Here is a 288,358-nt window from a genome sequence, read left to right as displayed (position 1 = left end):
TCGAGATTTTTTTTTTCCTTATGACAGATGATAGTAGGTTTGCAAAAGCTTCGAAATAGAAATTAAGTTATCTGTGACCTTTCCTGGGTCTATTTATGGCAATTATATCTCAACTTCCACAAGGAAAGTGATATAAAACAGAGTTCCCAATCTCTCCTAATGTGCCTTAAAGCAATAAGATGTGACTTATATTCGTGCTTGGGAAGCTTAAATGTAAATTGTATATCATTATCCCTGAGATTATCTTTTGAATCTGACAGATATTACATTTATAAAATCTTACATGGCTTACATAAGTTTTAATAAAAATAGTAAATTTTCTCGTGTAGAAGCTAATATGTAATTAGGTTAATCCATTTGAAATTGCCAGCATTTGACAGTTTTTGACCTATAAAAATGGCAATTTCATATGATGCAGCCTGATAACTTTCTATATATTCTGTTATTGCATTTTCCTTTATACACATGATGAAAACGTACGAGAAGAAATTGGTCATTTTCTCCTTCAAACTCTGCTCCTATTTCTATATTCCTCATCTTGATGAATGCACCATTGACTATCCAGTTGTCCAAGTAAACCTGGAAGTTATAATTAAATCTTCCATCTTCCTCTCCTTTTACATCCAAATGATAATGAACTCTATTTTTCCTTAAAACATCCTAAAATTTCTATTCAGGCTCCATTGCCACTGCTACTGCCTTGCCTCAATTTGTAATCTGTTACAGATAGGGCTCCCCAGGAAGCTGTCTGAGATAGACATGACATGCAAAAGATGGACTGGAGAGTGGTCTTGAGATTGCAAAATGTCTAAGGGAAAAGAAGAAAGCAAGACGAAGCAGAGGGGAAAGTTGGGTCATGATGCCTTCTCTGGAAAAGCTCCAGCAGACCCACAAGGAGTTGAAAGCTGAGATGGCCATTTAGAGTTACCTTAAATTGGGAGAAGAGCATATGTCTGTGCAAGTCATTGATTGTGGCCTTGGCCCAGAGTGTAGCCTTGGGAGAGGCCACTCTTCAGCTTGCCTAATTTCTAAGATGTCTGCTGTCTAAGGCCTGTCTGCTGGCAGCCTGCTCAGATGGGAGAATAAAACTTTCAGTTCTAAAGGGAGATTTGGGTGGTATGTCACAGCACCCACTGAAGTCCATCCTTTGCAGTGCTGTGATCTGCTTCTTCCCACAAGTTCTAGAAGCATTTCTTCCAGGATCCCACGGGGGCTATTTTCCTGAAGGAACATGTAAGAGGAAGGTTAGTGGCACAAAACATAACTTTCACCTCTGCAGCTGGTCTCCAGGCCACCACTAACACTCCAGGCCTCTCTTCCCCATTAGGCGTACCTTCAGCTGCACTTGGGCTAGCCTCCTTGTTCTTCCTGCTGGCGTGACCCAGACCCTCCTTCTCAGAGGTATGAGACTATGGCAACCTCACTTTTCTCAGGCCCCAAGTGTTGTTGCACTTGCTCTTTCATCAGCAAAACAGGGGAAGGGGTAACCAAGAGAGGCTCAAGCAGATAACGAGGTGCCAAATCTACTCTTCCCTGTCTTGTAAGGGAACAACAGCCCTGCATTCTCATTATTAGGGCCCGTTACCGCTGCCAAGAGAGTGACTCCTTTTTGTGCCTGCTAGTTCCTTGGTACAAGGAGCCCAAAGTGCCCAAAGACAGCAGCTGTAGCTTTTGGTCCAATAGGACTCTTGCATATCCTCACAATAAAGTTCTCCCTGAGTACCAGGACCTCCAAACTCATAAAGCTGAGAGCTGTGGAAAGAGAAGACCCTCCACAAGTAGGTAACTGGTAGTGATGGCTAGTAGGTCACTTCTGCTCCTAACCAGTGGGTCCCAAAGCAGTCTGTTTCAACTATGAGTAAGTAGCACCCTATAAAGATCATCAATTAAAACAAGATTGCTTTACTTTAGTACTGTTGGCATTTGGGCTGGATAATTCTTTATTGTGGGGGCTCTCTTATCTAATGTAAGATGTTTAGCAGTATCTCAGTCCTCCACTAACAAATGCTAACAACAATCCCCTAGTTGTGACAACCAAAGGTATCTCTAGACTTTACCAAACATCGAGAGCGGCAAAATCGCCCCCTGTTGTGAAGCACTGATTAAAGTATATCCTGGGAGTATTTACTGGAGGATGATATTCCATCATTGCAACGTATTGCCTCTGCACTGGCATCCTAGCTGTGTTAGCTTTCTGGGTGGCACGGAATACGATGTGCTCAGTGGTCCATTGGTCATGTACCTATTTCCATATTTTCTTTGTTATCAAATGGGTCCCTTAGTCTTACACAATGTATACAGGATGTCACATAAATGGAGCAAACACTGTGGAAACCCTTAGATAGTGGCCCTGACTACTTATTAGGTGCTCACTATACATAAAGATAAATCCATTTCATTTTGTATTCATTATCAAAAGAAAATCCCAAAAAGATAAATATCAAGATATTAATACTGATTATCTCTGGATAGAGTGGTTATGTGGTTTTAAATTTGGCTTAAAATGCATTTTCAGGGGTGCCTGAGTGGCTCAGTCTCGTAAGTGTCTGCCTTCAGCTCAGGTCACGATCTCCGGGTCCTTGGCTAGAGCCCTGTGTCAGGCTCCCTGCTCAGTGAAAAGTCCTCTTCTCCCACCCCCTGCTCATGCTCTCTCTCTCTCTCTCTCTCTCTTTTCCTCCCTCAGATAAATAAAATCATTTTTTGAAACTTGCATTTTCAAATTTATAAGTAATAACCAGGAAACATTACCATGAAAATCAAGAAAAGTCGTAGCATCAACCCACCTCCCTGTCCAGAAGTATTTTAGATAACTGAAAATGTATCTTTAAAAGAGTATTTCCATCATATGCTGGAAAACAAGGGTGCCAACTGGGGAACAGGAAGTCTCCAGTAGTAGAAAACAGATGGGATCATCTGGACAGAGAATAAGATTGAAAGAAAATATGCACATGAGGAAGTGACTAGAAGCATAAGAGAAAGTCCAGAGATGTTGCAAGCTCAAAGTGAACAAATGCAAAGAGCCTGCAAGGTCTTGAAATATCATCAGGATATGAATCGATTGTTTGGAATAGTAGTGGAAAGGGTGGGTGTGGATCTCCAGGTAACACTTTGGTAACTGCTTTCTAAACCCAATGCACTGTCTGCCCAGAAGTTCTCTTGATGTGACCACTGGGGTGGGAGAGAGAAGTGGAACAAGCTCTGGGGTTCTCTGGAGACCTCCATAAGAACAGTAGGACTATAGAGAAGGCAACAGAATCTGACTCCTCCCTCGACAGAACTGAATCATGAATATTATTCTCTAAAGTATTTCTGAAGAAATGCACCTATAGAAGCCACACAGAGAGGGTGGTAGAGCTGGAGAAGGAGGCTAATTAGTGCCTGGTAATTTAGGGTCTCTAGGAGGAAGGAAGGCCCAACCCATCCCCATGTACCCTGCCTGACTTCATGCCCTGTCCCCTCCAACCATCACCAGGGGTAAACTGCTGGAAGCACAACCTAGAGTTACCAAGACAGAAGGAAAGAAGTTTCAACTATTAACAGAAACAAAAAGAAAATCACCACTCACTTATGGACAAGCTGGAAAACAGAGACACCAAACTCAACAGAAAATTCACCTCAAAGGAATCAGTGAATGGAAAAACGAGACTCAGTGAATATGTGAGGAATGAGTAGAAATTACAGAAAGAAGAAGTATGAGCCCCGTCATCCAGGGGATGGCAGGCTGGGAGCAAATGAAGGCTGACTTCTTGAGGGGGGGGCGGGGGGGCCCTGAGCTAAGGAGGTTCTCTGAGAATATAGCTCCAAAGAAGAGGCAGAAAGTGTGACAGAAAAGTTAATACCGGAGAATACATTCACGTGTTCCCACAACATCCCAGAAAGAGAGAAAAGTAAGGAGGGGGAGGGAGGGAGTCCAGGAGATCATGTACCAGAGCTGGAAGGCCCACCGCTGCCTGAGGTGTGATGTAGAAAGACCCACAAACAGACACGGCCTACAAACAGTTCAGAGCCCCAAGAATAAAGAGCAAATGTCTAAAGACTTTCAGAAAGGGGGAAAAACAAACAAACAAACAAACAAGCATGTAACTAGGAAGGGATGAAAATCAAATTAGTGTTGGACTCGGGGTTTCCAAGCCTTTCTATCCCCTGGGGACCAGCTCACGCCGTGCTCCTGAGGGGCCAATCGTCTGAGACCGAAAAGTAGATGGAATTTCTAGCCGTGGTGCCCTGGCCAGACTTGTCACTGCTAATGATCAAGCTAGAAAATGGTGGGGCAACCATTTCAAAGACCTGAGAGAAAATGAGCAAATTCAAAAATTCTATCTCAAAAAAAAAAAAAAAAAAAAATTCTATCTCCAGTCAATTTAGCATGAGAGCAAAACAAAGAGAGCTTTTTCAGACATGCAAGAGGCTCACGATGGCTACTGTCTATAATTCCTTTTCGAAAGAATTTCTAGAGATAAACTTCAATAAGAGGAAAAAATCCAATTAACAGAAGTAAGCAAAGGCATCTGATCTGTTGATTTACAATATTTAACGGAAGTCTGACCAGAGGGAATGTCGAGAAAGGACTTTAGGGGTGTAACTACAAACTGTTGTTGTCTTGTTTGAGGGGAGGGCTGCATAGTAAAGAAGTGAATTCGGTTCGGGGCACCTGGGTGGCTCAGTTGGTTCAGTGTCTGCCTTCGGCCCGGGTCCTGATTTCAGGGTCTTGGGGTCAAGCCCTCTCTCCCTGCCCTCTATGGGCTCTCTGCTCCACGGGGAGCCTGCTTCTCCCTCTCCCCGTGCTCCCCCCTCCTCACTCCTGTGCATGCTCTCTCTGTCTCTCTCAAATAAATAAAATCTTTTTAAAAATGGATTTGGCTTTAGGTAATAAAGAAATCCAACTCACAGATGAATTTTTCTCAGAACAAAGCTGTAGAAAAGAACTCTATGATGCTCTCAGCCTTTGTCTCAAGCTCAGCATCTCATGGTTGCCAAGAGGATTACGCGTAGCTCCTCATGATACAGCCACACTGATGGTTGCAAACCAGGGTGGATGACAAGTCCTTTCTGTCCCTCTGATTGAGAAAGTCAGAGCTGATTCCCAGTATATTTCATTGGTCGCGAATCGTGTCCTGTGACCACTCCCAGTTAGAAGGAAACCTGGGAAGAGTGTTTAGCTCTCAGCACCCCAATGAGGAAGAAGGCAGGGAGAAGTGGTTTAGGAATGACAATGGATTATCCGACCAGCGTGTCAACTACGGAGGCTAGAGATGCCGATTCACTAGAGATGTTGGTAGCGAAGGGGATCCAGATAGGCCACCCCAAAATTGGCAGTCTTAGCACAAGGATTGTTTCGAGCTGAAGGCAATTAAGGATCAATACAGGAAGAGTTTTCGGCCCTCTCCTTATCTGCCTGAAAGCAGGACATAAATTTCCTCCCTCCCCCACCTGGACAAGGAGAGGAGAGAGACACTCATCCCCAGAGATGGGGAGAGCCGGCACCGAGATAAGTCTGCACAAACAAAGCTTCCCCAAATACCTCTTATCTTCCAATCGTTTCCCCATGTATTTCTTGCTCACTTCCCCACAATTTATCATCCTGGAAACCAAATCCACCTCCTTTTATTCATTTTTTTAAAAAGATTTTTATTTTTAAGTAATCTCTACATCCAACGTTGAATTTACAACCCTGAGATCAAGAGTCGCATGCTCTACCGCATGAGCTAGCCAGGTGCACTTTTTGTTCTGTTTTGTTTCCAAACCTTCTTTACTTGGTAAGAAGAGTATATAAGCTCCCCCGAGTCTGACTACTGCTTTGCGTTTCACTTCTTTTCTGTGACACACCCACACATGCAAAAATACTAATAGGGTTTTTTTTTCTTCTCTCCTATTAACCTTTGGTTAGTAAAATTCACAGACCCCCAGTACTGAACCTAAGTGTATAGAGGAAAAGTTTTTCCTTCCTGACGATAGAAGAGTATAAATTTAAACACATGTTTACAAATCAAGGATAACTATAAATGTAAACATCTGGAAAAAAAAAACCTTTTTAGCAATAGGATGCCAATACCTACCTTCTAACACCCAGAGAGGGGCCTAAGTAGTTTGCTCTGCCGTTTAGAGCTGAGTATGAGTCACCAAAAGTGCAAGAATGAGACGTCTCTCTACTATTGCCTCATGTGGGTAGACTAAGGTAGCTACAAGACTTTTTTGCTGAATGTCATACACAGAGCTGATTTGTTCAGAATTTTGAGAACCAGAACAAGGAAGGAAAAAAGGGAAAATTAGAAAAACTGTAGACTTTTAAAAAAATAAATAAAAAAAAAAAAAGGGGGGGGATCCCTGGGTGGTGCAGCGGTTTAGCGCCTGCCTTTGGCCCAGGGCGCAATCCTGGAGACCCGGGATCAAATCCCACATCGGGCTCCCGGTGCATGGAGCCTGCTTCTCCCTCTGCCTGTGTCTCTGCCTCTCTCTCTCTCTCTGTGACTATCATAAATAAATAAAAATTAAAAAAAATTAAAAAAAAAAAAAAGAAAAACTGTAGACTTTTAAGTATTTTCACCATTTACCCCAGAAATGTCTTCTGGTGCTCTAAACAGGTGAACTCCAATAACATGTGGGTAACATGACCCTATCTGTAAAAGTATATGAGCATGCACCCTTCATGTATGTGTGTGTGTGGTTTTTAAAAAATATTTCATTTATTTATTTTAGAGAAAGAGAATGAGAGTGTGCAAGCAGGGAGAGGAGCCGCAGGAGAGGGAGAGAGAGAATCTCAAGCAGACTCCAGGTTGAGCACTGAGCCCAAAGCGGGGCTCGACCTCATGACCTTGAGATTATGGCCTGGGTTGAAACCAAGAATCAGTCATTCAACCGACTGAGCCACCTAGGTGCCTCTCATGTACGCATGTTATTAGTCTGTAAGTATGTACATGAGCTATTAATACTGGGTACTGTGTAGGGACACCAATGTCAAATGGTGTTTTATTACTAATAAAGCTTAATTTCTTTTTTTAATTTTTAGGATGCAAGATAAATAGAAACATCCATATGCATATATATCCATACACACACACATATATATCTATACATAAATATTTTATTCACCTCACTCTAAAGATCGGTGCTTTTGTTTGTTTGTTTTTGACCAGTGATTTGGCAACGACTTTATATTCCGCTTGGAAAAACAGACCTGCCTGATAGAAAAGCCCAGGGAGAGCACATTTTGGCCAGTCTGCTCCGAGGCGGAGTTCTGATCCCCCCATACGAGGCATTAAGATGAGAAGGCCGCCTGAAAATAAGAGATTGTTTGGGGATTTCTTTGTACCGTGATTGTTCACCCTCGCGATTGTGAACGGAATTCAAATCGTTTTGAGCAAGCAGAGGACTTGCTGAATCACCTTGAATGCTGCCTTGCAAACCTGCAGCAGCGCACAGGGGGCCAAACGGTTAAAAACACTGACAAAATTTCTAATGAGAAAAATTTTAAGTTGAATTTAAAATCTTGCATCGTGATGAATTTTAGGTGAAAAAAATTACTTGCTGTTCTTTTGACTTATAATAATCCTCAGGCGAAAATTATTAAGATCTCTTTAGAGTACTAATATTTTTCATGAAACAGCCCCATCTTTTTTTATGCATAAGATAAAGGCCCTTTTAATCTTGCTTATACGGTGTTATCATTTGAGTTTATCATTCCTCTTGCATGAAACAAACATAACCCTTACTTGAAGCATATTTAAAGGACGTCAAATCTAATAAAATTAATGGCCCAATTCTTTGCGATTGTTCCAATATATTTTCTTTCTTAAAACCGAAATTATGAGTAAAAATACCATTTCTTTTTAAATGATTTCACATAATAAAAATATGAAGTCTAGATTAAATTGATCTTTTTACCACCGTTCATTTCTGCTATATTCCCTTTATGAAATTGATGTTTCATGTTCAATTGTTTAATTTCAACTGAAATTGGAAGACCAAAGCATCTTATGCTACATAATAATAAAATTACCTTACCCCGGTACAGTTTCATATTTTTCAAAGCACTTTCCCATTATTGAATTTTGTCTCACAGCAAATCTAGTTATTATTATTTCCCTTTTAATATATAAGGAAAATGAAGCACCAAAAAGTTAAGTGACTTGTTTTTAGTTACCTCATTTAATTAGTGATAAAGCCAAGCCTGGCACTGAGTGGTCTGTGTCTGTCATAGTGTTCTTTGCTTTTCTATTTCATGTGTCTTGATATTTTCGAGGAACTGAGCTACACGCATTCCCCCTCCAGCTGAACTCGGAGTTCTTCAATGCAGAGCTCAAGGAGATTGTCAGTTCTTGGAACACCCTTCCAAAATCCACAAGAGAATGTGGAAACTATAATAAGATGGACAATCCAGTCGTGGAGGGTGAATGATGAGGGTTTATGTTTATTCCTGTTTCACAGGGAATCAGATAAAGGTAGCATCTGGTGATCAGGTCAAGCTTAAATCCAAGAGACAAACTCATGAAGCAGCAGGCTAGAAATTGATAGTTAACCTAGTGTCCATGGATGTTTTCTAGAAAGTGGGGGTGTACCTGAAGGAAGACAAGAGGTCTAAGGTAGAGAACAACAGGCTAAATCAGAACATTTTCTATCCTTCAGCAGCTTTAGTAGAGTCTTATCAAGAGAAAGCTACGTATTGCTAGAAAATATAAGAATTTTTTTTTTAATTTTTAAGTAATCTTTGTACTCAATGTGGGGCTCAAACTTATGACCCCTAGATAAGAGTCGACTGAGCCAACCAGGTGCCCTCAAAAAGTAGAAACATTATTAAGGCACCCAGTGCTAAGGACCAGAGGGAAAGATTTTGGGATGAAAATATAAATTTCGGGAGATCCCTGGATGGCTCAGCGGTTTAACACCTGCCTTCAGCCCAGGGCGTGATCCTGGAGACCCAGGATAGAGTCCCACATCGGGCTCCCTGCAAGGAGCCTGCTTCTTCCTCTGCCTGTGTCTCTGCCTCTCTCTCTCTCTGTCTCTTATGAATAAATAAATAAAATATTTTTTAAAAAAAGAAAATATAAATTTCAAGGTCTGGCATTCAAAATTATTCAAGGCCTCAAATTTCTCCTGCAACCTGAAACAAATACCTGGGACTATAGATATCCAGAAAGACAAGGATTTGTCAGGGGTAGCACATCCACTCTGACCATGCAGGTGCAGGGGATGCAAGGTCTCAGCTCAGGTCCAGTCCGGGAACTGGAGAGATGGATTCAAGCCAAATGCCGTGGGGGCGAAGTCAGAAAGATAATCCTGATTGCGGTGGGCGGGTACAGGATTAATTTACAGGAAGATTTTTCTTTTTCTTTCTTTCTTTTTTTTTTTTAGTTTTTTCTTTTATTTATTGGAGTTCAATTTGCTAACATATAGCATATCACCCAGTGCTACAGGAAGATTTTCTGATGAAGCTTAGACAGCTAAGAGATGGAAGCAAGATGGATAAGAAATTTGCCAAAATTTTACTATGGGTAAAGATAATTGAAAGTTGAGAAAGAAAGGGAGACATTTGGCTGCTTTCAGGTTACAAGGAAACCCAAAGGGAGTTTGCATAGGGAAGTTCCGCTTCAACCTCGGGGAACTATACAGTTCTTCTCATTCAACAACTCCCAATTCCAGGCCAGTTCCCCATGGGAAGAATTCCCAAAGACAGGAAAACCAAACAGGCCCCACAGTCCACCCCACCCCCGCCTCCCAGAAGGATGAAGAGAAAAAGCTTCAGGCCTTGGTTAGATGGATGGTGGCAGGCCAGGCCGCCTGTTCCTGGATGGGACAGAAAAGGAGTGCCAGGACTCCACAGAGAGAAAAAATCAGCTTTCCCCACTCTTTTTCCTTTTCTTTCTACTGTGGGCAGGATCTCAAAATAGAGTCTATCAATGAGGCAAGCTCCACCCCGGTCTTCCAGAAACTGAGACCAAGATGAAGGCGGGAAGCTACTCTGGTAGATATTGGTGGGCATTCCAGCTGGTTGGGCTAACCTGCCTCCCCAGCCCCCTTTCCCAACTGGAGGCAGGGGGCCTCACAGAGGGACTGCTGGAGGCCTGGCATAGCCCTCATGGACTGGGGGGTGGGGGTCAGGGGAACAAGCACACAGCCAGGTGTCCAGGCTTTGAGGTCATTGAGAATCCTGACTGGCCTTTGCACCTCCTCTCCCAAGGCACCTTTACGTCTCTGGGCTCCTAGAATGAACCAGGGAAAAATGTACTGATGATCCACTTGTGCAACAGCTACAGACTCCCCAGACTGTGGGGTGGGCTCGGGTGGGGAAGATGCCCTCAGGGAGGAGGTGGAAACCTTTTCAGTACCGCCACCCTCGCCCACCCTCACACCCTCACCCACCCTCACCATCCTAGCAGCAGGGGCTGAGGCCTGAGGGGCGCATGTGAATCTTGTATTTTTCTTCCATTCATTCAACCTAAAGGGACAGAGTTTATATAAATGTCAGGATAGAAATATTTTCTTAGGAGAATATATGGTACCTGGGGAAAAAAAAAGCGGGGGGGGGGGGGACACGACTCTTTTCTTTGCAGCTTGCAGGAGGATTCTTTTGTAGAAAAAGACGGATTTGTTAAAGAGATGCCAGTAGCAAGGTCCTAAAAAGCTTCCTGCTGGGCTCCAAACTTCCTGATGTGGGAAGTAACGTATATGAGATGGAGGGAACAGAGGGGCAGGCCAAGGTGCGGGAGGGCACGTTTCCAGAAGGAAGACAACACATTTAGTGGCCCAGCCTAACATATTTGGGGGAAATATCACCAACATGGCTAAGTAATGTACAAAGTAAAATTTCCTCCACCCCTCCTGTGGAATTCCTTGTAAATCTGGCAACTCTTGCTAATGACTCCACAGGGGGTTGGTTGGGGTTTTTGTGGGAGGAGTTCAGAGGAGCAACTTTGTGCCAGGCACCTGAGTTACCCCAGGAAAAATAAAATGCTTCAGGAATACAGCCGCCGAGCTCTGTGATGAAGTGCTTGTAAAATACCTTGTAACTTAAAAATATTCTCATAAAATCATTATTTTTGGTAAATAGGGCAATATCATACTTCCCATTTTGCAGATGAGGAATTTGGCCAAGTGAAAAGTAACTGGAGCTGTGATTCTTTTCTTCTTATTTAAGGCCTCTGCTGAACTTTTTGAATGACTGGTTTTTTTTAGAGTTGTTCTAGGTTCATAGCAAGATTGAGTGGAAGGGACAGAACTTTCTATATACCCCTTGTCCCTACATATGCACATCCTCTCTCATTATCCCATTATCACTCTTACCCGAGTGATAACATTTGTCACAATGTAGCCTGGGTGCAGGGGTGCAAGAGCTTTTGGCTCGTGGGGTGGGGGGGCTCAGAGCCCAAGGTGACCAGGTTCAGCCCTTCACTGCTGACAAAATCCAAAGGCAGAGAAACCAGTGGTGGCGAAGCCAAGAAAAGAATGTATTTCAGTTAAGGCCGATATCTAAAAAAGTCTCCCCAAAATGCCAAAAATATTTTCAGGTTTGTACAAGGAAAATGTGGGGCAAAGGTGGGCAGGTAAAAGCAGGTCAACAGTGAAGGTAAAATCAATCATCAGCCAGGAGTCAATCAAGGGGGGTGGGTGCATCTTGCTGGCTCAGGGCAGCCCTTGTTGCTTGAGGGGGTAGTTTCAGTTCCCACCAAGGGATGCTTTGCCCAACCCCACCTCCCACGGTCTTTTGCCTGAGTTAGGAGATAAGCTGGAAAGAAGATTTTTTTTTTTTTTAAGATTTTATTTATTTATTCACGAGAGATACACAGAGAGAGGCAGAGACACGGGCAGAGGGAGAAGCAGGCTCCCTGCAGGGACCCCGATGTGGGACTCTTTCCCAGGTCTCCGGGATCACATCCTGAGCCAAAGGGAGATGCTCAACCGCTGAGCCACCCAGGCGTCCCTGGAAAGAAGAATTTAATCAATCAGTAAAGAGTCTATTAGACTGAGGTCCAAAAGAAGGTACTTGAAGTCCTCTTTGAATGATCGATGAACCTGCATTGACAATCATGATCACCTAAAATCCAAAGCTCACAGTCGGGTTCACTCTTGCTGTTGCACATTCTATGAGTTTGGACAAATGTGTCATGAAATGTAACGAGCATTATAATATCCTACAGAGTATTTTCACTTCCCTAGAGATGCTCTGTGCCCTCCTGTTCTTATCTACCCCCACCGCACCCAACAACCACTGGTATTTTGACTGTCTCCATAGTTTTGCCTTTTCCAGAAAGTTATATAATTAGGATCATACAGTATGTAGCCTTTTCAGATGGCTTCTTTTATGTAGTAATAAATATTTAAGATTCATCCATGTCTTTTCATGGCTTTGGACTTTGGTTCTTGTCAATTAATTTTTGGTTACAAGGAGTCAAAACCTACTCATACTAGTTAAACAAAAGGCGTCAGTAGTGTGCTGGGAAATGTTAACAATCAGGCCTTAAGAAAGAAAAAAAAGACCAGGATTTGTTTCTCTGTTGTAAATACTTTCCCCCAGTGGCTGATTGCAAGCTACCAGTGGTGACGTCACTGAGTGCAGAGTTGGGAAAAGACGTACACGGTCAGCAAGAGCAGGGAAGCATTGGCTCTCACATCCCACCGGGCGTTTTATAGTTAGGACACAATAGGTTTGTCTCAGGGACATCCAAGGACAAGAAACAAATTATAGCTAAGACTTCTTTTAAAGTGTTTGATGAGGAATCTTGCACCCTTTTTTTGCTTTGCTTTGGGCAGACTCACTGATCTTAATCATGCCTCTGGCAAGTTTATCTTGCTAAAGTATGACTTTCAGCATCCAAAACAAAAAAAGAGAAGTTGTGTGCAGAGTCATTTGCTGTGGTGTCTTTCTCTTTATAGAGACTGAGTAGGGGCAAGTTTGCTGCTGTTCGTGGAGTACAGAGGTGGAAAATATCAATGCTCTCCTGCACAACCCAGTGGTATGCCATGAAGGACAGCCACCTAGTAAAATACAGGTCAGGATCATGCAGCAAGGGGAACTAAAGTTCACAGCTGACTATTTCTGTTTTCTAAGTTCTACAACTTTTATCACAGCCACGGTGACAATTCTCTAGTAAGAGCCTTTTGGAACCTCCTGAGCCATGGTGGTTGGACATACCAAGGACAGGCGTCTGAAAGTACCCCTGCATTCAGCTGACAGTCAGGAACCGTGGGAAGGAGCCCCTGTGCACCCGGGGGACTCCCTCCTGGCTCTTTTTTTTTTTTTTTTAAGATTTTATTTATTTATTCATGAGAGATACAGAGAGAGAGAGAGAGAGGCAGAGACACAGGCAGAGGGAGAAGCAGGCTCCATGCAGGGAGCCTGATGTGGGACTCGATCCCAGGACTCCAGGATTACACTGTGGGCCGCTGTGAGCCCAAGGCAGGTGCTAAACCGTTGAGCCACCCAGGGATCCCCGAGTAAAGACCAGGGAGCAAGTCCAGCCTGGTTCAAACTAGTCTGAGACAGGAAGTGCCCCCAAGATGAACCTTTCACCGCCTTTCCCCCTCATTATAATGCTAAAACAAATCACACCCAGAGGTGGAGACTTAATATACAAATGAAACATAGGATGTAAGAAGAACACACCCAGTTCCCTGTATTTCCCCACGGCTACCTGCTTAGCCCGCACTCCTTTCCCACCTGGAGTTCTTTAAAACTTCTCCTGCCTACTGTTCTGGGAACTGATCTGTCACCTTTGCCATGACTGTGTCTCCCTTCAGCTGCAGCGGTTGCCCTAATGAAGCCTTGCCTACAGCTTCACATTGGGATCACCCTTGTTTCGATCATTGCTCAGTCCTAGGACCTGCACGACCCCAAAGAGCAAGTCGAAAGCAATCTATACCTCTGTTGGCATGGCAGAAATTTGTGTCATCCTCAAAGTCTTAAAAGATGAACCCCGATATGGGGGTCCTTTATTCACTGGTGTGGACCCTGGAAAAAAAAAAAAAAAGCAGGTTGATCACAGCAAATGCTAGTGGATCACCATAAAACTGACCAAGTGGTGGCTTTATTCACAGCTGCTGAGTTGTATGTGGTGTTTCTACTAGAACAAATGAGCTAGTATTGATCTGCTATTGCTAAGACAGCTGCTATTGACCTGGAAAATGATTTTTGTTTTAAATCATTATCAGAAAAGAGGGTCAAGGGATCCCTGGGTGGCGCAGCGGTTTGGCGCCTGCCTTTGGCCCAGGGCGCGATCCTGGAGACCCGGGATCGAATCCCACGTCAGGCTCCCGGTGCATGGAGCCTGCTTCTCCCTCTGCCTGTGTCTCTGCCTCTCTCTCTCTCTGTGACTATCATAAATAAATAAAAAAAAATAAAATAAAATAAAAAATAAAAAAAAAAAAAAGAAAAGAGGGTCAAAAACACTTTGCATTCACCTGGATGGAGAGCGTGCACATTCCAAGCCTTGCCCTAGGTCGTCGTTAATCTTCCAGCTCTCTGTTACAGTAGATTCTAAAGGGACACTCCACGGAACGTCGTGCTGGTCCACTGGCGAATGACATCATATTAATCAAACTAGTGAGCATGAAGTAGCAAATGCTCTGGATGCTCTGGTAAGTCATATGTGAATTGGAAATTAGATAAACCTTAGAAACATTCATGAGTACGTCAGTGGTATTTTTATGGTCCAATGTTTTGAAGACTGTCAGGACGTTCCTTCAATGCTAAAGGACAAGAAAGCATTGTTCTATAACAAAGAAAAAGGTACAACACTTAGCCTTCCTTGGATTTAGGACATATCCTCTCAGTTGGGTTAACTAGCTCAGATTCCTTGCTCCCTGGTGGCAAAATTCAGACACTTTCTGCTGAGTTTCTCAGAGGATCCCAAGCAGGATTGAGCCCCAGTGGTCCACAAGAGTAAACTTTTATTAGCTTTTCTCCTTACCCTTCTCCCTCTACCATGCCCTACAATGCTTCCCAGCATCACCTCCTACATAAATTACATCCCATAGTAGGATCTACTGTGGAAAGGACCTAAACCAACACAAGGGTAGAAACAAGGAAAGTAGTTACGAACTAATTGTAGTAATCCAAGCAGAAGAGCACTGCAAGTAATTGGATAGACCAGGAGTGGTTGCCTTCTGGATGTATTTTGAAGTTGGACGTGTGAAGCTGGATGTGTATGATACAAGGTAAAGGAAGGAGTCCAGGGTGTCTCCAAAGATTTTGCCTGGATTAACTAGAATGATTGAATTTCTTTCAAATGAGACAGAAAAGACTTCAGGAAGAGCTGATTTTCTGGGGAACATACAGAACTCAATTTTGGTCACCTTAACATGGAGATAGCTAGTAAATATTCAAGAGATGCTTTCAAATAGGCAATTGGATACAGGAGTCTAGAATTCAGGAGGAAGGCCCACAGAAGAGAGATGATGAGAGTCATTGGTGTAGGAGATAGTATTTCAAGGAGTGAGATCACCAGAAGAGAGAAGGAGTAGAGGAACAAGGCATGGGCACTGGATCCCCCAGTGCTACAGAGAAAAGAAAAGGAATAGGCAAAAGAGGTTGAAAAGAAGCTGTCTGTGACATAGAAAGAAAACTCAGGAAATGAGATGTCTAGGTGGCCTGTGGATAAAAAGAAAAATTAGTCTATCAAGGGGGAGGGAGTGGCCAGCTGTATTAAATGCTGCTGATAAGTCAAGTCAAACAAGTATTTAGGAGTGTGTTTAGCAGTAGGAAGATCAGTTTGAGCATGATGACAAATTTTTTTTTTTTGATGACAAATTTTTGATGGCTAAAACTCTTCAAGAATTAAATGAGTTTCAGTGGCTATCTGAGCTTTCCTGGGACTGAATACAATCCAGCTTTCCTCAAGAAAATGGGGAGGATACATATGAAAAGAAGGAGGGACGTTTAAAATGAATATTGGCCACTTTGCAATTTTGCCTAGGTCAGCCATGTCCTTGACAATAAAACTTTGGGAATAATATGAATAGCAAATGAACAAAATCCCCTGAGTGCCCTGGGGGATGGGGGCGGGGAAAAATACAATAACACTAGAATCTCCTGGCAGGCAAGTTAGATTAATTTACCGCATGCTTTTGTGATAGATTTTGCTGTAAAATAAATTGGATAGTAGATTCTCCTGAACAATGGTACCTACAATTTCCAATTGCAGAGTGTTTTCGGCTTATTATAATCAATGGGAGGCCCCTAGATACCCTGGAAATGATGGCTTGATTCAGGAGAGTACAGCTCCTTGATAATAATACTGGAAGTCGTCTGATGGTAAACCTCAATTGTTCAATGAGAATCCAGGAGGGATAATGCTAAAAGGCCTTATGCTAAAACGCCTTACACAGAAAAAGCAACTGACTCCCAGAAAATAGGGGACAAAATAAGTCTACGTAATCATTTCCTCCATTCTCTGCATGGCAAAAAGGTGTTCTGTGTCTCGTTTTACTCTGGTACAAATGATGGATTTTTCTTTCACTTATTATAGCATTTGAATTTGGTCCAGGAATTGCCTTTAGCTTACTTTACCGGGGGGCAGTGTGGTCTCTCCTGATGGAACATGCTGCTGGCTTGGTGTTGGCATTTCTTCATCCGCTGTCCTTCTCTTGGTAGTAGTTGGACTTGAGATAAAAATAGCATCTACCTATAGAGTTGGGGAGGATCATGCGATTTATCTAGCTAAATCACGTAGAACAGTACTTGGGGAGGACCTTGTGCTGCAAGTATGAGTGCTACCTCTTATATTTGCCTTTATACAGCAAAGCTTCCATCTCTGCGTTGCCTACCTTTACATGGATTTCTGGGACGTGTGACCATGACTGATCATAAAATATGGAACTCATCAACTCATTGTGAGAAAGAATACTTCTAATTCTAAAACAGATGGATGTGCAGGAAAGGATGATCCTGCAACTTTCAGAAACCCTACAAATTCTGAAGACAAAGATGAGTAGGAGCCACTCTTGTTCCAAAGGCCTGAATCAGACCTTGGAATCTTAACATCTCTGAGCCTAAGAGAAGCAATTGACAGATGCTACATGAGCAATTGCGTGCCTCTAAGAAAAGTAAGATGTGGATCTTTCTGCCAATGCCACCAGCCTGTCAGATTCAGCAGGCTTTGGCTCACGTGGATCACTGCTTATTGTCTAAGACCGAATTGTCTTTGTAAGGAGGCTTTGTTGGTAACATGCACACTGAGATCCTTGCAGGGTCTGGGAGCTTTGGATGATGGCTCCAGCCGTTCTTCTTCAAGCTCCTTTTTTTTTTTTTTTAATTGTATTTATTTATTCATGAGAGACAGAGACAGACAGACAGACAGACACAGGCAGAGGGAGAAGGCTTCATTCCTTCCTTCAGCAGGAAGCCTGATGTGGGACTCGATCCTGGGTCTCCAGGATCACGCCCTGGGCCGAAGGCAGCACTAAACCGCTGAGCCACCCGGGCTGCCCTCTTCTTCAAGTTCCTTAATGCTGCCCTGGGATGCAGGGAGGAGGTGGAATGCAGATGGTGCCTTTGAGAACCCTGACCACCAACCCTCCTAAGAGCATCTTTTTTGGTTTTGTCACCTCTCGTTCCTGATTGCAGTCTCAGAGCCCATCCCCTTTCTTTCACTCTCTTGCAAAACATTCTTAACTCTGCAAGACAAGCCCCAGGTCCCCATTCAACCAAAAACCTAGCTGTGATGAGAGAGGTTGAAGAAGGAGGAAAAATAGCTCTTCTGCTTATGGTCCTTCTATAGCTGTACAAACAAAACTCAAATGTTTATCTCAGTGAATTATTCGCAGCCCATCATAAAATGGGCCATAGCATCTCTTGCTTCTGGCCTTCACACGTGTTGCTTTCTCTGCCTGGAATATGCTTGCTTTCCCTTCCTCCCTACCTGGCTAACTCCTATTCACTCTTCGCGTCTTCGTTGAAGCAACACTTAACAAATTTAAACTATGCCTTGCTTCTTTAATTTTAAAACTCAATACCTTGAACATTTCAAGAACATAAATATACTTTCATACATGGTGTTCACTAGCATAGCTTGAAATAAGGACAGAGTGTCCTCACATGACCTGTGACTAAGGCCAAGTTTCTCTTCAAGGGCTCCAGCTTCCTTCTTGCAACCTCATCCACGGAAGGATGACCAGCTCATCAAGGAGCTTTCCATCATCCTTTCCCAAGGATCTGGAAATCTCTACTTTACATCTAAGTGGAAATGTAAAACAGTGTGTTAAATCTCCCAGGGCATTGGCAGATTAAAAGGTAGGTACCCTTGTGCCATGAGAGGCTTTGTTCCCAAGGAAAGTGATGTTAAGCAGTGGAGAGGATTTTCCTTATTTCAGTACAGAACTAGTGACTTTGGGACTGCCCTAACTTCTCTCTATCAGTAAAATAGCACTAAATGTATTCCAATCTCCCCCAGGGTTATTTTGAAAACCACCAAATGAGATAATGTATTTCAAAATATCCGTATACTATGAAGTATTACACAAATGTTAGTGCTATTATTAGTAAGTTTTACAAATTAAGTGTTCATTGGCATTCAAGGCAAATCTAGAGCTTCCTTATTCATAAGTTCCAGATCTCTCCAAGTTGCTAAATTCTGTTCTGTATTCAGTAGAGCTTGGAGTTCCAGGTAGATTTAGGGACAGGTTCTGAATATTTTCATGAAGCAATGAAGCATTTTTCTTTAAGAATAAAATGATACATGTGTTTTGTGATGATCTTTAAAACATTTTTTTATTATTTTTTATTTTTATTTTATTTATTTTATTTATTTTTAATTTTTTTAAAAATTTTCTCTTTTGCCTCATTGGAAAACTTCTAAGCCTTCCTTACTTTTGTCCTAGAAGAACATTTTATTTTCCCATGTCACTTCAAATATTTTTTTTTCTGCCTGACCCAAAAGCTGAATTTTGATATTTATTAAAATATCTCATTTCTTCATTTTCAGTAAAAATTGATTAGATCCTCCCTGTCTCCTAATTACTTTTTAAAGATTTATTTACTATGTTTTATAAGTGAATTACACAGGTCTATAGGGGCTATTTATTTATTTATGAAGATGTATTTACTTATTTAAGAGAGAGAAAGAGACAGCAAATGAGGGAGGGGCAGAGAGAAAGAGGGAGAGACAGGATCTTCAACAGACTACCAGCTGAGCATGAAGCCAGAGGCAGGGCTTGATCCCATGACCCTGAGATCATAACCTGAGCAGAAATCAAGAGTAAGACACCTTAACCAACTGAGCCACTCAAGTACCCTGAGGCTTATCTTATCTTTTAAAAACTACTTTGTTCTGTCAAATCGAATGTATGCAGTTTGAATATTTGCATATACTTCATATTTACTGCATATCACTAAGGCTGTATTTTTCTTTTTATCAAATATTGTGAATTTGCATGATTAAAAATGATTTTTTTTTTTTTTTTTTTTTTTTTTTAATTTATTTATGATAGTCACACACACAGAGAGAGAGAGAGGCAGAGACATAGGCAGAGGGAGAAGCAGGCTCCATGCACCTGGAGCCTGACGTGGGATTTGATCCAGGGTCTCCAGGATCGCGCCCTGGGCCAAAGGCAGGCGCTAAACCACTGCGCCACCCAGGGATCCCTAAAAATGATTTTTATCTACCGATATCAAAATTGTTTTTAAGATTGGTCTTTGTTTAAAATGGTCTTTGTGAATCTGTTTCTCTCTGAAGCCAGAAAACAATTTCAGAAAGCAGGAAGTGGATTACACTGGTTTGAAAAAAAGAAACAAAATAATCTGGGGTACCTGGGTGGCTCAGTGGTTGAGCATCTGCCTTCAGCTCAGGTTGTGATCCTGGGTTCCTGGGATCAAACCCCACATCAGGCTCCCTGCAGGGAGCCTGCTTCTCCTTCTGCCTGTGTCTCTGCCTCTCACTGTGTGTCTCTCATGAATAAATAAATAAACTCTTTTAAAAAAATAATCGGTTTATTTTCTGTTAAAGTGATATATACTAGGGAAGAGTTTGGCTGTTTGTGTGCCTAGGTAAGTGGCAAAGCCATCTCAACCAAAATCAAATGAGCTACTGAGCTTTGCTCACCCCAAATCACTCAAACACAGTAACCAACCAAACAAATCCATCCATCCATCTGTCCATCCTCAAACTCAACTACCTACGTCATGGGACAACTTATGTAGTAGATTATTCTGAGCATCAGAAAAGTGGACCAGAGTGTCCCCCATCAGCACTATTAGACTCTGAGAGTGTTGGCCATTTTCCCTTTATTTTCATTCATTTATTCACTCATTCATCCAGTAAATATTTTTGGCCACCTATGTGCCAGGTACCCATTTAGGTGAACAAGTACCTAATCCAGGTATTCAGATAAATAAGAGAGATAGGATCCCCTGCTTTCATGGAGATCATGATCAAGTGGATATTAAACAAGTATATAAAATGAGATCACGGGATCCCTGGGTGGCGCAGCGGTTTGGCGCCTGCCTTTGGCCCAGGGCGCGATCCTGGGGACCCGGGATCGAATCCCATGTCGGGCTCCCAGTGCATGGAGCCTGCTTCTCCCTCTGCCTATGTCTCTGCCTCTCTCTCTCACTGTGTGCCTATCATAAAAAAAAAAAAAAAAAAAATGAGATCACGAAGTAAGTTTATGAGTGAGACTGATTGGCATAGGAGGAGAGGGCAACTCATTTAGACTGGCTGGCCAGGAAGCCCTCTCTGAGGACATGAACTCTGAAGAATAAGAGGGAACCAATTATGCAAAGAACCTGGGGAAGAATGTTCCTGAACCAGGGAACAGAAGTGCAAAGTCCTTAAAGAAGGAACAGGTTTGGCCTTCTCAGTATTTCTGTAAGAAGCCAGCGTGACTACAGTTTAGTGAGCAGAGGCGGGAATATGGTATGACATGAACTTAGAGGTGGGAGTTGGGGCTACAGCATGAACCTCATGATAACCAAAGGAAGGGGTTTGAGTTTTATTCCAAGTAGAAGAAGAAGCCATATGAAGTTTTAAGCAGTGAAGCGACAGGGTCTGTGTTACATTTAAGGCACTGCCCTGGCTGCTGTGCAGCAACTGGCTTATAAAATTGCAAGAATAGAAGTGGGAAAACTAATAAGGAGGTTATTGCACTGGCGTAGGTGAGAGATGGTGAAGGATCGGGGTAAGAGCAGAGGAGACAGAGATAAGTTAATGGATTTGTGGTACATTTGAAGGTGTACATTGTGGTACAGTTAGCAAAGTGTTGATTAGATTAGATACTGAGGAGGGGATGAAAGAAAGAGAGAAATCAAGAATATCTCTTAAAGATGTGAAATGATGCATTGTATTGATGGCAATGCCATTTATGATGTTGGAAGGCTAAGGGAGGGATGCATTAGTCAAGAGTTCTATGAAGAGTATGAAATCCAGGTAGGAGAAAGTAGCATATCAGAATAATGTATTTACCAGGTTACATCAATCAATATTACCAAACTGCAATTAAGGAGGAAAGAAACATGTTCTTCTCGAGTTATCTTTTTTATACGTGGAAGAAGACTAAAAACTAAAAAATAGGCACAATTTTTTTTTTAAATAGGCACAATTTAATGCACTGTAACTTGGGGAGGGCAGTGAGTATGTTTATGTGCACAGCACATGGATTTACAGCACTTTTTTATAGAACCTTATAAAATACTAATATATTTAATTTCATCATATAAGTCAGGAAATACTTTACCAGCAGCCATATTTATTTACATATACTAGAACTTAAAAGTACTTGGTATACTACTATACTACTACTACAGTATAATAATATACTATGCTATAATAATATGCTGTTATATGCTGAAGAAATATTTGTTAAATGAAGGCAAACATAACAATATAAAAGAATTATAAGTACATGTGCTTATGAAAATAGCCACTAGCTAAGCATCATAAACTATTTATGGATGTGTTTGTTTGACACTTGCTTGTTAGACCAATGGTAGCAAAAAGCAAGGTGAACACATAACAGCAGGGTTCCAGCAGGCATACAGTTTGAGAACCCCTGACATAGTAGGCTCCATTTTGAATTGCTGCTAAAACTAGATCCAGTTATCAGCTTCTCCACACGTTATTTAATTTGGGACTCTCAAACACAAATTTCTATAGTAGCTATGCAGCAAAGAGGTGAACAAAGGGATCTACAACTATCAGTAGTGATGGCCAAAGGATAAACTGGAGGATACTTTCTTGGTTGCCAGGGGCAGCTCTGATAGCTACTATTGTGCTGGAATGAGAGTCTCATCTTGCCAGATTTTTCAGTTTTTCAACACTTCTAAATGCTGGCAAATTTATTTTTTTTATCTTTTTAGAAAAATGCTGTGAGAGCCAAACAACATATCAATAGGCCAAATTTGGCTCTTGGGATCTTAATTTTGACCTTGGACTTAATCTTTGTGGGTAATATAATTATATGATAGTGACATGTAAGCTTAATATCATTTTCTCAGTGGTCCTTCACATTTTAAGTCACAAACTCCTTTAAGAACCTGATGAAATTATGGATACTTTACTCAGAAAAATCTCCATATGAATGATATTTTGCAGAAAATGTCAGTAGGTTCATGGAATCCCTGAACTTTGTTCATAAACTATTAAGGATTCCATGGACGCAATATAAGAATCCCTGGCTTAACATTCAATGCAATCCCTATCAAAATACTATCAACATTTTTTTCACAGAGCTGGAACAAACAATCCTAAAATTTGTATGGAACCAGAAAAGACTGCAAATAGTCAAAATATTGTTGAAAAAGAAAACAAAAGCTGGAAGCATCACCGAATTAGACTTCATTTTTTTTTACTGATCTGGACTTCAAGCTGTACTACAGCTTTACATTACAAAGCTCTAGTCATCAAGAGCGTATAGTTATACTGGTACAAAAACAGACACGTGGATAGAACTGGTAGAAAAACAGACATGTAGATCAGTGGAACAGAACCCAGAAATGGACCCTCAATTTTATAGTCAACTAATCTTTGATAAAGCAGGAAAGAATATCCAATGGAAAAAAGACAGTCTTTTAACAAATGGTGCTGGGAAAATTGAACAGGCTCATGCATAAGAATGAAACTAGACCACTCTCTTTCACCATACACAAAGATAAACTCAAAATGGATGAAAGATCTAAATGTGAAACAGGGATCCATCAAAATCCTAGAGGAGAACACGGGTAGCAACCTCTTTGACCTCAATGGCAGCAACTTCTTGCTGGACATGTTTCCTAAGGCAGGGAAACAAAAGCAAAAGTGAACTGCTGGGGCTTCATCAAGATAAAAAGCCTTTGCACAGCAAAGGAAACAGTCAACAAAAGTAAAAGGCAAAAAAAAAAAAAAAAAAAAAAGTAAAAGGCAACCTACAGAATGAGAGAAGATATTTGCAAACGTCATGTCAGATAAAGGGCAAGTATTCAAAATATATAAAAAACTTATCAAACTCAACACCCACAATACAAAAAAAAAAATCCAGTCAAGAAATGGGCAGAAGGGGCAGCCTGGGTGGCTCAGTGGTTTAGCACCATCTTTGGCCCAGGGTGTGATCCTGGAGACCCAGGCTCAGCGGTTGAGTGACTGCCTTTGGCCTGGGGTGTGATCCTGGGGTCCCGGGATGGAGTCTCACATCGGGCTCCCTGCATGGAGCCTGCTTCTCCCTCTGCCTGTGTCTCTGCCTCTCTCTCTCTGTGTGTCTTTCATGAATAAATAAATAAAATCTTAAAAAAAAAAAAAAGAAATGGGCAGGAGACATGAACAGATATTTCTCCAAATAAGACATACAAATGGCCAACAGCATCACTCAGCATCAGAGAAATGCAAATAAAAACTACAATGAGATATCACCTCACACCTGTCAGAATGTCTGAAACTAACAACTCAGGAAATAACAGATGTTGGCGAGGATGCATTGAAAGGGGAGCCCTCTTATACTGTTGGTGGGAATGCAGGCTGGTGCAGCCACTCTGGAGAACAGTGTGGAGATTCCTTAAACAGTTAAAAATAGAGCTACCCTATGACCCAGCCATTGCACTACTAGATATTTACCCAAAGGATGCAGACATACTGATTCAAAGGGGCACCTGCTCCCCAATGTTCATAGCAGCAATGTCCACAGTAGCCAAACTGTGGAAGGAGCCCAGATGTCCACAGACAGATGAATGGATAAAGAAGATATGGTATCTATATACAACGGAATACTACACAGCCATCAGAAAGGTTGAAATCTTGTCATTTGCAATGACATGGATGGAACTAGAGGGTATTATGCTGAACGAAATAAGTTAGAGAAAGAGAAAGACCATGTGATTTTACTCAAATGTGGAATTTAAGAAACAAAACAGATGAACATAGGGGAAGGGAAGGAAAAATAGGATGGATGAAATAGGATGAAAACAGAGGGAGGCAAATCATAAGAGACCCTTAACTCTAGGAAACTGAGGTTGCTGGTGGGGGGATAGGATAACTGGGTGATTAAGGAGAACACTTGAAGTAATGAGCACTGGGTGTTGTATGCAACTGGTGAATCACTGAATTCTGCTAAAACTAATAATACAGTATATGTTAATTAAATTGAATTAAATAATAAAAAAAAAGAATCCCTGGCTTAAACAAATGCAAAAGTTAGTATGCTGTAATAACGTCTCTTCTTCAACTGTCAGCTCAGACCCAGATCTAACTGTAAGATTTTATAATGTCTACTTTTCAGTTTAATTTTTCTCTTTGGTCTTGATCTTCCAAAATTTCTTCTATTTCCCCTTCTCCTCTCATTTTCCCCTTGTTGTTTATTCCTCCCCCTCTCCTCGTGATTGTGCTCATGCTACCGTGGTTGCTCAGAGATCTCTACAGCTGCCCGTACCCAGATCTCTACAGCTGCCCTTATCCACTGTAGGGCTCTGTCTTGAATCTGCCTTGGGCCAACTCCCTTAGACATCTCTGCAGATGTCTTTCAGCAGAACTTCAAAAGCACTTACTGACTGCACATCTCATTTTGACACTTAATCACACTCTTGCTTTTTAATGTTCTTAAATATTTTGTACAACTGTGCCATAGGGTTGCATAAAGTCTGATGTTTTCTGCCTCTTTTCTGTACCCCACAGCATTTAACAGAGAACTGAACATAGATAAAGCCTTAGTAGACACAGATTAAGTTCCACTGTACTGCTTGTGATTTCAAAGCTCCCTATTTTTCCATTTTTTTTTTTCAAACGGGGCAAATTGCTTAAAGCGCATGTCATTTTTAAAATAAGCTTTCACCTGGTGATGCAATGAAAACTAGATCCACAAGGGAACATGAGGATTTGGGCAGATGAAGGATGTTCCTGTCTGGAAGCTGTAAGAACTAATGTGATAATTGATTTGACTGGATTCTAAGGCTGATTAAGTGGTCATAGATCTTTAGGACATAGAGAAGATTAACCAGAGAATGTGTTCTTTGCTATAGAGTAATAAGCTCTGAGTTTATGGTTTTTGATGATTTCTCAATCCATTTTACATTTTTATTAAATCTGTGTTATTGGAGTACATTACCAGACTTTGGATGTAGCCTGTTATTCATTGCAAAACATAGCCTTTAACTAAATGCTAAGATGGCTTCTAAAGGTTAATGTTGCCAATGTCAGATTTTTCTAGGCGACAGCTTAAAAGGCTTGACATTTGCTGAGTAGCCCCTGAGAAAGTGTTCCTCCTCCCAGAACATAGCCCATGTAGAAACTAGATGCCCTGAACAAACATTAATTGTGTGTCTACTATATACCAGGTATGCTGGTATGAAGGCAAAGGAGTTCCTGCCTTTGAGACAGTAGATACAGTAATTAATAAAACAAACACCTTCCCCTGCCTTCTCCTCGCTGTTGAGTGGGTAACAGCACAGCAAGGATAGGAAAGTATGAAGGAACAGCACCATGCATACTAGTGGACCCTGGGGACCCCTTAAGCCTTCCTGGAGGAAATGACCAGCAGTTTTCAGAGATACTGAGTTAGACTTAAGGGGTTTTCCTTTGGGACCTCAATCACCATCCATTCACTGTCTGTTGTTTTTTACTTATTGAATTTATATTGTGTAAACTGTCATCTAAGGATTAATACTGTCCTTTTTTTTAAAAGATTTATTTATTTTAGAGAGAGAGAAAGAGAGCTCAAGGTGGGAGAGGGGCAGAGGGAGAAGGAGAGGGGGAATCTCAAGCAGACTCCATGCTGAGCATGGAGCCCGACGTGGGGCTCTATGCCACCACCCCAAGATCATGACTTAAACCAAAATCAGGAGTGGGAAGTCCAATCAACTGAGCCACCCTGGTGCTCTGAGGATTAATATCATCATAATTGAAACTCTGTGTATTCAAACTACAAGAGTTCTTTGGGTTTTTTTTTTAGAGTTTTATTTATTTATTTATTTATTTATTTATTTATTTATTTATTTTGAAAGATTTTATTTATTTATTCATGACAGGCACACACACACACACACACACAGAGGCAGAGACATAGGCAGAGGGAGAAGCAGGCTCCATGCAGGGAGCCCGTGTGGGACTTGATCCTGGGTCTCTAGGATCAAGCCCTGGGCCAAAGGCAGACGCTAAACCGCTGGGCCACCAGGGCTGCCCCTAGAGTTATTTATTTTAGAAAGAAAGAGGGAGAGAGAGTGCATGAGTTGGGGGACAAGAAGAGGTAGAGGGAGAGAGAATCTCCAACAGACTCCCCACCAAGTAGGGAACCCAACTCCAGGCTCAGTCTCATAACCCTGAGATCATGACTGAGCTGACACCAAGAGTCCAATGCTAAACCAACTGAGGCACCCAGGTGCTTCCAAACTACAAGACTTCTAACCAGAGTGGGTATTGGTTATTTTGAAAACTCTATGCCTCACTCACCCAACTGGAGAATTTGTTATAAAGACTGCATCTGTCAAATTACATCCCAGAGCAAAGTCATCTGGGAATACCTTTAATGATAAGGTATAGATAAGTAGGGACATTATGATATTTCTTAGGATTCAAGAGACATATTCTACTATTGGAATTTTATTGGGAAAATATTTTTAAATTAATTAAACAGGGAGGCATTAGGCTGAGGGGGCTCTAATGCTAGGATCACCTATGTAAGCAAATCAAAATCTAAGCCTATAAATGCCTCGGGTTATGAAATCAAAATACTAAAGACAACCAGTCACAAGCAGTCAACGAGGCTTTTGAGTTTTAGCCAATCAAATAGTTCCCTTTCTTTGCTTCCACATCTTCTTTATATATAAGTCTTTTTCCTGGTTCCTGGAGGTAGGGGGCTCCTAACCACTTCCAGTTTACCACTGCCTGATGGGAAGGAAATAAAAACCAAATAGACTCTAGAAAATTTTAATATGCCTTAGTTTACCTATTACTGGTGTGGTGGAATAGAAAGCTATTGCTTACTAAACCTCACAAAGATTTTGAATAATGTTTCTCAATCTAGTAGCTTTTAAGATAGTAGCTTAAAAAAATGTTTCAGACTCTGATGTTGACTTAAACATATACAAAGCCTACCCTCCTGGGGTTAACAGCTTCTATAAACTTAAATAAAATAGAAAATAAACAAATTTTCAAATTAAGTTTAAGTCATATTATAAAACTAATCGCAATTTAAATTAAAACATTAACATAATATGTGCTACTACTTTGGTAAAGCTAAATAATAAAAAGGTTTCAAAGATATGGTGTTAGATTTTATATTTTCATATACATTTTATACTCAATAATATTAGTAATACAGATTAGTAATACAGATTAGTAATACAGATACATAACACTAATGTAATGCCAATTCACATTAGTGTTAATAATTTCAACAATTTATCTAGTAGATGAAGATAATCAGATGTCATTCTTAATCAAAATTTGGCTAGGAACGATGCTTGTCAATTTATTGAATTTTATGTTAAATAGGTACATAAATCTAGTTATCGATGAGAAGAAAAACATCTTCAATATGTAGCTCCTATTTTATTTACTACATTCAGATATAGAATATACACATACACCTCGATATTAGTTTCCTACTGCCAAACTTACACACTCGGTGGCATAAAGCAACTCATACTTATTCTCTTTTAAGAGAATCCTGAAATCAAGACCTGAGGTCAAGAATTGGATGTTCAACTGACTGAGCCACCCAGGTGCCCTAGCAATGTTAGAATTTCAAATCTCTTTGCTTCATCATCAGGTACCGCCTTCTTTCTATCTCCCTCTCAGGGCACTTGCAATTACATTTAGGTAATCCAGATAATCTCCCAATCTTAAAAGTCCTTACCTTAATGACATCTGCAAAGTCTCTTTTGCTGCATAGAACAACTTTCACAGGTTCTGGGGATGAGGACCTGCCTATCTTTGGGGGCCGGTGCCTACCACAATCTCCTTGCAAGCCAAGTATATTGGTACTGACTGCTGGGCAAAAGCTTTTCTTGACTTTAGTCTGTTGTGTTATCACTCAATATTCCCAAAACTGTTCTCAAGTTCCATCAATGAGAAACTGGTATTGACTTTCATTGGCCTTTACTTGGTACATGATATGTGAATGCATTATAGACACGAGCATGAAATTGTGTGATGGCATTCAGCTATTAGGTGGCCATCCCAGTGAATCATGCATGTATCAGTTTGTTGTCCTCAGACCGTCACATTTTTTCAGCACACAGTATCTCTCTGGTCTACTTGTCCCATCATCATGGTAATTTAGCTCCTTCCAGTCTGAGTTTTGACTTCCCTCATAGAAGGGATCCAATTGGTCAATCCTGAAGCATTCTTAGAGGTCATTTCCTTTGGACAGAGCTTTCATGGCAGGCTCCCCAGCCCTTGTCATTCAGTTATGAGATAAGCATCAGCAGGTCCACTTACACATAAGGGACTTCCTACAGAAGCTCCTTTCAAAAAGAGGATCTTGGCATGGTAGGCAGTTCCTCAAAGGTGGGCAGTCTAATTTTATGTTTAATTGCATCATTTCTTTAGTAAAAGAACAGATTCCATGATTCTATGATCTATAGAATATTGACGATCACCAAATAGCTATAATTGAAGTGATAGGATACATTCAAGGGAGACTATTCAAATTCATTAAATCTTTTTCATTATCAGTTACAGCTATATATACAGCTATATATAAAGCTAAAAGGATTGCTAAACATTTGGGTTAAAGAGGAATGTGGGTTAATTTGAGAAAATTGCCCGTGAGTTCTTACATATTTTTTAATTTCTTGCATGAGAAAAGGTTCTTCTCTTTGAAAGAAGAAGAAAAACATTAGGAAGTAGAAGTAAATGCAGAAGCAAGTCAAATCACATATGCAGGACCAAGCAGCAATTTGTCTCCCTTAAGCAGACAAATTAAGTTTGAGTGAAGCAGATGAGGGGATTCAATCAAAACTTAAATTTATGAGTATTGTGACTTCTCTAGTGATCTGGAGCCCAGTCTAAAACTCTGGCATCCAGACTCACAATTCAGGGTTTTTCTATCATAATTTGATGTCTGTCATTTCTATTGTCATGAGTTTGAAAGTTTCAGAGAGGTAAAATGACAGATAATGTTTGCAATTTTCATAGAGAGATTGTTTAGAGGAAAGACACAGCAGTTACCGCGGCCCAGCGTTTTTATAATCTTTTTTTCCCATACACTTTTTATAGAAATATACAATTTAAAAAATCCCCTTGGGAAATTTTAAACTATTTGGTAATTTTTACATACTACTAAGTTTTTAGGAACTTACTAAATTTTTATTTGCATGAGCTAAAATAACTAAGTAATTGGATTTATTGAAAATTTTAATTCAAAACAAGACTAACAATAGTTGAGGATCATCTTAAGACAACATTGTTGTTTATATTATTTTCCTGATGTATCCTTATACAATCTCACTTCTTGTTACTCATTAATTAGAAAGTGAGAGGAGTAGTGTGTGTGAGACATAGAGTTTCTTTTGTCCCTGCTGCAGACCAAGATCTAAAACAATCTTGTGGCCACTGTCCTAGGGAAATCGATTGGTCACTTCTTAAAATTGCGAAAGCACGTTTATGGCCAACAATAAAGGGAAAGTAAAGTCAAAACTTCTGTTTTCGGAAGTGGCCTGTACTGTTCAAAGCAATAGGAAGGTCCACAGAATTCTAAATAAGGAAATGATTAAAATAGATGTTTCAAAAAGCACACAATATGGACCAAATAACTGGAATAGAAAAGCATTAAAGATGGCACAAAGGTGGTGCATCTCTATCTACAACTTTTCATTTACTGATTGCCCCTTGGCCAACACTGACTTGGCTTCTAATGCAATCAAATGCAAAGCAATTTAGGCAGTGAAGATCATTCTTCCAAAAGCAAATCTTTTTTTGGAAGCCAAACAAATGAATTTTACAATGCATTATAACAGTTTTATCCCTATACTAGTAGTAAAAATAGAATGTGGAGATTTAAAAATGTAAATGAGATTTTGCTAAATTATCCATTCTTATTTATTTTTGAAAAGCATTGAACAGACTTAAGTTTGATTTACATTCTTTATCATCTTAATTCGTTATGTAAACCTGATTTGAAAATTCAAATTAATCTGGAGAAACTTTCATTTCAAAAAGAATCAATACATGCCTTTAATAGAAAATTGCCAGAAGTGCAAATTGGGAGAGATAACTTCATTTCCTAGCAACAAGTCTCATACTAATGTTATATTTTTTTGACTATGTGTATGCATTGTATCATAAGATTATAATTGCATATCAAATTGTCATAACATATACTTATTTTTTCCCACATATTCAAACAACTTAACAAAATTAAAGTCAAACCTAACAAACTAATAATTTTTACCAATTTAAAATGCCATAGAGAAAAGCAATTAAAATAGAAAATCTTTTCTTTGTTTGTTAACAGCTCACCAGTCATACTTAGACAATGGGTAAGCAATTTTTTTCTGATTTATTTTTTTAAAGTTAAAGGTTTGTTTTTTTTTTGTTTTTTTTTTTTTTAAGTTATCTCTACACCCAACATGGAACTCAAACTCCGGCTCCTGAGATCAGGAGTTACAAGCTGTACTATTTGAGCCAGGCAGACACCCGGATTTTTCTTTTTTTAAGTTAAATTTTTAGATGAACAATTGACTTGCTAAAGACTAGTCATATAGTCCTAAAATATATTGTTATGGATTAAGGATAGCATAACAAGATTTCTGAAGGTGAAATAAAATCATAATTCTCAATGGTTACATTTTCTTTATATAAAAAATTAGTCATTTATAGATGTTTGCAAAGACAGGCCATTCTTAATTATTCAGAGATTAGAGAGGTCTTTCTTCTGAGTTTTCATCATCAAATTCCTGGATTTATATCAGATCATATAGGAAAGTGACATATAAAATACTTACAAATATATAATACAAAACTGGCCATTTATAAAATTAGTCCCCACTCAAAGAATATAGAATTCTTTGTGCATAACATTAGCCTTTCTAGCCGCCATGGCTTCAAGCATTAGTGTCTGGACGTTTTGACATAAAATATAATGCAAACTACAAGTATTCCACAAGATTCAAACTTTCATAAATTCACTGAGAGTGATAATGAAGAGCTGCTATAATGACAGACAAATACAAATTAAACCATTCAACCACTGGAGAAGGCAAAACAGGAGTGACGACAAAGTAGAAGCTTCAAAAGAGAATTTTCTAAACATTAAAGGATGAAGGATTAAACTATAAATGTGGATTGAATTGAATTGAAGACGTCATGTCTTACTATCAAGACATTTGTTTGCAATGTTAGACCCCAAAGCAATGAATTTTTGGCTCATTCCCTGTTCATTCTAAAAATCAATACACGATTACAAGTTGTAACCTAAATGTTGTTAAATATGATTATTTTCACAATTTCTATTTCATATTTGGAGCTACAGATCCATGAAATTTCTTTCACTCCCTTTTTTTCTTTCTCTTCCTCCTCTTCCTTCTCCCTTTTTCCTTCTCCTCCTTCAGTATTTATTATGAAATTTTGACCCTAGGGTTAAGAGGATCCACCTTCAGTGGATTTTTTCCTCCTACTAAACAGCATCAGATCATGAGAATCTTTGGTGCAGAAACAGAGAAAGGATGAGCTGGGCCATTTCAAATCTCAATAATCTGAAAAAGATAGGAATAGAGGTAATGATACTTGTTTTGGAGTGCCATCATCTTTGGAGGGCAGATATTCTAATTCTGTGAACGTTCCCAGTTCTCAGCCCTGAACCTCTCAGCGCTGGAGGAAAGTCATTCAAAAAGCAGAATGTGAAAAAAATACAAAGAAACAAAAGCAGAATGTGATCAGTTATAATATGTGGTCTCTTCCTCCTCAGTACCCACCTTATTCACTTAGAGTCCCAAACTCTTCTTCAAAATAAGGTTTTTCCTGCTTAAATTATATTCCCCTTATTGCTTAATTTTTTTAAAAAATTTTTTTCTTTTAATCATTTTGCTTGTCCTGGCTCCTAAATGTAGGCTTTCCAAGGTGCGTATTCCTCTTTTTGTCAATGCTTTCCCTTGCATGTCCTGGAAATTAGGGATTGTGTTTTAAATTGCTTCATTGATCACCTGGTAAACAGGTTTATTTTAGGAATCTTTCCCAATACTTTTCTGACAATCAATCAATCAATAATTTTTTTTTCTTTTTTTTTTAATTTTTTTTTTCTACTTGAAAGTCAGGTTGTAACAAATGGAACAGGTACAATATGGAACCTCCCTATTCTGCAGTGTGTGGAAACAAATCTCTTACTTTCTTCCCTTTCAGCCTGGATTTGAAACTGAATCTCTTCCTATTTAATATATTATTTTTGTTAATTCTGAGTATCAGAGAATACCATGATCAGAATACAATTTCAGTTTCTTCCTTGCTTCAGTAATTGAAAAAGGAAATATGACTGGACTGCCGTGACCATTATGACCCAGCCGAGATCATCTATACTAGTGAGGAATAAGAAATATTGGTACCCTCCCTATTGGTACATTGTTAGGAACCATAAGTAGTTAATACTGGATCTTTTGGTCACCTCTAGTTCCAGTATGGATGTATAATAGAAGTGTTAGGCATACATTATAGGTTGAGTTCTACTCTTAAGAGACTATCCATATTTACAAATTATTTTCTTCAGCTATATATAGTTGATCTTAATGACTGATTTTACAATTGATCTTAATAGATTGTTTAAATCTTACAATTGATCTTACTTTTGATCTTAACAGATTAAAGAAAATCTCTTTAGTGATAAGCTACAACATAAAAGGTGAAATGATGATTTTTGACAAGAACATGCTTTATACAGGCCTTTATTATATTTCACTTAAATTGATATTAGGCGAAATGCGGTTCATTGATTGTGATTATAAACTTTATAAATCGTTTTGTGATATTCTTCATTTCACTTATACAGAGTATGAGTAATATATTGTAGCAAGGAGCTGTTACCCACCTCTAAAGTCATGTTGGAAAGCAATACAAAAGGTTTATTATTTGAAAAACAAGTTCACGATTTTAAAATTGTTCTTCCTGGACTTCTATGTCAGGGAGTTAAAATACTGATTTTTCACAAACATGAACATTCTTAACTTTCACTATATTAAAAAAAAAAAAAAACCCATCATACCATGCAAAATAATGAGTACTATATTTTGATTCAAAATTTCATTTCAGGGGGATCCCTGGGTGGCCCAGTGGTTTGGCGCCTGCCTTAGGCCCAGGGCGCGATCCTGGAGACCCGGGATCGAGTCTGGAGTCAGGGTCCCGGCATGGAGCCTGCTTCTCCCTCTGCCTGTGCCTCTGCTTCTCTCTCTCTCTCTATCATGAATAAATAAATAAATAAATCTTAAAAAAAAAAAAAAAACGAAATTTCATCTCAGCATTTTGATAAATAAACCATTTGTATAAGTAGTCCACGAAGAGGGCATTATTATGTTAAGATGCTTTAAAATATAAAGGCTGCAGTACGTTCTACTTGGAATATGATGGAACTTCTCTTCCAAAAAGCTTGGTGCCATTTTTCACCTTAAGTTTTCCCTTTAAGCAGCACATTGTTTGGAATTCATATTACTCTCTTAGCAAGGCAAGGTTCTTTGTTGTCTTGACAGGATATGGAGGTCTTGATTCATGTTTGCACAGAACTAAACTATCACAGTATATCATATCACTACTGAAACTATTTTACTGGCTTTCTGTCACATTACAAATTGATTTTAAAATACATTTGCCTTATAAAGGCAAAGACTGCTTTGCCTGTGCTTAAACACCGCATAAACCAAATTTAGTGATCTGTTTATTCTTCACGCTTGCATGGACCAAGTTGTTTGCACTTTGCAATGTCCAATTGTCTGCAATAATTTACTGCAGAAAAAACTCCTGCCTCTGTTTCTAGAGTCTGTAACTCTTTTACCTTATGCATTTAAGAACCAGCCAGTTTAATCTTATAACTTACTACAATAATGTATTTGTCTGTATATGCTATTATATTCATATACATTTGCTCTTAGTTATAATGTATAGTGGTTTGTTCTGTGCTTACTTGGTTGTAAATTTAAGTACAGCACAACAGAGAAATGCTTACACACGCTGATTTATTGACAAAGACTGCAAGCATATTTCAATTTATGGAAGAGAAGATGATGTATTTTCCTATTTTTTTGTCTTACGAGGTCTATATTGGTATCCTTTGTTTTCCAAAGTTAATGGTGACTTTGTGTGGAATATAAATGGCTCAAATAGTGTAAAGTTGGACCACAACTTTAAAACTGGTTTGTTTCTCAACAAATAATATTTGAAATACAAGAAACATTTATTTCAAGTAATACTTAATGATTTTTGAATGATTATAAAACACTTAGCAAAGCTGAGCTTGTCAAGCTTGTTTGATCTGTGAACATGTTAGTGCTATAATTTTATTTAAAGAGAGAATTTAAATGAGAATAAGAGGGGATATGGAACTGTTGTGTTTGATTTGATGTTGCATTTATTCTCTGAGTGAACAGATTAGTTAATTCAGTATTTTAAAATTATCTTTAGGTATGTTTTTTACTGTGTTATACTGATATTGTATAATAAGAAATAACTGGTAGTCTGAGAATATCTCTATTCAAATTGCAGGGTTGGTTTTTTGTTTTTTTGTCTGTGATTTAGATTCAGGGACAGAATGAGTTAGATTTTTGTGATTCTCACCCAATGTTTCAACCATTTATTCTGGCACCCTATAATTCAAGAAAGGAAATTTAACTCCTACTTGGAAATGAAGCATAGAGGAAAAACTTAAAAGCAAACTGCATTGTCTGTTGATTATAATAGGAGTTGGACAAAACCTTTAGAAGCTATTTAAAAGAAGGTATTTTCTTCTACAGAGGCAATTGTGCACTGACAATTGAAGTTAATGGTTTTGTTTTAATTTTAACAAATGTGGGGTTGGCTGAGTACCTCTTAATTTGAGTTTGGACAAAAAGAAGTATAATAATAAGCTCTTTCATGGATGGTTTACAAACTGCTTTTACATAAGCTATTCTGATTTGATCCTCACAGCAACACAAAGAGAAGGCAATTATTATTTTCCTCATTTTAGAAATGATTAAAGGGAAGCACAGATTGTAAACTCTATGAGGACAGGGACAGTTGGTCTCATTCATCCCCATATTTCCAGCTCCTAAAATAGGGACTGGCATATGATAAGCTTTCAAGAACCACTTGATGTATGAGAAATACTTAGGAGGATGAATTAAATGTCTTCACTAAAAAAAATTAGTAAATGGGAGGCCAGGGTATGAACAGATACCTTACAGTTCTAAGAACACTGCCCTATTTTTTTGTTTTTGTTTTTGTTTGGCCATTCATGAATAGTTATCCTATCTCTTCTGTTTCCTCCTTTCTCCCTGCACAAATAGATGCTCATGAATTCTTTCAAAAATCTGTATGCATTAAAAATTTATTTCTTCTTAGGGCACCTGGGTAGCTCAGTTGTTTAAGAACCTGACTCTTGATTTCAGCTGAGGTCATAATCTTGGGATTGTGAGATTGAGCCCCGCATTGGGCTCTGTGCTCAGTGAGGAGTCTGTTTGAGATTTTCTCTTTCCTTCTGCCCCTCCCTACCTCACAGGCTCTTTCTCTCAAATAATAAATAAATAAATGAATAACTAAGTAAATCTTTAAAATATACATATATACATACATATTTCTTTAGTTTTAAATACTCTTAGCCAATAAAATAGCTGGAAAACAAAGGATATTTTTTCCTTTTTCTGTTCTTTCTCAGTTTGGGTAATTACTGCTATCACAGCATCCACGTTCCCCTAAAGCAATAATCCTGAAAGATGAGAAAATCTTTGACATCAAGTCACTGAGTGTGAAAATAGAACTCTATTGAGAAGATAATATGATCAAAAAAAATTTCAGGTAATATATTTTACCCATAAAAACTGTCATTCCTTACTCTGGAAGGAAAAGCCTGCATTTTGTGGACTGTTTGGACAGCTTTGAGAGTGAGACAATAGAAGTCTGAAACACCTTCTTGCTCTACAGCCATTGCCCACCCTGCTCTGGTAGCGAAATATTTCCCCTTGGGGAGCAGGAAATATCTTATATGTAAAAAACAAAGCAAAGAAAAACAAAAAAACCCAGAAGCCTTTCTTACCTAGCCCTTCTGAATGAAGTAAAACAAAAGACTGGATTTCAAATCAGACTCTCACAAATCTTCAAGATCAGTTTGCTACCCCCCACCCCCACCTCCCATACACATCATTTCTGTGTTTTGGCCACATAATGATGTGCTCTGGCTCTGATCTGTAAGCAGGTACTTCACTTGCATGAAAGAGACATGTTAAGACATGAAATATCTGCACCTTTACACTCAATCACATAGCTTATATGGCATTTTTGAGAGAGCCAGTCCCCACAAATCCATGGATTTCAGGTTTATTTCCATAGCAATCATATCCAGCTAGAAGCATTCCAGAGTTAAACACTTATTCTTCCAAGTTGTCAGCCACCTGACTCCTGGGACTTTTCACTGGCTGTTTTTTTTTTAAAGATTTTACTTATTTATTTGAGAGAGAGAGAGCATGAGTGAGGGCAGGGAGGGGGAGATGGGTAGAGGGAGAGAGAGAAGCAGACTCCTGGCTGAGCAGGGAGCCCGACAATGTGGGGCTTGTCCCAGGACCCCAAGATCATGACCTGAGCCAATAGCAGATGCTTAATAGAATGAGCCACCCAAGTGCCCTTGGCTGCCTTTTTTGTTGTAAGTTTATCTCATGGCAATGTTGTTGGCTCCTCTCCTTGCCCCTTTTCCTTTTTTTCTCTCTTCCTCCCACCCAGGCCTCAAACCTAAATTCACTGTCCTTGTTCCTTGGAAAGTAGCTTAAACTTTGTCCATTGCTGCTTTAGCTTTTGCTAATACCCCTCTCAGCCAAGCATCTCATCATTTTTTTTTTCCCCAAATCATGCCACAGATGAAATATGGTTGGAAAATGCATTTTTTTCTGTTCTGATTTTATACACTCACAGTTTTTGGTTTTCTTCAGGCAGTTCTATTATAACATTCCAGTCAATTACCAGTACTGGTGGTTGGTGGAAAGAGGGTGAGGGGAATCTAGGTAGCACCCCACCCACCACAGAGAAGAATTCGATCATAGACAAATTGTGAGGCACAACTGATTTAGAGATCTCTGGGAAAACAACTTATCTTAAGCACTGAGAGAGTAGAGCAAGTTTGGTCCAGAAATAATGCCCCTCACATCAAAGGGCCAAGCTGATTCTGACCATAGCACAAGTCAATCGTTTTGTCCCTATTCATTCATTCATTCATTCATTCCTGTGAGTACCTATTATGGTCCTGGAACTGTTCTTGGGTGCTGGGGATAGAGCAACAATTAGACAAAAATCCCTTGGAACGTGCATTCCATAAAAAAATACAAATAATAAATCAGATAAATCAGTTAAATATATAATGTGTTGATACCTGCTAGAAAAACATAAAGAAGGTAAAGTAGGGTAGCAAGTGTTCCTCCAAATGAGCCCCTCACGGACTTGTGATGTAAATGTAAAAAGCACAACAAAACAAAAAAGAGCCAATTTCATACAATGATTCTGCGAGCTACTGAGGGCATAAAGCAACACTGATTAGTTCAGAGTTAAGTACAAAAAAAGGGGGTGGTGTGTGGAATAGGAATTCTGTTTGAGTAGAATAGTGTTGACATGGAATAAACTTCCAAAGGCAGCAGCTAACGACAGTTTGGGACTTGGAAGGGTTGTGGGGCCCAAAGGCATGAAGATCTTAAGACTTCAGAGCACGCCAAGCTTCTGAGCCGAGGTAGCAGAAATCACTGTGGGGCTCAGCTTCAGAGCCTGGATGCCATATCAGAGCCAATGGCATTGGGCTTGTGAGTAAATGTGAATCACAGCCTGCAGACCTCCACAGGGAAGCAGGCAGGAGAGACACCAGATCTGACACAAGGAGTAAATGCACTGATCTGCTGGTGTATGTTGAACAGGCTGGCTTTCTGAGTGTAGTTCTGACACTAGTATTGGCTGATAGTCACGTTAAATCCATGAGTTAGACAGAAGAGATTTGTTTGTCAATGATGCTAGTGAGTTGTTTACTGAATAACTTTTGAGTATTGCGTGAAGTTTTTGCGCCTATTCACAGTACAAGAGCTATGGACATGACATACTAATCTGCAGTATTAACACCTTCTTCATCTAAGTATAGAATCCAGCAAAAGGGTATATCAAACCCTAATTTGTGGCATTGGCCAATATCCATGGTGTAAATACTTGTAAAAAGTCTCACTGTGGTTGACCTCAAGCCACCAAGGAACACAAAGTTGGCAAGAAATGTGCAAGAATGCATCATTATCTCTACAATAGCATTTCTGCCATAGAGACAAAAAAAGAAAAAAAAAGGAAATCATGTCAAGAGGATAATAAGAAAGGCAGTAAAACATTTAGGAAGTGATGAGTTTTTATTTTTTATTTTTTTTTTATTTTTTTAGTGATGAGTTTTTAATATTTACTGCCTTTGCTTTAAGAAACAGTATATTTAATTCTAAGTTTACACAATATGGTTTTTAATAGTGGCTATGTTTAACAAACAGCAGTAAAATTTTTGCAAATTCGATATTGGCTCTTGTGAGCCAGTACAAACCAGTTATCACACACTGCTAGTAGATGCCAAAACTATGAGTTTAGGTCATTATTAATAATGTTACTTGATTTTTATTCTTGGGGTCAAATTGCTCCAAAAAGGCAAGTTTAAAAATAAAATGCCTTAGCCCTTTAATTTTACTTTGTTTGCTTTGATTGGATTGTTTGCTTTGATTTCTTTGAATATCTAAGCAACAGATTTCCAAGTCTCTTAGGGTACATCAATGAGCAGACAATAATCTCAGCCATTAGTTGCTGATTCCCACTAGCTTTCCACTCAAAAGGTGACTTTTCACTGATGACTCCCTAAATTCTAGGAGTTCTTTATTGCATTTAGCTAGGTACTATCTATAATCACTACTATCTAATATGTATTAGGTTGAGCCAGATGGAATCGCTGTTCTCCAACCATTTTTGACCTAGAAAAAACAGGAATTTCATATGCTTCAATCAAATATCTTTCCTTTAGTCAAATTGATGCCAATGTTTCCCTGTCACCTGCCTCTGTGGTCATGCCATTTTTCACATCTGAAATAATCTTTCTCCTCCCTCTTGCTACTTCAAACCTCTCATCTTCCAGGACTTAGCTCCTACTTTCACCTCTTCCACAAACAGCCATGATCGCTTGAATCTTCATTAACCAATTTTAAGCATTGTCTCCACTGACCTTTCTAGATACTTATATGTACACCACATAATTGGACATGTATAATTTGTATTGTTTCTCACATTAGGCTAGTCTGAAAATAGACAGTCAATCCTCTGAAAGGAGAAACTAGAAGTTAAACTTATTCTGTAGCCTTTCGATGCACAATTGTGCTGAAAATCAGTATGTCCTCTGCTATTTCAACTGGTTTTGACTTAACATCCTTCAAAGTTAAACTTAATTAAAACTAGGTTTATACAGGAGTTTAAAACTTGCACTTTGGAGTTATTTCCTTGCTCTTCCAATTATAAGCTGTATATCCTTGGGATAGTTACTCAACAACATGAAGCCTGTTTCCCTCCTCTGTCAAATAAATGGAGAGATAATGATGTCAACATCATCAGGTGATGTTAGGGTTATACGATAGATCTGGATTACATAGACTCTTTTCTGGAAGTTTAAAATGAATATAATCTACTTTTCTTAATGCTTTGAGTAATTCAGGGAAAGGTAAGATTATCATTATGTATGTCTGGCTTAAGAATGAAAAGTATTGTTATAGTTATTTTTTTAGGTAATACTTTTTGGTTTGATTCAACTTTCCAATCTCTCAAACTGAGAGATCAAACTGATACCTAAAATACCTAAAAATGGCACAGATAGATGGGTAGATAGATAGATTGATGTTGGGGGAATGGAGATCACAGATACTTTTAGAAGTTGAAACACACTGGATTCCTGTGTAGTTGAATATATGTAAAGATACTGTGGTTCTAATTACTTAAGAATAAAATTCTTATCATTTTTAATACTCACAAACCTAGAGTTTTTTGTACAGTAATAATTTGCTAGCATTTGTTAAGAACTCACTATGTTCTAACAACTTTGCTAAGTGTATTAGCTTATTGTATCCATACAACAGCAGTGAAGTATTTTCTATTCCTATTTCACATATGAAAAAAAAAATATACTCTATTTTTTTGAGATAGTGAGAAAAGTCACTAAATGAAGGCATTTGCAAAAATATGAGGAGAGATTTAATGAACAATCTCTGACAGAGAGTGACTTTACAACAGTAACTACATTTTAATTCAGCTTTCTAAAATTCTAGAATGTACTGCTGAAGGGCTATGAAGGGTTATTACCAATACTGGTAAAGTGAATCCGATATGAACAATACATAATTTCCAAAGCAGTATATAAAGATGGAAGAAAAAAATAAAGCTTTGTAATGACCACTGCTTCCAGGGATAAGGTTATATAGTCATTCACTCATTTCTTCTTTTTATTGAACACATACTGTATACGAGGCATACTTAAATATACTAGTTACCTCTTGTCCATTGGAAGAAATTTAGATTATTGTATGAATTTTGATTAAGCTGATTACTAAATTTTGAAACACAATGGAACCCAAACGAGGGCCAATGCTCATTTCCTAAATGAACATTTTATGTGCAAACAAACAGCTGCTGGAATTCAACAGAATTTAAAACAAGCTGTTTGTAAATTTTACTGACAGCTGTTTTTGGTGATTTTTGTCAACAGAATTTTCCTGCTTTGCATCACAGCGGTTTTTTTTTATTTTTTTTTTTATTATAGTGTCCCCTCAAAGAATAACTTGCTTGCTTTAATCACGTTTACAGAGATTTATGACTTGATGCTTATTCAGTGGTAGAGCTTCTCAACACAAAATGTCAGTGAGCCTGTTATAAATTGCTCCTGGCATTCCTACTCTATCTTTTATTTGGCTGGGAGTATTTCCACCTGAAAGTGATAAATTCCTGCTATAACCGCTTTATGTGCTTCAGTAATTACACTGTACAGAAAAAGGGGGTTTCTACTGAGGTGTCTTCTTAAAAATAGCAAGCAATAAAAGGCAGTGGAATGGGCTGAACTCTGAAGTCTATTGAACAAAAAACAATGACCAGTGAAATATCTGTGTCAGGCTGAATTTGATAAATGATCAGGAAATACAGAAGATACCCAAATCTTTAAAACCGCTGCTGTAGGGGCATTTAATGTAACTATGTCCTTAGACTAGTTACTTTTGATCCTTTGACAGGAATTTGGCAGATGCTCACAAGAATGGAGCTAACATTCTTTCAAACACTGTCTCAAAATATCTAGATGCTTCTAGAGACTTGGGTAATTTTTCAGTAAATGCCAAGGTCTACGTGATACTGAGACTGTGTCCTCATGTGCAAGTCAGAGACAGCAGCATATCACCACAGTTCATTTTAGTCCACTGCAGCCAATAACTTGATCACTAGATATATGCACAACTGTACCAATCAAGAAAAGATCCACGTTGGTATTTATGGCATCTATGACTGGTAGGTACTGATTAGTTTGGGCGATCCTTTTTTGTTTAGTTCATATAAGCTGTCTATAGTACACAGAACAAAATTACTCTTTTTATTACTGAGGATTTTTTTGGCTTATAAAGGATGAACAAAATGTTGTAAATAAAAGCTCTCCAAGTTAGTTGAACAAAAACCATAAAGATTTTTTTATTATCTGGTCCTAACTTCATGCCATGAATGGTGTTAGGAGTCCAGTGGATACTTCATTGAGATAATACTAAAGAGATTATGGTCATTAAACAAAATTCAAGCTGCTTTTCAGAGTTATTGTGTCACATTTGCAAAGGAATTGCTACAGCAAGTATCTCTGCTCCAATAGTCATGAAATTTGTGACTCCTTCTTACTCAGAATATGTACTCTTTCTTAGGAGAATTCTTAAAGCAAGTATAACTGGCTTAGTGCAACTCAAAAAATGCTAGAACTAGTCCTAAAATTGGGAATATGTACTGAGTGCTTATTGTGAATTAAGCTTTAATATATGTATTAAAGCATAGTTCAGGCCATTGTGAAGGGATTTCCATTGGTTGTGCTGCACTATTGATTTGGAACATTTCCCACAATTTGTAATTCCTTTTTCACAACCATGTACGTGTGAGGTTGGTATATGTTAATTCTAAATTTACAAAAGATGAAACTAAGTTCCAAAATAGGTTAAAACAAGGGCCCAGGGTATAATCCTAAGAAATGGCAGGGCTTGGTTTATAACCCAGTTCTGCTTCACTACAGAGCTCTATGCACTTAATCATTATGCCACATTGGATTCCAGGAAAAATAGCACCGAGCTTATGACTTTTACTTAGGTTAAGAGCACTTTCACGTTAGGAAGGCTAACTCAGTCAAATGTAGAGAGCACAGACCACACTCCTGGGTGCTGTGGAGGTTTGTTCCATTCCATCAATTACTGCATTCAATTGTTCTTTATTAATTGCTCTCAAACTGCAGTTTTTGGGAGGAGTCTAGGTTTCATAGAGGTCCTTGCAACCAAAATTTATATCTGACAAAGAGAATGCACTCAAGAGTCAAATGTACCCGGAGTCAAAGCGAGTGATTCTGCTCCCTCACCCCATAATTAAAAGCCAGAGAAGAATTAGTGTACATGCTGAATTTAGGAGATAGCTTCACATGTCATGGGAGGAGAGCCTTGGTATTATGTTTGTCCCATTTTGCTTGTTAAATATGTTTATCCAAGTGAATATGAGGAAGATTTACTACTTTGTGAAATCCTTCGCAACACAACAGAAGAAAAAAAATTAGCATTTAGACTGTTTTCAACAAACTGTTACATTGAGCCTGCAGATCAGGAAAGAGACCAAACCCAGATGCCTTTGGAGCATAGGAGCGCTACAGATGGTAATCAGTGCAGTGAGGAAGGGCATGAAGAGAGAAGGATAGGTAAACAGGCTAAAGCAAGCCAATTTATCTGCCTCAGAATGCCTGTAGGACCCGAGTGTTATACTAGGTAGGCTGAATAATTTTGGAGGAGTCTAAGATACTGGGGAATACTACTTAGTTGGAGAGAGGAGACTGGGAGCAAAATGGAGCAATAAACCTATATACCCTGATGTATTCACGAGGTCCTTGCGGGGACACAGAAAAGGAATTAAGACATTTAGCCCCTTTTAAAGTGAAGACAAGATACTGCAAGTGCCTAAGCTAAGGCTTTACCAAGACCCTATAGATGGACTGGATTTTCCTGGGAAGTTTTTTCCTGGAAGCAGTTTCAGGATTTTGTGCATTTTTTAAAAAAGATTTATTTATTTATTCATGAAAGACACACACAGAGGCAGAGACACAGGCAGAAGGAGAAGCAGGCTCCTTGCAGAGAGTCCGATGTGGGACTCGATCCCAAGACCCTAGGATCACGCTCTGAGCCAAAGGCCACGCTCAACCACTGAGCTACCCAGGCATCCCAGATTTTATGCATTCTTGTACCTCATCTTGGATTGGTTGCCCATCTTTTATGGACACACATACATGCACACAAGAGAAAGAATTGGCTCTTGAAACTCAGGATCCAGGGTGTAGAGGAAGGATTGATTCAAAAGCACATATCCCATACCACTTCACCTCAGTTGGAATGGCTAAAATAAAAAACACAAGAAACAACAAGTGTTGGCCAGAACGTGGAGAAAAGGAGCTCTCGGGCACTCTACATTTGACTGTTGGTGGGAATGCAAACTGGTGCAATCGATGGGAGAAACAAAGGCAAAGGAAATATAGCTTCAATTAAAATCTCTTTACAGCTTACAGCCCACTGAAAGATTCCTGAAACATGAAGAGCATGATCTTCCTCAAAGAGCTCGCGGCTGCCTCAGTGCCTTCATGTTTAAACGTAACCTTATCCAGAGCACCTGGGTGGCTCAGTGGTTGAACGTCTGCCTTTGGCTCGGGTCGTGATTCTTCTCCCTCTGCCTATGTCTCTGCTTCTCTCTGTCTCTCAGGAATAAATAAATAAGCTCTTTAAGAAAATAAATAAAAGTAACCTTATTCTGGTAGCACCTGGCCCCTCAAGGTCCTGAAACCTTGCTTCCAGATTCCTTGGAGTCTTGCGCTATCCCTAACCCCCACTAATTAAAAAGTATATGGTCACTCCTCACAATCCCAACATAGCTCTTTCTGCTCCCAGGTCCTGTTCTGTGAATAGGTAAGGGTATAGGCAACAGAGATAGGGGCCTCTGGTTCCCCTGACCAGGCTCTGAAACGATTCCTGGCAGGTGGAGACACCGAGGCAGAGCAGAACAAGAGATAAAGGGGCAAACCAAGACGGCTCAAGAATTTCAAGGCCACAAGCTTCCCAATCAGTTCTCAATAAAAGACTGCAACTAAAAGCCCTCAGTGGCAACCCATTCAGGTCTCCTCTTACTCTAGAGAGCTTTTTTCTTTCCTTTCTGCTCTCACCTTTTTTTTTTTTTTTTTTAAAGATTTTATTTATTCATGAGAGAGACACAGAGAGAAAGAGTGAGGCAGAGACACAGGCAGAGGGAGAAGCGGGCTCCATGCAGGGAGTCTGATGTGGGACTCAATCCCGAGTCCCCAGGATCATGCCCTGGGCTGAAGGCAGTGCTAAACTGCTGAGCCCCCCGGGCTGCCCTCACCTTTAGTTAATAAACTTTTACTTCACCCTTTTGTGTTCATGAGATTCATTCTTTGACTCTGTTGTGAGACAAAACCCCTTCATTCCTGCAACACAGCCACCATGGAAAACAGTATGAAGGTTCTTCTAAATGTTAAAAATAGAATTATCATATGCTCCAGTAATTCCACTACCGGATATTTAACCCAAAGAATACAGAAACACTAATTAGAAAAGATATATGCAACCTGATGTTTGTTGCTGCATTATTTGCAATAGCTAAAAAATATGGAAGCAACTCAAGTGTCCATCCATAGATGAAAGTATAAAGAAGATGTGTACACACACACTAGAGTATTACTCAGCCATAAACAATGAAATCTTGCAATCTGCAACAGCATGGATGATCTAGAGGCTATAATGCTAAGTGTAATAAGTATGTCAGAGAAAGACCAATACTATACGGTTTTACTCATATGTGCAATTTCAGAAACAAAGCAAATGAACACAGAAAAAAAAGAGACAAACCATGAGACAGACTCTTACATATATAGAGAACTGATGGTTACCAAAGGGGTGTGGGTAGATGGATGGGTGAAATAAATGAAGGAGATTAAGAGTATATTCATTGTGATGAGCACTGAGCCATGTATAGAATCGTTGAATCACTATATTATACACCTGGAACTAATGTAACACTGTGCTAAGTGTACTGGAATTTAAAAAGAAAAAGCAAAGCATCAGCCACTTGCTCTGTAACAGAGCAGGCTGGGAGGAAAAAGTGGAAAACCTTGCTTATTCTCTTGATGAGTTTATTATGGCCACCATCAAACGGCTGCTGGGAATTTCATGAGATTTGGCGAGAGGTAATGGGGCAATGGCAGAGGGAAGAAAAGGAAACTAATGGGAGGAATGCCTCATCGTTCCTGCATCGCAATTCACTTAGCAGCACTGTACCAATAGGCCAGTGACAGTGTCCTTACAGCATTTTACCAAAATAGGGAATCTGCCATTTACTCTCATCAGTTCCATTATGTCCTAATTAAAAAAGCATCCGATAAACATATTCAGTGCTATTTTTGGTAAATAAAGCATTAACAGAACTGGATATAATCATCTTTATGTTAGGTACCATTGATTGAGTCCTTATGATGAAGGTGATTTTACATTGATCTCATTTAATAATCCTCTAGATGTACAGAATAAATATTATTCCCACTTTACGGGACACTAATGTCCAGAAGACTTCAATTTCTTGACTACCTGCGAGTTTAAGAAAAAAGTTTGGTATGTTTACTCTGCTATTATAGGTCAGTTAAAACACCTGCTGAAGGAACCGAAGGTTAGCGGAGGTCGAAGCACAAACCGACCCCCCACAAATGACGCCCCCCCTCCTCGGGTGGGAGGTCTGTGACCTTCCTCAGGCACTCCTGGCTGCTCTAGGGTCAGGGAAAGGAAAAACAAGTATGTTAATTAGTGGAGATTATAGTCCTATAGACTGAGTCTCCCTCAGTTTACAAAATGTCTTAGTGATTTGCAAGAGAAAAGCCATCTTATCAAGACCTAACTTCTGGAAGGAAACTCCCAACTATTTTAATGTTAATGATTTCCTTGAGGGAAAAACCTCAACTTGACAATGGCAAGGCTTCCAGTATCTTGTGGGTCCTCTTTACTATACAAAAATTCTTTTGAGGGACGCCTGGGTGGCTCAGAGGTTGAGCGCCCGTCTTGGGCCCAGGGTGTGACCCCGGGGTCCCGGGATCGAATCCCACATTGGGCTCCCGGTGCATGGAGCCTGCTTCTCCCTCCGCCTGTGTCTCTGCCTCTCCCTGTGTGTCTCTCATGAATAAATAAATAAAATCTTAAAAAGAAAAACTCTTTTGAAAACCTTTTCCTTACCTCCCCCGACTCCCAAGTATATACTGAGCCTCCTCTCAGGAGCCCAGGGCAGCAGCTCTTCCTGCCCGTCGGTCCTGCCCGGGGTAAGGTTTAATAAAAATCACCATTTTGCATCAAAGATGCCTCAAGAATTCTTCCCGGGTCGTGGCCTCCGGATGTCACCCCACCAAACCTCACCTATATTCTCAAAACTACATCACACCCTGTAAGATCTTACTTAGGCTTTATCCATTCTGCTTCTACTAACCAAGTGTTTATTTGGAAAGGTTTTCGAAGGCTACAGTGTGGGCGGAGGGTTGGAGGGCGTGGAGTGGACACTGGGATCACAGCCTGGAGCCTGCGGGACACTCTGAGCCTGGGGGGGACGAGTGACCCGGGTGGGGGCGGGGGCTGCAGAGGTTTGGCCGCGGACTGGGTGGGGAGGTGGGAGGTGCGCAGTAGGTGTTGCCCCTGTCATGAGGTCATCAACAAGGATTCTTAGGTGGCCGGTAGGCGCATCTTTAGCAAACAAAACAAAAAGCCTGGAAAAGGTGGTGGTGGGGGAGAAAGTTACTTTTTTAGGAGTAGAGAAGATGCATGTTCGGGGTCACGATCAAAGCTCTTCCAAACTTTACGGCACTCTAAACAGCGCTCCTTAGGGATTACTCTCCGCGCAAAGTTCTTCGGTTTGTGACTTTCCGTCCGCGGAGTCCCACCCAGAACCCGCCGGGCCGCGCAGCCCAGGGCTGGGCTCGTCGTCCCCTCCGCGTCCCTCCGGGCGGCCCGGCCCCGCCCCTTCCCCGCCCACCGCAGGCCCCGCCCACCGCAGGCCCCGCCCCCGACTGGCGCGCCCGGGCTTTGGCGCGCTTCGGCGGCCCCGCCCCCTTCCCCCCCCCCCCCCGGCCTGTGCGCCCAGGCTTTGGCGCGCTCCGGCGGCCCCGCCCCCTTTCCCACCCCGCAGGCCCCGCCCCCCCGGCCCGCGAGCCTGGGCTTTGGCGCGCTCCGGCGGCCCCGCCCCCTTTCCCACCCCGCAGGCCCCGCCCCCCGGCCCGCGAGCCTGGGCTTTGGCGCGCTCCGGCGGCCCCGCCCCCTTTCCCACCCCGCAGGCCCCGCCCCCCGGCCCGCGAGCCTGGGCTTTGGCGCGCTTCGGCGGCCCCGCCCCCCACAGGCCACGCCCCCAGCGTCCCGCCGGCCCCGACGCGGGACCACTCGGGCGGGGGTCGGGCGCCAGGCCTGCGGCGTCTCGGTCGTTGCCCGGGCCCGCCCGCCCGCCCGCCCGCCCGCCGCGGCTCCCGCTCGGGGAGGACCCCTGGCCAGGCGGGGCGATGCCGGGGGGCCGGCGGCCGAGGGTCCGCTCCGGGAACCAGCCTCGTCCCGCGCCCGCCATGGAGCCGTCCGGGCGCGGGGCCTGGGCCCACAGCCGCGCCGCGCTCGACCGGCTGGAGGAGCTGCTGCGCTGCTCGCGTTGGTAAAGACGGACCCGGGCGGGGGCGGGCGGGGGCGCGGGCATCACCTTGGCGGGCCCCCGCGCGTCTTCCCGGCCGGCTCGCAGCCCCTCCGCGCGCGCTCCCGCCGCCCCCGCCGCTCCTCCCTGCCCTAACCAGCCGCGACGGCAGTTCCGGAAGCTCCGCGGCGGCCCGGCGGGCGGGGGCGTGGCCTCGGCCTGGCCGCGGCTCCCAGGCCCCGCCCCCGCGGGAGGTGCGCGCTGAGGCGGCGGCGCGGGCGGGACCCCGGCGACCGGCCCCGGCCCCGGCCCCGACCCCGACCCCGACCCCGACCCTCACCCCCGCCCGCCCGGGGCTGCGCCCGCCCCTTTTGGGTTCCTCTGGCTGGAGGCGCGGCACGGACACCGCGGTGCGGCTTCAGGGGCTCGTCGCCTTGGTTCCGTCCGAAGGCGGTGCGGCTCCGGCCCCGGCCCCGGCCCCGGCCCCGGCCCCAGCTCTGACGGATGCTGTTTATCACTTTTTTTGCTTCCTGTTTTCCTTCACGCCGTGGCACCGCGGGAGTCTGCTCACTTCCAGGCTTTCGTTGTCCCTGAAGACCCCACTGTCCTGGCCGGTGCCCCGTGCTGCTGTTCCCGGAGCTCTTCCCGGTCTGGGAGGCAGGCAGGTCTCTAACACGCAGGAAGGGCTTTGCCGCCCTTTTTCGTTTCGTCCAAAAGCAATGATTGAGCACCTGCTGTGTGCACAGCTCCGTATTTCTGCATCGGTGTCTCTCGGGCGGGTTTTCTCTCTGCTTGTAGCCCAGTATTTATCTTTCTTGGACTTTGTTTTGATTTGTCCCCCCACGCCCCCCCCCCCCCCCGATTTCCAACCTGCAGAACTTAGATGTACATAAAGTACAAGTAACACAGCAGCTTTTTCTTTAAAAATGAAATGGACTTCACTGTGGGGCGCCTGGGTGGGGTAAGTGTGGAACTCTCGGTGCTGGCCGGCATCCTGAGGGCCTGAGCTCCAGCCCTGGGTGGAGGGTCTGCTTCAGGTCCTCCCTCTTCCTCTGCACTTCTCCCTGCTTCCCACCCCGCCCCCCCCCATCTCTTCTCTCTCACTCTCAAATGAATCTTAAAAAAAAAAAAAAAAAAAAAAAAAGAAATGGACTTAACTGTCAGAGACTTCTGCACTTTAGTTTTGTAAAACCTTTACAAAGTCATTGCACTCCTTAGAAAAGTGGCACTTTTGCTAGAATTCATGGAGACATTCTGAGTTGTGTGTGTTTTTCATAACACAGGGGCCATCCATCTGAGAACAAGAAATTTATTTTTATTTTATTTTAATTTTTTTGAGAATAGGAAATTTAAAACTGGCTCTGCTAGTTGCTATAATAGAAGCAATTATAATTACACCTTCCTAGTTCAACAAAAGTTAAGACATTCAGTTGGCACATTTCTGTATGGAAGGCACTAGGGCAGCAGCATAGTGCTTCACTTAGACTGTGGTGGAGTCAGGTTCCAGCTTTGACACTGTGGCCCAGGTCATTCAAATTCTCTGCCTCAGTTTCCCCGTCTGAGTGATAATATCACTCCGCTCATCCACCCTACGAGGATTCATTAGTAATAAAGATATTATTGAGCACCTGCAAAGTGCTATTTTGGCATTGGGGATTCATTTCGGTAGTGAACAAAGCAGACAAAACCATCAATCCTCATGAAACTAACATTCTGTAGGAAGAAACTAAATGAAATTGTACATGCAGAGTGTTGAGTATGGGTGGTTGTCATAGAATAAGTGATAAATAATAGCTGTCTTATAAAAATACAAAGAAGTATAGCCTGCTTGCTGAATGGTTTCGAGGAAGACAAAATAGGTGATTTGTAAGACTAATCTATAGGTTGTCCTGAAATCCATTGCAGCCAATTTCACTTTTTATCCTCTGCCAACGATTTTTCCAGTTTTTAACTGAAGTGAGCAGAAAATTAGAGCCAAAGGACTGAAAGTGGACATCAGTAGCTAGGTCCAGACTTCTAATACAAGTTGTTCTTTTGACTAGACAGTAATGGTGAGCTCCAGTGATTTTTCTTAAAAAGATAATATATGAACCACTGACAGAATAGCTAAATTTCACCTGTTTCTTTGCTTATTTTAATATAGGGGTCTGCAAACTTTCTATAAAAAGTCATATAGTAGGTACTGTAGACTTTGCTGGCCACAGTATCTGTTCTTTATTATTTATGTTTTTTACAATCCTTAAAAGCAAAAAGTGTTCATAGCTCAAGGCCGTACAAAGACAGTCTACTGACTTGATTTGGTGCACAGGCTGTAGTTTGCTAAACTGTTTTAACAGGTACAATCTTAAGTTTAAAAATACTTCTCTCTAAAATTTTATATCACAATATTTAGAAATGATTTTGTGTTCTTCTCGATGTCTCTGTGTTTTGGTACTGTCCGAGTGAATAGCGTGGCTAGTTGCTCCTTACCCATGGGGGACAAAAAAACATTCTTTCCACCTCTGCCTTTTCCTGCCTGACATCATTGCTTGAAAGGAGCAACTCCAATGGTTTGCTTCTTGCTTTTGCGACCCACCATTCAGAGCAGTGTCATATTATTTGAAATTGTGTCAGTATGCCCTTTTACAGAGTTTCAAAGTTCTACCCAGTGGGCTAGTGATTACCCCGATTACCCTCACATTCAGCTTGCAGCTGTCATCTATATTGTGTTCCCAGGTGTCACCTGTCTCGTGTAGCACATTGAATCTATTTTGCAGGAAGCATTACTTGCGCGTGCAGGTGGATTGGCTACATTACAGGGCATCCTTTCTTGACCTTTAACATAAGTGTGGCTCCAAGGTGAAGCTGATGAAATTTTTCAAGAGGCCAGATGTGACATTTGTGTTAGGTCCAAGCCTCACAACGAGATAGAAGCTATTTAAAGATTTGGACAAATGAGACAGGAAGACCGTATCGTTTGAGAGGCTGGCAGAAAGCATAGTAATAATGTGATCCTAAAGGAAGTAGGAAAAAATATTAGGAGCTGTAATGTAAAAACCCAAGTGTCATATGACACTGTTTTGTGAACTAAAATAATTAGGTACCTCTTGACGGTTAGAACAAGGGGCTTTGATCTCTACTTACAATGTAATTTGGAGTTGTAGCATGTTTTATTTTTTATTTTTTTTTTAATCTTTTTTTTTTTTTTTTTTTTTAATTTATGATAGTCACAGAGAGAGAGAGAGAGAGGCAGAGACACAGGCAGAGGGAGAAGCAGGCTCCATGCACCGAGAGCCCAATGTGGGATTCGATCCCGGGTCTCCAGGATCGCGCCCTGGGCCAAAGGCAGGCGCTAAACCGCTGCGCCACCCAGGGATCCCTGTAGCATGTTTTAAATCAACTTTTAGTAAAAAGTAAAAAGGTAATCTTGTGATTTTTGGGGTAGGTGAATTTTTTCTAAATTGTCTTGTCATCGTAAAGGCGATCAAGATTTTTTTCTCTTAAGCACAGCTTAGCTGTTACGAGCATTGCTTTTGAACATTGGCTTCAAATCGTGGCTTAGTGGTTTTGGATAAATTATTTTATCTTTGTATGCTTTTCTCATTTGCAAAATGAGTTAGTAGTCGTTTCTATCTTATAAGTTGGCTATGGGAATTAAATGAGTTAATATTTATAAGATACTTAGAGCAGTGCCCATTATGTTTTAAGTGCTATATGAATGTTTGTAAAATACAGGATGGATTTCCTGACCCCAGCATTAAGCTTTTGCCTTCATTAGTTTTGAATGTTCAGAAGCATTTTAATAGGCCAATGATCCTTAAATGGAATGATTACTCCTTTGGCTTGCTCTGGTGCTGATTAGGACCACAAGCCATCTCTGAGGCAGTACATTAGTGGTGCTATGTGGTGAGACATTTTCAACCTGTAAGGAGCATGCTTAACTATAAGGGATAAAATGTACACAGAGTTTGGGGTAAATTATGATGAAGGCCAAAGAGATGCAAAGGAGAATACTTTGGATGGTGCCAGTAGAGGAAAGTTTTATGGCTTTTGAATTGGGCTTTGGAAAGATTTTCACAGATGGAGACAGGTGGAATGTGCTAATTACAATATGTTAAAAGGTACAGTAGAATAAATAGGAAGTGTGAGTAGGTGGGTCAGATCAGAAAGCAATTAGTGGCCCAACAACAGACTATTCATTTGGTTCGCATAGTTCCTAAGGAGAAGCAATTTATGTACCTTTCCTGGGACTCTGGTGTCCCCATCTATAAAATGAGGAAGGTGGACCAAGTGCTTTTTAAGGCTCCTTCCAGTTTGTAGGTTCTATAATATTAGTTTCCATTGGATGCACATTGTTGTTTAAAACTTTTTTTTTTTAAAGATCTTACCCATTTATTTATTTGAGAGTGAGAGAGCACAAGCAGGGGGAGCTGTAGAGGGAGAGGGAGAAGCAGGCTCCCCGCTGCCCAGCAGGGAGTCTGACCCAGGGGCTCAATCCCAGGACTCTGGGATCACAACCTGAGCCAGAGGCAGAGGGGCTTAACCAACTGAGCCACCCAGGTGCCTCTGTTGTGTAAAACTTGCTATTGAAGTTTAACCTACATCTAGAAAAGGGCACAAACCATTGGTGTTCAGTATGTATCAGATATCCCTCCTAACTTTTGGTGTTTTGATTTTTTGGTACCTGTAGCCTTCAGTAATACTACACATTTCATAAAGACAGGTTCGCATTTGTAGCCACAGTGCTGGACACAACATTTCTTCGTGTTTGTTAAATTAATGGATAAAAGAATTTAGATTAGGTTAGGATCACATTTGAGAAGCTTTTGCAGGTGGAAATAACCAGAAGGACCTGGTAAACTTGCCTCACCAAGAATCCTTCATAGGTTCCTGGGGTTTATTACCAGTAGTAAGTAATGACTGTGGTCTTAGAGTAGATGTAGAAGGCAAAGGTCTTTACCTCTGGGGGTTAGAGCTAGAACTATAACTTGCACAGACCCACTACAGGCCTACACACACCTAGTGCTATACAGGCTTGGGACTGCCAGAGAAACTTAGACATTGAGCATCTGTTTCCTAGAGTATAGGGGAAGGTCTTACAAGTGGACTTATTATTAGTTGGGTCTGGGACTTACAGGAGAGGCTGGGAGTGCACTTTTGACAGTCATCTATCTGCATGTAGATCATAATTGAAGGCATACTTCTGGAAGTGAGCAGGGAAGGGAATACAAAGATGAATGAGCCTTGAAACTCAACATTTGAATATAAGGTGGAAGAGGTGGAGCTTTAAGAACAGTTACCTAGGTACTGTTTTGCTTTGGAAGAAAGAGAATACAGGACAGAGTAAACCAGTGCTATTTGAGTCAGATATACGTGATATTCTCTGTGACTTACCTGTCTCATAACAGCAGATCCTATTTTAATTAGTTGTTAATAGATAGGAGTCTATTGCCCATTTGGCTTTTGGTGTATTGGCTCATTGATTTTATTCAGTGTTTAACACTAAACAATTAGACATGATTTTTAAAAAAATTTTACCATGTGACTTACTTGAATCTGGCATACAAAATACACAGAAAAAGATGCTTTTGTGTCATTATTCATGTCCCTTGTTAACAATTTTGTTTATTTTGAAGATAAATACAAGAAATTGATTGGCTTGGAGAGCCTGTTAACCAATTGTGTTGGTGCACACTTAAAATAACTGGGCAGTTTTCTAAAATGTAAGAGCACTGTGGTAGCTAGCTATGTTGCCTAATGTTAAATAACAGTTTATCTTATAGAAGCTTAGGGAGCCATTCTGTTAAGAAATGGGTCTGCCTCAGTATTATAATCTCAGCTGAATTTACTTTCCTTTTCTTCTTTGCAAAGACATTTTTATATCAATAGGACCTTTTTTTTTTTAAAAAAAATTGTTTGTTCTCACTACTTAGTCCTTCCCTAAGTTATAATCCTCTGACTTTGCCAATCTTTCCAAATCAACTCCATGTAAAGTAACAGAAATATGACTGCAGATGGGAAAAAGTAGAGTAGCCGAATTTTCAAGGTACGGAAATCCTGTTACCATGCAAATGTCTTTTCTTATTCTTCTGGATTTTTTTTCTTTCTAATATATATGTATATCAAACAAAGAATAGGGTAAGGATAAAATAGAATTGTTAATATAAATTCATTTTTGCATGTAGTTTTCCATTTGCTTCATTCACTAAGGATTTATCAGAGTCCTGCCGCTCACATAGCACCACGCTAGGGAGGAAATAGTGTGTTGGAGAGCTCAGAAAAAATAAAAGTCAAGACCTCTTGTTTGTAGGGCTACAGTCTATTTGGAGATGAGGGAATCAAGCGAATACAATACAAAATATTTTGCTTTCAGCATTGATTTCCAAAGCCCCAACTAGATGCCATCTCTCTGGGACTTTAGAGCATTTTGTACTTCTCTTAAGTCATATAGTAACTTTGCTTACGAAATTACCTATTTATATTATTTTATTTTATTTTATTTTTTTAAATGTAGGCACAAGCTTTTTTTTTAAAATTTTTATTTATTTATGATAGTCACACACAGAGAGAGAGAGAGAGAGAGGCAGAGACACAGGCAGAGGGAGAAGCAGGCTCCATGAACCAGGAGCCCGACGTGGGATTCGATCCCGGGTCTCCAGGATCGCGCCCTGGGCCAAAGGCAGGCGCTAAACCGCTGCGCCACCCAGGGATCCCCTGAAATTACCTATTTAGATTATAATTCTAAGCCCCTTAGGGTATATATTATATTGCAGGTGACCTTCTATTGTTTCTGGTCTTATGCTGTAATAAGCTGTGCGGGAGGGAATATCTTTGTCCCCTGGCCTTTACATTTAAAAATTTTTTATTAAAATTATACATGAACATAGTCAACAAAGTAAGGCAAAGACATATGAAAACATTGTTTTGCTTCATCTATACTCCACATACAACCTCTTTATTTTAGTTCTTGAAGATTTACACCTATATTTCCAAATGATCAGTTTCTATTGCTACTTCTTGAATTTTTCCATTTTAGACCTTGTTCACTTTCTAACTTCCTACTCTAAAAGATGAGTTTTCTTTTTTTTTTTCTTTTTTTTTTTATTTACTTATGATAGTCACACACACAGAGAGAGAGAGAGAGAGAGAGAGAGGCAAAGACACAGGCAGAGGGAGAAGCAGGCTCCATGCACCGGGAGCCTGACGTGGGATTCGATCCCCGGTCTCCAGGATCGCGCCCTGGGCCAAAGGCAGGCGCCAAACCGCTGCGCCACCCAGGGATCCCATGAGTTTTCTTATTATCTATTAACTTTCTAATAAGGAAGAGGAAGTACAAAATAATTTTCAATCATTATTTTGAAGGCCAGGCATCCCTTGTTACCCTTGAGATGTCTTAGGCAATTTTGAATATATATATATGACGTTTTAGTTTTATTATTTCTTAATCTCTGGACTCTCTTGGTGAGATATCTCCTGTCTAGGTAGATATTTTTTGTGTTTTGAAGTTTCAGTTTTATAAGGACATATCTCTAAAAGATAAAATTCCTGGCAGGGGAATAGTTGAATTAAAAGTGGGTACATTTAAAATTTTGATACTGTCTGATTATAGTAGAAATTGTTTTATTCCTGAGTGTCTTCTCAGCTAAGCTCCTGGCATTGTCAGAAAGCCTGGCTTTGACTTGGATCTGTGCCATCTTCTGTCTGTATTTGCTCTTTGAACTCTTCATTAACCTTCTTTTGAACTTGACCTCATTCCCCCTAGCCTTGGTTGTAACATCCCTCTCCCTGCTCCTTCCCTTATGCACGCACACCCATACTTCTCAGTCATTCCTCCAATGTCTTTTTAAAATTTTAAAAGATATTTTATTTATTCATTAGAGACACACAGAGAGAGAGACAGAGACATAGGCAGAGAGAGAAGCAGGCTCCTCACGGGGAGTTGGGTGCAGGGCTCCATCCCTAGACCCGTCATCATGCCATGAGTGGAAGGCAGATGCTCAACCACTGAGCCACCCAGGCGTCCCCAGTGTCTTTCCTCATCTGTTAACAACAACAAAATATATTCTAGCTCAGTAATTAGAATAATTAGTACAATTGATCAATTGTTCATAGATCTTAGATTCATTGCTAATCACACTATAGCTTCTCATTACTGGGGTGAAGGGTCAGAACCATAGATAAAGTGTTCAGAGTCATCTTAGGACATTTAAGTTTAGAAACAGAATCAAGGCATTGAGTTGAATGCTGCCATAGAAAACCATTGAATGCTGTGGACTGCATCCTGGGTTGAGAGACAGGAAAGAGGCATTAACAAAATGCTGAAACAGGCAGGTAAATGTGCTCTAAGGAAATTCAAAACTCAACAGAAGGAAAACTTTCAAGAAAGAAGTTGAGGTCAGTGTTACTTCACAGAAATGTCAGGGGGAATGAGGCCTAAAAGTGTTTTTTGGGGGCAATTTCAACAGAGTGCTGGGAGTTAAAGCTAGGGAGATAAGGAGACAGTGACTGCTCTAGAGCTCTAAGTTAGGACCTTACATCTGTAGGGAAGAGCTGGGGTTGAAAGTAGAGTGAGAAGCAGGATCTAAAGAAAGTGCCCCCCCCCTTTTTTGAGTGGAGGAGAGAGTACCTACCTGTGCGTTTTTAGGCAGAGAGAGGAAGAAAGGTGACTATAATGATGAGAATAGATTATATTAGGGGACAGAGAAGATAAGGGACATAGGGAGAGATAGAGCAGTGCGTTGTAAGAAAAAAAGAATGACTGCAGGAGATCTCCTCTGAGCCTGGAGGGAGGGATAGAATTACGGGTGAAAAGGTTAGGAAAGGGTCCAGGTGGTAAGAAGCTCACACAGTTCATCTTCAGTCAGGTTAATGGTATTTCAGAGCATAGAGATTGTTAGGAATAGCCACCTATTCATTTATTTACTCATTGAAAATATAATGTGCCACTTTGGTAGAGATACATAGGTGAAGAAACTATCAAGTAGATTTATAAAGACATATTTACGTATCTTCTTTTTTTTTTTTTTTTTTTTTTCTGAGAGAGAGTGAGTGAGCCTGGGGAGGGGCGGACAGAGAAGGAGAATCTTAGGCAGACTCCACACTCTGCAGGGGGCCCTGACATGGGGCTTGCTCTCAGGACCCTGAGATCAAGAGTCCAGTGCTTAACTGACTGAGCCATCTAGACACTCCTATCTCTCTTTTTATGATAGTTAGTCATAGCCTGAGAGTAGGTGAGGAAGGAGTGGACTGTCAGGCCTGTCTGGCATTACAGATTGGCATCCGTGAGTGTCTAAGAGGTCAGTGGAAATAGGGTGATGGTGAAGGTGGCTGTGAAGTAGTTAACTGTGGCCTAGGGAATCCAAGGAGCTAATGAACTGAATGGTATTCTCTCAAGGTAGGGAGCAACCTGAAGGTGGAGGCTTGGTCAGTGATAGAATAAAAGAGACATAGGGAGTATATTGTGATAGAGGATGTGAACTACCACCACTTCAGAGATCTTAGAGCAGAGCTTGTAATGAAGTAGAATTTAATACATTGATTAGGAGATAAGAGATTAGGTTTGGTAGATGAAATCATAAACAAAAATTACAGGAGGAGCATGATTGTTGTAGCAGATATTATCTTAATTGCTAGAATCCCAAAAGTGGCTGGCATGTCACAAGTCATATATTTATCACTGTGATCTGTGTAGTGTGATAGAAAAATCAGATATTGTGAGTTTTTGAAAAGTAATGGGTTTTATAATGTCAATGAGCACCGTATGTGGTATTTTGAGGATAACATTGTAGGTGTGTACTCTGTTTTTAGCATTCTTTTTGAAAGCTCAATTTCACTTTAATGTTCATATCTATTAAAATGTGCAGTGTGATACTTTTGATCTTTTAAGAAATGTGGAAAACTGTTTTTATTGATATGTGGTATGTATACAGAGGTAATTGGATAATAATGGTGTAAATACCTAAAGGTCCTAAGGTTATTGTGATAAACCAAGCACAAAAAATGTTCATCCTTTGAAAGCTTTATTTCTCCTGTCTGCTCTCACTACATTACACCCTCTGAAAATAATGATTTGATGTGTTTATTAAGAAGTAAGTACTGTTATTTTCTGAGGATTATCAAATGTAGCAGGTATTTCCATGGACAATAATTGTGTTTCTGTCTTTCCTCTCCCAATGCCATGAATCTCATTCCGTCTGCAGAATGTCAACCTGATGATTCCTATTTGCAGTTGCTTAAAGTACAAAATAGTCAACTAATTGTTAACTGAAAGAATGGCTGGATTTTTGACAGGGCATTGATGAAATGTAAATAGCCACTTAACAATGGTCAGAAAACAGGGTATTTATTTCTATGGGAAACCATGAATTCTTAGGATCAAAGTGATTAGATATCCTGATTTTCCTAGGTCAGCCTTGGTTTACACCTGCTGTCCCAGTGTCCTATTCAGTTACCACGTCCCTTCATTCTCAGAAATGTTTTTTTTTTTTTTTAAAGATTTTATTTATTTATTAATGAGAGACACAGGCAGAGGGAGAAGCAGGCTCCATGCAGGGAGCCCGATGTGGGACCCGTTCCCGGGACTCCAGGATCACACCCTGAGCCAAAGGCAGATGTTTAACTGCTGAGCCACCCCGGCATCCCTCTCAGAAATGTTCTTATATGGAAAATATATGGTCATTTTATTTTTAAGTCTTATTTTGAAATTTATGGTCTATACTTTTGAGTCATTAGGTGACGATGTGTTTTAGTAGTTGAAAGAAGCAGCCAGTGGTTGGTTTTGCCTGTAAGGGATATAGAGATACCAGCACAGAGTTGCTTCTCTCTGTGATTTCCCAGTATGTGCATTATAAAAATTGTTACAGTTTGTACTGAGTTTGATAGTAGCTATTTGAATCCGGCAGATGTGTGATGATACAATATTTAAGGAGGTAGTAACAGCCTTTCAAATAAATACATCCTTAGTATCTTCTGCTTTAAGAAAGAGAAATATGGTAGTGTTAGGCCTTGGATTTATGAAATGTTGGGTGTAAAATATTGATCTAACAATGACCTAAGTCTTGATTGTTTTCCTTTTCTTCAAACAGCTCTAATATTCTGAGGGAGCCTGTGTGTTTAGGAGGGTGTGAGCACATCTTCTGTAGGTAAGTAATTACGGCTTGATACTTAGCGTAATGGTATTTTTTACTAGGTCATCATCATGTAATCAATGACATTACCTTATGTTTGTGTAGCTCTCATACACTGCAGGTAATTTACTGTATATTCTCTCATTTTGATTTTTAGAACTGTCTTAATTTACAAATAATAGCATCAAAGCTCAAAGGGGATGGCTTGTCCAAAGTTGCAAAGCTTTAGTAAGTAGTTTTGCTGCTAAGGTTGGGGAGAAAATCTCTTGTGTTGTTGAAGTATGTCTCTTTTTCCTTCCAGTTAGTTTTGAGTCTAGACTTTCCAAATTATAAAAAATCTAGTTCTTATAGTTGTTAGATTAGTTTTCTAGGGCTGCTGTGCGAAATTGCCCAAGACTGAGTCCTTTAGAATAACAGAAATTTTTTGTCCCACAGTTCTGGAAGCTAGAAGTCTGAGAGCAAGGTGTCAAGCAGGGCTGTGAGGAAGACTATTCCATGATTCTCTTCTGTCTTCTGGTGGAGCAGCTTTGTCTTCTGGCAGTTTTTGGCATTCCTTGGCTTGTAGATATATCACTCTGATTTTGACCTTTATGTTCACATGACATTCTCTCTTGTGTGCATATTTGTCTCTGTCCAAACTTCCCCTTTTTGTAAGGATACTAGTTATATTGGATTAAGCCTTACCTCGATGGTCTCATATTAATTTGATCATCTAGAAGTCCCTATTTCCAAGTAAGATCCCATTCTTAGGTACTGGGGTAAAGACTTCAACATTTTTTGGGGGGCACAATTCAAATAATAATAGTTATGTGAAATTATATCCATGTTATAGTATGAGAGCTCTGGCTTATAGATTAGAATACCAGATTTTCATGTCATTCTATTTCTTATTTTGGAGAAGTAAATTCAAGGACCGAATGTCTTAGTTTAATTGTCTGAGACAGGGTTAACGTAGCCTCCTTTGAGTAGTTTTTTAATGATTTCAGTTATGACTATGACTATCTGGTATGAACACCTGCAAGACGAGGTTTAAGCACATATGAAAATAATTTACTATGTGACTGCCGGGCTGGGATGTGTGGGAAGCAATTATGCTTGGGGTCCCGATTTTCTTTCTGGAAATATGGATCTGATATATGGGACCCACCAGCTGGATAGGAAGTAGTACCTGTTGCCTACCTGATAACTCCATATGGATGATAATGGGATTTCAGACTTGACGTGTGCAGAACATGCCTGTCGGCCACTCTTCCTTTTGCTGTGCCTGTCTCGGTGATCTTCACGGCAATAAAGGGTACTACCCATAGCAGTGTTGCTTAAGGCGAAAACCACAAGTAATACCCAATTGCTCTTTTTCTTCCTTATCACATCATGAAGTTCTGTTAGTTCCACCTCAAAATGTGCCTTGAATCTTGAATTTTCCCACTTTCTCTGTATTTATTACCATTGCCACTTTGGTCCAAGCCATCATCCTATTACCGTATCTCCTCCTAATAAGTTCAAAACTGAACCCCTTCCCATTTTATTCATTCTTATCAGCGATCTTTAAAAAAAGGTACATCACATCCCTATCATTAAATTCCTTAAATTCCTCTAGTGGCTTCTTTTACAGTTAGAATGAAATCTAGACTCTTCACTCTAAGGCCCAGAAGACCCTCCTGTACAGGACCCAATTCCTACCTGCCTCTACAGCCACGCTTCCTGCTTAGCTCACACTGTTCTACTCACCTTCTCCTTTTAGTTCATTAAACACACCAAACTCAACCAGTGCCCCAGGACTTTTGCACTTGCTATTTCTTCCATCTAGAATTTACTGCCACATTTTTGTAAGGCTGACTTTTCATTAGTTACATTTCAGCTCAGATGTCACCTCCTTCAAAAGGCCTCTTATGATCCCTTCACAAAATGATGCTACTTCCTGTCCTTACTTGATAGGAAGCAGATTTGTTTCAGCTGATGTACTCACTGTATATAATATGAGTGACAAATCTGCTGGAGCATAACAAACTCCCTGAAATTCTATGTAAAGCAAGTGTGTGTGTGTGTTTGTGTGTGTGTGTGTGTGTGTGTGTGTGTGTTTAGTGTGAGAGAGACCTATACTTTTAATTGGGTTCTAAAGCGGTCTGTGGGGATCCCTGGGTGGCGCAGCGGTTTAGCGCCTGCCTTTGGCCCAGGGCGCGATCCTGGAGACCCGGGATCGAATCCCACGTCGGGCTCCCGGTGCATGGAGCCTGCTTCTCCCTCTGCCTGTGTCTCTGCCTCTCTCTCTCTCTCTCTCTCTCTCTCTCTCTGTGACTATCATAAATCAATAAAAATTAAACAAAATTAAAAAAAAAATAAAGCGGTCTGTGGCTTAAAATGGTCAGTGAAAAATTAAGATAGGCATGGGAACTTCTTAAAAGAGAAAGTGGTCATCTGTAAATGACACGAACACAGGAAAGAATAGATTCAGTGCAGTTTTGGTTCATTTTGATTATGTGATGCCAAGAATTAGGGTTTTGCAGATTCGAAGCTGTGTAAAACTGTTGAGCAATGCTGTAAATATCATGCAGTTTTAAAAGATGGTTTGATATATGCCAATTTAGCTGCAGCTTAGAAGTGGGGTGGGGAGGGGGATGGTTGGAAGGGCACAGATTTTTATGTTATTGACAGTGTTGTGGTGGTTTCAAGGTAATTTCATGCCAATCCCTTATAAAAAGTAGGCCATGTATTCTCCTTAAGACAAAAGATCATTTAAAACATATGGCAGACATATGCAAACTTTTTGACTTTGGATCATTTTATACCCTTAAAAATTGAGGACCCCAAAGCAGTTTTGTGTGTGTGTGTGTGTGTGTGTGTATTTACCATGTAAAACAGTGTGTGTGTGTGTGTGTGTATTTACCATGTAAAACCGAGACATTTAAAACATACTATTCACTTAAAAATAACAATAATAAACTTATTACATGGTAACATAAAGAACACTTTTTTTAAGAAAAAAATAACCATTTTCTAAACCAAAGAAAAACTAGTGAGAAGAGTGAGACTGTTCTATTTATGCAAATCTCTTTTATGTTTTGCTGAATAGAAGACAGTAGGTTCTCATACCTGCTTACGTAATCAATCTGTTGTGATACATTGCTTTGATTGCAATATGTGAGGGAAGTCTTGTATTACACATGTGCATAGTTGGCAAAAGGAAGGATTTTTAAGTAGCCTGTTTAGATAATTATGGATATTCTTTTTTTGATACTACACTATTACTTGGCAAGTGCTAGTTTCTTTAGATTTGTTACAGTGTGGAATCTAGAAGGATAACAATGAACTTTTTGTATTCTGTTACATTAAATATCATTGGTTTATCCTGTGCTTTGAATGGGTCTTTTACCCAGCATGATTTTCTGACATGATGCTTAGGTCATTTGGAAAATATTGACTTACTATGTTACACAGATCTATTGAGAAATAACCTCTTTCCCCAGAATTCTATATTTATGTTTGTAAACTAATTTGAGAACAGTTATAAGATGAACATTATAGAATGTATAAAATAGACTGATCTGGGTATCTTATTAACCTAAGTGTCTTACCTAACTGGATTTCATTTTCTTCATCTGAAAATAAGGTAAGGATTCTTGATGAGTGGATTGTGACTCGTGTCACTGGTGTTCCTCAAATACTTTATTACACAGTAATTGATAATTTAAATCCCCTGTGGAATCAGTTTCCTCTTTTTATATATTGGGGTTTTAAGTTAAGAGCTCTAACTACAAGCAAAGAAACTCTCAAGAAGTTCCTTTCTTTGCTACAGAAATTTAACACTTCATGATCTTGGGGTTGTGAGATTGAGCCCCATGTTGGGCTCTGTGCTGAGTGTGGGATCTGCTTAAGATTGTTTCTCTCAAGAAAAAAAAAAAAAAAGATTCTTTCTCTCCTCCTCCCTCTGCCCACTAGCCCCAAACCCCCAACTCACATGCACGCTCTCAAAAAAAAAAAAAAAAATTAACATTTGTTGAGTGCAGTGCGGTGATCTGGAAGGTCTTTCCTAGCTCTAGTGTGGTTTGCAGATTTGTTTTATAACATTTATTGAGTTACTTTGCATCAGAATCTAAGATGCAAAGAATAGAAATGCCACAGGCTTTTTTCTGGAAGGAGCTCTCATTGTAAGAATCCTCTGTGCCTATAGAGGAGTGGGTCACATGGAAAGGAATGTATTTGGGGGAGATTGATGTGGCTTTCATCACTGTTAGCATTACTGTTAGCTTAGTCTTGCTGGAGCTCCTCTGGTGAGGCTAAGGAAGGAGTGGATTTTTTAGGTTTCTTAACCCACAGATAAGCTTTGGAAGAGGAGTTGTGAGCCCTGCCCCCCCCCCCTTTTTTTTTTACAAGAGCTTCTATATATCTTCATCAGATTTGCTAAGGATTTGTAACCGCTAAAGTCAAGGAACCCACTGCCCCCAACTATGAGACTTTCACTCCCAGACAGATAACCTGAGGTAATTTGAATCTGCAGGTTATAAAAGTATCTGAAAGAACCAAGTATCTTTTCTCAGAAACTATATTAAAGCCTTTAGACAATTGTCAGCAACAAAACAAAAAAATACCTTTCCTAGTCTCTGCAATAATTTTCTATGAAGCACAGTGCATACAAAAAATGTTGAGATGCATGGCTGTTAAGCATTTACTACCAAATATATTTATTTATGTCCCTCTCTGTACTCTTACTGAAGCTATAGATTTATTTGCATGAAAAATTATGCAGACTCATGTCTGGCTAAAGTAAAGTCTCTTCATATCAAATTACCTAAGCAACTTTAGATTTAGATTTTGTGTGTGTATTATACTCTTTCAGAAGCATTATTTTAACAGATATTTTATGTTTACTCATTGCTTGTTAAAACAACCTTTACTTCATTTATTCTGTTCAAACTCTGTATCTTAGAATTAAGGTTCTGCTGAATGCATTGATATATATATATATATTTTTTTCTTTTAATCCTTTTTAAAGTAATTGTGTAAGTGACTGTATTGGAACTGGCTGTCCAGTGTGTTACACCCCAGCGTGGATACAAGATGTGAAGATAAATAGACAATTGGACAGCATGATCCAGCTTTGTAGTAAGCTTCGGAATTTGCTACATGATGATAAGCTTTCAGGTGAGAAAAAATATTACTGCCTCTCTTCATTAAATAACTGATGAATTCATATTGGTCACATAAAGTATGTAAACATCTCTCAGGAATTCTGATAACATATTTCAGATTTTTAAGAGTTATAGTGTTTGCAGTTACTTTGAGAAGTGACAGATAATGTAGAGATAACTTAGAGAAACCAAGGTCCAGAGAGGTTAAATGATCTTGCCTAGAGTCACATGTGTAGTTAGTACCAGAAACAGGAGAAATAAAGCCCATTTCTTCTGAATGTCAGTCCAGACACTTTTCACCACATACACTGCTTGCTTTTTACAGTTAATATAATTTCTGTATAATATATATGGAAAAAGTGATTTTGTCCTTAAATTCATTTAAATACACTTTTACAAGATAGAATACAACCTTCTGTGCATCACTTTTCCAGACTGAATTAATTAGATGAGCACATTTTGAAAGAGCAAAAATCTAATATTCATTTTCTTTTCTATTTAAACGGGGGTTAATGTTTTTCAGATTGTTCTTAGGCTCTGTATTAACTATATATCTTCCCATTGTGCTTTCTGCTGAGAACTAATTAGCTGGGGAAAGAAAGTAAAGGGTTTTTAATCTTCGTAATTAGATATTGGAATTATCTTTTTATTGACCAGATCATATCATTTTAGCTTATGTTTATAGGATAACCTTCTCTTGACTGGCAGGGTGCTGTGAATGATTGATAATATTCATATAAAATGGTTGAATTTCTTTTTTAAAGCTTTTGACCTTAGATTTCTGACACAATGTGTTATTGTCAGCTACCAAAGGTGAAGTTGATTAGACAAGATAAACAAGGCAGGGGATCCCGGGTGGCTCAGCGGTTTAGTGCCTGCCTTCGGCCCAGGGCCTGATCCTGGAGTCCTGGGATCGAGTCCCACGTCAGGTTCCCTGCTTCTCCCTCTGCCTGTGTCTGTCTGTCTCTCTGTCTCTCTCTGTCTCTCATGAATAAATAAATAAAATCTTAACAAAAAGAAAGAAACAAGACAAATACTTTGAGTCTTATTGACCAGGTCTATATTTTTTAAGAAGAATTTAAATCATAGTCTACTTATGAAAAGTTTAGATAAATAAAATGATCAGACTCTATTGATCATTTTATCAAACTCTATTCTTTTTTAGGATAAAATGTGCTGTAGTAATTAAGTTTTACTTATTTGCAGATGTAATTATACACAGATACAGATTTCAAAAAGTACTTCCCTTTTTGAAAAAATAATTCTGTGTTGTAAATGTTTTTAAGAGTGAGGAAAAGTTTCATGATTAGTCCATCTGTCTTTTTTTTTTTTTTTTTCTTAGAGGTAGGGCTGATAGTGTTTATTTTCTAATTAAAAAGATTAGTGTATGAGCTGCCTCCTCGCCCCCCCCGCCCCCACAGCTACTGCTGATTAAAGAGAGTCCATGTATCTTTGGCCATGTTCGGGGTGGAGGGGGAGGATTAAATTTTTAATATTTTTTATTTTTAAGTAATTTCTGCACCCAATGTGGGGCACAAACTTAAAATCCCAAGATCACGAGTCACATGTTCCACCAACTGAGCCAGCCAGGTGCCCCTAAACTCTTAAGTGTACAATATGAAAAATGTTCACGTCTGAATCAAAGTGGCTTTCATCAGATTCTTAAAGACATGTGGTCTGTTAGGATTATTGGCTGTGCCATTTGGGTGCTACTCTGAGAATTCCGTCAGGAGGTTGTGATTTGATTCTCCAGTCCCTCACAAATTCATATATCCAAGTCCAGTCTCCAGCTGTATGGTGATACATTAGCATACTCAGGCTGTGGTAATAAGCTGGATGGCTTAAGAAATACAAGTGTATTTTCTTCCAGTTTGGGAGTTTAGGAGTTTTAAATTGAGGAGTTGGTATGGTTGGTGCTTTCAAGGACTGTGAGGGAAAGATGTCTGTGAAGGAAGGGCCTCTCTGCTTGGTTTGTCTTTGTGTTCACGTGGTGTTCTCCCTGTCTGAGTGCTTATGTCAGATCCCCGCCCCCCCCCCCTTTTTAAAAGATTTTATTTATTCATGAGAGACCAAGAGTGGCAAAGACAGGCAGAGGGAGAAGCAGGCTCCCCGCAGGGAGCCTGATGTGGGACTCATTCATCCCGGGTCTTCATCAGGATCTCGCCCTTGAGCCAAAGGCAGACCAGACACTCAACCACTGAGCCACCCACGTGTCCCAGATTTCCCCTTTTTATAAGGATGTAAGATGTATTGCATTACAGAGACCCACTCTACTCATTTTTACTAATTATATTTATTTATTTATTTATTTTTAAATTTTTATTTCTATTTATGATAATCACACACACAGAGAGAGAGAGAGTCAGAGACATAGGCAGAGGGAGAAGCAGGCTCCATGCAGGGAGCCCAATGTGGGATTCCATCCCGGGTCTCCAGGATCGCGCCCTGGGCCAAAGGCAGGCGCCAAACCTCTGCGCCACCCAGGGATCCCTACTAATTATATTTATAATGACTTTTTACAAAAGTAAGGTCATCTCCTGAGGTACTGGGAGTAGGACTTGGATATATGAATTTGTGAGGGAAACAATTAAACCTGGGACGGGGGATCCCTGGGTGGCGCAGCGGTTTGGCGCCTGCCTTTGGCCCAGGGCGTGATCCTGGAGACCCGGGATCGAATCCCACATCGGGCTCCCGGTGCATGGAGCCTGCTTCTCCCTCTGCCTGTGTCTCTGCGCCTCTCTCTCTGTGTGACTATCATAAATAAATAAAAATTAAAAAAACAAAACAAAAAGAAAACCTGGGACAGGAACGTGACTATTTTTTTTTAATGTGACGTTTTTAATGTTGATAAAAAGGGAATAGGGTAACTCTTGATGGGTAGTGAACTATGGCATAATGGTGGTATTGGTATGGTTCTTTAGGGTGCTGAGAAGAATAAGCTAGCGTACTTCTGAAATTTTACTGTGGTTGATGGTGTTTGAGTCTTTAGTATGGTTTTCATATTTGTGGACTCTATGAAGTGCCTCCACATTTTATTATTACTAAAGATATTTAGGAAAATCATTGAGTTTAGAACAGTTTTTGTGTGGGGTCTGAGGCCTTTCAGAATCTCATCAAAAAGTAGATGTGGAGTTTGGGGAGAGAATTCTGGTGATTAATTTTTTGAAAGCCATTTTGTGTTCATTTTCCTTATTATAGTAAGTAATAACTACTTTTGTCCTGACCAGACTGAGCAGTGCTGGCTTCAACATTACTTATTTTAAGAGGAGTTGAAATTTCAGTTTGGATAACATACAATCAGAATATTAGGAGCAGGAAGGTCATCTTGAATTCCTTATTCTGTGGGTGAGGAAATTGAGGCCTTAGGTTATGCAAGGAGGTCATGCTGTAAGTTTTCTTGTTTACTGTTTTATCATTTAGCTCAGTGCTGTCAGGAGTATAGGTGTTCATTATATTTGTTGAATTGAATTGGAGACAAATTGCGAGTGCTATTATTAATTCATATCCCAAAGACTTAAACAGTGTTAAAACAGATTCTTCGGTTTTGGTTTCAGCAATTCATTTTATAACGGATTATCATCCTCCTTTGCTTCCTTTATAGAAAATGATAAATCTCGAGTATAAGCGTATTGAAATAAAAATCTCTGTCCAGATCTATAAATTACATGGTGCTGAGCCTTTTCTACTTAGCAGTTGCATTGTCATCACCTTTTCCTCCTGAGGTTTCCAAAATAAACTAGTCTCAGAGGGTATTTGAGTTTGAGGATATTTCTCTTTCTTTATAGTGCATTAAATGTCTTATGTAGCATTTGTAGAAGTACTTCCAAAACTCATGCTGTATAAGATGTACTAGATGAACAGGTAGAGGGAGCAAACAGTTGGGGACAAATAATGGTTTATCTTCTTTATAATGAAGAAATTGGAAATGGATCTCATAAAATAAGGGTATTAAATTAAGTGATCCATAAGGTCTAGCTTGAAAATTATATGGTTCTGTTAAATGAGTGTTGAGGATGATGAATTAAGCAGGATGGTTGGATATCTCCTACATCTGTATTTTTTTTTAAACCCTGTAGTTCACGATTTATCTTTCAAATGGAACCTTGTTACTTTCATTTACTATAAAATATATAATTACCATAATTAAGGTGGGTAATTAGGAAGAACTTGTCAAATCATGGACATGGTATATGATATGCTGGAGATAAAGAAGCCTGATTTATAGTAATACTTTTTAAAATGAGCTTCTAAATACTCGAACAGATTTTCCTCGGTTCAGTGTACTTTAAAGAGAAAAGATGGTGTGTCACAAATTTTTCTGACAACCATTTATGGATTAATTTTACCTTATTCTTTATAACATAATCTGCTTTCTACTAATAGAGTTAAATTTAAGAGTTTGTTTTTTATATTGCTTCCCATCATATTAAATCAGACCTTGCAGGTGCTGGTCAGGCTCTGTGAAGCATTTGTTGGTGTTGGTGATGCCACACACACACACACACAAAAAGGCACTTTGATTATGCTTTCAGTGGATCACAATTTCCTTTTCTCTCCAGAAATGGCTTCCGGAGAGATAGATGCTTGTCTTTCTGGAGTGAATTACATAGTGTTTCATATATGTTATGACTTTTTTATAATAGATGAAGATGAACATTTGAATAGCTGTGTTGCTGTTGTTTTTTTTAAATGGAACTGAATACTTCTTAACTTCCAAAATAATCATTCTTTAGTGAAGGCGTTAATGTTGCACAGATGGTAGCAAAGTACTTTCCTTTGATTTTTAATAAGGGACTAGTTTGTCAAAGAGATTTCTCAACTTCTGTTGTGAAACCTCTAATAGAGAATAATTTGAAAGGCACACAATGTACATCATTATAATCCTTTGATGTAGATTAATGATAGCTAAATCACGTTTTCTAATTGCCTCCTTTTTCTATAGTTTATTATTAAATTTTAAGAAAAAACTTGCCTAAGCTGCTCCTTACCAACGTGTGCATCTCTGTTCCTCGATATTTTGTGGTTTTCTCAGAAATATTTATATTCAGAGAATAGAATTTTTAAAAACATCATCATTAAGAAATGTACTATGTAGAGGAAGGGACCAGTATTTTTCTTCATGAAATGAATATGACAATTTATCGTGCTTAGAAGCATTCACTCATAAAAATTGTTGTTGCTGTTAGTAATATGATTTACGTTCCAGCAGGGTGGATTTGGTGGTTTTGCTTTTTACAGTCTTAACTTAGATATGCTGTATAAAATCCAGGATTTACAATCACGTTTGCTATTGTGGTCCTTGCTTAGTTAGGACAAGATGTATAATTTCAAAAGCAAGTCATTTGTGATAAAATTTCAAGTCTGGAGGAAAGATCAACATGAAATCTTCCTGAGTGTATGTATTGTTACTGGATGATTATTAAATTATTGTGTACATATAAATTACATGCACATAGACTCTTTTCATTTACTTCTTTATAAATTAAGGGATAGGTACACCTGAGTATGAAATTGTTGTCTTAAATCTTAGATGTAGATTTTTTTTTTGTCAGTTGAGTGTGTTGCTACTACTTACCAGCCTTAATTTTCCCTTAAGTGCCTAATTCCACATTTTGTAAATTTTGTAAGTATTAAGGACTTTAGCATTTGACTTATTTTTAATTGAAAGTGTCATCCCCTATCTTTAAAATAAATTTTAGCACATCAAATACAAGTTTTTACAGACTACCAGAGGATTAACCTTTCAGTCTTTGTAATCCTGAGTCTTAAAAAAGCAATCCTTGATAACATTTCATGTTGACCTTTCCTCTAGACTTGAGATTATATCACAAATGACTTGTTTTTTTGAAATCTGCCTATTACTGCAGAAAAGACCTTGTTAGAAATTAGACGTACAGTCTCTGTGTTGAGTGGATACCTCATTCTGATTGTTTTTATTTCCAAGATCCTGACCAAAATAACACTTTGTGGATCAACTGATATTCAGCTGGGATGTAAGAAGGGTGCCAGAGAGTCTGATGTTATTCAGATACACCCTCCTGCTTCCAGCTGGGTTTGTTGTCTTACTGTCTCCATAGTTGGGATGCTTCCATTTGCATGAGGAGGAAGGGATGGCTTCTTTGGAGTAGAATGGAGTTGGACTGAATTTCTTTGCTAGGCAGAGAGAGGGTCTGTGAAATTTCTACATGGTTAAATATGAATTATTTGTTTTTTATAATCCACTGTTTTTCATTTTTTCTTACCTGTTTAAAGTGCTATCTTGGCAGATCTATTTATAAAGGAGTTTTATACTCCAGAAATATGAGGTGAAAGGAATAGAAGAATCAATTTTGAACTTAAGAGATTTGAGAGATTTTTAGTTTACTAATCCTCTGGTGTATCAATAATTTTAAATGGATAAAATAATAGTGTTCTGTGTGAATAAAAATACCTAAAAGGAATTCAAAAATATTATTTAATAATTTCCTTTTCCCTTGCTTGTATTTTAAGACAGGAGAATGTTGAGAAGAAATGTATTCTCAGAAACAAATAAGAAAAATGAAACTAAAATTATGTTTTCTCTCTTAAGTATTAAAGCTTTTCAGGAATAGGCGCACTTGGCAATTTTGTATAACACCTTAGTAGCATCAGACATTTATTTCCTACACAGCAGATGTTACCGGTTCTTAGAAGTAAGATGCCATTGGTTTTCTTCTTAAAGTAACTTAGTTTTAGAACTAAGTTTGTTAAAACTTTGCTTTAGATTCTGTAATGTAAGAGAAGGCTTATGAAGAGTTCTCATCTTGAATGAAGAGTGACTTCTTTTTTTTTTTTTTTTTATATTTTATTTTATTTTTTTAATTTATTTATGATAGTCACATAGAGAGAGAGAGAGAGAGAGAGAGAGAGGCAGAGACATAGGCAGAGGGAGAAACAGGCTCCATGCACCGGGAGCCCGACGTGGGATTCGATCCCGGGTCTCCAGGATCGCGCCCTGGGCCAAAGGCAGGCGCCAAACTGCTGCGCCACCCAGGGATCCCTGAAGAGTGACTTCTGAGGAGAAACACGTAATCAGAGAGCTTTCCTTTCTTCTTTTTAAAAATAGGACAAATCAAAAAAAAAAATAAAAATAGGACAAATCAAACATAGTCCAAGTACTCTGGTTGGTCTTAGGAGATTACGTCTCTGTTAATTTGGAGAATGAGTATCAGGCAGTACGAACTGATTTGTGAGGCACTGAAACCTGTCAGGTGGTGGTGATGATTTTCCATTTTCCCTGCCTTTCCTGGGTTCTTTTACCGGAAGCAGCCTCTCGGTAATCCTGTTCTCAGTGGAGAAGAGTGCTGCACTGGGCGACCTCCCTCCTTTGCCTTTCTTTTTAACTTTAATTCCTCGTCTTTACATGAGAGAATTGGATGTGTGGCTCTCAAGTTATCTTCTAGCCCTTAGATTCTAACCTCTTGTATAAATACTTGTGAAGATTTAAGGGCAGGTATCAAATAATTTATTTATCCGTATGTTTTTGAGCACCATTGAGGGTGCTCACCCCTGTGCCGGACTGACCTCGGTTGCCTTTACCTGTCTGCGTAGGATGAAAGGAAAGATTTTTGAGGGAATGCTTTTTAAGGAAAAACGAGTGGGCTTAAAGGCAAAAAACAAAATAAGACAACTTGAAGAGGGATCATGACAGAGTCGGAAAGTAGATCACTATATGTCTTACCCACTGAATAGTTCTTAAGCATCTGTTAATGAGCAAGATTGATAGGTCTAAAAAAATACATTATACATAGATAATATATAGTATATATATACTGTAGTACAGTGTATATATATATACTGTAATACTATAATATATATAATACCATAATACTATTTTCAATACTAGAATTATCTATCTATCTATATATATATATAGTATGAAAAAAAACTCATTTGCCTGTGTGTTTTTCTCTATTTCACTCTGATACCAGATGTGTAGGTTTTCCACACATTAAGCCATTCTGTGACACTGGGTGGGCATCCTACAGTTTCTTTCACTCAATTCTTTCTGACACTGTCTGCCTGCAGATAACATCAGAGCCACAGGCTAAGAGCTTAGTCCTACAAGTCTGCCCCAACCAACTGGCCTTCAGAGCCTGACTGGCTATGAACATTAGAGGTTCCCATGGCCTCCTTGGATTCTGTTAATTTGCTAAAGTGACTCACAGAACTCAGGAAAATGTTTTACTTACTAGATGACTGTTCATTATAAATGGATATAACTCACGAATAGCCAGAGAGAAGAGATTCACATAGGCCAAGGAGCGTGGGAAGAGGTGTGAAGCTTGTATGCCCTCTCTGGGTGTGCCACTCCCCCAAGACCTCCATGTGTTTACCAGTTTGGAAGCTCTCCAAACCCTTCCTTTTAGGTTATTCTTTTAAAGGCTTCATTACATCGACACAACTAAGTCTTTGGCCATTGGGGATTGATGCAATGTGTAGCTCCTCTCCCCTCTTGAAGTTTAGGGGTGAGACTGTGAGTTCTAACTCTAATCTTGATTGGTTCCCCTGGCAACCGGCCCCCATTCTTAGAGGGACTCCAAAGTCACCGCATTAACATGTTCAGGTGTGGTTGAGAGAAGTGATGAATAACAGGAGATGTCCATTTCCTCTTTATAACTCTGGAACTGTTTTTGGAACTGGAAACATGACTAAATATTTATAACAAAAGATGCCCCTATGCCTTTTTTTTTTTTTTTTAGTTTTCTCATTTAGATCAATTTTTTAAAAATCTAAATCACAAGGGTTTTTGAACTTATGTACTAGGAACAACAGATGAAGACCATATATGTTTTCTTAAATTACAGTATTGCATAAAGTGTGTACTTGGTGAAAAGTTGTCGTTTTATTTAGTAAAGTCAGGTATGAGTTCAAATGCCAGGTCTTTCAGCAACTAGGCTTATAACCTTAAATTTGGTTCTCTGTTTGTTTAATTTGTATAAGAAATATAAGAAAGCATTCTTTTCTACAACCAATTAAGCTATATAAAATTGTATAAAGCGTGAAAGTCCTCCTCTATCCTTTCTCTCAGCTGAAAAGTAGAAAATCCCTTTCTTTTACAGAGGCACTGTTTTCTACTTTATCTTTTGTGAATTTTTGAAAATATTTGGATGTAAATGCAATAGAACTTTTAGGACATAAATGGGATTGTGCTACACTTACAAGTGACTTGAAGATCTTTGCATGTCCATTGATGTATGTAGTGACCACATAATATTTTGTAGTCCAAATCTTTCAAAGTTGGCTGATCGCTGAACACTGATTTTCTTTTTTCCTTAATTTATGCTATTGCAAATACTGCTGCAGTTAACATTCTTATACATTAATGTTTGCAGGTACCTGCATGGATTTTTCTATATTTGGTAAGAAAGATGACTAGAGGTGAAATTGCTTTGTGAGAGGGTGTATACATTTAAAATTTGCAAATATTTTACCATATTGCCTTTGAAATTCTGGATTTGATAGGCTTATGTTGTATTTAGCAGTTTTGCATCTTTGAGCATAACTGGCAAAGGCCTCATCATGGATTCCCCCCCACACAGTGGGTTGCAATATAGGAAATGAACCCTAAGCTTGGGGAATAGACTTTTCATAGTAAGCAGAAATAGGCCTGCTTTTTTTTTTCCCCACAAGGAGACCCTACCACATCCCTCAGAGATGATTGCCGTGAACCCAGCCCTCAGAAATGGTCTGGGTAGAGAGCAGCCAGGGCCTTGCCTTCCTGCAGGATACGGAGGATCCCTGGCAGCTTGTGTCCTCCCACATCCGTGTTTCTAGGTGCCTTCAGTGGTGTAAGCCACAAACATGTGAATCATCCTTGTTGCTGCCTTCTTGTATTCAGTTCACCAAATTCTGTAAATTTTATCTCCTAAATACTTTTCAAAGAGTTCTCTTTTTATTTTTTCCCCTTTCACCACCTCCCCAGTCTGTTACCTTCTACTTGTACTTCTACTTTGACCTCATAAGCATTGCCTTCTTCGAATCTGTTTTCTCTCCAGTTAGGACTGATTTTATAAAACACAGATGTAGGCCTGCCTTCTGACTTTTATAAAACATTTTATTGGTTTGAGGAACAACACCAAGGAGACCCAGTGGCTGGAAGAGAGTAAGGAGAGAACAGGAGAGGAGATGAGGAAGGTAATGGAAGATCAGGCTGTTCCTCACCTGTTAGATGGCTTATGAAGATTCAGAGTCAGAATGGAAGTCTGAAGGGTGTTAGTGATATAGTTTGACCAATTATAAAAGGATCACTGACTGCTGTGTTGAGAATACATACATACACTCATGGGGGAGGAAGCAAGTACATAATCAGGGAGATGATTTAGGAGGTTATTATTATAATCTAGTGCAAAATGGTGTTTTATACCATACTGGCAGGAATGGAGGCAGTAGGAAGTGGTCAGATTTTATATGTATTTTGCAGGAATTATAGAACTTGTATTTTGCATATAGGATACGAAAGAGATAGAGGCAGGTTTGATTCTAAAGTGTTTGTTCTGAGCTACTGGATTGATGATGTTTCATTTACTGAGATGGGGGCAACTGTAGGAGGAACAGGTTTGGGAGGATTTGGATCAGGAGTTCAGTTTTAGTCATGTTCAATGTGAGATACTTATTATAAGTAGACTTGCTTCTAAGAGCTGTTTAGTAGGCAGTCAAACATTAGTCTGGAGTTCATGGAAGAGGTCTGGGCTGTACATACACGTTTGAGGTTGCTAGTGGATGGAAAGATAGGTAGGTAGGTAGATAGATATAAGGTTACCAAGGGACTGATTGCAGATGAAGAAGCCCCAAGCCCTCCCACTTCAGAGATTGATGGAATGAGGAATACCAGCAGTTAAACTTGAAGCTGAGCTCAAGAGTGCTCTGCTCCATAGAATACTTCTGCGTCCCTGTCTGCTTAATTTTCTGCTCCTTCTCCAAGCTCCAGCCATCGTGGCTTTCAATCCATTGAATGTGCTAAACTCATTTCCAGTGTAGGAACTTGGCACCTGCTCTTCCTTCTTGGGCTCCACTTTCCTACATACTTACGTGGCTGCTTCCATTTTGTCATTTGTCACGAGGTCTCAAATCAAAAGTGAACTTCCCAGGGAGACCTTCCTTAATGACCTTAGCTAACGAAGCAAGATGTTTGTACCAGAGTACTCACCCACAGACTGTGGCACCTGATCTACTTAGTGACAGTGATTCTTTTCTTTTTTAAACTCTACTGAATCTTCGTCTTTAAAATCTGACTATTAATAAAAAGTTAAGAAAATTCTTATAGTATACACATTATAATTATATAGCTTGATGACTTTTCACAAATGAACTCACCCAGAAGAATAGAAGTATTCTATTCTAGAAGCTCCACTTGTTGCCCCTTTTCAGTCACTAACTCTGTTCTCCAGAATTACTGGATAATCACTATTTTGACTTAACACATCAGATTAGTTTTGGCTGTTACTATGTATTCTTTTGTGTCTGACTTCTGTAGTTCATTCACTTGCATTAGTTTCTGTTGTACGTAGCTTGAGGTTATATTACGTGGCACCTAAAGAGTTCTGACTATGATCTTTAATCCCTACATTCATTTTGTCTGAAGTAAATTGAAGTCAGGTAGTATGAGTCCTCCAATTTTGTTCTTCAGTGTTGATTTGGCCATTCTAGGCCTTTTGCCTTTCTATATTAGTTCCTTTGCTTTCTCATGTAAATTTTAGGATCCACTTGTCTATCTTTACAAAAAAGCCTGGAATTTTCATTGGATTATATTATAGTCTGTAGACCTACTGGGAAGAATTGACATCTTAACAGTTTTTGAGTCTTCCTAGTCATGAACGTGGTATGTTTTTCCATTTGTACGGATTTCTTTCATAAGTATTTTATAATTTTCAGGTCTTGTACATACTTCGCTAGATTTACCTTAAGTATTTTTTATACTATTAGAATTTACCAAATTTTAAAAAACTTCTTTGTACATTTGTTCATTGTTATTACATAGAAATATAGTTGGAGGGATCCCTGGGTGGCGCAGCGGTTTGGCGTCTGCCTTTGGCCCAGGGCGCGATCCTGGAGACCCGGGATCGAATCCCACGTCGGGCTCCCGGTGCATGGAGCCTGCTTCTCCCTCTGCCTGTGTCTCTGCCTCCCTCTCTCTCTCTCTGTGTGTGACTATCATAAATAAATTTAAAAAAAAAAATTAAAAAAAAAAAAAGAAATATAGTTGGAGTTGACTTGGTATGTTGACCTCGTTTTCTACGGTCTTGGTAAGTTAAAGTTGTTAGTTTCATCAATTTAAAAAAAAAAAAAACATTCTTTGGCATATTCTATATAGTGATTTAAGTCAATTGTAAATAGATACAGTTTTATATCTTCTTGTATAATCTGTGTGCCTTTTATATCTTACCTTGCTGTGCTATCTAAACCTTTCAGTATGATGCTGAATCAGAGTGGTGAGAACAGACATTTTTGCCTTGTCCCTAATAGGAGGAATAAAATGGCAGTTGGAGTCTTTCACCATTAAGGAGGATATTAGCTGTGTGTATTTTTGTAGATGACTTCATCAGGTTGAAGAAGTTACTTTCTATCCCTAATTTGCTGATTCCTTTTTAAAATCATAAATGGAGGGGATCCCTGGGTGGCTCAGTGGTTTGGTGCCTGCCTTGGGCTCAGGGCCTGATGCTGGAGACCCGGGATCGAGTCCCACATCGGGCCCCCTGCGTGGAGCCTGCTTCTCCCTCTGCCTGGGTCTCTGCCTCTCTCTCGCTCTCTCTCTCTCTCTTCCCCCCCCCCCACTCTGTGTGTCTCTCATGAATAAATAAATAAAATCTTAAAAAAATTAAAAATCATAAATGGATATTGGATTTTGTCATTTTGCTTCCTGTGTCTGTTGACAAAATCATATGGTTTTCCTTCAATTTGGCCATGCAGTGAATTGTTGAGGTGAATTTTTTTTTTAAAGATTTATTTATTCATGAGAGAGAGAAAGAGAGAGAGGGGCAGAGACCCAGGCAGAGGGAGAAGCAGGCTCCATGCAGGGAGCCCGATGTGGGACTCGCTCGATCCTGGGACTCCAGGATCACGCCCTGGGCCAAAGGCAGGTGCTAAACCGCTGAGCTACCTAGGGATCCCCTAATTTTTTTTTTTTTTTAAGATTTTATTTATCCATTCATAAGAGACACAGACAGAAAGAGAGGTAAAGACACTGGCAGAGGGAGAAGCAGGCTCCATGCAGGGAGCCCAACGTGGGACTCGATCCCGGGTTTCCAGGATCACACCCTGGGCTGAAGGCGGCGCTAAACCGCTGAGCCACCCAGGTTGCCCCAGGGATCCCCTAATTATTGATTATTGTAGTGTATTGATTGTTTTTCAGAAATCTTTTTTAAAAATTAGGCATTGTGTAACAAGTCTTACTTTTTTGACTACTGCTTATTAAATCCCATATTGCCTGCCTGTCTATCCATTGATTGGTCGATCTAATATATCTTTCTCCATGGCTCTTATTATTGTCAGGATGCTCTGTGTTCTACTTATTTATTTGAATATTCTGTCCATCTCCAGTGGAAATTAAGTTCCATTTTTTGTTCTCTGTTGGATCTCCAGTCTGTAGAATGTTGTCTGGAATTAAAGTAGGATTCTATAAGTATTTGTTCAGTAAGTAAATATCTGCTCTCAAGGAGATCATAGTCCAGAAGAGGAAAAAGAGGTACAGAAATGAAATGTGATACAACTTAGGAGAACTACAAGCACAATTCTTTGAGAGCTCAAGATGGGGGAGATTAAGTTCATGTAACAGATTTCTTTTCCTTTTTTCTGTCAGATTTGAAAGAAGACACATCTAGGGAAAATTTATTTAATGATGCAGAAAATAAGAAGAATTCAATAAAAATGTGGTTCAGTCCTCGAAGTAAGAAGGTCAGATATGTTGTGAGTAAAGTTTCAGTGCAAACCCACCCTCAAGTCATAAGTGATGAGAACGCTCGGCAGGCTTCAATGTACGAATTTGTTTCTACAAGTCCTCCAACAAGTGTTTCAGAGAGGGCTAAAAAGGCTCGTACAAGATCTAGAAAAAAACAAAAAAAGAAAACTTTAACCGAAATCAACCAAAAATGGAATTTAGAAGCAGAAAAAGAAGATGATGAACTTGACTCCAAAGAGGAATTTAAGGAGAAGCTGGTGTCTTTCTGTAGCCAGCCGTCTGTTAACCCTAGTCCTCAGGCAAATGGTGAAATAGACTTACTTGCAAGTGGCTCTGTAACAGAATCACAGTGTTTTAGCAGCTTAGCTGAAGTCTCTTTACCATTAGCTGAGCAAATAGAGTCTCCAGAATTGGAGAGCAGGAATGAAGAATTGACTCCCCAGAAGAATCTCTGTGAGAATCCTCTTCCACCTAAGCAGTCCTTGCCATCAGGTCACAGTGGGCGGCGTGGGCGGCGCAGCAGCCGGTCCAGTCCCATTTCTAAGAGATGCAGAAGCAGCATTCCTGGCACCAGTAGCCAGCACATAGTGCTTTCAGAAAGCAAGCCATTGCCTGGCTGCTCTTCACCACCTTCAAGCAAACTTAAAATTGGTGACACATTAAGGAGGAAAAACAGTAATCTATCAGTTGAGTCCATGACCCTTTCACCAGGTACACCGCCTTCTGCCCTGAATAGCCCACGTTACAGACGGATGATGTCTAGCCCCTCAGCAACAAAGCTGTCACCCAATAGCCTTACGGCTGTGAAGAGAAATCATAGAGGAGAGACTCTGCTCCATATTGCTTCAATTAAGGTAGGATGCTTACTCTGAAACACAATTTTGGAATGAGACCAACTATATATAAAACAGTTTCTGTGGGGCTTATGAACAATGACATAAGATGGCTGGGATAATTAGCATACCCCATGTCATAGTTCCTGTGAACTAGAGAAGAAAATTCATAGGGACTGCCTCCCCACCTCAGTTAGAGCCGTGGCCTCTGGGCCCGAGGAGCATGATCTTGCAGGAGAAAACCAATATTTCAACATTCCAGCTTCTACTTTGCCAGGGGCTTTAGTTTGTTCCATGAGAGTTTTGTTCAGTTTTTACCACTTTCTCATGCTTTATGGATACAGACAATTGCCAGGTTACTGCAGGCAGTATGTCTTTACCTGCCCAAAGAGCTAGGGACAGTGTGGGAGGGGACAGGCTTCTGTATATTGGTCACTTGTAGTGGGCACTGCCAGAATTTGCAGGGTTGAAAGATGTGGTCTGTACATCTTTCCAATGATGTGGAAATGTGATTATCAGAAATGGCTCCCATGACAGACCATGAAGGAGCTTGTCTGTATCCTAAGGCCAGCCATTTCTTTTACTAGCTGTGATTAAAGTTACCTCTTTGTTTACTGCTCAACACTGGGGGTGTGGCAGTGTAAGTTTTTTGGAACCTAGCCTATTTGTCAAGCATGAGTTGTACTTGCAAGGGTTAATCTTTGCAATTGACTCAAGAACTGCACATATAGGGAGCACTTAGCGTCACAGCTTTAAAGACTCTGATTTCATGTGAGTGTTATCAAAATAAAATCTAGGCATGCTTAGGATGAAATTAGGATAGCTCTTATGGTCTTTTACGTGAATGGAGAACTTTGGGAGATCTGGGAGCCATTGGAGGCCCTCAGATGGAGGCCCTCAGACACAGGGCTTGGTGAGCAACATGAAATACTTGGGAAGAACAGGGAGTAGACATTGAGTCCAGGCATTCCTGTATTTTTGTATGGAGAAAGGGAAAAGCACAAAAATGAGTTTCCCCAACTGTTAGGGTTTTATTTTTATTTTGTTGTTTTGTCTTCCACTAAATGATGAATGTAGAATACTCTATATCTGATTTCAGGGAGGAGGGAAACTGCAACATGATGACATGCTAGTTTCTACATACACATCCTTTGAACAACTTGAATGTTCAGAGTTTGTCCTGGTTATATTTTAGTTTATTTTTTGCAAAGCATTGGTTTAAAAAAAGCAGACTATATTTTTTTGTCCTATTTGTTTTTTTTATTTTTTGTCCTATTTGTTATATTTTTAATATACATGCACATAATCTAACTTTATAATGTTATAAATGTTTCATTAAACTTAAGTAGCTAGCATAATAATAATTTTTTTGTTTGTTTTTCTGACTAATACATGGGAACGAGGACCACTGTAGTTTCTACACTTTCCTTTCTGGTAATTACTTTCAGACCACCAGGCAAGCCTTTGTTTACATTGGTAGAGAATTTTTCTTTTAACCATAATAATAATTTATCTTTACTAATAAAGATTCTAAGAGCTAGGCCATGGTTTGACAAACTTTTATTTTTTTTTTTTGACAAACTTTTAAAGGAGCAAATATTTTCAGCTTCGCAGGCCATATTGTCTCTACAACTATTCATGTCTGCTTGTAGCTCAAAAGCAGCCATTGACAGTTATGTAAATCAATAAAATTTGACATATCACATCATGCACCTGGCCTGTGGGCCATCGTTTGCCAACCCTTGACCTCGTCAGTGGGGGAAAAAAGACACAATCTTAAGACCAGGAAAACAGTATACTCCCCTGTGAATTTTCTCCATTGAAAATTGCTTCATACAAGTTTTGTCAGATTGTTAGTTTACCTAGGAAGAGTCTTGTCAGTATTAAAGCCCATTTGACTCTCTTCAACTTACTCAATACTGTTATTGACTCTCTTCAACTTACTCAATACTGTTATTGTCATTAGTTGGCAGATTCTGATACATAGTACATTTAAGAAAAGCTAATTGATTTCTGTAGTTCTTTTAAATCACTATTTAACAAAAATGCACTCTTTTAAAAATTTGTTATGAGTTGAATGTAAACCCTTCACCCAGGTTGATTTTAGTAGAACTAATACTTGAGAAAACAAAAACAGTAGATTTATCAGGAGATCTATCTTTTTATGAATAGTATTCGTTTTGTTTTCTGCCCTAATATTCTCATTTGCGGTCAACAGTGAATAATCTGTGTGTACTAGAAAACCAAATATTGTGATTCTGCTATCTTAATTTATGTTTTGTGCCCACCCAGTTTAGAAAAAGATTTGAGGTGGCTCTGAAGTTAAAATACTAAAAATGGAACAGGGAGCAGGGAAAGAGAGAGAAAGAGTTGCTGTGGCTGAATGGAATGTAGATCTGATGACCAGTCAGGCAGCCCCACCAAATAAGGGGAAGTACCAGGTTTTCTGTCATCAAAGGTAGATTTTTGTTGTGCTTGTTTTTCCCCGAAGTGACTTGGTAGACTTGCCATTTCCATTGTCCAATCGGCTTTTGAGAGTGCATGGTTGCACCATACATGCTTGGTGTGTGGGCTCTGAGGGTAGAGATTCCACCCCCACCCAGCAGTTACATTGGGCTACTTCTCTTCAGCTTCTCTTACTGCAGTTACAGCTTTACAGAATGATCTCCGATCTTGGTAATGGTATTAACAAAATTCTTTAATATATTGCTGCACACCTAGCCCATGGTGTCTTTCTTGGCCATAACCTTTCCATAGCTACTATCCAGGTGGAAGTTCCTTACCTTTTCTTGCCCTGACCCTATGTGTTTCCTTTTGCTGGCACCATAAATGTAGTGACTTAAGACAAATTATTATTACTATTATTTTTTACAGTTCTATAGGTTAGAAGGCCAGTATGGGTCTCACTGAACTAAAATCAGTTTGTCAGCTGTGTTACAGCTCTTAGGCTCTAAGAGATAACCCGTTTCCTTGCTTATCTGGGATGTTGCACAGAACTGGATAGTTCCTTGTGGTTGGAGGACTGAGATCCTGTTTTCTGGCTGACCTTCCACTGAGGGCCATTTTCATATTTGTTTTTTTAAATATTTTATTTTTAAGTAATCTCTACACCCAGCATGGGCCCAGACTCACAACCCTGAGATCAAGAGTTGGATGCTCCACTGACTGTGCCACCCAGCCAGGCGCTCCCATTCTCATGTTCTTTAGTTGATGGCCCCTTTCCTCTGTCTTTAAACTTGCAGCAGCAGATGCTTTTAAAGACTCCCATGATTAGACTGGGGCCACCTGGTCAATGCAGGATAATCTCCCCATCGAAGCTCAGTACCCTAAAGTGTAGTAGAAACCATAGCACATTACAAAATCCCTTTTGTCATATAAGGCATAACATAGTCACAAGTTCTGGGGATTAGGGCACAGACATTTTGGGGGACAGGGTGAGTATTCTAACAACCACTGAGGTAGCTTCCTAAGTTCTCACCCTGCTTTTCTACACACTTCCTGCAATCAGTTCTCTACATGGCAGCCAGAATAATCTGACCTAAGTTAGAATTTGTCATTCTCTGCTCCCCTACCAGTAACTTCCTGGCCCACTTAAAGTAAAAGCCATAGTGCTTCTCATGGTCTACACAGCCTGATGTGATCCTTTCCCTTGAGGCTTCTGCTCAGATGCCACTTCTTCAGAGGGACTTACTAGCTTACCTGAACTAGCAGCCCTGCTTGTTTTGTTTTTCTTCCTTTTATTTCCTGACATTATGAGTGTAGATCTCTTGGTTTCTTGCCTCTCTTTAGAATGAGAGCAAGAATTCTGTTTGTTCACTGTCATGTCTTCAGGATGTAGAACATTGCCTGGAACATAACAGATGAATTTGATGAATAAATGAGCAAATTTTCTACTCGGTCATGAGCTGAACCCCATTCTCCTGTCACACTGAGATTTAATATTATGACTTATTCAGGTACGTTCATTAATGCTGCCAGTACTTTTCATGTGTTCTTTTTTTCTGACTCTGAAATTCCTTCCTCTCCATGCTTCTGTCTTCCTTCCTGGCTCTTTGTACCTAACCTTCAGAATCCAGTTTACATCCTACCTTCTTAGTAAATCTTTCTCAGAATTCCCAGAGATAGTTTCTTCTCTATGATGACATTATTTTGTTTGCATTTATATTCATTTAGATTTTTATTACATGTCTCAGTTAGATATTGTGGTTATCCAGATTTTTCATTTAAAATTTAATTTTGAAATTTGAGTAATAACTGCATGTTTCAAAAATAAGAATAATAGTATTTATCGTAGAAAACCTCACTCCCATTTCTGCCCCTTGCTACCCTATTACTGACAAGCCCTTTTTGCTAACCACCTTCCTTACTTGTGTGTCCCTTGTGAATTTCTTTATGTATTTATAAGCAAATGCTTTTATATTGGCACACAGCTTTCTGTATATTTTCATAGTAGTATTGCTTTTCATGAATTTTCATGATTTAACTAGTCCCTTACTGGTGGATGCCTTTTTGTTTCTATTCTTTTGCTTTTATAAACAGTCCTGTAGTAAGCAATCTTTGTTTCATATCTGAGCAGATGTATCTTGAGGATAAATTCCTAGAAGTGGACTTCTGGGTTAATGTAAAGCATCTGTTACCTTATTTATCTTGATAACCTCCATACTTGACAATAGAAGGGTCGTATTAAATATCCACACTACCTAAATTCAGGCTGCCTGAATGTAAACAGCTACTGTATCACTGGCAGATATTGTTTGTATTCTCAGTTCTCAAATCCTTTTTTCCCTCAGGATCATGGATTTACAGATGAGCCATCTAGGTTTTGAACATTAAGCACTTTTTGAATGCAAACCCTACACAGGATTATTCTTGAATTCCTTACTTACACTTTCGTTTTATTACACTGTGGAATTTCAAGCAGAATATTCATTAATATGATGTCTTGGATGTTGTGCATATTCTCATTTAACCAGAACAAAAGTTGAGATCCAGTTGGTTCTCTTTATTGCCCATGTTTCTATTTGTATTTGGATGTGAAGGTCACCTATGGTTAAAATGCTAGTGAGAATGTTATGTTATAAATGTGAAATTTTATGAGAAAGTGTTATACCTAATTAAAAACTAAGATAAATACTCACTATTCTTCTGATGTAATTTTTAAAAATTTAGTTTAGTTTGATACTTATTTAGACAGAAAATTTTGATTTGTTACTTATTATGTTACCTTTGCTTGAAGATTCGTAGTTGCTGGAATAAACGTCCTCAAATTTGTAGCACAGATTCTTAAAATGGTAATGATTACTCGTAATTCATGCCACAGCATTGAACATATCATGAAATAGAAGAAAGACCTCAGCTTGGCATGTCATGAGACGCATTTGATGCAGACATAATGAATCGTATTTTGAAGACAACTTACAAAGCATGATGTACTTAACGTAACAAAGGTGATGGGAATCTCCTGGGTGGAGAGAACATCCCTTGTGAGGAGTCTCCTTTAGGGTTTGACTTTGTAATTCATTATATTTTAAGGTGGTCATGTGTGTAAAGTTATTGTTACTACATGTCCTTCATAGTAGCTTCCTGAGAAAGTAGTGGAGGATTCAGAAGCAAACTAGCATCTATGATATCTTCAAGATTTTAATTTCTAGAACATCTCTTGGACTCAGTATCCATTTTTCCCTCTGTCACCCACCACTTTTATAATACTGAACCTCCTTAATACCAGAATCATCTGTGAAACTATTTTATTCAGTCAAGTCTGAGAAGCCAGGGAAGTGTTTCATCTATTTTAGAGCTTCATTCTGGATAACTAAAAAAAAAAAAAAATTTAACAATATTTAGTTGCCAAAAGAGGTTTTAGGTAGCTGATTAGTTCATTTATGTGGAAAAACTTAACCATTTGGGGTAAGTCATTATTATAATGTTTGTGCCATATTTATCAAATAATATTCTTATATTTTAGGAAAGCTAATATTTATAATAAGGGAAAAAGTGTGTGTGTGTTTGGGAAGTTAATTTATACTGCTGAAACGTGTGGATGTGTGAAGAATCTTTTTGAATGAAAGGTTAGCAATAAGAAAATTGATTGTGTGGTACACATGCTCTCTTTATTTTCAGCCTTTTAGGTATTACTTGAAAATATCAACTCCATTTAAGATTTCATACAAGCGTTGGTAAAAACTTTGCTTAGACTGTTTTTATTTTCTTGCTGTGGTTTAAGAAAATCTCAATCTTTTAAGTTGTGGGGAGTCTAAAAGTGAGTGCTTATTACTCAGAAAATATTGTTAGTAAAGAATGTAATTTAAAGAAATGAGAAGCAGAAATTAATTTATTTCCCAGAAACTCCATATTGGTTCAAGCTTACTCAGTTACTGTGGACTCTATCTAATTTTCATAATTTTATTTATGTGCATGACATTAAATTTACATAAAGTACAACAATGAAATTATGACAAACTTTTAAGGACTAGGGAGGGAGGAGAAAGCAGATTAGATTGGGTATAAAAAAACAAGCACTTTGCAAATTGGGTATGTATTTTGGGGAAGTCTAGGGATGGTTTGTTACCAGAAGACACTTTGATAGTCTAACGAGGTGACATGAAAGAAAAATACCACCGTCTAGCAACCTTACAAGAGAGTCTGCTTTTCGTCTTTAGATTGTCACTGTTTCTTTGTGACTGTTCCTGTGTGACTCTTCATTTCAGTTATGTTTATATTATTTTATGGGCTGCTTTAGGTGAATATGTCTGTGTGATTACTATGTAGAATTAGAATGAGGGAGTCTTTCTGAAGGCTTTTTGTAGTGGTGGTTTGGTTTGTTTATTTTAGATACTTTCATGTTGAAGGTTGGAAATGTATGTGGTTCTGGCAGTTCATCTGCCCTCAGTATTCATGGAATTGTTTTAAAAAATTCAAATTTGTATCTCGACAGATGTTCCTGGTTTTATTTGGAACTGACTTGAATATAGAGCAAATGTTGCTAAATAAATGTTACCTTGTACTAGAGGTATAGAGTTTGCACCCTTAAGTAACTATGGGAATTTTTTTTTTTTTAAATTGGAACGGGGACAATTGATTTGATTGGGTCATTTTGTTATTTTAGGAGCATAAAGATGTGTGTGTGTTGCATTATTTTTTTTTAAAGAAAGCTAAGTAAGGTACCATCTTAAGATTTGCTGTGTTTGAGAGGTGCCTCAAAACAAGCAAATAAACGCAGGTATTGGGAAACTTAGTGACTCCTACATAATCAAACCAATAGGGGAAAAACTCCTTTCAGAATATTGGGGCTGGGAGTGGGAGAGGAGAGGTTTCCTTCTCCCTAAAGATGCTCTTCACAAAACCAGTTGAACACAACTTTTTCATAGGTAACTTTTGCCATATGTAACTTTTATTTATTCAGCCTTTTTTCAGAGTGAGCTCTGTCAGTAATTATTTGGAGAAAATAAGCATTGCTTTTGCCTAAAAAAAAAAAAAAATCTTAGAGCAAATAACGTAAATATAGACTAAATTAATGTATTAAGGGATAAGTGGGTAACTGTCAAAAAGAAAGCAATTTTTGGTAATTTTTTTTTTAATTTTTATTTATTTGAAAGAGAGAAAGAGGCAGAGCATGAACTGGGGGAGAGACAGAGAGGGAGAGGCCAAGTCTCCACTGAGCAGAGAGCCCAGAGGACCCTGGGATCATGACTCTAGCCCAAGGCAGACACTCAACAGTCTGGGTCACCCAGGCACCCCAATTTTTTGGCAGCTTTAACTTAGCAGCCTTCTTAGCATTAATTTTGCCTTTAACGGTACTTGGAATTCATTTTAATGCATGCTTGAAAAGGATGTTTTTCACAAATGAAGGGATGACTTTAAATACTTCATTATCACCAGTTGATTTTTGGCTAGTGCCCTTTATTTGGTATTTTGAAATGACTTTTGATAAGGGTTGCTAATCTCAGGCATTTTGTGCTTGATAGTCAGGGATGGACAATATAACTTCATGACTTGGTACCTCACCACAGTTCATCTATACATTACTTATTATTCATGAGCAGTAGGCTTTAAATAAAAGACGTAATTTTGATTCTATCTTTGAGGAGACAGAATTAAAAAAAAAAAAAGATAGAAAACCAAAACCTAATTATCTTCTTTTCTTTTCTTGATGATTTTTAATTTCTTTTATTTTTTCATTGTTCTACTAGGGTGACGTACCCTCCGTTGAGTACCTCTTACAAAATGGAAGCGACCCAAATGTTAAAGACCATGCTGGATGGACACCATTGGTAGTTTTCTATTTGTTTTTTATTCTCATTTTGTTTATGTTTTATAGTTACTATACTTTTATGTTATATAGTCATCTATATATTATTCTCTGCAATATACACTCTCCTTTTAACCTGAAGAACTTATATTTTCACCAAATAAGGGAAGATGATGATTTTTTCATCTGACTTTCCATTTGTGACAGGCAAGAAATTGGCTACCTTTACACTGACTACCTTTAGATTTAGGAATCTAGTTATTGCTATCTACTATGTTGCTGAATGTAGCCACTGTGTGCAGGTACCTACTACAATGTACATCAGGCTCCCTTTTGCCACATTGCATGTCATTAGAACCAGATTTCTTGGAACATGCAGAGGTCAGAGAACAGGGTATAGGATTCTATCACAAGGCAGTGATTCTTACTGAGGGTCTATTATAGCCTCATTTAAACCCTACCTAATTGCAAATGTGTAGAAGTAGTAGAAGATCTTGGCAGACATTACACAATTAAAAAAAAAATCTTTATTATTATTACTAAAAATGCAATGTGAAGTATAGCCTGCAAAAGGAATGGCACAAATACATGGTAATAAGCGCTGTATGGACTGCCTGATAGCCGTAGAGGTATCAACAGAGAAAGTGGAAGCCCTTATCCTGTGAGCTGGAAAGTTATCACAGAAATTAGGAGATTCTCATTAGGCCAGGTATAAAAAAGGTTTAAAGTGATATATAATTCTCACCAAGTTTTTAAGCTGGGAGGGGTTAGTCTGGATCAGAGTCACTTTGTTGTTTTGACTCCGTAGGCTAGCTAACCTTTTCAAAGAAAGGTCGAAAAGGTCAAAAAAAATTTTTTTTAAAGCCAGTAAGGCAAATTGTAGTAAAGTTTGGTGAGCGATTTATTAGAGGACCTGATGTCTAATTTGGCTTCCTTTCTCCTAGAAATAGACCCACAGACATTTAGTGTGATATTGCTTATAAATTGAATAGATGTACTCAAAAAACAGTGTATGCCACAGAGATTTATTGGAGTTAAACATAGTGGCATTGTTAACAGTTCATTCCACATAAGGAAAGATTTGCATCTTTGAACATTGCATTGTTAAATCATTCATTCTTTTTGAGCACTTACCTCTATATTTGTTACCATCGACACCAGCTGTACAGCAATTTGTAACTTCACCAAAAAAAGAGGTTTGTCTTTTAAATACTCTCTCGGGGATATTCATTTTGTGGGGTGATTGTGTATATGTGGGTGCACCACTTAAATATATGTGTACTAAGAACCTGATTTAGTGAATTCTGTTCAGCCGTGGGGAATTTCACTTTTTATGCACGATCTAGTTGTTAAATACTCTGAATTTTTGTTGTTTGTGATTTTTTTACGGTGGAACAGTTGAGCTGGAGTTGGTTTATACCATATGTAGAGTTGTTCAACTACATTTTTCTTAAAAAAAAGAGTAGTTGATCAAAGGCTCAGGTAAATAACCTCTTTTTCCATGAATTGCATAGATCTTGATCATCATGCTAATAATCGTGAATTATTAACTGGGCTTTACTCTGGGTCAGCACTTATGGTCTATGTGAGTAGGTTAAGAACCAATTTACTGACTAAAGTTCACATTTTTCCTAAAGTGCAGTTTCACTACAATATTATGCACTGTGTTGTTATGCATCATCACTTTTCTCCCTTCTTCTCTTATCACTTAGCACGAAGCCTGCAATCACGGGCACCTGAAGGTAGTGGAGTTGTTGCTGCAGCACCAGGCGTTGGTGAACACTCCTGGCTATCAGAACGACTCCCCACTTCACGATGCTGCCAGAAACGGGCACTTGGAGATAGTCAAGCTCTTACTCGCCTCTGGAGCCTCCAGGGATGCCGTGTGAGTAGTTCAAAACTGTTGTTTTACTTGTATTCCTGAGTCCAGACTGATGGAGCACACACTATGAGACCCCAGCTGACAGCTCCCTTTCTTATCTTTCACAACCGAGGTTAGACGTGACCATTATATTCTGTATTTAATATCAACATTCGTGCCCTCTTCCTTTTGTGACGCTTACATATTTGAGGGAGGTTTGCTCCTTTAATTCAGAAGTGATTGCCAAATTAATTTCAGAAGCTTTGACTTTCCTGGTTAAGTTCACATAGTTACCTTCTGTAGATTGGGTCATACTTATTAATTAGAAAGGAATTAGAAACGTAGAAATAGCAATTTTGGATGCTTCCCGGTCCTTCAGGATTTGTTTTGAAAATTCTATTATGTTACACTTTTTCTGCATATTTAGTTAAAATAGATAAGAATTTAGATGTTGGGCAAGTGCTGTTGAGTTATTTCTTAGACTTTTCACATCATTCAAATGAAGCTCTCGGTAAATTGTTTTGCAGTGTCAGGGCACAGAGATGCATTAGTGAATGCTGGCGGCTGCATTTTCAAATTGCTATTGTCAAGAGTGTCACAAGCAATTGCCATATGTGGATTTTATATCTTTAATCTATAACTTGGTTCGTGTCCCCCTATATATTATTTTACTCTTTTCAGTTAATGAGGGAGTTGAAATGGAAATAGAAGAACTGCCTCTTCCTATCCCCATTGCCTGTATAGGTTTAGAAAGAGCACACAAAAGTCACGCTTACTTTGGCTACCGAGGCAAACAAGAATTACAAAATGCAGAGCTTCTAAGTTGTCATTTTTTATAGCATAATTAAAAAACAAATTAATAATGCAAGAGTGTACCATACCTTGAGGTTTTAGTTTCAGTAAGTGTGTCTGATATCCTTTATTTTCTGTCACATGTGATGAAATAGTTAAGGCAAGCTCAAGGGATACCTATTTTTATGTACTTTTATTTTTCTGGTTTGCATGTGCACATGCGCGTGCACGCACACACAAAAATACATGGTCCTAACAGATATGACCCTCCTGTGGGTATAGCCAGCCATTTGATAAAGCAAATGGTTGCTTGGGTCAGGTGAAACTGAATAGTTTCCATCCTTGGGTTCTTAAATCAGCCATGACTACTTTAATGAATGGAGCACTGGTCAGGGCGTTAGGGAATTCAGTTTTTATTTGCGACTCCATTATTGACTTTATAGCCTCAGGCAGGTTAATTTCTGTGCCTAGGTGTCCTCACCTATAAAACATGGGTGATGCCTGCTGCTTTTCTATTTCTTCAGAGCATAGTGAGGATTAATGAGCCAAAACACAGGGCCTGTCTGGTGGTTTGTACACCATGATTCTTCACTACACGGTGAAGCTTATTAATATACAAGGTGTGGGCATGAGACAGTGAGCTGAGTCTGCCTTCACAGGTGCCTCTCAGATAAATGTGTTGTTTTTAAATAGGCTTACCTAGTGAAGTGGCAGATGTAGGTATATCTGTAGCCCAGCACTATCCGATAGATCTTTCTGCAATGATGGAAGTGCTCTATGTCTGTGCTGGGCACGCAGTAGCCAGTAGCCATCTGCTGCTGTTGAAGACTTGAAATGTGGCTGTCACCACCGAGAAACTAAAATTTTTTTTAAAGATTTATTTATTTATTTATGATAGAGAGAGAGAGAGAGAGAGAGAGAGAGAGAGGCAGAGACACAGGAGGAGGGAGAAGCAGGCTCCATGCCGGGAACCTGACATGGGACTCGGTCCCGGGACTCCAGGATTGCGCCCTGGGCCAAAGGCAGGCGCCAAACCGCTGAGCCACCCAGGGATCCCCTCCCCCCCCTTTTTTTTTTTTTTTTTTTTTTTTTTTTTTTAAAATTTTTATTTATTTATGATAGTCACAGAGAGAGAGAGAGGCAGAGACACAGGCAGAGGGAGAAGCAGGCTCCATGCACCGGGAGCCCGACGTGGGATTCGATCCCGGGTCTCCAGGATCGCGCCCCGGGCCAAAGGCAGGCGCCAAACCGCTGCGCCACCCAGGGATCCCCCTCCCCCCCCTTTTTAAAGATTTATTTTGAGAAACTAAATTTGAAAATGTATTTTAATTAATTTAAATAGCCACGTGGGCCAAGTAGCTACTGGATTGGACAATCGGTTGATACAATTAGGATAGAGGCAAGATTTATTTGGTGAGAGAGGTGAGGATAACGTTGAGTAGAGGACGGTAAGTCAGCTATGGTGCAAATACAGTGGTAGATTCGTCTAGGGTATAAGTGTGTGGTAGCTATTTCTAAATATTGTTATTTCTTCTTTTCCAGACTGGTGATCATCATACTTTAGTATTTGCTATGTTTTTTGCTTTTCTATTTTATTTTTAGTTTTTAAATTTTTTATATTTTATTTAAATTCAATTTGCCAACGTATAGAATAACAGCCAGTGCTCATCTCAGGATGTTTTCATAGTAGTACTTGTTCACCTGATTGGCTTTATCAGTTTCCTAACTGGTCTCCTCCTTTTCAGATTACTTTTCCTCGTTCATTCCTCACACTGTAGCCCGAGAACTTTTAAATAAAAGTAGAAGTCTGGCCAAATCACTTTACTTGCTTAAAACCCTTCACTGATACCTCTTAATGTTTTTAAAATAAATTTCAAGATATGGTTCATAAGGCCCTGGATTGTGTGGCACCACTTAACCTCTCCAGCCTCCTCTTGCTAATAATCTTCCTCCTGTTCCCTTTGCCTTCAGCTTTTTTTTTTTTTTTTTTTTTTTTTTTTTCTTTTCTGCATTTTTTATACCAGCCTTTCTAAATGATGCCTGTTCTCCTGGTCCTGCCAAGTGCCTAACATAGTCTATACCCACATTTATTTGTAGTAGAAATCAGTAAGTATTTGAATGCATGAGAAGATGATATATTTTTTCCTCTCTTTTGAAAAAGAGATCTGATGACAATAGCAATTGCCTCTCTGCTCCCAGATTGACTTTAAGTGTGGTGTGAAAAGTCTAAACCTAGTTTCTATAAGCTGCCCCTTTTCTGGGGTGGTGGAACTGGTTCCTGGTAGATGTTAGTGGACATGATGTGTGCTCCCTGGGGGAATCCTTAGTCTCTTCTCCAATGGTGGGCATCCATAGTATGTTACCTTTTGTAGGTTCGTGGCTTCCCAATAGGAATCTATTGCCTTGACATTTTTAAGATCTGTTTTTTTCTGCCAGTGTTATGTATATTGTCTTTTTTTTTGGTTTCTAAGCACTTTTATTTTTAAGAAAATTTGAATCTATCTCACACACACACACACACACCCAGGGACATTAAATACTACTTTACCAGGATAGCTGAGCATACAATTATTAACCTATTCTATGTGGAATACAAAATACCCTTATCTGAATTAACATGCATCAAAAAACCAAATTTAATATATTTGAGAATAAAGGAATCATAAATCAGAAGGAAAGCAGCAACTATGGTAGACACGGTAACAATCAGCTCAGCAGATCCTGTCTACATTTGTATCTTTATAAAGCTAGAACCTCCGTAGTAGGATAGGTGAATTGTCAAATATAATTTTGCCCTGATGCCATCAGTCACAATACCAGGAGATAATTGATCGTAATTTAGTTTCAATTTCCCATTTGCAAGGAGAAACTGACATTCATGATGTTCAGTTTTCTACTTGTTTTGTATATTGTCTTTTTGAGTTATGTACTGACAAGTGACCATAGATGAGAATTCATTCCTTGACTTTCTCCATTTACGAGTAGAGCATGGAGAGGGGGACCATGGGGACTAGATGGAGTTTTTACTACGTTTTTTTTTTTTTTTTTCTTTTTTAGCCTAAAACTCTTGTTCCTTAAACCATTAATATCTCTGACTCTAGAATATGAGTTGGCAGGCATATTACTTTTATTTACTCTTATATTTTTATTTCTATTTATGTCTCTTTTACTCTTAATGGAACTCTTCTCTCAATAACTGGGACTAGACTTTTCTATCCCTGGAAGAAGGAAGAGGGTTGGAACTAGAAAGGGTGAAGGCTGTCCTTCTGTCCTTCCCTTTTTATGGCTTGGTACTTTGACTAAGTGAAGCCGTAGGTGGGTAGGGTCTATCTGCTTTTTCTGAGTTTCTGAATGGCAATCTTCAGCTCTATAACAGACATTTTGGCAGTCTTCTTCATTCTTTTGAGATTAAAGTTTTCTTACTCGAATGCCTTTATTTCTTCAGTAACATCCTGTTAGGTTTTCTCATATTTCTTTAGTAACATCCTGTTAGGTTTTCTCATATTCTTGCCACTGCTACTTTACCTCCTCATCCTCCAATCATTTTATCTGCTTGCTGTGTTTTAGTGGAGTGAATAGGAGTGAATAGACAGGCCAGTGATTACAGAGCTGTGTGACACATGCCTTCATGGGTCACTTCGCAAGATTCTGTGAAAATCTAGATTAGGGGCTGTAATTTTATGACTAGAGGAAGTCATAAAAGCTTTTCTAGAGGAAGGAGCACTTCCATTGACTTTTAAAGAAGAGGAGAAGGAGGATGGGCTTTTTAGAAGGGGCTGATGGGTACTAAGGGACATTGCCGTCAAGACGTCTTATCGATTCAGTTCTAGGAGCTTTGGTTAGTGATGTCAGCTAGTATGAAGGGGGGAGGAGGATGACCGCATAAGAGGCTGGAGAAGTTGACAGAGGCAGAACGAGACCTTGTGTGCCAGAGGGTTCAAATTTTACATTGAAAACTTCTTTCTGCACACGGCTGGGAGCTCAGTGGAGAACTCTGTCCAATAACCCAGGGAGGTGAGTCTGAGCTAAAGTAGTGACCGGGACAGTGGTGGCAGGGGCAGGGGAAGGATGGATGGATTTCTCTCTCTTTATCAGCTTCTTAGGTCACTCAAAGTCTAATACACTGTGTTAAGAAGTAATCTTACTAGAGTTGACGTTGAAATTGACTAAGGGTATGGATTATAGTGGATTTAATAAGCTTGATTTTTCATTCAGGAACATAGCATGTTTCTCCATTTATTTAAGCCTTCTGCTACATATCTTAGTAAAGTTTTTCATCTGTTATACATATGTGATCTTACATATGTATATTTATGTGTGCACTTGATATTTATTGAGGTTTCCTAGATATTTGATTCTTTTTTTACTCTGGTGAACTGGATGTTCTGTAAATAAATATAACTTTTTACTTTGATATATAGGAAACTGTTCATTTTAGTACATTTCTCTTATATCTAACCAACACCTAATTCTAAGGATCTGATTATCATTTATTAACTTTAACTTCTTACCGCATTTATCTGAGTTTCTAGGACAGTATTGTAAAATAATGTGATAGTTGGCATCCTTATTTTATTGTCATTTAAAAAAAATACTGTAGGTTTAGAGCCAGTGTTAAAGTCAATATGAAAAATAAACATCTTGTTATTTTACTATTTTTCAACAAGACTGTACTTTATTAAATGAATCTGAGTTTGTACTGAGATGATCTTAAACCTTTTGCCTGTTGTGTCATTAATACATTTAAAAATACTAAGCCATATTATATTCTTGTGATAAACTTGATTTAATGTACTGTGCTATTTTTTAAACAAATGCTTTACATCAGTTTGCTAGGATTTTATTTTGTATTTTTGCATTTCCCAGATGATTGATGGTGATCATCTTCTCATGTGTCTGTTGGGTATCTGTATATCTTCGTTGGAGAAATGTCTGTTCGTGTCTTCTGCTCATATTTAATGGGATTATTTGGATTTTTTGGTGTTGAATTGTATAAGTTCTTTATATATTTTGGATACTAACCCTGCATCAGATATGTTATTTGCAAATTATCTTCTCCCATTCAGTAGAATGTCTTTTAGTTTTGTTGATTGTTTCCTTTGCTATGTAGAAGATTTTTATTTTGGTGTAGTCCCAATAGTTTATTTTTGCTTTTGTTTCCCTTGCCTCAGGAGACATATTTAGAAAAACGTTGCTATGGCCAATGTCAGAGACATTGTTGCCTGTGGCTTCTTTTTTTTATTTATTTATTTATTTATTTATTTATTTATGATAGGCACACAGTGAGAGAGAGAGAGAGAGGCAGAGACACAGGCAGAGGGAGAATAAGCAGGCTCCATGCACCGGGAGCCCGATGTGGGATTCGACCCCGGGTCTACCAGGATCGCGCCCTGGGCCAAAGGCAGGCACCAAACCGCTGCGCCACCCAGGGATCCCTGCCTGTGGCTTCTTAAGGAATTTTTATGGTTTCAGGTCTCACATTTACATCGTTAAATCCATTTTGAGTTCAGTTTTGTATATGGTGAAAAAAAGTGGTCCAGTTTCATCTGCATGTGGCTGTCCTCTTTTCCCAACACCATTTGTTGAAGAGACTTTTTCTCATTGCATATTCTTTCCTGCTTTGTTTATTCTGTTTAAGATTGACCATATAGGGATCCCTGGGTGGCGCAGCGGTTTAGCGCCTGCCTTTGGCCCAGGGCGCGATCCTGGAGACCTGGGATCGAATCCCACGTTGGGCTCCCGGTGCATGGAGCCTGCTTCTCCCTCTGCCTGTGTCTCTGCCTCTCTCTCTCTCTCTGTGTGACTATCATAAAAAAAAAAAAAAAAAAAAAAAAAAGATTGACTATATAATTGTGGATTTGTTTATTTTACATATTTTCTTCCATTGATCTATGTGTCTGTTTTTGTGCCAGTACCATACTCTTGAAGTCTGGAATTGTGATGCCTCCAGCTTAGTTTTTTCTTTTGTGTGCCAGTACCTATAACTTGAAGTCTGGAATTGTGATGCCTCCAGCTTAGTTTTTTCTTTTCAAGGTTGCTTTGGCTATTTGGGTCTTTTATGGTTCCATACAGATTTTAGGATTGTTTGTTTTAGTTCTGTGAAAAATACTGTTGGTATTTTGATAGGGATTGCATTAAATCTACAGATTACTTTGGGTAGCTAGTATAGACATTTTAATTTAAGAATATTCTTTCAATCTGTGAGCATGGAATGTCTTTCTATGCATTTGTGTCATCAATTTTTTTTTATCAACATTTAGAGTTTTCAGAGTACATGTCTTTCACCTCTTAGATTTGTTCCTAGGTATCTTACTATTTTGGGTGCAATTATAAATGGGATTGTTTTCTTAATTTCCCTTTCTGCTGCTTCATTATTAGTGTATAGAAATGTAGCAGATTTCTGCACATTGCTTTTGTATCCTTTGACCTTACTTAATTCATTTATCAGTTTTATCAGTTCTGGTAGTTTTTCCGGTAGATTCTTTTGGGTTTTCTGTATGTAGTATCATGTTGTATGCAAATAGTGAAAGTTTCACTTCTTCTTTACCAATGTGGATGCCTTTTATTTCTTTCTGTTGTCTGCTGAGGCTCGGACTTCTAGTACTATGTTGAATACAAGTGGGGAGAGTAGGCATGCTTAGCTTATTCCTGATTTTAGGGGAAAAGCTCTGTTTCTCTCCCATTGAATATGATGTTCGCTGTGGGTTTTTCATATAAGGCGTTTATTATGTTGAGGTATGTTTCCTCTAACCATACTTTGTTGACGGTTTTTATCATAAATGGATGTTGTATTTTTTCACGTGATTTTTGTGAGTCTATTGAAACGATCATATGATTTTTATCCTTTCTTTTTTGATGCGATATACGTGATGTATCACATTGATTGATTCGTGATTATTGAACCACCCTTGCATCCCAATAATAATCCTACATGATTGTGGTGAATGATTTGTTTATTGTTGGATTCAGTTAGCTAATATTTTGTTGAGGATTTTCGCATCTGTGTTCATGAGAGATAGCAGCATGTAGTTCTCTTTATTTTTTGTGGTGTTTCGTTTTGTTTCATTTCATTTCATTTCATTTCATTTCTTTCTTTTATAAAAAATATTTATTTATTTATTTGACAGAGAAAGAGCACACAGGAAGGAGGAGCAGGAGAGGGAGAAGCAGGCTCTCTGCTGAGCATGGAGCCCGACATGGGGCTTGATCCCAGAACCCTGGGATCATGACTTGAGTTGAAGGCAGATCATGACTTGAGTTGAAGGCAGATGCTTAGCCACTCAGGCACCCCTTTTTGTGATACTTTTATCTGGCTTTGGTATTAGGGTAATGCTGTCCTCATAGAATGAAAATGGAAGTTTTTCTCTTATTTTTTGGAAAAATTTGAAAATAATAGATATTAACTCTTATTTAAATATTTGGTAGAAAAAAAAATATTTGGTAGAGTTCATCTGTGAAGCTTACTGATCCTAGACTTTTGTTTGGAGCTTATGGATTACTTATTCAATGTTGTTGCTGGTAAATTGGTCTGTTTAGATTATATATACATATATGTATATAGGTATATGTGTATATACACATAAAATCTTTAAAATATATATGTGTGTATATACACGTACACATATGTGTATGTATATACACACATATATATATTTTAAATATTTTATTTATTTGAGAGAAAGAGCACGCGCGCACGCGCATGAGTGGGGTTAGGGAAGGGGCAGAGGGAGAGGGAGAAGACTTCCTGTTGAGCAGGGAGCCCAATACCAGGCTTGATCTCATGACCCTGGGATCATGGCCTGAGCTGAAGGTAGAGATGCTTAAGTGACTGAGTCACCCGGGTTCCCCAAGTTCAGATTTTATATTTCCTCCTGCTTTTGTACATTATATGTTTCTAGGGATTTATTCATTTCTTCTAGGTTTGCATATGATTTTCCACAATATTCTCTTATAATCCTTAGTATCTCTGTGGTATCCTTTGTTATTTCTCCTCTTCCATTATTGATTTTGTTTTTTGGAGTCCTGTCTTTTTTTTTTTTTTTCTTGATGAGTCTGCCTAGAAGTTTATTAGCTTTGTTGATCTTTTCGAAGAACCATTTTGGTTTCATTGACCTCATCTTTTTTTTCTATTTTTCTTTCTCTCTTTTTCGTTTGTTTCTGTGTCATTTATTTCTGCTTAATTTTTATATGATTTCTTTCCTTCTGCTGGTTTGTATTTTATTTATCCTTCTTTTTCTAGCTCCTTTAGGTGTAAGGTGTTAGGTTCTTTATTTGAGATTTTTCTTACTTCTGGAGGTAGTCATGTGTTGCTTAGACATTCTATCCTAGAACTTCTTTTGCTGCATCAGAAAGATTTTGGACTATTGTGTTTTCATTGTCATTTGTCTCCATTTGCATTTTGATTCCTTGTTTGATTTCTTGGTTGATATAGTCATTGTTTAGTAGCATGTTATTTAATTCCTTGTATTTACGCTTGATTTTTTTTCTTATGGTTGATTTCTAGTTTCATTGTGTTACAGTCAGAAAAGATGCATGGTATAACTTTGATTCTTTTGAATTTGTTGAGGCTTGTGACCTATGTGATCTATTCTGGGAATGTTCCTTGTGCACTTGATAGGAATGTGTATTCTGCTTTAGGATGAAATATCTTAAGTCCATCTGGTTCAGTGTGTCACTCATTGTTTCTTTGTTGATTTTCTGTTTTGATTATGTGTCCATTTATGTAAGTGAGGTGTTAAAGTCCCCTAGTATTATAACACTATTGATTAGTTCCTTTAGAGTTATTAACTGTTTTATATATTTGGGTACTCCCATGTTGGGTGCATAAATACTTAAAATAGTTGTATCTTCTTGTTGGATTGTCCCCTTAATGACTATACAGGGTTGTCTTTTGTTACAGTCTTTGTTTCAAAGTCTATTTTGATACAAGTATTGCTGCCCCAGCTTTCTTTTGATATCCATTTACATGATAAATGTTTCTCTCCCCTCACTTTCAATCTGCATGTGTCTTTAGGTTTGAAGTGACTCTCTTGTCAGCAGCATATAGATGGGTCTTGTTTTTTTAACTATTCTGTTATCATCCTATGTCTTTTGATTGGAGAGTTTATTTTCCATTTATATTCTAATTATTGATAGGTACATATATATTATTGCCATTGTATTATTTGTTTGTGGTTGTTTTTGTAGTTCTTTTCTGATCCTTTTTTCTCTTGCTTTCTTCTCTCATGGTTTTCCTTCGTACACTGGGATTCCCTTCTTTATTTTGCATGTCTATTACTGGTTTTTCATTTGTAGTTACCATTAGGTTTGTAAATAACATCTTCTGTAAATAACAATCTGTATGAAGTTGATGGTCATTTAAATTTGTTTTTTTTTTTTTTTTTTTTTTTTTTTTTTTGGTCATTTAAATTTGAATCTGTTCTTTACTTCTCTCCCCACCAACATTTGGGTATATGGGGTCATACTTTATATCCTCTTATTTCCTAATTCCCTTGACTGATTTATTTTTACTGCTTTTGTGCTTCCTACTTTTCTTACCCTTACTTATAGTCTTTCCTTTCCACTCAAAAGATTCCCTTTAACATTTTTTATAGGGCTGGTTTATTGGTTAGGAACTCCTTTACCTTTCATTTGTCTAGGAATCTCTTCTTTTCTCTCCTATTCTGAATAATAGCCTTGCTGGATAGAGTCTTCTTGGCTTCAAAGTTTTTTTCTTTCAGCACTTTGAATTTATCATGCCATTCTTTTCTGGCCTGCAAGGTTTCTGCCAAAAAAAAAAAAAATCTGCTGATGCCATATGGGGTTTTCTCTTGTATGTAACTATCTTCTTTTCTCTTGCTGCTTTTCAAATTTTCTCTACTTTTTGCCATTTTATTTTTTTTTTATTTTAAAGATTGTATTTATTTATTTAGCACAAGCAAGGGGAGGGGGCAGAAGGAGAGGGAGAGAATCTCAGACTCCTCACTGAGTCTCAAGCTAGACTGGAGGCTCAATCTCACATCCCTAAGATGACGACTTAAGGTGAAATTAAGAGTAGGATTCAGCTGCTTCACTGACTAAGCCACTCAGGCACCCCACTTTCAGCCATTTTAATTACTATGTATCTTGGTGTGTTGGAGAAATCTCTGTGCCTCTTGGATCTTAATATCTGTTTCCTTTGCCACAATAGGAAGGTTTTCATCAATTATTTCTTGAAATACATTTTCTGCCTCCTTTTTTCTCTTTTTCTTTTAAAGTGTTTATAATACAAATGTTATCACACTTGATGTGTTGGAGTTGCTGAGTTTCCCTTAGATTATTCTCATTTTATATAATTTTTTTTCTCTCACCTGCTTGGCTTGATTACTTTCCATCACCCTGTCCTTCCAGTTGCTAATACATTCTTCTGCTTTCTCTAGCTTGCTATTTATTCCACCTAGTGTATTTTTCATTTCATTTATTATATTCTTCACCTCTGATTGGTTCTTTTTTTATCTTTTTGTTAAGGGTTTCACTGATGTCCTCCACTCTTTTCTCAGTGCCAGTGAGTAACTTTATGATTGTTACTTTAAATTCTCTATCAGGTATATTACTTATATCTGTTTTGCTTATGTCTCTTGCTCTGGTTTTGTCCTGTTTTTTTATTTGGGATGTATTTCTGTGTGTTCTCATTTTGTCTAACTCTCTGTGTGTCTGTTTGTGCTAGGAAGGTCAGCTATATGTCTCTTGCTCTTAGAAGTAATGGCCTTAGAAAGAAGAAGTAATGGCCTCCTGTGGTGTCCTGCAATGCAGTGTTTCCTGTTTACCAGAGCCTGGCACTTCAGAATTGTCTCTTACATTGCATGAGCCCTGCTGTTGTGTCCTGGCTGCCTTTTCCCTTAACCTAGTTGTCTGCAGTGATTTCCTTTGCCAATTGTGGGCAGTGTTGGGTCCCGCCTAGGGTGGGTGCATAGTTTTAACAGTGTGCAGGGTATTCTGTGTGGGGGCCTCTGCCACTGCTGAGACCAAGGCCCTGCAATATGTGCAGGTAGGGAGACTTGGTGTTGGCATGGCTTGCACAGGTCTTCTAGGGAGCTGGGATTGAGGTAAGATGGGCTGGAGGAGGTGGAGCTTAGTATAAGCAAGTTAGTGAATGTTGGCACTGTGTTGTTTCCCCAAGGGCCATGCCACGTGGGGCCATTCATTTGTGCCTGGCAGCATGGGGGGAAATGGTGCCAGCTGGCTCCTTTGTTCCTGGTGGAATCTCCCGGAGAAACCTCCCTGTCACTCTGAGAGGAGTAAATAACTCTTTGGTATCTCCCAGATGTTTTCAAACTGCTGCTTCTATACCATATCTGGCTCTTGTCGAACTTTCTTTAAGGGTGGGAACTCTACCTCCTGATGCCCTCTGGGCTCTCCCAGAACCAAGCTGGCTAATTTTTTTAAGTTTTAGGCTTTAACTCCTTCTGGTTGTAAGAATTTATGAAATTCAGCTCCTCTCACTTTCAAACCCAAATATTCTGGGGAATTGTCTTCCCCATGCAAGCTCTCTGGTAATGTTCTGTTTTTTCCTCCCTTCTCTGTGCCCCCAGCTCTCTCCCTCTCAGGGATGCCATTGTCCGATTAGCTTCCCACATGTCTCTGCCCTTCCTACCCTCTTCAGTGTGGCCTCTTTTCTGTCTTCTGTGGGATTTGTTCTGCCAGTCTACTCACTGACAGGAGTATTTTCTAGCCCTATCCATGGGACAGGGTGATTGATCTTAGGGTCCTCCTACTCCACCATCTTCCAACTTCTGCTCATCTTCTTGAAGATAATCAAGGATGCTTTCTACCTTCTCTGGTCACTGGAACATGAATGGAGTATGTTATAGAAATAAACTCTCCATTTGGCACATCATTGTCAATTTTATAATTTGCATAGAATGTAATATGTGAAGATTTCTCCAATTGTGTTACTAGTAGTTAATTGCTCTCAAATAGTAATATATTCATAGTAGAATACAGATACTAAAATAAACCTTGTCTGCTACTGTAAGAATTTAACTTAAATTATTTCAGTTGTCTGTAAAGCAAACTTGTAGAGAGAAGTAAAGATTTTTGTAACTTAGCCCTGATAGGGAGAAGAAAAACTGAGACAAAATCTAGCCTTTAAAAAAAAAAAAAAAAATCCAACCTTAGTTATTTTTGGATGTCTTTAGAAGGGAGCAAAGCTCATATATGAGAGCCAAGGGATCCAAGTTAAAAGTTCTATATTCTAGGGATGCCTGGGTGGCTCAGTGGTTGAGTGTCTGTCTTTGACTCAGGTTGTGATCCTTGAGTCCCAGGATCAAGTCCCACATCAGGCTACCTGCATGGAGCCTGCTTCTCCCTCTGCCTATGTCTCTGCGTCTCTCTCTCTCTCTCTGTGTCTCATGAATAAATAAATAAAATATAAAAAAAAGTTCTATATTCTAATAGGTTCTGGTATTAAATTGTCGTAAATGGTGTTAAGACCATGTGACTTTAAGTTTTGGGGAGAAGGCTCAAGAACTAACTTTTTTAGTAATACTTTAAAAATGTGACAATAACAGAATCTTGTTATAGTCCAGGAGGTAGAGAGAGTCAACAACTGAGAAATATAATTAGGCATTGAGCATCTATGGAAGACCAGATACAGGTAAAGAAAGAATGGAACATCATTTATCACAAAGCTAAATTTAAAACCATCTTACTGAATACTGGTGGAGGAAAATCTTGAAATGTCAGTCAAGGTAAGGTAATTAGGAAATAACTATATGCAGTACTATCATAGATGCTCTTCATCTATCATCTTCATTGTTTAATTTAAAAAATACAGAAACTTTTATAAGTTCAGTGAAATTTCCCAGTCCATTTCCATTTCCTCGTGAAGGCTGTAATCCTCAACTATGAATTTTATGCTGCAAGGTTTTGGGGCCATAAGTCTTTATTATTATGGAGGGAATATGTATACAGTAGAAGGTTATAATATATATATATATATATATATCTACTTCAGACTTAATCTTTTGTTTAGATTTAATCTAACACTTTTAAATCACATTTTACTTAGAATACTTATGTGATTTGGACTTTTGCTATGCGAACTTTGCCACTTTTAAAAATACATTTTTGCATTTAAATACAGTATTGATTGATATAACTCTGATTTTACTTACGTTTTGCATGAGAAATTTATATCTTAGGCACTAAAATAAGAGTCCATTACCCAAGAGGGAAAATTAACTTCTCTTTCAACCTCAGATAAAAAGGTCCATATCTTCTATGCTTCATTGTTGCTTGAGAATATTTATATTGATGACTAGTCAAAACCTCAGTGGCTATCCTTCTTTCCCACTACCTTCAGTGCATCCGGTGTGAACCTAAAATAAAAGCTCTTCATTGTATCAGAACCATTTTGAGTGTATGGAGAATAGCATATGCCTTTTTTTTTTTTTTTTTTTAAAGAGATATATAAAGTTGTAGGATTTGGTACTTGGTCTGCCATTAACACAGTTTCCCCTGCAGGGGTGTAGAATTCATAATTAGAAAATAGTACATGGACCATTGGACCTATTAATTGTCCTCTGCCCTGGTTAATTTTTAAAAAATTAATCTTCTATAAAAATAATCTTCTATAACAGATAATTTATGTTTTATAATTTAAAAAAGGAATGTTGCTGTTTTGAATTTCTGTGCCTTTTCCTGCTCCACAGCCAGCCAGTGACTTGAAAATTAAAATGTATGTGTTTGCAATTTTATAGGATTCATAAAGGATTTCATTCATGGACACTGTCTTGGTAGCCTGTCACGCATGATAGGTTTAGTATTAGTTAAAATGCCTTTTGGCATGAGTGTTAGGGACTGAAAGACCTGTATGTGTAAGTTCAAGTTTGAATTTGCCCATCTCTCCTTCTCCCTTTTTTTGAGTGGTGCACATTCTCTTGGGCCTAGTTGTGGACAGGTTCTAGTATATTCTTGAGTGGAAAGGACACTAAAGGGCTATACTCTATTCTGAACTCTTGCTTGTGGGGTAAGGCTGCACTGTTAAACACAGCAGTTCAACTCTTTAGTAACTTCCTTGTCATCAGTCTTAGTGATCAAAAGGAATCCTAGTGAGGAAAGTTATTCTCATTGTCTTCAATTAATAATCGGTCACATTGGTAGTCTTTTGTGATTTTTCTCCCAAGTATTACTTTTTTTTTTTCAAAAAAGAAGATATATCTAACTGTACATTTTATTTATGTATTTATTTAAAGATTTATGTATTTATTTTAGAGAGAGGGAGAGAGAAAGTGGGTGTAGATGAGAAGAGGGAGAGAATCTCAAGCAGACTCTCCACTGAGTTTAGAGACAGACATGGGGCTTGATCTCACGACCCATGAGATCATGATAGGAGCTGAAATCACAAGGTAGACACTTAACTGACTGAACTACTCAGACACCCCTAATTTTGTACATTTGAAACTGATTTTTTACACTAAGTCTAAAGAAAATAATTCGTGCATTCAAATATATCATTATGGGGGGAAAAGTTGTATGACTTTTTTGTGTCCATGTGATAAAGGAGAAATCTTACCTATGCCCGGTCTTGCTGTGGGTTTTTGAAGGTGCCACATTATTAAAACTTGATTCTAATTTCAAATGTCAGTGATCCACGACAAAGCAGAAACATGACAGGATTTAATAGGCTCCATCTCCCATGATGCAGGACTGAGGTTTAACTGATTATCTTTCAATCTGTAGCATTTGTATGTACCATTTGCCAGTTCATTAGCAATACAAGAGAGCTAAGGGTTTATTGAACTGTGTATAAGCAGAAGCATCCATAATCCAAGTGCATGTTTAAAGACCATATGAGATAGTGAGCTTTGTGTAGTAAGGACTGTAAATGTAAATTAGAATCATGCCAGTCATTTTATGAAGGAGAACTTTAGACAGTATAAGCATCTTACTTGTTCAGACAATTGTTTTACTGGTTACTTTTTGTTTGCAGACCACTGGCTGATGGTAGTACTTTTGGGAAATATTTCCATTAACATTGTTTTCTATTATCAGAGTGGACTTAAATTCATATTTGTATAAAACAAACTATACTATAGTTATTATTTATTAAAGTTTATTTCTTAGGCTTTCACATTTTATTTCTTTGAAGTTGTCTTTTTAAAATTTACAGTTGTCTTAAAAAGATCCTCTGGCGGTGTACAGTTTTTTTTTGTTTTTTGTTTTTGATGGCATAGGGTGTGACACATTTTTTTGTTGTTTATTCACTTTTGTACTTGGTGGTTTAAGACCTAGAATATTGATTCATTATCTCATATTCCTAGTTTTTGATTGTCATACTTACAGAATATATGTGTGAGGAGATTGTTTATTTGGTATGTGAGTACAGTAATTTAAAAGAATGAAATGAAGAAATATCAAGTATAGTGGATGAAATCCACTGCCTTTTGCAGTAAACTGAGACCATCTGCTATAAATGTATGTGGATTCAGAAAGACCCAAAATCCAGTGCAGTGGCTTGTCACTTGGTTGTAAATCAGAAAGCAGAAACACAGTATGATTCTTGGCCGGAGAAAGACTGTTGCTAGAGAAAGATTGCAAACTATTGAACCTAGGTCTAAACGGAAATCTGAGAGTACAAATTTATCAATGTTTATGGGTACATTACAAGAGGAGCGAATGAACCTGAGTCATGAGTGGCAGTCATTAGAGAAATGGTTACTGGGGTTCATTTCTTAATGCATTAGCTATCTTTTCCTGCTTTGCTATCAAAACCACTTTCTCCAGGGTCATTCATAATGACCTTGTCTCCAAACCAGATTGGTGCTTCTGTCTCTCATCTGTGTGCCTGCCCTTCATGCGGCATCAGAGTTGACACCTTCCTCTTCCTTCCATTCTGTTTCTAGATCTTCTAGATCTTTTCTGTACATTCAGGACAGTTTTAAAAACTGGTATTGTATCATGTGTATCGTTTTGTGTCCTGTTGAAATCATTGCATTTTCATGTGCACTTCAGTGGCCATTACTTGGATATACCATAATCTTAAAAACCCTGAAAGCATATAAAAAGAATGCTCATTTTAGGAAACTTTTTTTTTTTTTAAGATTTTATTTATTTATTCATGAGAATACACAGAGAGGAGAGAGAGAGAGGCAGAGACACAGGCAGAGGCAGAAGCAGGCTTCACACGGGGAGCCTGACGTGGGACTCGATCCAGGGTCTCCAGGATCACACCCCGGGCTGCAGGCGGCGCTAAACCGCTGAGCCACCGGGGCTGCCCTTAGGAAACTTTTTTTGTCATAATACAATATATTAAAATTATTTGGAAACCACACGTAGGAAGTGGAAGAGTAGACTAAGTGTATATTTTTTAACAATTTACTTATAATTAAAAAACTAATGATGGGCAATATTGCCTGTTATTGGAATAAACGAGGAAAACACAACCTTCATCGTCATTGGAACCTTGTTCTCTTTGTTTTATCTATGAAATAACAGATTTCTACTATTTTTGAATTCTCTTCCAGTGTAATAGAATCTCCGACTTGTGAATTAGTACATTCTGAGAAGTCTGTGTTAACTTGTTTCCTAAACCACCAGTTGATTCTCTTAGATGGCTGTGATTACTATATAATGTACATGCATATTAAAGTTAATTTTAAAAGTGCCCCGTTCATTGCTTTATTCATTTGTTTGTCATGTGGCATGGTTTTCTTTCTAGCAGATCTGAATGCCTGTCCTATGTATTTATCTAATTTCTGTGTTTGTTTATGTAGAATATAGAGCCTATGATAGCTATGGTAAATTATTTTTATTTGCATTTGAAAGCATCTTGCCCTTGGTGATTAATGATTATGAAGCTATATTAAAAATATGAATATGAATACAGAAGAATACAGAGTTGTGAAAAAATTCATGTGTAAGTAACAACATATTCAATTAAAAATACTCCCTAGAAATGGTTGATGTCAAATTGAAATTTCGCATCCTTTTTTTCATTGAATTCAGCAGCTTGTGATACTTGATCCTTAGGCTTTATGTGAATTATGAGTCATTTATCTTACTAAAGTTGTATATTATTAAGGAAGTTGGAAAAAATCTTCCCCTGGTGCATTTAGTTAAAAATCAAGGCACACATTTTATTTACTTAAACCCATCTGCACTTATTTCACCAGTAACATATTTGGTTTGCGGCCTGTGGATTATGCAGACAATGAAAATATGAAATCACTATTGCTGCTACCAGAGAAGAATGAATCATCATCAACTCGCCATTACTCAGTAGTAAGTATGGATTAGGCTTTGGGGAATTTCTGTCTTTTATTGAAAGGAATATAATAGGAAAATATCCAGTTAGCAAATTGCTTTCAATCACCACACAATTATTGAACACTTCCTTTGCATTAGGTATTGTTAATTCAAAGACTGTTAGAATAAGTCTAACAACAAGTGGGGTTTTTTTTTTATCTCCCCCATATATTTTAGGGAGCATTCATACTGCAACCAATGTGACAGGTGGAACTCATATTCTCAAGGAGCTAACATTCTAATGAGAGATAGGAAAGAGAGAAATTATAAATATGTCAACTAATATAAATGAAATAATTTCAGGAACTTATAAATACGTGGTTTATAGATTTTGTAGTGTGTGATTGAGTGGCAGTTGAGGGCTCCAGAAAAGGCACTACTTTAGCAGTGTCATTGAGGAGGGCCTCCAGAAAGCTGATGTTTGTTTGAAACTTGAATGAGGAGGACGAGTAGGCATCCATTATCTGGAGGACAAGTGTTCTAAGCAGAGGAAATAGCAAATGTTGTGTGGGTCTTTCAGTGGATGAGCTTGGCATGCTTGAAGGGTAGAGAGAAGAAGGTCATACTTGCTGGCGATGTCAATGTCTAATCTAAGAATAGTGGTAACCACTGAAAGGATTTAAATTAAGGGAATAACATGATTTATGTTCTAGAAAGTTCACTCCGGCTGCTTTGTAATAGAGAGGGGTGGGACAAAATCAGAAGCAGGGAGATTACTGAGGAGGTTTCATCCAGGTATGATCACCTGGATTAAAGTAATAGCAGTGGAGATTATAAGAAATAATGATTAGTGATATTTTTGAGTTAATGGCAACAAACTTTCTGATGGATTATATATGAAGTGTGGACACATACTAGAATTAGTGTGACTTTAGCAATGCAGTGGTAAATGGTGGTACCATTTCCTGATATGGAGAAGGAAATAATTAATTCTCTGCCAATTTTGTATCTGTAAGGCAGGAAACCTGTTGAACCTGTAGCTTAGGAAAGAGCTATAAGCTAGAGAAAGTGGAAAGAATGCTTATTCTTTAGGAATTCATGGTTTAGTGAGAAATATAGATGTTAAAAAGTTAATTACATACTATAATAAATTTATAATACAAGCCATAAAAATGTACAGTAGATTCATAGGGAAGGAAGAAGCCAACTTCAGGACTGATCAGCAGAGCTTCACAGAGAGGGTGGCAAAGAAGTCATGTAAACTTATAAGGTAAAAGTTTTAGCAAGATACGTAATAGAATGCTGTTGGCTGCAACTAACAAAACATTAAGCTGAATGCCTAAAGGCAGTATATTATTTTTATATAAAGATCATCTCAGTATAGATGGATTTTTTTGGTGAGTTCAGCAATTAAATGGCTGCACCAGAAACCCAAATTCTTTGTTTTTGTACAATTCCATCCTTGACTTGTTGGCTCTGTCCTCCCTCATCTCCCCTGCCTGGTTGTAGGATGATTGCTACAATGTCGATGTGACAGTGTCCAGTGTTAAAAGAGGGGCTAAAACCTTTCCCAGAAGCTTTCCAGTGAACTTCGCCCTATGTCTTATTGGTGTTGACATACCTTGTGGTTGAAGACACAATCAGTCCTCAAAGAGTGGGTATCTGTAAAAATTGGGATCTCTTTGTGTGGAGGAAGTAAGGCATGGATTCAGTGAGCATTGTCCCCCGCCCCCCCATAAGGTATACAGAGTGGGAACGGAAGCCCAAATCTAGGGAACAATAGCTCAAAGGCGAGGAGGTGCAAAGAACTTTCGAAATCTCAAAAACTAAGTTTAATGTGGGTGGAGTGCAGAGTATATTATTATTAGAAAGAAACCAGAGGTCAGGAGTGAGATTGGGGTCAGATTGTAAGGGCTTTGAATCCCCTGAGAAGTGTAGACATTACTGCCCTACTCAAGGGGGCATCGTCAGTGCTGTTGGTACAGAGGACAGCTCGGAGTGGGCTGAGACCAGAGACTGGTTGAGAGACCATGTGGTAGACCGAGCTCTGATGTGAAATGGTGGGGTGTGTGGGCAGGGAAAGAAGAGGAGTGTGGTGGACACATTGCAACTGCCCAGGTGGAGGAGGAGGAGAGAAAGAGATGAGTTGAGGTCTACGACCAGAGGTCCTGCCCTTCTTGTCTAGTGAGGGCAGCGGCATGGTGATTGATCTCTTGCTGAAGATGAGGAGGTGACCTAAGGCACTTGAAGGGGGTCATAGGTGCTGTCATGGGTTTGTTACTCTTGGGCTCTGAGAACTCTGTCTCCTGCCTTCTGGACGTCAGCCCGGCAAGTGTGCCCCAAGCTGTAATTTTGGTAATGAAGGGAAAAGTAGAAATCAGCAGTTTAATTTTCTTGGTTCACAAATGAGAAAGCTGAAACGTAGTATGATTTGCTTATGGTTAAGGAGCAATTATCAAAAAAGGGGCAGGGAAGTCAGGTTTTTGTTTTTGTTTTTTTTTTTTTTTTTTTTTTTTTAAAGAGATCAATTAGAACTTGAATTTCTTAGATCTTAGGTCAGTACTCCTTCAGTCCCACCATATTTAAGAACTATGAATTGCCATTTATCTTATTCGTTTGGACTTGAACCCTCCCAGCAGAACACAGAACTAAGAACCAAGTGGTCATTTGCCAGTGTTCCTCCAAGCTGGAGACAGGGTATTTTAAATGTGTCAAAAATAAGGCTGCGTTTACGGTATTCTTGGAGTGTGAAAGTGGTGCTGTCCATCAGAGAAGAGGGCATTGGTTATTCTCCTTTCCATTCTGCTGTCCGTTTCCCGTTTATTTTTATTAAATGTGAGAAACTTAACACTTTCTGCATGTCACATGGACATGGCCTGAGAATGTCATTATTTACTTATCTTAGTGGTAGATTTTTGGCTAAGGAAAAGATCCTTAGATCTAAGTTCAGGGTTGAAATGGTTGTCTCTTTCTGGAATCTGGCTTCTCAGCTGCTGCCAGACTCCCTTTTTACTCCTTCTTCTTTAGCCACATTGGGCTGCCTACTGTTCCTTGAATCCACCAAGTGTGCTCCCATTTCAGATCCTCTGCACTGGCAATTTTCTCTGCCAGGAGCAGTTATAGGGAGCTGCGTCACCCCCTTCAAGTCCTGCTCTGGAGTAGTCCTATCCGAGAGGGCTCCGTACTACGGGATCTGAACATAGCAACCTTCCAGTGCTTCCTAGCCCCCAAACCCAGCTTTATTTTCCCGTACCACTAATCATTTGCCAAAATATATTTTTATTTTATTGGGTTTTTACCCCTCTCCCAACTAGAATGTAAACTGTGAGGTCAGGGACTTGCCTCTTTTGTTACTGTAGTAATCCCAGTTTTTGAACAGTGTGTGCAAATAGTGCGTGCTAAATATGCGTTTCCAAGCTGTCCCAGGAGCTGCTTCAGGAAGAGCATCATGTTGGGGGAAAGAGGTGAGAAGTGGGTGGGGTTTGAGTGTCTCTACTTCCCATTTAGAACTTTTGTTTCCTGGTGGTTGGAAAACAGTTTTAAAATTGAAAAGCTGTCTCTAATGACTTGAAAAGCTGCTTGCCTTCTTTATTTTGTTACTTCTCTGCCCATGATCCCTTCAAGCAGCGTATTTACCCTTTTTGTAGTTTTTAAACCCTATTTTTTATAAACTCATTAATTAAGAATAATTTGTTTAAGACAAATTTTCATGTCTGATTAACTCTTTAAGAGTTTAATGCTGTTGTACATATAATGACTCATACCTATAAAATCAGGATATTGAACCCTTGGGATGTTTTCTGAACATTTTTTGAACTTCGTGATTTTAAGACCTCTGCTTATTCAAACCAAATGCCTCCCGTACCCCTCACCTCCTGTTCCAAATCAAATGTATAGCTTTGGTGGCTGTTTGCTTTATCTTTTTTCTTTTTAAATAGTATTCCTTAACTATGAGAAATTAGTGCCAGTTTCTATTCTTTATTCAAATTTTAAAACTATGATAGGAAAATGCTTGACCCACTTTGGTGCTTTTCTTGGATTGATGGAAATAGTATCATATGCTATATTTAGAATTGATATCTTTTCACTCTTGTATTTTGTGCAGAGAACTCATTTAGCTGAAGTAGAGTTATATAAATTGGAAAGTAATGTGTTCATTTAGAGCTATTTTTGTGGCACTTATTTGTATAACACAGTAATTTTTGAATGACTGTTTTTTGCTATTATTTAGTAATTGATCATAAAGTATCCTGCATTATTTTCATTTTACAGAATATTTACAATGTTTAGGTTAGACATGGTTACATCACCTTATAACTTAGTGAATAAGAAAGACACATATATAGAAATGTGATATAAATGTGTATGTGATGTGTGTAGCTTGTCCAGGAAAACCTTTGCAGTTTGAACCTTAGATGAATAATTTAGGAAACTGATTTTAACTGCTGTATATTGTGTAAAAAACTTTTTATAGAAATCTTTTTTTAAAAAATCTTATATATATACTTGTTTAATACAGAGTAGAATCCATTCAGTAGATTTGAATGAATGAGCTCTGTTTATAGATGTAGCTAACAATTTAGATGTTACATTGTCAGGTATCAGACTGTTTGAATTATCACTACTCTGATATATGAAGTGAATATTTAAATACTCACTTTCTCGAATCTAGTTGCTGAACTGTGTTGGTGATCATACTTTCAGTGTTTCACTTGTGTTCTTTGGGGCTTTTGAGAACCCAGAAATCCTCTGCATATAAAGTCACGTGTCAGAGGGCCCTGTGTCTTGTATTTGGAAATTACCATACTGTGTTTGGTAATTTTTGTCCTCTAATTTTGTCGTCTAATACAGTGTCCTCTATACAGTTATGCCGATTTGCTTTTTTTCCTTTTTTTTTTTTTTGCTGGGTCATTGCTTATCTTTTATCAGGTAGCTTGTAGCTAACTCATTCCAATTCTATTTGTGAAGTTCTGTTGGCTGCTGTTGGAGGCATTATTTTATTGTTTCTTTGAATCTTTCATTTCTAATCTCGAATGCTATCCATTCGTGTCTTCTCTTTATTTTGTTTTGATCTTCTGTAAGTTCTATGTCTTACTGTTCAAGTGAAATACTGGTCTTTGTTAAAGCAATTCTTTCCTTTTCATGAGCTACATTGAGTTATTACTGTTAGTGGATCTAAGTTTTGTATTCTCTTGTCTTTTTTAATTTTCTTGGTTTTGATAGGTAGCTGTTTTGATGTTGAGTTTGTTTTCTATTTTTGAGCTGAGTGCTGTTAGAAGCTTTAGTGTTCATTTTTCACATAACCTCAGTTTAAAATAAGGCCAAACTGGATTGAACTTTTGTGAAGTAAGTTAGTAGAGGGGACATAGGGAATTGATAATTTTAAATGGATGTTTTGGGTTACTTAAAAAAAAAAAGCAGCTTACTGGTGACAGAATTAAGTTGTAAAATCCTAGAGAGATCCAATTTAGAATCAAGGAAACAAGAGCTCTGGGTTTAGATTGCTATTCCAAATAGCGTTTTATTGGGGGAAAAATAAAGGACTAATAAAATAACTCTTGAAATGCATTGAGCATTAAGGCTTTGAGTGACGATTCAATGGAGATGGTGGGGAATTACTAGGTAGAGAGGAAGCTAAATACTGAGACTTAAGCTTCTATCAAGTGAAAGCCAGTTTATATCTTTTTCTAGTCTTTAAGTGATTTTAACACTGTTGTATCTCCCCTTTTTTAATAGCCAAACACTGGTCAGCGTAGGGATGGACCTCTTGTGCTTATAGGCAGTGGGCTTTCTTCAGAACAACAGAAAATGCTCAGTGAGCTTGCAGCAATTCTTAAGGCTAAAAAATGTGCTGAATTTGACAATACAGGTGAGGATTTTTATATATTTATTTTTGGTTCAAAAAATTTTTTAAATAGATAATTCCTTTGTAGACCTCCCTTGATAATTTATGCTTTAACCATTGGGGATTAGCAGTATACTTTGAATTTTGTAATACATTGAAAATGTGTTTATAAACTACTTGCAGGCCTAATTTAGTCAGAAAATGTTAAGTTTAAAGCTTTGCACATATTTTAGGACCGAATAGTTGTCAGAAGGGCAAACTTAAGAGTTCACTAATGACAAATAAATTGTGTGCAATGTAGTGCTTTAATTCTTTAGTTATAGTTTGAAAATAAAAATAATGTTTGCTAATGTGGCTTTCAGATACAGGGTTTATGGTCTGATTTTTCATGTTGTTGACCAGGATGGAGAATGATACTAACTTTAAAAAAGTCTAATATTTAAGTGTAAAAAGTGTTGCTTTTTGTCTTTTAAAAATGTTATTTATTTGAGAGAGAGCGAGAGAGAGATTACAAGCAGGGTTGAAGGGCAAAGGGAGAGGGACAAGCGGATGCCCCCCTGGGCAGGGAGCCTGATCCTGGTACCCTGGGATCACAGCCCGAGACGAAGGCAGACTTTTAACCGACTGAGCCACCCAGGTGTCCCAAAATTGTTGCTTTTGAAGAAGATTCAGGTTATGAAGCACAGACTAGCTGGTATAATAGTTAAAGAATTATTTTGGTTTAAATCTCTGTTTCTCTTCTTTTTTTTTTATATTCTAGTAACTCATGTCATTGTTCCTGGGGATACAGTTCAAAGTACCCTGAAATGTATGCTTGGGATTCTCAATGGATGTTGGATCTTAAAATTTGAATGTAAGTACTGGATGTGGGAGAACTACAAAATGAATTAAGTTGACGAATTTCATTTTTTATGGTGCTCTACTGCCAATAATTATTTAAGGAACTTAATGCTTTTTTTTTAAACAAAGCTTCTTATATTAATGATATCATTTAGATGTTCTTGATGAACGTCCACAGAAGTGTTTTTTAGTCTTTTTTTAATTTCTTTTTTTCTACACTATGAAATATTTTAATGAAGAGTGAACGAATGTATAGTAGAATTTTAAGCTTAAGTTATCCATATCACTCTCATGGTATATTTAACTTTATAATAAACACCTGTTTTAAATATACTACCATGACATTAAATAATTTATTGCTTTTGTTTTACGATTTTTTTTAGGGGTTGGGGAGGGACAGGGGGAGATGGGGAGAGAATTTTAAGCAGGCTCCATACCCAGTGTGGAGCTAGACATGGGGCTCGACCTCACAACCCTGAGATCATAACCTGAGCTGAAAGCAAGAATCAGATGCTTAATTGACTGAGCCACCAGGCGCCCCTCATATTAAGATGTCTGAAAACTATGCATGCTTTCTTAGCTGATCCAGTATATTTTTGGGAGCTATGAGAACTTTAGACTGCCTTGTACTACCTGATTTGAGGCAATTAATACCAGCTATTATCCAAACCTCTGATGAAGAAGTATCATCCTTATCTGCTTCTTGTTGGTGGTTAAGCACACCGCCTTCAGAATTGCCTTTCACCTTCCCTGCTCGCACTTGTTTGTTTTCTTACTCTTGGATTCCCTTAGGACTCATGGGGCTCCACTGTACATTTCTGTGAATCCTCCAATGAATCTAATTATTTCAGATTAAAAAATTTAAAAAAGATAGTATTTTTAATGAAACTTTCTTTTTATGAAGCAAATGATGGATTAGAATTAGTTTTAAAAAACTTTGTTATAGCTTTGTGCTTTGAAGATTTTATAGTAGGAATGCTTGATTTATCAAGATCTGGATTATTATTAATTTAATCTGTAGTTTGAAATTAATTTGGTTTGTAGAACAGTTTCTCTCTAGCAATTGGTATTCATGTCCTTTTTAAATGCAGCTCCCATTGTCCTTGTGATCATAGTCTCCACTGATAGGTCAGATCCGGCTAAGGCTATGACCAGCACTGTGACTCATCTATTCTCATCCATTTCTGTTATTATCTGTCCTGGTTAAGACCAGTTTAAGAAGTATGATAAGCAGTTGGACTGATTGATTATGTACATAGAAAAAAAAATTTCTCTTTCTGCCTCACTTTTATTTTTGAACTTCTTTTCCCTTTTAAATCTGTGGCAAGTCTTAATGGACCATAGTGTTTAAAACATTTCGTTTCATGATTGTAGATGCTGTTTTACTGAACCTGCTCCAGAAGCTTTGCCAGTGGTTATAGGAAGGAACAGATTTTTGTAATAACAAGGTCTTGATAATAAAGTAACCATGTGAAATTTTGAAAAGACATTGCTGGTTTAAGTCTTTTTCTTGTGAATATTCTCAACTTGCTTCTGGTTAAATATACAGGCTACATGATTTATTTCCATAAAATCTGCCTTCTTTAAGAAATGGAAGTTGTATCATTTTAATGACTTGGCTATGTCATTTTTATAAAGGAATCACGATGGACTCAAGCTGACTCAATAGTGTGTTATTTGGTGAGTCTTATAGTGGTGAATAACACACTTGAATGTCAATGGTTCTGTAGGATAAAGGATGCATGGAATCAGTTATTTACGATTATATTTATTTATTTGAGAGAGAGTACAAGTAGGGGAGGGAGGAGGGGCGTTCAGAGAGGGAGAAGCAGACTCGCTGCTGAGCAGGGAGCCTGATGCAGGGCTTTATCGCAGGACCCTGAGATAACAACCTGAACCGAAGGCAGATGTTTAATGCAATGAGCCACTCAGGGACCCTGATTGCATGGAACCTCTTAACTGAAGTTTATATCCTTGTACTTTCTAACAAAGAGTCAAAGAGAAATAAGGTCAGGGTTTGGGACAATTATTGTAAACAGTCACTGAGTTTATCAAGAGAAGGCAAGAAACTGCAAATACCTTCTGTACTAATAATATATATATTTCTCATTACATTGTTTTTTGTGTCAGACATATCTCTCAATTTGATTTTTTAAAATGTTCAAATCTATTGAAAACTCTCTGAAACAAACATGTATATTGGAGAAAGAGGAGATGGACCAAAGCTTTCAAAATTAATTGTAAAGATTTATGACTTATGAAAAGTAGGTCTTGTGGTTGAAGATATCCATGAACTTGCTGGTAAACAAAATCTTCTTTAATGTATGGAAACTTCAATATTATCTTTATGGGATTTTCCATAAACCGACTAGATTCAAGAGAAAATTCTATCTGAACTTTTCTCTAGATAATTACCAAAATAATGTAACAGATTAAACGAATTTAAACAAATTAACAAAAAAAAATTCTAACTCTCCAAATTTAGCTATTGAAAATGTTTCTATTTAACCATATTTTGTCTTAATTGATTATGATCTTATTTTCCCACTTTATGTATGCAGAGTATATTACAGTGCCACAGTTAATGACCATACTGACAGAGATTCTGAGACTAGGCCATAGTTATACTATTGTATCAGCCATTTGTCTCATCATATTTGTTTTGTAGATATTTTGCAGAAATGGGAGGAAAATTCCTTTAAGATTATATTTATAGCTAAACTCCTGCTCAAGTCTTGGTTCTGGCAAATTCTTTATAGGCAACTCAGAGCCATTATCGTACGAGGGTGGATTTTGGTAATTAAAGACATGACTAGAATAAAAAAATATAAAATGCATGAATAAGTGATTTTTATTCACCTTATAGGCTGTAAGATGGAGCTACATCCTAAAGATGTAAACTAGTCTTCAAAAAAGAGGAAATATCTTTTATTGACTTGTCTTTTGAGTACACTTCTTTCAAAATTTCCTCTAGACCGACCTTTTTTCAAAAAAATTAATTCTGCCTTTTCGTGTCTCCTCTCAATGTGAAGAAGAGAGCAGATGGCTGTCATCTTTTCTTTAATAATCTCTCCCTCTCCCTGTCCTCTAAGTTTAGCTGCAGGAGAAGTTTTGAAAGTCCTTAGCACCTGAGGGCATTGCCATGAGAATGTACCAAACCTTTTACCCTAGACTGGTGTCTGTCAGGTGAGGAGGCACCGAAAAGGGTGTTTTAGTTGAGGAGGATGGAACCTAAAAGATGATCATTATACCATCATATTATAAATGACCTCACAATCAGTTTAATAAACTTTTCTATTTAAAATTTGTCTCTTCAAATTTTATTCTATTCAATAAAATAGAATAGAATCTATTTAGTTCCATTTAAACTTTGCTAATTTCCAAAAATAAACAAACCAAAGCATTTCTATCAACTAAAATTGGTAGGCAGCTTCATGCTTAACAGAAATCCTCCACTTACAGAGATTCTGTAAGAATTATTAAAAAAAAAATCTTCCTGAAATCCTGAAATCTTCCTGAAATTTTAAGCAGCTTCATGCTTAACAGAAATCCTCCACTTACAGAGATTCTGTAAGAATTATTAAAAAAAAAATCTTTTGATCTGATAGTCCCACTTCTGAGAATTTGTCCTTAGCAAGAAATACAGAAGAAAGAAAAACTTACTTTCATTGTTATTTCCAGTAACAAGGCATAAGGGGAATAGCATTAAATATGAAATAATTAAGAAAAGGTTAAATAAATTCTCTGAAAAAGTTCGTATTATGTGATAATTATTAAGACAAAGTATTATAAAGAACAGGATTGTTGAAGTGTTAAAAAAAAGCATAAAACAATTACATCTTCACTTTTAACAATATATAAATGTGTAAATACATACAGGCAAAGAAACAATCAAAAGGAAACATTGGTGAACCCGTAGGTGGAGGCCTGTTGGTAACAGTTCTAAAAACAATATGTGTCTGGGTGGCTTTGTCAGTTAAACATCTGACTTTTGATTTTGGCTTGAGTGTGGAGCCTACTTGGGATTCTTTCTCCCTCCAACTCCCTCCCTGCCCCGTGAGTACATGCTCATTCTCTCTCTCTGAAAAACAAAAAAACAAATCCAATATGTGTCTTTTAGATGAAATCCAAGTGCTGTCAGAAGAAATTCAGTTTCTTAAGTTCTCATGACAATTAGAAAGTTTATCTTCTTTTTCAGCTTTCCAAAGATTAATTGGCCAGGAAAGGGCGGGCTTCAGTCTTAATCAGGGAAATTAGAACTTGTGTGTGTATATTGCTGCAGTCAGATATACCAGATCTCTTATATCAGTTCTGTAGACCTGCCAGTCAAAATGGAAATTCTTATGTACATATTTAAACTATATGACTAAAAAAGAATACCAGGTATGAATTATTTAGAAAAAATTTTAGATGTTTGAAAAAAGAAAAAAGCTTGGTTTTTAACCACAGCCCTAAAAAGGGGATTATTTTGATATTAATAATACAAGGTTTTAGAAATGTTACGCAAATTTTGCCTAATAAAGTATTGTGATATAGCATGTAGCATGATTTTATATATATATATATATATGTATGTATATATATATAAATATAAAGATACAAAGATATATTTATTTTAGAGAGTGTGAGCCAGGGGAAAGGAGAGGGAGAGAGAATCTCAAGCAGACTCCTGCTGAGCACAGAGCCCAAGGCAGGGCTTGATCTCCTGACCCTGAGATCATGACCTGAGCTGAAACCAAGAATCAGGCTCAACCAGCTGAGCCACCCAGGCACCCCAGTACAGCATGTGATATATTTTTGTGATAGAATTTGACCTGCTTTTCAATACACATGTGAAACAAATAAATTCAGCATACTGTCCTATGAAGAAAAATGTTTTCATGTGTAAATATATTTTTATAATTGGAATACTAGCTTAAAAAGTGCTAGAAATAAGTTGTTAAATGGTATTTATGTAGAATTATAAAATCTAATGATCTGTGGTACCATTTTCTGTGATATCCCAAGTCTAGATGTTTATGATGGCATGAGTGGAACATTTAGCTTTTATTTTATATTTTCAGCCTTCATTTCATTGTCCTTCCACCCTATACTGTGACATTTCATAATACCGAGCTTATTTCTTCTTGTACCAGCCATGCAGGTTTTCAGAAATTGCAGGGAGAATGGATGTTGTTCTTCCTTTTTTTTTTTTTTTTTGTCACTGTTGTGAAAGGTTTCCAGTGATGATTTCCTTTTTTCTAAAGTTTAGCGATATCATAGCCTCTTTGCCTAAAAAGCCTAGTAGAAAAGCTGTACAAATAAAATAATTTGTTTATTCCATCTTAGTTGTATTCTATAATCACTTGTATATAGCTGTGGATTCAGGAACACCCCCTTCCCCTTTTTTCTTACTCCTTCCCACTTCCATGATTTAAAGCTACATTTTTCATTTCTAAAACTAGGGAAATGAGTAAGTTTAGTATAGATTTGCAAACATCATCAGCAGTTCATAAAAATGTACATTCATTATGTGCTGTTATGAGGTATAGGAGATAAGAGTGGTTACTAGAGATTTAAGATAAAGGAATACCTTTCGTATATAGTACAGACTTCTTTTAAAAAACTTATTATAGCACAGTATTCATAAGCTGCATTAGTCTGCAAAGATTCCAGGCTTTGCTAAGGTAGCCAGAGCTACCTTAATGATTTTGAGTTAATGACTTTGAATTAAGTAGTACTTTGGGAATTGGGCTGCTTACCTATATGTAAAAAAGTAGTAAATCAGGGCCAAAGGAAAGCTTACCTGAAATGGTAAACAGGATCAGGAATATATGTGGGCTAAAAAAATCTGAGTTATAATAAAATAAGTAATTCATTCCTATATTTATGCAAAATGATAGCTTTAGTCACATCTTGAAACATAATGGAACATGTGAAAAGAAGGAAAGGATATAAACTTTTTTGAGGATATTGGGCCCACACATTTTAAGATACATATATCATTTTGGCATATGTAGAAATCTGTGTTTACATAAATAAAACAGTTTGTTCATGTAAAATCATTTCAGTTTGGAAATTGTTAGCTGAGAAAGCTAATAAGTGGTCTTACATATACGTCTTATTTCTTAAAAAAAAAAAAGTCTAAGTGAGATGCCTGGAAGACTTAGTGGTTGAGCATCTACCTTCGGCTCAGGTTGTGGTCCCAGGGTCCTGGGATCGAGTTCCGCATCGGGCTCTCAGCAGGGAGTCTGCTTCTCCCTCTACCTATGTCTCTGCCTCTCTCTCTGTGTCTCCCATGAGTAAATAAATAAAATCTTAAAAAAAAAAAAATTAAGAGGCTAAGTATCCATCTTTCTGCTAAACTCTTTTAGTGTCAGATGATGGAATAATACCAGCTTTACTAAGTGCATGTTACGAAAATAAAACCTCTTTTGGTTAAGTTTTTAGAAATATCTTTTAATGAATGGAAAATGGCCTATTTTAAAATCTTGATGTATATATAGATAATAAGGATTACAGTATATATTGTACGTAGGATGACTTTATGCCAGTGAATGTTAAGAAACGTCTGATATTTTGTTTAACATGGAAGATAGGTTTAGGAATTCTTGCTGCAGTTTGCTTAACTTTCATTGAGTAAATAAAATCTTAAAATAGGGATCCCTGGGTGGCGCAGCGGTTTAGCGCCTGCCTTTGGCTCAGGGCGCGATCCTGGAGACCCGGGATCGAGTCCCACGTCGGGCTCCCGGTGCATGGAGCCTGCTTCTCTGCCTCTCTCTCTCTCTCTCTCTGTGACTATCATAAATAAATTAAAAAAAAATTAAAAAAATAAAAAAAATATTAAAATATTATCCAATGTCTCTACTTGTTAATTAGGTAGTATTTAGGCTGGTAGAGTCTTCCATTTTATTGATGATGTTAGTATGTCACTATTTAAATTGCTGAAAGTTTATTTTAAAGTACCTTATTTATTTATTTATTTTTTGCTTGTTAGTAAATCAGGTTAGTTGGTTTATCTCAAAAGAGGTTTACTAGAAAATTGATACAAATTGGTATGTAATTATCTTAAATGTTGGTGGTAAGTAAATGTTGAGAAAGAGTAGCAGCTTTGGCATCAGTCAGAGTAAATAACTCATTGATTCACTAAAGACAAAGCCAAATGCATGGTCTCCCTACACCCCCACTCCCAGGGTAGTAGCAGTTTTTGCCATTTGGTTTACCTTTTTGCTAATCTCTTAAAAATGAAGATCGTCCTATTTAGACATCTATTAAGAGGTTTTATGACTTACTTTAAGAGAAGTATGTTAAATCTGCGTAGAGAATGCCTGGCATTTCCTTAGATACTTTATTTTTTAATTAAATGGTAAAGATTAAACAACTGATCTAGGAGTTGGAAGATCTCTGAGTTCTCATTCTTGGTTATGTGTCTCTGAGAAACTGCTTAAATCTCTTAAGACTTAAGCATCAGGGTGCCTGGGTGTCTCAGTCCGTTTTTGGTTCAGGTCATGATCTCAGGATCCTGGGATAGAGCGGAATTGGGCTCCCTGCTCAGTGGGGAGTATGCTTCTCCCTCTTCCTCTGCCACTTGCTCGGCTCGTGCACTCACCTACTCTCTCATAAAGAAATAAAACCTTAAAAAAAAAAAAGACTTAAATTTGTCTATCTGAAATGAAAAGATTGATTAGACAAAGCATCATGCATTTCAAATTGTCAATCTAAGGGCCAAAGTAGACTGAGTTAACAACTCAGTCCAGCATAACCATTTAAGTTTTGCATCTTGATGTATGATATCCATTTTCCTATTGGTTACAGTCTCCACAACTTCCTGCCCCTTAATACCGTTACATTATTCCTTAAAACTTTACGTAGTCCGATTGGCCCTTGTAGGTGGTCAAGTTGCAACCCTTAGGCTAGATGTCATTCTTAATTTTCAAAAAATTCTTGATGTTTTCTATGCTATGACCGCAACTAACAGAATACTTAGTCACCATGCAAGCATATTATTAAAGACCTGTATACTGTTCATTAATTTTCGGGGGGGAGGGGAGTGCTTTATTTTCTTTCTTCTTGATAATTAAGTGATACAGAGAATTGGCAGATTGTTGCTTAGAATAAGAGAATGTCAGAAGAATGTACTCTTGATTCAACTCACTAATTAGAGCGTTGGATTTCTCTTACTCTGTAGAAATTTATTGAGCAACTGCTCTAAAGCTGTAAATTTTCTGGCTTAAGGCGTTTTCATACTCTAGAAGCCCTGGCGTCTTCCTACTGAACTGCTGTGCTGCCCTATTTGTGACCGCTAGATGCTACACTTCCCTCATTCTCATATCTGGTGATTGAAACTAATACCAGCATGTTGCCAGGATCAATAGATAACCATTTTAATATGCTTTTTTGACCATTTAAATAATCAACTAAATGAATTTGTAAAATGGATAAATAGCAAGTATAGGCACAGTCCATTTATTTATTTCTGTATTTAAGACATTTACTTTTCACTTGTACCAGTAGTTATTATAGGAGTATTCAGTTGTTGGCTTTATATGCTCTCATGTTCATTCATCTAAAGATCCTGGTCTGACTGCTCTGCAAGTGTCATTAGGAAAGGAGATTTAAGAGGAGGAATACATGCTTAAGTGATAAAAAGAAAATAACTTACATGTAGAATAATGAGTTTAAGGTAAGTCCATGATTTAGCTAGATTGCTCACGTTATTTAGGTTACTTTTTAATATAGAAACAGTATGTGATATAATTTAAGCACACTGGCGTTATTTCTATGATACTTTGACCTAGTCAAAAATATTGAGACTCGTTTCCTTTTTTTTTTCCTTCAGAGATTTTATTTATTTGGGCTGGAGAGAGAGAGAGTGAGTGAGAGAGAGCACAAGAGTACAGGGTTGGAGAGGAGCAGGCTCCACACTGAGCAGGAAGGCTCAACATGGGGCTCATCCCAGGATGCTGGGATTATGACTTGGGCCGAAGGCAGGCACTTAACCGACCGAGCCAGCCAGGGGACCCAGCATAAGCAAAATTAACAAATTAAGAAGCACATGATAGGGAATTAAAGATATTCCAAGGTTGAGTGTTGAATATCAATATTCACTGACAGTCCCAAGTTAAAAAAATCCAGTCTCTTAACAAAGCTCTGCTTTTGGAGAATTGGAGAATCCAGTTGTTAAAATCCTCTGACTTTTATATATTAAGTAGTATCTTAGGACATCGCTATTGAAGCAGCTCTAAAGCATTTGAAATATTCACCAAGTTATCTTTAGACTGGAGACTTCAGTTGTGTACCTGTCAAATTCCCAACATTTGCCAAGCTCTGCTTACCTTGTAACAAGTGCTGTCGTGCTTCTGCTGGGTGGCCATATGATCTAGGTGCTGTGGACAAAAGCACTTTCCTTAATACCAGATCATCTAAGAGTCTAACAGGAGGTTAAACATAGGACTGTAGAAATGAGCAGTGCAGGTGAAAAGCCCTCAAGTTCAAATCATGATCAGGGACTTTTTATCCACCTTCATTTTGGTAATTGCTATGAATAAAAATTCAGGTTTTTATAATTGCATGTGAAATAGCATATTGATTTAGGTTTTTCAGAAAAGAAACTAAAATTAGTGTTCAGTACACTTCATTGCTCAGTTCTCTGAAGGAAAGATTTCTTCTATTTTCTTTATATGGAAAACCATTTTTATTACATTTTGTTTTACCTAAGTAAGGTTTCTATTTCTGTTTCAGAACAATACTTAAAACAACGGGGAAGAAGAAAAAGCACATGAATAAACTACTTGTTTCAGTGAGAAACAAATACTCGATACTTATTTTGCTGTTATCCTTGTTTTTTGTTAGGGGTGAAAGCATGTCTACAGAGAAAAGCATGTGAACAAGAGGAAAAATATGAGATACCTGAGGGACCCCATCGAAGCAGGCTCAACAAGGAACAGCTGGTATTTGTCTTTTGATACCACTTTCATTGTTCTTATTATAACTTAATATTATCACCATCAGGAAAAACTTCTCTTGCCCTTTCAACAAGTACAGGTGACTGATTAAAATTTTAATTGCGCTTGTTTCAAGCACTGGATTCTGAGAGATGATCACAATGAGCAGTAAAACCCAGAAGGTGATAATTTCATACTGTTAATGGATTGTTGGCATCTTGAACATTCCCATAAACCTTTCAGAATCTGAGGTTAGTCTCAGAGACAGAGTAACTTGAAAGAAGACTTATGGCCGCTGCTCGGATTTAGTTCCCATATGTCTTTATTGCCACGTATTGCAGTTTTAATGGATAATATTCCATTATCCTGTGTATGTATATATTAGAAGTGACAAAGAAAAATTTTCATAGAGGGCAATTGTGAAATTTTTTTTTCATAATGCACAAGGAGAGGTGTGTTTCAGAGCTAAATGGATGCCTAGCCATAGCTTCATAATGTATTGTGCCCCAAGGAATATGTATCTGGAACCCTGGAGGCCACACTCCCACCGAGGCTGTTCTAGAGACCCAAGGTTGGTAACATAGGGAACTGAATCAAGATCCACAGAAATGATGTTACTTGTATAATTTTTTTTTTTTAAAGCATAACCTGGTATCCCTGAAGCACATTTCAGATACCGTTGGAGTTCTTGGGACTTTAAGTCCCACCAAATGTAAATAACATTCTGATAAAAGAAGTTTGATGAGCAGTTTTTGTTTGCCTTTTTTTTCCTTTTTTTTTTTTTAAAGATTTTATTTATTTATTCATGAGAAACACAGAGAGAGAGAGAGGGAGAGGGAGGCAGGGACACGGCAGAGGGAAAAGCAGGCCCCATGCAGGAAGCTCGATGTGGGACTCGATCCTGGGATTCCCAGATCATGCCCTGGGCCAAAAGCAGGCGCTAAACCGCTGAGCCACCCAGGGATCTCTGTTTGCTTTTTTAAAACATGTATGTGTGTGTACAGAGACACATGCATACACACAAAGCACACCTAATCTGAGGAGAATGAGGTTCCTTAGATGGTGACTGAGTTTTAGGAAAAAATTGTAAATAGGAAACCTATAAATACATGAGTATATTTCTTGACCCAAATAGCTTACTTGAAATACAGCTTATCCTAGCACTTCATTTAAGCAGCTTCTTAACTGCTCATGACTATTTATCTTTATTTTCCTCATTCATATGCAGTGTTTTAAAATATTTTGATCTGCTTTTAACAAGCTTTTTCTTGTTATTTCAGCTGCCAAAGCTGTTTGACGGATGCTACTTCTATTTTGGGGGAACCTTCAAACACCATCCCAAGGACAACCTTATTAAGCTTGTCACTGCTGCTGGGGGCCAGGTCCTCAGTCGAAAGCCCAAGCCAGACAGTGATGTGACTCAGACCATCAATACGGTTGCGTACCATGCGAGACCAGATTCCGATCAGCGCTTCTGCACACAGTATATCATCTACGAAGATTTGTCTAATCATCACCCAAAGAGGGTTCGGCAGGGCAAAGTCTGGATGGCTCCTTCCAGCTGGTTTATAGATTGTGTGATGTCCTTTGAGTTGCTCCCTCTTGACAGCTGAATATTACACCAGATGAACATTTCAGATTGAACTTACAGATTGAACTTACACGGTGTGAGAACCCAGCCATTGCACTGTTGTGATCATTCACATTTTTAAAAATAGGTAGACTCATTCTACGTATTTTTTCCTTAAATTAAAACAAAAACAAAAACAAAAAAAACAAAAACAAAAACAAAACAAAACACCTTATGCCAGATTAGGAACTCATTTGGTGTTTACCATTTAGATGCTGAGATTGTTTTGATGGATTTTTCTTTTTAAATCTGGTGTATGCTTTGATTCATCATGTCTTTTTATTCAAATTATCAGCTATCAAAGATTAATGAGAGAGTATCAGAACTATTGGTTAAATATACAAGCAGTATGGTTATTATCTCAGCCTTTTAATGTTCTTTGATGAAAAAAATCCACACTTTACCACCAGCAAAAATGCTTCCCATGCTTAGTAAACAAAAAATATAGTCAAATAATTGATTCTGGCTTTATTGTAATACAGTACCTGGTCTGAATGTACCACCATAGGTGTTAAATTCTTCTGTTTACAATTGTCTTCATCTTACGTTTCATTTCTTATAATTCATGGGGATTGTCAGTTCCTCTGTTTTTATCCTTTCTTTTATCTTATGTATTCATCAAGAAATCATGATTTAAACCATAGCAGCATTCTTTGGTGGTGAAAATCAACATTGGGCACCTGGTACGTATTTTTATTATATATACTTGCTTATCGCTAACTATCAATTTGCGACTGTGCCTACAGTGTATGTGTATATACGTAGAGCATTTTCTCTCACACATTTAGTCTCACCAGATGAGTGAATTGTCAATCAAATGTTAATAAATTAAATTAGGAACCAGTTCTTCTTCTGGTAGACCTCACTACATATTGCTAAAATAATTGTTTTGAAGGTCTTAATTTCTTTTGTAAGATTTTTTATTTACCCCTTTTAGATTGCTGTGGAGGCAGAAGTTGGGGATTATTTGTAAGAAGCAGAATTCTTTAGTAAGTCTTCCTAGAAACTGAACATACTTCTAATATGAAAGACAGGGGAAGGGAGACACTGTGGGACCTGCCAGGTTTGGTCTCTGATGCGCTGGAGATGGTCAAGCTGTGGATGACAATACTGAGAGTCTGAAGTGAACGAACATACTAAGATGCATTTATTTGTGTGTTTGAGATTCTGCTGATTATTTCAAAATAAATCTTATTGTAATTCCCTCTTTGACACGGCACTTTTCCATATAAAGAAACACATTATGTAAACGCGGTGATACACTGTGGACCCTGACCTTCACGGATGAATTAGCTCCGCAGCGCTGTCCGACCAGCCATGTGCTTATCCCACATTTTATTGTTATGGAGAATGATGAAGAGCACAGCACCACACAAATCTGAGGGGTTAGATAATGTCTGGATTAAATAATTTGGGACACTCTGGGATTTCACTTGTCATTTTTGATTTATGACGGACTTGTGGTCACTTTCTATTGCCTCATCGGTCACATTCCTAGACAGCTTTGTGTCTCCCTCGGATTTGAATCCCTTTTTGTAAAACCACTTTGGGGGTTGCCCACTCTGCTTCATTCATTTTCTTGGTTTGTCCCCACCCACCCTCCCCCTTTGTCATATTTTGTCCCCCACTATTAAGCGGTTTTATTTTTTGTTCTTTTAAGTATTTATTTTGATAGAAGTTGGTTGATGTTAAGCTTCTAAGCCTTGTAATTTCTGCGTAGATAATACTTGTAACATTTCATTTTTCAATCATAGATTCAAGCTTCCTTTTTATTGAGTATAAATCATTAAAGTTATTTGTGTATCTGTATCTCTATATCTTCTAGAAGTAGCTTACTTACTCTTGAAGCGTGAGACTCCACAAGACCTGGGAGGAAACCTTTCAGCGAACAAAGCCTGTCTTTCGGAACACTAACACATATAATTAACTTTGGATAGAAATCTCTCTAAAGTATATTAGATGCTTTATTACCTTAAATAAATACGTCTGAACAGAGTGTAACCTTGATAGTTTGAAATTGTCATTAGGAGGGTCATTAATCGATGACACAGTGACTCCTTCATGGTTCCATTAAAGCCAGAGGGTCAGCAGCTTGTCTGTATTATCACCCAGGGCTGCTTTCTACTTCTGCCTTCATTTTTGTAGTTTCTTCCCTTGGCAGCCACTACTTTGCAGCTAGTTATCTATTTCCTTTAAAAAAAAAATTTTTTTTTAATGTTATTTATTTGAGAGAGAAAGTATTGAGAGAGAGAGAGCATGGGCAAGGGGGAGGGGGCAGAGGGAGAAGCAGACCCCCCACTGAGCAGGGAGCCCCATTCAGGACTCCTTCTCAGGACCCTGAGATCATGACCTGAGCCCAAGGCAGCTACTTAACCGACTGAGCCACCCAGGTGCCCCCTACTTATCTATTTCTATTAATATTTTACCCTATCTAATTACTTTTTTTCTTTTGACTTGCTAAGGAATAAAAACCAGGCATGAACCATTTTTGAATTATGAGGATAAATAAGCAACATGTGAGGGTTTTGGTGATTCACCTAAGAGTTAGATACTTAACGGTTTTGTAGAAAATATTTACCATTTATTTTACCTGTCTTGATTTCTTCTGAGCCTGCTCTGTGAGTTTGGTGATTGACCCCTGCATAGGTGAAGAGTATGTTTTGTGAGATTTAATGTTTCTGTGGGAATAAGAAAATGCAGAGAAGTGCATGCAGGGCAGTCACATCACACATTAGCTGTAATTACCTCCTTGGGTTGGGGCAGAAAAGTCAGTTGTGATCTGAAGGTTCGTGGACCTCATCACAACCATGAATGTGTATTCTGTTCTCCAACCTAAACACATAAAAATGGCGGGAAATTGTGCTTATTTTAATAAGTACAAGCCACTATTTCGTTTGAACTACAAATTGTGAACTTAATGTGTATATATATACATATATATGTATGTATGTGTATATATATATATATTTTTAAAGATTTTATTTATTTGAGAGAGGGAGAGAGCCTGAGCAGGGTGGGGAGAGCCTGATGGGGGCCTCCCCGATCCCGGGATCCTGGGATCATGACCTGAGCCTAAGGTAGACATTTAACTGACTGAGCCACCCAGGCATCCCTCATGTATGTTTTTATAATCAAATCACCTAATAAATGAAAACTAAGCATTTCCAATGTTTTTTCAGTCAACTAATACATACTGTGGTTGCTTAGTTGAATACTACCTTATGAATTAAGGATTGTTGATTGTGTAGCTTTCTAAGGCACATACACTATACCTTTGGATAACTGGATGTTGTTATTAGAATAGCAATGTAGGAGAAGTTGGGGAAGGCACTAGACCCTTTTTTCCCGTGAACTGGCTTCAAAGGTGGTTGACTAATTCCCTATGTGCCTGTGTAGGCCAGGTCCAGAAGGTCAGTAAGCCAGTCAGACTTGGAGATTGGATTAAATACATGGGGGGGGGGGCGGGGGGAGTGGCAGGATGTGCAGGTTTTGGGTTCAGTTGTACCTGGGTTTGTTTTATCATCTCTTTACTCATTTTGCTAACCTATGTCTACAGTTATAAAGTGGGAAAAACACTGTCCATCGATTAAAGCATCGAGCACCTTGTTTTTGGTATTCACAGGATCACCTTCCAAAACCTTGGTGAGCAATATGGATGAGACCTCTCTGAAAGCAGCTTATTCAAAGGTGACTTTTGGTAGCACAGCTCATCTCAGTCCTGAAGAGTCCTGGCTGTTGTCCCCAACCCCTGCTCAACTTCAGGGTGTCCTGTCTTCACTTTGCTGGGCTTGGTCTTAACAACAGCTAGGACCCAGCCTGTCTAATTTCTCACCTCTGACTTCTCTCCCCACCTCTGACTTCTCTCCCCACAGTGCAGTGTCCCCATTCAGCTAACATTTTATTTTGGATATCAGGCCTGTTTAGGCCTACACACTTGAAATACACACCCCTTTATTCATTTGCTTGGGCTTGGAACATTACAGAGTTCATCTACAACCCAGAAAAACAGCTATTGACATGCTTGTCTTTTTTTTTTTTTTTTCTCTTCAAGTGCACACACATGGAGGTTTTGTAACTAAGTAATTAAACCCCTAATATATTTTTACTTTGCTTGTTTTCCCATGTAATTAAATATTCTTGAATGTGATTTCCCTGTTCATATGGTAGCCTATCAACAAGATGTATGATAATTTAACTAAATCCCCGCTATTTTGTATTTGGATTATTTCAGTCATAGATAAATCTGTATAAATATTGTTATGATAAACTTTGGTCCTGGGGAAAGGAGGTGTTTTTTTTTTTTTAAATGTCAAACTAAGTCATTGTCTGTCGTTACCATCTCTACAAAATGCAGTGCATACCCCACATATTTAAATTAAGACCTCTAGTTATTCTTAAAATACAAAAATTAGAAAATGAGCCTTAAGTCATTGCTATGACTTTCATGATCGATGAGACTTTGCTTGTAAGGTTCAAAACTCTTCTGCTTTCTGGGTTAGAAACTAACCAGGAAAAGGAAGGGAAAGAAAGGATTCTGGCCTTTCAGTAGAGACCTTGGAAATCACCTTGCCTGTGTTAAGATGAGGAAACAGGCCCAGAGAACTCTAGATCATGCAGCTTGTTATTGGCAAGGCCCAGACAAAGCACATGAGTTCCTTTCCTCCCGCCATACCACCTCCCAAGCTACATAGCTTCTTTAAGTGAATTGGAAGCATCTGCTATTAAAAGGAGCCTGTGACCTGACTTTTACTTATGAAAGAACATATTGGGCTGGCCTATGACATCTAGAAGGGAAGGTGGCATCCATCCCCAAACTGCTGTAGCCTCCACTTCATCTCGGCAGACATTACTAATTACTGCATCTGTTTCTGAGACCAAAGAGGGTCTTAAAGTCTTTTTCAGCTTTTGTTTCAGGCAGCCACAACCAATTGGTGAATTTGGTTTATTAGCTAGGATGTATTTACTGTCCTCAAAGTGAACCACGTTAAAAACTTAAGTGATCATTGTATGTTTGTTGCTTTCCCCACAACGTGCCTAGTCAATAATAGTGGCTCAGTACAGAGATGATTTTCAACTGGCAGGCCATGTCCTCCTAGTTGGGAGTTAAAGGGGCTAAAAAATAAATAGCCCCAAAAACAATAGGAAAAAAAAACCCTCCAAGATAAGGAGAGTGTAAGGAAGGAGAAAAATATTTGAAAAAGCTTTCTGGGTGATTGTTATGCCTGCACTTAACCGCACTTGCAAGGTACTGCTTGGCACCATTTATTGTTGGAAATTTCCTTGTGAAATTGTATTTCTGATTCAGGCACCTAGTGCAATGCAGTGTGTGTGTGTATGTGTGTGTGTGTCTAAATGCGACCATATATTTTGTATATAATGTGTCTGATTTCCCAAGACCTACATTTCTGAGGCTGAGGCATGTGGAGTTTGAGGTAGAATGTGGCGACACATGTGCCTTAACATCAACAATCCCATTGTAATAATCATTTCCTTGCTGTGAGCGCTGAAGTTCTGATACCTGGTAGTAAGTTCGGATTATTTTTCTGGGCAGGAGAAGTAACAATTAGCAAGTGTGATGTTTATTTTAAAAGGGAATTATTACATTCTGAAAAGTAAATGAAGCCTAAAGATTTTTTCCTATTGATCTTCCTTTTGCAGAGTGACAAAAACACAAGCGTAGGCAATTGACTTTCAGTAAGTATCCCCATATTTAAAGAGCTCCACAAAGATGCCCTAGCAGTTAAACCTATGAATTTTGTCTTTTTTTTTTTTTTTAAAGAACTATATAGATCTGGTTTCACATTTTCAAAGGAGTCCGATCCTAACTTACTCACAAATGTGTACATTGACTCATTGGGTATGTATTGGGAAACTACTAGATAGAAGCTGTATTGGTCACTTGGAATAACTAAGGTGAAATAAAAGCCCATGGCTACAGCCCTCAAGGAACTCCTGCTCTAGCAGGGCAAGCAAGTAAAGGAGAAAGTAAAGATTGCACAGGCATTGTTCTCAGACCCTGACCTGTGCAAGAGGGATGTGTTGATGGAGACCTGAATGCTGATGGCCTTTACTGTGTCAGGACATACTTCTAGAAGTCTACCTTGCCCCCTTGACAGAAGAAGCAAACCCATGTTTGTTCTGGACATAATATTTGGAAGGATACTTGGGACTCATTCTTAGGATCAGATGACTTAATATTTACCATGATAGTCACTAAGCATTTTTTGATTCCCCTTGAGTGATACTTCTTGTCTTTTGCAAGAGAAGAGAATGACATTTTATCAATATTTTATTAGGGGATTTTATTTATTTTTATTTATTTTTTTAATTAGGAAGACGCGTCAGAAATAGGAAATGCGGCTTGCTGAAGCCATGAATAGGAAATGAGGTTTTTTTTTTTGCTCTCAGTGTTTTATTTGCTAAGTTAGCAAGTTTAATCTCAAGATAATTTAAATAGTAGTTAAAGCTATCCAGATTTATTTCATTTACCTTTTCAAAAAAATGCATGATTTTAATATTCATGCTGGTTTTCTATGAATTCAGATGTCGGAAGACCTTTTTTTTATGTTTTTTAAGTGAATTGTTAGTATTTTGCAATTTTCCATTGTATAGCAAAGTCATTTGTGTACGTAGTTTAAAAAGTGAAATAGTGCTAAAATATTTAGACCAAAATGCATGTCTCCTATATCTCTTTCTGTCTGCTTAGAAACAATCACTTTATACTGTTTTAGTACTTTACCTTGGTATTTGCCTTCTACATAAGTAAGTATGGGTGTGCTGCATTCTTTTGAATAATCTATTTTAGATATCTGTGATTTACTATTATGGTAGCTGATTTTTTTTTTTTTTCATTCTGAGATTCCTTTTTCCTTTTCAAATCTTTCCTAGCCCATAAATTTCTTCTCAAGGCTTTCACAATGATGACTATGGACATAGTCCCTGCTCTTCCAAGTTTTTTATAGTGATTGCATGTCCTTTGTATAAACCTTTTTGTTTTTCTTAAATTTTAGTTTAGTTTTTTTTTTGTTTTGTTTTTACAAATTTTAGTTTTTAAATATCTAAAGGTTTGAACCTTTGTCTACGACTTCAACTACTTTCTGATGTCTTTGAAAAAAAGTCGCACAATGTAATTTTTCCCCAAGACCAAACGAGGTAACAGACTGCTTGTTTTTCCTGGAAACACCTCCTAAAGGTTTCTGTCTTCTCTCTCCAGTGTGGACTGCTTGATGGTGAAATCTACTGCAAAGCTTTTATCCTGCCACTTTCCTGCTTTCCCAGATCTCAGGAAACCCCTTTGCTTCTCTTTCATAATGGGGGAGGGGAGAGTCCCTGTTTACTGCTTTATACCTTAATCATAATTAAGCATATCCTCCAGCAACTTGAGAGAGAGTACAGTTTGTACATATATTGGCTGAAAAATGTTTTAATTCTGCTATCACCTGTGACTTTGCTTTGACAAATAATTCTTAGATGCCAACTGTTTTCCCTCAGAGTGGGGTTTGAAGAGTGATCAGCATCTCCCTTCTCGTCTATGACCATCTGCAGGCACTTGGTTTTGACCTTACTCCCACATAGAAGTCATTTTCACCTACCATATGTTGTGTTGAGGGTTACGTCAAATTATTCAGTGGTTTTCAGCCAGAGAAGGGTGTAGGCAATGGACCAACATAAAGCAAATTTTAACGTCTGTACTCATTCTTTCAAATACCTTTTATCTATACTTATAGGTAACTATGCCTTTTACATATAGTTAATAAAAGGATGCTTTGGATTACTTCTGCCATTTGTAAATAATTGGGAATGCTCTTGTTTAAAATGGTGCAATCTGGCCCTTTGAGAGCAATGTTTCACAAAAAAAGACAGGTTAGTCATGCAGGACTTAGGCAACTTACTAACAATGTATAAACAGTTTCTTTTCTAAATTAGATTTGAGCCCTTGAATGATAATTTTGAATGATTAAATCATTTCCTGCACAGATAAGCCCACTGATTCTATTTGTAGTATTTTATATGCAAAATATCAGTACATCGTGAATAGTCTTTTTAGCCACAAGCCTTTCATTCTAACGTTTCTTAGGTACCTTTTTTTCTTTAGGTAGAACTATTGAGATTTATAAATCTTGTAACCTAAAAGTAAAGGCAGTATTGATGATAGGTCTTCTAAAAGGCAGATGGAAAAAAAATAAATAAAAGGCAGATAGAAGTCATCTAGATGTAGGGGTGATAATGGAGCTTTTTTTAAAAAACCTAAGAAAGAGCTACAATGATAACACACAAAAAGATAAAGCCATTTAATGATGACCAACTGGGCATGTTGGAGGGTGGAATATCAAGTGAAAAACCTATTAATCTTCTATAACCATGGTTGAGGAAAGAGGAAGAAAGGACAAATTAAAATATTGAGAATATTTGCTAAATTATTCTAAAGTATTTAGAATAATTGCTTTGTATCTTATGTTACACAATGATAATTTCTTAAGAATTGGCAGGTATCCAGAATGTGGAAGGGGTGGTCCAAGATGGCAGCCTGGCAAGATCCTGAACTCAGCTCCTCCTGGGAATGCACTGAATCTACAGCTACACATGAGACAGTTCCCTCTGAAAAAGAGCTGAAAACTAGCTGAGCAGCTCCTTCATGAAAACTAAATTGCTATTGACTATTGTATACATAGGCTCTTATATGTGAGCCTCGTGATTACCACAAAGCAGAAACCTATAGCAGATACAAAAAAGATAATGAGAAAGGAACCCAAGCATAGCCCTAAAGAAATCAAATCAGAAGGGAAGAAAACAAGAGAAGAAGAAAGGAAAAGAGAGGAACTATAAAACAATAAACAAAATGGCAATAAGTACATACCTATCAATGATTATTTTTAATGTAAATGGACTATATTCTCTGATCCAAAGACACAGAGTAGCTGAATGGGTAAAAAGACAAAAAACAAGACTCCTGTTTATGTTGCCTGTAAAAGACTCACTTCAGATGTAAGGAAATAGGCAAAGTGAAGGGATAGAAAAAAATATTCCATGCAAATGAAGACAAAAAGCTGAGGTAGCTATACTTACATAAGACAAAGTTGGACTTTATTTAATTTTATTTTTTTAAAAGATTTTACTTATTTGAGACAGAACAAGAGAGAGAACATGAGCAGGGGCAGAGGGAAAGGGAGAAGCAGACTCCCCTATTGAGCAAAGAGCCTGATGGGGGAGACTCTATCCCAGGACTTTGGCAGAGTTACCTGAGCCAAAGACAGATGCTTAACCGACTGAGCTACCCACGCACTCCCTGACAAAGTGGACCTTAAAACAGACTATAATAAAAGACAAAGGCATTACTTAATAATAAAGGGGTCAAACAAGAGGATATGATATTTGTAAATATTTACATATTCAAACAGCATCAAATAAAGCAAATTTTAGCAGACTTACAGGGAGAAATTGACAGTAATACAATAACAGTAGAGATCTTGAATACCCCACTTAAATCAATGAATAGGTCATGCAGACTGAAAATCAATAATGAAATATTTGCCTTAAATGACAGATGGACTTAATGCATACATACAAAACATTCCATCCAGAAGCAACAGAATATGCATACCTCTCAAATGCACTTGGAACATTCTCTAGGATAGATCGTATGATAGGCCATGCAACAAGACTCAAGAAATTTAAGATTGAGATCATGTTAAGCGTTTTTTTCTGACGACAGTGGTATGGAGCTAGAAATCAATGGTAAGAGAACTGGAAAAATCACAAATATGTAGAGATTAAACAACGTGCTACTGAACAACCAATGGGTCAATGAAGATATCAAAATAGAAATCAGAAAAATTCCTTGAGACAAATTAAAATGGAAATACAACATACCAAAATCTATGAGATGCGGATACCCAAAGGTTTTTTTGCTTGAAATCTCTATAACAGCAGTTCAAAGAGGAAAGTTCACAGGATGCAAATCTATCTCAAACAAAAACAAAAAAACAAAACTATGAAACAATCTAACTTTGTACCTAAAGGAACTATAAAAAGAACAAATGAATCCCAAAGTTAGTAGAAGGAAGGAAATAACAAAGATCAAAGTGGAAATAAGTGAAATAGAGACTTAAAAGGCAGTAGAGTAGATCAATGGAATTAAGAGCTGGTTCTTTGAAAAGATAAAATTAATAAACCTTTCACCAAACTCCCCAAGAAGAGCGTTCAAATAAATAAATAAAAGAGGAAAAGTTACAACTGATAACCACAGAAATACAAAAGATGATAAAAGATTACTTTCAAAAAAAAAATCCGACAACCTAGAAATAAATTCCTAGAAACATATAATTGTCCAAGACTGAATCATAAATACAAAATGTAAATAGACCAATTACCTGTAAGAAGATTGAATCAGTAATCAAAACCCTCTCAACAAACAAATGACCAGGACCAGACCAGCTTTGCTGTTAAATTCTACCAAACATTCAAAGATTTAATCCCTATCCTCAAATTTTTCCAAAAAATGGAAGAGAGGGGAATTCTCCCAAACTCACTTTACAAGGCCAACATTACCCATATACCAAAACATTGCAACAAAAGGAAAATTTCAGGCAATTATTTTTGATGAACATAGACACAAGAAGTCTTAACAGAATGTTAGCACACTGAGCTCAACAATACATTAAAAGAATCATACATCATGATCAAGTGACTTTATTCCAGATCTGCAAGGACGATTCAACACGCACAAATCAATCAAGGTGATGCACCACATTAACAAAATAAAGCATAAAAGTTATATAGATGCAAAGAAGATTGATGAAATTCCTTACTTATGTATGTGTGTGTGTGTGTGTGTGTGCACGCGCACACACACGGGTACGTGTGCATGCCGGTAGGAGTGGAGAGGAGGGACAGAAGGAGAAGAAGGTGAGGGAGAGAGAGAATCTCAAATATCCTCCATGCCCAGCATGGAGCCTGACCTGGGGCTCAGTCTCACAACACTGAGATCATGACCTGAGTTGAAGTCAAGAGCAGTTGCTTGACTGACTGAGCCACCAGGTGCCCTTCCCCCATTTTTAAAAGAGAAATACTGATTTTAATTCAACATAAGGTAAGCTCTAAGCATCTGTCATCTTCAGTCTAAAATTTAGCAAAAACTGTTGAAACAAGGCACAATTCCCCCCATACTTGTTACGTGGCTCCAGTTACAAAAAAAAAAAATTATGAAAATGTTAAAAACATAAAAATAGAAGTCTGTGATTTAAAAAAAAAAAAGTGTATAAAAATTTCCTGCAAAACCTGTCAACGTTGTTCCTTATCCTACAAAATAGCACCAGTAAGATGAATAAAAGGTGTTAAAAACCATTACGACAGCATTTCTGAAATGCAGTTTCCCGACCTCCTGTTCCCCCTAAAAACAACTTCTCATGAAATACAAAAGGACTTTAAAATCTCTGGAGGGAAAGTCAGCTTTTACTGCAGTTTCCCCCTGCAATCTCTCTTAGATAAGGAGAAAGTGAGGGGAATGTGCTTGTGCCCTGGCTGTCACTGCTGCTTCTCAGTTTGGAAAAAAGGTGGAGGATTTGAGATGTCATATTTCTCATGTGAGGACTGTGCCAGGGTAGTCTGGAAGGTACATTCTGGAGGCATGGGGGATGTCTTGCCTAAGTCTCCTCCTTTGCCCCCTTCACAGGAGGAAGAGGGAGACCGTGAGAAGCCATACACCTGCCTGCATAATATACAGCAGCTTGTAGCCCATCCCATCCCCTTCCTTAGCTCTCCAGAAGGTTCTATGGCAGTCCCTGGGATGGATTTAACTAAGGGTGGACCTCCCCTTGGGTTTGGAGGGGAAAGTAGCTCTGAATGTGATGATGAGGTCATCCCTGTTGAAATCATCAAAGTTATGAAAAATGCATAAGCCCTGACAGTGGGTCCCAGCCCTTTTTACTGAGACCAGGGGAAATATGTTGAGTAAAATTCCAGAAAGACATAGGCATCATTTCCTCTTCTGCTAGTCCTAGAGAAAAAAGACACCCAGGGTACTTAAAATGTCCCTTAGGTACATCAACATTATGATAAAAATTCAACAATGTGGCTATAAAGAGAATGTACCTCAGCATAATAAAGGCCGTATATGACAAGCCCACACCCAACTCATAGTGGTGAAAAGCTGAAAAGTTTTCCTCTAAGATCAGCAACAAGACAAGCATGTCCATTCTCACCACTTTTATTTAGCATACTATTGGAAATCCCAGTCAGAGCACTTAGACAAGAAAAAGACAAGACATCCAAATTGGAGAGGAAGTAAAGCTGTCAATGTTTGCAGATGACATGATTTTTGTATAGAGAAAATCTTAAGGACTTCCTCCCAAAACTGTGAGCACTAATAAATTTAGTAAATTTTCCAAGTACAAAATCACTGCAAGAATCTGTTGTGTCTCTATATCCTAACAATTAGCTATTAGAGAAATTAAGAAAGCAATCTCATTTATAATTATATCAAAGAGAATAAAATGCCTAGGAATAAATTTAATCAAGGAAGTGAAAGACCTGTACATGTAAATTATAAGACATCAACAGAAGAAATTGAAGAAGATGCAAGAAATTGAAGAAAAGGAAAGATTTTGTACTCATGGATTGGAAATATTAATATTGTTAAGATGTCCATATTGATCAAAGCAATCTATAGATGTAATGCTGCCCATATTGGAATTCCAAAAGCATTTTTCACAGAAATAGAACAAATAATCCTAAAATTTGTATAGAGCCATGAATCACCTCAAATAGCCAAAGCAATCTTGAGAAAGAAAGCTAAAGGCATCTGTGTTCTCTCATTTTAAATTGTACTAGAAAGCCTTAGTAATCAAAAACAGTATGGCATTGGCATAAAAACAGACACATAGGTCAATGGAACAAAAAAGAGAGTCCAGAAATGAGCCCACACATGTATGGTCAACAAGTTTATGACAGAGAAACTAAGAATATACAATGGGGAAATGACAGTCACTTTAATAAATGGTGTTGGAAAAACTGGGCAGCCATATGCAACGGAATAAAATTAGACTACTATGTCATACACGAAAACTACCTCCAAATGGATTAAAAACTTGAATGCAAGATCTGTAAACATAAAACTCTTCAAAAAAAAAAAAAAAAACGAAAATGAAAAACAAGCGGTGAGTTCCTTGACATTGGCTTTGGCAATGATTTTTTGGATCTAACTCTAAAAGCAAAGACAACAAAAGCAAAAATAAACAAGCAGGACTACATCAAACAAAAGCGTCTGCACAGCAAAGGAAACCATCAACAAAGTGAAAAGACAACCTACTAAATGGGTGAAAATATCCACAAATCATATATCTGATAAGGAGTTAACATCCAAAATATGCAAAGAACGCCTACAACTCAACAGCAAAAAGACAAAAAAAAAAAAAAAAAAAAAAAAAAAAAAGGTAGAGGATCTGAGCAGACATTCTGCCAAAGAAGACCTACAGATGGCCACCAGGCACATGAAAAGATATTCAACATCACTAATGATCAGGAAAATGCAAATCAAAACCACAATGAGATATCCCATCACATCTGTTAGAATGGCTATTCTCAAAAAGACATGAAATAACAAGTGTTGTAGAGAAAAAGAAACCCTCGTGCATCGTTGGTAGGAATGCAAATTAGAGCAGCCACCATGGAAAACAATATGGAGATTCCTCAAAGAATTAAAAATAGAACTATATGATACAGCAATTCTACTTTTGGCTATTTATCTAAAGAAAGTGAAAACATATCTTTGGAAAGATACATGCACCCCTAAGTTCATTGCAGCATTATTTACAATAGCCAAGATTTGGAAACAACCTAAGGGTCCATCAATGGCTATATATATAAACTTAAGTCATGAAAAAGAATAGCATCTTACAATTTGTGATAACATGGTTGGACCTTGAAGGTATTATGCTAAGTGAACTAAGTCAGAAAGACAAATACTGCATGAATTCACTTATATATGGAGTTGGAAAACAAAACTCATGGATACAGAAAGCAAAATGGTGGTTGCCAGAGGGGAGTGTGTTTGGGGGCTGATGACACGGGTGAAGAGGTTACAACTTCCAGTTACGAAATAAATGTCATGGGGTTGTAATGTGCAGCATAGTGACTATAGTTAACAATATTGTAGTAAATATTTATAAGTTGCCCAGAAAGTAAATTTAAAAAATTCTCATGACAAGAAAAAACGATATAACCATATGAAGAAGGATGGTAACTAGATTTACTGTGGTGATCATTTCTCAGTGTGTATATGTGTGTGTGTGTGTGTGTGTGTGTGTGTGTTTTGAATCATGTTGTACACCTAAAACTAATGTAATGTATGTCAATCATACCTCTTAAAAAAGAAAGAATTGGGGATCCCTGGGTGGCGCAGCGGTTTGGCGCCTGCCTTTGGCCCAGGGCGCGATCCTGGACACCCGGGATCGAATCCCACGTCAGGCTCCCGGTGCTTGGAGCCTGCTTCTCCCTCTGCCTATGTCTCTGCCTCTCTCTCTCTCTCTCTGTGACTATCATAAATAAATAAAAAAAATTTAAAAAAAAAAGAAAGAATTGGCAGGTAAGACAAGCCTGTTCACTGAAAGGTATGCTTGTCATCTTGTGGCTTTTCATCTATAAGAAAATACAGTCATTCAATTTCAATGTATGTTGAATATATTGGGGAAGTTAGAGGCAATAAGCCACTGAACCTACGTTGGGTAATAATCTGAATTATTTCTATATATAGAAATATCCGATTCAGATGGTTACCTCTGTGGAATGCCTTAAATATCATATAATAATTTTTGAAGGAAAGGAATCCATAGAACAGAAACGAGGAATTTAAATGTTAAACGTGTCTTTAATGCAACCATCTCTACCAAAACCATCAGCATGTGCTGAGTGTCGGGAAATCGTGAATTAGAATCTTGATCCTGAGCCATTTCCTTCTTTTGTTTTGAACCTTTACCAAAATTTTGTTCCTTTATAAATCATTTCCATTTGTAGGTGATCTTCAGGATCTCCAAAAATAGCATACTGCTTCAGTTGTCTTGTTTAAACTGTTGCATCACACGTAAGCAAAAAGGTTACAGAACCGAAGCTCAGAGTTTTTCCCTCCCAATTATTAGATATTCCTTCTTCCCCATTTTATATTTGGGCATTTTCTTCTTGCCAATTTTGTCACCATGTATTTTTAATAGTTTTTTTTCTTACTGTAAGCTATCTATCTGCCTCCATCTCTTCCCCCACACCTTTTTTTTTTTTCTTCTGCCAGACTTTCATTTACCTTGATACTACCATTCTTCTACTTTGCTCTGTATTTATACCCCTTGTTGTCTATTCAATGGTGTTCGGTTTCAAATATCTGATCTTCACTACAGTGATTTTCTAGCTTTGTCATCCAAGAGGAAAATATGTTTCACAGGACTCTTGGAATTGTCTACTTTTGTAAAGCCATCAGAAGTTCCCCTACTTCAGTAAATGGAATACTACTTTAAAAAAAAAAAATCTATCTTCTTTACCGCCCGCCCCCCCAGAATTTTGCTTTTACTTCAACATTTATTCAATGTAGCTATCAATCAATTACCAAAATTTTTGTTTTTTTACTGGTGAAAGTCAACAGTCCTTTGGCTCTTATCACGGAAACTGTGATCTAATTTATATAACCTCCTTAAAGCTAGGGCTATGTAGTGATCACAGCAGCGAATGCTTTCTTGCTGCATACCCTACCATGACCAGACATCACTTTGGTTGCTTCATATGTGCAAAATAATTCTCACAACAGCTTTCATTTCCTCAGTACTATTTTTGTCCCATTTTAAAAATGGGGCAGGCTCCGAGAGGTTAAGTGATAAAAGAATCTTCAAGAGTTCCAATGCAAGATGGATGAAACAGATAGAAATATAGCCCATGTAGAATAATGTCCAGGTTCACAGCTAATGGCAAATTTCTTATACTGCTAGGAAATGGTCTGGCTGAAAAAGATAAGTATGATTTTCCCCCTATCTGCTTTAAAATATGAAAGTAATGTGATTTTAATATGCCCACTTTTGAGAGGAGACAGTGGCCTGTATACATTTCTTTTGCCTTTGATCTGATAAAATTCATTTTTTAATATAGGTCATTTCAGAGAAGATTCTTGCTTATTAGGTAAAATATACTAGTAACAAAAGAGGCAAAATTTGTCCCATCTAGTGAAAAAAGAACATTAAAAAATTTGGAGAAATATTTAAGCACTGGGCTGTCGGGGATTTTACCAAAAACCCAAAACTGAGTCTTTAATGTTATAGGCTTGAGTTGTCATCGCCCTTGGAGGAAAATAGGCATATTTGTTTTTTTCTGCAGTTATGAGTACAGCCAGTTTCACTGTGGCATTGATGGAGTTAGCTGGCTTCAGCTGCTGGGTTTTTGCTATTTTCAAGATAAGAGCTGATGCAATCATACAGAAGCTCCTGATATTTATGTAGATGTACTCTATGGCTTGAAGAATTCTTCTCTACCTAATTTCAAATCACTGCTAGGCATGGTTGGGCCAGTACAATGTTTCTCAATTTCTTGGAGCTTTGCTACATATTTCTACCATATAAAAGTCAAGGATGTATTAAATTAAATCACCCATCTCCTGATAATAAGATTGGTGATTGCCGCTCTTACATCAGAGCACACTCTTATATCCACAACTGAAGATGTCAAGCATTTCTGTCTCTATCAGAGCAAATTTAAGTATGTCTGAATCAGGTTCAAATAGAATACTTTGCCAAATATTTATGCTTATTTTATATATTAAGAACATAGCCTTGAAAACATTTTTTAACAAAGAGGAGTTCCTTTCGACTTGTGTATCACTGCAACTGTGGTGACTCTGAAATCAGAATTTTGTAATATTTTTGATTCATGAGAAAGAATAGCATGTGTTTTGCTCTTCTGTAGCAATATTGGTTCTGCAGAGGAGGAGGTAGTAAAAAATTTATTTTTTCTGAGTACACTAAGCAGACGTGAATCAGAAGACACATGGGAAGGAAATATATGTTCTTCTGAGCACTATTTTTGCAAAGGCTCTTTTTGGCAGTAACCACATTTATGTCCCTGTCCTTTACAATATTCTGTAATTTCTAATACCACATAAAATAAATTTACACTTTCCTCTTCAAGTCAGCAGTTGTAGGTTCTGCTATCAATCCCTCAAGTTAAAGTATATTGTGTGGTTTGAAGCAGCATGATATAGTAGCAAGAGCATGAGACCAGGAGTCGGAAGTTCTGGATTGAGTTCCCACTGGACCATTTACTATCAACCAGGACAAGGCTTTTCAGAGTCTCATTTTTTTGACCCATGTCAAAAAATAATAATCTTTTACTATCCCACAGTGGCTTTGTATATCAAGTAATAATGCATGTTTAAATTGTTAGGTCCTCCATAGATAATTTTGGAGGCTTCTGACAACATACTAGCTTTTCTAAATCCAGGGCTTATTTTATCCGGGGTCGGGGAGGGAGGGTGAGGGAATAGCTGATAGATGTACTTGACCAAGGCAGACAAAGTTATTGGCTGTCAAGAGAAATTGGAAGTGTTTTATACATCAAAAAAAGTCTTATATTTTAGAGGTGAATAGCATCTCCAGAAGCTCTCCAGTTGTGAGATATAGAATTGCACCAATTGTAGTATTATTTACAACTTATCTAAATTTGAAATATTTTATATATGCCATGTAATCAAAGGTAAATAAAATGAATGATATTTTTAATAGATGCCTTCTACTCTATTAAAATTATGGGATGCTTTTGTACACCAAGAATATAACTATAATGTAGTTTTGATAATAGCATAAATTATTTATTCTTCCTTCATATGATTTTTAGTGAGTTATTTCTTGAAAAAGATTATTTAAATTTTAAAGTAAGGAGGTATTTAATGCAAATGTTTTATTTCTAAGCCTCATAATTTTTAAAGAAAGAACATAAAGGATATCTTCTTGAGCTATTCATAATTACATAATCTTAGTGGTATAGGAGAATCATAAATTGCAATCAAGATTAATCTGGTAATTGGATTTTCAATCATGCATAGATTCAGTAGTATCTCCTTCAAGAATTAGAAAGAGGACTTTAAGTGGTATAGACTATTAAGTTCACAAAGTAATCACATGATAGTTATCTATAAAATATCTGTAGTCTGATGTTTTGTTCTTTACAGCATAATAAAATTACGTGAAATCAGAACTTAGCTCTGAATTTGTAAACTTGCAAAACTATATAACATTTCAGGAAATATGTTCTAAAAAGTAGTCAGAAATCAAATGTCAATTCAGGATGACTAACAAAGAGATGATGATTACCAAGAATGTTTTTCTTTTTTTCCTTCCTAGTTCATTCGTTCTCTCTCTCTCTCTCTTCCTTTGTCATTCTCTATTGGAGGAAATCATCCTATCTATAAACATCATTATCCTCAAAATGCTCAAAATAATTTTCAAAAAAATACTTATTCTTTTGTCTCTCATTGAAATTTTTACACTGCTTATCAAAAAGTCTTTACTTTTTACACCCTACTTTTTATACTATAAACGTGTATATGTCAAAAAACATTGCTTCTTAAGTAAACATTTACTGAAGACCAAGTCTATTACTAGTCATATATAGGCTCTATGCAATTCAAGGTGAGAAGACATAGTTTTTGATTCATGAGGCTAAATTTTCCTGATTTAAACAAATTTAAGAATTATTTTATTTTATTTTTTATTTTATTTTTTAATTTAAAAAATTTATTTATTTATTTATGATAGTCACAGAGAGAGAAAGAGAGGCAGAGACACAGGCAGAGGGAGAAGCAGGCTCCATGCACCGGGAGCCTGATGTGGGATTTGATCCCGGGTCTCTGGGATCGCGCCCGGGGCCAAAGGCAGGCGCCAAACCGCTGTGCCACCCAGGGATCCCTAAGAATTATTTTAAAAGGCAAAATAAATTTTAACATCTGAGACAAAGCCAAATTATATTTTATCACTTATCTAACACAGGAGGGTGTATGTCTGTCAGTTACATATCACCATAACAAAACTTATTGGCTTAAAAATGAGTCATATTTCATGAAGCTATGGCTTGATTGGATTCATCTGATTCATGAGGCTGTGCTTGATTGTATTCAGCTGAGATTGCAGACATCTGTAGATTTGACTGGGTTGAGTCATTTAATTCATGTTGGTCATGTGACTGGCAGTTGGCATTGGCTACACAACCACCTTGTGTCTTGGTTCTTCTCCATGGGGCCTCTCAATTTAGACTTGGGTTAGACTTCTGAGAACCTTCCAACGGACTTCCAAAAAAAGAGTCGTATTTCAAGCAGCAAAGGATGAAAATGCTTTTGAGGCAAAATCTCTTGAAGCCTGGTCTCAGTAGTTACACATTATCACTTGTGATGAATTCTATTGATTGAAGCATATCATTAGGGTCAACCAGGTCCAGGGGAGTGGAAATAAAGCACACATCTCAATGGAAGGATGGATTGGAGAATGTGGTCATCTTTAATCCACGGCAGGGAGATAGTTCTCCATGTTTGGTAAGAAATTGTCACGACACCCTAAACATAGTTTCAGATTCTACCATTACTTAGATGATTACTTGCTTTTTCTAAGCATCCTTCTTCATTGCTTATTGATTCAAGACAGAGTTTATTATATACATAGAACATTGTGACTTTTTTTGGGGGGGGGGGGTGCCTGAGTGGTTCAGTCAGTTAAGCATCTGACTCTTGATTTCCACTCACGTCATGATTTCAGGGTCACGAGATCAAGCCCTGCTGCCAGGCTCCATACTCAGCACAGTTTGCTTGAGATTCTCCCTCTCCCTCTGCTCCTCCGCTCACTTGCACTCTCCAAATAAACATTTTGATCTGGCACGTAGCTTTGGAAAAATATGTGTAAAATAGCCGCAGAACATTTACAGTCAGCACATAAAAATAGAAGAAAAAACATATTGTTTATGCTCATTGTTGGGTTAAATTTGATGGGCCAACATAAATTTTGATCATTGTTTTGTTTTTTAAAGATTTTATTTATTTATTCGAGAGAGAGACAGAGAGAGAGAGAGAGAGAGAGAGGCAGAGACACAGGCAGAGGGAGAAGCAGGCTCCACGCAGGGAGCCCGATGTGGGACTTGATCCCAGGTCTCCAGGATCATGCCCTAGGCTGAAGGTGGCACTAAACCACTGGGCCACCGGGGCTGCCCTTATCATTGTTATATCCACTCATCATAGTATAGATTTTTTGCCTATTATTAGTCTTTCTCTCCTCATTCCTTAGTATAGATTTATAATCTGTATTTATAATCTAACTAAAAGACTACATTTCCAGTTGTCCAGTGCAGTTAACTATGTGATTAAATGCTAATGGTCAGTCACAAGATGTGTTCAGTGAAGAAGAACCTTCACGTCAACTTTCATTTTACTGTTCAAACTGGATAGATTTGCTAGACAAGGATCATACCCAGATATCATGAAGTGGGAAGCCAAAACAACTCTGGCTCCCTGATGACATTGTGGAGAGCCTACACCAGTTCAGGACTGCCAACTGCAGAATTTCTTTTATGCGAGATAAACTTGTATTTTTTTGTATAAGCTACTTCTGTTTTAGATTTTTTGTTTTTGTTGTTATGAGGAGCCAAGCTTAATCCCACTTGATTTATCTGCTAAGCAAATCCTCTATCTCAGATTTAAACTCAATGAAAATTGAGTCAATGTTGATAAATATCTTTTCTATGGGTGATGTGGAACATGACTCTTGTGCTTTTGTGTGTTTCTTTTGGGCCCAGGCACTAGTTTGGTGGCTGCAATGAAAGAAACATTGTGTGTATACACGCTCATTTATATGCGAGAAAAATTAAGAAAACTTTACAGCTGACCTCAGATAATATTCTGATTGTTGTTTGTCAAGTCATAATTTGCCAAAGACTATAGCAAAGAAAGTTGATTGTTTTATATTTTTTGTTTTGAATATTAGAGCACTACTGAGAGTCCCAAGCAGAAAATGAGTACATCTAACTAAAATTAAAGAGAAAGTAAAATACAACTAACATATAATGTTTGATACAAAGAAAATTATGCAATATTTTTATGTAAATAGAATTTTTTTTCAAAGGCAGTGTTTAAATTTTATTTTTCTTTCAGTAAGGGGGTACTTTCCTCAATGAGTGATGCAATTTTATGCATAATTTTACAGTGAAAGGACTTACATCTTTCTCTGCTTGTGCACTGGATTTGTTTTACAGTAGGTAAACCAGTGCCCAACCTGGTAACCGTCCCTACAGCACTCCTTGATGACACCCTTGGTCTTGAACTCCAGAGTAAACTGCAGGCTGAGTAGAAGGCTGCTGGGGAGAAGCAAGGGCACAGTGGCCACCATCATGTTGGGTTTTGCACCAGTGGGACCTCTAGCACGAAGTGGTCCCGCGCAGGAGGGGTTTTATGGGCACTGACTTTGGTGGAGCAGAAAGTTCAGGGAAGACACCAGCATTTCCCTTACAAACCCAGTTGCCATATTGTGGTTAAATCTGGGAAGAAGGTGCCCTGGAAGTCCAGCAACAGTGTGTATGCACCTTCTCAATAGAAATATTTAAATACAATCCTGAAAGTTTATTTTTTTCATTTGAATTATAGTTTTATGCTTATAGTGTCTACTTTAAAAAAATAACAGACTTTTTGAGACAAATTTAATTCATATGCCACAAAATTCACTATTTTAAACGTACAATTCACTGGGTTTTAGTATGTCCACAGAGTTGTGGGACCATCACCACTATCTAATTTCCAAACACTTTCATAACCCTACAAACATTACATAACCCTTTCATTTCCTATTTAGCCCTACCTCCTGCCCCTAGGGAACATTAATCTACTCTTTGTTTCTATAGATTTGCCTATTCTAATCACTTCATATATGTGGAATATATAATGTGGCCTTTTGTGACTGGCTTCTTTCACTTAGCATAATGCTTTCAACATTTATCCATACTGTAGCATTTATGGGTACTTCATTCTTTTTTATGGGTGAATAATTTCCATTATTCAGATCTACCATGTTTTGTTTATCATCAGCACATGGATATTTGAGTTGTTTCCACATTTGGGCTACTATGAATAATGATGCTATAAATATCTGTATATGAGTTTTTGAGTAGATATATGTTTTCATTTCTCTTGGGTATATACCTAGGAGTGAAATTGCTGGTTATGGTAGCTCAATGTTTAATCATTTTCAGAACTTGTAGACTGTTTCCCACATAGGTTGTACCATTTTACATTGCTAGCAGCAGTACATGAGGGTTCTGAGTTTCCACATTCTCCATAACACTTGTTATTACCTGACTTTTTGATTCTAGATATCCTAGGGCCTGTACAATGGCAACTCATTTGGGTTTTGATTGGCATTTCCCTGATTACTAATGATACTGAACATCTTTTCATGTCCTTATTGGCTATTTGCACATTGCCCTTGGAGAAATATTTATTGATTACTTCTGTCTATTTTTTTTATTCAGTTGTCTTTTTATTATTGAGTTGTAAGAGTTTTTTTTTTTTTTTACTTCTAGATACAAGTCCCTTATCAAATATATAATTTGCAAATATTTTCTTCCATTCTGTGACTGTCTTTTTACTTCATTGTTGGTGTCTTTTGAAAAAAAAAAAAAACCCAAAAACAAAAACAACCGATTGTATTTGATTAATCTATTTTTTTTCTTTTGCCACTTGTGTTTATATTGTCGAATCTAAGAAACCATTACCTAATCCAAAGTTATGAAGATTTATTTCTATGTTACCTTTTAAGAGTTTTACACTTTTTACTTTTACACTTAGGTCTTTGATCCATTGAGTTGATTTTTAGGTATGGTGTTAGATAAGTATTCTGCTTCATTCTTATGTGTGTGGATATCCAGTTCCAGCACCATTTGTTGGAAAGATTATTCTTTTTTTTTAAAATATTTTATTTATTTATTCATGAGAGATACAGAAAGAGGGAGAGAGAGAGAGAGACAGCAAGAGAGAGAGAGAAAAGCAGAGACACAGGCAGAGGGAGAAGAAGGCTCCATGCTGGGAGCCCGATGTGGGACCCCAGGATCATGCCCTGGGTCAAAGGCAGGCACCAAACCACTGAGCTGCCCAGGTGTCCCAAGATTATTCTTTTCCCATTGATTTCTTGGCACACTTATCAAAAATCAACTGATCATAAATGTAAAGATTTATTCTTGGACTCTTAATTCTATTCCTTAATCTAAAAGGCTAGCCTGTGCCAGCCACACTATCTTAATTACTGTGGAGTTCTAGTAAATTTTGAAATTGAGAAGTGTGAGGTCTCCAACTTTGCTTTTCTTTTTCAAGACTGCTTTGGCTATTCTGTGTCTTATATATTTCTATGTGAATTTTAGGATCAGCTTGTCTACTTATGCAAAAACAGATAGCTGGAATTTTGGTGAGAATCGTCTAAAACCTTCAGATAAATTTGGGGAGTGTTCTCATCTTAATAATATTACATCTTCCATCTCATGAACATGGGATGTGTCTTTCATTTATTTAGTTCTTCTCTAACTTACTTCAATGATGTTTTATAGTTTTTTTGGGGGAAGTACAAGCGTTACACATCTTTTTCTAAATTTATTTTTAAGTAGTTTTTTTTTTTTCCTTTTAGTGTTATGGAAATGTAATTCTTTTCTTAACTTCCTTTTTTGATTTTTTATTGTTAATGTATATAAATACAACTGACTTCTGTATAGTGCTCTTGTATTTTGCAACCTTGTTGAACCCATTTATTAGATTTAATAGTTTTTCTGTGGATTTGTTATAATTATCTGTACACAAGATAATGCCTGTATGAATAGAGATAGTTTTTACTTATTCCTTTCCATCTGGATGTTTATCATTTTTATATTGATTGATTGATTGATTACCTAATTATCCTGGCTAGTAACTCTATTACAGTGTTGAATTGAAGTGGCTAGAGTGGACACCCTTATCTTGATCATAGAGGGAAACCAGTCTTTCAACAATAAGTGTGATGTTAGTTGCAGATATTTAATAAATGTTCCTTATCAAGTTGAAGAAATTCACATTTATTCCTAGTTTTCCTTGCGTTTTTGTAATGAAAGGATTTTGATTTTGTCAAAATTTTTTTTCCATCTATAGAATTGACCATGTGGTGTTTATTCTTATTCTAGTAACATTATTTATTACAAGACCCTTTCATTCCTGGAATAAATTCTACTTGGTCGTGGCAAATAATCCTTTTTATATATTTCTGGATTCCTTCTGTTATATTGTGTTGATAAATTTTATGACTATATTCACAGAGGATATTAGCCTACAATTTTCTTTTTTTGTGATGTCTTTGTCTGGTTTTGGTATTATAGAGAAGTTGGAAAAATTTACTCCTATTTTTTCGGGGAGTGTTGATGAAAGATTGGTATTAATTGTTCTCTAAATGTTGGGTAGGATTCACCAGTGAAGCAATCTGTGCCTGGGCTTTTTCTTTGTGGGAAATTTTTGGTTACTAATTCAATCTCTTTTTCTCATTATGGATCTGTTTATATTTTTAGAAATTTTCTTCATGAATTAGTTTCAGTTTTTATCTTTATAGGAATTTGCCCATTTCACTTAGGTTTTTTTTTTTGGCATAGAATTATTCCTAGTTAAAAAAAATAAATAAATAAAAATAAAAAATAAAAAATAATAAAAAAATAAAATTAAAAAAAAAAAAGAATTATTCCTAGTATTCTCTTTAAATCATTTTTATTTCTGTAAACTCAGTAGTAATGTCCCCTCTTTCATTTCTGATTTCAATAATTTCAGTCTTCTCTCTTTTTTTATTGGTCAGTCTAAGGAAAGTTTTGCCACTTTTGTGGATCTTTTCAAAGAGCCAACTTTTGGGTTTCTTGATTTACTCACTTTTCTATTGTCTCAAAATACCTATTCTGATATTTATTATTTCTTTCCTTTTGCTTGCTTTGGTTTAGTTTGCTTTCTTTTTTCTAGTTTCTTAATGTGTAAGGGAAGTTATTGATTCAAAATCTTTTTAATATAAAAATTTAGAGCTATGAATTTCCTTCTAAGCACTGCATTGTTGTATCATATAAATTTTGGTACATTATGTTTTCATTTTTATTAATATAAAAGTATTTTATAATTTCCCTTGTTATTTCTTTTATCAATCCATTGGCTATTTAGGAAAATATATATTCTTGATGCCAGATTACAAGACAAAGAAGGGAAAAATAAATGCCAAATACAAATTTTAATAATTTATAGTATGAAGCAGATCCTACCTTAAAAACATTACTTGCAATTAATAGAACATGCCATTGCTCGTATTCATCTTGCATCTGTGTTCCAAGATGGTACATATTCAAGATGTATTACATATTCCAAGATGGTATGGCTATTTCTTTTCAAGGTTTTATCATGTTTTCAGTCTTTATTTCTTCTGATTTGATCCCAGTTTTCCTGACTGTTCAGCAATCAGTGAAATATAGCAGTTTTTTTCTTCTCCATCTTGAGGGAGTAATGAAGACAGCAAAGAAAGTCAAATGTTTATTAAATCTTCTACTTTCAGCATAACAGGAATTTCAGTAGAAAAGATCTGAAATTTAATAGACTTGTTATGTTTTGTGTTATTTTAAATTATTCCAAAGCCATGTGGTAGGGAAATTGTTTCTATTTTACATATGAGACTCAGAAAAATTGAGTAATTTTAAATAAAGTTTCAATAATTATATATCTGGGATTTGAACCCACTTTTGTGACATGTTTGGTCTCATATCCTTTCCACTGTATCTTCCTCACAAGAGACAAAGGGAATGACCTATCCTGATTACATTTGGGGGTTTTTTAATAAGCATTAGGACTATATCAGCCATAGCCAGGCTGTACAACCTGTTCTCTACTTTCTCAAAACTCTCACTTGTTTTTCTTTCCTTTAATTCTTACCAAAATGTTCTCCATCAAATGATCTTCCTCTCAAATGTGTTGATTTTTAAAGTGTTTGATATCTTCTTCACATATAGCTCTTTTCTCTATTTGATCGTATTGTTACATTATCAACATTTTAGCCACAGTTTCCATGTCATTTATCTTGGAGATACCTAAGATAATATGCATAATTTGCTATACAATTGTGTCTCCATTTTCCCCATGTTTTGTTCCAGTATATTTGAGGTTAAAATGATTGTTCTTATCACTTAATCCTTTTCATTCTTCTATTTTTTCTTTTTGCTATAGCTATTGACTTCTCCATCATCTCATTGTCATATTGTTATGGTATTATCTCCATTGCCATTGTCAGCTTAAAACTTATAAGTGGTTAAGAGGGTGGATTTTGAAGCTAAACTGTTAGCTTCAAATTCTTGCTCTGTGTCTGACCCCAACTGTAAAAACAGGAGGAAGTCACTTCACCTCTTAAAACCCAACTCATTAGGTTACTGAGAGCTTGGTTACATAGACACGTATAGAGTGCTTGGACAGTGCCTAGCATAAAGTGTTCAGAAGCATTAACTATTATTTTTGTTATTGCTATTATCTGCTACAATTCATGGAAATATATAATTTTTTCCAATAAAGCTATGAGCTGGAACCTAGCCTTCTAATATTTAAAAAATTTCTTTTAAAAAGATCTTATTTATTTATTCACAAGAGACACAGACATATAGGCAGAGGGAAAAGTAGGTTCCTCATGGGGAGCCTGATGTGGGACTTGATCCCAGGACCCCAGGATCACACCTGAGCCAAAGGCAGCTGCTCAACCACTGAGCCACCCAGGTGCCCCACCTTCTAATATTTTTAAAAGAATTTCTACATGGTACCAGTAACTTCCTACAATTTCTTCATTTTTTTCACTATTGCATTTGTAGCTTTTCTTGAAGAAACTCTCTCTCTCTCTCTCTGTATATATATATATATATATATTTCTTCCAAGTGGATAGTATACCATAATGGAAGAAGCTAGAATTTTTTTGTCTTGAAAAGAGTTTTGTAAACTTCATAGAGCCTGATTCCTCTTTGTTTGTCAAGCACAGGGCAGTCAATGGTCCTGCAGAAGATTTGGGTTACCTTTAATGGAAGGGATGCATCCTTGTATAGTTCTAGCAAGGCTCACTTCCTCTGGTCTTTTCCCTAGCCAATATCTTCACAGTATTTTGATTTTCTCACTATTGGAATTCTGCATCTTCTCTAATTTCTCAAGTCTTATTCTTCTGCAAAGAGGCCTTTGTCAGAAAATCAAAACATAAAGTCGCATTGGACCTTCTGTTCAGCCTTGAGGTAAAATATAAGCATTTATGTTTCCCCACAGATACAACTGTATATCCTTTAAGAATGGGAGATGGGGGAAATGCTTTTGGTAAGAATCCTCATTAGCTCTTCTGGTTATCAGTTTCCTTTTCTTCTCTACATTTACTTCTACCCAACCTTCCAAATGAAGATAATTCCAAACAGCAATAGCTTTCCTCAGCAATGGCACTAAAATAAAAAAAAAAAAAAATCTGAGGCACTTGTAAAATTATAGTTGCCAGGGTAAGATCTTTGATACCCTGAATCAGAATTTTTGAGTATAAGGTTGCATAGGTAAGTATTTTTAAAATAGCAGCCAGAATATATACATTTTCTATATATTTTTTCCTCCCTCTTCTTGATATGCCTATCAGTCCAAATGATTTCTTTGAACATCTGGGTCGGTCCTTCCTTCCTTCCTTCCTTCCTTCCTTCCTTCCTTTCCTTCTGAAAAATTTCATACCTTTGTCTATGAGTCTGCCTTCTGGAGATTTCCCTGCCTTATTTCCAATTTATCTATTGAAAAGTTTATTTCAAAAACATTAATTTTTGAGTGCTCTTGTTTTCTAAATATTACCATTTTATGCTCTCCCCCCCCCTTTTTGTCTTCTCAAGTGGTACATTAGATTTGTTTAGAATTAGCATGGCTATGGGTTATCTAGACCTAGAAATATTTCCTGGAAGCTGTAGGATATTTAAAACAATGATGAGGAAAAAATACATATAAATTTGGAACCCTAGAGAATATTCCTGACTTTAAAATTGTAGTGAAGAAAATGTCTTTGCCGTTCTATTACTAAAATGCTAAGATTCTTAAAAATCATCATTCCAATTTTGTTCTTATTCTCTGCATGCGATATCCCCTTGAATATCTTTGAAGATACAAAAATAACTTCCCTTTTATCTGGGATCATTTATCTTGGTTTTTATCTTTAATATTACAGATTTTTCTCAGCTTCTGGATGTTGACCTTGGATATTCAGTCAAAGTCTAGAAAGAAGGACTGATGGGTGAAAGCTCTACGTGTGCAGTCAAGGTTGGTAACACCAGGCTTTTAATTTTTTTTTTCCAGAGTGAAAAAATATATATATATAGTGAAAATACTAGATTGAAGGAGCAATCACAATGTCAGAATCAGGAGAGTTACACTCAAGGACATGAATACACTCACCAGCTATCCTTAGTTATTCTAAGATCACCAATGCAAGTATGGGGATATGACAGTAGGGTGAGAAAAGACTCAGCTTTTCTGTATATACGCAGACTTATACAGTCAGTTGCCCTATTTTCTGCCCCACCTCCCTTTCCCTTCTGTCCTTTGTTTTACTTGTTCTTTGTCTTAAGTCTAGAGATTTGATTAGTTCTCTGTGGCATTGAATCCATTTTGTTTAAACTCTAGGCTACAGCTTCCACAATTTTGTCTCATTTGTCAACATTCCTCCATCTGTTTTTCTCTTCTACAAATATGTTGAAATAGCTCATCTGCTGAAGACCTGCATTTTATGTTAGAGGTCTTTTATCCTTCACTGTCTTTGGAGTGGGGTTCAGTGAAGTGAGGAGACAAAACAGATTCTCTGTCAAACTCCAGTCTTGGACATCTAATCTATCGTTGCTCTCTAGTGATTCCAAATGATGTTTTCTATCTCTTCTCAGACTGAGCCATGAATTCAGGTTTGACTATGTGATATTTTGATAATTAGTTTGATAATGTGATGCTCCAAGAGCCTTTCTATTCCTGAGATGCCCTCTCACCAGTAGAGTTGTGGATAGCATCTTGGTATCTTCCTTTGCTCTGACCAATGTGTTCTATCTCTGCCCCAGATTTTCTAGTTTCTGACATTGCCACACAATTTTTTCCCCAATTGATTATTTGAATAGAAATCTGGTGGAGTGGAGTTAAATGTTATTTAACCTGGAAATCCTTTCCAGGTCTTTGATTTAAAAATAAGGACATTAGGGTGCATTACAAGGTACAGTAAGGTACAGTATGTTAAGACAGTAACATAGGTAATAAATGACAAAAGCAGACTTACATGTAGATTTTCTGACTCTTTTCCCCTAATGCTCTTTCTTTCATACTACATCACTATTACCAACTGGTTCTGTGCTACTGACTGGTTCTTGAAGCATGAATTATTTCAGGGTAACTGATATCATGGACCACAAATATTGATAGTTCATTTTATATTTATGTCTTAAATTCTGACTGTTGAATCATTCGTATTTATGTTGAGCTAAAATCTATAGCCCAGTAACTAATACTGGTTGGTGTTGACTTTTTCTTAAAGTAATAAAAATAAGTTTATATATTTTTCAAATAGTGACCCTTAATTAACAGATTTGCCCTCTTTGTTTTTTATTTTATTTATTTATTTTTTTTCCCTCTTTGTTTTTTAATCTTTTGACTCATAAGTCTTTCTTTTTTCGTTCTCTCAGCAGATTTCTTTTTGAATTTTTAGTTATGGTAAAATACACACAATATAAAATTTACTCTCAACTATTTTTAAGTGAACAGTTCAGTAGTGTTAAGTACAATCAGATTATTGTGCAACTAATCTCAAGAACTCTTCATCTTGCAAAACTGAAACTCTGTGCCTAGACAACATCCCCATTGCCCCTTCCTCCAAGCCCCTGGCAATATTTCTACTTTCTAACTCAATGTATTTGACTATTCTAAGTACCTCATTTAAATGGAGTCATATGATATTTGTCTTTTTGTGGAAGGCTTATGTCACCTAGAATAATGCCCTCAAGCAGTTCTTTTACAGCAGGATTTCAGGCCGCCTAACCTCCTCTCTTACTCCTCTGAATTCCCTTCTGTTTGTCCATATCCCACTCAAGAAGGTGAGTCCCAAGCAACACATATTAATCCAGGCATAGTCTGAGAGTCAGAGAAGAGAACTCACTGTGAACATTATATTTCTAATAAAGAATGTGTGAGATTTTTCGATTGCCTCCTGCCACTGTTGACTCATATTGAGCTGTGCTATCAACTCAAAACTGCTAAGTCCTTTCAGCCACTTCTTCCCTGCCACCCCTGGGCTCCCACACCACACCATTGTGTATCACCAGGCACGAAGAACATTAGAAATTGCATATTAAGGCCATAATGAGATTTTTAAAATCTGCATAGGGTCTGCATGGTGAATGAATTTTCTTATGCAGTTTCTTCTATAATAACATTTCATATTTTCATTAAACTTTGGTCCAAAGGTAGAATGAATATAGTGACTTCAGGAGATAGAAAAGAGTAAAAATTATGAATATGCACTGACCCTGGTCTCCAAATGCATGTTCTATGATGATCCAGAATTACTATGCTGGGCACGTTCTTTTTATCCCCCCACTTAAAGCACAAGCATATGAAATTGAATTTTTTCTTTGCAAACACACATTAGTTTGCATTTAACAGGCTAGCAGTTCTCAAAATGATGTCAAGCCACATTTATATAACTGTGATAAAATGAGTGGTGAACCTCAGTATAGGTCATTTGTTACTAACAAGAGTACCAAAGTTTATAAATGAATTACTTTCTGTTAAAAATTAAAGTGGACTCAAACCTATATCTCTCACTTGCTTTCTGATATGGGACAAAAAGTGTTGAATTGTAATTCATTATCTGGGTGGAAATCACACGTAATTCCCAACCTTGTCTTTCGAATGCAACTGTTATTAATATGCTGGTAATACATGAGGGATTGTGAATCATTTAAGTATGTGTGAGTAGCAATTTTAATTATTTTTTTTAAAAATTTACCAAATGAGTACATTTATAAGGAGGAAGAAAGTGAGAATAAGGAAAGTGTAAATAAGATTGTGAGACCTAAGTCTACATTACATCCCTGGGATTGTTTAAAAATGCTTCAGGTCCCAGTTATGTCTTTGTTGCAGCACAATCTGCCTAACCATGGAAATGTAAACGTGTGAACATCTCCCATCATAGGTGTCAAAGCTGAAAAAAATATTGAGAACCACTAATCCAGGGCAGTAGGATAATGGGAATACAAATATAATTTTTTACATTATAAAAACCTCAAATGCACACCCGTATATATTATAAGACACTTGAAGCATTACTTTTTTTTTTTTTTTTTTTTTTTGAAGCATTACTTTCTGAGCAAGTATCTACCTCGTACTGGTTAAATTCTCTAAGAATGTAACTCAGTAGGCCTTGCTACAGTAGTATTTTTGTAAAGCAGTCATTAAATAGATTGCATTTTAACCTGTGAAATGGTATTAAGTATTCATAGTATTAAGTTTATCTGTGAGTTTGAAAATTATTTAGCAGTTATAGTTTGTAGTATTTCCCTCTAAATACATGTAAGCTTCTTAAAACAACAGTGGACTTTCATACAACATGAGCACTTGGAGAAAATAATATTGTAGGATGACTGGAAATGATACACTTGCCAACAGAAAATAATTTATATACTTATCAACAAATAGAGAGAATTTTATACTTTTTAACTCAGAATCATGCATTATAAAATGTAGTCAAGCTGAATTCCTTTACAACTAACTGACACACATATTGTTATAAATAAAATTGTAAAAAAAAAAAAAAGACAAAATCAAATGAAACAAAATGTAGTCAGGATGCCATGGAGAAAGTAGAGATTGGCTCTGAGCACAAGGGGAGGTCAGCTGGCTGGTCTTGTCTTTCCCTAATCCAGAGGCAAATGGTCATCTGTGGGCTGAGTTCACAGGTAGGCTTTCTTTCATGTTTCTTACAATATTTAAAATTTTTTGAATAGTTATTAATAGTTATTAATATTGAAATGTTGGGAGCTGATATATAAAATTCTGATTTCTTCTTTTGAAAAATCTAATGCTATGATACCAATGGGCTTACATTCTCTGGGGTAGCAATTGGCTGGGCTGCCCAGAGCTGGCCTTTTTTAGAATGGAGCCTATGTCCTCTTTGTCCTCCTTTGTTCTCCCAGGACTATGTTCTTTTTATACTAACAGCATCTCGATCATTAAGGTATCTGCTTGGCTCCTGTAGCATATATTTGAGACTTTTATTCCAAATAATTCGGTACATTGCTGCCATATTAATTTTTAAAAACATTCTTCTCCACACTTTTAAGTACTTCTAGTTGTCTTTCAATAAAGTTTATAGTCTCCTTGGTAGCATTTTGTCCCACTACAAACATGGAGATTCCTTCCCTCCATTGCATAAACCCTTCACCTTGCCATTCCTCAAATGATGATATCCTCACCTGCTTCCATGCCTTTAACTAGAAAACTTTCATGACCTACAACATCTTTGGGGTTGGCTGAACAGTGTCTGTTTTGGGCATGCCATATCCTAATCCCTGGAATCTGTGAATATCTTACCTTACATGGCAAAAGGGGGACTTATAGTTGCGGTTTAGTTAACAATCTTGAGAAAGAGAGATTATTCTGTTTATTATTATCCAGGTGGGCTTGATGTAATCACAAGGATCCTTGTAAGAGATGCAGGAGATCAGATTGGGAGAAGGTTATATGAAGACAGAAGCAGAGATTGGAGTTAAATGGTTGTGGGTTAAGGACTGCCAAGGTAACCTTTAGAAGCTGGGATACGCAAAGATTGGATTATCCCCTAGCACCTTGAGAAGGTGCCAGCCCTGCTGACACTTTTGTTTTTGCTACCTAAGACTTAGGTTAGACTTCTCACCTCCAGAACTGTAGGAGAGTAAATTTGTGTTGTATAAGCAACTACGTTTGTGATAACTTGCTACAGTGGCAACAAGAAAATTATTATAATCTTCTTTATCTTTGCTTATAAATGCTACCTTCTTGAAACACTTCTGGTCATCAAAACAATGTACGATCTCTCACTGATTTCATATCTTAGTTCTTGTACTAGAATGCAAGCTTAATGAGAACTGGTCCTTCGTGATTCAATGTTATATTTTTCCCAGGAATTATTAAGTGCTTGAAAACAGTTAATAGTTCAGAAATATTTTTTGAGTGCCAGGAAGAAGGGATAAAAGGGAAGACTAAGGATATTGGTGGCTAACATGGCTATGAGGAGCAATTGTAGGGAATGACAATAGTTTATATGCTTTGATATCTCAAAATGCTAGTGTATCTTGATTACTTGCATTAGCCTGATAAACCTACGGGAGAGGAGAAGAGAGAAGAGAGAAGAGTAGAACTTGGTCAAAATGAGAAGAATGGATTTCCTCTGTTTTCCTTTCTGTTTGGATATGGTATGGATCATGAAAAGCCCACATTGCCTATTGGAGTACCAGAAGAGTCAATTTTCTCCAATGAATTTTAAGTTTATTTTATTTATTTATTTATTCATTCATTCATCATTCATTCAAATAATTTCTACACCTAATGTGGAGCTTGAATTTATGACCCGAGATCAAGAATTGCAGACTCGGGATCCCTGGGTGGCGCAGTGGTTTAGCGCCTGCCTTTGGCCCAGGGCGCGATCCTGGAGACCCGGATCGAATCCCACGTCGGGCTCCCGGTGCATGGAGCCTGCTTCTCCCTCTGCCTGTGTCTCTGCCTCTCTCTCTCTCTCTCTCTGTGTGACTATCATAAATAAATAAAAATTAAAAAAAAATAAAAAGGACACTTCCTTGCCTTAAAAAAAAAAAAAAAAAAAAAAAGAATTGCAGACTCTTCCAGCTGAACCAACAGGCTGCCCCTGCTCAAGTAATTTTATTTTAAATTCTACCTCTTGAGGGCTCCTCCTAGATAGATTGGATCATGCTATTCCAAAGGTATTTTTTCTTGTGGGATTTTTGGTCTAAGATACTACTCCACTCTAGAAATTATAGATTCCCTTAGCAGATGAGATCAAGATAATTTTTCTTTGTTTTTCTGACACACATTAGAGTAGATTACAGCTGTCTAAATGGACAATGTGTTATTTCAGTGCAACTTAGAAATTGGCATCCAGGCAAAAAGTCTCCAGGGAAGGTTACACATTTGCATAATGTCACCGAAGGTTTGTGTTCCTGTATTAACTGACAGAGATGGGCAATGACAGGATGCCAGACAGCTGCATTGATGACAGAGCCTCTGAAAATAGAGAGTGCATGTTCTTTCAAGATGACATCAGCTTTCAATTATAGGAAGGTAGGAGGACACTCAAAGGAAGGAGACATGGAAAGACAGGAAAAGAGCTGCCGAAGAGGTGACAGGTTAGGAGCACAGTATTTGATCACCGAAAGAAGGAGGGAAGCAAATATTTTGATTATGTTGGACTTTTGATAACAGAATGTGAAATGTGGAACAAATGGTTTAAATATTTTGAAATGTTACTATATCTGCATTACTTGCATTGGCGAGATGAACGAGGAGAATGCAGAGAAGAGTGGAACTTAGTTAAAATGGGAAGAGTAGATTTCTAAAGGTTTAATGAAAGAGAACCACTAGATTAGAGTTAGGCTAAAAGTATTACTGCTATTTTTCCATTCCATGTTGTTGATCACAACATAAAATCTTGTCTTTTCTATGTGTAACCAGAGTGAAATGTGCCCTAGTTCTCTGGCCCTGTGTAGTGCACAAGGACAATTTCTGTTTTTGCTTTTTACCCATCCCAATGAAGACCTCAGAACTTAGTCCAATTCTTCAGAAGAATCCATTTGTGTATGAACATCTTAGAGTATGACATAGACATTACTTGACATTTCATAGAGGAGATGATTTGTATATATATATGTGGGGGGGTGGGTAGTGGTGAAGAGTGATTCTGTCACATGAGTCACCAGCTCTGTCTCAGTAACTACTACTAAATTTATATTCTCAAACCCACTGAAACACAGGGCTTTCTGATTAATGGGACCTACCAATTTTAGAAGGCAGGTAGCAATTATCTTTTGTTACTGATGCATGCCTTTGTGGTTGCAGCCTGTACCTAAGTGGCTCATTGATGAGTTGGGTTCCCAGAGGCAAACCATTAGATAAAAATTTTATTGTAAGTAATTTATTTAAGGTGTTCCCAGGGGAAACTAGGAAAGGAGTGAGAAATATAAAACACAAAAGGGAAGAAGCCAAGCAAAGATGGAACCACAGGTGAAGTCTTGGACTTGGCCTGGTCTTATGGAGTATAAATTGCACCTCATAGTTTGTGCCTTGAGGTAAGAAGGCTGGGCTTCCATGTTCTGGTACCATCAATCATTGACCGCCAACCTGAAGGGTAATAAACTCTCATGTACTTGAGATTCTGTGTATGTGCAGGCTAAGGACTTCCACTGCCTGAGGCCCATCCAGCAAAAAGAAGATACCACTGTGGGCCACAAGAGGCAAGTACACATGGAAGCTGCACAGAATGGCACGAAGAAATAGGAAGAAGGATCCAAGAAGATTTAGGCTGAGCACCACCAGTGTCTGCTATCCCTATCAAAGTATTCTTTCCAAAGTGAATATTCTCTTCAAGAGGATCTCTTGGAGACAACATTTCTCTTTCCTATTTTATTTTTATTACCCCTTCACCAAAATGATTTCCCTGCTCTTGAATATTATAGTAGGAATTAATCAAGGTAAATTGTCCTTTCAAAATGTCAGAGAGCGGGATAGGCTGTATGAGTCAACTCTCTACAAGCTCTTCATCCTCTTGACATCATTTGAGTAACCATCTGGGAACTGACTTCTCAGATTCTGGTTTGGTGCTTCCAAGTAACTTAGTCATGGTATTTCTGGTGTTTTTCTGGATAATCCCAAACTTCACTGTTTTGGGAATGACATCTTGACAAAAGCTTTTCTTTCTATGGTGTCTTTAGGTTTTAGCCCTGTTCTGAATGACTGAGATTCATCCTTTCTTCTTACTGATTGTTATGTTGGTAATAATAAAAGTGGCACTTACTATTTATTGAGTGCTTCTCAGGCGGTTTAGATATAAACTCTCACTGAATTCTCACACTGGCCCTGACAATGGATATTGTTATCTTCCTTTCATGGATGAGGAAACTGAGGTTAAGCAGAGAAAAAAAAAACAAACCAAAAAAACAATTTTATCCAGGACCTTTCTACTCCTTCCACACAGTGCAGTGGTCTGGGCATCTCTACCTCACCTCTTCTTACATCCCTGCTCTCTCCTAGGCAACTGGCTTTTGAAGTTTACATAATCCAGACATCAGAGGCAAATACATGTTTGTTTTCTTCAAGGTCAGTAGTAGGTTGTCTTGTTTAGTGGGGCCTATTGACAAATGACAGTCCATTGTTTGACCTCTATATGAGGACTGTCAAATAATAGCGAAAAATATAGTTAGCTATTCTTTTTGCAACCTAATGTTTCTTTTTTTGAATTGATGGCTTCTGTCCTCATTAGAGGCTCTTAGCATATCAAAAAGGTGTTTTAAAAATCACTCTGAGAATCCAAAGAGCAAACACAAGCACATTTTGATGTATTCATAATGAGGCTAGCTACTTCAGTTAATAAATAGGCTATAGTACTAAGAACAGAAGTGCCCCACAAATGATCCACACAGATGAGTCTAGTGATGTGTAAGGTCCCTGGGGCTTGACATTTCTAGGATGCCATGACTCTTATGACACTATTGAGAGTTTAGAGCCCAGAAGAGATCATCTGCATGGTGATCAGTCTGGGCTGACTTTTATTTTCTTTTTAAAGTCTAAACAAGCTTTAGGTTATTTTAATTTTCTTTTCAAATTCTACAGTGGATTTGACTCCTCTGTCTCTCAAAGTAACAACTTTATTTACCACCAACTCATGACGAACTGGTTATCAGCTGTGTAACAAACTGTGCCAAACGTATGAAATCTTAAAGAAGTTATTTTATTATAATACAATTTTGTGCATCAGGAATTTGGGCAGAGATCTCCTAGGTGATTCTTTTACATTATGTGCCATCATTTACTCGGTGGACTTCAGTTTACATTTAAGCTTTTGAAGTAACTCAGTAGATGAGTTAGAGTGAAGAATGAATATAGATGAAGTAAGAATAACAAATTATGAAATCAGATTGAGGGAATCTGTAGACATCAGAAAAGGATAATAAATGGGAAGAATGAAAAAGAAATTAAGAAATATGAAGGCTAGATGTAGAAATGTCAAAAACTCTTTTTAAAAAAAGATTTATTTATTTTAGAGAAAGCAAGAACATGAGTGGAGTGAGAGGCTGAGGGAGAGAGAATCTTAAGCAGACTCCCCACCAAGTGTGGAGCCCAACATGGAGTTGGAGCTGATATCATGATCCTGAGATCATGACCAGAGCTGAAAACAGAGTTGGACATTCAACTGACTGAGCCACCCATGCACTTTTGTCAATGACTCTTTGGTATTAATACCAGAAAGAGAAAAAAGGGGTTCATGGAATGGAGAAATTACCTAAATCAATAATGGTAGATACAAGTTTCACATATAGAAGTCAATAGCATTCTCCAGCAAAAATATAATAAAAACTAATTAGAACATATAAGAAAATATTATAGCAACAGAAATTATAAAATGTCCAATAATCCTAATAGAATGTACAAGATCTTCAAGTAGAACATTTTTTAAAGTTATAGGTTAGTAAAAGAAAACCTAATAAATTAGGTTAAGAGGTATAGTATATTCAAGGATGAGATCATATAACACAGTAAGATGTATTTCTCCCCCCAAATTAATCTTAAACTCAATGCAATTCCAGTTAGAATTCCTAAAGGATTCTTTGATGAAATTTGAAAATATGGTTTTCCAAAATTTGGGTGAAAAAAGTAAAAGTCCATGAATAAACATAAACTCTTATCAAACACTGGGATATATTACAGAGATTGAAAAACAAGATGGTACTGGCACAGAAAAAGAGAATTGACTAATGAAAGAATATAAAGAGCCCAGAAATAAACCCACACATATATGGGAATTTGGGATATGATAGTTATAGCAATGTAAATCAATAGGTATATGATAGATTATTAATAGATGTTCTTGGATAAACTTTATGGAGAGAAAAAAATAAAATTGGATCATTAATACCATAGGATCTCATATGAGTTAAAGATTTAGACTTATAAGGCCAAAATTATAAAGATAAATATAATACAATATATGAGAATATCTTTATGACCCCGGGTTGTGAAAGGGTTTAAAAAAATCAAATTTCCCAAAGCACAAACCATCAGATAACACTTCATGTGCTTGAATTTTACCACAAATTAACTTTTTTATTAAACAAAATTTACCATAAACAAGTTAAAATATGATGCTAGATTGATACAAGATATTTGCAGTTTCTAAAATACAAGAAGAGGGCAGCCCCGGTGGCTCAGTGGTTTAGCGCCACCTTCAGCCCAGGGCATGATCCTGGAGAACCGGGGTGGAGTACCAGGTCGGGCTCCTTGCATGGAGCCTGCTTCTCCCTCTGCCTGTGTCTCTGCTGCTCTCTCTCTCTGTGTCTCTCATTAATAAATAAATAAAATCTTAAAAAAAGAAAAGAAAATATAAGAAGAGATTAATACCTAGAACATAGAGGACACATCTATAAATTCACAAGGAAAAAAAGAAAACCCAATAGAAAATTGGGCAAAGGTAAAGAACAGGTAATTCAGAGAATGGGAAATTAAATGGCTAAGAAATATATAGAGAGATGTTCAATTTTTTAATAATTAGAGAAATGAAAATTAAATTTATGAACAACACTAATTTTGCCAAACATTAAAAGTGAGAAAGTCATGATGAGGATAGGGAGCTCATGGTGGCAGGAATTCTTATATATAGTTGTCTGAGGAATATCCATCTTGATGGTTCATCATGACGTTAAATATGGATGTACCCTTAGAGCTCACAAATTCCTGTGTATATATCTTAGAGAAACTCTGGCACAAACCCCTAAAGAGACTTTGAAGAAGAGTTTGTGGAAGTTCATAGCAGCATTTTTATTGGGCAAAATTTGGTTCTTGATAGATGATGGTCTCTAAGGGAATGGGACCTAAACTATGGTGCAACCACATGGTGCATTACTATATTGCTATCAGAATTAATCAGCTAGATTAAAAAATAACAATGTTATTAGAGAACTCAAGAACAGTATAAGTAAAAAAAAAAAAAAGAAAAGCTAATATTAGTGGGATTTAAATCTAAATCTAATGTCATTTGTGAAATTTTGTAAAACACACAAAAAAACTGGTCTTGAATTTGTTTTTCATGACAGTTATAGGCAGAAGAGTCTAATTTTTAAAAATATTTAATTTTTATTGTTTAAAAAAGATTTTATCTATTTAAGAGAGAGAGAGAGAGAGAAGGCAAGGACAGGGAGAGGGACAAGCACTCTGCTGAGTGCAGAGCCTGATGTGGGGCTCAATCCCACCACCTTGAGATCATAACGTGAGTTGAAATTGAGTTGGTCATTTAACTGAGCTACCCAGGCACCCCTAAAGATTTTTTTCCCCCTAAAGATTTTATTTTTAAGTAATCTCCACACTCAACTGGGGCTCAAACTTATAACCGCAAGATGAAGAGTCCATGCTCCACTCACTGAACTGCCTGGTGTCCTCAAAAGAGTCTATTATAGACTGAAGAAAACCCCCCAAAAATGTTGATTTAGTCATGGACAGTAAGGATTGAACAGTTTTGTTTTCTCTGTTGCACACCTTAACTTTTCACTGCCTTTAACATACTGTCAAATGAGAAACTGAAAAGCCACTCAAATGTGAAGTCATACCAAGTGTATATTTTCTCCTAATGACTCTGCTGTCACCTTGCATTTGGAAACCTGCATTGACTGACGTGTGTGTTGAGAACCTCTTCTTATGAAGCCCATTTGTGACTGTTTTGGGAAATGTGAGATGATAGATTACTTTCCAAATAGGAAATTGACCCAGAGAATCAGTCGGTGATATTTGAGATTTTCAAAAACTTAAAAACCATATGCCAAGATTCTGATGATTTTTTTTATGGCAATGTCTGGCTTCAAATTCTAGAGTCTAAGGAAATCATATCAGATACAGGATTATGAGAACTCTAGCCATATTTCCTTACTTCCTGAGATGCAGCTCCTGAAGCATATTCTTTGGGGGATAGTTGAATAAAAAGAGGGAGGCTTGGGGACAGGATACAGAGAGAACAGACACGCATCAACACCTAATGTAGCTCTTACATTTAGAGCCCTTTAAATATCTCCTTTATCTCCCACTCTCACCTCTGCCTTGATGGAGTTCTGAGAAAGCATTGACACCTGCAGTTTTCCTACTGTGCTAATAATGGAGAATTGGCTTTCCTAAGAAGACAAATAATGCAAGTAATAAAATAGAATTATTACTATTATTTTTCCTTTAAAAAGTCCCTAATTTTGGTTTTGGGTATCTGCATCTTTTGAGTACAAAGTGACACTAAAAACATCTTAAATCTTGACCTGAAAGAGGTCAAATTATCTTAAAAAATCAGCCAATTTGGTTTTTATTTTTGAAAAATTAAAATAGATGTACATCTATATATACGTACACGCACACACACATACATGTATATACACATATATTTGTATATATACACACATAAACATATAAAACAGTTTGAATATGTAATACAAGTGCATCTATACAAACATGCACACACATCTACACTTGCAGATACACATGCGTACATCGTGCATACGTAAGTGTATGTGCACAGATATACAGGCAGGTGCATATAGGTATATATGTACACATATAAATTCATGCATCTATATATACATACACATATATATCCTAACTTACAAACCAAACGAAGCCATTTGGTGTGTTACAAGTTCTCTTTTGGAGGCTTTCTGTAGCATCCGGTAGTTAAAGGAGGCAAAGGGATGCCAGTTCAGTTTGCTTGGACCAGACTCTATTTGTTCCTGTTGTCATGGTGCCCCATTCAGTCAGTGGTTGAGCACATCTCACTTGAATGATAAATTGTAGGGCTACTCTGCATTGGTCTCCACTCCAACAACCTCCGTGCTGGGTAGTAGATCACATTGGAAACCAGTTTTAGACCCCATTCTAGTCACATATAAAAACTTTTATTAGCAAGGCAGGCACAAAAACAGTCAGACAACCTGTTCTGGAAGCTGGAGGGCGAGCCAGCTCTTTGTTCTCACAGGCCCTCTGAGTACTTTACCTACAGGTCTTGCATGGACTAAAGCTTAAATAATTCTGAGAGCTCTTTTTAGGAAAAAAATAACACCGAATTCCAAGTCCAAAACTAGGGATAACAGTGGGTATTTAGAGAGAGAGGAGAAATCACACACATACAAATCACACCTTTTTGTGGAGCTCACAGATACCACAAACAACACAAAATTCAGACAAATAATGTCCTATCCTGCCTGACTCTTTGGACATTTCTTCATATATTATGTACATCCATAGGTCATCTAAATACATAAGTTATAGAGTAGTTATTTTATTTTATCACCATAGTTAGCTTTTTGGAGTTACCTCTTTTTGAATTTCTTATTGGCTATTGTAGCTTGATAATGTCATTATTTTATCTTAGCAGCTCTGCCTTAATACTTTGCCTCATATGTAAGAACATTTCACAGTGTATTTCTACTTGTCCCTCCTGTCCCTCTTGCTATCATTGTTATCACATTTCTTCATATATTATAAACCCCACAATATATTATTATTTTGAATAAAGTTTAAAAAGTTAGAAAATACAAGTCATATATTATTCACATACTAGCCATGTCCAGCTCTCTTCATTCTATTACATAGATTTGAGTTACTATGAGGTGTCCTTTTATTTCCATCTGAAGAATTTCTTTTAATAGTGACATTCCTCTCTCTCTTGCTTTTTGGTTGTCTAATAAAAGCCTTTATTTTCCCTTTATCTTTAAACTATAATTTCACTGAATATAGAATTTGAGATTGGTAGGTTTTTCCCCTTCATTTTCTTTTTTTTTTTTCCCCTTCATTTTCAAGGTGCTATCCTACTGTCTTTTTGGCTTCGGTTATTTCTGATGATCAGTCAGTGTAATTCCCTTTCCCTTTTTTTAAGTAATGTGTCTTTGACTGCTTTTAAGACTGTCTTTTTATCACCAGCTTTCAGCATTTTGATTATGATGTGCCTCCTTGTTTTTTTTTTTTTTAAGACTTTATTTATTTATTCATGAGAGACAGAGAGAGAGAGGCAGAGACACAGGCTGAGGGAGAAGCAGGCTCCCTATGGGGAGCCCAATGTGGGACTTGATCCCAGGACCCCGGGATCACAAGAGTGAGACTGAGCCGAAGGCAGACTCACCCACTGAGCCACCCAGGTGCTTCTGCTTGGAGCTTGTTGAACTAATTAGATCTCTGTAAGTTTATAGTTTTCAACAAATTTGAAAAATTGTATCCAGTAATACTTTTATCCTCTTCAATCTCTTACTGGATTTTAGTCCTTTAATTTCACATATATTAGAACTCTTGGAACCGTAAATAACTTGGTTTCATAAATAACTGTTGGCTAATTTTATTTATTTTTTTTCTTTTTTGTGATTCAGTTTGGGTGGTTTCTTTTGCTGTATCTTCAAGTGAGTGTAGTGTTTAATTTGATATTAAGTAAATACTGTATGTTTTAATTTCAGGTACTCTACTTTTTACTTTTAGAAGTCCCTCTTTATTATAGGTTCCATTTCTTCATTTTGTTTATATTTTTCTTTAAATATTAGGATATATTTATAATAAACATTTTAAAGTTTTTGGGGATCCCTGGGTGGCGCAGCGGTTTGGCGTCTGCCTTTGGCCCAGGGCGCGATCATGGAGACCCGGGATCGAATCCCACATCGGGCTCCCGGTGCATGGAGCCTGCTTCTCCCTCTGCCTATGTCTCTGCCTCTCTCTCTCTCTGTGTGAGTATCATGAATAAATAAATAAAATCTTAAAAAAAAAAAAGTTTTTGTATACTAATTTTCTTGTCTCTGACATTTTGTGACTTTTTCATTTGATTGATTTTTTTTTTTTTGCTCATTATGGATTACATTTTTCTGCTTTTTTTTACATGTCTAGTAATTATAAATGGGATGCCAGATAATGTAATGTTACATTATTGAGAATCAAGATTTTGTTGTCTTTTTTAGAAAGAATGTTAAATTTTGTTTGTCAGGCAGATGAGATAGTGTGATACTTTTGAGGCTTATTCTTTATCTTTGTTGAAGTGAGTTTTGTGTAGTCCTTACCTTAAGACTAGCTTAACATTATTATTATTATTAATTTTATTCAAATTCAAGTTAGCATATTGTGTGTATTATTAGTTTCAGGGGTAGAATTTAGTGATTCATCAGTTGCATTTAACAGCCAGTGCTAATTAGGTCAAATGCCCTCCAGTAATGCCCATCACCCAATTATTCCACTCTTCCCCCCAACTTCCCCTCCAGCAACTCTGAGTTTGTTGCCTATAGTTAAGAGTTTCTTATAGTTTGCCTCCTTCTCTGTTTTTATCTTTTTATTTTGTTTTTCCTTCCCTTCCCCTATGTCCATCAGTTTTGCTTGGTAAATTCCACATGAGTGAAATCATATGTTATTTGTGTTTCTCTGACTGACTTATTTTGCTCAGCATAATAGCCTCTAGTTCCATCCATGTCATTGCAAATGGCAACTTCTTTATTGATTCATCTGTCGATGGACATCTGAGCTCTTTCCATATTTTGGCTATTGTGTACCTTGCTGGATAGACATTGGGGTGTGTGTGCCCCTTTGAATCACTATTTTTGTGTCCTTTGGATAAATACCTAGTAAGTGCAATTGTTGAGTTGAAGAGTAGTTCTATTTTTAACTTTTTGAGGAACCTCCATATTATTCTCCAGAGTGGACACACCAGCTTGCATTCCCACCAACAGTATAGGAGGAGTATAGGAGTATCTGCATCCTTGCCAGTGTCTGTTATCTTTTGAGTTCTGCTCTAGGATTCTGATGGATTCCTGTATCATATTTAGGTCTTTCATTCATTTTGAATTGATTTTTGTGTATGGTGTAAAAATGTGGCCTAGTTTCATTCTTCTGCATGTTGCTGTCCAGTTTTCCCAACACCATTTGTTGAAGACACTCTTCTTTTCAATTGGATATTCTTTCTTGCTTTGTCAAAGATGAATTTACCATATAGTTGAGGGGCTATTTCTGGGTTCTCGATTCTGTTTCATGGATCTATGTGTCTGTTTTTATGCCGCTACTATGCTGTCTTGATGCTTACAGCTTTGTAATACAGTTTGAAGTCCAGAATTGTGATGCCTCAAGCTTTGGTAGTTTTTTTTTTTTTTCAACATTCCTTTGGCTATTTTGAGTTTTTTCTGGTTCTGTATACATTTCAGAATTATTTGTTCCAGCTCTCTGAAAAATGCTGGTATTATTTTGATAGAGATTGCACTGAATGTGTAGATTGCTTTGGGTAGTATAGACATTTTGACAGTATTTGTTCTTCTGAGCCATGAACATGGAATGTTTTTCCATTTCTTTGTGTCTTCCTCAATTTCTTTTATAAGTGCTCTAGAGTTTTCAGGGTACAGATCTTTTACCACTTTGGTTAGGTTTATTCCTAGGTATCTTAAATTTTTTTGAATTTTTTATTTATTTATGATAGTCACAGAGAGAGAGAGAGAGAGAGGCAGAGACACAGGCAGAGGGAGAGAAGCAGGCTCCGTGCACCGGGAGCCCAACGTGGGATTCGATCCTGGATCTCCAGGATCGCACCCCGGGCCAAAGGCAGGCGCCAAACCGCTGTGCCACCCAGGGATCCCTATTCCTAGGTATCTTATAGTTTTTGGAGAAACTTATCATGCTAGTGGATATCAATAGAAAGCTGGGGTAGCCATACTTATATCAGACAAACTAGATTTTAAACCAGAGACTGTAATAAGAGATGAAGAAGGACACTATATCATAATAAAAGAGTCTATCCAACAAGAAGATCTAACAATTGTAAATATTTATACCCCTAACTTGGGAACAGCCAAAGATATAAATCAATTAATAACAAACTTAAAGAAACTCATTGATAATAATAGTAGGGGACTTTAAAACCCCACTCACAGCAATGGACAGATCATCTAAGCAGAAGATCAACAAGGAAACAAGGGCTTTAAATACACACTGGACTAGGTGGACTTAATAGATATATTCAGAGTATTTCATCCTAAAGCAGAAGAATATATGTTCTTTTTCAAGTGCACATGGAACATTCTCCAGAATAGATCACATACTGGGTCACAAATGTGGCCTCAAGTGGTAAAAAAGATTGAGTTCATACCATGCATATTTTCAGCCTATGAAACTTGAAGCCAATCTCAAGAAAAATCTGGAAGGACCACAAATACATGGAAGTTAAAGAACATTCGACTAAAGAATTAATGGGCCAACCAGGAAATTAAAGAGGGATTAAAAAATACATGGAAGTAAATGAAGATGATGACATGACAGTCCAAAAACCATCCAGGGTGGTCTTAAGAGGGAAGCATGTAGCAATATAGGCCTTTCTCAAGAAGCAAGAAAATTCTCAAACACACAACCTAACCTTTCACCCGAAGACGCTAGAAAAAGAACAGCAAATGAAGCTGAAAGCCAGTAGGAAAAGGGAAATAATAAAGATTAGAGTAGAAATCAATGATATAGAAATAAAAAAGACAGTAGAACAGATCAATGAGACTAGGAGATTGTTCTTTGAAAAATTAACAAGATTGATAAACACTTACGCAGACTTATCAAAAAGAAAAGAGAAAGGACCCAAATAAATAAAATCATACCTGAAAGGGAGAGATCACAACCAGCACCAGAGAAATACAAACAATGATAAGAGAATACTATGAGCAATTATATGCCAACATATTGGGCAATATGGAAAAAAAATGGATGAGTTCCTAGAAATATAAACTACCAAAACTGAAATAGAAAGAAATAGAAAATCTGAACCACTTCGTACCTAGGAAAGAAATTGAATCAGAAATCAAAAATCTCTCAACAATAAGAGTCTGGAGTGAGATGGCTTCCCAGGGGAATTCAACCAAACATTTAAAGAAGAATTAATATCTATTCTTTCTGAAACTGTTTCAAAAAAATAGAAATGGAAGTAAAACTTCCAAACTCACTTTATGAGGCCAGCATTACCTTCATCCCCAAACCAAAAACCCCACTAAAAAGGAAAATTACAGACCAATATCCCTGATGACTATGGATACAAAAATTTTCAAAAGATACTAGGTGATCAGATCAATAGTACATTAAAAGGATTATTCACCATGACTAAGTGGGATTTATTCCTGGGCTGCAAGATTGGTTCAACATCTGCAAATTAATCAGTGTGATACATCACATTAATAATAATAAAAAAAGAATAAGAACCATATGATCCTTTCAACAGATGCCGATGAAACATTTGACAAAATATAGTGTTCCTTCTTGATAAAAGCCCTCCACATAGTAGGGATAGAAGGAACATACCTCAGCATCATAAAGGCCATATATGACCCACAGCTAATAGCATCCTCAATAGGAAAAAACTGAGAGCTTTTCCTCCAACGTCAGGAACATGACAGGGATGTCCACTCCCACCGCTATTGTTCAACATAGTACTAAGTATTTGACTTCACCTCAGGCCCTGATCTTAGGGTCCTGGGATCAAGCCCTACATCGGGCATTCAGTGGAGGTCTGCTTGTCCGTCTGCCCTGCCGCCCCCACTGCCCATCAGCTGCTGGTGTACATGAGCTCTCTCTCTCCCACTTTCTCAAATAAATAAATAACGATTTCAAGTTGGTATCTTGAAATCAGTTGTTGTGGAAGTATTTATACCCACAGAAATTGCCAAACACCAAACATTTCTTAGCCCACGACTGGTTTGGGGGAACAGCAAGGGATGGTGAGGCAGCAGATTAGCAACAGCATGAAGCCATCATCACCCTTAGGCAGAGGAAGGTAATGTTAGCAGAACAGGGGCAGAGGCTTGGCGAAAAGAGCCATCCATGGGGAACGATCTTTATGGAAGAGTTCAGTCACTTCCAGAACATGCAGTTCAGAGGGGAAAGGAGTGGAAAATAAGACCATGATTTCTTTCCACACACTCAAACCCAGTGGCTGAGCACCACCAGTGGTTAAGGGTCAGCCTCCGTGGATAGAGAACATCAGGTTAAGAACAGAGCATAATCTGTGAGAAAGGCAAACAGAGACTAGCCAGTTCGTTATTTAAATATCTGTCAAGACGGAATAAATTACATATTTTGGAACATGTGTTAAAACGAAAGACTACGAAGACCTGAAAAAGAAGGCGGCAGGCCTCTCTGTAGCAATTCCAATAATACATTGTTAAACATGGTGAAAAGTAAGGTATAGAAATGTATGCATATACTGGAAATTTAGTTCAACATAGTTCCTGCAAATTTCATTCCTCCATAGCTGTGATCAGCAAGACCAGTGGTTTGTTTGGGGTCCCCATTTCTGTACTACTTTCTGGAAGGTGTCTCTAGGCAGAAAATCAGGGCAACAAGTAGGAATCATTTTGTTTCCCTGGACTCCCTGTTTTTCCTGGGCTCTCTGTTTTTCAGTGTCTGCTGACAATTACTTAATTGTCTGTGTTGTGGGGAAAGTCAGACTATTTAACCTATCATACCTAGAAAAAAGAAGTCAAAACCACTAATCTTATTAATGAAAACAATCTTTAAAAAATGTATTAGATCACTAGAAGAATACAGATATTTGTTTTTGTTCATTGATATAGAGAAAGTGCTGCAAATACTTGTATTCAAAGAATTGCTCAGTAAATATTTGTTAAATTCATGAATAAATCAATATAATCTATTTTTAAACTAATATGACCTTTGTTATTGATCAAAAAAGGCTAATGATGTGACTGTATTAGCCTATTTATGGACTATGAGCTTTTGATTAGCACTGTTTTTTTTAAATATATTTTTTTGATTAGCACTTTTAAAAACTATTATTAATAATTATTTAAATGCTAAGGAACTTCAAATATTAACTAACCCCTCCCCATCCCAGGTACAGGAATACGTTAAAATAGTGAGTGTGCACACATATGTCACATTATGACATATGTATGTCACATATATGTCTTTTAAGGAAAAGCACAGTGGTGCCTGGGAGGCTCAGTTGGTTAAGCCTCTGCCTTTGGCTCAGGTCATGATCTCTGGGTCCTGAGATGGGGGGCCCTACATTGGGCTCCTTGCTCAGCAAAGAGTCTGCTTCTCCCTCTCCTTCTGACCCTTCTCCCCACTTGTGCTCTCTCTCTCTGTCATAAATAAATAAATAAATAAATAAATAAATAATATCTTTAAAAATAATAAAGTACACATAACATACAGCACAGAACAAAAATGTAAAAAATTTCTTTCTGCCCCTAATTCCTATTCTTTCAATCCTCTTCTCCATAATAATAATAATTTTTTCTTATTTGCCTGTGCATATATGAGTTAAATATACATGTCTAATCCTCCTTTAGTCCCACAAATGATTGGATATTATATATACTAAACCACACCTTTTACTTTCATGTAACTATAAAGAGAATTTAAAGAGAATTAAAATTAATTAATTAAAGAGAATTTCATAAATCATCACATTGTTTTAACAGCTGCTTAGTATTTTACTGAAGACATAGCATCATTTATTTAAAATATTTCCTATTGATGTATATTTAGTTTTTTCCTAGTTATTTACAGTTATAAACAGTGCTATAATCAAGAGCCTTGGATATATGTCATTGTGCTTTCATGTGCCACGGTTCCATCATATAATTGCACAAAGCAGCAATAAAAATGTACCCCAAACCCAGGTAATGAACAAGTAAGCCTTCAATGCAATTGTCCTTTATTGCTATATAATAATTGCATCTCCTAGGTCCAAAGTATTATAATAAAAAAACTTCATACACACAAATTACCCCCAAACATTAACACTGCTTTGTAATACACCCTTACCTCTTCTCAGTGGGCTCTGTATAATAATGTATGGCATTATTATGGTAAAAGTACTTTTTACTAAGAAAATAAATTGGATTCTTGAACTTCTTTGGTCTCTCAATTAGAAAAAAAAAGAAAGCTTCAACCTTTGAGCCTGTGTGTGTGTGTGTGTGTGTGTGTGTGCACGCGCATGCATGCAGGCAAACAAATAAATAAAATTCCTCATATAAATGAAGATCCAGAATCTTGTTTTCATTATCCTCATTTTTTGTCTACTGTGTAATTCATTGAATTAGGTATTTGCATTCAGAAGAGAATTGCATTTGTCTTGCTTTACTTTCTCATTAAGTTGTCTTAGAATGCTACCTCTGACAGAGGAAACTCCTATTCATAATTCTAAAACATATGATAGCCACATGCTGATAGAATTATGGCTACAGGTTTTCCCTAAGAAGAGGAGGCACAAATATTCTTTATATGTTAAAACAAAAATCTGACTCTCCCAAAGAATAATTGTAGGTCATGAAGTCCTTCAAATACTTTTCTTGCTCACCAATTAACATCTTTGTGTATTGAAGGAATTCCCAGTGGAAGCTTAAGACATTATTAAAACAAAGCAGAAGTTTGGATTTTGTAATGTAAAGATACTAGATAGACACATGAGAGCCTGGATGTAGAATAATTCTTAACGACTCACAATTAAAGGTCATTTACTATGACATTGAAAATGTAATTTTCTTAAGGCTTTGATCCTTAATTGTTTTTTTCCTTATCAACACCTGGAGGGTTCCCCAGATTTAATATACTTCAGCATTTCTTTGTAACAACTACCCAGAATGTTGAAAGCAGGTGATTGTAGAAATGTTTTGTGAAGAGAGAGAAGACCCATAGGGCCAGTTCTCTGGGAGACAGTCTGCTGGATTTTGGGTCCAGGTCACAGCACATCTTACCTATGGGGAGAAATATAGGATGGCTACAAAATGAGGGATGAGAGAGACCCAGATTTTTCTGGAACGCCAATGGAGCCACGTGGCTGTAGGAAAAATAAGGTGACATTCCAGGACCTGCTTCTGTTGACATTCCACGTGTAACCTTCACTGACTGGGGTCCGTGGTAGACTATGATTTGACCAGTGCTGTGATGTCCAAATAATTGGAACGTGCTGAACAAAATCTCTCGCCTGACATCCAGCTCTGCTGTAATGACAACTATAAAGAGAAATCTGACAGCAAACCATTGTTATTATTTAGTATTTATGGAATATTAACAGCATGCTGGGTGCTATGAAAAATGAGGAATACAATACTGAGATAGCTTGATGAGTTTATGTTGTCAAGTAAGTAGTGGCAGCTAGAGCATGGAGGCTAGCCTTTGAAAGGGGTGGGCCCCATGCATTGAACTCAGTGGTTTGTTTTTCTTTCTCTTCTCACTCTTTCAGTGTTCTTGGATGTCTCACATCCTACAGCTCAGTGGTTCTTAAACGTGGCTACATATTGGGATCATCCAGGGAGCTTTTAAAAATAACATGGCTGACTGCTTCTCATCCTCAAAGATACTGAAGTAATAGATCTAGAGTGTGTTCTGCGCATCAGTGTTTTTTTAAAGCCCTCTGTGTAATTCCTCTATGCAGCTAAGGTTGTGAATCGCTTTTGTGGTTTTGTTATTATAATTGTTTATTTTTTAATCAACAGCCCTTGGTAGCACTCCAGTTGAAACAACCTTGGTCCCTATTTTATTTTTTTTCCCCTCTTTGTACTTTTTGAAAAAAAAAAAAAAAAAAGAAACAAACACTATTAATCAACCCCTCTTCTACCATAATATTAATGGAAGAGGGCTTTTGCTTTTCTGCCATGTGATGTTTTAATTAGTGTTTTCTGGAGACAATGCCTTTTTTCCTCTCCAAAGCTGTGGGTTTAATAGTGCGGATTTTAAGTGAATTGTTTGGCTGCAAAGTCTCTACTTAATTTGTGAATCACATTCTAGCCCTTACTCTGTTTGCTGGAACAGGCAGGTAAGAAAGACCTCTGTTAAGATCTCCGTGTTGTGCTTCCCAAGCAGCTTCAGGTAATTGTTTTGGATTAGAGAGATGTCCTTCTTTTTTCCAGCTCCTTTACATAGACCCAGAGAGACCAGATCAGGTTACATCTGCTCCCTTGACCACTCTACATCCTTTTCCTTTCTTTCCATTGTCCAAAGAACATATTGGATCATTTGTAGGCTCTAGGATGGCATTCTAAAGGTACTGCTATGTTAGGGTGTGGGCATCCTAAGACATACATACTGAATGTCAGCTTATGTCTAACTCTCATCTTGGAGGAGAAGGTTGGTATAGTAGTTACCTATTACTGTATAAAAGATTATTCCACAACTTATCAGCTTGAAACAACAAACATTTATTGTTATCTCAGTTTCTGAGGGTCAGGAATTCAGGAAATCGTTTAGCTGAGTGGTTCAGGCTCAGGATCTCTCATGAGGTTGTAGTTATCATGTGAAGGCTTGACTGGGGCAGGTGGATCCTCACTCACACGGCTGTAGTCAGGCCTCAGTTTCTTGCTGGCTCTTGGGCATCAGCCTCAGTTTCTTACCACATGGGGCGCTCTGTAATGCTGGACATGATGTGGCAGCTGGCTTACTCCAGGGTGCATATCAAAGACAGAGAGTGAGAGAGAGAGGCCATGATATAAGCCAGAATGACTTTTATAATTAATCTTGAAAATGACATTCCATAATTTCTGTATTTGATTGGTTACACGGACCAACACCTGTACAATGTAGGAACAGACTTTTTCTTATTGTTGTTCTATTACTTAACTTTTTAACTTTTTTAAAGAACAGCTTTATTGAGGCATAATAGATAAGTAGTGTTTAAGTGTACAAACTCATTATTGCTAACATGAGTTTATGCACATGAAATGATCACTAAAATCAAGATAGTGGGCAGCCCGGGTGGCTCGGCGGTTTAGCATCACCTTCAGTCCAGGACCTGATCCTGCAGACTTGGGATGGGGTCCCACATCAGGCTCCCTGCATGGAGCCTGCTTCTCCTTTTGCCTGTGTCTCTGCCTCTCTCTCTCTCTGTCTCTCATGAATAAATAAATAAAATCTTAAAAAAAAAATCAAGATAGTGAATGTATCCATCACCCCTGGTAGTCTTTTGTAATCTCTTCCTCCGATTCTTGCTTGCCCCCACTTCCCCCCCTTCCCTAAACAACTACTAATTTCCTTTCTGTCACTATAGACTAGTTTGCATTTTCTGTAGCAGATGACCTCGACCTCAGCCTCAGTGCTATGGATATTTGGGACCAGATAATTCTTTGTTGTAGAAGACTGTCATGGGCATTGCAGGGAGTTTATCAGCATCCCTTGTCTCCATCCACCAACTGTGTGTAGCACCCTTACCCCCATGACAACAAACAGACATATCACCAGACACTGCCAAATGTCCCTTAGGGGGCAAAACTCACTGTGACTGAGACCCATTGTTCTAGAATTTTATATAAATGGTATCATATGGTATATACTCTTTTCTGTCTTCATTTCCTCAGTATAGTTAGAGATTCATCCCAGGGGAATCCCTTTCATCAGGCTACCTGACCAGAATGACCAGTCTCTGAGAATGAATTTTTTGCTGTCAAAGTAGGTAACATGCAGAGCATTGGGCAATGTAGGAGTCAAAAGTCTTAGAGTCTGATTCTAGCATTTCCACATACTAGCTGTTCCATGTTGATGATGTAAAACTATTTATTTTGCTTACTTTGCAAGATTACTGTGAGGATCAAGGCTGAGCTATATAACACTGAAGTACTAGTGTTTGCTTCCATTTTGGAGAGTCTATGAATTTGATTATTTTTATCAAATAATCTAAACTGTCGTCCAATTTGAAATTTTTATGGAGTGCTTGTATCAATAGAGTTCCTATGTACTGTGACACAAAAATTAGTTTGTTCCCAAAGAATATACAAGACATTGTGGTTAAATAAAACAACAGAAATATAGAAATATGGATGAAGTGCCAATCTGGCAGAGAGAGGAAAGAGTGATGGATACATTCAGGGAAGCACTAATACAAGGATTTCTTGGAGTAGGTAAAATATGGGCTGGATTGTGAAGGATGAATGGGATTTTACTGGGTGGACATTGCAGAAGGGAATCCCATTAGAATGATAAACATGCAAGCAAGGAGGCATAAAATAGTTTGGTATATTTGGAGAACCGTGAGCAGCTTAGTATTGCCGTAGTATGAAACAAGAGATGGCATCTGCATGGTGGGATATGAGCAAAAAGCAAGAATCAACTAACTACAGAAGGAAATATTTTATCATACTAATGAGTTTGGACTTTATTTTACAAATGACAGGAAGCTAGTGAAGGGTTTTAAGCAAGAACTGCAAACTGGTTAGTGTTTTAGAAAGATTGCTTCGGTGCTGTGTGAAGAATTGATTTAAATGCCTGTTTTCATGTCTGAAGTCTGGGGCTTTTTATTTCATCAATATTTCATTGTTTCATTGTTATAAATTAACATGATTCGTGCAATTATGTTTCATTACTAAATGGCAAAAAAAATGACTTCTTAGAGAAGCAATTCCTTAACAATTTTAATTTAAAGAGCCAGTTTAAATATATAGAAAAAGTTTTTTAATAGGACCTTAGTTCAGTCATGACAGTTTGAAACGACTCTCTGACCACATTAAAACATTATAAGTCCCCTGTGGCTGGAAAGTGGGGGGAGCTTGAGACCATGAACGAAACAGCTCCAAATGTAGTGCACATTGACATCTTCTCCTCTAGGGAGAGGTAAAGGAACAAGCTGCCCTTTAGAAATGAGACTCACAGCCTATTCCATATTGAAGAGAGAAATAGGATTTACAAGCTACAAACTCTTGTCTTATTTTCAAAAGGATAAAATTCTCAACTAACAGGGATCTTTAATATTTTATCCTCCTAGACAGATATTGAGACCCCTTTAAGAATCTGCAATGTCCTTTTGTACGTATCCTGGCCTTTCTTTTCCTATTGAATGTCGTGAGATCTCATTTTTCTTAACTGAATGTCATGTCACCCCCCCTCCTCCTATACTGATCACAAAGCAAATCTGTGCTCAGTATCAACCAAAGCCTGTCATGTAGAAGTGTTAGGGAACTGGAGCACCATCCCTTCTTTCATTGCTTCTTACTTCCTCCATGGCAATTCATATAAATAGCAAAGTCTTGTTTTTATGTTCTGAGCCTGGATTGACTTTTCTACAATAGTACTGATTAAGCATATGGTGTATGGGGCCCTTCGTTCTCCTGGAATGGAAAACTGAGACCAGAGAAAGGGAATTAGGATGAGAGAGAGAAAAAATGAGAGGAAAAAAAAAAAATCTGGGTATGTAGGAATGAAACTTAGCCAGACCTGAATTATTGGCTGGCTGAGGGATATTCCTGGAAGCTTGACTTTTCTTTAATAAGTTTCTCAGTAAACACTTAGGATCATGTTGCATTACTTTGTTGTGTCTGTTGAGTATATAAACATAGACTGAGCTTGTGGGGTGGGGGTGAGTGGGTAAGGGAGAAACTAGAACCCAGAGCAGCCTGTGGAGCTGGTTCTCCAGGGCTGCCATCCCCACCCTGTCCGTGGCAGAGTTCCCTGTGTTCTGAGCTCCAGTGCCTTTTGCCCTCCTTGGGTAGGGACGCAGAATCCTGACCCTTGGACGGCCTTGGCCGTGGCTCCATGCTGCTGCCTCCTGTGTGGAGGTGCCTAACTGGTGTTAAGCGTCCAGAGGTGTGGCCGCTCCTGAAGGTGGGATGGAGAGAGGCCTTGAAGTCCGTGTCCTTCCAGTCTGGTTAGGGACTTACTTTTGACCTCAGCAGTGGTCCCCTCCATGCTTCTTGGTTCTTTGTAACATGAAATTAATTTGAACAAAACTGACTGTGTTAAACTGTGTATTTAAAGCTATTGTATTAAGCATCTTTCTGGTACATAAAAAATATGTCTTCATTGGAGATCATGAAGGCACTACTATTTTTGTTTGGATAATGAGATGTCCTTATTTTTCCTCTGTACTGTTGTCGTTTCCTCTGTACTGTTGTCATTTTTTTGTGCGGGTCCCTCGACTATTTTAATTTATTCTTTCATTTGTTTATTTGTTCATTTCTTCAACAAGAATTATTGAATTCCTCATCTACACTAGATACTGTGCTAAGAACCCAAAATGAGAAAGACACTGTACGTGCCTTGTCCTCATGAAGATGTGAGTCTGCTCAACCGTGAACCATATACTTAAATGTATATGATACTTTATCTTGTTTATTCATTATTTAGACCCTTAAAATATAGTGTTATTTATTCATGTGGATGGTTTTAAGCACGGATCAACTCAAACCAGATGTCCCAAGAATTCAGTGAGAAGGCATTTGAAAGACATCATTCAGTACTGTATTTAAATACCTTTTGGGGCAGCCCTGGTGGCTCAGCGGTTTAGCGCCACCTTCAGCCCAGGGCTTGAGCCTGGAGACCTGGGATCGAGTCCCACATTGGGCTCTCTGCATGGAGCCTGCTTCTCTCTCTGCCTGTGTCTCTGCCTCTCTCTCTCTCTCTCTGTGTCTCTCATGAATAAATAAATAAAATTTAAAAAAATTAAATACCTCTTGACCATGACCAGATGGTCCAAGTTGTCTATGCCAGTGCTTAAGGACATAGGTTCCAGGTTCAAGCAGCAGGGTTCACATCCTACTTCCTATATTTAGGAACATAGAAACTGAGCTACTTAACCTTTCTGTGTCTTGATCTTTTCATCTTTAAAAGGAAATTATAATAGAACCTACCTAGGAGGGTTCTTATGCACAATGGAGATGTTTGTAAATTGCTTACCACAGTGTTTCACACATAGTAATTTCTCAACAAAGATAAACTATTATTGTGGGATCTTAAATGAGGCTGCCATCTGTTCATATTTTTTATTAGCACTTACTAAATTGCACTTTAGTAACTATAGTTATTTGCTTAAATGTCTCACTTACTCAATGGTGAGGTTTCCAAAAACCTTAGTCTTTACTGTATCTTAATGTCACAGTGCTTCCCATCATTGTTCACGTCAAGGCAAACACCATGAATCCTGATCCTCTAGTGACACACCACAGAAATGAAGAAGCCTAATTTGTCTGGAAGTGGCCAACCTATGAGTTCTAAAGACTCCATGCTCTGTCCATCTTTCCTGAGGGCTGAGAGCATCAATCTTTCAGAGCACAGACATGGTAGCAAGTAGGTTGGAAAGCTCTGGCCTCTCTCAGTGCTCATCATGGCGGTAAGCAGAGAATAGTCAGTAACTGTTCTGCTGATTTTTCACCCCCTGTATTGATTGAAAAGACTTCTCCTCCCGGCTCTATTCTTGTGCTCTAAAATTTAAATGCTCTTTTTCTGCTTTCTGCTTTTTGTTTTTTGAGTGTAAGTCTTCTGAAATCTTAAGCTTCTTTCCCAAAACTTCCTCCACAGGAAGTGTGATGCCTGTGCAGATGCCTTGGGGTTTCCAAAGTGGTTTAGGTCCTCAGTTTGCTACCTAATTACCAATTACTTACATGTACATAACAATTTTATAATGAGATCATCAGGAGCAAGATATAAGGATACACAATATCAAGGTACAAAGTTCTATCTACCATAGCTTAAAATTTTATGGTAATTGTTAAAGAGAGATGCCTATTTTCCTGATTCTCTGTAGTTTATGGAGAGGGCTTTTCTTAAGTATTGAAGCCTCTTACCTCAAACATTAATTTTTGCCATGTGGGTGGGATGAGCTAACTACTTGGTAGATAAAAGGCATCAATTCACAACTTTCTATTAGGTCAAACTAATATAAAAAGTTCTTAGGCACGGAGGGTGCTTTCTTTTGCTGCTATTTTTCCTCCTGAAGAGTGCTAGGCAGTGATCCTTATGACGTGTATACATTCTTAGATTCAAACTCTTTGCCACAGTTTTTTTGCTTCTGTTTTTAAGAGATTTTATTTATTTATTCACTAGAGACACACAGAGAGAGGTAGAGACACAGGGAGAGGAAGAAGCAGGCTCCCTTACAGGGAGCCCGATGTGGGACTCTATCCCATGACCCCGGGATCACGATTTGAACCAAAGGCAGATGCTCAACCACTGAGCCACCCAGGTGCCTCTGTTTGTTTGTTTGTTTGTTTGTTTGTTTGTTTGTTTTAGAGAGAGAGTTGGGGAAGGAGCAGAAGGAGAGAGAGAAAGATAATCTTAAGCTGGCTCCATGCATCCATGGAGTATGATGCAGGGCTCCATCTCACAACCCTGAGATCATGACCTGAGCTGAAATCAAGAGTTGGATGCTTAACCAACTGAGCCACCCATCCAGGACCCCCGACTCAAACTTGTTCTTAGGTAGGCTGTTTCATGGTATAAACCAGGGGGAAGGTTGGGGCAGGATGTTTTAACAGTTGGTTCTTACAGTAAGCCACTGCTTTATTAGAAATCAGGTTGACATTATGACTTCCATTTATCTAATTACTGTATCTGTATCTCAGTCAGTTCTGAATTTAGGCAGAAGAACAGGATTGTCATTTATTAGTCCTTCTAAAGTGCCAACAGTAGTCAATTGCTATTTATTAGTATTCAATCTCGATTTTTTAAAAAAAGTCTTTAAAATAGAAGTGATACATAAATATCATAAAATATTTCTACCAGGGATCCCTGGGTGGTGGCAGCGGTTTGGTGCCTGCCCTTGGCCCAGGGCGCAATCCTGGAGACCCAGGATTGAATACCGTGTCGGGCTCCCTGCATGGAGCCTGCTTCTCGCTCTGCCAGTGTCTCTGCCTCTCTCTCTCTCTCTCTCTCTGTGTCTATTATGAATAAATAAATAAAATCTTAAAAAAATTTTAAAAAAGACTAATTTCTCATATTTAAAAAATAAATAAATAATTTCCACCATACACATGAATAATGTAAAACATAAAATTCTCTCTCCTTCCCCTTATCCTTCTTCACAAAGTTAACCACTACTAACATTTTTGTGAATCTTTAGAAAAGAAAAAAACACATGCTTACATAGGGGTTTTTATGTGCTTTAGAAAATGTATACAAAACTTTGCGTTTGGCAACAATCTCTTAGATATGACACCTAAAGTGGAAGTCATAAAAGAGATAGATTGTGCTTTAAAATGAACGACTTTTGTGGTTCAAAGGACATCATCAAGGTAGTGAAAAGATGGCCTGCAGAATGGGAGAAGGTATTTACGGTTCATGTATCTGATTAGGGACATGTATTCAAAATATATGAATATATGACCACAAGTAATAGAAGTCAGAGGACCCAACTGAAAAATGGGCAAAGAATCTGAGCTGACATTTCTCTGGAGAAAATATGTGGGTGGCTCATAAGCACATGAAAAGAAGCTCAACTTTCCTAGTCATTAGGAAAATGCAATTAAGACCGAAATGAGACGTCACCTCACACTCAGTAGGATGGGAATAAAAGGAGCAAATATTGGTGAGGATGTGGAGAAATTGGAACACTCATGTGTGCCGGTGGGATCGTAAAATGCAACCACTTTGGAAAGCAGTCTGACAGGTCCGCAAAATGTTAAACATAGAGTTACCATATGACCCAGTAATTCTACTTCTAGATATATACTCAAGGGAAATAAAAACATATGTCTACACAGAAACCTGTACACTAACGCTCATAGAATATTTATCTGTAACAACCAGAAAGTAGAAAAAATCCAGACGTCCATCAACAGACAGCTGGATAAATAGAATGTAATATATCCATACAATAGAACATTATTGGGCCATAAAAGGAAACGTGGTGCTGATATATGGTAGGCCTGGATGAACCCTGAAAACACCCTAAGTGAAAGAAACCAGTCACATAAGAGCACAGATCACATGATGTCATTAATATCAGATGTTCAGAAGAGGCAGATCTATAGAAACAGAAAGTAGTTTAGTGTCTACCTGTGTCTGGGTGAGAGAGAATTGTGAGCGAGTATTAACGGGTGCAGACTTACATTTTGGGATAATGAAAAGATTCTATAATAAGATTATGGTGATAGGTGTACAACTTTGTAAATACACTTAAATAGCAGAAGCGTACAATTTAAATAGGTAAACTTATGTATATTATATCTCAGTAAAGTTGTTAGAAGGAAAGAAAAATGTTTGCATATATAATCAGGTAATACACACCTGCACCCTAGCTTTTCATTTAATGCAGCTTAGGTTACTTTTTTTCTCCTATAAGAATATATAAAATTGCATATGTTTTAAAATGGTTATATAATTAGGGCACCTGGGCGGCTCAGTCGGGTAAGTGTCTTCCTTTGGCTCAGATCATGATATCAGTGTCCTGGGATTCAGCCCTGGGGGTGGACTCTCTCCGCTCACTCCACTACTGCTACTCCCTCTCCCTCTGCCCTTTCCCCTCCACTCCTGTGTGTGCTCTCTCTCTCTCTTTCTCTCTCAAATAAATAAATAAAATCGTTTTTTAAAAAATAAATGGCTATGTAATGTTCCAAGTTTGAGGACACTTGATGGTTTTCTGTAATTTGAATTTACATTCTAGAGTTTCTTCAAGTTAAAAGGAGTCTTGTTTTTGGCCTGTCCGTATCCTACAAATGACCATAATTAGAGGATTAGAAGCACTTAGAACTGATAGAGCAGAGCATTAGGGAAAAGAAAGAAATAGGTTTTGTCTCTGCTGATGAGACCAGGAGTATTGGAGAGGAAGTTGAACAGCTGCAGGCTACTCACTGCTCCCTTAGTATGTTTTCTTGTCTGACCATGTAGTTTCTTAGATATTAAAATTTGCGCCACCCAGTCTGCCCCAGTATGATGAACTCCCTCAGAGTAAACTCCATGCACTTGTGTGAGTGATGATTTTGCTTTTTGATTAGACCTGCTTTGCATTTCTTTGTGGAAGCATATAGGTCTTTAATATTTTATATCTCATTTTAATATTTTTGCTGCCTTTCCTATCTCAGGCCTGTGAGCTTATTTTTATTCATAATTGAGTCCTTGAAGGTGATAACTATCTTTTCTTTTATAAATATTTAGAAATATATTTTGCTGTTGGTTTCTGATAAGTCCCTTTATCAGGTTAATGATATTTCTTCTATTTTGTGATGAATAGTTTTTTTTTAAAATCAGGAATGGATGTGGAGTATTACCTGACTTGTGGGGACATCCATCACAATGGTTGCATATGTATTTATTTTTTCTCTCCTTTAATCCGTTCATGTGGTGAATTGCATTAATGCATTTCCTAATCTATTTTCAATCAGTCACTTGGCATTCATTTCACACATATTTATTTAGTGCCTTCTACATGGCAGATGCTGCTCTGAGCAGCAGTGATACAGTAATAGGCAAAACAGACTTTATTCTTTAAAAACATAGTTAAATGCAATCTTTTAACATTTAAACGTTTTACATTTATATTTGAGAATTTATCTTGAGAAATATTAAAATGTACACATAAAGATATCTAATAAAGGATGATTATTATAACATTGTTTATAAACATTAACATGTCCATTCATAGAGAGTTGAAATATATTTTGGTTTCTCCACAGTATAGAATAATAAGTAGTAGTTCAAAAGAACCAGGTAGCTCAAACATAAAAAGATTTTTTGAAAAGTTGCAGGATTTATGTATATGTGGTTTCATGTCATTTTTGTAAAAATGAAAAAAAAAATCCCACCTCTCTGTGTGTTCACTTTATATAGGCATAAAAAATATCTGGAAGGATGTGAAATAAACTATTTAACAGTGGTTTGCTTTGGGATATAAGCTGAGGGGCGGGAAGCATGAGGACAGATTTTCATTTTTTCAGTGTATAACTTTTGCATTGATTCCTTTTCCTTTTTTTCTTTTTTCTTTTTTTGCAACAGGCAGATATCATTGTCGTAACTGCAAAAGGAAGAAAAGCAAGAGTCAAGTTAAGAATTGGAAAGAGGGTATATAAGAACATTTTGAACGTGACCGTGGGTTAATGCTCAATTACAAGCAATAGAACTATCGTAGCTGGTTTTAAGCAGAATGGGGTTTTTACTATGTATGAGAGATTATCAGAAAAATTATTATTGCAAAAGCCAAAGGAACAGGTGGTAAGTGAAATTCCCAGGAACGGTTCCTGGTCCCAGAATCATACTGTCTCCCTTGTCACCAGTGCAGTTGCTACAACTGCTGCAAGAGCCTGCTGAGGCAGGAGGCTGGAGAGAACACAGCGCAGAAACACATGGCTTCTGTGATTGGCCTCCATCTGTACCCCACAACCTGCCTCTCCCCCAATTCACCTCACTTTCAAGTTCTAGCCTCATCTGAGGGCATCTGATTAGCAGAACTTAAGTCTCATCTGGACCCCTGGCTGCAGAGGACTCTAAAAATACGATGTTCAGCTTTCCAAACCCTACACCGTAGGCAGATGTACTTGAAAGAGGCTGGCATGGCTATTAAGCAGGGAAGCCACACACAGTATCTACCACGACCAGCAAATAGCTTGCTTTTCAAATACAAGAAATAACTGTTTACACTGGCAAGATCGTTTTTGCATTGTATAAGAAATATATATTTATGGTAGAAAACCGAGAATAAAAAAAAAAAAGAAAACTGAGAATATAAGCAAGCACAGATAAGAAAAAGGTAAATACAAATGATCTGAAATCCTACCATCCATTGGTAATATTTTCAAGTATGACTTTTCAAACCCCTATACACACAATCGCCCCAAATGCCCCTACACTTTAAAAACTTTAGAATCCTTTGGCACATTGACAGAGTCTGTTTCTAATGTGTAGCAAAGCTTGATGCAATGTTTAAAAAGTGAAGCTAATTAAAAATCATAAAACATGTATTGACTTAATAACTTAATTTAAAAACTCATTGAAGTAATAGACACTGAGTTTAAAAAAAAACAAAATTCACCATTAAGTCATTTTCATCAAGTCAAAATAGGCTATCTTTCTTCATTTTAATGAACTTTAATTTTTGACTTAATAAGGGTTTGTTTTTAATTAACTTTTTTTTTTTTTAAATTTCGAAGAGCATCCCTTAATACCTCTTCTCCCCAATATGAGGGAACTTCTGTACTCTTTCCTGTTTTAAAACAATGGAAAGAACTATCTAGATCAGTCATTAACTGACCACATGACCCACACAAGCCATAAAACCTCTCAACAGCTTTGGCTTCAGTGTTTGTAAACTGAAGAGGTGGAACTAGGCTCTTGGGTCCAGATCTGTGCGACTAAGCATTCTGTGAAGAGATTTCCATCCTTATGTAAAAGTTTCAGCCTACAGAATCCAGACTTTGATGTCTGGACCTGTGTCTCATGGACCAGGTGACCTTGAGCTCATTATGAACTGCTTGATGCCTGCATTTATGAATCTGAGCCCTGAGATTAAAAGTAGCTCCTACCTACTTCCTGGAGGTTGACAAGCCTGCCAGCTCCCTTGCAGCAAATGTCCTATATACATATTATAACTAATTAAATAAGGACAGTAATGTGGTCCAAGAGATAGCTAAACGGTTTCGGTGTAAATTTTAACCTTGAGATGCCTCTGTGAGATATAAGAGCAACAACGACAAAATTTCAAGATAACAAAGAGCATAAGAATTTATTTCAGATAATGAATGGATGAAAGGATCATTCCAAGTGAAAAGTTTACCTGGCCATATATATTTCTCTATCTGTAAATCTACCAATCTAGTGACTCATGTTCCCTATATCTACATGTATCTGGAGGAGTTTCCATAAGTTAAATGTGCTTACCTCTGGGGATGTGCCCTTGTAGTAAATGGTGGATTCTGGGATTGGCAAAGAAACAGGGTGACCTAGTCCCAGGTGAAGCTTTCTGAGGATGTTATGGGACCATATTGATAGACTCTGGTTTTTCACTGTCTCCAGTCCCACCCCCAAATCTTTTTTACAATCTCGTTTTAATTGTTTTCTCAAACACAGCTCTAATATTTGCAGTCCCTTTCTCAATAATCACAAGTGCCTATGCATCCCTAGCATATGAAAACAAAATAAATTAAAAAACAAACACAAAAAAATCCTCCGAAGTCTTTAAGTGGCTTTTCAACGCCTCCTTGTCTGTTCCCCAGCCTATCTTTCCAAACTTATTCTTCCTTCTACAATCCTTTCCTGTCCTGCTTTTTACCTCTACTCATGCCAGTGCCCTACACTGCCCTTCTTCATCCCCTCTACACATCCATATCCTTGTCATTTAGGATTCAACTCAAACCCCTAGGAAGCTGTTCCCAATTCTGTTTCTTGAAATACTATACCTTCCTCTCAGATCCCATAACACTCCATCTTTTCTTCTCTTGGCCACTTGCTACCTTTCAAGTGTATTGTGGTTATTTGTGCTCTCTGGGAGCCCAGCCATAAACACATTCTGTCTCTGAACTGACTCTGTTTTCCATTGTAGGCTTGTAATAAGTATGTGCTGGTAAAGAATTGGACCCAACATTTTTCTGGGTTAGATTCCACCAGGGTAGCTATATGGTGGCTGCCTATTGAACTTAAAAAAAAAAAAAGAATTAACTTCCCCAGGCCACAGAAGTACCATTTAGTGCTATAATTTATTAAATCACCCTCTACTAGCTCAGTTATTTTCTTGAAGATGAGTTGCCCATAGTTAACACTGCACTGTCTTTTTGGGGGATTATGAGCTCTTTCTTGGTGCTAGCCCCTAAATCCACATGGATGATTCCAAAGCTAGAAAATAGTAAAGTAGTTTATCATGGCTTTTGAAATCACAGGCAGTGGAATAAATTTTAAACTTCTTATCACATTTTCCCTACTTTTTCTGCTCTGCCTCTTGCCCCTCTGATTTATTTGTTTATACTTTTTTTTTTCTTACACAGGTTGGCTCTAGGCTATTTTTTAGAGTGATTCCATTGGGGTAGCTGCCAACTTCTATTAATGACAACCTGTGAGTGCTTGAGGTGGTGGGTGGGAGCTTGCTGAGAAAGAGGCAGGGAAGGTGTTTTTGTTTTTGTTTCTGGGGAGCGGAATGTTTTATCAAGGATAGTGGAAGACCAGATTGCCTTTCCCCAGAGTTGTATCAGCCATCCACCCCCACCCTGTGTGGATAGCCTGAATCAATAAAGGAATCCTAAAATCCACAGATGACCACGAAATGACCAATATAAAATTTCTCCACTCAGCAACATAAAGTTTCAAAGTAGAAGGTAGGAAAGAATAAAGAAAGCAACATTTCTTGAACAACTAGGTTTATGATCTGAGATTTGGACCCATTACATCTATATCATATATGCCACTCTTAGATGATTTTGTTTGGTTATTCCACATCCAATAAATTCTGGCCCTCTCTAATTATGTTGAATTTCTAAACTGAAGAGCTGTGATTAAGTCTCTGGATAATGATGATTTCACTAGTGATATGCTATTCTTGGAAACATTTTCTGAGTAGCCTTATAATCTTTCCTTAGCCTTTGACTTTATCACCATGGCTCTTTTATATTACTACAGGACATATTAATGGGGAGAGAGGAAGAATGGCATTGATGTAGGCATGGTGACATAGGGATGGTTTGTTCTGGCTGTACATGTAGTAAAATTTTAAAAGAAGCTTGTATTTCTATAGTTACAAATTTAAAGATTCTATGATTTTAATGAAAAATAATATTTAAAATTTTTGTTGAATGGATATATGCAACTGCTTCCAAACTGTTTCCACAGAGTTAGGACTGGATATTCTTAAGAAAAAATACTTCTTTTTTTCTTATAGTCAAAGAACTAATATGAAATAATGTAGGAAAGTTGAAAAAGGAGGAAATGTGCAAAAGAAAATAATGCAACAATACGTAAAACAGTACTCCCCCCCCCCTTGTTTTTTTTTTTTATCATTGAGTTTCAGCAGAATCTTGTAAGGCTAAGAACAATTCAAAAGGTTTGGGACGCCTGGGTGGCTCAGAGGTTTGGCACCTGCCTTCGGCCCAGGGTGTGATCCTGGAGACCTGGGATCAAGTCCCATGTTGGGCTCCCTGCATGGAGCCTGCTTCTCCTCCCTCTGCCTGTGTCTCTGCCTTTCTCTCTTTGTGTGTGTCTCTCATGGATAAATAAATAAAATCTTAAAACAAAAACAAAAACCCCAAAAGGTTTCATACCCTACAGTCCAAAGTGAGATATGGACCTACTAGGAGTTGGAGGAATCAGTCAGCAGCGTTAATCCAGAGTGATCTTTCATGTCGACAGCATAGAAGAACTGAGTTGCTTTTTCTTCACTGTAGCTAAGTGAGACCAGGGGCATCAGAAAACTTATGTGGAGGACTTGACAGTCATCCCCTGGAATTTGGTGAGCTCAGAACTGGGGCCTGATTATTTCCCAGAGAAATTCTAAGACTGACCAGAGACACTGGGAGCGAGCTGCACTTCCTTTGACAGTGGGATGAAGATGTTTCTTTCTTGGAGACCAGACCACATTGAAAGGAGTAGCTTGGGATTATATTGAAATAGATTATCCAGACTCCATCTGAAAGGACAATATGACTCCAACCCAGTTGTGGAGTGCTCGAAGTTCAGGGCCATGGCCGTGTCAGAAATGGGTTGGAGGAGAAATTTTGAGGATTTGAGAGAGAGCTATAGTCAGAGGTACTCAGGGATGAATATCTGAGGAATTTGCAAAGATCTCTATGAAAGAAAGAGTCAGTTCTGGGCTGCCATTTCCAGAGGGCCTCATCACCTGATTACAGGTAAGTCATTGGGAAAAAACCTTCTCTGTACCTTTACATCTCCTCACCCTTCACTCTCAGCCCACTTTCAAGTCACCCACTTCAGCAGCCAGGTTGTGGAGGATGCAAAGAGAGAAGAAGCTGGGCTGCCAATCCTTTTCCATCATGCAGGATTTGAGCTAAAGTAAGATAAGAATTACTGGTCATTATATATAGAGAGAATGTTGGATAAGAATTTGGAGTTTTAATATTACACCTGACTGGAGTTGTGTGATTCTTAGGCTGGACTGGACATTTTGTCCAGAGCAAGAAACTGTTCCTCTGTTATTTAAGAGTTACTAGAAAAAATTATGGGAACTCTATGAAATTCCAAACTCATAGAGTGGATTCCTAGAAGCAATACAGAGAAAACATGGTTGGTTTTTGCTTGCTGTTACATTGTCAATCACCTGAGATACCAACCACCCAAAGATAATCCGTGCATCTTGGTTTCTTTCTTATCAGGCTTTTTCTTTGCCTACATACTTTTCGTAAAAACAAAATTGGGGTCATATTCTGTTGATTACAGTGTATGTTTCACATTTATTTCCCCTAATCCTTTATTAAAGTCTTTTTAAAAAGTTAGACAACAATAATGAAGTCCTTTAAGAAAATAAATTGGGGTGAATCTGGAAGAGGTAAGTCACTTTAATGCTATTAATTTCCTGTAAGGGTCAAGGCAATTGTGTAATTGCAGAATGACTATCATTAGAGACTATTACAGTGCTTTGCAAATCAGTTAGTTTTACTTGCTGCATTTTGTTGACAGAACGAGTCACTGCAGCATATGAGAGTTTCACACTCCATTTCAGTTCCAAGTAGAACTCAAAGTGTGTGAGTCCCTGGTCTGTCCCCTTCACCATGAGTCATCAGTCTGTGTTGAAGTATCAGAAAACACCTGGTAATTGCAGCAAGACAACAATCTTGGCACTATTTCATTAATTATGTCTCCTTCTCAGCTGGCGCTTTTATTTCTGGAATGTTTTGTCTTCCTTGTGTAGACTTCATGCCCCCTGGGCAGGGACCACATTTTGTATTTTGTCTTGTCTTGAGCTATTGCCTAACAAATATTGAAAAATAATTTGAAAAATGGATTTGGTTCACTTGGAATTCATCTACAGAAATTGACAATGCCACAGGTATTTTTCTGCCTCTTGTCTTACAACATAATATGCTCCAAAGTTTTAGTTTGTCCAGCATCTCCTTCTATCAGGGGCAGGTGGGCAAAGAATTCATGACTTCTTTCTATATGAGAATGCCAGATAGTAAGAATATTCAAAATCAGAAGTGACTACCTCTTTTAACCAAGGTGTGACTGAGAAATACTGGCAAAGTTGCTTTTTTCCCTATCACAGTTACAATTTGATAGCCTATGATAGGATTGTTGTATTTGGCTTATACATTTTCAAAGTTGAATAAATTGATAATATGTATGAACCAAGAGGCTCACATAAAAATGTAAGATAAAACAAAAAAGAGCTGGAAACTCCAGGTCCATATTCCTGCATGGCAATAATCAGCTGATACACTTTTTTTTTTTTGGATAGGGCATGGACACTCCATAATGCTCTAGTCCCACCACTCCTTAATGTTTACCAATTCTGCAGCAATATATTATCATTTAGCATTGCTTGCAAGTTTTTTTCCCCCTATATCCAGCCTACTTTAATCACCAAATAGCTTGCCTTACCCCTGTAGGCATTTTAATTTTCCAAGCTTTGCTCTCACCCATATGGTCTTCCTGATTTGCGTGTTTGGTAATTATGAGGTACTATCTAGGTATCGAATCAGTCATTGGCATCCCTGAATGGTGCTGATGAAGAACCCCTAAGTCAATGAGATCACAAAAATGTTGATTTTGAAAAAAGCATCATAAAATGACTTGAAAACACTATCTTTCAAACTCCTAAGAAAATAAAAACAGATTCCATCTTGAAGCAATGGCATTGTTACCATGCTCTGGAAAGCACGTGGTGCACCATGCAATTGTCATTGAGTTAGGATGCATACCTCCAGATTCCAGGTAGAACCCATCCAGAAAGAGGCACCTGTCTGTCTGGATGGCTCTCTGGTTGATAAAATGATGCTATGCTTTGCTTAAGTCATTGTTTATTTAAGTGGTTGGAATTTTGTATTTCTTTTCAAATTCCAACTGTCAGGAGGACTAGATGTCTTCCTAATGGTCTTATGAAAGCTAAGCTAATCAGTCATCCCCAGGTCCCTGAAAATTATGCTGTAGATCAGTTACTCATTCTGCCAGTTTAACTTTTCATTAGGAAGTGTAGACATTACTTCAGAATTTTAAGTGAGTTTAGATTTTAGAGGTAAAGTTTGTGTTTCATTCTTTGCCAGCCTCTTCCTCTTCTAGTGACTTCTATCTCCGTAAATTACCTGTCTATCCGGTTGATCAAGTTAGACATCAGGGAATCATCTCGACAGTTTACTTACCCCCACCAACCAACCTTATCCATTCAAGTCCTGCTGATTCTACTTCTTAAATACTCCTGATTATTCTGCTTTTCTCTTTAACTATTTATGCTCTCCTGGTTCAAGTCACCAACCTTTCTAGAAAAACCTCCCAACTCGTCCCCTAGCAACCTCTCTTGACCTTCTGCAGACCAGCCTCTACAGGACAACAGTGGCTCCCCATTGCCTTCAGGACAAATGTTACCATCATTAAGGTGTCTCCAAGATGCTTCACCACGTACACTGGCTAGGATCTCCATTGTCTTCCCAGAATCCTTATCTTTTTTCACCACCTCCATACTACTTCTTCTCTTCATGAATGCTCATCCGGGGATAATTTTACCACTACACTTAACACCTAGTTTTCATTCTAAACCTCCTTCCTTAGCCAGTCCTTCTTTATACTCATGGCTATCCTACCACATTTTAATTTACTTGCTCAATATCCTGTTCTCTACTAGGCTGTGAGGTTCATGATTCTCTATTTGTGTTATTCACAGTTGTAACTCTAGTGCTTAACACAGGGTCTGATACTTGCTTAGTGCTCAAATCTGTTAAAGAAACTAAACATGAAGCTGTGAGGCTCTGTCTACCTGAGAAATATGTACAAGAGGTGAAAAAGCTGGGCAAATTAATTATTTAGCACTAGAAGATGGTCCAGTTTTATTATAGAAGGAAGCAGAAAAATCATAAAATGCAGAAAAATAAAGATAATAAAAATAATTCCAAACTTCCCTTCAAGATAAATAAGAAAAACTGCACATATTTTTGCATAAATCATTCTCATGTTTATTCTAAGCACATAGAAATGTAGGTTGGTAATCTGATTTTTTCACTTAACACATAATAGTTTCATAGAAACTATTTCTATACCAGTAAATATTCTTTCAAACATTTTACTGTCCATGTTGTCTCTCTCTCTATATGTATTTCATAATTGATGCCCAAATTATTGCCTATCATAGAATTTTTAGGTTGCTCATATTTTTATTTTTACTTTTATTTGTACTTTAAGTATTTGTTTATTAAATGTCATGTCATGCTATGGTTACGCCCTTCACTTTAGGAATGGCTGGCAAGGACAGTATATTATTGAAAAGTCTTAATACTGAGAAGTCCTACAGCACAATGGTTAAGAGTATGGACTCTGGAACTAGATTTCTCAGACATGGATCATGACTCTTTCACTAACCACTTGTGGGACTTTGATATGTTACTTAATTTCTGGGTCCTTCAGTTTCCTAGTCTGTAAAACATAATGCCAAATCAGGCTTTCTTAAATCTCATTTGGGCTATTTCAATAGGCTTTTTCCCCTCTACTTTCCTTCAATCATCCCTTCCCATCCAATTTAGAGTCTATTTTCTATTGACTCTTGAAGCATAGCTCTGATACTTCAACTCTATACTTCAAGAATCACCAGTGCCTTTCTATGTGGAAAACATCTGTAGGTTTTTTTTTCCTCTAAGAAGTACTCCTTAGTTGAGCATTCAAGGCCCTCCATATCTATGCCCTCGCTCTATCTCTTAATTTTAATCTTTATTCCTTATTTGATCCTGGCATGGCTTTTGTCAATGCCTTGGCTTGGTATGCTCTTCTTCACATCTACTTATTCCTGGTAGGAAGCTCAAAGTTCATAATTCCCTCCCCTTGAAGTACCCTCTTTCCTCGTCTGCATGGTCATAACACTTTATTTTCCCTTCTCTTAGGTTACTTATGTCTTTGTCACTTGCCTTTTGGTCATTTGTGATTTCAGGGAGCTTGACTTGTAGTGATACGCATACCATCTGTCTCTGATCTGGCTTGGTATTTGCTACAGGACCATGTAGGCAGTAAATATGTGCTAGCTTAATCAATGATTCCAAAATGCTTGGGAACTAGATCCCACTGTACTTTAGAAGAAAAATGAACTTTTCCAGCTCACAATGCTTAACTCCTGTGGTTGTGATGAAAATTAAAGCAATAATACATGTGGGCACTTTAATTCTGCTTTATGCAGTCCATCTTTTCCTACTGATTTCTTTTTTTCTTAAATATTTCATAACAATAGGCTAAATAATAGTATTTTCTAGTGAGGGCTGCTAGCAGCCTTTCCCTTTCTCCACCTCCATGTAGAGCACTTTTCTTGTAAATAGTCACGGTGGCTATGTCCAAGGCTGTCCTCACTGACCTTTCACAACCACATTTGCGGCTTCCTGGTTGCACTCTAGAATGCACTGTCTTCTGATGCACAAAGATGAGGGTGAGGACAGAGTCATGCATATAGTGCTTTGTTTGTCTTGAATAACCATAGTCTCATGCAGGTGACGGGTGGTTGCCCAGGGTTTTGGTTGGCACACACTGTAGAGCTCTAGAGTCAGGGAACAGAGAGCAAGGGAAATTGACATGCTCTTGTGATTCATGAGGCCAAGCCTGGAGTGATTTTCTTCAGTCCACAGGCCTTAGAGTTAGGGCAGAGACTGCTCGGATTCTGACACAGGGCTATCCAATAATTTGAACTGTAAGTGTTACTTGTAAACACTGAGTTTAAGTGGAAAGTGGGAAGGGCATATTCCAGGTACTCTTAGGTAGATAGATATCTTTATCACCTGGAATCATGAAACAGTTTGAAAAAAAAGGTTTTATTTTTTTATAATGGTAAGTTTGCATATATCACTGGTATAGCCCTATTATGTCATAATAGCAGCTTGTGGTGTGGTTTAAATGCCGAAGTCACAGCAACAGTCTGTGAAACACCCTGTACAGATGGCATCCCACTCACTCCATGGCATTTGGATAAATATTCAAATAATGTCCACGCTGGTGTTGCTTTGACCAGGATGACAATGAGCCTTGTCAGTAGCATTTGGGCCGGAGATGACTCCTTCAGTTTGGCATCAGCTATGAGATGGGAGGAAAGAGAAAAGTCTGGGTGCCCAAGTCAGAAGCTTAAGTCAAGTTTGCCAAGCTTGCAGAGGCTCAGTTGTTGAAAGTCAAAGGATTGGTGCAGAAACCAGGATTTTTCTAAGAACTTGAACACAGAACTCCAGGTGGCTATGCCCCCCCACTTTTTTCCCTTAAATTAAAAGCCCATTTTTCTATAAAGAGGATGAAGAGAGAACACACATTGGTTTTAGAATTCAGGGGAATGGATTCATTTTCTCTTAATCATCATAAGCCCTAAAACTTGCTTCTTGTTGCACTTTGAAGTAGCATAAAACATACATAAATTTCTCATGGCATAAATATTTCTCAAATATTAGCATACGGACTAACTAATGGTACTGAGTTAAAATTTTTAAAAATCAAGCCATCAAGAGAAACAAGGGCGTTGATATTACTGCTTTCTAATGAGGGTTTGAAACTAGTAATTTAATCATTAACTGGTTCATGATTGCAAAGCAATCAGAAAGCATAAAGTGCTATGAAAAGACTTAGAAGAAACACAGTGAGGTCAGATGGTGCCTTTTAAGTACATTAAAGAAAGTTAAATGTACAAATGTGGCTTGAAATTGTCCTTTTCATAAAGGAATTTGGAATTTTTTTTTTAAGATTTTATTTATTTATTCATGAGAGACACACACAGAGGGAGAGGCAGAGACACAGGCAGAGGGAGAAGCAGGCTCCCTGCAGGGAGCTGATGTGAGACTCAATCCCAGGATCCTGGGATCACGCCCTAAGCCCAAGGCAGACGCTCAACCACTGAGCCATCCAGATATCCCAGGACTTTAGAAATTCTTAAAATATTATCCCTTTAGTATAGAGCTTTGTCTTCTGCCTTTTTTTTTCACCTCCCACCCCGCTGTGTTTTTATTGAAACCAGTGCCTACTGGTGGGTGGGAGCTAGCAGAGACAAGGCACCTTCAATCTACCTCAGCTGTGAAAGGCATCCACGTGGCGCTCTGTCATGAGGATTGGGAGGCAAAGGCACCCAGCTGTTCCTGCTGCTGCGGTTTGCTCCTCTGGCCCTTGGATGTAATTTGCAAATCCTGCTTGGCCACTATTTAGGATTTTTTACTGGTACTTCCAGTTGGCATGTGGGTTTCTCTGGACTTGGTCATCATTCGCCCAAGTTTGGTGTAGTGCAATCTGCTCCATCATCCTCTAGTAAAGATGAAGATTCCTAGTCTCTATCCAGTACCCAAGGAAGCAGAATCTCTGGCAGGAAGGCCCAGGAATCAGCATTAACAATTCCTTTGGAAACATTTAAAAAACCCAGGGAAGTAAAATAATTTATCAAACACACACATACCCTCCACTAGAATGAATGGCATAATTTTATCATTTTTGCTTTGAGTTTTTCATAAAAGAAATAGCACGTTGCAGATACAATTTGAGCTCCTTTTATTTGTCTTTATATACTCATCACCCCACCACTTCTTAGCTAAAATCACAGTCAGGAATAGGGTATTTCTAGAATCCACCTTTTATAGTGTATATTATGGTTTCTATGTGGGAATTCCTTCTTAATGTTTCTTGCGACATTTGTATATTTTTTCAAATCCCACATCTTGAGAAAAATCAGTTGAGAAACTGGGAAAATGGGAAAATATAATTATCTTGCAGTAATTAAAGCTTGGTGATCAACACAGAGACATTGCCGATTGGAAGGAATCCATTCATGTCAAGTCGAAAGCAGAAATACTGACAAGTGGAGTTGAAGGTTACACTTACTACCTTCAGATACCAGGTCAGTAAAGTATATGGTCACCGTCTGCTTGGATAGTCTTGCTTGTGACGGTGGCCATATACGAGTGTATGCTCATGGCTCTGTCTGCTGCTAAGGGTGAGTCATTCTTACACGTAAGAGGAATATTTACAAGATTATATGCACTATATACTTTAGACAAATCTTAGGAGTGATGTCCCAAGAAACAACAAGTTTGAGAAGCACAATAAGTCCTTTAACTGGCAATTTCGGCCCCTGAGTCTGTGTAGTGCTCTCACTTTGCTAGGAGATTCAAACATTATGTTACCTGAATACTACCCAATAATGCTCCTTGACATTTCCCAATGTTTGAATGTTCATTGTAAATTATAGTTTACTGCAAAACACATAAATATTTTTAAGCAAAGGAAATTTGTTCACATTTTGCATTATGTATCTTAACATCCAACTTGAAGACCATGTCTTGTACATACCTTTAGAATTTGGCTAGTGTTAATAGAAAATGAAAGCAATTTTTCTACATGTGGGATCTTAATTAATGTGGGCATGCTGCCTTTTAATATATTTTCTATGATCTGATACCTATATAAAGTAGAGATTACTTTATATATCATTAAAATATATTTGTGTCACTTGAAAAGAGTTAATAATAATATGCTTATTATTATTGCTATTTTTCATAAGATATCTCTAAAATATTTAACATAACCCTATCACATAAAACTGACTCCCTGTTATTTTTGTGGATCCTAATTATTTTAAAAACTTATAAAAAAAGTTTTATGAAAAACAGAATAAATCATGCTTTGAAGGAATTCCTAAGATTTGAATTTTTCATTCGAAATCCTGATGATTAATATCTGCCCAGAATATAGAAAGACTGAATGATTCTTGGTGTACTTCTGCTACTTGCTTTTCTTATGCAATATTGTTTTCAGGCATATTGTAGCAGGATCAAACACTTCTTAAGAGCTCATTATGTACCAGGCTGTTTTAAGCACTTTACATATCTCCACTCATTTAATTTCCACAACAACCCCATGAGACCGTTTACTATTTTTAACATTCTTTGATGAAGAAACTGAGGGACAAAAAGATTAAGTAATTTGCCCATGGTCACTTTCATATGCATATTGGTGCACAGAATTACAGTTTATGTATTTTAACTGCCTTATAATATTTCATCATACAAATAATGATGGGTTTTCTTCCCTTTCTTAGCATATCAGTTATACTTTTGGTTTTACATTTTTTAGTGGTTGCCTTAGAGTTTGCAATATTCATTTATAGCTAATAACTCTATGCCAGTTTATATGTAGTGTGAATTCCTTATAATTCATCCTCCTCATCCCTGTATCATTGCTGATGTGACACCCATTTCACATATATATGAACATACATGGCATATACATATATACGAATATACATAATTAAATACATTATTGATGTTATCTTTTGAGCAAACTTATCGGTTAGATCAATTAAGAATAAGAAAAATAAAAATCTTTATTCCTTCTTCACTAGTCTTTCTTATTTAGGCAGATTTAAGTTTTTGACTTATATTACTTTCTTCTCTCTAAAGAGCTTTTAATATTTCTTGCAAAGCAGGTCTCCTGGCAACAATTCCCTTAATTTTTGTTTGAGAAAGGTTTTATTTCTCTTTCGCTTTTGAAAGATAATTTCACAGGCTACAGGATTTTGGATTTGTGGTTTTTTTCTCTCAATATTTTAAATATTTCATCCTATTCTATACTTGCATGATTTTTGAGAAGCTAGGTATAATTTTTTGTTCTTCTATAGGTAAGGGTTCCCCCCCCCTTTCTGGTTTCATTCAGGTTATTTTCTAATCTTTGGTTTTCTGTGGTTTGAAATGATATGCCTATGTTATTGCTTTTTGTTTTGTTTTCTTTTTGCATTTATCCTACATGCTATTCTGTGAGTTTCCTGAATTTATGTTTTGGTGTCTGACATTAATTTGGGGGAAATTCTCCATTTTTGCTTCAAATATTTCTTCTGCTTCTTTCTTTTTTTCTCCTTCTAGTATTCCCATTACATGTATGATATATTTTCCAGCTGTTCCACAGTCCTTGGATATTCTATTCTAAAGTTTTCAATCTTTGTTGTCTTTGTTTTTCAGTTTTCAAATATTTTCAATCTTTGTTGTCTTTGTTTTTCAGTTTTCAAATAGTCTGTTATATATCCTCTAGCTCAGAGATTCTTTCCTCAGCTGTATCCAGTCTACTAATAAGCCCATCAAAGGTATTCTTCATTTTTGTTACAATGGGGCGTTTTTGTTTTTGTTTTTTTATCTCTAGTATTTCTTTTTAGCTCCTTGTTAGGATTTCCATTTCTCTGCTTGTGTCACTCCTCTGTTCTTGCATGTTGTCTATTTTACCCATTAGAACCCTTAGTTTTTAATGACAGCTGTTTTACATTTCTGGTGTGATAATTCCAACATCCCTGCCATGTCTGATTTTGATGCTTACTTTGTCTCTTCTTATTAAGTTTTTTGCCTTTTGGTATGCCCTGTAATTTTTTCCTGATGGCTGGACATGATATACTGGGTAAATAAGCCTTTAGTGATGTGGTGGTGAGGTGTGAGGGTAAGGGAAGTGTTCTACAGTCCTATGATTGGGTTTCAATCCTTTAGTGAGCCTATGCTTCCAGACCACAAACTTCACAAATGTTTCTGGTCTTCCTCTTTCCACCCCTTCTTAGTGGGAAGGCTAGATCCAGCTGGGGTTGGGTATTTTCTTTCCACCAGGTCATTTAGGCAGTGATAAAATCCCAGCATGTTAGTCTCAGGTTAACTAGTTTCCCCTGAGGGCAGGTGTTATTAGGAAGAAGACTGTCCTGATAGATTGCAAAATGGGTCCTCTTCCCCTGCCAGAAGTCTGAGGGGATGTTTCTCTAATATTTACTGGGTATTGACTGTGTAAATTTCTCACACTCCTGGAGGTAAATCTCACAATATTGTGGGAGCCCCACTATGACTGGATTTCCTTATGACTTGTCTGCATTGAGCCTTCAGAAATTCATCAATTGCTGTTCAGCATTTTCTTCTCAGAGCTGGTTTCCCTGGTGGATTCTCCTCTTTGAGAGTCTCTACTTTGGTAAGCCCTAACTCATTGTATTTGCCTGTTTGTCTCTCCACTCTTAGGGATTGAAATTTGCTCTGTGTCCTCCTCTCTTCTTAGATAACCAAGAAGAGTTATTGATTTTTTAGTCTGTATGGCTTTCAACTTCTTTGAACAGAAGAGTGATTTCCAAAGTCCTTCAACGGGCAACTGGAAAACTTACTATTTCTATTCCTCTGTTGATGGACGTCTTTCCCCTTTTTCTTCTTTAAGAAATAATACTACAATAAGGATCCTCCTACGGTTCTTCTCTAAGATATTTAGGTACATCTAACTAGAAATAGTATCTCTGGCTTATCAAATACTATGTTGTCAGTTTTATTAGATTTTGCTAAAGTGTTTTGGAAGATTAAACCAAATTATCCTCCCCTGAGTATGGTTGGATGTTCTTACCTCCCCATTTTTTCAACAACACCTGATATCATCAGATTTTTATCTTTGCTGGTCTGATAGATGTGAAATGGTTTTGCACTGTTGTTGTAATATATTGGATCACACTATCCTCATTTTAAAAATGGAGACATTAAGGCATAAGGAAGTTTAATAATTTAAAGTCACAGACCTAATAGAGATTCCTATAGAGAAGGAAATTTGGATCACTGAAATAAAATCTTTCCTTTCTGATCATATTCTCTGCTCTTGACTTTCCAGTTGTATTCAGCAAATTATGGAAAGAAAGAGGCCAAAAATAACCTGACTTTTAGAAACTTTCAATCCATAGTAGACTCTTGAGAATATCTAAGTGGTATCATCCTTTTCTTTCTTTTCTTTTTTTTTTTTTTTTTCTTATGGTGCTGGGCCAGGTGAAAGGGTTGGAGAGCACATCTGATTTTACCACAGACAATTGCAGTGTGGGTAAACAATCTGTCTGGTACTTAGTTTTCTATGTAAAATGAGGGAGTAGGATCAAAGAATTTTATTTCTTGTGTCTCAAAGGAAATTCTAGGTTTCCCCCCAGTTGATAAGACAGAAACTGAGCAACTTTGGTAAAAAATATAGGAAAGGACTGCTTAGCTTCCTCCTCATATTCCGTGTTCTCCATGCCACTCCTGTGGGCATTTCTTAGGGCTCCAGGAAATAGAGCTTAAAAACCACTGGGCAAAATGGTCTCTGAGACTTATTCCCAGTGCTAATAATCAGCAAAAATGCATATAGATATTCTAAAGAAAAAAGAAAAAAAAAGTCCAATGTCAAATACAAGTGTTCCCTCAACTTTAGAGTCTTTTTAGCCATAATCTTGTTATGCCATGGAGCAATTTGCATCCTTTAAACACATGCTGGCTTCAAACAAGACTCACGATGCTGGTGTCCATCCCACCATCAGTTTTAAATTTATAACAGTAAAAGCCTTAGAAGCCTTGTACTGGATTAGCTGGCCCATGAGAGATGCATTTGCATACACAATAAGTCATACTCTGTATTTAAGCATTGGTTACCACTTATTGACCCAAATGTTCATAACTATAACGAGTAACCCCAACATGTACTAGATGGAATTCCAGAGGCATTTTTAGTGTCTTATATGGGATGATTGGTTTCTGGTCTTTTTGTGCAAACTGCTTTAGATGGCTTCCCCTCCAACTCTATTAAGAAGGAAAATCAAAATGGATTCAAGAAAGCCAATTAGAATATATTTTACTTTCTTTTGCCAATTTTCTTTCAGCTTATACTCTTCTTGTGAGAATATATCAGTTTACGTCTTGCATAGAGAGAGATATCTTTTGCATTTTTAATATTTAATTCCCGGCAAAATGCTCCTCGATGCAGTGGAAAGCTTATTATAATTAGTCCCTTGGATTTGATAAACATTCATGCGATTAAATCCAGTGATCAACACGCAAGCACACGTATTTATTAACTGGTATCTGAAGTATTATGGAACAGGAAAAAGTATATGTGGAAATGATAGAAAAAAATTAACCAGGGATTTAAAACTAAGCAACATGATGAATAATTTATTGCCTTTGGATAATTCTATTTATTTATTTATTTTTAAATTCATGAAGGCATGAAAAATTAAGCCACTGAACTATTTCCCTCTGTTAAGGGAAAGAAAACTTCCAAAGCCATTAATATTGTGTCACTTTAAGAGAATTGGACCTCAGCTGGAAGTGCTTGAATTTTCTAAACCAAAGCCTGGAATTTTATTCAGTGATGATGGTGACTCTTCAGCTGGGCCATTGGATACAGACTGGTGCTGTATAAATCTTATGTTAATTGGAAAACAAGAGACAGTAAAACAAGAAAGAATAAGAGTTGCATTTCCCAGAAATGCAGATATTCTCTAATTGGCTATTTTCAGTGTCAAAGGTGACCCTTACACAGGAAAAATAACCAGAAAACAGGGGGGAAAAAAAAACAATACTTGAACAGGAAAGAGATTTACTTATTTACGAACAGAGACAAGATTTAAGAGGAAAATGAAATTGTCACTTCACATAAGGATAAGAAATAGAACACTATTTAAGCTTGAAAACAATATTTTATTTATTTTTAAGATTTATTTACTGAGGAGGGGAGAGGACGTGAGCAAGTGTGAGTGCAGGGGGGATAATGGAAAGGGTAGAGGGAGTGAGGAGTCTTAAGTAGACTCTGCACAGAGCAAGGGGCCTAATGCAGGGCTCGATCTCATGACCCTGAGATCGGTACCTGAGATGAACCCAAGAGTTAATGCTTAACTGACTGCACCACCCAGGCACCCCTTGAAAACCATGTTTAAGAGATGAACTTGGGATTCTTAGTATCAGAGACTCTCTGTACTTATATGTTCACCCTCTTTCTTGTCTTGAATAATTGAAGAATTTGAGTCATTTTATTTCTGCTTGCTGTAGGATCTTCCTGAGGTTTATTAAAGATACTGTTGTATAATAAAAAATTAACAGCACAAACATTAAACAATTGGGGAATAATTAAAATATTTTATAGTTCAACCATATGCTGGAATGTGCCGATTAAAATTACATCCAAAGAGGTACTAAGAATTATTTTTTTAAAAAATAATACTTACTGATATGGGAATGCTCATCTGTAATATGTGAAAAAAATAAGCAGACTACAGAATGGAAATTGAAGTATGTTCTCAGTTTTATGAGAAAATGCAAATTTGCATATTGTGTATATAAAAAGGGACAGGTAAGAAATAAACCACAATTCATTTCTAGTCAGTAAATATGAACCCCATAAAATATATAAGCAGTCACTGCTTTGGCCATTACTTTGTAGTTTTATGATAAAATCCTTCATATAAACATTCCTTTCATTTTCCTTTTTTAATATTCTTTGTGCTAGCACACTGCCTGGTATCTAGTAGATTCTTAATTATTCACTGAATAAATAATTAATAACCCAAAGATACTTTTGCAATATTTATTTTAAAATATTTTTATTTAAACATATTAAAAAATTGTTGAGCATTTTATGAATATGTGTAATTTGTAAAAACTATAAAGGTATTAATTTAAAAAAATCATAGAATGAAAATGAATGTCAACCCATACTCTGTTACAGTAATTATAAATCTAATTTTGTAGAAACAGAATTAACAAAATTTTGCTGTAACCTATAGGTGAAGTGATAGAATTGAATATGTACTAATATCTTTTCATGATACAGAGTAGATGTAGAAAAGTTTAACCAGATACATTATATTATTTATAATAAATAACCCAATGGATTGTCATCAGTTGAAGACACTGTAAATTCAAATGAGGAAAAATGTGTTTAATTTCTTAGTCTTGTGTGGAGTTATTTTAATGAGGGGATTATAGATTGTGTATAGGCTAGTGCTTGAGAGTATAGATTCTGGAATCCAAATGCCTAGGTTCGGATCCAGTTCCATATTTAGCTCTGTGACCTTAGATGCTTGGCTTACCTTCTCTATTCAGAATCAAATTTTTATGAGTGTACTGGAAGCATTGAATGAGATGACCCTGGTAAAAGTGCTTAACATAGCGTATGACACATTGTAAATGTTTATATTAGCAGGGTCTTTATTATGAAAACAAAACAAAAAACTTAGAATTAATTTTATTTGGGTTGCTTAAACTGGAAAAAGACTAGATCACAGCACGGTGATTTTTAATGAGATATTTTAAGGGGCTAGATGATGATTGTCATGAATATTTTTAAAATTTGATACATAGTTATTCTATAAAGAAAAGATTACATAAAGTAGTATGTACATGTAATCCCATTTATACAAATGTTTTCCCATTATACAAATTTATAATACAGATTATTTATCATTCATCTATCCAACTGTCCACTTGTCCAGAGAGCTATCTAGAGTGACGGTAGCACTGGTTATTTCTGAGAGGTGTGACTTTAAGTGATTGCTTTATTCTTTATACTTTCCTATAATTGTTGAGCATTTTTTGAATCTGTGTAATTTGTAAAAACTCTAAAAGTATTATTTTAAAAAAATCATAGAATGAGGGGATCCCTGGGTGGCTCAGCAGTTTAGCACCTGCCTTTGGCCCAGGGCGTGATCCTGGAGACCCAGGATCGAGTCCCACATCGGGCTCCCTGCACGGAGCCTGCTTCTCCCTCTGCCGGTGTCTCTGCCTCTCTCTCTCTGTGTCTCTCATGAATAAATAAATAAAATCTTAAAAAAATAAAATAAAATAAAAAATCATAGAATGAAAATGAATGTCAACCCATACTCTGTTACAATGATTATAAATCTAATTCAGTAAAAACAGAATTAATAAATTTTTGCTGTAACCTATAGATGAAGTGATAGAATTGAATATCTACAATTATCTTTTCATGATACAAAATAGATATAGAATAAATTTAACAGAGAATTTGTAATTAGGAGAGATGAGATGTTCACACATTTTAAAGCTTCATTTTGCATAAAAAGAATAGGTCTTATGTTCAGGAAGATTTGAGCAAATATGTCCTAATTGCATATGGTTGTAAGAGAGCATTACAAAAAGATATTCATGTTGGAAATAATTATTTGAAATTATTTCTATGCTATTTCTAACATTAATATTTTTAATACAAACGAGAAAGAACTACCTCATAATTATCAAGCAATATAGAAAATCCCCATAGAACAAAACCCCAATTATTGAATCCCATTTAAATGAATTGTTGTTAATAAACACGACTGCTCACTGCAGTGGATGCTGTATTGCAGCCTCCAGATCCTAATCCAGGATGGAGGAGTTCAGTGCCAGCTGCTCAGCAGGAGGGATTTACCTTCAGCTCAGGGGAGCTGCTTTTTAAAAAAGGCCATGTCCCTTCCTGGGGAGCAATAGGATGTGGAAAGGCTCCCATCCCACTCCTTCCTCAAAAAGTTAGTTCAATAATGCTAAATGGCATGCTGATAAATTTTTTGACCTAATTACCATAAGTATCATCTTTATACCAACCACTAGGAAAACTGAGGAATTTAGGGTAAATATGCTATCTTTTATTAACTTCTGGATTTTTAAAGTATTATTTTAAAGTACTATAAAGTACTTCCTAGTTCTAATTACTTATTACTCTAGAACTGTAATTATATGCCTAAACTTCTGGCTTTGGAATCATTAATTTTTAGCACTATTTATTGATGCACAATTAGGAACTTAGCATGCCTATACTCTCTGCCCCTCTTTTTCACTCCTTTGGGTCAGCTCTCATTGATTTTTTTTTTGATTTTTTTTTTTATAGAGATAAGTATTAGGACATAGATTTATAAATGTATGTATGTGTCATTTGCATATGCATGGATATATAAATATATATATGAGAGAAAGCTATAAATATATATATTTGAGAAATACTCGTTCTAGGATTTTGGATCCATTTGTCCATAAGTTAATTATACAACTTAAAACAAGAGATATTACATAATGCATTATGATTATGTGAGTTTTATTTGTTGCAGAATTAAAGCAAGAAGTTCCTGATTGGATCCAGAGAAGCAGGAAATACAATGCTATGTCACTAAAACCATGATATTTGAAGGAGAATCTTTTCCATGTTAAGATGAAATGGATTCTTTTTTCTTTTACTCAATAGGTAGCTTCCTATTCGGACCATGACTTTATTATAGAGCTTTTTTTTTTTCTTCCCAGAATTTCTAAATGCATTGTTTTCTTTTTTTTATGAAACCCTTAAGATTTTCTGCATTCTTTAAGAAATGTGATTGAATCATTCTTCCTAGGGACTTCTCACTTGTTATTATAATCTGACCTGCTTTACTGCTATACTCCTGGGATATCATCTCATTGTACTCTTGGGATGGTTTTACTATTTCTTAGGCTCCATTTCTTTTTCTTGGATTTCTTTCTTCATTTTTGCGGGAATATAGTGTTAAGCACTGTTTTCAGAAAGGATCTTGGAGTTTAAGTTTTCTGAGTCCTCACATATCTGAAAATGTAATTCTTTTTGTCTACATATTTGCTTGGTAGTTAGGCTACCATAAAATTATAAGTTTAAATCATTTTTCCTCAGACATTTGAAGTCATTACTTCTTTTTCAGAGTTCCATGTTGTTAGGGTTGACCTTCACCAGATTCTTTTTACTATCAAATTTGCCCTCCTTGCAGGCTCCAGGCTTTCAGAGCTCACTTTTTCATCTTGCACTTGAGAAATTTTATCCAAAAATGGCTAAGTTGGAGACTTTTGTCATTCACTCTTCTTGACATTAGATGACTTTTCAATCTGAAATGTGTGTAACTTTTAGGGAAATTTTTTCTTTGCTTTGCTCATCTCTTTGCTTTAATTTTCTGTATTATCCTTATGGAACGCCTAGGAGACAGATGTTGTGCCTTCTGGATCTAGCTTCTGTGTGCTTTAATTTTCCTCTGCTTCATCATTTTGTCTTCTAGCTTTAAATTCCGAGTGATTTATTTTTGTGTTATCTTTCAGATGTCTAACTTGGTCTTCAGCCATATCCATTCTTAGATTTAATCTCTCTAGTGAATTTTATATTTTGGTAATTACATATATGTATGTAATTTCCAGGAATCCATTCTTGTTCTCAGATTCTTTTTTTTTAAAGTAGCAACCTGTGCTTATTTTATAGATATCATATTCTATTATCTTTGGGGATAATTACATATTAATTAGAATGGAAACAAGGTATTTCCAATTATTTGTATCAGTTCTGTTTTCCTCACTGTTATTCTGTTTATTCTTCTTGGTCATTCCCTCTCCTGCATTTATTTTCATCAAATGTCTGAGAAGACTAGGCTAATTTGTGTAGATGACTAGTGCAAGTCTCCTTTTCTGTTGAGTGAATGTTTAATTAAAAAGACCTCTTTCCTGACTGGGGAGGTATGTTGGTTGAAAATATCTGCAGATTCTTTAGTACTTTCTTCCTCAAGAGATGAGAGTCCATCTGTCTGCCCCTTGATCCTGGTTAAATTCTGTTACTGCCTCATGAACAGAATGCAGTGAAAGTGGTGATGTGCCAGTATCTGAGAACAGGCCTTAAAAAATTAGCAACATCTACTTCCCGTATCTTGAAAGCAGCTCTTGGCATCTGGTTGCCATGCTGAGAGGAAGCCCAAGCAGCCTTATGGAGAGGCCACATAGGAGAGAAACTCAGGTGTCCAGTTGACAGCCCTAGGCCAGCTCTCAGTCAGAAGGCAGCACTAGAGCAGCCCCAGTGGTTCAGCAGTTTAGCTCCTGCCTTCAACCCAGGGCGGGATCCTGGAGACCCAGGATCGAGTCCCATGTTGGGCTCCCTGCATGGAGCCTGCTTCTCCCTCTGCCTATGTGTCTGTCTCTCTCTCTCTATGTCATGAATAAATAAATAAAAAAATATATGTAAAAAGAAGACCACACTAACTGGCCTATGATGTGAGTAAGTCATCTTGGAAGTAAATACTCCAACCCCACTCATGCTGTGTGGAGCATAGATGAGCTGTTCCCATCAGGTTCTGCCCAAATGACTGATTCATAAGGGAAAAAAAAATGCTTATTGTTGTTTGAAGCCATTAGGTTTTGGGATGCTTTATTACACAACAATAGAAGGGTGGAACAGAGGCTGAATACAGGATCTGGGCAAGTTCTGGTGGAGGAGTTTCCTTTTGAGGTATGTGGGCAAGGAGCAGCAAGGCAAAATGAAGCTCAGGAAACATTATGCTGAGTGAATCAAGCCAGGCACAAAGCCAGACTACATACTGTATAATTCTATTTATATAAATTTGCAGAACAGAGAGAACTTATCTGTAGTGATAGAAATCAGATCAAATAGTTGCCTGGGTGGAGAATGGAGAGACTAGCTGGGAAAAGTCTTGAGGGGACTTTTGGGGTAATGAAAATGCGCTATATCTTAATTAGAACGGTGGTTACGCAAGTATGTACATTTGTCAATGCTTATCAAACTCTTCCCTTAAAATAGGTACATTTTACTGGATGTGAATCCTACCTTTATTAGATTGATTTTAAAAATATGATTACTTTTTCCTCTACCATATATATTCAATGGCTCAATGTCACTTAAATTTCTTTCTCTGGGATTCCAGGCTTTCACACGATTTGGCAAATGCATTCTCCATGGCTCACGCTTACCGATCCACTCATTATTCCCAAACATGAGTGTTTCTTCCTGGCATGTATGGCTCAGCTCCTCCTATTATCTCTTCACAAAAGGCTTTCTTGCCATCATTACTTAATTATCAAGTCCTACTTGTCTTTTAAGGCTAACATCTAATGAAAAAAAAATCTTTCTGGCTTTGACAATCTGAATCACCTCTTTTTCAGCTACAACAGTAAACTGTTTGCACCATTTCTGTAGAATGTGTATTACTATGCCTTCCATTATAACTAGGCGTGTATATATTTGTTTCTCTCACCAGACATAAACCCCTGGAGGATAAGACCTTTTTCTTGTTCAACTGGTAACTTTAGCTGTTCTTTGTCTTTGGAAAATGCTCAATAAGTCTTTGTTAAATTGAATTATCTGAACAGTTCTAAAATATCTTGTTTTGGGATAGGGCCGACTGCTAATTATGATTATATTCTATTGGCTAGTGTTTCCCCCTCCCCCATTATTTCAAATTAGCTTTGTTTTCATCCTGTGCTATATATATCTTCCTTGTCATATACACTGCCATCCATTCTTCTCAAAACCTGCATTTTATTGACACCTTTTATTCCAAAACCCTTCCTTGTAAAGCCACCTGTCTCTCCCCTACAGGCTGGGCTAGGTTTTCTCTGGGTCTGCTGGACTTTCAACACTTTGAGACTTCTTGTGCCTTGTGCTATGGACCACATATGTTAACCCTGAGCATGTGGCTCCCTCCACCTTATTCTATTAATAATCCTTTCTTCATCTGGCTTTGCATTCTAGAAATCTGTGAAATATCTCATGTACAGGCTGCCTCCTTTCTGATTTTTTTTTTTGCTGTTTTGAGTTCATATTTTAAAACATTTACTAATAATATAGATAGGAGATGGATATGAGGATTCAATGCATTACTTTTAACATATTTCCAATATGACATTTTATCATACTGGAATCCTTTACAATTATACTTTGTGTGTGAGAGCCTGTATGTGTGTGTGTGTTATTTTTGCAAATCACTTCTCTCTATGGGGCTTCACTTCCTCGTTTTTAAAATGATTGAGGTGGGCAACACGAACTTTAAAATATTTCAGGTTTAACATTCTAGTGCATTAGGGTTTTAAGCAGATGAAAACTTATTTTTCCAACGTTGAGAATTATTTTTGTACACCTACCTTAAGATGTATTTATTAGGGAGAGAAAAGAATGCTGTAGATTTAAGCAAGCTTACATATGTTCTAGCAAGGATTCCCATTAGACAGCTTTTGAATGAGCTAAAAAAGCATTTTTTTCCTCCACAGAAAATCCTTGTTTCCATTTTGCACAGAGATCTGATCTTCCCTGACAAAGCCAAAACAGGGGTTGAGGAACTGAATCTCTCATAATCCTAAAATGATTCAGTATGTGCTGTAGCAGCTCCAATGTGTATGTGTAGCTTTTTAGAATGATTTATTTATAGTGTACACAATAGGGTAATCTTAATTATCATTGAAATGCTTTGTAAGTTAACACAAGTAGTACAACACATAAAAAGCTACCATTTTGAACAATGCATCCTATATTATTTATCACTAGTTACAATATTTTCTCCAAATTTCCAAAGACATGTACCACTAGAACAGAAGTCATAGGTGCAAAGTTACGCTCATGATAATGGGAATCTGATCATGGCAGGATGGAATACAGTTTCTCTTCTGGTGGGTTGTGTGGTTTGTTTTTGTTTTTGTGGGGGACTTTACACGTACATTTAAATATTATTTTTCAGTTAATAATTAACCTAAGCTCTCATAATTTAGGGATGCAGGACTGTTACTATTGGAAGTGATGTATTTCAGCATAACATTAGGATGGGGGATATAGAGAAAAAAGGGTGGAGGAAGGGAAATCCCTGTGTAACTATGGAACAAGGAATGCATTTGAATTGAAGGATGAGTGGGGATCTTCCTGACCTGTAAGGAAAAGGAAGAACCTGCAAGAAAAGACTCACATCCTGGTGTCTGGACTTCAACGCAAGGATGCAATCAGAATTAGGGGGGATTGTCAGTGCTGTGAGAACACCCTAGGGAGAAGAGTTGCTTGTGAAGCAAGTACACCTAACTTACTATAAATATTAATGTTTTGGTTATACAAAAACAAGATCACATTTCTGCACCTCAGATTCCCCAGGGGTGTGTTTTAGCTTGCTTTTTGTTTTCGGTGGAGACTTGTGTTGTCAATTTAATATGTAAACTACTCTGTTGTGATTCAGGACCCCTACCTGACAGGAGTAAAAAGGGAACGTTAGCCAGTTCCACTTTGGAGACAGAACCTTAGAAGGCGATGTTTGTTTTTCATTTTCTTCTTCAAAATGACACCAGAAACAGCAAACACCAACAAGGTTAAAATGCATTCATCAAACACAGTTGCATGTATAATTTACTGAGTATACAGTAGCTTCATGAGACACATGCATTCTCAAAACTCCCTTTTGCAACCGAGTCTCAATGAGAATTAAAAACATGCCAAAGCAGATATCTGAAGTTCAGAACTGAAAATGTTTGGAGTCTGGCCAAGTAAAACCAACCATCAGTGGTACAGTTATATAATTTTAACCAGAATCCCTTATTTTTCTCAGGTGCTACCCCTGCATAGTATGATTCATACTGCAAATCAACAATGTGTTCCCTAATAACCACATTTTTTCATTTTCTCCTTAGGAAGATCTAAGGGCATCCCTGCAGCAGTAACCTTCCCTCTTCTTCAAAATCTATACATGGGAATTTTTTGATGTAATATTGTTCAACTTTCAGGTTTCAAAATCTGCTTTCAAATACTTGTTTCAAATGTCAGTGGTAGGGTTCACTGTTTGGGTGACTAAGACATATTTATGAGGACACATAGGGTTTGCTTGTGAATGTCCTTATGAGGTTGATGCTTTCAGAAGCAGAGGTACTTTCTAGTGATTCCTGGCAAAATCCAGAAAATCCTGTTTTTTCGTGATGATACTCTTGATACTGCTGCTTATCAAAGGTTGCCAAGGCGTAAAATCACCTTCAGCTACCCCTACATAAAACAAGAGAATTCAAGACCCATTTATACACAAGTGAACCGAAAAAAGCAGTGTGGTGAGGATAACTTAATAGCAAAGGGCAAGTTGAAAACTCTCAATGCTTAGAGATCAATTGCCTTTCCACATAAAATGAAGTGGTCATATTTCTAAGCATCTCCTCAACAGCTTCATTGTCCCCTTTATTTCTACCTTGACTGCACACGCCCTATTGGGTTTCATGAGAGATGATGACATAATTTTCAGAAGAGACTTACAAGTCAAGATGTAGGTGACTCAAGGTTTTATAGGAAATCTGCCTTCGAGAGGGATGAAATGATTCTGTGGGCCTGCTTCCAAATTTATCACTGCCTAGAAAGCTTGCTGTATTAATTTTATGCATGAGTGCCTTATTTGTTTCATATGAGATACAGCACTATGCTACTGGAGCAAAATACCATTATGTCTGGAAAAGGATTAGGTCACTAATGCTTTGTCATCAAGGATCATTGGACACAGATTTTGTGCCATCTTTCACATGTTTATTAAGTGATAAATATTAAAGCATATTGGTATGTACGTGCGAAGGAGTGACATTTGAAATTGGTTAGTGAAGTGGCATTCCACTAAAGGCACAAGTGCAGCAGTATCTGTCACCAGTTCACTCCAATCCACTTGTTGCTCGTACTCTTCTAGTTTTGACTCTGGCATTAGTGAAAAAAGAAAATCTTGGCCTGATTTTACTTCTTGGGATATTTTCTCATGGGTCCAGGTCTAATGGCCTACTTATCACTTTGAGGAAAGGTAAGAGCAGGGTAGGATGTGAGGAGGAATGTAGTACTATTTTCTCTAGCTTTATGATAAGAATAGAGTACATAATATATATAAAACACACAAAATATACATTAATCAACTATATTATCATTGAGGCTTCTGGTCAATAGTAAGCTATTAGTAGCTACATTTTTGGGGAGTCAAAATTTGTGTGTGGGGTCAGAATCCTAACTCCCACATTGACCTAGGGTCAACTGTATACAATTATTCTCTTATTTGGTAGTTAATAGCAGATTCAGATTGCTGGGTTTGGTTCCCAGGCCTGTTACTTATAGCTTTCAGACCTTGGTCAGGTTAATCATTCTCTCTGGTTCTCCATTAATAAATCATCATACAACTCTGTTTTTTCTATTTTATTGATGGGGAAGCTTGGGTGCCGGAAATTCATTGATTTATTCCAGTCTACACATTTACTAAATGGTAAAGTTGAGGTTTGAACACGGGTTGTCAGTCCCCAAGTCCATGCTTTTTATATCACATTCCATTGCCTTCAACTCATGTAAACACTTAGAACAATATCTGAGATTTAGCAAAAATACTTAATATATATATGAGAACCTGAACTCAAGGAGATGAGAAAGTCTTCCCCACAGAAATGATGTTTGAACTGAGATTGAAGAATGAGTAAATACTAACTACATAAAGCAAACGGTTAGGGGAAAGAGGTGGTGGTTGAAAGGATGGTGTTCCAGTCCGAAAAATTGGAGGGAGCAGAGCCTATTTGGGTGACTGAAGATGGTAGGCTATAGGACATGGAGGCACAAAATGAGAGAGGGACAGAGAACAGATATTGTAGGGCTATGTGGATGATGTTAGGGAGTTTGGATTTTTCCCAAGTAAATGGGAAACCATTGGAAGGTTTTAAACTGGGGCTTAATAGTCTTATAAAAAGGTCATTCTGGCATCAAGATGTTAACATATCCTAACCTCTCCTACCTCCAGATTATCCAGAACGTGTGATCACTCAGAATAAGTACCGTGGGAGACTCAACTTTCCCCATACCTTTTTGATCATAACTCTTTAAAAAACAGTAGCAACTTCTAATATTGCAAATTTTGCTCCAGGGTCCATGAATATCCTAGGTACAAATTCTTTCCTCTCTTCCAGTGAACTCTAAGCATGTGAGTTATACCCTACTCCATCTTAGTGTTGGGAATTATTATTGCTATATCTCAACACTGTCTAGGACTGCTGCTGGCCCAAGGTGGTTTTCTTCCTCTTGCAAACTATAATTTATTATTTAAGATTCTGTATTTGAATCTTTTCCCTAATTTACACATTCATGGGCTTTTCTGTTGATTCTATACTATAATCTTTGTTCATATAATCTATCGTTGATTCTCACGATAATCTTCATTCTTTTATGAAGCAAATATTTCTTAAATAAATACTCATCCTAGGTACCAGATTATGTGCCGAGTATTTAATGATGATGAAAACATAGTTCCTGTCTTCGTGGAGTTTAGGCTTAGGTCTGGAGGTGACTTCTAAGGTCCAGACCTGGTCATCCAGTCTCTTGGCCTGTCTCCAGGATCAGCCCTTGGAAATTACACAGTATTTTCCCAGCAAATTTACTATGACAATTCTAGGTTTTAAACTTCAGAGCTTCCTTAGATGACCCCTTCTCCATATTCTGTTGTCCCATTTACCCCTACTTACTAATTCTTCCACTTGAGACGTTGGGCAGAAGCTTCCCCTATCTTGTTCTGCACATTCATCTCCTCCTTTCTATTTCCAGAGCTAGGATCCTAGTTAAGATTCATGCCTTCGTACTTGGATTGTTACTTTAACATCCTAGCTGATCTTATGGATCTGTAGTCATGCTCTTTAGTTCTTGCTACATCTTCACATGGCAGATACATCTTCTTAAAGGACAGTTCTGATATGTCACTTTTAACTTTCATCAACATTAAAAAACTCTCTGTGGTAGAAATCCCAGCTCTTCAGATTGACACTCCAGACCCAAACTTTCAGTGCAGTTTTCTCCCCTTCAGGCATCCTGCATTTCAGTTAAACTGTATTACTGCTCTTCTCCAGACATGCCACATGCTTTCTTACTTTTGTATCTTTTGTTAATGAGGCTGCCTCCATCTGGAATAGCTTTCTAAAACATGTCATCTGTCAAATTCCATCTTTTAAGACCCATCCAAAATGCCACCTACTTCATTAAGCCATTCTTGAGTTCCCCAATGAGTTAGTTCTTTCGTTTTTTAGTTTTTTTTTTCCCTAAAAGCAGACAAATACTGATAAAAGACTCCTTGTAAACAGGTGTTCATTTAGGCAGCTATTTATTAAACCATCAGATTAAAAGAAAACACTGTATCAGGTACACTTTTTAAATTTCTCATGTATGTACTTATCCCATTCTATCCTATCATCATGCAAGCATTAAGCTTATCTATTCGTTCATCTTACAAATATTTGTTGGACACTTGCTGTGTCCACAGCCCTCAGCCCACATGTGGATTCATATGGAAAGCTCCTGAGTCCATAAAGTAGGTGCATGTAATGAGAGATTGTCTTTGTGCTAGCCTGGTTGGAATGTTAAGAACTAAAACCTGGACATGTATTCCCTTAGGGGCAGAATTATTGTTTTTTTTTTTTTTTTTTTTTTTTTTAAGTTTTTATTTATTTATGATAGTCACACAGAGAGAAAGAGAGGCAGAGACACAGGCAGAGGGAGAAGCAGGCTCCATGCACCAGGAGCCCGATGTGGGATTCGATCCCGGGTCTCCAGGATCGCGCCCTGGGCCAAAGGCAAGCGCCAAACCGCTGCGCCACCCAGGGATCCCAGAATTATTGTTTTTATATATTAAACCAGGTGTGTCTGAGTGTTGAAGTGGCTGGGGGTATAAAAGGCAGCAATCCCACAACTCGAGCTCCTCTTGGGTGATGGTTTGTTCTCCTCAGCTGCACCCCAAGGAGGAGGCGAGGGAGACCATGCTATTTATTACTTTGTATCAGTGTTTGCATCTTTGTCCTTCATACTTCCCATGTTCTGCTTATTTGGTGACTTGAGAACAAACCAAATTAAATGCCCATTTTGAACTATGTCCAAATAATTCTCACCCAAGATATGTCTGGTTAAGGTCTTCAGTACTGTATTTTTGAACAAACCTCACAAAGGTAATGAGCAGCCTTTGGCATCAACACCATCAGTATACATCTTGGCTTTACTTTGATATCTGTAAAATTAGACTAGACCCTGCTGGGACTTCCCAGTTTCAGAAGCTAAAGCATCACACTTTTTAGAGAAATAGAAGAGAAATCTGGTCATGTGACCTCACTTGACTGCACATATTTCTCCATGTGTAGATAACCCTAAAACCTGCCCTTCTCTTTCAGGGAACAAAGATTCTCTTCATTATGTTTTCATCAGGAGGAATTTTTCCTAAACGCTCCTAGCTCTCTGTACCTTCTCCTCTTCTTCCTTGCAGAAATAGAATGAGTTACCTAGGTGGTGGGTTGCTTGAGGAAGTTAATTTATCAAAAGTCTGTACAAGGTAGATTTAGCATAAGTGAATAAAGCATTACTCTCCTCATCCACAGAGACTACTTCTAGGACTTTGGTTAGAGACTCTTCAAAGAGTATTTAAGGTTAGTTGCTGTGATGAAATACCTACAATGCCCTCAAATAGAGGTTTTCTTTGATAGAGGTCTTCCCAGATTCAACAACAACCACCTCTAAGATATCTTTTCTAAGCTCAAGAAGAAAAAAAGAAAAAAAAGGAAAGGAAAAAGAAATCTTCATGCTAGAGGAAAGAATGAATCATTATTTTTACTCCTGTAGGAAATATTATACAATTTTTGTTATGAAAAGGCAATGAAAGAAAATTATGTGAAATGTCGGAAAAGAATGTTAAAGGTGAATCTCAGGAAATAAATTAACCAAAGCATTGTGTTATAGTATGTGATACTCATTTGCATGAATTTAAAAAAATTGTGATTTCTCTGATTCTAAATGGATATTTACTTTGTACCTAATTTTGTGTTTCTTGTGTTTCTTGAAAAAGGTCTTGAAATTGTATTGACTTCACACTCTTCGAAACCTGGATCCACCCCTGGCTTTCTGCACTTTCCACTATGGACCAGTCAGAGGTGGCCGTCCTCCGTAAGTGTGTTTGCTCTGCGGATCCAAATTTTTCTCTGGATGAGCTGTTTCAAATTTTAGATCAGTGGTTCAGCATTCATCAGTGTCTCCTGGACCATCTGCTCCACTGCTAGTTCCCACAGGTTTTCTGATTCAGTAGATCTAGATTGGGACCTGATTTGCATTTCTGACAAAATCCCAGGTGATGCTGAGACTGCTCCAGGCACCCTACTTAGAGAACCACTGCTCTAAACCATTAGCTCTTTGGCTGCACACTGGAAGCACGTAGGTAATTTTTAAAAATACCGATACCTGGGGCCAATCCTTAGTGAATCTTCTGATTTAATTGGCCTGGTCATGGTGTGTTTTATAAGTTCTCGAGGTGAATCTAACGTGCAGTCAAGGTTGACAACCAGGAGTCTAGACTGTGGGGCAGGATTCTTAGTAAACTTAAGTAGTAGATCTAAGCAGATCTACAAAATAGCATTATCAGTAATAAGGGTGACCTTTGGGGATCCCTAGGTGGCTCAGCGGTTTAGCGCCTGCCTTTCGCCCAGGGCGTGATGCTGGAGTCCCGGGATCGAGTCCCGCATCAGGCCTCCTGCATGGAGCCTGCTTCTCCCTCTGCCCGTGTCTCTGCCTCTCTTTCTCTCTGTGTCTCTCATGTGTCTCTCAATAAGTAAAATCTTAAAAAAAAAAAAAAAAAAAAAGAAAAAGGTGACCTTTTACACATTATTGTGTGCATGGTATTCCAGATGATAACATGAAGTCTATTAACTAAGAAGCCTTTGTGATATAAAACAATTTTGCATACCACTACATCACCTGTAGCTTTTTATATTTTCAAAATATAATGTCAATATGTATTTGGAAAATCAACAATATATTGAAGTGAATTTTGGGGTGGGGAACATGATGGAGTTCATTAAATGGGAGACGTTCTACAAGAACTCAGCAAATTAACGATCTCTAGCTGAGACTAAAAGTTGGATTTTGTAGACTTTGGATTGGTGTGCATCTTGCCTGCATAATTTATGATGCTCTAGAAATCTAAAATAGCTTGAAGTTTCTTAAAGACATTTTTTTGGTATCCTAATTTTATTTTCTCAACTAATTTCATGTTCTTTTCCTATTTTATCTGGTTTAGTAGCTCTAAGAAAATGTATTATAATATTTAATGCTCAGTTTATTTTTTTCTCACCAGAAACTAAATCCCTTATGATGGTTTCTCTATAACATAGCTATTAGCCTCAAACCAAAAGGATTGTGGCGTCTCTAGATTTGTCTTTAGCAGGGCTCTAAAAAAGCTGGCCATGGATCCTCTGGTGAGCAGTGGCTTGAGAATGAAAGTAATTTCTTTCTTTGAATATCTGGGTGCCTCATGGAGATGGGAAGTCTTTAACTACATATTATATCTCTATACTTATTATCATTCCATTTGGAAAAACATGTCACATAGGGCCAAAGAGATCCAGTTATGCTGTGGATTCTGCTTAAATGAATACCTGATGAAGCGATAAACCCATTTTAAAATGAATTTGCTGTTCCCATCAATTCTTTGCGACTCTGTTGCAAGCCTGAAAAATGTATCAAATAATGAAACTTGATAATCTGACCCTGCTAAATGCTGCAAGCAATGTCCCAGGCTGCACATATGGTGAGCCCTTTATTTATTTAATTTCTGATTTTAAAAAACCTGAAAACCCTCTGTGGAGGAACATCTTTTCCATCTTCCAGATAATGCATTCAAAAACCTGGCTACCCAGGAAACTTAAACAAATCGTATTGGGTTGTTTGGACAAACATAGAATTAATTTACATTAAGTACAGTGTGACACTGTCATTAATTTTGATAGAGTATTACAACAGGAGTAAAAAATGCCTGGTTCTTGTGGCTGACTCTACCACTAAACAGATAATCCAAGGGACCATGTTTAAAACACGAGAGTTGTCCTAATTGGCAGCTGCAAGAGCCCACCTAGTGAGGTCCTCTTCTCTTTTATAGCCTTTTGAACTCCATGTGAATAGACCTTGGGGTGAGGGAACATTTTTGATCCAAAACTCGTTATCAGGGCTGGAAATTCATGCCTCCCAGTAGCGTCATTTTTATCCGAGTGCCTCATTTTACCCTGGCGAAAGATTAGCATTCCTCACAGGAGCGTTGAAACTAATTGTTACAAAAAATTAATTAATGACATGTGCAGATGGAGGTATTCCCTTGCATGGAGAGGGCTAGAGAGGAAACCTGTATCATTTTTCTAAATAATTTAACTAATGGAATGATTATGATAGCACCTTGTTTCTGTGGGTCTTCAAAAATTGAAGGCTTAGGTATGATTTTTATTAGTGGCTGGGGAATGAATTTAATAGCCTTTCAGTGTCCCTCTTCATTTGCTGTTTTCTCATATCAACTGAGCTGCTTTCAAATGATAAATCACTATGACTTATCATAATTATGTGTCCATATGACAATGTAGTGTTGACCCTCTAGCAGTAGGAAATGGATTTGTAATTAATTTTTCCAGTTATGATGATGAGTTTGAATTGAGCTTGGCATGCTTTGACGCCACCCTCTTTTTGACTAAGCATTTTTTTCTGAAATAACAACTTAAGACTTCAACAATGGGTATCTATTGGTTTTGCTTGCCATTTCCCCTCTGGTAACCAATTTTCCTTTAGGGGTACCAGTCCTCCCCCACTTCTATCTGTACGATTGGGCTGGAGTTGGATCCCTCTCCTAGCTCTGGGGGTGGGTACATGGATCAGACACACAGATGAGAGCTCAGCATCTGCTTAGATACCCTGATTGCTTCAGGGATAGGCAGATAATAATGCAACTTGGGATTCCTGCTGGAAATTTTGGAAAAAAGAAGTCCTATCTTTTGTTTCTGGTGTTACTAAATGGTTGGATGTGATCTGAGAGCTCCTATTAGAGCTTTGTGTCATTATTTGAGGAGAACCTATCTTAAGAAAATCGACCTGAGAAATGAAAAGGAACAGATGCCTGAAGTTTGAGCACTTGGGTCCAGTTGTGCTTGAAGTAGACTTTGAGATTACAAGGGGTCAAAAATCCCAGGTTTTGTTGGATTGGAGTGGGTTTCTGTTACTTGCAATCAAAGGAGTACTCTCATACACATGCTCTGTGGTCTTCATTCTGAGGATATCAACAAGGGGACAAATACAAATAATGTCCTCTCAAACTGTACCTATGTATTGAAGAAGCCAGTGTATTGTGTTCCTATCTGATTTCTCTATATTATAACCCACATCATTTCTAAGGCTTAGAGTACCTGAGGCAGGAGGAAGATAAGACTTTCTCACTGTAAAGAAGAAAAATGTCGAATTTTGGAATGCTTCCACTTCCATGAGAAACTGGGAACTTTATTGGTGTCTTGTCTGAATGTGAAGGCCCTTGTTTTAATTTACAATCAAGATTTGACCTAAACAAATAAGCAAGAGAGATATAATAGGCTTTTTTGGAGGTAAAGTTTACAGTAGCTTATTCTGTAGAATGCACAGTCTTTTACAGAGGAAAAAGCTGTAATGGTTGATAAATGGAAATAAAATATTTGTAAGCGAAGATTATTCAGTTTAAATTTATTTGTAATTATTTTAATATGATACTATTTTACTTAGGTAGAGAAGTGGTCACACAAGAAGAGTGTTGTTAACCCAGGTGATGGCATCTTGAGGTCATTTTATCTGAGTTTGCCATTCCCATTGATTGATTTGTATAAACCGTTCCATTCTGTGAATTTTTTTTTTTTTTTTGCACAATGTTAATCATCTGGTCACCAAGGTCTAAAATTACATGAGAAGTGTCATTTGAACTGGAATAAAGGTAGCCTCCCATTGCCTTTTTTCTGCTCTTAGGTTACAAATTCTGGGACTCAGAATAGACGTCAAGGCTTTTTGAACAGCCAGTGCCCTGTTTTTGATTGGCCTCAGTTGTTCTGTGGGTCAGCAGGCAGCAGCAAAGTGGCCAGCTACGTGCAGGGATGAGTGAAACTAATTAGCTCTGATGGGAATCAAACGTCGGATCTTGGCATTACTAGCATTATCCTCTGTGCCTCCTCCCCCTGCCAGCACACTGGTGTGCATGACACATGAGAAGCTGGCAGGTCCAGCATTTTGTTTGGCCACAGAGCTCACCAGCACAGGTGTCCTTTGCATCTGAAAAGGAAGGAGCTGAAATGAAAAACCTCATTCCGCCACTCATCAGTCCTACCTCCTAATATTTGACCAGAGAATTAATATCAATAAATTAAGTCACTTTTAGTTGGGGATGAGCTTTATATTCTTAAAACATTTTCCTTCTTTATATGTGTTTTAAGACTCAACTATGTGAGAGATGTTATGGGATGAATTGTGTCCTCCCAAAATTCATATGAAGTCCTACTGCCCAGCACCTCACAACGTGACCTTACTTGGAAATTGAGTCTTTACAGAGGTAATCAAGTTAAAGTGAGGTGATTAGGGTGAGTCTGAATCCAGTATGACTGGTGTGCTTATAAGAAGGGGTAGACTGGGAGCACCTAGGTAGCTCAGTCAGCATCTGCCTTTGGCTCAGGTCATGATGTCATGATCCCAGGGTTGTGGGATCAAGCCTGGCTTTGGGCTCCACGATCAGTGGGGAGTATGCTTCTCCTTCTCCCCTCCCACCCCCGCTCATGCTCTCTCTCAAATAAATAAAATCTTAAAAAAGAAGGTGTAGGGGGATCCCTGGGTGGCTCAGCAGTTAAGCGCCTGCCTCAGCCCAGGTCATGATCCTGGAGTCCTGGGATCGAGTCTCATGTCGGGCTCCCTGCATGGGGCCTGCTTCTCCCTCTGCCTGTGTCTCTGCCTCTCTCTCTCCGTGTCTCTCATGAATAAATAAATAAAATCTTTTTTTTTTTTTTTTTTTTTTAAAGAAGGTGTAGATTGGAATAGACATGCACAGGGGTAAGACAGCGAAGAGATGTAGGGACAGAACAGCCATTCACAAACCAAGAAGAGAGGTCTGGCCCAGATCTTTCCCTCATAGCCCTTAGAAGGAGCAAATCCTCAACTCCTTGAGCTTGGGCTTGTAGTCCCCAGAGCTACAAGACAATGCATTTGTTGCTGAAGCCATGTGGTTGGTGGTACTACGGCAGTCCTAGCAAACTAATATGCACAGTTGGCCAGTATCCAGGGCCCGGTAGCTCAGGATGTAATATTTAACCATCCTCGGTGAGGAAGTTATCACATTTCGATGTAAAACTTGGAAGACTTGTCCATGAACATATAGTTATCTAGTAGAAGAGCATAGCTTATAATCTGGGTGTTTGATTCCAAGTTTCGTGGGTTTTCCTCTTCCAAAAAAACAACTTTAGGAAGCTAAGGGATAAATATATCACTTCTCTTAGAAATGAAAAAATATTTACATATAAATTTTAAAAGGGCACAAACAAAAATGCTTATAGAACACCCATTTAGCTGCCATCCAAATTTAACACATGTTGTTACATTTCCTTCAGATTTTTTTCTTCAAGAAATAAGTCATTACAGATATTTCTCTTATATCCCATTTTTGGTCATTCTCTAACTCCTCCTCCAAGGCAAACACAGCCATTAATTTGGCTTATATTCAAGCCATATTTTCACTGTATTATCTAGTAAAAATAATTTTGCACAGAGTAATGTTGCAATGGACGTCATTGAGTATTTTTTTGTACATGTGTTTGTAAGAGTTTTCTTTCAATTAATACACCTAAAAACCAAATTTATAGGTTCAGGATAGGCACTTCTCTATTTTCACTAAATATTGTCAAACTGACCTCTAAGTGAGTGATACCAAATCATACTCTCACAGCATATGAAAATTAGTGTTTCCCCATATCTTTGGTATTATCATATTTTAAGTTTTTAGCAATCTGATAAAATTTTTAAAAGATTTTCTTTTTTCTTTCTTTCTTTTTCTTTCTTTCTTTCTTTCTTTCTTTCTTTCTTTCTTTCTTTCTTTCTTTCTTTTTCTCTCTTTCTTTCTCTTTCTTTCGTGTGTGAGCAGTAGGAGGGGTAGAGGGAGAGGGTGAGAGAGAATCTCAAACAGACTGCACACTGTGCTTGGAGCCTGCTGTGGGGCTTGCTCTCACGACCCTGAGATCATGACCTGAGCCCAAATTGAGAGTCAGATGTTTAACTGACTGAGCCATTCAGGTGCCCCAACAATCTGATGTAATTAAAAATGTCATATATGTGTATATAAAAATACTATGCATGTATACATATACATATATAGCCATAGGGAATATATAGCATTGTTTCTGTATTTAAAAAAATATTCGTGAAATCTATTATACTTTATGTATTCTACAATTTGCTTTTTGCACTTAATACATTTGTGAGATTTAGCTTTTCTAGTTCACTCATTTTCACTGATACATAGTATGCTATTGTATAAATACATCGTGGTTTATTTATGTATTCCCCTTTTGATGGATATTGAAGATATCCATCTGATTTTTCTGGCCATGGCGATCAATATTGCTGTGAACATACTTATGCATGTCTCCTTGCACAAAAATGTAAGAGTTTCTCTATTCAACTAGGAATGGAATTGCTGGGTCATAAGATAAATATGCTTTCAATTTTACAAATACTGCCTAATTGTTCTCTCAAGTAGTTAAATTACTTTGCAAATCTATCAGCAGAGTAGGAGAATTCCCATTACTTTACTTCCTTGTTAAGAACACTTGGTATTGTTATATTTTAAACTTGTTCATCTGATAGGTTTAAAATAATAAGTCTGTATGCTGGTAAATTGGCAATAGACAAAAAAGTTCTAATTTGCAGTATTTGTCCATTTGCTTAGCATGGATATTGCCACCATAGCCAGCTTCAAGTTACTAACATGACCTTACTGAATGTTGACAATGTGGACCTGGGGAGGGATGGATAAAATTAGCTCCGGCATGATGGGTCAAACTGGTTTCCTTCCGCACTCCACTGGTCATATTTAGATTTCTCTGATTACCAGTTAGAATGAGCATCTTTCTCTGTTTTTTCACCATTTGTGTTTCTTATCATATGAAATTCCTGCTGTGCTTCTGACTACTTTTCTCTTAGGCTATTTATTTTTTATTTATAAGGGCTTATATATTTTATATTATTTATTTTATTTTATTATTTTTTAAAGATTTTATTTATTTGAGAGAGAGTGAGGGAACACAAGCAGGTGGAGCAGCAGAGGGAGAGGGAGAAACAGACTCCTCGCTGACTAGGAGCCCGACTCTAGGCTCAATCCCAGGATTTTGGGATTATGACCTGAGCTGAAGGAAGTTGATTAACCAACTGAACCACTCAGGAGCCCCTTATTAATTATTAATTTTAAATTTAAATCCAATTAATATATTATTAGTTTCAGAGGTAGAGATCAGTGATTCATCAGTAAGAGTTTATTATATATTTTAGATGCTAATTATTTGTTGGTTTTGAATGACAAGTATTTTCTCCCAACTTGCCCTGTCTTTTCCCTTGTTTTAATAGTGTATATCATTGCATAGAAGTTAAGTTTAATGGAGTTTATGATTCTTAATTTGTGGTTTTTGCTCTGTGTGTTTAAAATGATTTCCTACCTCAAGTTTATAACATTTTATTTTAAACCTGTTAAGGTTTTCGCTTCTATTTTAACATTTAATCCTCTTGGAATTGATTGTTTATGGACCGAAGTAGGGGTTTTATTTCATTTGCTCTGATAATATGTTTGATTTGGCTTTCATTTTTCATTGGTCCAAATTGTCTTCTTTCTAATAGATCATATGTGTAGGCTGTTTATAGTTTCTTCAGTTTGGTTCATTGATCTACTTCCATATTTATACATAAGTACCATCCTATGCCAAGCTAGAGTGATAAAGATACCTCCCCGTATTCCATCTTGTTCTCCCACAAAGTTATTTCGGCAACCTTAGCCTCATGGGATAGTGCTTAAGAGCCAGGAGACCAGCTGGACAGGAATCTTTCTTCTATTTGTCTGACCTTGTATAAGATTTTAATCTCTTTGTGTTTCAGCTTTCTCATCTGTAAAATAGGGATGAAGTAGTCTCTACCTTGTAGATATGGTTATTATGGACATTAAAGAATTTTGTGTGAAGTTTTTAGAAAAGTGCCCGACTCATAGAAAAGGCTATTATATATTTGCTATTATTGCATAAACATATCTAGCGTCAGTTTATCAGGTCTCCCAAAATCTTCTGCCAGGATTTTCATCGGAATTTCACTGAATTGACATGTTAATATGGAGAACAACTGACATCTTTATATATTGAGTTTTCCTTTTTGAGTAAATAGCATATTTCTTTGTATATTTAAGTCTTCTTTTTTTAAAAAAATTTTAAGATTTCCCTCATAATATTCACGTAGATTGTTTGCTATATCTCTCCTTGTATACCTTTTTTTCCTTTGCCATTGCTATAAATTGTACCTTAAAATTTTAGACTTTTTCTTTGATATGAGTTTGAGAATCCACTTACATTTCATAAAATGTTTATGAGATTTTGATAATTACTTTATTGAAGTTGTGGATAGTTGGGAGGATGTTTTCTTTTTATTATATTCGCTTTATGAACATGGTATATGTTTTTAAGTTTTTTTTAAGTCCTTGGTCAATGGCATGCAAGACATGCTAGTGTTATGCTTAGGTATCCTATAGCTTTTGATTGTGAGTGTACATTGTCGATTACATTTCCTACTTGAGTGTAAGTGTAGATAGGGATGCGGTTAATTTTTGCCTATTGTTCCTGTTGCAAAACTCTATTACTTTTTTGCAGTTGGTATCTTCTTGAATTTTCTAGTGTAGATAATTATATCACCTGCAAATGATGACAATTATGCCTTTGTACAAATCATGTCCTTTTAAAATTATCTTTTAATTGACTGGGAAATCTAATGGAATGTTGAGCGGTAGGAATGGTAGATGGTAATTATTGACATTTTTCTTTGGTCGTACACCAAAACTAACAGTGGTGGGGCGAAATCTGAAATCCTATCGATAAACTATTTTTGCTCTGTTATGCTAATATCCATTAGATTATTTTGCGTTCTGCGTAGATCTTTTAACTTGATTTTTTAAATCAGTATACATTATATTTGGAAAATATTGGTTTACTGAGTCATATAGATATTCCACATGACAAATTTCATTAAACACCATCAAAAGGAAAACTACACACTCCTTAATATAGCCACCTGTCTCACTGGGACAGTCTATAAATATTGGGACACTATCAAACTCATGGTCACGGTTATAAGTTTTCCAAAATTCTCATTTTCACTTGAAAGCTTAAATTTTATCAACTGGCAATAAATGTTAATTGTCAGTTTTCCTTAAAGTGACAGATTTATTACCTCATGTTTTGAAAAAAATGTGTGCCAAAACCAAACGTTGATAGCCATAATTTGTCTATTACTCATTTTTTCAAGTAAAACTGGTGTTCTATGAAAAAAAGTGGTAATTTATTTTAGAATTCAAAAAAATATTCCTCAAAATAACTTGAGTTTCTCAGTCTGCAGCAGAAAGTGCTTTATATACACTTCTCATTTTATCACACTGAATACTAAAAGGGTACATATACATTGGTTGAGATTTAATAAAATTAATGCCACCCCTTCATGGAGCAACATTGGCTTTCTGGGAAGGTTGTTTTCTGCAAGTGGATGATATTAAAACAGAAAATGCCAACTCATACAGTTTAGTATCAATGCTTTTGTTTTAGCAGTTTACCCACTAGTATTACTGTAATATTATCATACATTTCAATACAACGAAAGTGGCAGATAACATCTTAATATTATTATAAATAAATAGAATTTTGATTTTATATATCTTATTCCTTTAAACTTTCAGTATTCTATATTAGATGTTTCTCTCAAAAATACATTAATGCTGAAATGAAAAGTATCGGATTTGATGGTCTTTTATTGGATGATTTTAATCCATTTATAGTTATTGCTATTGCTGGTTTATTTGAACTTTATCTCTGTTGTTTTCTGTTACCATGTTGTTTTTGCTTTTTCTTTTCCCCACCTTATTTATGGCTCTTATTGTCGTGATGTGCATTGATATTTATTTCCCACCTTCTTTTTTTCCCCCTGCTACTTTGAAAGCTTGGTTTTTGATTCCAGTTTTTATTTTATATATTTTTGCTAAGCAGTTTAACAACATCATTATCACTGTCATCATTATGATAACTTAGCTTTTGTTTTATATTTTATTTCTTTATTTCTCTGTGCTTCATTCTGACTGAACACTTTTTATACTGCCTTCAAATTAATTACTTCTCACTTTATCTGTATCAAGGGAATCATTTATAACCTATATTGTAATTTTTATTTTAGCAAGTTTTTAGCTATTTTTTTATTTCTGAAAATTATAATTGTTCTTTTTTCTTATCTATTCAGTCTTGCTTCATCTCGGACTGCTTTAGTTTTATAATTTGTGTTGCTATTTTGTGAAAATTATTCCTTTCTTCATTTCTTTGAAGATTTAAAATATACCTACTTTAAAGTCATTTTTGACAATCCTAAAACTGGATTTTTGTCCCTTGACTCTGTTATTACTTGAAATTTTAGTTTGTAATTTTATCTTGAGTGACAATCCCTTTTCATGTTCTCTGTGCTCATTCTGTCCTGTCTGTGCTTTTGTACAGAGCTCTACACAGACTGTGGCTTCTCCTTATCTAAAGCCAGTTTTCATTCTGATGTCCCGTGGTAATATTGGAGAAAAATCTGTACAACTCAACTGTGATCTTTGGGTTACTTTAACTGAAGTCCTACCGGCTTGGCTGTTTCTGCTTCTTCGTCATACCCTCCTCCCCCCCAATCTAAGTATATTGCTTCACATAAACCAATGTCCTGGGAATTTGCGTGGCTTTTTCAGTTTCTTTTTAAATGTTTTTTCATATCTTAGGTCAGATCTTTTATTTAATGCAATTAGTCTGGCAATTTTCCACATCCTATATGAATCAAAATCTCAACTGCTTTTTCCAGCTTAAATTCTCCATTAAAAAAAAAAAAGTGTTATTGTGGGTTCTTTTCTCCTCTTTCCCCCAAATATGTTGACACCCTGACTCTCAGTTTGATCATGTTTGTAAATGGGGCCTTTGAGAGGTAATGAGGCTCAGATGTAGTCATGAGGGTAGGGCATGCACTGAGGAAAGGCCTTATGAGCATGCATAGGTGCATGCAAGAAGCTGGCCATATGCAAGCCAGGAAGTGGGCCTTCACCAGGAACTGAATCTATTGGCATCTTGATCTTAAACTTCCCAGACTGAGAAATAAATTCCTATAGTTGAAGCTACCCAGATTGTAGTATTTTATTATAGCAGCTATGATATGTACTGTAAATAGTTCAGAATCTGGTTGATCTAGTGCTTATAGCCCCTACTTACTGCTGTTTCTGTTCTCTGTCCAGCTCTTTTGTATATTTACATATTTTTAAAGATGTCGATGTTTTAAATATTTTTTTAAAGAAATTTTAAAAAGTACTCTGTGTGTCTCAGTACTCTGTGTGTCACGGATAAGGTTGAAGCTTTAATTCAAGGCACCATCTTGATTGGAAGCCTTTAGGCGATTTCTTTAGGAACTTCTATTAAATAAAAACATAAGCTCAAATGGTAACACAACAGAGATAGAGGTACTGGATTAATTAGTAGAATGGTTAGGACAGGAGCAATTATGCATATTGAATTCTCTGTAGCGCTCACCACAATGTTTTGCATGTAATAGGTACTCATTATCCATTAAGCCCCTGGCATTTGCAGATTTAACATTTGTGGTTTTGAATTTTCCCAAGTGACCTCCAGAGGGCCCTGAAATTTTGCTGCTCCCAGCATGCGCATCTCATGGTGACTTTGTGGTTCTCTGTTCTTTATCAAGTGACCTTTATTGTATACCATCATCAAGTGCTCACAACTAATTTTTTTTTATGTGTAGAAGAGAGGTGAACTAAGAGACATGATCTAATAAAAATTTAAAAAGTGGTAAACTTCTGGCTTGGACGTATAAAGGGAACAGATGATCTTCAATAGAATAGTTCAGGAGAAAATAAAGAACTTTAGCAAAATGCTCTGAAATCGGGAATTCAAGAATATGTAGAGGAGTCTGGAAGTATTCCTGATGAATGTCAAATGTCGACTTTAAGTATTTGTTGATTGGAAGTAATTTGAATTGGTCATAGAAGTTACCTATGTGATATGACTTAAGAAACAATAGGAAGACTCTGCTGTCCCTAAATTCCTCCCCTCCAGACGTAGTGTCTGATTATTACATCATGAGAGATTCATTACTTTGTAGTAAGAATTGGCCTCTCTTTGAAAATATCTCTTTACATTCATATTCATCTGTTACTGTGAGGGGAGCAGGAACATGATCACCAACACTTTAAGCTAACAGTTCTCAGGTCCACGGACCCAACACTGTCTGAACATCTTTTACATGCCAGAGACTCTTGGCGGTATTTTGTGGAAGACACAAAGATGACCTATAGGTAGTTGTCATTTGGGAACTCACAGCCCAGTGGAAAAAATGGGTAGAATGAAATATTAAGACCTAATGCAATGAGTGACAGTAATGTAAGGAGTGACATTTGTATTAACAAAGTTATACTCTGGTAGCTTGGAGGAGGGAATAATCAATGATTCCAGGGGAGATAAGGAAAATCTTCAGAGAGGAGGCCACATTTTTCTATCTTGTGAGGGACTAGAGGGGGGGATTTGTGTGGTAGGAAGAGATGGGAATGATTCTTGTCAGGATTCTTCCCCAAAACCCAGATCTAGAAGGTGAGAGAAACAAAGGCTTGGGAAAAGGAGTAGGAATGTCAAAGACAAAGTTTATTTTGTGCCATTGTCTGTTCCAGCCAGTTAAGAAGCATGAAGAAAAATCCTTGGATTCTATGACACTAGGCACTATTCCTCGCCTGAGTCAGACCTCAGTGATTTCATTTTATTTATTTTTACCGGATGACTGGGGTAGAGTGAAGATAAAGCTTGCCCAGAAATCTGAAGCCTCGGCTTCTAGACCAGTTCCACCACTTATTAATTCTGTAATTCTGTGCAAGCCGTTCCACTTGCTGGTGCTTCAGTTTCTGCAGTATGCAACAGTGGCAGCTGCTCTGGCATTACAGTGTTTGCTGAGGACCTAAAATAGCATATTTGAAAATACATTGAAAATACAAAGTACTACACAAATACAAAATTAAGATGAAGTATCTTTCAGCAAGTTACCGGGCCAGGCCAATGCAGGGATCACCAGGGATGATGTGTCAGCAAAGGGTGGGTTTAAGGCACGCAGGCTAATAGAATGATATAGGAGAGTTTTTGCCAGGAAGATATTTTCTGGATTATAGTTGGGCTGCTGCCAGGATGAGGGCTCATATACTATACCCTTGGTTACCCCAGCCCTTGTCCTTATCCTCATCTGCCATTTTGTAAATGAGGATATGAACATGGCTGGGGATATGCAAACTCCTCTTTAGGAACAAACAGTTTAAGGGAATACCACTTGGCCAGAGGGGCATCACCTTTGTCCACAAGCAACCACTACTTTAGTCATAAGAAAAGGTGGTTAGAGTTATTTTTCCTTTAGCACATACTTGCTAATTCAGTAGAAAACCAGGACCCACACTCTCTCATTACACTGTTGTCTTTTGCATTTTGAGGAAAACAGCATTCTTACCTTTGTTTTTTTGTACATGATACAAAATTAGCTAAAGACTAATAAGCTAAAGCAGTAACCTTGTATTTTGTGAAAGTTAAGGAAAATTTAATGCCAAGAGTTATACATCTGCAACCGAAATTAGTCCCAGTGCACCCCTTCTGCTCTCAGATTCTGGGCATGCCAATAAAATACCAGAAGACATGCAATACAATGAAAATTGGTTCTTTGGGTGTCGTAGCACCTTGACTTAGAAGAGCTTTAACCTTGGCCTCATGCTTCCTGTGGGGCTGTAGCCGATGCCGCGTAAGTGCTAGAACTAGCGAGCAGTACTCAGAATTTTTCATCTGAGTGAAATTAAAAATGAAACCATCAAAGTCCTATCGATCCTAGACATGTTCTGTATGCATTAAATTGAACCTAATGGACTGAGAAATGAGCATTTCAGCACGTATAGGTAAGAATTATTTATATGAGAATAGATTACTCACATGCCCTCTATCCAGCACTATATGTATTTATCTACATGGCTAGGTAACACCAAAGCATTCTGTTGAATCTCTCTGAGATAACAGAGAATCAATTTTTCATTCAGGCCACTTAAAGTTTGCTCAACATTAATCCATCATTGGCCCTTGGCCTTGTTTCTCTAAAATGTAAGTGGACAAGATTTAATGTATACTTGGACCATTGGAAACACAGAGTGAGGGCCTTAGCATGAATACAATACAGAAAAATGTACGCCTATACAGATTTCTCTGCTCCTGATCATTGTCCCCATGTGTCTTCATTTGGCTTGTTTCTCTGCATTGTAATGGGTATTTTCCCATCTCTACAGTTTTCCCTTGTACAGTCTTACCTGCTTCCTGATTTTAACTATCCTCTATATTCTTTAAACTCTCTGGCCTATATCACTATCTTAGGTTTGGTCTTGAGTTTCAAACTTCTATATCCAATGGACTGCTGGGAAAAAGTTCCTTAGAAATTGTCCTGTCACCCACAACTCAACATGTCTAAAAGTTTAACTTGTGGTGCCACACAACCTCTACAAGGGAGCCTTGTGTTTTAGGTCTCGCTTGGGCTATACTGCTCCATCCTCTCAGCTCCCATATTCAATTAAGTCCTCATTATTTTATTGCCTAAACTGAGCTCACATAGCCCACTTCTTTTATTCCTATAAGCAGTGTTCTGGTAAAGACTCTCACTGTCTTCTTTTGAGGGCAGCTCTCACCTAGTCCGGTATAGAATCACTTTTCCCAGATGCATTTTCATGGGGTAGCCAGAGCCGGAATCCTCTCTCTACCATGCACATTGGTCCATGTAGCTCCCACTCTTTAATCTCTTAGTTTCTTAACATCTACAGACTGAAGTTTAACTTAACAGGGAGCACAGATCCTTTCCTGACTTGGCCTACCCCTGCCTTATTAGCTTTCCTTCTAATTCTGACTGTACTAGGATTTGCCCTCCATACTTGCAGTGTCTTTATTCATGGTCTTTCCTCAGGAGGCAACAGCCTGCTCTTATCTCTACCCCCATTCAGCCCTGGTTCCTCTTTCAAGACTCGGGTGCAGCATCCTTTCTCCAGAAAGCCTTTTCTGAAATCCAATTTGAAGTAATTAATCCTCTTTTATGCTCCATCACACCCTCTGCAAACCTCTACATATTAAAATTTTATTGACAGTTTTGCACATGTCTCTACCTCACTCGGCTATAAAGTTTTAATAAAAAGACTACTTTGTTTTCATCTTAGTGCCTTCAACATGAAGCCAAATACCTTCCACTTGGTAAATGATTAAAAATGTTTCTTAAATTGTCTTTGAGTTAAATTAATACATTTTAAGCAGAATTTCCTTTCCTTTGGCCGAGAGCTTTGGAGAATTGGGTAGTCTGTTGAAAAAAAAAATCTCAGAAGAATTCTTAATTAAGATATTTTCTGTATCACTTATAGTTTGAAAACAGATTTTAAGAGGTTTTCTTTTTTTAAGTCCTAAAGGATACACACAAGGTTTCAGCTTAAACTTTTTAAGACATTAGCTAAAAGTTTCTAGAAACCCATTGCACTGCCAGGATTATAGGACTATTGCTATCATATGTAATAACATCTAGTAAAAATCCATTTTAAATCAATCATCTATAACTGCAAAGATTGGACCCATCATGTGGCCATCTGTATTACTTTTGAAGAAAGCCCAAACATTTTTTTTCCACATGAGAATATTAATAGAGGGGTATTAACATGTTCTGTTGGTCATTTTAGTATATTTCCTCACAGTCTAAGAATCTTGGAAGTAGAGAAAAAGCCAAGCATCTAATTTCTCTGGAAAAAACAAAACAACACAGGAGGTTGACATAAGAAACATAAAAATACAACACTTTAACTATCTCTTCTCTCTCCCAAATTACATCTTAAATAAATCAGCTAGATGTGAGCAGAAGGGTATGCATGTTACAAGTCTTTAAAAATGCCATTTTGATCATCTACATTGATCCACTTGTCTGAGATGGGGTAATATGCTTATTTCTAAGCAAATATGTTTGTTATATTGAACTTCCATTTATTTGGTGGGTTTGGTGCCAAAATTGAGCTGTTGGGCCTCTTATTTAAAAAATCTATAATGCATATATTCCTAGGAATGAGGAAAAGACTTTGTGTTCAGAAAAAAATGGATTTATAGTGACCCTCAAGATTTTTTTTTTTTTTTTAGAGAGACTTACATATCCCTCCTGAAATAAGAACACCAAAAAGGAGGAAACAAATTCAAAGCTTTAGTAGTAAAATTGATTTTGTATTTTGTGAATTCCTGCAATATTTAATTTTGTCCTTTTATTAATCCACTCATTCAAGAAATATTCAATGAACATCTGCTAAGCACCAGGTACACTGTAAGTGTCTTATCAATATATAGTCTGGTAGAAGGAACAACCAAAGAATAATTAACTTATAGTCATGGATTTTCCAAAAAAGAGAACATCTTAAGGGACCTAACTCAGAGTGTGAAGTTGGTGTTCCCTAAGAATGGCATGTAGGCTGAGAAGTGAGGGGCGGAAAAGAGGTAGCCAGAGGAGGGAGTAGAGAATGGTGTATTGGTCCAGTTTTCCCAGGCAGAGGTTACAGAGCTCACAGTTCCTGCTAGGATGAGCTGTCCTCCTCAGGAAATGTGTTAACATTCCTATTCTCCAGTGACCCCGCCCTGGATGTCATAATGCTTTTTCCTTCTCAATTTCAAATCTGACCTTTCTGAGCTCACCTGTCAGGGAGGCTTGCTTCTCTTTCTAGGCTAGTGTAAGGCTTTACTGAAGAGTGAAGGCAGAAGGTGATAAATGACAAATTCCGCTAGAAGTGATGAAACACTACAGTAAAGGACAAGCCCTCTTCTTCAAAAATAGAAACTTAGTGTCACTGCTGGAGCTCTTTAACATTTCCCTCTACATAGAAGCAGTTCCCAGTGTAGGGGTCCAGTAAATTCCTAAAGTAATGTATATTATTAGATCACTATAATAGGAAAAAAAAATCACAAGTTTATATAGATTTTTCCGTTTCTTTCTCATCTCTGATCTTTGGGTGAGATTTTAGATTTTTAATCTGAATAATTATGTGTCTCCTAGGAAATAAAGTTCTCCTAAGGGTGTAGTTCGATCCATAAAATCAAAATCTTTTCATAAGATAAATAGATGCAACAAATTGGATGAATTCCACAAACAAAATGTTGAATGAAAGATACCAGGCCCAAAAGATAGTTTATGATTTGATAAACACAGCTTCAGAACCAGCAAAAGTGAATTTTGCTGTTTGAGAATATTGTTGGTGGTGTTATGTTTGATGGTGATGAGGGCGTATAGACTAGAAAGTGTCACAGGAAGGCTTCTGGAGTGCCAGTGACACACGCTATACATCCCGTGTTATAAGTGTTATGATGTGTATGCTTTTATTTATATTCAATGTAAGTCAATAAAAGGTTTTTGTTTTTGTTCACTTAACAACGAGTAAAGAAAGCAAGCATTCGCCCTTGTAATCGTGACTCTGGCAATATCTACAGAGCCATTAAGAAATGGGCCTTTACAATGATCCAGTTTCTTTGATTCGGCTCAGTAGCCATAAATCAGGTATCCCAAGAAAATTACTTTGGACCAGTTTATTTAGTTCAACCTTAGGTCTGATTATGCTAAGTATGCAATTGCTCAAGCTAACCAAGCAGTTTTAAAAATCTGTATCTCGGGATCCCTGGGTGGCGCAGCAGTTTGGTGCCTGCCTTTGGCCCAGGGTGTGATCCTGGAGACCCGGGATCAAGTCCCACGTCGGGCTCCTGGTGCATGGACCCTGCTTCTCTCTCTGTCTATGTCTCTGCCTCTCTCTCTCTGTGTGACTATCATAAATAAATTAAAAAAAAAATCTGTATCTCACTTTGTGCCGGTGCAGAGGGTTAGAGAACATGTTTCTAGGTTGTATTTCATTGCATGCATGATGCATTTCCAATATGCCCTTTTATTCTCCAGGAGACAGCTGAAGAAAACTGTATGGTGCTCTATACCCAGGCTACATACAGTGGATTTATATGTACTGAAATGTAGATTTTATGGTAAACAAAGAATATTTTTCGGAGTTGACATCATTTCAATAGGCATGTGAGTTTGATGACTAGCCTTCCATTTTCTATGAGAGCAAATCAATGGGCTGGAATATGTGATTACAGATGTATGTTCTGGTTTTACTTTGGCAAGTGCAAAGAAGGGAAATGGATCATTGCACGCTACATTGGTATTGTGAAATATCATAATTCTGTGTACCTCTCCTATTTCTTAAGTTACTTTATGCTTTTCAAATGTATCATTTCACAGTTTTGCCGCTGTGACCCTGGTTTCCCTGCTCATTGGAGGATAGCTGAAGGTCGTTAAAAAAACAAAAACAAAAAGCCCCAGTCCTAGTGTTCCAATGAAGCTATTATAGGATGCTGACTCTGGAGTCTTGGTAGACACTGGCCTGGCTGCTGCTGAAAAGCACTCTGCTGGGTAGAAGGAGGTGGGAAATGGAACACTGGTTGTCTCTGCTCTCACTCATGAGTGGTTCTGGGCCTCTCTTACTACTATTTATAGCCAAAGTATGTCTTATAGAGCTGTTCAATAGCTCATGAATTGGAAGATACAAGTGGGTTTCTGAAGCGAACTCAAGCAATTAAAGTTAACATTCCTGAGAGCAGAGTACTTGTCAGGCTGAGAAACAGGCAGTTGAGTGGTAAGAAACTCAGAACATTGCTGGGTTCTCTCAAGAACAGAAGGTAACAAGCCCAACCTGAGGGATAAGACCGTGTCTTATGTAAACAAGTGAAGTGGCTCAGAGAACATTCTCCTCTAGCTGCATGCAAGTATCCTCAGGGATGCCTGGATGTCCAGGGCAGTCCTTCTCTGTTCAGCTTATAGGAGTGGTGCCCTGCAGGGCCACATCAGATTAGTAAACAGATCAGGTAACTGGGAGATGAGGCCTCTTAAACAGAAATGATTATCTATTTGTAAAAAAAGGGGGGAAAAACCCCCAAACAAAAGCAAACAAAACCCCCAACCATATGTTATGTTAATATTTTGCACATTTAATAAGAAATCCTGTTTTCTTGTTTTGTACCTATATATATCTCATGGCCACTGCAATGATCTTAGGCTCCATGACAGCTTATTTTCATCCCCCCCTGCAGCTCTCCTTCGCTCATGTTCAGCTTTTCTCTGAAATCGATGGACCACATGAGCCACAAATGATTAGGGATGGAAAATTAAATCTATGAACAAGCAGAACTAATGAAATGTTTCACAGTAAGGCAAAGGTGGGGTAAGAATTACTCTAAGCTAAACAAGCCTGCATTTGTTAGGTACAAAAGTGGGAGCAGAGTGTCCTAGCTCTATGGAGGCGTAGCAAGTATGTGACCTCTGTGACACGGCCATCAGTCCAGCGTAACGCCTCTAGCCTTTGCACTTCTATAGATACATAGACCTGTGGCTATTTACACGTACACACACATACACACGCATATGCACCTTAGACATTTTATACTTGCAATTTACAAATCCTATGCCTTATATTTATATACCCATTAACCTTAACTCTTCTCTGCAAGATGATGCCTAACATCTTTTCATTATCAGTTTATAAGATTGTAACACGGGACACTTTTTGACCCTTGGTTTCAAGTCTAGTCTTATAGTTTACAGAGCACGTGTCCATCCTCCTGTTGTCATTTCTAAATATTTGGAAAGGGATTCTTGCTCAAAAATACATCCCTTGCTTGTTTCCTGATGCTTTCCCTGGGGCCATAGGCTTCCGTTGCCACAGTTGAAACTGGCACCAAGGAAGAAAAGTCAACAAATGAGGCTAAAGATACAAACATCATTGAAGGATGGCATTACCCAAATTCCTGCTAAGATGGAAGAATGAGTTTTGATAAACTGCAGTGTACTGGGTACCCAAAATTGGATAGAGGAGAGGGAATTCCACTGGCCAGCAAATTGACTATAGAGAAAGAGGGATGATGACATCGGGACAAATAAGTGATTCCTTCATGATATGAAGGTGGCCCATTGTCGCCTTTTTTATTTGTGCAAAACTCTTGATTTGGCACCAGGCACGTATTTACGATTTGGATGGATTTCCTCATCAACAAAATGGGACAGTTACGTGGTTGAAGTTGTCAGTAGAAACTTCATGTTATATAATCCAAGAGCGTATTGGCTCCTTCCCTCATTCTTTTTTTTTTTTTTTTTAAGATTTTATTTATTTATTCATGAGACACACACACACACACACACACACACACACACACACACACAGGCAGAGACACAGGCAGAGGGAGAAGCAGGCTCCATGCAGGGAGCCCCACAGGGGTCTTGACCCCAGGACTGGGCTGATCACGCCCTAGGCTGAAGGCAGGCACCAAACCACTGACCCACTCAGGGATTCCCCCCTCATTCTTCATCTAGTCTATTCCTCTTTTAAAACTCATGTTACAAGCTCCATCTCCCAGGAAGCCTTCCCACAGGCCCCTGATGAATATTGGCCTTTTGCCAATATTCCCAGTGTACCTATTCATACCTAGAGCATAGCACATTCCTCTCTGTTACTATGGAATTGCCTTGTTCTTTGCCTCATCAGACCATGAGCTCTTAAAGCTGGGGAAAAAAAAAGCCTTTAGTTTTAACCAGTGTCTAGTTCCCTAGTTGAAACATTGCTTATTGAACAAATGAACAGACTCTTTAATTACTATAATTGATAAAAGGAAACGACTGAATTGCAGTGATTGAGTTAGCCACAAGACAGCATGGAGGAGTCCCAGGAAACTTGATAAACCTACCTTATTAACATAATACACTTTAAAAAGTCAAATCTCTTCTGAATTTAAACAGTGCCATATAGTGTTTTTGTCAGAGTTCCTGGTCCATAACTTTTGCATGATGAACTTGCAACAGAGGCATCTTAGAGCCCAGATGAACTTTCTTATGATAATTGAAAAAATGCCCTAGAGAGTGGAGCCTTCTGAAATGCCTCCTAAGTCACAAGAAAAGTAGGTGGTTGAGGGCAACTATCACCTAGGAACTAAATCACCTGCATGTGTGGATACCTTTCCCTTGAGATGGTAGCTACTGGAAGCCAGAGACCAACTTTTCAACAAGATTAAGGAGATGCTATTAATTGCTATCGATCATGGGTCAACAAATTAAATTGCATCTGCAACTGCATCTCTGAAAGGTCTAAATGAGAAATGCAGTTAATGGGTCTGGCTGACCCAATGTTGTGATTAATTAAAAAGGGCATGAAACCAAAAAACAAACAAAGGCAAAGAAAACTGTAATGGGAGCAGGGTGGACATCCTTGGAAATCTCAAATCAAAAGTCTTTCCGAGGACCTAACTTGTCATTTAGTTCTACGTCCTCTGTGTGTGTGTGTGTGTATGTGTGTAAACAAGCAGAGAAGGCCACGGTGGAGGGCTAAATTCATCCCTTGTTTTGAATTTCCAGAATCTCCTGATGAAATTCAATATGAAAATGAAACCACCGTCTTCATATTCTGAAGGGGCATGTGTGGAGAGAGGTGTTAGAAAGTTTTAAACAATTTGTACCACAATATGAAAATAAATTGCTTCACTATGGACTATGATAGGAGTAGTATTTGTCACAAACTGGAGAATGATTCTGTGACTCTTGCCATTCTAACCTTTCACTTTCATTTTAAGAAAACTGTGATAAGAAAACTGTGATGGGACATATAAGACCAGTGGAGAACTTTGGCTATTCTAATGGCAGTTACTCAAACCTAGATGAGAGCAGCACTGGCAAAGCAGAAAATGAGCTGTCCTAGAGATAAGCATATCTGAGGTTGATCCTAAATGCCTGCTATTACCAGTACCTTCTGATGGCTGACATCTCCTAAAATGAGATTATGTGCTAACACCTCCAAGGAACGTGTAAATTCCACATTTTTGGCAGTTGTTATTTAGCATCAATATCCTTCTAATCACCTGAATGAGAAACATGGACTATTTTAATTCTTGAATCTCCACTGGACCCTCCATGAAGTCCTTTTGCCCAAAGGATCTGTTTGATTTCCACCACTACAGGATCAAATCCTCATTATTCCTTCCTGGACGCTTGTAATTGCCTCTCATTAGTTCCTTGCCCCTTTCTCTCCACACCATAATCCATCCTAAGAATTGTTACTCTAAGACACGAAGATGGCTATCTCATCTTCTTTTTTGATGTAAAGAAATCCACAGTATCAAGAAAAACCAAATCCAATTTTCGTAGCGTGATCTTCGAGGGCCTAACAATTGGGTTTCCTTCCTGGACACATCTTTCACTGTATCCTTCTATCTCCAGCCTCATGGTCACATTACATCTGACTGCTTGTCACAGTCCAAATAGGCTGGTCATTTTTTCTATGCTGCAGTATCGTCCCCTAAATGTTTGCCTAACTGCTGCTCAAGCTACAAGATCTAAATCCAGGTTACTTTATTCATGAAGTCTCTCTTATGTTACCACCAGTCCTGGTAAGGATAACTAACCAAAATAGGCTCTTGTTATGTGCCGTCTTCTTTTCTAAGCTTTTTTATGGGTAGTATTCTATTCAATTCTTACAATACCTGGTTTCTAATTATATGAACTGGAGAAAAAAAAATCATAAAACATCTCTGAATCTCAGCATTCCAGTCTGGAAAATGGAAATACCAGTATATAATTTCGTGGTGGTTAATAGGGATCATTGAATGAATGAACGTAAATCATCGTCTCATGTCAAGTAGCCAATACAGGTATCTGACAACAGAAAGGGCTCAAGAAATGGTAGCTAAACTTTCTATCCAAATTCTCCCCTAAGAAGAATTTATTCATTTGGAAAGATTTACAACTCAATTCTTAAAATATAGCTTTCTAAAAGTGCTCCTACTCAAAGCCAAGCTGTAATGCAAGTATTAGGATTAAGTTGAGGTTTGGGCTTCAAAGAACCTGAGTTCAAGGCTGTCAAAACTTAAAAAGAAAGCCATCAAATCCTGGCCACAACTGAGGATATTTGAAGCGTAAAACAAATTTTGAGCACTTAACAGGAATTGCTTTAACTCAACTCACTTAATTCTTACTCTACAAGGGGCATGATATCACTGTTCATTAAAAGAACAATGTGCCTTCTGGATGGGTTAAGTTTGGTCAAGAAGAATCAGGTATTCACATCACACGCACAATTTGCGGCTCTCTGATAAGACTGTCACTCCAATTCAAGGTATAAACCCCATTACAAATGTGCTAAGAAGGTATAAGTGAGGTTGCTGGCTCAGACACAGCACTGGTCTTTCAAAATCATGAGGGTTCCTTTCTTCAAAAGAGTAAAAGTCTCAACGTGGGAAGTCCTCAAACAACAGCAAACCCAGGCCTCCAATCACCGTTCGTAGCTTTCTCTGTTATGCTTTGAAGTACCCTCCCATGAAACTTGAACCGGAAATGAACTGTAAACAACCCTTTGGGAAGGACACAGGGAGAAGAAAACTGGACACACAGGAAACTGGAAAGCAAGAAAAATCTGATCTTGTTTTAAGAAAAGGTTGGCGGAGTGGGGATGCGTATATGTATATGTGGGGACTCCATGCTGACCTTTTCTTAGTGGTTGACTATTCCTTCCTTCAACAATGCAGATGATGACAATTTATAAAATATTGTTCAGTTTTACTGTGTTAGGCAGCATGATTGTCTCAAGGGGAAGAAAAATCACAGTTTGCTCTCACTCTCCAAAGAAAGCTTACACACATATAAAAGGTGGTGTCCTCTGAGAGCTGGTGTGCACAACAGTTCTTGCTCTGAGGCTCTTTATTGCCCCTCTGAGGTCATTTGGTAGAAAACCTCTTGCCCACTGCTCACCCTGCTCAGTGTCGGGAGGGAGTTTTACTTGCTTTAAAAGCGTAATTTTTCCCAGCACAAACCCTCTAATGACAAACTCGCGACTCTGTCAGAGTTCACAGCTGTCAGTTGGCAGGGTTAGAGCCCCATTTTGAACTTAGGGGGCATAACATCTAAATGCAAGGTTATGGGTGATTTGGATCATGCAAATACCCCCATCCCTCATATCTTAGAAAATCTGAGAAATTTTAAGATGAATATTAGATGGTGCTAAGGAATTCTTAATTTTATTAGGCTTTGGTAATATAGCATGGTTGGTAAGAAACTATTCCTCTTTTTTAAGGAGATATAGAGCTGGAGTGATATGATGCTTGATGTTTGGGTTTAAAATACTCAAGGGAAGCCTGGGTGGCTTAGTTGGCTAAGCATCTGACTCTTGATTTCAGCTCAGGTCATTATCTCAGGGTCATGAGATAGAGCTCTGAATGGGGCTCCACACTCAGCTTGAGATTCTCTCTCTCTCTCTCTCTCTCTCTCTGCACCCCCCTTCCTCTGCCCCTCCCCTTGCTCATACTCTCTCTCTCTAAAATACATAAAATTTTTGAGATACTCAGGGGAAGAAAAAAAATGGTTGAAGGATTATGCAAAATCTTGAAAACTGTTGAGTCTGGGCAGTGTGCAAATGGACTATTGATTTTTTTTTTACATATGATTTCCTGATTTTCACGTATATTTGCATATATTTATAATACAAAATCCTTGTGTTGCCACTTAGCTAACCTATGACTTTGGGCCAATCACTTAACCTCTCTGTGTTCTGGTTTCCTCATTAGCAAAGCAGCCAGAATAAGAACCCCTCCTTGGCAGGCTTTGCTGTGTGGCTTGAACAGGATACTATGGGTTTGGTGCCCAGCTCAGGGCCAGCCAACAGAGCCAGGCACTCAATAATTATAGATTGTCATTAGTATTGTGTATGGATGCAGGGTCAGGAAAATATTTTTTCCTATCACACTCTCACTGCTGGTTTTTTTTTTGTTTTTTTTTAAGCTTCCTGTCTGATCCTCAAGTCAGCCCAGCCTTACGTTATGAAAAATGAAAATGTACGCAGGCAAATGCTACAGCTGATGCTTAAATCTAATTGAATGTAGCTCTAATGACACATGTACTTTCAGATGACAGAAGTCACTGAGGATTCGTTATTAAATGATGAGGGTAGAGAGGAGAGAGAATTTTGGAAGGAAAAATATACCACAAACAATGTTTGCTGGTTAACACACTTTATATTTAACAAAATAATTTTTTAATAATATAGTCTTTTACACATCAAATATTGTTGCTAGAATCCCCTTTTTACAGTTTAGTGTTTAGTTGTGTTGTGTTTTTTTTTTTTTTTTTTCCTCACTAGTTTTCAGGCACACCATTTTTCAAAGATTTTGGAAACTGAATCGTTTTTTTTAACAGGCATCAGCTGACAAACAGGATGTTGATCCCTTATTTAAACAAAGCTGTAGTTAAAGCCGAGAACCAAGGACAGAGGAGGAATGGGAGACATGGACAGTGGAGCTGCAAACAAAGCCTTCAAGAGAAAAAAAAAGAAAACGAAACAGATGAGACCAGAACTCTGTTGTTCAGAGTTTGGAAAGAATTTCTCAATGACCTGGGTAGAAGGAAGTTGTAAAATGTTTATCGGTTTATGAGAAATTCTGTCACAGTATAGGTTCATCTCTCCCTACAGGGAGAAAAATGTCAGTGCTACAAAGTCTTAAAGGAAACAGCGTGTAGTGAAACTCAGAGGAAAAAGAAAATCCAACAACAACAACAACGACAAAAATAATAATAATAATAGAAAAATCCCTCTCTCTGGCTGGTAACAGAGACCACAGAGTAGCCTTCATTCCACAAACTCTGCAAAGAGCTTCTTGATGGATATTACACTCCATTCTAGTAAGTTCTTGCTGCAACTATCACTGTGCCAAGACTTTGATGCAAATTGACGCCTGGCTCCCCAGTTGCACTCTCTGTTTCCTAGAAAGGACATAGTAACTCCTTAATAATAGAGAGGGTACTATGCTACATGGCTCTATTAATGATATTTTCTGGGTTTCAAACCTTATTCCTGTCATTTATTATTATTATTTCTTTCCAAGAGTGTGGAGTTTTGAAGCTGGCACCAGGCAACCTCAGGGCAAAGCAAGCTCTATAATACATCTCTGTCTAGACACAAGCTGAAGTATGGAATGCCTTTGCTTTGGAGTGCAGGAATAAATCATGCAGAATTGTTCATGAATGATTCATGACTGTCTATATGATGTATCCATGGTGGCAACAAAAGGCACCAACCTTGCTGCAAATTGGTGTTCTAAGGGAAGGCGGCGGGATGTTCTTCCTCCGATGGCGCCAGCATGGCTGTTTGTATCATACACAAGCACAGTGTACGTGAGAAGTGTCGGGTCCGACTTGTCAACACGTTAGCTTTGGAAATGACAACTCTTTCTCGATGACTGGAGGTGCTTCCAGGGAGGAGAGGCTGACCATTTTAAATGAAAACCCAGCTGATGAGACTAAAGAAGTATGTCGTGGGGGTGGACCTATGACCATAGAAGCATCACTCCACTGGGGGGAGGTTGACCTGTCTCCCTTGGGGCTGCTGACTGTGCATGTCCCAAAGGGCTTAGAGGCTCACCCAAGCCACAGGCCCAGCCAGAGCTTGCTTGGTATGCCACGTGGGCAGAAACCACTCTGTGCTGATTATCCTAAACCATTGATCCTCAACCAGGTGACGTTTTGTCCCTTCCCCACTCCCTGGGGACCTTTGGCAATGCCTGGAGACAATCTGTTGTTATAGGGTGTTGCTGTTGGCATTTAGCGGCTAGAGGCCAACGATGTCACTAAACATCCTAAAAACGCACAGGGCAGCCCCCAACAACAGTGAGTCATCTGGCCCAAGATGTCAACAGATTTAAGCTTGAGAAAGCTTGTTCTAGAATGTGGCACTCCGCAAGAGCTATGGCAAAGCCCAGGCTGGGGTGGGGGGCGGGAAAGGAAAGAACATTGATAACGAAGACGACCTTAAAGTTTCCTCAAGGACCCTGCCAGACCTGCGCCAGGGTTTTCAAGACAGGAGAGCAGAATAAGCAACTAACTGTGCCCTGTGGTTTCAAGAATCGCCAAATATGCACTTGACTCGAGGTGGCATCAGATACCCTGTGTATTTTATTTTTTTTTCTGTTACTATACGAGCAGCATTACCAGGGCAACCTTGAGACGCTTCAAAGGTTCACTTTAGTTGTTCAGTATCTAATATATACATTTTAAAAAAATGTTCAACAAATGGAATTGTATTGTGCAAGACCCACTCTACCCTAAGCTTTAATTTAAATCAGCACTTGAGGTGGAAAGAGTGTCCTGAATCTGTGTTTTAGACATAGGGCTGAGTGGTCATTACTTAAACATGGCAAACACAGTCCCAAACCATAAAAACTGCCTGTGGGTACCCCTGGCTTTCAGCCAAATCTGAACTCAAAAGCCAGGGGTGTTCAGAAGGGTTCAGATGCACAGTGGGGCTACTCGCTCTGGGTCTGGTGTGTGTAGTGCCAGGCGACCGAGTGGGTTTAGAGTGTTAAGCTACGAACCAAACCGAAATTCAGCGGCATGAGAAAATCTGGTGGTTAATGCTACAATTGTGAATTCCTGGCTCCCTTTGGATGCTTTAGTCAAGCTCATGGTGTTCTTCACATATTAGTTTTTGATTGGCAGTTTCAAGGTTTTGTGTCTGAGATGTGTGGTTTGTGAGAATTCAATTGCGATCTCCCACTTAACTGCACCAAGCTTCGGTTCCCCACCCTGCCCCAGCCTTGGGGCCACCTGTATGTACCTCTCTTTTTCTGACCCTGCAGGGCATGTTTCCCCCGAGGGGAGAGATTGGTCGGATGCTCCTGCGTCTTCCTGGTCAGGAAGGGTGCTCACCCCTGAGGTCCCTTTGCTAAAGGTTATATGACACAACTCCAAGCTTAACTGTGCAGTCAACTCTGGCCCCTTAGACTCTAAATATGAAAAAGAAATTCTACAAGAGAAAAATGCCATGGTGATGATGTACAGAAGAGTAAAAATGAAGCAGATCGGCGGACGCTGAGCTGGCAGGCTAGAGGTGTCACCAGAGAAGGAGCCTGTACGAGGCTGTTTCTTCCTTTTCGTTTCAGAAATCCAGTGGTCAAGTCTCCATCAAGCATGGACAGTTACAAAAGCGGTTTCGATAGCCGTCTACTATATATACTTTATATAGCAAGAGAGAAAGAGAGAAATTTCCTCTTAGTAAAATATTCACTTTTGTCAACCCCAAAAGGTTTTGCTGGTGACCCTGTTGTAGCTGGCAGGAGTTTGTTTTGTTTTGTTTTGTTTCAAACGTGTGCAGTGTAGAAGCCATAGCATCCTCTCCTAGGAACTCCTCATCGGTGGGGGATTTTTCCTACACAGTCTGCTTGCCTTGGCATTCGCGTTTTGAACACTGAGCAGGCTTCCACCAGTCCCCGTTGTGACAGTGACAGATGTTACATTCATCCACTTTCACTTCAATGCCAGCCGGGATTATTGTTGTTCCTGCAAAGCAGTTTGGACCTGGAACACACATATACGTTGATTAGTTGATTAAATCGGAGAGGCTCCCTTTTTCTCTTCTCGCCCCAGCCCCAGTAGAAAGCCAACCCCCAAAGCCAGGAATGAGTAGGTCCGACGACTCTTCACAGTGTATTACTCAGGTATTTTCTAGCCAGCTCCCTTAAATGTAAACCTTCAACCTCTACTCTTGTGCACAGAGCTCATCTTCCTATGTATATTTAAAAAAAAAAAAAAAAAGATCAATGCTCAAAAAAAAAAATCTTATTGTCTGTTACCGAGTATTTGCAGTTTTCTAAAGTAGAATTCTACAGATCAAACTCTATTTACTTTATGCTCTGGGGTGTAAATGCTGCTGATGCATCCCCTGAAACTCAAGTGGGGGCCTTGCATGGTCTGCATCAGATGATGATGATACCCCGTGGCCTGTCCTCCCACTTCCCGTGGTGGGTAGGTGACAATGAACTTGCTCATTGCCTGGCTTCAACACCTCCCCAAAGCCCAGTTCCTGGAATCCCCAGCTTGTTTCTTGATAACAATAAATAATTCATGACCAGATGATTTATTCATGTCCCAAATGAGCTTTGTTAGAGGTCCATTTGATTTTTATAAATGGAGCTCCTTTAATCTGCTGGCTATCTTTTTTTCTTTTCTTTTCTTTTTTTTTTTTTTAAAGAATGACCTAAATGGTTGGCTTTTGAAAGTCAGCATGAATTTTATTTTACTTTTTTCAGGATGCAGAAAAACTTTACTGAAAAATGTTACCTGTTCAGTAGAGATGGATATTTTTTAAATTCACCAATCTTAGTTTTTTTTTTTTTTTTTCTTATCTTTCTCTCCTTTCCCTTACTTTCTCTTTCTCCCCAATCTGCAAATGCCGGTATTCAGTTTTGGTAATATTATTTCTCAAAATCAAATGGAATAAAAATTGCTTCCCAAGGTGCAATGGATTACAGTGGCATGGTGCAAATTGCAGTTTCCTTGAAACAATTTGGTATACGTCTCCGAATTACATATTTGGATAAAGAGAGCAAATCGTGTCTACTCATGATTTATCAACCCAGCATTACTGGCCACTTTCCATAACCACTACCAAGTAACATACATCAATATCAGTGCTCTGCTTTCACTTTCTTACCACTTGATAAGAATTTACGAGATTATGTTTACCAACAAATAAATGAAATCAGAGGTGATTTGTAGTTCCACTTCATAATTGAAATCTTTCATAAAAATGGTAACTATGAAGTTATAATGTATCATCACAAATCTATTTAATATGCTAGGGCTTTAATCATCCATTGTTTTAGAGTTCCCAGACCTCAGTTGTGCCTACACTTGCCAATGGCCTTTGTGTACCTATGCCTTTCCTTCATTTGGTGGAAAACACCCCGGAATGTGTGCTTCTGCCTGGTTCTTTAGAGAACAGACCAGCAAGAGTATGAGGGATATAATGAGTCATCACTGACAATTAAACAGCTAGCAAACTCTCTGCTTTCACCCAGAATGGTGCTTCTTGTTAGGATGCTGTGGTTATAAGCTCCTGGCCGTCCTAACTACTGATTATTTAAGGATCACTGTTTTAGAATTTTAGTCATTGTTTGATAGATTGAACAGTCTTTGGGACTACACCCCCCTGGGGAAGGTTCGACACAAAATCATTAATTTGTTCTGGACCCAGAATCCAGGGAATCTGCGGAGAACTTGGCAAGGAGGCTTTTTCAGAATGTAGTTGGTTGTCTCATGGCTGCTGTTGTTGACAGACCTCTCTCAGCCCAGCCAGGATCTGGACAGAGCCAAACTAGTTTCAGAAATCAAACTCGATGACCACTACCACCTGTTTTCCTGGAGCCACCCCAGAGGAAGCAGTAGTTTCTCTACCTCCTCACTCTAATTAACTCTTTTCACCCAATTGTATACTTTTTACTTTAACAGATGGGAAAGAAAAAAAAAAATTTTTTTTTTTTTTCTAAATAGTGGGTTCAAAACAAAGAAGTCCCTGGAAAAAGCAGAATGTGATCTACTAAAGAGTTTTCTCAGTTACTTCGGGGGCTTTGGAAACTTGTCAGCAGAATCTTAAGTGTGTGTGTATGTGAGTAAGCACAGACATCCTGCTGGCTCACGGGGGGCAGGTTTTCAGCTCAATATTGCAATAAGAGAAGAAAGCAGGGAAGGATCTTTGCAAAAGATTTCTGACAAGTCACTGTGCATGTCTTGAGGAGAGACTTTACTAAAGCTCTAACTCTCCCATGTGCTCCTTTCTGAATGTGTTGGTGTCATACTAGGATCAGTGTGTATTTGATCAGCCTCTCTAAGTCATTTCTTAAGAACCCTTTAGAATTTGCTGCTTTCTCAGCTCAGAAAATATTAATTTACATTAGTAGAATGCAAAGAAAGATCCTTTGTGCTTTGCCAGGATTGAACAAAGTCACAGCCTATATAAATAACATAACCACCTCAATGGTCAACTTGGCAGCCAGAGGTATTTTACAGAATCAAAAATTCCTATTTGATCTCACGAACAGTAATTTTATTAGCACCCTTCTGAGAATTTCAGGTGTAACTAAAGCTTCAAGTTTGTGGTTCATAGTCTTATCTGCTTAAAAGTAATTTAGATAATTGTCAAGCAGAATGATTGGCACTATGTGGAGACTGTTCTGGTTTTGTCCCTTCCTCCTTAATAGTGATGACAACAAATGTTACTTGGCTTCAAGTAACCTGAGTGTGCTATATGAGTTCCCTACGTAAGAAATCGATCCTTCTATCTATTCTCTTTCTTTTCTTTCGGAGATGCTTTCCTTTTGTCTCGGTTTATGTGGAAGAATAAGTTGCTTAGAAGAGTAAACTCAACAGCAAAAGCAACATATTTAGTGCAGAAGACTTGGAGAGATTCCAGAGGGGAGCAGTGAAATGATTAAACTGAAGGCTGGCAGATAGGACCTGTGAGAAAAGGTTAAAGGGATTGGAATTATTTAATCTTGAAAGGGAAGACAGAGAAATAACTCAATAACTCTCAGGGAATTAAGGCTTATTATGTGAAGAATGGTGACCAACTGTTCTTTCCTTTTTCTGACACCTAAAATAAGAGGAGATGGAGATACATTGATTCTCAGGGAATTGGAAACACACACACACAGAGGAATCGTTCAGAGAAATGAGAACTGAGTAGCCAGCTGTGTGGTGAGATCTCTCTAAGACATCTTTAAGAACATAGGAGGTGTCATCTGTCCGGTGTGTTTCAAATTGTCAGCTCCTTAAAAACAGGAACTGAATCTCTGTCATTTCTTATGGTCTGATGTTTGGCACATATTTAAAAACTCAGCACATCTTCTTTAACTAAATTAAATAGTATGAACTAACTAGTTGCATAATGGAAGCAAAATTATTTCCTGAACTAATAGATCAGGCCTTACATATATATCAGGCTTAGTCCTAATAGTATTGGTATAGAAATATTTGTCAATTAGAAGTAACATAGCAATAATTTCTTGAGCACTTACTTCATGCCAAGAATATGTCTCATTCAATCTTTCCAATTAGCCATGTAAGGTGCACATTCTCACCCTTAGTGCACCTTATATGATTTGCATGGCTACCTCTGAGCCTCTGAGATGGAAAATAACTTGCCTGAGATCACAGGTCTAGGAAGTGACACCAATGGGATATGAACTCAAATTTTCTGATCTGTAAGGATGCTTTTAATTGCCCACAAAAAGAGGCAGGTGACCAGGAGCACACTGCAGACCAGATCCTGCGCATCTGATCAGAATTTAGAAGTCCAGTTGGTTTTAGTATTAAGGATGCATGCTGAGTTAAGAAACTTGATGGCTAGATAGAAGTGAGACTGTTTTTCTATAGATCTTTATCAGATTTATTTATTTATTTTTTATTGTGTAACCTTACAGTCTCCAGAAAACACTATTTATCTAACAACTGAAAGAAATTTCCCATGGAGGAATGCTTGGATGGTGAGACTTTTGTTTTTCTTTGGGCAGCAGCGAAATTCCCACTGGTGCTAGAAGTATACCAACTAAGAAGCAGAATGAAAGTGAACTATGACTCAGAAGTCCTGATTCAAGTCGTAGTGCTGTGATTGATTATCTGTGTGACCTTAAGCAAGCACTGTGTAACCCAAATACTGATTGGAGCCCATATGGTCTAGTCTCAGAAAGGATTCATATTTTTGGAAATGCAATAAAATTGGAAAGGCAATTCAAATATTTACTGGGAGTTGGAGCAAGGAGGGAAGAAGGAAAAGCAGGCGAGGGATACTTACACAAAAATTCTCCATGAAACACAATTTTCTCTATTCTGTACTTTTTAAGTACTTCATTTGCACACCTACACAATAAAAACTGGTTTGCAAACATTTTCTTTTTCATAATATAAATTATTCAAAAATCTTATAAGGGAGAGCAAATATGAAATATATAACAGCAGAGCTTCTCCGGTGAGATGGCTATGAGGAGCCTGTAGCTCTATCTTTCCAGGAGGATGTTTTTCCCATCTTCCCACTTCAACCTTGCAGAGATAGCTTATGAGGCATCTGCATAGAGTATGGGGATCAGAGGGAAAGCATTTGGAGTGATTCCTTCCAGCTTCAGTAATCTAAGAAACCAGGAGAAAATAGATTCTATCATGTTTGTGGTTGTAAGAACTGAGCAGATTTGCTCAGCCACTAAAGTTCTCTTTTCTTACCAAGCCCTGAAATTTCCTGCATTAAAGGGTTTATAGAAACTACATAGAAAAGGAAGCCCATAGCTACTCTGATCACATCTCCTGCAGAATCATGCTTGCTTATGATGTTTAACATCACATTGGTTGAATGAAGGAACAAATGCATAAACTGAAATAAAGTTCAGAAGGAGAGGATCTCAGAGCTGAGGAAGGTTGTAACAGAGATCCTGACCCATGGGTCCATGGAGAGATTTGGTGTATGTGTGGAGAGAAGGGAGAATGTGACTCACTGAGGAAGTGGAAAAAGCTGTGGGGTAGAGTGATGTGTGTAGTAAGGAGTGGCTGGGAGAAGAGTGCTGTGCTGGAGCTGTTGGTTCATGTTGGCTTGCAAGAGATAGTTGTTAGGTATTCAGGAATTCTATGATCTTGCTGGCATTATTTTGGCAATGGAAAGCCATTGAAGTATTTTCAGTAGGGGTGGGCATGTATACGTGTATAATCACGAAGTAGACATCGATTCAATAAACTGCACCAGTGTCATTGAATGCTTGGTCCATGGGACACCTGTGGTTGGACTAGATATGAGACGTCTAGATAGAGGCAGGACCTTTGTGATTGCAGACAAAAAGTAGAACCCTCACAGGCCGGGGCACAGGCTGATGATAAAAATATATTCCTTTCTCCTTTGCTTTGATACATTAAAAGTGTCTGCTAAGATGCAGGGGTAATACTAAGTTCGTGTCAGCAATTAACACATTGCCTTAAGTTAATGGATCATATTATTCCTATACAAAGTAAGGTCCTAAGGGAAAATGCTCCAGGAAACGTCCAGTTTGATCTGGGAGGAAGGAGAAAGGCTGGAGAAGGGAGGTAATTTCTAGTAGGAATGCTTAATAGGAGTCCCTTAGGGGACCAGGATCACATGCAATCTGATGGAGATACTGGGCTGTTTGGGGTAGAGGAGGATCTTATCAAACAACAAAACCATTTTTAGATAATTTAAAATACACTAACTAAAGGAAGTTTTACATAGACAATATCTAGAATACCAAAAAGAACAAAGCTTGGAGGTAATACATTTAGGAACAAGGGCCAAACTCTTGCCACAGATCTGATCCAGTAAAAAATATACCTTTGTGACAATTAGAGCAGCCTCCTCCCTCAGTATCACCAACCCAGGACCCCGGATGCCGCTGCTAGAACTATTAGCACAGCTGCCTCTCTTACCAGTCTGGCCATTGCTTCTTGAAATGACCAGTTTACAGGTCAGCGTCTACAGCAGGTGAGTGTGGAGATGGAGGTTAGTCAAGTGCCTGCACCCCAGCCTCAAGGGAAGCTGGCTTACAAATACCTGGTAGCTGTAACTTCTCTGGGGGGAGTTAGGCTTTCTTTCTGCATAGAAGATTCCCCAGTCATAGGAAAGAGGCAGTTGTTCATTTCTGATGCTAAGAAGGATGAGGAGAGATAGGTCAGTGAAGGCAAACTTCACCAGCTTCAAATTTTTTTTTCCCCCCTGGGCCAACTGCCAGTGTGCTTGTCTAGCAATTGGAACACAAGATAAATATTCAGAACGGGATTGCTGTAAACACGAGTGATACAGTTGTTAATAAAACAAAGCTTCTGCCTTCAGGGAGTTGATATTCTAATGGGGTGAATCCAAAACAAAGCACAAAAACCAACATGGCCGCTTGGAGCCATTCCCTGAAGAAAGTGAACAAGACAGTGTAGTCTGGGGCCAGACCAAGAGTGAGGAAACGTCTTAGAGTTGACAGAACGTGTTTATATATGTCTTCTTATTTCATATTCCCTCTAATGCTGTAAGCTGGTTATCACAGATCCCATTGCACAGGTGAGGGAAGGAAAGCTCAGAGAGATTAAGGGACTTGACAAAAGGCAGAGAACACATGGCGGGAGAGCTTACATTTCAGCTCTCTTATTCTGACCCCTGGTTGACTACTTTCCTTGAAGAGAGTCCTCCTTTGTGTGTGCCGTTACTTCCTCCAATGCCACTCAGAATCAGACACCCTCCTGCTGCTGACTCCTAGTTTTCTGTCACAGGGAACTGGGACAAAATCCAGATCCAGGTGATGTTGCTGAATTCCGTTATTACTTTTTGAATTCTTTTTAAGGATTTTCACGGAAAAAAAAAAAAAAAAGAATTTTCATGCACGACCTTATTTCTTCCTCCCATGCACTACAATTTTGTTTTATAAGACAGACGAGGAGACCTAGAAATGTTTCAAGTGACTTTGAGAAAGCCACACAGCTCGTCAGAGATGGAACTGGGATACACAGCCACGTTGCAGTGTCCATCCCAGACGTCGATCTTTTCAGGCACTTGGGTGGCTCGGTGGTTGAGCGTTTGCCTTTGGCTCAGGTCATGGTCACGGGTCCTGGGATCGAGTCCCACATCAGGCTCCTGACAGGGAGCCTGCTTCCCCTCTGCCTGTGTGTCTGCCTTTCTCATGAATAAATAAATAAAATCTTAAAAAAAAAAAAAAGCTCAATCTTCTCTGTGACTAGGACCTACTTTTCATTTCCTCCAAGTTTTAATAGCACCTAGTAACACTAGGATGTTGTGGGATGTTTTAGAGAGAAAAGGCTAGCATATTTAAATTCCTGTTTCTTAAGAGAGAGGAGAGAGAGGGAGAGACAGAGGAAGGTAGGTGCGTGTGTGTATGGGTGTGTGTTTGTGTGCATAGGTAAAGGGGTGAGTAGGCAAAAGGGTGAATGTAAAGGGGAAGATCTGGCTATAAAATCCCCTCCAGCAGCTTTATTCATCCTCTTCTCTGTAACCACAAAGTGTGAATTGCTCCCAAGAAGCGGATCTGGCTGAGAAGGCAGTGTGGTTCTAGCAATCACCTCGGAGGGCAGCCAGCCTGGCACTGCGCTGTCTCAGTGGGAGATGCCCTGTCCTTGTTGCTTGTCGACCCAGATCCTCTTTACAGCCAAGCCTCTTCCTTCCCAGAGACTAGGAAAACCAGGCCGGTCATGACTACTTTATAGATGCTTCTGGATTATAAATTGGTATGGCGCCCCTGAAAATCCTCCTTCTGACAACAACTTCATATTGCTTAATGGTCCCCTTTTGAGTATTGCAATTTCTGGCCTTGATTTGAAAATTTATTATTGACGCTTGGTGTCTTTTAGAAATTGGTTGTAAATGATCTTCCTGCTGCATAAATGAGGCAGATTCCTATTGTGTGAGGCCATAAACATTCTATATTTCTTTGGCAGGGCATCTAAATCAGTGTTTCAGCAAATAGTAGGCTTGTAGGCCTCAGTCTGCGGGTAGAATTGGATGGGATTATGTTCTTCCTTTTAACTGATCTTAATTCTCTGCTTCATGAAGTCTGATAGATGCTATTATGCTATGGAAAAGGAAATAGGCTTTCTGGTCAGGTGTACACCCATTTTCAACTATTAAAATCTTGGAGAAAATGGTTCTAAAAAAAATAATGGGAGCTGATTGCAGTTAAAATTTAAGCCACCTGGGTGGCTCAGTGGTTGAGCATCTGCCTTTGGCTCAGGTGGTGATCCCAGGGTCCTGGGATCAAGTCCTTCCTCAGCCTCCCTGCAGGAAGCCTGCTTCTCCCTCTGCCTGTGTCTCTGCTTCTTTCTCTCTGCATCTTTCATGAATAAATAAATAAAATCTTAAAAGAAAATAAGTGACTGAAACCCCCCAGTATCATGTTCCAAGAGCCCTGTCAGGCCCCGGACAGAGTCTCTGAAAGGAGCTTCCAGCCTGGAGAATGCCTGCTTTTCCTCTTTCTACCTGCTTTTCCTCACCCATCCCTAGGTTACTTTCCAACCATTTTATTAAACCTCAGAACAAAAAGCTTCCTCAGATGAAGGTGGCAAGATTCAGGAAGGATTGTTTTCTCTAAGGCTGCCCTAGAGGTGCCTGTTAATCATTTTATTTGAAAATTCAATATCGCTGAACTCCCACACAAATTTCAGTGTGAGAGCTCCAGAGAGTTTTCTGGCCCTTAAGTATGTAAGATTTATAGCCTGGTGCTCCAATTAAGTAAAATGCAAGGAGCAGAGCAGAGAGAGGAAGGACGTGGTCAAGCCACTTTACCTTTACACAATGGTAAAGGTTGGTTGCTTTTCTCATTCCAGGTGCGTTGGCAGGCTAGGAGAATCAGGCGTAGTTCATATCCTATTAGTGGGACATACATGTCCAGGCTCACCTTCAGGAGACTGTGTGGTCAGAGGATGGCTTAATTTGCTATTGCATAAAACACTTGATCTAATCGGTTTTAGCTTCAAATGATGAAATACTCCTACCCAATTATCCCAGCTGCAATGAGACTCCCTCCCCTAGTTGGAGCTTTCAATGGTTTCCAGATAACTTTCATATTTCTTCTCAGCAATCCTAAAGTTAGAACTGGCATTAGTGTACTCATTTGACGGTTGAGGGCACTGAGGTTCAAAGAGAGAGGAGATGGAGAGATTTACTAATTTATTTACTGAGTGAAGAGATTAGGCCTCAAGTCATACCCTCTAGGTTTCAATCCCATTTCTGCCATTTACTCGAGATATGATCTCGGTGTCCCCAGCTGTAAAGTGGGAACAATCCTGAAATGAGTGTACCTGTCTTTTTTTTTTTATTTTTTTTTTAATTTTTATTTATTTATGATAGTCACACAGAGAGAGAGAGAGAGAGAGGCAGAGACACAGGCAGAGGGAGAAGCAGGCTCCATGCACTGGGAGCCCGATGTGGGATTCGATCCCGGGTCTCCAGGATCGTGCCCTGGGCCAAAGGCAGGCGCCAAACCGCTGCGCCACGCAGGGATCCCAAGTGTACCTGTCTTACGGAGATTTTGAAAAAGTGAATGAATTAATACATGTAAAGTATTTAGAATGGTGCCTGTCACATACTAACATTCTATAAATGTTAGTTGTTGCTATTTATCATACTGATTATTATTACTCGAGTTATAATCTAGGCTACTTGGGGCAGGATATGGATTCCAGGCCTTTTGATTTCCAGTCTAATTAAAAAATTAGAATATCAGTAAATAAATTAATCTTATTAATGCCAATTAATATGTATATGCTTTTTTGCAAAGTAAGTGAACATACAACAATACAATCATTTCTACATGGATTTTCTGCAGGCTTGTTATATATATCTACCTATCTAGATACCTGAATTATCTCTCTGTCCTTCCATCCATTGGCCTATCATCTATTCAATATTTATAGTATTTTTCTCAAAACAAGAATAGGATAAGTATCGTTGCCCACCAATAATGGAAATACTGAATGAATTATGTGAGCTGCTCCATACTCTTCAGTAACCATTACACAGAATGAATTACGAACACCAGCTGACTTGCAGAGATTTTCTTGAGTTATTATTAAATAAGAAAGGCATTATACAGAGAGGCGGGTACAATATGATCCTATTTTAATAAAATATAGATGAACAAACTTCTGTTTGTATGTTTGTATAGGATTATATGCAAATAGAGAAAAAATAAAGAAGTACCAATACTAAATTGTTAACATGGATTATCTTGCTGGACGGAAAGATTGCTGATTGGGGAGGAGATGAATAGGACAAAGTGGCAGGAGAAAAATAAGTACACCATGATATGTGCAAGTGCATCATGGTTCTATGTATAAAAATAGAGAATTCTTATATTGGCATTGCATTTTAAAATCAATGCATACATTTAACGATGTAATGGTTCCTTTCCCCCCTTTAAAATCTGTTATAAATTGATAATGCAGCAGACGGGTCATTTAGAGATGAGGAAATGTAGTGAAAATTTTATGGCTGTGCTGTTTATTACAGTAGCCACTGGCCACCTGTGCCTATGGGACACTGGAAATGTGGCTAGTCCAAAATGAGATAGGCTGTAAGTGTAAGAAATGTCAGATTTCAGAGACTTAATATGTCTTTGAACATAAGAAAAAAGGGAAAATAGCTCATTAATATTTACTATGTTGATTACAAGTTGGATGAAAATATTTGGGGTATACTGAGTTCAATAAAATATATTAGTAACATTAACTTCATCCCTTTCACTTTTCTAAAGTGACTAATTAAAAAATAATAATTTTAAAGAAGTTGTTTAAATTTAAAATTAAATTTAGATAACTTAAAAGGACAATGTGGCTTTCATGATACTTCTATCAGTACCAGCACTGAGGAATTACAAAAGGATAATAAGGTGTTTGTAATGGCCCAGAGGAAACTAACATTTACATAAATCTGGTAGGAAACAATGCTAGGTGTTGTGGAAAAGGGCATATTTTTAGGACGGGGATTTTTAGTGTGGGCCCTGGATGAGCAGCATCACCGAGAACATCTTTGAAATGCAAATTCTCCAACCACACCAGCTGCTGCTGAATCAGAACCTCTGGCTATGGAACCCACAATCTGTGTTTTAACAAACAGTTTAGGTGCTTCTGATGCAGGCGACAGTTCCAGAACCACTATACTTCAAGATAAGGTAGAGCTTGGATAAAAACCTTACCATGGGGCACCAGGAAGATGGCATAGTCTGAGTTTTGGGAGATGCCTCAAAATAGGCTGAGCTTATCCAAAAAGCAATGAATTCATCATGCTACAAGAACATAGGCTTTTAGCCATGGGGTCATTCCTGAGGAGAAATTCTGAGCAAGTAAACGGTGGTTAAATGGTTCAATTACTTTCAAGTTTCAGCACAGCCTCTGAGCTGTCATTACCGTGTTTCTTTGATAAGTGTGATTTTTACCCACATGACAGCTTTGAGAATCAAAGAGTCATGTGTGAAACTTGGCATTTGGAACCATTTTGGATGCTTTAATGACCTCACTTTCCACAAAACAAGTTGGTTATCACTGGAAAGAAAAATAGTATGTATTTATCTTTGGTATAGAAACACATTAGAAAAGCTTGTATTACTCAGTTTTGTCCAACTTTAATATAAAAAAATAAAATTTCTTTAAGCCACAAACTTTCTACTTCTGACAGCTAATTAGTATCTTTGAAAATTGTCTCCTTCATTGATGAAAACTGCAAACCTATTTTCATTTCCTTAAAATAATATGCTTGAGTGAACACCCTAAAATGGAAGTCATATCCTTGTTGGGGAGAGGGGCATAAGACAGGGGGTATGTTTGTCAACAAAGTGGGCATTACCACACACACACATGCACACACACAGACACATACCACATTTCATAATGGAGGTAAAGAGAAAACTTTCCATTTTCATTCTCTATGTTCAAAGACACGATATTCCTTGCAACTGGAAAAAAATGATGGGCAGGTTTTTCATTATTGGGTTATATGACCAAAGATGCCCTATTTGACATTTCCATGATTTTCATTGTAATGTATAATTAGACATGGCATGAGTAGATTAAGTAACAAAGTGACATTTTCTTTAATGTCCATGTAGATAGCTAATAACTATAATACAGAAATTATGGCAAGATTACTAAAAATAATAGCCCACAATCTGTATGAGAGTCTGGTCTAGAAATATTTTGGTCTAGAAATATAATGTCCACCAGACAGACCTATTTCCTTCCTATATGCATATGGCAAAAGCAGATCTTGAATATAAATAGTGGGATAAAGTTTCTGAAAAATGAAAAAGAGTGCACATACTAGGGAATTTAGTCTAGAGGTCAGAGAAGGGTGCCTTAAGGAAGTGATGGGTGATAATGGGAGGAATGGACAAAGGAGTGACATATAAACTGTTCCTAAGTACAATAAATGCTTGGTACATAGGGAAGGATTTGAGATACGACAGAGTAGAGAGTCAGTGAGAGGGAGGACCAATGCCAAAAATAGAGACATAAGTAGGAGCTAGTTCTTAGTGTTTTTGTTTTTTAAACTCTAGTTTGGATTTTGGATTGCATCTAAAGGGCAATCGAAACCATGATGTCACCAGACTTACTTTTTAGATAGAATATACTGGCTTTAATGTAGATAATCAGTTGAGCAGAGATAAGGGCCCTGTTGCAGAAAGCATACCAATTTAACCAATTCTTGAATTGGTCCCAGCAATGATAACATGGTCTAAACTAGAGTGGTGGCCCTGGCAATAGAGAGCAATGAGTGAATTTGAACTATGTAGGAGGTGGAATCGACATAATTTGGTGGTAGACCACATGTGTGAAATAATGTAGAAGAAGATTTAAGTAAGGATATGGGACATTGATGAATGAACAGGATTTGGGGAAGAGAATGCAGTTAATGTTAGAAAATTTGAACTTACGTATACATGAATCATCTAAGTGGAGATGAAGAGCAGAATGGAACTGACTGAGCTGGGTGGGAAGAGTTGCGAGTTTCTGGTAAATGAATGGTAATTGAAGCCAGGGGAGTAGACATAGTTTCCCTGGAGCTAGCTATAGCACAAGAAAAGAGTCTAGGGCACCATCATCATTTAAGGAGAAGATAAAAGAGTTGCAGCCAATGAAGGTGATTTAAGAAGTCTTCAAAGAGGAAGGAGACAAAATAGCAATACAGGATATCAAAAAAAAAAAAAAAAAAAAAAAACAAAGGAAAAGACCAATTTCTGGTAGGATAGGTGACAATAGTGTCAAATGCAATGGGGTAGACAACTAATATATGGGCAGAGACGTGTTATTGGTGACTCATAAGAGCAATTTCTGTGGAGTAGTGAAGGTAAAAGCCAGGCTGAAGAAGGTTGAGGAATAGATGGGCAGGAAGGGGGATATAGACATAAAGTCCAGTCAGTGAGCTATACGAGGCCAGCAATTAAGCTGAATTAGACAAACATTTGTTTAAATGCTGGTGGAGAAGAAACAGAGGAGAGAGAGAGGTTGAATATAAAAAAATCAGGGCCAGAGGGGTGGGAAGAGTACTTGATAGAACAGAGTCTCTGAGAAATCCAGAGACAGCATGGCATTCTGTGTTCTCAGATGGGGACTGTGTTTCATTGTAACAGGCAATAAGAGGCTAAAGGAGTTTCTGTCTGATAATTTCTACTTCGGCTAGGAAGTAGGCAGGCCACTAACCTGCTGAGTGGGGGGAGAAGGTGAGGAAGGGGAACGGTTGAGGCAGTGTTTTGGGAGAATGAAAATGCTGACTGAGGAAATTGTCAGACACTTTGAAGGCCCAGATGAGGATAGTGACTGCAATTTGTAATGGTACCAGTTTGATTTTGTGTAATTGTCCCCATTGGACCTCACCAATATTGAGGAAGAGTGCCCTAGGCAAGCAGTCATCAGTGAATATCCCTGTGACCTTGGGTGAGTCACTAGGTGTGCCTCGATTTTTTTTTTTAATTTTTTTTATTTATTTATGGTAGTCACAGAGAGAGATTGAGAGAGAGAGAGAGGCAGAGACATAGGCAGAGGGAGAAGCAGGCTCCATGCACCGGGAGCCCGAGTGGGATTCGATCCCGGGTCTCCAGGATCGCGCCCTGGGGCAAAGGCAGGTGCTAAACCGCTGCGCCACCCAGGGATCCCTGTGCCTCGATTTCCTCATCTGTGAACTAGGAGCAGTGAGAGCACCCACCTGATCGGATTGTTGTGTTTATTAAGTAAATTAATACACACAAAGTACTGAGAATAGCGTATTGTATGCCCTCTGGAAGAGTTAGCTGTTCTCCAGCTTTGGGGTTCGGGCAGGCATGTGAGGATAGGAGCAAAGGGATGGGAGATACTAACAACAGGGTGGTTGAAATTGTAGACAAAAGACTTAAGCTGCAGAACAAAGGGAGTGTGAAGCTTATTCCCAAAAGGACTAGGTTATTTTATATTTGCTGGATGTCCTCCTGGTATGGTTTCCTGGCCTAAGATTATAGTATGCTAGTTTTGCTGACAGAATTATAGTGTTGATGGAAAGTGAGCAACATTATCTGAGATTTGTCATTTCAGGTCCTGAACTATACTTTGACTGTGGTATCCAATGCATAAGGGATTTACATTAAGAAGATTGCTTTGTCGTTGTAGCTGTTTTATGAGAACTTTAGCTTGAAGCACACCCTATGTATCACATTTCATGTTCTGAACTCCTGCGAAACAGGAAAGTTCTTAAAAAGAAAAAAAAATCATAAGCAATATTAAGGGAATCCCCTCAAGTTAAGGCAATTTTGTTTAAAGGCTGTAAATTTGCCAACTGTTTATGTTCTTTTCCTTGAGGTCCACAATGCAATTTAAACCAGAAAAACAATCAGTTTGGCCCGAGCTTGGATTGCTGCAGAATAAACAACCTCCAAAACTGAACTTTAGAAGGAACTCTCTGCATTGTTTATGTACTGAGACAATCAGAGGTGCAATTTCGTCTCCAAGAATGTATTTTGTATGGTCATTCAGATCATGCATTGAAACCCTGGCCTTTTATCATAAATGTAAATGGACTTTAGACACCAATATTTATTTCCAGGTAGGAAAATTATTGAGGTTTTATATGGAAAAAATATTACTGAAGAGCTCATCAAGTTCTCTGAAAAAAGGAAAATAGTTTCACGCACTAACAAGCAAATAAATAAATACAATTATAGACTTAAAACCTGCCGCCCCCCCCCCCACCCCGGGGAGTCTAGAGATCTTGATTTTATTCTTGTCTGTGCAAATGCATTTTCTTTGAATTTAGAGGAAACATTTAAAAGTCGGGAAGGTGGTGAGAGGAAGGATCCAGATAGTCCATGTTAGGTACAAATATAGCCAGTCTTATCTCAAAGATATCCCCAAATCTGCTGCCTGCCCAGGAATTGCCAATGCCCAGATATCAATTATTAAGGATTTATTTATTCATTTATTCAGAAGCATTTATTGAAGGGTACCTATGTGCAAATTTCTGGAGATACAGTGATAAGACCAATTCACAACTCTCAATGAGCTTATGCTCCAGCAGAAGTAAGGCAAATACGCGAAATAAGATCTTATGGGAGAATGTAGGAAGGGCTCTAATCAAAACTAAGAATGAAGAAGCCTTCCTAGAAGATGTGAAGACTGAGTGGGGCTTGTGGGGTGACCAGGAACTATTTTGGTGAAGAATCAGGGTGGCAGTGGTGGGCTGGAAAGGTTAGTCCAAGCTAAATTAGTGGAATGAGCAAGAAGGGGTTATGACTCATCGAAAAAAAATGTTAGGAATTCAATGTCGCTGGGGCTTTGGGTCCTAGGTGCTGTATAGATAGCCGAAGCCAGAAGAGAAGTCAGAAGAGTAGAAGGGCAGTGGGCCGGTCCCAAAAGACCTTGTAAGCTGCCCTGAGTAGAATGGACTCCACTATGGAAAGCATGGAACCAAGTACTAGAAGGTGTTTAAATGGTGAGGTAGCATCATCATAGTTATGCCAGTGTCAGAACTCTCGTGCTGCTGTTTGGGATAGCTTTGGAAGGCACTCGGCAATATTAATTGCTCCAGAAAAGAAATGGGAAAGGCCCACAGTGAATGAGTGGCAATAGGAATGGAGAAGAGAGGACAAGCTGGGGTGATACTAAAGAAAGTAAAATTGGGGTGGGGGGGGCCCTAGGTGGCTCAATCAGTTAAACATCTGCCTTCAGCTCAGGTCATGATCCCAGAGTCCTGGGATCAAGCCTCACATCGGGCTCCCTGCTCAGCAGGGAATCTGCTTCTCCCTCTGCCCCTCACCCTACTCATGCTCTCTTTCTTTCAAATAAATAAACAAACAAATAAATAAATAAATAAAATCTTTAAAAAGTAGATCGATGGAATATGGAGATAAGGAGTATGGAAGAAGAAATAAGATGATTATAATTCTTGCTGATGTGGGGATAGTAGGTGATGTCTTTCACTGAGAGAGGAAATACCGGATAGGTAAGTTGAGGGGAAAGATCCAGACATTTAAGTCACGAGTAGAAACCCTGAGAAGTCTGGGAATGAATGGCTAGAGAGGTGATGTCAGGAGCTACATTGGAAGTCAACAGAGAAGAACGTTTCAATAAGGAATCAAATGCTACTGGGATGTGGAATGAAATGAGATGAATGTATAGGTTGTGTTTAGTATCCAGCAGATCTTGGATGGCCCAGACCAAAGCAATTTCCATGTCCTTGTGGGGAGGAAGCTGCACGTCAGCAGGCTTAAAAGTGACAAGTGGAAAAAAAAAAACCACACAGACTAAATATTTAGGAAGCCTTGTTTTAAAGAGAAGTTGCGATGTGGGCCATGTGACAAGAGGAAGAACCTACTGGAATGTATTCATTCAATCAATTTGAGGCTTTTTATTTTTTATTTTTTTAAGATCAGGGAGATGTACCTATCCATAGGCTGAGAGGAAAGAATCCATGGTGAAGGAAAGATTGCAGGTTTGGAGAAAAGGAAATGGTGTAGGGAATGAGTTCTAGGACTTGCTAATCAAAGTAAAGTGGCACGGCTTTTATGATAAATGGATGCTGAATTTCATAATTTTTTTTGCATCTATTGAGCTACAACAATGCAGATGGATATAGAGGGAATTATACTAAGTGAAGTCAGAGAACGACAAATGCCTCTTACTTATATGTGGAATCTAAACAACAAAACAAACCAAAACCAAACCAAGCCAAACCAAAATTCAGAAACAGACTCATAAATATAGAGAACAACCTGGTGATTGCCAGAGAGGAGTGGGATGGGAGATTGGGGGACGTAGGTGAAAGGGATTAGGAGGTACAGTCATAAGTAATTTTGCAGTCATAAAATAAGTCATAAGGATATAAAGTACAGTGCAGAGACTCTAGTTAATAATATTGCGATAAGTTTGTATGGTGACAGATGGCAATTAGTGATCATTTCATAATGTATGTAAATGTTGAATCACTCACTATGTGGTACACCTGACAGTAACCTATTATTCAACTACACTTCAACTACACTTCCATAAAAAAAAAAAAAAAAAAAAAAAAAAAGGCCATGATCTCAGGGCCAGCACAGAGGTATCACCAGGGAACTCTTTAGTAAGGTGCAATGTCGGGCCCCACTCAGACTTCCTAAGCCAGAACCTGTTTGTAAGGAGAAGGGAAATTCTCCTGAGATATGAAGATAAGGACTATAAGATGTGAAGGTAAGGACAGGTACATTTCTTAACAGTGATAGGTGAGTTAAAATGATGCCATTTTGCCGTGAAGGAGTGAAGCAATCTACTGAAAATGGGAGGGAGTGGGGACATCTGGTGCAAGAGAGCCAGCTCTTAAGGCCTGAGTGGTTGGCACAGCAAGCTTGGTTGAGAGAAATCTTGGAGTCTATTGTGATATGTCACTAAGTGTCTGTGTGAAAGGGTCCACCAGCCTCAGGCTGGTATTGGAGGAGGCAGACACTTCGATTGATGTTGTTTGGGGTTTTGCTAGGCAAGTAGAAATTGATAGGGAAGAGGGTGAATGAACCTCCAGCCATCAGGTCTAGGTTGGAAAGAGAAATCAATACAAAATCAATGGGAGCTGATAGATTGGAAGGAATTGTGGGTCCATCATAGTCATGAATAGAAATATTACGTGGCCAGCAACAGTGGCTCCAAAAAAGGAGAGATTCCTTCTCACCGCACAGTTTTTTGTTTGTATGTTTTACAAATAACCCCTCTAAAACATTCTGTTCTCTCCCTGCCCTGGTTACCTGTCCAACCAGAATCTGAGGCTGTTCCAGGTACTGAAATTGTCTCTAACAGAGCTTCCTCATTATGGAATCTACTACAATTTCCCGGTTCTTTAAATGAGAATAAGAAGACTTGTAAAATCTGACTGAAGATTTTTAAAGACCAGAATGATGTTCTTTCCTGTCTTGAATGCCCTTTATTTTTTTTATAACCTTTTGTGAAATTTATACTCAAAGTATGTTATAAATGCTACACTGATTCTCCCCTCCCCAAATGTTCTTTCTTTAACTTTTGAACCTCAGAGCACTTTGTTCCTCCCTTATGACACTATTAAACTATATATATATTTTTAACATAGTTGAACAGTTTTATCCCTTCTAAGAGATTATAAAGTCTTGAATGGCAGGACCTGCCTTGCTAATTTTTGTTGCAGTGCTCTGCAAGGAGGAGGTTTCGTAGCTGAGTCATGGGGTTCAGGAATGGGGTGGGAGGGTCAGAAAGGTATTGCTAGAGAGAGGGCTGGTGGAAGGTTATGGAAGGTGTTTTGTATCACAACTAGAGTTTTGTATTTTTAACCTGTAAAATGGGGATCCACTAAAAAATTCCAGGGAGGGAAGTGATGTAACATTAAGGTTTCTGAAAGCTCACTCTGTCTAGAGGTTGGAGGACTGAGCAGAGCAGTGTGTAAGAGGAGAGGCAAAGGTGTGAGTTAGAGAACTATTGTGATTGTCCAGGGGAGGCACAAGAGTTTGAGACAAGGTTTAACATTGGGTCTGAACCGGAAAAAATCTCATTTAATACATTGTGGGATTTAATGAGTGTGGGTGTAGGGGATGAAACAGAGGAAGGAGGCTGTAGTTCATCCCTGGTTTCTGGATTGGGTGACACAGCAATGTCATTTCTTAAGATGGACAGGGCAGAAATCAGGTTGAGGCCAGAGGGAGGGGATGATGTGATGTGGAGGGTGGGGACTGAGGAGTTAAATTTTAGATATTTTTAAATGTTTTGCTTGTGGTAATAAATGCTGGTTGAGTACATTAGAAAAAAAATGAATGTGAGACTGTGTTTTGAACTTTAAAGAAGAGCCAAGGTTGAAATGAAAATATGTTATTAAAAAATATTTACATTTATTTCCCCAAGTGGAATTTATAAACTCCTCCTACCGCCAAGTCTGCAGTGGGGAAGCAAAACATCTGGTTGAAATTCCACTGACCTTTAGATACACCCAAGTTTTCATATGATGCTCATTTTCATTCCAAATGGCAGAGCACAGCCCTAGGGATGATACTTTCTGGAGCATTTGAGCAATAAAGAGAATTTGTGCAACACTTGCATTTCACATGCGGATTTTCAAGCCAATTCGCTTTTAAACAAAGTTAGGCACTTTTTAAACATTTGCCTATCTGAGTTTGTCTCTTCTTTGCGTCAGAAAGTTTGCAAAGTGATCATAAAAGATATTAAGAAGCAAAGTCTTTGATCCGGTCAGTATTTTTCTCTGAGCCTTAGTAGAGGCATCTAGCGAGGTCAATAACAGGGCATCAGTGATGTTATGTATAGGGATCTAGAAGGAAGGGTCAAGAAATGTACCCTCTAATTCTATACAGACTTCAAACTTTTATAACGTAAATATATGGCTGAGCCAACTCCCTAATACAGCTTGTTTGCTGCATCAGCATAGTTAGTGCCATCCTAATTGCTTCTTTTTATCTCTGATTCTCCAATGTTTCAGAGGGGGAAATATGTCCCTAATAGGTGGAGGGGTGCTGTTTTTGTGTTCTTTTTGGTGTGCCACCAGTGGAAGGCTGAATAACGGCCTCCCTACAATGTCCACCTCCTAATTCCCTGGAGTCTACGAATGTGTTACCTTACATGGTCAAAGGGTAAGTTTGCAGATATGGTTGAGTTAAGGATTTTGAGATGGCAAGAGTATCATGGATTATCCATGTAGGCCCAGTGTCATTACAAGTCTCCTTCTAAGAGGGAGGCAAGAGAATAAGAGTCAGGAAGGGGAGATGTGAAGGGAGCAAGAGGTTGCAATGATGGGAGATAGGGGTCATGACGAACCAACACCAGTGGCCTCTAAGAGCAGGGACATGTAAGGAAATAGATTCTCTCTGGAAGTCTCCAGAAGGAATAGAGTAGAGCCCGCCTTTATCTCGGCTTTGTCTTCCGACCTCCAGAACTGTACGAGAATACGTTTTTTCTTTTCCTATCTTGTGAAATGATAGGAAACTGAAACACCCACTCCTTAAGTCAACTTGTAGATGATGCTAAAGCAGGAAAGGTTGAGTTTAGACATAAAGTAGAATTTCCCAATGGGAAATTTCAAAGAATTTCGAAAGAAATTTCAAACTATGTAATGATTACCAATGCTGTTATTAGTGCTCTTAAAAAGAATCTCTGGGAGGTTGAAGGTTTGGTCCAGCCTAAACACAGAAGGTCAAAAAAGTTGCCCACCGTAAGCTGATTGTTTTCATGGTAGCCACTTGATAAATTATTTATGTTAACAACTTGGTTGGATTTGACTGGAGCATTTGTGGTCTGCCTTTAGCGACTTTATGCATATTAAAAAAAAGAGACTCCTTCAGTGCTATCAGAATGCCACCTTGATCCACTGGATTTGGTTGAATTCCCTGCTCAGATTTGAATTTGTAGGCAGCATTTTTAGAGTATTTATATCCTGCAGGGAAAACACAAAAATTTATTTATGAATTGTAAGTCTTGGCTTACACTGTTCATTTTCAGAAATCAAAAGTACATCATCTCTGCCAACATGCAGTTTTAAAAAAAAAATGCCCACGCAGATCCTAGAGAATATTGGCATAAATTTTATTTTTAATTGTGTAAATGTTTTATGCTTGTAAATTGCATGCCTTGTGTTGTCAAAGCAGTGATGGAACACCCATAACACAAGGAGCGATGGTGAGTCACATGGCTCGACAGACCTAACAAGACTTCTGAGTAGTACGAGTGACTAATCGCTCTGCTAGTGTACTACTAGCAAAGAGCCCCAGAGAGAGAAACATCCATGAGTCATATGATTTTTGTAGATTTAATGACAACCCTAGAATTACATTGGCATTGCCTCCAATTGAGAAGACCTTTGAAGAAAGCAGAATTCACATTAACTGGTGTAATTCAGTGTGAAACCTAAATCAATGAAAGAAGCTGGAAGAAATAAACTCTCATGCATACAGAAGAGAAAAATCTTCCTGGATTCGTGGATTGCCTTAACAAGCTCTTCCTAGTGCCTGCTGTATACTGTGGGCTGTGCTTTTGCAGGACAGCCTGCTCTGCTCCACCTTTAATTAGTATGGGAAAATGGTCATGCTAGGCTGAGAGTGAATGAGGTCTTGACAAGACATTTCCACTGAAACCCAGGTGCTAGAGAATGGGCTTTGCTTATTTACGTCCCATGGAATCTTTATACTTTCAAATATCTGACAATTGAATGCACCTGAATACTTTAATAATTAAGCCCTGTTCCTTGGGAGAAAGCTAGATGGAATTTTGCTGAGTCTGTTCTATGATAGTCTTTAGTGACTGCCGCTCAATTGATCTTCTACCCTTCAGTAACCTTAATGTTGAGGCCAGTATTTATTATCGAAAAAATTAATTGTAGCATTTATTTTTAAAGAGCACCAGGAGCACAGATGTTAGCAATCACAGACCACTTGGTGAAAAGTGTTTGAATATCTCTCATGCTTTTGTCTCTAGTATATTTTACCTTGCCCTAAATTGTCTGTGTAAAATTTTCTCCGGCCCACTCTCTGCTGTATGCTGCTAAGTCGTGTTTTGTTCTATTCTGGCTTCTAATCATCTTTGCTTTAGCTCTAGCGTCGATTCAAGGATTTTAGGAGGGTGTAAAGACAAAAGCTTGTGGATATAAACCCTAGTAGTCTATTAGAATTTACTTAAGCCTCCAGCCTATTGGTGGTTATATGGTGGCATTCAAGGGGGTCTTTGGATCCTAATTAACAAAATGTCACCAGTTTGAGTTGACCATCCTCTCCACCCCTCCACCCTTTAGGTCCTTCCCTGCACTGTGCTCTGTATCTCTATTATGGAATCTAGCATAGAAGGACATTTATGTTCACATTATTTCCATGCTGGACTTTCAACACCACAAAGGCACTCAACATAGTTCATAGTAGTAATTCAGAAAGTGATTGTAGTGTTGATTCAATAGTACTCGTAAAAGTAGATTTTGCTGCTGGTATTAAAATTTGGGTGTCACCTTCCTTGAGATGCCCTCTATGACACTTGGTTTTGGCATAGAATTACTCGAACATGCCGACTACCAACACCACGAACACCAGTCACAAACCATGGAAGTGGCTAAGAAGGATTCTCATTGGTTGAGTAAGAAGAAACATTATAAACCATATTGACAAGGTTCTAAACAATGTGTGCATTTTTCTGTTGTTCAAAACCAGATATTTGCGATAATTACTTGGCCCACCTATGAACATCATACTTCGTTTTTATGAGACTTAACAATTACTGACAATGAGGACAACTGCTGCATAGAAGTGCAATATTACTCCTACTGTGGGCATTTCTAGAATAAAACAGAGCTTTTGCATGCTCCCCACTAGAGCATTATTGAGAAAGGAAGGAAAACATTAGAATTCCAAAGAATCTAAGGAGAAGCTAAAAGAGACAGCAAAGAAGATCTAGGGAGCATTTGGCTGAAAGAAAATTAACACAATGAACATATGGTAATCAAACTGAGATTTTATACATCTTAGCAGCTTTGTGCCAAATACCACAGCAATTCCTTCTCACTGCTTAGTAAATTGGGCCTAACTGTAAGAGGAAATGAAAGACTCAACACTAGAGGAAGTAGAAATCATTTAGGCTTACCTCACTAGACTGTTTTAGGGGCAGTTAATTTCCTCGAGCTATGCTAGGCTTGTTCCCCTCTTGTTTGGGCAAATTACCTCCCTCACTTACCCCCAAGTATGTTAATATGCCTACTCTGGTGTGGGATCGCCAGTCAGAACCACAAGTTAGTCAACAGGGCTGGAAAGGGAAGGGACAGGATGGTGGATATGGAAATGTCTTTCAGGAGGGGAATTATTTTTGGTGAGCATCCCTCAGTTATTTTTGCTAGATCCGGCATAAAAAATTTGAACCAGGTGATGCTGAATGATGAAATGATTTCATGGATTTTATTTTCCCTTCGGATACGGGAGTAAGCAAAATCAGGCATTTGTTCAAATCACATAGTGAGGACCAGTGGGATATCACAGTTGTCTTTGTGGTCAGATTCTTGGAACACAGTCACCAAGGATGTTCACGGACTTTCTTGATTTCCCTGATAATCCTACCAAGACAGGGTTTTTTTTTTTTTTTTTTTTTAAACTGTATTTTCCATTTGCTTGAAATCAATAAAAAAGCCTTATAAAATTGCCACAGAGATAAGTTTTTTTTTTCAGGAAAGACATCAATGCTTTTCTTCAGGTTTCTGGCAGCTCTGAAACATATTATTTTTTGTTTCTTGTAAGATGTTATATATTTGTTTAGACGTAGTGTTACTGTCAGAGATACTTTTGTGTCTTGAGCAAAACAATGTCTTGCTTAAAACACACTCTTTACAAGGATCATGTGTGGCTGTTATATTTGGTTAAGAATTATTTGTCATTAATCTAAAAGGTAACAACCATGCATCGTTCTATATTTTCTACAACAGCTTGGATAGTGTCGTTATTCAGCATGTTGGCAGAGATGATACTTAAAGAGGAGCAATTAATAACAACAGTTTTCAAAGTGAGAGTGTACATAGCTATAGCTCATGCCAGTGCTCTTAAAGTACCCGGTAGATTTTTTTTTTCCATTTAATCTTTACAGCATACCTTTGCTACAGGAGATTCAACTTTCTAGACTGACTTTGACTATTTTACTGCTTTACTTTTATCATCTATAATTGTTCAAAGTTCTGCATGCATCCTATACTTTTCATAGCAATTATCCTACAATTTCTAGAAGACACATTTAGTGCTGAATCCCTGGAGATAGGACATTTTGGATCCTGCTATCCAAAGTAACAAACATAAGAGATTTTGCAGCTTAAGTGCCATGAAATATGTGAAAAATCAGGATGATTGGAAAGCAGCATAACATGATGAATCTGGAAGCCCAGGTTCTAATCTCATTTTTGGTACTTATTAGTTGTATACCCTTGCTCCAGCCACTAAAGTCTGTAGCTCTTTCATCTGAATAATGGGATCATAACAGTACTTACCTTTATGCTAACAGGATGTAGAATAATGCCTGATATGTAGGAGATTCATCCATTAGTGTTTTGTATTGTTCTCAGGAGTTTTTCAAATAATATAGTAACACCCCCCATTATAGACAAGAAAACTGGAACTAGGAGAAGTTAAGAGACTTGTCCAAGGTTAATTCCAAATCCCATGCACGATTCACCATTGCTCAATCACCTGTTCAGTTAGCACGTCTTGGCCCAAGAATCCTTACCCTACCATGATGGTGGAGTGTGGTACCAGGGGATGTCAAATGCACCAGTCTTAGACTGGAATGTCCCGGGAAAGACATCCAGGTGTGTGGGGGAGGTTACCAGGAAACTACCAGGACTAAGAAACTTCTAACTCACAGAGGGGCTAAAGAGAAGGGATGTGGTGACCACTTTGGGTTGACATCTTCAACTGGCTACTTGCTAGTGGCCAGTTACTATGTTCCCAAAACCTTTACAAACCAGATCTTCTCATAGTATTGGGTTCTAGCTAAAAAAAAGGGATGAGCAACTCTGAGGACACCTCTCTCTGCCCCCAAATATTCTGAATGCTAGGCTTTGGTGGTCCATGCCTGGAGTCCCCCCCCTCCCTCTCTGACAAGCATAAAGCAACACACTTGGAATCATGTCAGGAGCTCTAGTTTGGGTTCTGTATCTGTTTAGCTCTATGATTCTTCTAAATCTTAAATCCTTGGTTTTATATGGGGATGACAGTATCACTTCTGTATTTTTGTCCTCATTGGGTTGCAGGGCTACCAAATAAAATAGGTGAGAAGGTGTTTCTATAACTTGCAGAGCACTGTGGTATTCTTCTTATTTCTATAGTCGGAATATTGGCAAATAATCACACTTCCAGGTGCTCCATAAAGACTAGGTTTTCCCCTTACCCAGCAACACAGGGAAAGTGAAGCCAGTTGGCAGACCCGGCTGGAAGCAGGACGTCTGAGTATCCTGTAGGAACCACTTGGCACTTTTGAATCAGCCAAACCAATTTGGCTTCAAGAGGATCTGTAGGACACTGTTTGGAATTTCCTTGTTGATTCAATTAAGTGGAGAGATGTTGCCAACCATCTTCATTTTCCTCTCTTACTTCTCTTGCTTTCTCTGGTCAGCAATTTCTGCTAGAAGATGATGACTCTTTAGGTTTTCTGGGAGCAAATACAACTTAGTTTGTGTTTCTGGAAAGTGCTCTGGATAAGACAAATACTTTTTGTTGGTTCTTATATTCTGTAGCTATCTTTGAAAAAAAACATCTGTTGGTGAAATGTGAAGGGAGACACTTGGTATCGATTAGGGGTAGCCTGTTTAACTTTTTCAAGTTGTGAAATCGAAACAGCTTTTCTCTGTAATTTTATTAAATTGAGCAAAATGCAAAATTACTGTTATCATAGGTAAGTTTTACAGAGTTAGCCCAAACATATTTAAAGGAAAACACTCCTTGGAGAACTGAGAAGACTCAAAAGTGAATTGCAGTTTGGTTGGATTGAAAGTTATGTTTGAACATGTCTGAATGAAATCATTCCTATTCAACCTTTGTAGGAGTTCTAGAGGAATGTGGGGGAGTGGATGGGAGCGAGAAGGGTCGTTTTGTACTCTGGGAAGTCAACTTTTCATATTAACCTAAAAGAGCTACTGTCACTAGATTGCCATTGCTGCTGCATATCTGCCAGAGAGATTAAAAAAAACCAAACACCTGAGTACTACATTCTCCTAGGTGCAAGTCATTCTATGATCAGGACTCAGATTTTTTAAACAGAATGATCAGAAGCTTGCAAAAAAAGGGGGGGGGGGACGCACTGTTAATATGACACGATGACAACCTAACACAGGGTGGGAGGGGACAATAAATGTTTGCTGAACAAATGATCCTCAGGTTGGCACATCACTTCTAAATTGTACACACGTTTCAGGAATGGGAGGGTTTACATAAATATGTCTTGGATAAAAGTATATGAAAATCGTACAGCCATTAACTGTAATCAGCCCTGGGATAAATCCATTCCTGGAGTGGGAAAAGCAGAGAGGATAAAGTCTGAAAGATTGGAAAGGGCATGGGAGAGGCACACTAGGGGGATAATAAGATGCAAGGAGCTTGTTTTGACCGGTGCCTGCAGCGATTTTCACTTGCCCAGGGCACCCCTGTCACTGCATGGTGGACAGCAGCTAAAATAGAAACTCCGTTGGCCTTGGCAGCTCTCACACAGGCGTCTGCGTCTTGCACTAACTGCACATTTCTGAACAATGTCAGGGTCAATCTGAGCCAGGCAGCAGCAGGAGAAGTTTTTGGTCACTTCAACTTTGCTCCCACCTCTGTGTTCGGACCATCAGAATCTTGTCAGCAGCAATGATTGCTCACTGATGTGGCAGGAATGGAGGAGAGAGAGGCAATTGGCAACGCAGGTCCCCAGACAGGGGACAGCTGCCGGATCAGACACCTGAGAGGGACCGCAATCCTAGTAGATTTGGGAGGTGTTTATGTAATTTTCCAAGCTGCCTGGAAGCTTGGTGGGGTGTGTGTAAATGATGAGATGCAAATCGTCCCCAGTGGTCACAGCTTGTTTTCCCAAAATTTTTACCGCACTGCACACAAGGACAAGCTAAAGGGACTCTGTTAATAATCTACCACAGGAGCCACCTAAACTGAGGGGAAGCCGTTAAAGCCAGACAGACTGTCATTGGCATTATAGTCACCTGGGGAGCCAACGCTGTCCCATAATGAACGACCTCCTCCACCTGAGCAAAATAAAACAACTACATAGCTCTTCAGCAGCTGAAAACAACTACATAGCTCTTCAGCAGCTGAACTTCCCTTCTAGTGGCTGTTTATTATTATTCTGAATTAGATTTAACACTTTTACCCCAAGAAAAGAAAAAAAAAAATAACAGTGCTTACTCTTCCCCGGAACTCTAATGCTATTGTAAGATTTGTCTAGAATTTATCAAACTCAATGACTCATATGAGAATTCCTATATTATGAGGGTAGTGCATTAACTGCTTACCATCAAAAAAAAAACTTATGAAAAAGAGTTATTGTTGTGCATTTACTTGGTGTCAAGCACAGAGCTGAGTATGGAACATCTATCCAATTGCTCTAGTTTTGGAAATGGGGAAACCTAAATTTGGGGGGATTGAGTGACCTGCCCAAGGCTTTCGCTAATGTGTGGTTGGGCAGGGATGCACAGTGAAGACTCCCCTACCCCAAAGCTCATGTTCTTTACCACTATGCGTGCTGCCAGTTTTATCCACTCACTACCCAGAAAGGTCTTCCCATGCTCATGTTCCATTATAAATTGCAAGTTCATTCAGTAGTTTAAGAAATGTTGTTTGAGCTCCTATTCCACGTCAGGAAGCATGATAATAAGTGAATCAAGATTATAAGGAGTCACAAGGCAGCTGTAGTGAGGATGGGATCAGGAGCCCTGAGATTAGCAAAAGGACATATGCCTGGTGGTTCAGCCTGAAGTGGGAACAGCTAAATGTCAGTAGAGAAATTAATGAGACACAAAAGAGACAGTTTTTTGTTGTTGTTTGTCTGTTAGGGTGGTACCCAACTGGAAACAAAATGAGAGAATTGAAAGGGATAAAGAATAAACTAGAAGAAGAACCAAATGACCTTGACACATGATGGTAGTATGAAGGACACATTGCTCTCTGACCCAGCCCATGGAGTTATCCCATAGCATCCCACCACTTTGTGCCAAAGTATTTCAAGAGTTGGTCTGAACAAAACACAATTTTATTAGCTGAAGTTACCAATCTTTTGTGATTTTATACCATCCAAGTATTATCTAACTAGCCTGTTTCAAGAAAACAAAACAAAAACAAAAGTGTACCTTATGAGGGAGGAGGAAAAGCTAATTTTTGAGACATTGGGGGTTAAAAGAAAGTAAAATAGATGAGGGCACAATGTTATCGGCTTCTTTCTATGTGTTGGCTGAAGAAAGGCTTAGGTCCTATCTGGTCACTATTTGGGGCCTGAGAGATTTTTTGATGCTGCTGAAAACTCATGTGACATCATCATAAAATCTATCCCAAGTCTTTCTCCTCTTGGTTCTCAGTGTATTGTTTACAGATACTAAGCATTTTGGGAGAAAATCTGTCTGCTATTTACCACACAGTTCTCAGGGAGCAAATTAATTTCCCTGGGATTCCTCTCGCTCAGATGCAGTCTGTGTTCTCATGTAAATCATGGTGAGAATTTAGCGTTCATTAGCACTGAAAAGCATGGACTCGAAATAATGTCTTGCATCCAGGCAGAGATGATGCCTGTTATACACAAGAATTAAAGATACCAACTCTCCAGTATATATGAACCATATAGAAGGAGAAACCATCTCTTCTGGGAAAAGATAGTGTTTCGTCTTTACACAGCATCATATAGTGGTTCTCAGTGGGGGCCCTGGAACCCATAGCGTAGGTCTGGATCTGGCTCCAGAATTTGCTTCCTGTAGGACCTACCAAGTTACCTCCCTTCCCTGATCTTCAGTATCAGTATCTTCAGTTGTTCAATGGAGTATTCTGCTCATATATTATTGTGAGGATTTAAGAAATCATGCACATAGAGACTACTGAATGCCTGTTAAATATTACTTTTGTTAGTATAAATTATTATTTTCTTTCAGACTCTTTTTTGACCAACTTTTCTGAGACCAAGGGCTTATGTGATATGCTTGAGAGATGTAGGTTCTATTTAGTAAGCATTAGAAATTATCCCCTATTTTACATGGGCCTCCCACAAACAGATATTAACACTTCCAGGATGATGCTCAATGCCAAGTAGGCTTTCTTGGGAAGGATGAATCAGAGGTGGTAGGTTCTAAATTTTATACTTTATTCATTTAGGTAATGTATCTGGTATTTTTGAGTTTTCCATGAATTTTACCAATGTAAAATACACAAATAAGCTCCACATAGCATCATATATATATATATAATATATATATAATATATACAATATATAATATATATAATATATATAATGCCATATTATATATGTATATATACACTCAAGATCAAAATTAATGGAAAAAAAGATCAAAATTAATGTTAATTTTAACATAAAAGATCATTTTAAAGGCAAAATTTAAACTATTTTAATTGTGTAATGCATTGTATCTTCCAATATCAGTGATGCTTCAAAGTTCTAAATTATTTTAAAGGAAGATAAAACGATCTGTTTCAGGAAAGTTACTATCTTTGTTAAAACATGAGCTGTAAAACATTTATGCAATCTAATTACAAGTTGCCTATCAAAAAGCAGCAGTATCAGGAGAATATAGAATACAAAGCAAAACCTCCGGCTTAGATTTGTTACTAAACAAGGTCAGGATAACTCCGGTGTTCACTCACAAAGTTTGTGGATAAGTATGAAAATTGCAGTTTCTCCATTTACTGGTTCGAAGGGTAAGTAGTCAGAGAGTAACGGAACTAAAAGGTCTCTTTCATTCTCATTGATCTTTTTTCCCTAATTAGTACAAGGCACACACAAAGATTTCGGCTAGCAGTGACAACTTTACTAACAGCGAACTAATCACAGACTTATTTTGCATTTGCATTTTGAATGGGGCGAATTTTAGAAGAAGGAATGGAATTTTGTTAAGGATTACCAAAATAATTTTATAAACTTTTCAGCAAATTGAATTGAACACATTTAGGGAATAAATAATTTCCCTGGATGCCAGCTGGGTTATGCTTTGTTGCTCCTCTGAGTTGATTTACATTTCCTCTGCAATGTTATCAAGTATTTGTTATCATTCTTAGTCAAGCACAGTAGTCCCCAAACAAATCAGAGACAATGTGGCATCCAAAGAGAGCACCATCATACTGCCTTTTAAAAAGTTTAATTGATGGTATAGCTGCTTAATTTTATTAGGAGGCATTGCAGCAAGCATCGTTAGATATAAAGTCAGATATCCATTCATGCAAGGAAGATCTATAGATGCAATTTAAAAGTGCTCAGTTTAGAAATTATGAGGGTTTTTCCCAATTGGAAATTTTAATGTGAGTTGTGCAAATAGGCCACACAGCTAATTCCTCTCTCAAGTAACAGAACTGAAGATTTTGACAGAAGTGGCTCTGAATTCACCCAGTTAACCACTTCTAGCTCTTAAGAAACTTAGAGTTGACAAAGCAAAATATCAAAATTAAGGAAGCAGGAAGTAAAATATCTTATAAAAGTACTTAGAAGAAGGTAAATAAAGCATTCCATTAGGGGTGCCTGGGTGGCTCAGTTGGTTAAGCCTCTGACTCTTGAATTCAGCTCAGGTCATGATCCCAGGATTGTGAGATCATGCCCCATGTTGGGGTCTGTGCTTAGCTTGGAGTCTGCTTGAGGAGTCTCTCTCTCTTTCTGCCCTTCCCCCAGCTTGCTCTTTCTCTCTCTCTAAAATAAATTATATATTTTTTCTAAAAAGAAAATCCCACTGGGACATCTTTTTTTTAGTAAAAATATACTATTACAGGGCACCTAGGTGGCTCAGTGGTTGAGTTCTGCCTTCAGCTTAGGGTGTGGTCCCAAGGTCCTGGGATCACACCCTAAAAAATATGCTATTACATATTTATATATATACTAAATAATATATACTAAATAATATATACTAATTATATACTAAATAATATATACTAATTATATATACTAGTGAGTATATCTACTAAATTATTCTAAAAATATATTGACCAATGAACTCTCAGGATCTGTTTGCATTTTTGAGTTTACATTGCAATAGTCACCGATTTAAAAAAAATATGCTTTAATCAGAACATTTTTAGAGTTTTTTCTCCTATAGCAGTTGAAGCCACAAAGTACTTGTTCAACACATTTTTGTTGACTTATTGAACCAGAGACATTTGTAACATAATAATGTTCATTTAACCGGCATAATATTGCCTGAGCTTCTCACTGTCTCTCTACTTAAACAAGAAGCCAACTGTATTCCCCTACAGAGTATAGGGGGCTGTCTATGGGTGCATTTAATCAAAGTGATAATTTTCTAGAGTGGTAACAGCTCCCACTTATGTGAAAAAATTAACAGTTCATGAAGAGCCATTCCACAGTTGTCAATAAATAGTGTACTTAGCCTATTTCTGAATCTTATTTTGTGTGTCAATGCTATGCAGATATTGGGATATATGCTGGTCTCCTTGTTTGCTATGTCTCCTCACAATCTAGTTCCAAGCAAAACCATTCCATCTCCTACAACACTCTCATGGAAAAGGGAAATAAGAATCCATATTCCCCAAAGAGGAGACTGGAGAAAGAGAAAACTGTGTGGGGGCGTGATGATGTGCATATTTGCTCAGTGTTGAGTTCAAAATCTTGTGTATAGCAAGCTCAGTAAAACAGTTTACTACCAATCTATTTGGAAGCAATCTGCTTGTCTTTGGTTGATTGGTTTGTTTTATTCATTGGATTAATGGTTTTAATAAGAATTCCATGCAGAATCTTTTGGGAGAAGTACAAACAAAAACATGGGCATATTTGTTCATTTATTCCATTTTTATTGAGTTTTGACAATAATAGTAAGTATTATGCTAGATGTTAGCAATCCAAAGACACTGACTCAGGCCCTGCCTTCCAAGACCTTACAGATGCTTAGGGAGGGGGAGAGAATGAACAGATAAATGAGTTATAATAGTGCAGCGTTCATCTAAGAGGTCCACTCAATCCAGATTATGGGAAGAGGGATTGAGTGAGAACTTGAGGTTTGGAAGAGTGATGTCTGAGTTAATTAAAAAAATAAATAGAACTTAGCTTGGTGAAGTGTGCATATGTGTATGCATGTGTGCATGCACAGGAAATGAGTTTGTAGCATGGGGAGGGAAGCATTTTCATACAGAGATGATAAGAGGAAGAAAAATGAAATGTATATTTGGGATCTTCAAGTATTACAGATTTATTTGGCAGTGGTGGTGGTTACTGTTGGGAATAGTGCTGGGGCATGAGTTTGCAGAATAAGCAAGGGCCAGATCAAGCTTTTAGCAAATCATCCTGTGAATCTTGACTTTATGCTGAAGGCATTTGGGGAATTTTAAGCATAGAATGAAGAAATCAGATACGCATTTTTAGAAAAATCTCCCTAGAGGCAGTCAGGGTGAAACACCTTTGCAAGATCAAAACAAATATATATATAATATATTTTTTTTCCTATAAAAGATATAGATGATCACTCGTCATTTTTTTTCCTATTTTAACCCACATATGTTAACTTTTTGAACTTTAATTAAATGCTGTCAAAGTATGAAATTTTCCATTTAGTTTCCAGCCTAGAGGAGGCAGGCTCTCTCTCTCTCTCTCTCTCTCTTTTAAAAGATTTTATTTATTTATTCATGAGAGATAACAGAGAGAGAGGCAGAGACACAGGCAGAGGGAGAAGCATGCTCCCTCCAAGGAGTCTCATGTGGGACTCGATCCCAGGACCCTGGGATCATGCCCTGAGTGGAAGGCAGATGCTCAACCACTGAGCCACCCAGGTGTCCTGAGGCGGCAATCTCTTAGCTGGCTGGAAAGTATACAAACATGACAGGACGTAGCCATGGCCATGAAGTTCACTCTTACTCATGGTGATCATGAGGAACACAGAAAGGATTGCTGGTCAAAAAACTGAATTTGAGCCCATCTAAGCTTTTTTTCTACTCCTAAAAGCTGATCTTCAATTGAAATTGCACTACATTTTACATACACATTATCTACTGCTGCCATATGCCAGGAAGGGACAAGGGCAGGGTTGGGGGGCGGGGGGAGAACTCTTTCATTCAGTAATCCAACAAATATTTACTGAGTATATACTATGTGTTATACAATATGCTAGCCATTGGTAGCTCTCTTCATGGTACTTAGTGCAGTCTAATAAAGGACAGATGAAAATAGAGTCAGGAGAAACACCTCTCCTTCCTTGTACCAATAAGGGATATTGGAGAATATTTAAATGAGTATTCCAGAAGGACTTTTCAGGGCAAAACTTAATGTTGGATGGAAGGCCTGAGACACTGAGATAATTTATATCCATTCTCTTTTGGAAAAGGGTTTGTTATTCACTTTGTAAGGGCAAAGCTTTGTGTCCTTCTCTTCTCTCTTGGATGTCCCCAAGTATAGAATATGGTGTGTGTGTATTTACTTTTGTAACTTGTGTTTGAATTTCTATTATTTTTTTTTACCTCTGTTATAAAACTCCATTTATCTAATTGAGCTCAATATTGTGTAGCAATATCCAACCCGAATTAGGCTGTCAGCCCAATACCTAATGCTTAAATTGAGATGACTTGCACAATTTTAAGAATTGCCCTTCTGTTTATATTCCTAAAACAAAAGCTCATGGTTTATAAGCAATCATAGTGCCACTTGGATTATGGTCTTTAAAGTGGATACAAAGTATGTTTGAATGTAATGAACCTGGAGTTTCCTATCAGGAAGCCAAGCTCTGCTCACATTTCAATTGGCCAATGTGGTACAAGGGATTTTCAAGTCAGAGGTGTGGCACCATATGCAGTAGGAGAATCTTAACACCAAGGAAGTAGACAGGGACATGGGAAACTTCACAAAAAACATACATACTACTTTCATAAGTCAAATGACAGAATGTAGAGCCCATTAATTGAATAATTAATAAATGGTTTGGCTGGTGGTATGTGAGAATTACAGAAAATAATGTCAAGTACATAGTATTTTACCCTCAAATCAAGGAAATTGTTTTGTTTGTGTTTGCTCTAAAGCAGACTTTGTTATTTAGCTCAAAGAGTATGTTTCCAGCTTGGGGGGAACCAAACCTCCTAAAATAATTTTTGAAATGCTGCCTATGTTGCTTCAGTGGAACTTTGCTTTTCTTTATGATTCCATTCTTTCATTTCTTTGCAGTATTATTATTAGTTGTGAAAGAAACTAAACTGGTCAGGGAGCCCAGGGATTTTACTTCTTGCCAACTTCTTACCTTCAACTTTAAAACAATGAGGGATCATTTGGAATTCCTTTCAGTTTTCACTAATATGATATTAGTTACAAAGTGCTTGGAAGAGGGAAACATTTGCATTGGTCTTATCACTCGACGCTTATTATTTGGATTTGGTTCAGAATTCATAGTTTAAGAACACAGTTTATACTGGAGATGATCTCATGAAAGTAACCTTCCTTCTTGTTTAAGATGAAAAGTCAGACCCAGAGAGCAGAACCCTAACCTATGTCTCCTCGGTGGCCATTTCTAATTTATTTGAGTCTGGTTTTATTTAGGAAGATTTCCCTAAGGATAGCTGTGATCCTGCAGGGTTTCTTTATTGCACAACTCCAGGGGGCGCTGTTCACGTTTTGATTGGATTTGAGTAAATAGTGGCCCTTGGACTTGTGTAGCAACTTTAGGTCGTACATTATCTGTATCCCCCACCATTGCTTCCTCATTGGTGGTGATGTATTTCTTTCTGTTCAAGTGAAAGGTGCTTAAAAATGGTCTCTAAGACTCTTGTCAAGGAACACAGAAGTCCTAGGCAATGATCTGGAAACACAAGGAATACAATAATTTCTTTGAAATCTTCAATTTTAATTGCAGCACGTGCAATTAAAATGCATAGCGCCCAGGAGGGTGATGGCCTGAGCAATATGCGTTGCAGCATGATTGGCTTCAGGATGTCACATGGCTTTCCAGTGCAGTGAGAGTGATGTGTTGGCTCTATTTTTACCACCTTGGCTGCAGCGTTATCAGTACCTCAGACACTTACCACACATCTCAGAGAAACACGGTGTGAATCGGAGGGTCCAATTTGGCCCTACGTTTGTCCCCTCTGTGAAACTTTTCAGGGGCCTGGCCCTTGAGTCCAGCCACCAATATCTGCAACTGAAGGGAATCAAGCAGCGCTAGGGCTCTGAAGCTATGACCAAGAAAGAAAAAGAGAGAATTGAAAGCGTTCCATCCATTTTATTGGCAATGAGTCAAGGAAAACAGGTTAGAAATATTTGTTAGAAGAGGGGCTCAGGAAGTCATGGTTACTTGGAAGGTTTATGGCCAAACTCTGCCTGCCGTTATCCATAGATAACCCAAACAATTTAAATTATATAAGCCACATACAAGTGATTCAGGGCAATGTTATAGACATTCCCTAAAACCTCCAGTTCTTCACTTGGTTGGCTAAAACCAGAAAAAAAAATGTCTGTGACTATTACTAGGCAAATGCCTTAAATCAGAGAATTTCATGCGATTTTACTCTTGGGCTGAATTTGCATTTATATGAATAGAAATAACAAGTGTGTATTTGAGGGATGAATCCTGTCTGTTGTTTTTTTCAATTACACATATTAAATCCCTTGGCTTCCCCACCCCTCCTCCTTAGCCCTGCAAGGTAGTTCATCACTTGAGATTATTTTAAGGTCGACTATTGAGGCAGAGAGAATCCAAAGTGGAAGTTAGAGCAAGTCAGTGGCAAAGCCCAAGGGTAGAGACCTGGGAAGACCAGCTCTAAGTCGTGCTATTTAACACTAGCAGCTTCGTGTGGAGAGCAGAGCATTACAGCTGAAGGCAATTCAATGGTTTCAACTTTATCTTTAAATATTGCTAGAATACATTATTAAGCTAAAGTGCTTTTTATTTTTTTTTTAAAAAAGCTAAAGTGCTTATACACACACGCACACACACGTACACATATGTATGTATTTATAATTACTTCTCAAAACAATCCCATGAGGTAGAGTTGCACGTTGCTGTGTTTCTGGGTTACAAAAGAAACTGGAGCATGGCGAGGTTAAGTGGTTTGTCTGGTAATTGTGAGCAGAGTTGTGAGTCAGATACCGTGATGTAGGCCTATTTCCTCCTGCTCACTGACAGAGGCTGTGGGCTTCCCTGGAATTCATTCTATAAAAGGAGCCATGACGTTGGAAGTCATGGACTTTGGAAATGTATCAGAGAGTGTTTGGGTCGCTGGGAGATGGGGGAGTGCAGACTCGAGCTACCCAGGGTACCACCCCTCTAGCACAAGGTCACTGGTTCTGGCATCTGTATCCTCAATCCAGCCTCATGGGCTAATGGGGTTGCCTCTGGATTTTCCCATCCAGTCACAGCTGACAAAGACTCAGGTGGGAGAAAGTTGTAAGTTTGTGAATGACACCTGAAATGAACTCTGCTCACTGCTCCCCACCCCTTCTCCCATTCTCATTTAGTTGAAACTACCAAATAGATAAAGTTGCCGTTGTCAGATTTTGATTTTCATAAATATGTGACTTAAAAACAAAGCACCCGGCAACACGCAAAAAAACTCTATCGTTTTGTAAAAGCCTGCACGATTACCATGGAGCTAAAAATTAAGAGATGTTAACTTTTCCCCTTGTCTCCTAATTTTGGTACCAGAGGTGTGAAAATAGATTTAAAAGACATTTCAACACAATCATAAAAATTATATTGAACTGTTGAGAGGAAAGATGGGAAGTTGGTTGATCATTCACGTCCATGGAAGGGGGCTGCTCAAGGAGAAATGTACTATCTGTTTCTTGGTGTGGCTCCAGTGAAGTGAGTTTTTTTTTTTTTTTCATCCAACACTTATCAAATAAAGCACATTCTTACCTCAGTAATATCCATGTGAGCAAAGCAAGAAATCAGGTTTATTATCTGTTTTTACATTTGGAATCTGAAATAATAATGGTAATGATACTCCTAATATTACTAGCCTTACTCTGCCTTCTAGGTATTTATTACTTCCCTGCTATGTACCGGGGGCTGTATAGCATCCCACTGCAATCAGAAGTGGATTATATCAAGTCCTAGAGCAGATTTTTATCAGTCTCTGGCCTGTGTTTCCTATCTCCATGGCTACCTTTGCATTTTGTGATCTCAAGGTTTATAGCCATGCTCTCTGACAATTCCTAAAGGAGTAGATTTCTTTTTCATCCGCTAGTCTTACCCTACAGAGAATCGTAAGTATTATGGGATAGCTCCTTTCAGAGGCAACCTGAAAGTCTGTGGATTGCAGAAATATAAAATTAGTATCTGAGTGGAAATACTATAACTCTGAAATTGGATATGTTACTATGGTTTTCATTTTCACTCATCCTTTAAACCTGATAGTTGATAACTCTGGGAACCTGAACCCCTGGCATTCAAACCTGTTCTGTTTCAATAAGAAAGTAAGACATTGGTAGCTTCTGTTGACAGTTATGTTTGGTGTGGACTCTCCCTTGGACAGTTAGTAATATCAGAAATTGCTTTGGTTGTGGTGTCTCATGGGGCTCTTGTAGCTCTGACTCTGCCTTAATGCGAAGCAAACCACTTCTGCAAAGAGCTCACTTAAGAAATGGCTTTGCTTGACATCTTGTCTGCTGAAGAGTTCACCCTCCCTGAAAAATAAAACATTTTACTCACAGAAAAGTTGATTACCTGTGGAATAGACCTAATATTCCAATACAGAGAAAATGCAAAATTGCTTCTTTTAGTTTCACATTTTCTCACTGTGCCAGAACGGATTACCCATTCCTCTATACTTTTGGAAGAAGGAATGGCGTACTAAGGAAAAAAATAACTTGATCTAAGAGGCATTTGTTACTTCCAAGTAATAATTATTTGGCAGTGTTTTTTCACATCCTCAGCAGAAAAAATTTGTCCTAACACAGTCCACACATAATCAGGACGTGATTGCACATGGCAGTCCTATAGATATGTGCTGGTTAGGTAGGGCCGGCTAGCTGCTCTGCTTGTCCTCCTGCACTGCTTGCATTTTTCATGTTTTCTGTGACCCCAACACAATTCAAGATATGTAGAGGTGTTGGTTGGAAGGTCCATAGGGAATAACTGCTTTCCTTTTCAATCTTACTGAGTCTATGAGAAAGTAGCATGATCAATGCCAAAACACAGTAAAGTTCACTTAAGAGGGAAAATGGAAATACCCTACATTTGGGAAACATTAAAATTGCTGTGTGGGTGACAGTATTAAACCACCCCTATTGCAGACATGACTGTATTTTTCATTTCCATTTATTTGCCTCATCATGATTACTAATGTCGCTGGACTAAAACACACACAAAATTAATATGGCTGTTTAAGCAATAGCTTAGAAGCTTTGGGGTCTCCTTTTTAATGTTTCCCATGTTAATGTCATTTTAATAATAAACTTTATTCATGAGTACATATAAATTTTAGGTATATATACGCTTTTATAGGTGCTATGGAATGGAAACAGATACAACCAGGTACTTGTGACACCAATTCATTCTCAGAACTTGCACAACTTATGTATAATTTACTGAAATTGGTTTCAATCCTGAGTCTTTCTCCTTATCCGCTCAGTACCTGAATGCTCCCTGTCTGATTCCCCAGGTGGCTCCTCTTCTAGAACTCCTCTCTTTATTCCCACAGGTAGAGGTGAGCCCATGAGTCAAGAGTGGGGGTGGGGGGGTGGAGGGAGCAGATCTGCCTATCTTGCCAGCTTCATCAGCGCTAGGAATGTGTTGTAATAAAAGACCAGCAGCTCTGGCATTGAGGCAGGGGTAAATGTTATCTCCTGTGTATTGTAAACAAATGACTAAATGGGGATCAGTAGTTAATATTAGAAAATGAGGACCCTACTGTCGTTCGAAAGCAATTTCAACCCCTACCCCCACCCCCCACTCTGCTTTTGGCATTCACTTGCCCAGAATCATTGCTGGTTGTTCTTGTTGCTCATATACCACAAGGCCATGGAAATGGCGGTGCTGTCACAACTTGTACATTTTAACTAAGAAAAGGTGAGCTGTGGGAGAGAGAAATGTTGACTCAAGCCCCACTTGGCACAAATTCATTTTAGAATTACTTTGCGGAGGAAATGGGGACCTAAGTACAGCATAATTTCATTTCTTCCCTGCGTGGTAAGTTATTCTCTGAATTGCTGTAATTCTCATGACTTTGACGTGGTTTTTGTTATTTTGGCTGCTGCTGCTAGCTGAAGAACCACCAGTTTTGGAAGATGTTTATGTTTCTAGACTTTGGATGCTGTTGAATTTACTGATTTGGGTGGTTTTATGATGGAGCCTTCTGGAACTGCTGGTCCCTCACCTGATGGAAGGTGAGGGATGAAATTATCATGTATCTGAGCTTAAGTATGAATCACTTTAACAGATGCACATATATGATTTGACATATAAATTAAAGAAACCATAGCGATTGTTTAACTTCCTCAAACATTATGTTGATACCCCCCTGTAGAATCGATGCAATAATATACTCAGCATTTTCCTTATGAACCCAATTTGTAGAAAAGCTTCAAAATTTTAATGTAAGACTGTAATAGAACAAAATCTGGACCTAGTAATGACTTTGGTATGAGTGCTTTTAGCCTCTCAAGCTTTTCCATATTGTCTCCATGGTTTCCGCTGCCTAAAGACGTAAAACAAATATGTATTCTTGTGTACTTGGAAGAAGAAATAGCTTATAAAAAATACATTCAACAAGAAAACAGATTTTGGTCATTTAGTTTCTGTTGACTATTTCAAGTTAAAAAAAAATCAGAAATCCCAGAAAACCAGGCACTATTAATATTTAAGGCCAATGCTAGTGGTGAAATACTGAAACTGTCAGACTGTCTAAGAGTGCCTTGCCTTGGACTCAGAACATCCATGTTCACATTCCCAGCTGCTGAATCTCTAATTTTGGATGAGTCAATAAGCTGAGATTTAGTTCTATATATATATATTTTTAAGATTTATTCATTCATTTTAGGGAGAATACAGGAGTGGGTGGGGGAGGGGAAAAGAGAGCGGAGGAGCAGAGTCCTCACTGAGGGTGGAGCCTGATGTGGGGCTCGACCCCACAACCCTGGGATCGCAACCTAAGCAGAAACCAAGAGTCTGACCCCCAACCGACTGAGACACCCAGGTGCCCCTCAGTTTCTACATTTTTAACTTGAAAAAGATGGTAGAATTTGTCCTTTCTAGGAATCCAAAAGGCTGCCCTAGGGTAGAGGCCATGTGATATGGTAACAAGAGCCTTGGATCAGGAGGCTGGCTTCTGATCCTGGTTTTGTCATTATCTAGCTTGTGATCTTAGGCAAACTACTCTATCAACTAATTTCTTCAACTTAACAATGTTGTTAGTGTATTTTATTTATGCGTACTTGATATATCAGATTCAGCCCTAAGAAATTGTTATTATTTCCAGACTTATTGAGATATAATTGACGTATATAACATAAACTTAAGATATACAACATGTTGATTTGGTAAATATGTTAATTGCAAAATGATTATCAATGTAGCACTAGCTAACACCTCCATCCCCTCAGACAATTAACATTCCTTTTTTGCATTGAGAGCATTTAAGATTTACTCTCTTAGCAGCTTTGAAGAATACCATACTAGTGTTGTTAACTACTATCATCAGTGAACTATACATTAGATCCCTCAAATATTATAAACTTAAAAACCAAAGTTTATACCCATTCACCTACATTTCCCCACTTCGCGACCCTTACACCGGGGTAAACAACATGGGTGTGGGCGGGGCGGGTGGTGGTTCTATGGTTTGGGCGGATCGTGGATCTGAGGCGAGCGGACGCGAGGCGCGCGTGCGATGTAGCAGCGATTTCGTTCGATTGATCTGTCTCTACTTTATCTATTTATCACTCTTTCTCTCTTTTCTATTTCTCTCGTTTCGTTTCTTTCGCTCTCTCCTCTCTCTCTTTGCTTCTCTTTCGTTCTCTCTTTCTTCTCTCTTTCTCCCTCATCTTCTTTCTCTTTCTTTCCTCGTTCTTTCTCCTCTTTCTTTTCTTTCGAGTTTCACTTTTTTAGATCCCACACATAAATAGTATCATAGATTATTTGCCTTTCTCTGTTAGACTTATTTTACTTAGAGTAATGCTCTTGAGGTCCATCTATCTTTTCACAAATGTCAAGATTTCCTTCTTTCTCATGGGTGAATAATATTCCATTGTATATATAGCACATTGTCTTTGTCCACTCATCTGTTGATGGACATATA

General features: G+C 38.1%; 2 protein-coding genes and 1 long non-coding RNA gene across 10 annotated transcripts in view; 2 read left to right on the top strand and 1 right to left on the bottom strand.

The window, feature by feature from the left end:
• The first annotated feature begins 48,336 nt into the window (after nt 1-48,336).
• On the top strand, nt 48,337-127,251 carry BARD1 (BRCA1 associated RING domain 1). 8 transcript variants are annotated; one of them, XM_025441598.3, is made up of 11 exons: nt 48,339-48,530; nt 59,570-59,626; nt 64,602-64,750; nt 78,554-79,506; nt 87,675-87,755; nt 89,446-89,618; nt 107,519-107,627; nt 113,328-113,460; nt 114,197-114,289; nt 124,108-124,205; nt 125,480-127,251. In XM_025441598.3, the coding sequence occupies exons 1-11, from the start codon at nt 48,388-48,390 to the stop codon at nt 125,810-125,812; spliced, it is 2,322 nt and encodes a 773-aa protein (XP_025297383.1). In that variant the 5' UTR covers nt 48,339-48,387; the 3' UTR covers nt 125,813-127,251. The 8 variants fall into 8 exon arrangements, with proteins under 8 accessions (XP_048962438.1, XP_025297383.1, XP_048962439.1 ...); XM_049106479.1 differs by lacking the exon at nt 48,339-48,530 and adding an exon at nt 49,032-49,171; XM_025441599.3 differs by lacking the exon at nt 48,339-48,530 and adding an exon at nt 49,418-49,467.
• A 26,818-nt stretch (nt 127,252-154,069) lies between these two features.
• LOC112656718 (uncharacterized) lies at nt 154,070-187,524 on the top strand. Its single transcript, XR_003134614.3, has 2 exons — nt 154,070-154,163; nt 186,807-187,524. It is a non-coding gene; the product is annotated as an uncharacterized LOC112656718 (long non-coding RNA).
• Nucleotides 187,525-243,755: 56,231 nt separating this feature from the next.
• The window catches only part of VWC2L (von Willebrand factor C domain containing 2 like), a 160,916-nt gene continuing 116,313 nt past the window's right edge, over nt 243,756-288,358 (bottom strand). The window contains exon 4 of the mRNA XM_025442045.3: nt 243,756-247,001. Coding sequence (XP_025297830.1) covers nt 246,853-247,001 — 149 coding nt within the window. The 3' untranslated portion in view covers nt 243,756-246,852. The remainder of the gene's footprint in view (nt 247,002-288,358) is intronic.

Source organism: Canis lupus, chromosome 37, assembly GCF_003254725.2.
Source record: "Canis lupus dingo isolate Sandy chromosome 37, ASM325472v2, whole genome shotgun sequence".
Lineage (NCBI taxonomy): Eukaryota > Metazoa > Chordata > Mammalia > Carnivora > Canidae > Canis > Canis lupus.
Note: the sequence above shows the minus strand (reverse complement) of the source record. Positions and strands in the feature narration are given on the sequence as shown.

Bases quoted from the DNA above. Each gene is read 5' to 3' on its own strand.
- BARD1 (XM_025441598.3), top strand. From the start codon at position 48,388: ATGCCGGGGGGCCGGCGGCCGAGGGTCCGCTCCGGGAACCAGCCTCGT. The intron at 79,507-87,674 runs GTAGGATGCTTA...TTGTTCTACTAG, and splicing joins TCCATATTGCTTCAATTAAG to GGTGACGTACCCTCCGTTGA. The intron at 113,461-114,196 runs GTGAGGATTTTT...TTTATATTCTAG, and splicing joins TGCTGAATTTGACAATACAG to TAACTCATGTCATTGTTCCT.